Source organism: Pinus tabuliformis, chromosome X, assembly GCF_031772625.1.
Source record: "Pinus tabuliformis cultivar Carrire ecotype Pingquan chromosome X, CPIR1, whole genome shotgun sequence".
NCBI lineage: Eukaryota > Viridiplantae > Streptophyta > Pinopsida > Pinales > Pinaceae > Pinus > Pinus tabuliformis.
This window is the reverse complement of record NC_142308.1, coordinates 552,464,317-552,752,674: the sequence shown is the minus strand read 5'-3', so window position 1 is coordinate 552,752,674 and position 288,358 is coordinate 552,464,317. Positions and strand designations below refer to the sequence as shown.

General features: G+C 38.7%; 2 protein-coding genes across 3 annotated transcripts; one reads left to right on the top strand and one right to left on the bottom strand.

Moving 5' to 3' along the window:
• The first annotated feature begins 14,493 nt into the window (after positions 1-14,493).
• LOC149141189 (histone H2B-like) lies at positions 14,494-14,984 on the top strand. The gene has a single exon (XM_089446348.1). It carries the CDS (start codon positions 14,551-14,553, stop codon positions 14,974-14,976), a length of 426 nt encoding a protein of 141 aa, XP_089302474.1. The 5' UTR covers positions 14,494-14,550; the 3' UTR covers positions 14,977-14,984.
• A 71,085-nt stretch (positions 14,985-86,069) lies between these two features.
• LOC149141188 (glutamate NMDA receptor subunit epsilon-1, putative (DUF3598)) lies at positions 86,070-241,850 on the bottom strand. 2 transcript variants are annotated; one of them, XM_089447684.1, is made up of 7 exons: positions 241,367-241,850; positions 241,171-241,265; positions 240,741-240,855; positions 204,914-205,032; positions 156,442-156,628; positions 103,603-103,749; positions 86,070-86,705 (listed from the first exon to the last, which is right to left on the bottom strand). In XM_089447684.1, exons 1-7 carry the CDS (start codon positions 241,664-241,666, stop codon positions 86,424-86,426), a joined length of 1,245 nt encoding a protein of 414 aa, XP_089303810.1. In that variant the 5' UTR covers positions 241,667-241,850; the 3' UTR covers positions 86,070-86,423. The 2 variants fall into 2 exon arrangements, with proteins under 2 accessions (XP_089303810.1, XP_089303811.1); XM_089447685.1 differs by having other exon boundaries at positions 103,603-103,746; positions 241,367-241,849.
• Positions 241,851-288,358: the final 46,508 nt, after the last annotated feature.

Here is a 288,358-nt window from a genome sequence, read left to right as displayed (position 1 = left end):
GTGAAACTAGTAAGACACATAGCAATGCTTCAACATAAAAATAAAAATTATGAAAAGTTATGAAAGGAAATATGTTATTTAAAGCATCTAGCGTAATGAATTATTTAGTTGCAATGTATACTTTGTTATAGATTTTTACTTATTAATTATGTGTATCTACCAAGTGAGCTTATAATGAGAACCACTTATTAGCATGGCTTATAAAGGCATTAACATATGGTGCAAGCCAAGTGTTATAAATGCCCTGAAAGAGGTTTTTAAAGAAATTAGAACAATGAAATTAAAGTCATACTTTAAATTTAAATATTTTGGTCCACAAGACATAGAGTAGTCAGTTATAAAGGTTAAGATTATTGTTAAGAAATTCCTTGTGTGAGAGGGAATATGTTCCAAGTGCAGACAAACCATTGTGAAATTTCTCATCAAATATTATGGAATTTTCTTATAAAATGTATTTGTCGTGAACATTATTTTTGTAATCTCACCTTTTGTGAAAAAAAATCCTATTGCAAGAGTTCCAAACCCCGAATGAAGACATCCCAATGAAGCAAAAACATTACAAGATATGTTAAGACATATTTTACTAAAATGTGAAGTATTCATACTGAAATTAGAAAACAAAATCATATGACTACTTGTACATTAAGGGAATTATGCCTACCATGAATCTGAGTCCTAACAGTGATGAAATGTTGGAATGACAAGAGTAGCCTACTGAGAAACTCTTGTGTTAGCCAAAGTCGTGCAAATTCTATACTTCTCTCAAACTTGTGTAGTACATCAGTTTCTAGAAATTATTTGCATATATCAGCGTCTAGAAATCTTGATTATAGTATTATAAAATACATACTTACAAATTTGTTGTATACCTCATCCAATATCAATATCAGGTTCTCGAAATCCTCTTGTATACCTTGTCCAATATCAATATCAATGTCTCGAAATCCTCATTATCAATATCAGTTTCGACATCACTTTCTGGAAATCTTGATTTTAATTTTATAAAATACAGGATCACAAATTCTTGGATGCTTCAATCAATATCAACATCAATGTTTAGATGCCTCGATCAATATCAGCATCCACTTTCCTTTTTGTAGGTTCTCCCATCCATTCAATGAATGAGTATATAGAGGAAAACAATTTGTCTATCTGTTTTTCATTTTTCCATGCTACGCCTTGAAAATTTTTCCCACTCCATTTGATATAGGGAAAAATAGTTCATAAATTTTTCCCAAAATTTTCCATTTATTCGGTGTATCTTTGCACCTTTAGGAGCAATTGCTAGTTTGCATATGATTAGGAAGTAGGGTAGCTGGGTTTGAAGGGATGAAGGTTTGGACTACTCATTCATTGCAAGTGATGATTATGCTCTATGTAGTTAACATCTTTTTTTTATCTCTAGATAGTGTGTACCATTAGGTATCCACTAGAAAGGAGTGGTATGTATTTATTTTTAAAGTGCTAATGGTAGTTGTACAACATTGAACTTTCAGAACATGGATCATGAAGGTAAGTCAAGTCTCTAAGAAGGTGTAGTAGGCATTGTTAGGTCCCCCTAGCAAGCAGTGGCATATGTTTATTTTCAAAGTACTGATTGTAGTTCCTAACAAAATTGAAGATTTAGAACATGGTAAACAAAGGTGGATTACGTCATAGGTGAAATATCAAACCATAATTAACACAATTATTATTGACCATTACAAATATTGAAGTCCAAGCTTAAGGTGGGTAGTTCCTCCTATGAAAAAAGGCATAGGCATCCCCTATGAATTTGAGTTAATACAAAATTATTGCTATCTTAATTGCGTGATTGAATGAATAAAACTAGAGAGATTTCTCCTAAATTAGTCAATTTGTCATTTGAAGGAAGGTGGGTGGTATTAATTGTTGCTTTAATTAGTTGTGATTTTGATTATGATGATTTTGTTGGAAAAGTTTATATATGACACTTCCTTTAACTATTAATTTTAATAATATCTATAATGTATGTTTTGTACATTTATACAAAAAGTGGGTTGCAATGTTCCCCAGATATAGTCCTTCAGTTTTAACGGAATTCGTGTCATAGATACCTTGGGAAAATTTTAACCTGCCCACCAGAAGGTTGGCAAGAGTTTCAGGAAGGGTTCCTAAGATTATGTGTCGCCGTTTCTCCTTTATGTTTTAAGGACTTTGGGACGAAGTCCATTGTTAAGAGGGGGTGTATGTAGTGCCCACTCTAGTTTCCTGACCCTAATACGACATTATCTTAGACACTTTATTCTTCGAGGACCTTAGATTGAGGATCTGGACCCTTGACACTATTATTAGCGATTGAGATATTCATGGTTGTGATGTTTATGAATGCTTTCCATTGATATTATGGTAGCATGAATGGTTATGTATCTTATCTATCAGTATTCTGATGATTGCAATATTAAATAGTTAAGTTGGTCTCTATTTGAAATTATGATGAGGGTAGTAAAGAATATGTATGTGCTCTACTAAAAGCATAATGAGGATAAATTTTATGGATAGGTATATTTCTACAATGTTACGATGTTGATAGCTTAATGAATATGTATGTTTCCATTGATGATTATTGATGATATCCATGAGGGATGTGTCCCCTATGTTACCTACTTCCTTTAGATCAGACTTACAATGGACAATGATGTGAATGACCAAGAATTTTTAATGATGCTATTATGATAATTGACTAACATTGAGAAACCTTGTTATTGATGATTATTGAGTATGGCAAGAAACCATCAGAGGCACTCGCATATGACATGTCGATGACACCTGGTTTGATGAAAATTTATATTATTTTATCTTTGAAAGTATAAGTCGATCTTGGAATCTGCCATATATGTGTAACTATATTCTGATGATATATTAGTGGTTGCAGGCACAGATTAGTTTCTTGATCAAATGACTCACATATGGGTGATGGGGTTGTACAAGTGGATGGAACTACATGGGAGGGGTGGGACAGAGTCCCTGATCCCACCCACTAGCACTCCCGCCGTGACTTGGGCTGGAAGGGATGAAACACCTTCGCCTTGAAGATCACGATGCCATGAGGGCAGGTCCCAAAGTTGGGTCGCTCATGAGGACTTTACCGGGGGGCGCGCATCAAGGCAGATTCCTTGATCCCCGACACCATTAGTCTCACTATAGCAGGCAACATAGGAGATGATAGTAGTCTATGACGTTGCACTATACTTTCCCCTCGTAGTCACTGGATGCTTGAAGGGCAAGTGGTGTGGCACCCTTGGAACTTCAGGGGAATTTCTTGAAGGGCACGACCAGCTTGGCACCCTTGGCATCACAAATAAACTAGTAGGTGTGGCACCCTTGGAACTTCTAGGGGAGTTCTTGAAGGGCACAACCAAACTGGTACCCTTGGCATCACAAATAAACTAGTAGGTGTGGCACCCTTGGAACTTCTAGGGGAGTTCTTGAAGGGCACAACCAAACTGACACCCTTGGCATCACAAATAAACTAGTAGGTGTGGCACCCTTGGAACTTCTAGGGAAGTTCTTGAAGGGCACAACCAAACTGGCACCCTTGACATCACAAATAAGCTATTAGGTGTGGCACCCTTGGAACTTCTAGGGAAGTTCTTGAAGGGCACAACCAAACTTGGCATCCTTGGAATCATTAAAAATAAATAATAATAAATAAATATAAGCAAGGAATGAAAACTAGGTAAATTTACATCAAGGGTAAATGATGATTAGAAACCAATGTAATTAAATCAAAATTAAAACTTGGAATAAGGAGGATCATAGGAAGAATTAAAATAGAGTACCTTAAAAATTGTACCCTTCCCATTTTGGAAAATACTAGGAAGATTATGTGGTTTAATTAGGAAAAAGGGGAAAGACAAACATAATGGTAAGGATAAAGATTAATCCTAAACAAATTTAAACCTAATTAAGAAAAGAGGAAGGTGAATTAAAATGAGAATAATAAATTAAATTTAGAGAAATGTAGAGAAGCTCCATGTGTCAACAACCAACATAAGAATATCCAACTAGGAGATAACCTGAGTTAAATTAGGGAGTAGATTGGGGATAAAATCTTGACTCATTAATTGACCTCAAGTAATGAACACAAATTAAGGAATAAAAGGGGGGAATAAAGAGACAACTAGGAGAAGAAATAGGAATCTTGTTGAGGTGAGAAAAATATTAGTTCTCAATAAAAATTTAAGTAAATAATTTTGGGAGACCCTTGATGTGAGAATGACACATGGGTGGGTGAATAATCAAGCTATTGAATTATAAAAAAAATAATTAATTATGCATGGCATGACAAGTGTCACCTTGAGGACTCCTATAAAAGAAGGGGCAAGCCATGGGAGAAGGGACTTTTGGGAACCCTATGGTTGGATGGATGAGATGATGTCAGAGCAGTGATTACGAAGCTATAGTGAGTTTGGTGAGGTAGAGGATTTTAGAGAGGGGACTCTTGAGCCAAGGTGTGCTCTCCTCTACCAGCTAGTGCTTTCCTCCATTGTACAACCCCATTGCAGCTCGGGGGTCCGCGGGGAAGAAGAGTACCCAAGGAGTAGGCTGGGAGGTTAACCGGTGGGTCTTCGCATTCGGATCAAGTGCGTCATCATTCAATCGCGGAGGTGACCGGCTACAAGGGAATACCAGTAACAGTAGAGCAAGCGGAGCCTTGCTTTCTGGTGAACGGTACACATGTATTTCATTACCATTGATCTTAGTTAAACATATGTAAATGTTATGATATGTTTTCCTGAAATGAGTGTCAGGAATGTGTGTGCTAAATAAATTTGAAATTTCAATGCGTTTCTTTTTTGGTTGTATTTGCTGTTAACTTTAGAAAAAAAAAATTAGTCTGAATCGTGGTCCTTACAATTCTTATGTTCTTGTTAACTTTCTTATGTTCTTGTTTTATCTTAGTTCATCAAGAAATTACGAAAACCATAACATGAATATCACAGACACCAGATGTAGGCAGACAGTCATGGGAAAACCCCTATCTAGGGTTAAAACCAGTGAATAACTCTTCCTTTAATAGTTTCACGAGATGACCCAAGACTCCTTGACCTAGACACAGATTTCCTCTAATCACCAAGTCAACCCTTCCCTTCTACAAATGATAACCTTCCAGCAACAACTTTGACCTTGATGTAGCAACATATCTTCAACCCAGCAGAAACTTTGACCTAATAGTAGCAGTAAAAACTTCGACCTCTCCAGCAAAACTTCAACCCAGCAGTAGAAATTCGACCCAACAGTAGAACTTTGACCTGCAGTGGAACTTTGACCCATCAACACTTAAAACTTCCAGTAAATAGCCAAGTAAATCCACACGAGTGAGAGAGACAACCCAAAAGAATGATTTTCTTTTGTAACAAATCTCCTTCAGCTTCTTCTGCAATTTCATATTCTTCTGCCTCTTTCTCTTGGATATCAAACTTGTGTGAGAGTCTCCTCTAAATGAATTAAACTTCTTGTATATATACCCTTTTCTGGAGGTTGAATTACCCTCATGTAGGTCAACTTGATCAGGTAAGGGCTGACTTGGTGTGGAGGTGACAAATTACATATTTTACTCAATAATAATTCTTTTTACATGATTCAAAATTCTAAGAAGAGTCTCATTAAATGGAAAATGACTTTAATGACTCAATATAAAACCTAGAAGTCCTCAATGGGGACTTTGACCTAAAACATGATGACCCAAGCATGAAACCCATGCTTTAATAAGTCATAATAATAATGATAATAATAATTTCTCTTTCTTTATTTTGATAACTACATTTCATTATGACTCAAATGCAATTTTGAAAGCCGGACCTAGTTACATTCTTCAATACCAGCTTCTTGTAGTCACTATTGTTTTGGGAAAAAAAAAAATCAAGGCCTACCACATTGTATATGGAGTCCCTTTCCAATGGAGATTCGGGACAATATGGTCTCAAACTCTGTAAGGACCACGATTCAGACTAATTACATTTTTTTTTTATTTTTTTTAACAGCAAATACAACCAGAAAAGAAACGAATTGAAATTTCCGAAATATTTAGCACACACATTCCTGACACTCATTTCAAGAAAACATATCATAACATTTACATATGTTAAACTAAGATCAATAGTAATGAAATACATGTGTACCGTTCACCAGAAGGCGAGACTCTGCTTGCTCTGTTGTTGCTGGTATTCCCTTGTAGCTGGTCACCTCCGCGAGTGAATGATGACGCACTTGATCCGAATGCGAAGACTCACCGGTTAACCTCCCAGCCTACTCCTTGGGTACTCTCTTCCTCGCGGACCCCCGAGCTGCAATGGGGTTGTACAATGGAGACAAGCACTAGCTAGTAGAGGAGAGCACACCTTGGCTCAAGAGTCCCCTCTCTAAATCCTCTACCTCACCAAACTCACTATAGCTTCGTAATCACTGCTCTCACAACATCTCATCCATCCAATAATAGGGTTCCCAAAAAGTCCCTTCTTCCATAGCTTGCCCCTTCTTTTATAGGAGTCCTCATAGGTGACACTTGTCATGTCATGCATAATTAATTATTTTTTTTTATAATTCAATAGCTTGATTATTCACCCACCCATGTGTCATTCTCACATCAAGGGTCTCTCAAAATTATTTACTTAATTTTTTATTTAAAACTAATATTTTCCTCACCTCAACAAGATTCCTATTTCTTCTCCTAGTTGTCTCTTTATTCCCTCCTTTTATTCCTTAATTTGTGTTCATTACTTGAAGTCAATTAATGAGTCAAGATTTTATCCCCAATCTACTCCCTAATTTAACTCAGGTTATCTCCTAGATGGATATTCTTATGTTGGTTGTTGACACATGGAGCTTCTCTACATTTCTCTAAATTTAATTTATTATTCTCATTTTAATTCACCTTCCCCTTTTCTTAATTAGGTTTAAATTAGTTTAGGATTAATCTTTATCCTTACCATTATGTTTGTCTTTCCCCTTTTTCCTAATTAAACCACATAATCTTCCTAGTATTTTCAAAAATGGGAAGGGTAGAGTTTTTAAGGTACTCTATTTTAATTCTTCCTATGATCCTCCTTATTCCAAGTTTTATTTTGATTTAATTACATTGGTTTCTAATCATCATTTACCCTTGATGTAAATTTACCTAGTTTTCATTCCTTGCTTATATTTATTTATTATTATTTATTTTTAATGATTCCAAGGATGCGAAGTTTGGTTGTGCCCTTCAAGAACTTCCCTAGAAGTTCCAAGGGTGCCACACCTAATAGCTTATTTGTGATGTCAAGGGTGCCAGTTTGGTTGTGCCCTTCAAGAACTTCCCTAGAAGTTCCAAGGGTGCCACACCTAATAGTTTATTTGTGATGTCAAGGGTGCCAGTTTGGTTGTGCCCTTCAAGAACTTCCCTAGAAGTTCCAAGGGTGCCACACCTAATAGTTTATTTGTGATGCCAAGGGTGCCAAGTTGGTCGTTCCCTTCAAGAAATTCCCCTGAAGTTCCAAGGGTGCCACACCACTTGCCCTTCAAGCATCCAATGATGACGAGGGGAAAATATAGTGCAACGTCATAGACCACTATCATCTCTTATGTTGCCTGCTATAGTGAGACTAATGGTGTCGAGGATCAAGGAATCCGCCTTGATGCACGCCCCCAGTAAAGTCCTCATGAGCGACCCAACTTTGGAACCTGCCCTCATGGCATCGTGATCTTCAAGGCGAAGGTGCTTCAACCCTTCCAGCCCAAGTCACGGCGGGAGTGCTAGTGGGTGGGATCAGGGACTCTGTCCCACCCCTCCCATGTAGTTCCATCCACTTGTACAACCCCATCACCCATATGTGAGTCATTCGGTCAAGCAACTAATCTGTGCCTGCAACCATTAATATATCATCAGAATATAGTTAAACATATATGGCAGATTCTAAGATCGACTTAGACTTTCAAAGATAAAATAATATGAATTTTCGTCAAACCAGGTGTCATCAACTCATCATATGCGAGTGCCTCTGATGGTTCCCTGCCATACTCAATAATCATCAGTAACACGGTTTCTCAATGTTAGTCAATTATCATAATAGCATCATTAACAATTCCTAGTCATTCACATCATTGTCCATTGTAAGTCTGAACTATAGGGGACACATCCCTCATCGCTATCATCAATAATCATCAATGGAGACATACATATTCATTAAGCTATCAACATCGTAACATCGTAGAAATATACCTATCCATAAAATTTGTCCTCATTATGCTTTTAGAGAGCGCATACATATTCTTTACTACCCTCATCATAATTTCAAACAGAGACCAACTTAACTATTAATATTGCAATCATCAGAATACTGATAGATAAGATACATAACCATTCATGCTACCATAATATCAATGGAAAGCATTCATAAACATCACAACCATGAATATCTCAATCGCTAATAATAGTGTCATGGGTCCAGATCCTCAATCTGAGGTCCTCGAAGAATAGAGTGTCTAAGATAATGTCGTATCAGGGTCAGGAAACTAGAGTGGGCACTACATACACCCCCTCTTAACAATGGACTTCGTCCCGAAGTCCTTAGGACATAAAGGAGAAAAGGCGACACCTAATCTCAGGAACCCTTCCTGAAACTCCTGCCAACCTTCTGGTGGGAAAGTTAAAATTTTCCCATGGTATCTATAACACGAATTACGTTATAACTGAAGGACTATATCTGGGGAACATTGCAACCCACTTTTTGTATAAATGTACAGAACATACATTATAGATATTATTAAAATTAATAGTTAAAGGAAGCGTCATACATAAACTTTTCCAACAAAATCATCATAATCAAAATCACAACTAATTAAAGCAACAATTAATAACACCCACCTTCCTTCAATTTGCAAATTGACTAATTTAGGAGAAATCTCTCTAGTTTTATTCATTCAATCAAGCAATTAAGATAGCAATAATTTTGTATTAACTCAAATTCATAGGGGATGCCTATGCCTTTTTCATAGGAGGAACTACCCACCTTAAGCTTGGACTTCAATATTTGTAATGGTCAATAATAATTGTGTTAATTATTGTTTGATATTTCACCTATGATGTAATCCACCTTTGTTTACCATGTTCTAAATCTTCAATTTTGTTAGGAACTACAATCAGTACTTTGAAAATAACATATGCCACTGCTTGCTAGGGGGACCTAACAATGCCTACTACACCTTCTTAGAGACTTGATTTACCTTCATGATCCATGTTCTGAAAGTTCAATGTTGTACGACTACCATTAGCACTTAAAATAAATACATACCACTCCTTTCTCGTGGATACCTAATGGTACACACTATCTAGAGATAAAAAAATGTTAACTACATAGAACGTAATCATCACTTGCAATGAATGCGTAGTCCAAACCTTCATCCCTTCAAACCCAGCTACCCTACTTCCTAATCATATGCAAACTAGCAATTGCTCCTAAAGGTGCAAAGATACACCGAAGGAATGGAAAATTTGGAAAAAAATTTGAACTATTTTTCCCTATATCAAATGGAGTGGGAAAAATTTTCAAGGCGTAGCATGGAAAAATGAAAAACAGATAGACAAATTGTTTTCCTCTATATACTCATTCATTGAATGGATGGGAGAACCTACAAAAAGGAAAGTGGATGCTGATATTGATCGAGACATCTAAACATTGATGCTGATATTGATTGAAGCATCCAAGAATTTGTGATCCTGCATTTTATAAAATTAAAATCAAGATTTCCAGAAAGTGATGTCGAAACTGATATTGATAATGAGGATTTCGAGACATTGATATTGATATTGGACAAGGTATACAAGAGGATTTCGAGAACCTGATATTGATATTGGATGAGGTATACAACAAATTTGTAAGTATGTATTTTATAATACTATAATCAAGATTTCTAGACGCTGATATATGCAAGTAATTTCTAGAAACTGATGTACTACACAAGTTTGAGAGAAGTATAGAATTTGCACGACTTTGGCTAACACAAGAGTTTCTCAGTAGGGTACTCTTGTCATTCCAACATTTCATCACTGTTAGGACTCAGTTTCATGGTAGGCATAATTCCCTTAATGTACAAGTAGTCATATGATTTTGTTTTCTAATTTCAGTATGAATACTTCACATTTTAGTAAAATATGTCTTAACATATCTTGTAATGTTTTTGCTTCATTGGGATGTCTTCATTCGGGGTTTGGAACTCTTGCAATAGGATTTTTTTTTCACAAAAGGTGAGATTACAAAAATAATGTTCACGACAAATACATTTTATAAGAAAATTCCATAATATACAATGGTTTGTCTGCACTTGGAACATATTCCCTCTCACACAAGGAATTTCTTAACAATAATCTTAACCTTTATAACTGACTACTCTACGTCTTGTGGACCAAAATATTTAAATTTAAAGTATGACTTTAATTTCATTGTTCTCATTTCTTTAAAAACCTCTTTCAGGGCATTTATAACACTTGGCTTGCACCATATGTTAATGCCTTTATAAGCCATGCTAATAAGTGGTTCTCATTATAAGCTCACTTGGTAGATACACATAATTAATAAGTAAAAATCTATAACAAAGTACACATTGCAACTAAATAATTCATTACACTAGATGCTTTAAATAACATATTTCCTTTCATAACTTCTCATAATTTTTATTTTTTATGTTGAAGCATTGCTATGTGTCTTACTAGTTTCACCACTATTTATTTATAAATCTCTTGCCAAATAAACATGAATCCTTTTATTTAACAAAAGCCAATTTTAAATCTATCATTTTCATGTAACAGAAGTCAATCTTAAATTAACTATATGCTCTTCAAATAAATTTACATACACATACTAAAATTCTTTAATAAACCGGATAAATTTCAACATTCCTTTTAAATATATTAAACCCATGTCATATTTTTATTTGCTTTTATAAAAGACACCCATTTTCAGTGTCTTTATATGTTTATAATATCTTTGATAATACCAGAGTAACTAATACTTTCTCTAAATCCTTATTTATAGATTATAACAAGTATTTATCAAAACATCAAATCAATCACTTAAAAAAAAAATACCATAATAACTAATAAATAAATCACAATAATAAATACCAAATTTTAATATTAAAAAAAATACCATAATAACTAATAAATCACAATAATAAATACCAAATCTAATATTATTGGATAACGTTCTTTTATATTAAAAAAAAAAAATATATATATATATATATATATATAATACCATAATAAGTAATAAATAAATAACAATAATAAATACTAAATCTAATATTATTGCCTTGAGGTTCGATAACGTTCTTTTATATTTCGAAACTATTTAAGATAAACCTGTGAATACACAATTGATTGGACCGAGTGATACGTCAGTTGGACAAGCAAGAGAGGGAGAGTGATACGTCAGTTAAATTTATTTATTTTTTTATCATTGAAGCTGTAACATATTTGAACAGTTATTGTGAGATACTTCATGAACAAAATCATCATATAACCCAGCTCATTTTACTGGTGGTGCGTATGCACAAACTTTTGGTTATTCTAGTTGACATTTGGGAACATTTAGCAATTTCTGAAGTCAGGAAACGACTATAACTGCTAAGGCCAGATTATAAATGCTAACATTTAATGATCTTGCTGTTTCAGCCATGATGGAACAGAAGACACCTTGACATAATGAATCGTCAAAATCCGATTCAAGACTCGAACGTAACTACATGATTATTTGGTTACTTAGACCTTGTACTATTGATTTTGAATTTAAGCTAGAAGCACCAACATTCAAACATAAATACATGCTTGTTCGGCAACCACGTTTCCACAATGTAAATATCCAACAGTATTATTAAACTGAATCTTGTCATGTTTATTAAATGCATTGACATTTGTTACATTATTCGCTTTCAATTGATGTCCTCTTCCTAATTCAAACAGATTTTTCATTTAGGTATGTGGCCCAGTAGGCAAGTTTTGTTGTCTTCAAGTCAGAGGAAGTGGAAGTTTCTCAAATCAACATCTGACAATTCTGACTGTTGTGGGACTGCTGCAGCAATTTCAGGTTCTATGGATGTTCCTCTGCCATTGGAAAAACTTTCTCGTCAGCTGAATACAAAATGCACAACAGATCCCTTGGAACAAAAACGAATGCAAGTGGTTCTTCTATTACCAGGCAGTTTCAATCCACCAACTTATATGCACTTGCGCATGGTTGAACTGGCTAGGGATCAATTGCTATCAGATGGATATGTGGTTCTTGGGGGTTACATATCCCCTATCAATGATGCATATGGCAAAAAGGGCCTGGCATCTGCGGAGCATAGAATTAATTTAAGTCAGCTTGCATCTGAAGATTCATCATTTATAATGGTGGACCCATGGGAGGCAAAGCAAAGCAGCTACCAACGGACTTTGGTAGTTCTTAGGAGAGTGGAGTCTTCCTTGCGTGCTAGAGGGCTTGTGAATACAGAGTCTTTAAGAGTCATGCTACCTTTAATTTTTCTAAATATTAGATTTGTACGTCTTTTCTTAAAGTTGAATTAATAATGGATTTAATTCTCCTTTATTCATTAGGAAATTCAGGACGTGTTTTGTGTGCATTGTTGTTGTCTGGAAAATTATCCTATGTATGCAAGTTTAGCCAACACCAATTTGCCTGAATTTTGGTTTCATGAAGACTATATCTCTAGTTTGAAGCTACAAAGTAGAGGAACTGCTGCTCCCAAGAATGGGGAACCCATTGCTTGGTTCCCCTTTTTTTTTTTTTTTTCAGAGCAGGGAAACTGGTACGAAATGCTCCTATTTTGACCAAGAAGACATCAGGATTCAGGAGTGTGTTGGGGGCATTTACAATCCCTCATTTTGGGTGTCACTCATGTGGTGTTCTTGGCAGTGTTCTTGAAGTGTTGCCCTCCACATGATGGAAACTTCTCAAAGCTCCTGCATACATGGGCCCAATCAGTGTGCTGAAACAGGAATGCAGATGTTCTATTTTTGTGTGCAATCACTAAGCTGACTCCCCAAGTTTCCAATTTGCCTTTAGAAACCCTAAAAGTAGTTAATAATTAAAAATTTAAACAAAAGAAAATCCTGAATCTCTTTGCATGGACGTATTAGCTGACTATAAATATTAGTTAATAATTAAAAACAAAACCAAAACCAAAAAAAAACCCCAAATCCTTATCTATGAAATATTAATTGACTATGGAAATGGTGGAAATAGCTACCCAACACTTGTATATGGACATTTTGCATATAAATGTATCTCTAAGTGCATTCTCTTGTAGGGTAGATTTATTCCATGTTTCGTACCTTGGATTACGTGGCCCTATAACCTAATGGTCTAAAAATAAAATGGTTATGGTTTAGTTTTTATAGAGCAGGCTATGGAAAAATACCATTGAGAAATTGATACAAAACAGTTCTGACTTGGAACTTGAATTGAAGTACAAGCAAGAAAATCAAGAAAGAAAGAATAGCTCAGAACCAATTGCTTAATTCACTTGGCCAAAGGGCTTGTAGTTTTACAGTGGGTCCACTTTAAACTAACTGCCAAACAGAAAAATAAACAAGAATGAACTGTGTTCAAGGGCTAAAAATATGCAACTAACTAATAATGAATGCAGCTAAGTATTTGGGAAAATGTGTCCTCAGAGGAGGGGTGTTGTGCCCTCATGTTCCATGTTTAGATTGAAAGCATTCTTGTTGTCCTTCCAAACCCTGAAATATGCCATGAACTTGAAAAGCATTGTAAGAAATAGCATACCATTTTGAGTCTTGAACTGCATAGAGAGGAGGATTTGGCCATCTGAAAATGTCAGGGATTGGAAAAATCTCAGTGATGTGGACACCAAGAGTGATGACTTGGACTGCAAAAGGGATAATTGTCATTGCATGAAACACATAAACAATGGAAGAACTGCTTGTCCTTTTAAGGGATGAAAACATGATAGTAGCTGAACCCTAGATGTGTGTATAGGAGATCATGAACTGTCAGCTGGAGCAGACTAATATAGTTGATCAATGTAAAAGAAGTCTCACGTGTTGAAAGGCTAGAGCACTGTTCTCTTGGCTTCCTGATGTGGTGTAGGAACCCTTGTGAGTCTTCATGGCAAACCGGTGGTATCAGGACACATAAAGATCCCTGAGCAGGTGAGGGCTATTTGTCGAGATCATGGTATTGTTTGCATTTCTAGAGGAGGAAAGGACATTGCAAAGCTCATCTTTGAGAGTGATATTTCTCAAATGTGGTTTTCAAGTAATTCTGCAGTGAAGCTTGAACAGAAGAACAGTGTCCATGATCATTTATAGCCTTATAAAGCATTCCTTTATTATGATCCTGATACAGTTAAATCCAGATATTATATTGTGGGAAACTACTGCTCTGTATCCAACCGAAAAGTTGTTTGTTGAAACTCGAAAAAGCGTGGAGCATGCATGCCAAATAGTGGAAAGCAGTACCTTCAGTTTTCCAGATAGTTTTGCAAAGAACTTAAAGCTTCAAGCTTTGGTCTCGTTAGATTCGAACTCTAACAATGGCTCCCAAGGCAGATAAGAAACCAGCTGAGAAGAAGCCTGTTGCAGAGAAATCTCCAGCAGCAGAAAAGAAACCCGCTCTAAAGACGGAGAAAAAGCTGCCTAAGGAAAGCGGAGACAAGAAGGGAAAGAAGAGGCATAAGAAGAACATTGAGACCTACAAGATCTATATTTTTAGGGTCTTGAAGCAGGTTCATCCTGATATCAGAATTTCCAGCAAGGCCATGGGAATCATGAACTCCTTCATTAATGATATTTTTGAGAAATTGGCGAGCGAGGCATCGAAGCTCGCCCACTACAACAAGAAGCCTACTATTACCTCTCGGGAGATTCAGACCACCGTAAGGCTTGCTCTTCCAGGGGAGCTCGCGAAGCACGCTGTTTCAGAGGGTACAAAGGCTGTTACCAAGTTTACCAGCGCTTAAATTTGGTATTTTTCTGTGAATTGAATTTATTGGTGTCTTTTGACGCCACCTATTGTATCGAATTTCAAACAAGATATTGACTCTCAGAGTTTGATGGAGACATTTGGTTCGCCGTTATATTTTTTTTTTGATCGGGAATGGAACCTATGTTATTAACAAGTTAAGATTCGGCAATTTGAGATTCTAATAACGTTCACAGGTTGGCATGACCCCGGTTGGCATGATCCCGGACTAAACACGCCCCAGCTTTCAATTCTAAGTGATCAAGAACAGCCTTAGTCCGTGGAAACTTATTTACCATTCACGATACAATAATCCATATATGAATCTCTGTGATTGTTGCAGAAGAAATCGACACGTAGACTGTGACGGAGATTCATCTGTTTAACTCGCGACAAACTACATTTGACTTATTCATGCCCAGATCAAAAATATGAGAGAATGCCAGACCATTTCAAACAATGTAGAAGCAGAGTCGAGTCGCATATCAATAGGAACAGTTTTGTGTAATTAGCTGGGTAAAATTAACAATTTTTTTTTAACTTGAGTAATTTGATTTTAGAGAAATACCCACATAGCAAAAAAAACTAGTTATGCATGCATGGGCCCATAGGCCTCAAGGGTTCAACTTGGGCTCTGATACCAAGTGTAAGGACCACGATTCAGACTAATTACATTTTTTTTTTTAACAGCAAATACAACCAGAAAAGAAACGCATTGAAATTTCCAATGTATTTAGCACACACATTCCTGACACTCATTTCAGGAAAACATATCATAACATTTACATATGTTAAACTAAGATCAATAGTAATGAAATACATGTGTACCGTTCACTAGAAGGCGAGACTCCGCTTGCTCTGTTGTTGCTGGTATTCCCTTGTAGCTGGTCACCTCCACGAGTGAATGATGACGCACTTGATCCGAATGCGAAGACTCACCGGTTAACCTCCCAGCCTACTCCTTGGGTACTCTTCTTCCCCGCGGACCCCCGAGCTGCAATGGGGTTGTACAATGGAGACAAGCACTAGCTAGTAGAGGAGAGCACACCTTGGCTCAAGAGTCCCCTCTCTAAATCCTCTACCTCACCAAACTCACTATAGCTTCGTAATCACTGCTCTCACAACATCTCATCCATCCAACAATAGGGTTCCCAAAAAGTCCCTTCTTCCATGGCTTGCCCCTTCTTTTATAGGAGTCCTCATAGGTGACACTTGTCATGTCATGCATAATTAATTATTTTTTTTTATAATTCAATAGCTTGATTATTCACCCACCCATGTGTCATTCTCACATCAAAGGTCTCCCAAAATTATTTACTTAAATTTTTATTTAAAACTAATATTTTCCTCACCTCAACAAGATTCCTATTTCTTCTCCTAGTTGTCTCTTTATTCCCTCCTTTTATTCCTTAATTTGTGTTCATTACTTGAAGTCAATTAATGAGTCAAGATTTTATCCCCAATCTACTCCCTAATTTAACTCAGGTTATCTCCTAGATGGATATTCTTATGTTGGTTGTTGACACATGGAGCTTCTCTACATTTCTCTAAATTTAATTTATTATTCTCATTTTAATTCACCTTCCCCTTTTCTTAATTAGGTTTAAATTAGTTTAGGATTAATCTTTATCCTTACCATTATGTTTGTCTTTCCCATTTTTCCTAATTAAACCACATAATATTCCTAGTATTTTCCAAAATGGGAAGGGTAGAGTTTTTAAGGTACTCTATTTTAATTCTTCCTATGATCCTCCTTATTCCAAGTTTTATTTTGATTTAATTACATTGGTTTCTAATCATCATTTACCCTTGATGTAAATTTACCTAGTTTTCATCCCTTGCTTATATTTATTTATTATTATTTATTTTTAATGATTCCAAGGATGCCAAGTTTGGTTGTGCCCTTCAAGAACTTCCCTAGAAGTTCCAAGGGTGCCACACCTAATAGCTTATTTGTGATGTCAAGGGTGCCAGTTTGGTTGTGCCCTTCAAGAACTTCCCTAGAAGTTCCAGGGTGCCACACCTAATAGTTTATTTGTGATGTCAAGGGTGCCAGTTTGGTTGTGCCCTTCAAGAACTTCCCTAGAAGTTCCAAGGGTGCCACACCTAATAGTTTATTTGTGATGCCAAGGGTGCCAAGTTGGTCGTGCCCTTCAAGAAATTCCCCTGAAGTTCCAAGGGTGCCACACCACTTGCCCTTCAAGCATCCAGTGATGACGAGGGGAAAATATAGTGCAACGTCATAGACCACTATCATCTCTTATGTTGCCTGCTATAGTGAGACTAATGGTGTCGGGGATCAAGGAATCCGCCTTGATGCGCGCCCCCCGATAAAGTCCTCATGAGCGACCCAACTTTGGAACATGCGCTCATGGCATCGTGATCTTCAAGGCGAAGGTGCTTCAACCCTTCCAGCCCAAATCACGACGGGAGTGCTAGTGGGTGGGATCAGGGACTCTGTCCCACCCCTCCCATGTAGTTCCATCCACTTGTACAACCCCATCACCCATATGTGAGTCATTCGGTCAAGCAACTAATATGTGCCTGCAACCATTAATATATCATCAGAATATAGTTAAACATATATGGCAGATTCTAAGATCGACTTAGACTTTCAAAGATAAAATAATATGAATTTTCGTCAAACCAGGTGTCATCAACTCGTCATATGCGAGTGCCTCTGATGGTTCCCTGCCATACTCAGTAATCATCAGTAACACTGTTTCTCAATGTTAGTCAATTATCATAATAGCATCATTAACAATTCCTGGTCATTCACATCATTGTCCATTGTAAGTCTGTACTATAGGGGACACATCCCTCATCGCTATCATCAATAATCATCAATGGAGACATACATATTCATTAAGCTATCAACATCGTAACATCGTAGAAATATACCTATCCATAAAATTTGTCCTCATTATGCTTTTAGAGAGCGCATACATATTCTTTACTACCCTCATCATAATTTCAAATAGAGACCAACTTAACTATTAATATTGCAATCATCAGAATACTGATTGATAAGATACATAACCATTCATGCTACCATAATATCAATGGAAAGCATTCATAAACATCACAACCATGAATATCTCAATCGCTAATAATAGTGTCATGGGTCCAAATCCTCAATCTGAGGTCCTCGAAGAATAGAGTGTCTAAGATAATGTCGTATCCGGGTCAGGAAACTAGAGTGGGCACTACAAACTCCCTCCAATATGATCCTCCTCTCCTTTGCTACACATTTCTTCCATTCTACTAGATCTTGAGCATCAAATGTTAGAGGCTTCGGGATGTCATTATCTATGATTTCCTTCAACCAATTATCTTCCAACACTGCCTCCATCTTGTCCTTCCAAGCAATAGAATTCGAGCTACCCTCAAGGGCATACTCGAGTCTCGATCCATAGAAATCCACCCTGCTAGCTCTAAAGAATTGATCCTGCCAGTTTGATCCACCTACGAAAGAAACTTCGCATTCTCTTCTCTACTGTGATTGTTTCTCTGATACCATCTAGAAATTTAATTTGTAGATTCAAAACTGCTCATGAAATTTACTAGATCACAAGACTTGAAGATACTCTACTCATCTGCGAAAAGAAAATAACGATCGAGAACACAAATCATGAACATGCATCAAGATTCAAAACACATACACAAAGATTTATCTAGGGGAAAGCAGTTGATCAAAACCCCTTATTATATGCATTGCATTAATCAAAGAATAGAAAAGAAATACAATGTTTTCTCAAGCATGAGCAACCTCTGCATTGTATAATCTATTGCACTACCTCACAAACTAACTCAAGCCAATACTTAGCCAATTTATTAGTTTTCCAAGCTCCTATTTCATTGCATTGTTCCTGAAGGAATTAGCCCTAATTTAATAGGAATTTTCCTCATTTGGATTGCACAATTATTATAGGGTCTTCCTCTAACTGCATGCACTATCTGTACAACTTGACCTAGTTTACAGCTGATAGTACATTTCCCTTAAACTCCAACCTCTGACTCGAATTTTGTGCATGCATGAGTTAATTTAGGTTGATTTATTAGTTAATTGGTTGATGAGTGAGTACACACCCCACTACTCGACCCTCCACTATTTCCTCCAACAGTTGGAACTAGTTTAACTGATAATAACTCAATGTAATTGAATTAAATTGTTGCAACTAAAATTAACTCAACCTAGGCTCCTAAAATTTAGGAATCACTGTACACAACTCAAGTTCATGACCGCAACTTGAATTAACTAAGCTAACTGAGTGATAATAACTATTTCAACTCAGTTAACTCATTCAAGTTGTCTTGTGATGTGGAATTTTGAATTTCTCCTACTTTAATCAAGGAAAAAGTTAAATTAGGATTTTCTTGCTGCATTTCAAAAACACTTTTGTGTTTTTCCATTGTTGCTGCCACTAGCGTGGCTCAATCTAGGATCCTCCTGAGTGAAACAGGGAAAATTTTAAGAAACCCCCCAAAAACCATATGTATAATAAATGGGCAAATCTCCATGGTACATAGGAAAATGTATAGCCTATTTTATCAATAATATAATATGCATGTATAGTTTTTGGAAAATATTTCAGTGAATTATAAAAGAAAAATTAAATCTTTACGAATTTTTCATTAAATTATAAAACATTGTAAAGTCTTGATAATTCTTTCACAAAATTAGAAAACATTGTACAATTTCAAATAATACTTCATAATGTATGCAATCATATCTAATAATAAGAAAAAAAGTTATAATTTAAACTATAATATACTCATTTTCCATGTTTGAGAAAAGAAACATCATGGGTTATTTTTGTGAAGTTTATTATTATAAACTCTTGCAAATCTCTTTGTATGATTTTATCATTTTTTATTCAGAAAGGTCTTATTACCTCCCAAGGGGAAACTAGTTGGAGAGGTACTCCCAAAAGTGTACAATGTTGAATTGCAAAGGTTATTTTGCTCAAACTGGGTCTTGACACATTCAAACAACTCAGTCATATTCTATGTAATTCACATTCTAGAGGTTTCACATGAAAATAATGTCTATGAATAGCTATCTTAAAATCATGAATCTTTACATCAAATTCTTTTGGTTTCTTATACATTGCTTCTCTAATAGCTAGATACTTCTCCAATTTCTTGGCTTCAGATAAACACATTCAATCCCATAGAATAATTGAAGTCATATATTAAGCCTAATGCCATATCTTTCTCAAATAAACATGACAAAAAGATAATAAAAAAAAAGTGCTTCTTTACTCAAAAAATGTCTTTAACTTTAACCCAAACCCTTAAAAAAAAAGAAAAAAAATGAAATCAATCATGTAGAAACAAAAAGTTCAATTAAACATTAAAAGAGAACTAGAATTATTCAAGAGATAAATTAAGGAAGGAAAAATCAATTACATATAATAGAAACTTCTATTAAGCCACATGTTGTTGCTCAAATTCTTGGTGAACATTGTTGGACATGGTTGTCAATGTTTAACTATAAATGAATATAATTTACCATGTTCACAATGTGATGCGGGAGCATCCAACTCAAAGGGAATTATTGTAAATAATAGACATAGGGGTCATGCATTAGTTTCCTAAATTCCAAGTTAATTAGATATTCTCAAAATAAATAAAACTAGGAGAACTTTTAGGCATAAAGGAGTGGATGTGGACCTTTAAGTGACAAGGATAGCTTTTCTATTTTAGAACAGGGAAAAAGATGAAAAGATGATTTTGCCATATGTATGCATTGCATGAGCTTTAGTGGAGTGATTTTAGGACTTTTTTATCATGTTAAGTTTAATAAATTAGGGAGCCTCAAAGGCATTGAAGCAGAGAAGGGTGAGGAGTGTGTGTGAGAAGTGAGTAAGGTTTCTCCTTGGGAGCCTTTGGGCAATTTGTAAAAGGGCCATAGAATTGCAGATCTGGCCATGAAGAGCAAGTTCTATGTAAATATTTGTCTTATGTGAATATGAGCATGTTGAAATCGCATATGTGCTAGTGGATCGTATTTGTTAAATGTTCAACTGATGATTCTGGACATTCCGTCTCTGTTTGTAATTGATGTTATATAATATGAATTTGCATGAGGCGCTGGTAAGAAGGTGCATGTATATCGATGCTGCATAGATATCTATATTTTATGCTTTTGTTAACAATCTTTGAAGATTCATATACTTGTTGTATGTGTGATTACCGAGGAAGCGTATTGGCGTGTATCAAATTACAACCCTATGCGAACCCGTTGTATGGTAATCGGGTGGATTGGCGTTTTTCCAGCGTGCTATCGCATCGAGGTTGAGGGCTTAACCACTCTGATCAGATCATAAAGACTTTATGATCAGCGAGCCATATCGCCCGTTTGTGCTGGGCGATTGCGAATTATATACATGCTGACCGAATTTGTATGCAGGCCTGTGCGATATATATATGCTTCCACCATAATGATTAATCTGTTGTTCGATTTTAAACTGATAACAGGTTTGGACGGAGGTATATAGAGCTGTCAATGCGATGAGCAACTCGACTTCTGCTGTGTCCATTTGCGTTGGATCCGTAGTTTGAAGGGAAGGATCGTCGGTTGAACAATTGTGATATATGGTTATCAAATCAACTTCTGTGCAAGTAATCGAGCCATCGCCGAGTTGTATCTGCACGAGTGAAGGGAGCAGAGGTATATAAGTTTCATTGCCGGGACAGGGTTATGCATGCGCTATAATTACAACCGCGGTTGTCCGAGTCGTTCATGCATCTGTGGAACTGTATTGAGGGCGGAGATATATATATCTCTCAGCTTTAATCAGAACCTTGTCCGGGACAAAACCCATCCTATAACCATCGCCAGGTAATAGAAGGTAAAGAACATTCAACTCAAGGGGAATATAGTTTGCTGTGGATATATATAAGGTAGTGTATATATGCCTTTCCTATACAATATATGCACATGAGCATGTCCATTATTAAAGTGTGCGCAAGTCCAATTTCAATATGTGTCTTTTAAGGGCGCTGTTATAAATCATGAGATTATAAATCGCCATGAACCAAGCTTTTATATGTTTGGTTGTCAGAGATCCTGGTAGTTGTGGCCTGGGAGAGGCCTGGGCTGCATCACAATGGTTGACCATGTTAACCTTCGTGATCATGGTTGACAAATTTTGAGTTGGTTTCACCATGGTGAATATAGTTGCATGGTTGAGAAAAGTTATTAAAGTTATATCAAAAATTGAATATTGAAGAAACTTAAATATTAAATAATATTAAACCAATATTAAATTTATTATCTAAAGCTATTAAAGTTAAAGTTATTAAGTGCATTGATTGTATTAATGTCAGTGTTGATGTGGAATATGGTTAACCAAGTGATTGACATGAGTTAATGTATATATTAATATATTAATGTCTAGATTAATATCTTAATGTGTAGACAAAATATCATTAATCTTTTTTTGTGTAGATAAATATATTATTAATGTGTTAATATATAAATTAATGTATTGATGCATACTTATTAATGTATTATTATAAAGTTATTACAATTTGAATAATAGTATAAAATTATTTAAAAACCTCATTAATATACTAATAAATGCTACTATTAATCAAAGTTAATATTAATATCATTAATAAACCTTAAACCTTATTAATAAATAAATACTAAACCTTAATATAAATATTATTAACAGTATTAATGACCATATTAATGTTATTAAAAAACCTTAATTTTATTAATAGAACCTTATTATTATTATTATATCTTATTAATAAAGCTTATTAAATTTTATTATTATTAAACCTAATGCCTTTGGTGTCTATGGTTAATCATGATTGAGCATGATGTCCATGTTGATCATGGTTGACCGTGCCAACCATGATTAACATGTGTTAATGTATATATTAATATATTATTAGTGTGTTATTATGTGTAGATAAATGTATTGATATGCAATTATTAGTCTAGTATTATAAAGTTACTAAGGTTTAAATCATATTATTAATAAAGTTATTAAACTTTATTAATAAATAATTATTATTTTTAGCACATAGTAGCACAATTGGCAAAAATAATGTTCGCAAGCCCTTGTGTATCCAGGTGATCAGAAGTTCAATCTCCCCGAGCATGCCTCACTAGCCAAACCTATATATATATATATATATATATATATATATATATATATATATATATATTAATATTATTTAACTAATATAAATATTATTAACATTATTAATAGCCACGTTAATGTTATTAACCTTAATATTAATATTATTATTAAACCTTAAACCTTATTATTAAAATTTATTAATAATAATGTATTAATAAATTTTATTAAACCTTATTAGCAAGCCTTAATATTAATATTATTAATAGAAACCAAATAACCTAATGATGTAATACTTGATTTTGATATGAATGTGTGAAGTTAATGTTTATATATGGTTTTTGTACATTTTGATGCTTGTACAAATATATTATAAAGGACCAACATTAAAGAGATACTATCACGCTACCCAGAATTTCAAGTAATTAATTTAATTAAGTAAATTTTATTTCCTTGGGAGGTGTAGCTTGATCAGTTATGTTGTGAATTTACACCCATCTAAAGACAAGGGTTTTCTCCAACTTTTCTCAACAATGAATAGATATGGAAAGGGAAGCACAAAGATAAGATAGAGGAACATTCAGTGTATCAAGCAAGAATTTAGTGTAACCCTTGACCTTCAATCGTTAGGGTTTTCTCCAATTGTTCTCAACAATGAATAGATCTGGAAAGGGAAGCACAAATATAAGATAGAGGAACATGTAGTGTATCAAGAAATAATTTAGTGTAACCCTTGACCTTCAAGCATGGCTTAGGTAATGATACCCTTCCTTGAAATGTCAAACTATGGAATTTTACCATTATTTCAGTCCTAATGCAAAGATTCTATCCATAGGACCTATTTTATTATCTAGATCTAAATCCATGTGATGAAAATTCAAACATTTTTTAGCTAAAATACTAGAGTCGAGAAGGTAAGCACATTGTAAAACTATTTAAATGTGATATTAACATAGAAACATGGGAAATAAATAGAAAATATGAAGAATACCATAAAGAAAAAATAATTGTCTTTATTTATCTTACCTAATGGGATTTTATAAGTTCACAATGTGTCCACAAATTCCTTTAATATATGCATGCATGTAGGTTGAGGCTAATTTATAAGTTCACAATGTGTGCACAAATTCCTTTAATATATGCATGCATGTAGGTTGAGGCTAAAAGAAATTAAAAAATCTAAATAACTAATATATAGCAGACTAATATAAAAATAATAAATAATAAAAATAAGTACATGCATGCACTTCAAGAACTACAAGACTTGTCAGGATATAGTATTATGGTGCATCATTGGAAAGGATTTACTTTGTATATCTTCATACATCATATAATCTTGTCCCCATTTAGTTTGAAAGTGTCCCTACTTTCCTCCTCATTTATGAGTGAGACTATAGAAGAGAAAAGTATTATGTTAATGTGTCAAAGGTCACCTTGTTTACGTTGACACTTACTCTCCATCTCCACTTATGTTGGGATTAAAAAAATTACACTAACTTAAACAAGGATTCCATTACTTTGACCATTTCAAATCTTTATGACGTGAACTTTTTATGATGCCTTTGCCAATTACAACTTAATTACAATAATCTTGATTTCACTTGAACTTTAATGTGCCTTATTTTTCTATTTGATTTGGACACACCTCCAAAATTATCTTTAACTTCCTCTTGACTTGTCTAAAATGAGAGAATGTTTATCCAATACAAATTCCCCTCATGCATTGCTCTTAATGGAAATTTTATGATCCACATACTTTCATTATAAAATTGATCTTTATATATCCAACCATAGATTTGGAATAAGTCAAATTCCTATACATACATAAATACATGCATACTGATAGAATGGACATTTCCTTCTCAACTCAAGGTGTCCTTTTCTTGTGAATGTTGCTCCATTCTAGTTTTCAATTTCTTCACATAATTCATGAAAACTGACTGAACCACCTTACTTATAGTGACCATGGAAACCTCCTTCATATGGTGGTCATGGCTATTTAAGGTTTGAACCAATGATGTCACAAATATTTCCTTAATAATGTACTCTATCACCAACTCATCTACACCTCAAGGGTTAAACTTATTATTTTTAGAGATGAATTAACTGAGTGATTATCTAAACAATCATCCAACAATAACTTAATACCTAACAAATTGACATTTTAACATAAGCAATTTTTATCTTATAACATTTCTTCACTTATATACACTATCATATATCTATCTACTATGAAGTTCCAAGAGAAATAAAGTCCACTAAAAAAAATCTCTCGAAATCTTACAAAATTTTAATTCAATTATGAATACTTATAAAGTGGATGGTATGGATTTAACCTCCATGCAATATTCTAAAATATTTTTAACAATATTCACAAATCAAAGGTTAATATTTATCTCCAAAGTGGTTATGAGCTTATTTTGTTTTAATTAAATTGATTAATTTAAAAAATGTCGTATGAAATGAGTTTTGGCTTTTTTGACACCTAATATTAATAAGCCATGGTATTTGTCCATGTATTGTAACAAAGCCTATCCACACATTAAGAATCTCCAAGGTAAAATGGAGATGAATATCCATGGTTAAGAATATTGTTACATGTTATTTTTAAATGTATATATGATTAATTTATATATTAATATCTTTATAGTTAATAACAATGATAATAATAATAATAATAAAGTAGTTATATTTTAGTTATATTTTATCATTTTTTTTAATTTTAGCAAGGGGAGATGTATCATAAAGCAAGTGTTTTGATGTTTATAATGGATTGATTCCTGTCACTCTTTACTAACCATTTAATTTAAATGGTTGCATTAGCTATATGAACATATTATATATATGATCATTATATAATATTTCATAAACTCAACTATATACATAGCACAATAATAAATTTTATAAACACAACTACATCACTAACAAATAGGTACTATAAATTCTATATTTTTAACAATACTCATACAAGCATTATTAGTGTAATTCTATTTCATAATAAAATACATTAAGTATTATTTGTTACATAAAATTCTATTTCAATTATATTATTCATTGTTACATTATATTAAAACTGCAAAATATTTACAACTAGAAACTCCTTCATCTCAATTATATTAGTAAATTAGAAAGAAATTCATATATTATAGGGATTCAAATCTACACAAATCTTGAATAACATTAAACATGGTAACATTAGTAATTTTATTATTTATTTTTAATGTAAATATCATTTTAACATATAAAAACTATTTTATTATAAATATTTTGACTGATTTAATTTATTTTAATGTATATGATTTATTTTTTATTTAATTTAATTACTCTTTGTTTGACTTTGACTTGATCTACATATAATATTTATATTAATAAATTTAAATTTTTAAATGTTATTTTAAATACTATTTTAATGTTATATTTATATTAATAAATTTAATTTAATTTAAAATCTAAAATGTGAACATTGAAAGCAATTTATGTTTAGGGTTGCAAAATAGAAATCTTTAAATATTTCAAATTTTATAACTTGATTTGTATTAGGTTATAATTTACTCGGTTTATTGAGATAGAGAAAGAAAATAAACCACATCATGGAAAGAAAGAAACAAAAAAGTAATTTCATTTTCTCTGAGAGAGTGTTGTTGTACTAGACCCTAAAAAAAGAAAATATGGAAAATTAATTTCATCGTACGCGTTATTGTACCCCACCTTCAAACCAAAACTAAACAATGGTCTCCTGACTTTATCATCCAACTCTGACACCATCATATCCTAACTCTCTCACACCCTCAACAAAATCTTGGGTGTGACTTCCTGCTCTCCCTGATTCTAACACCTTACACAACCAGCATCCAGCTTCCTGCTTCCATCTTCCAGGTGACTTCAAGCTTCCAGCTTCCAGGTCACTTCAAGCTTCCAGCTTCCTGCTTCCAGACTCTCAACAAACCAGCTTCCCTCTCTCTATGCTTCCTCCTTCAGCCCCCCTCCTTATTGCTACTGTTTTTGTCTTTTTCAGATTCTATAAATATTCTGGCATGATACGGACATTAGAATGGAAGTTATTTTAGGCTTAGAGGGGGTATTACTTATATCATTTTGGTGTGTATACACTTAAATTTTAATGAAAATCATTTGAATTTTTTGATAGTCTAATTAGGAATATTTTTAAAATTGTGTGATTTTTAGAAGATATTCTCCCATTTTTGGGGGATATTAATCAATATTTCACTTTTGTATTATACCTATAGCTTCATTCTTCTTCGTTTTTTTTCATTTTATTTTAATTTAAATTAATGTTATTTACCGTAGAGAGAAAGGTGGGGGGGGGGGGGGGTATATATCTTTTTGAACATATGGTGATGCAAAAGTAAAATTTATAGTGCATGAAATCATTGATTATTCCATATGGTGAGAAGAACAGTGATAAAGAGTGGATTGTCTATAGTGTCTAAATAGAAGGGAAAATATCCACATTGTAAATGTTAATGGCACATACTAGCGAAACACAATATATATGGAATATAGTACAATTTAAAACATTAATTTCAATTTATTTTATAATAAGTTATCTTTTTTTATTTTAGTGTTGCTCAAGTTTTTTTTTTTTTTTTAAATAAGGATTTTTTTATCCACTTCACAAAGCTAATGACAATGAAAATGGTGAATTATTTACTAATTAGGCACACCTAATAAAAATATATTTGTGTGAATATAAATAAGATAAAAATCTATAGTATGAAAGATTAATTGTACAAGGGACCTCTAACAACTCCTTGCATTGATGGAGTCATTTGGAAAATAGTGAATGAATAAGATAAATATTTATAGCATGAAAGATTAATTGTATAAGGGAGCTTTGACAACTCCTTGCATTGATAGAGTCATTTGGAAAATAGCTGATGAGGTTTTTTCATTTCCAAGAGTTGCTAGTATAAGTGATTTTTAGTTTTAAATGTTATTCAAGGATTGTTTAGCTTTAATTTTTTTACCATTCCCTCAATTTTGTTAAAAACTTTTTCATTTCCAAGAGTTGCTAGTATAAGTGATTTTTAGTTTTAAATGTTATTAAGGTATTGTTTAGCTTTAATTTTTTTACCATTCCCTCAATTTTGTTAAAAACTATTTAAGAAACATACACTCTTAGGAATAAACCATTGTTTCTCTACAACTTGATATTTAGTGTTTTAAAATTAAATATGATTTGTTTTGTATATTTAAAAAAACTAAATCTATATGAAAATCTATTAATAAATATTATAAAAAAATTGAATTTTAAAATTAAATAACATGTTCAAAATCAAATTATACATTATGTATAAGTGCATGACCATTTTAAAAGATTGCATTTGCCTATTTACATCTACCATACGTTACCTATAAGTGCATGACCATTTTAAAATATTTCATTTGCCAATTTACATCTACCAAAAGGTACGCCTGAACTCAAGATCATCTTAGGTTGGTATCTAGGGAGGGGGAGATATAAAATATATGACTATATCTATGTCAACACATGTATTGATATATTATTACTAGTCAAAATAGAGGAATCGTTCACCAATATAGAGCTCAAAAGATTGGGCAAAACTAATCTCGATCTTCTTCTCGACATAAAAAAAGATGGCATTGTACCTACTATTTATGTAGAGTTTTAGAATAAGAAAAAATCATAACAATTTAGCTCAAACTATATTTTCACAATGTAAAATTATAATAATCACATTCATTATTCATTCGAAAAAGAACATGGATGTAGGTGCTTACCAAATTAAAATTCAGAAGGTTGAGTAGTCATGTGTTCGCTAGATGTTGAATAAACCATACAAAATTGAAAAATTGATCTATTTTTGGCTCAACCTTCTTTTCCATGGTTCTTTAAATAGGGATGGAACTTTTCTCCAATAAAACCTAGATTTCGTGAGGTGGGCTAAATTTTAGCATAAAATTCTACATGTAAACATATCGGAGGTATGAAAAGATAGAATAAAGTGAAAATGAATGCTATAATGTGAAATAACACTAAATAATCTATTTTCTCATAAAATTAGGGTGAAGTATTCACTAAATTTTACCATAAATAAATACATTTAAACAAATATGGAGCATGAAAAATAGAATAGAATAAAAATGAATTCTATGATGGTAAATAACTCTAAATAATCTATATTCTCGTAAAATTTGGGGTAAAGTCTTGGCAAAATTTCAACATAAACAACTACATTTAAACAAATTGGAGGTGTGATAAAATAGAATAGAGTGAAAATAAATTCTATAATGTGAAATAACTCTAAATAATCTATATTCTCATAAAATTAGGGTGAAGTCTTCGCTAAATTTTACCATAAATAACTACATTTAAACAAATCTTGAGCATGAAAAAAAAAAAGAATAGAGTGAAAATGAATTCCATAATGTGAAATAACTCCAAATAATCTATATTCTCATAAAATTAGGGTGAAATATATCATGATAATTATCATTACCAAAAAATAGGGCAAATGGGGGTGTCTACTTTGAATTTTGCAAGGCGAATTGAAATTTTCAACTCTCCCCTATCAAATTTCCATGGGCTATTGGTTTTAAAACTAATTTTATTTAAATAAATATTGGGTGATCCATAGTCAAACCTCTCTTTGCAAAATATTTTCGCAACCAAAATGAAAAACCCCCTAATTTCGCCCCTAAAGCATTCTATGGAGTGAAATTGCTCCATAGGTTGTCCTAACTCAGTAGTGTGTCTCGTCCATTAATAACTTGAATCAACTCATCCCTTTGCTTTAAGAATCCATTCAATTTGATCCTCACAAGCTCATTGTCATCTATTTTATCACCTATAGTTGCTAAATCATGTTTCACTACTCTAACATTGGTGAGATAACATACAACACTTTCCCATTTGTTCATCTTTGTGTTTCTCAGCTTCTCACTGAGAATCAACTTCCTATTTGTGGTAACATCTTGGAGCAACTTTAAAATTAAATCCCACATCTTCTTTGTTGTATCTAGCTCATAAATATGCAGAACTATATGGTCCTTAACCCCATTAAGGATAATCATCCTAGCTTTGGCATCTTCCTTCTTATATGTTGAGAGTTGGGTTGGATCTGCACACAATTCGCATACTCCTTGAGACTACTCTCCCAACATCAAGATTATTTTGGCTTTATAGACTCCAAAATTAGAGGCTCCATCTAACATGTCCTAATGGTTTAAAACTATTGAGTCCATTTCTCGAAACTCCTCAAAAACTCGAAAAATTAAATTTGGAGATATTCGAACTGGGATAACCCTCATCTTTCCTCTTCTTGTTCCCTATGTTGATTTATGCATGCAAACCCTTGCACTTTGTAACTGTTCTGACACCATGTCAAATTTCCTTAATTGCAGTTACTAGAAATTATTCTTCTATCTAATGTAGTTTATTTGTCTTCAGAAATTAATTATGGAAAATAACGAATAGAATCACTACTGTAATTTTTACCATTAATAATAGGAACTGAAAAAATAATAAACACGCACAAATTTTGAAATTGATATTTTTGGACAGTAGTCCTTGGAAAAACCCCAGTGCAGGGAAAACTAGCTCTACAGATGAGGGTTTATATTATTAATAAATCTTCAGCAATTGAGAATTACAATAATTGTTTTCCTCTCATTGGAAAAGCTCCAACAAATATTTTTATCCACTCCTACTAGAAAAATTGAACTGGGAAAACAAAAGTCTCCCTCTGCAAATCCACACAGCTTCTCTCAAGCTATTCACACTGGCAAACTGTATGAATTAGTCACTTAGAAACTCGCACGATCTCCGGGAAAAATAATCTTGTGTATAATCCTATCTCCAACAACCTGATAGACCCACTCACTCAACCTCTGGAAATATATCCATCAATTAACAACTGAATCGAGCTCTAGCTACTCACGTTGGCGGAACTGGCTACATGCACTGCTTGATTTGTCTTTCTTTTTGTAGAATAATTTGGCCTCCTTTCCTTTCTTGGAATACTTGAATATCGGCGAAGAATTTCTTTGGAAATTCTCTCCTCTATTTCTTTGTTGAAACCTCACTGCTAATGTCCTACACACTATTGTTGTGCCCTTGTTATCATTGCAATTTTGTGTCTCAAATGTGATCTCCAAGTAACTCATCAATTTCCTCTTATAATCTCTCATTAAGCAACCAATGGCCACGATATAATCTCAATCAATATTTAATATCATCTTGACCCATTAAATGATTTTTATAGAAGTCCCCAAGGGAAAATCAATTTGCCTCAATTAATCTGATTTAATTAACCACTTTTCCTAAGTTAGACTTAGTAAAATAATTAGAAATTGGCTTATTAATCTAATTAAGACATTTCCCTTAGAAACCTTTTCTGGGTCTTGAAGATAATTATCCTCCTATGTTCCTTAGCCTCATAGACACCAATAGAGATGAGAACACTTGTCTGAGCTACAAAAACTAAAATGTTGTATGCAGTTAGTGTGGACACTATGTTAGTCAATGCTCGAATAGGATGAAGGGTGATAAAAAGAAGCACCAGAAGGCAATAGCTTCAGTAGATATTGATAAAATATCTTCAAGACTTAAGGATGAGTTTGTCCTCATAGCTTGCTTATCTAGCTCGACCACAATAGGAGTCTGGTATATTGATAGTGGGGTCTCACGTCATATGATAGGGGTTAGAGAGTATTTATCTAGGTATAAAGTAGAGGAGATAGGCTTCCATATTTATATGGGAAATAATTCCAAGTGTACTCCAATTAGGAGAGCAACAATTACATTTCAGATGGAATCAGGAAAGAGTAGTCGTGTTTCTGTGTTCAAGCTTCTATGATTCATATTTCAAGAAAATTCTTCAAGTGAAATCATAACTGCAACTATCTAGTCGACGTGTTTCAAACCACCAAATCATGTGGTTCATCATCAGGAATAAGATGGAAGATATGATCTACTAATGCAGTTCAATAATATAGAGATGCCAAAGAAAAAAGTTTCAACAACTAAATCATAACATTAAAAAAATGAATTATTTTATTTATTTCTATTTATAATTAGATTATTATATAATGTAATGTATAAGAGATTATTAATTATCAAAATATTTCATACAGAATAACAATTATTTTGTTTAAATAGGAAATAAAATTAAAAAGGTAATATACATTAATAAAAAATTATGAAAGGTAATAATCATTACTTAAAGAATTAACCTAAAATTCATTATGAATAAGCATATTATTTATATTTATTCATATAAATTATTATGTATAAATATTATTTATATTTATTTATAAATTACTATATACTGTAACACCTAAGAAATTATTAATTATTAAAATAATTCATAGAGAATAACAACAACAACAAAATTATAGGAAATAGAATTAAAAGGATAGTATTATTATGTATATTATTTGTATTTATTCATACAAATTTATGAAATGTAATAATCATTACTTAAAGAATTAAACCAAAATTTATTATGAATAAGCATATTATTTATATTTATTCATATACATTATTATGTATAAATATTATTTATATTTATTTATAAATTATTATATAATGTAACATTTAAGAAATTATTAATTACTAAAATAATTCAATGATAATAACAAAAAAATTTAATAAAAAATAGAATTAAAAGGATAATATATATTAATTTTTTTAATAGAAAAAATAACTATAAAAATTATATATTAATAAAAAAATTATAAAATGTAATAATTAATAACATAATTAAATCCTAAAAGAGAAAAGGAAAGGACCAAACTAAATAACAAAAGTATTAAAAAGACAACAAAATAGTAATACATAGTTAATTAAGGGGGGGAGAGAATTCAAAGATAATAACAATTTTTTAATAGGAAATAGTATTAAAAAGATAATATATGTTAGTTTTTTAATAGGAAAAAAGAATTATAAGGATAATATATATTAATAAAAAAATTATGAAATGTAATAATTAATAACAAAATTAAATTCCAAAAGAGAAAAGGAAGGGACCAAACTAAATAACAAAATATTAAAAAGACAACAAAATAGGATAGAGAATAAATGCAAATGGATAAAGAAAGAATATTATTATGAATAAATATATTATTAAGAATAAGTAATAATTTGAACAATTTTATAGAATGTATGAAAAGAAAAATGACAAATCAATAGGAATTAAAAGAAAAGGAAACATGAATACTAGCTATTCAGTAGCAACGATAAAGAAAATTCAAAATGGGAACGAAAAAGGAGAGAAAAACCAAAGAAAGAAAGTTGGGGGAAACTAAATTCAAGAAGACAGGGAAAATATACAAAAAACTGCTAATTTTCCAACCATCGTCTTTGTTTAGAGTACTTGACTGTCTCTCAATTTCGATGACCTCCTTGAACTTTCGATGATGGAAATGATCTATCTTGGCAATGACCTGGGACTCTTCTATACAAATGTGGTGTTTGGTCTTCTCAACATGCTTAGCCAAAGTTTAAGAGAGAGTCTTATGAGTTTGTTGTTAGATGCATGCACTTGAATCCTCAGTTTTATCGAGCGGCCAGTTTCTCCAATGTAGGGAGTCCCACAAGGGCATGGGATTATGTAAAGACGTTTCATGTCTTTAGGGTCCATTGGGTCTTTACGAATCTCAGGAAGATGTGAATGGTGTTCAGGAGCCTAAAGTTGGAAGAGACCATATGCTTCTTAAGAATCTAAGCAATATTTTCAGTGGTCCCTTAGATAAAAGGAAGTTGAACATTAGTAACATGATCTTTAGGCTCTTTATTTATCCTCGGACCTTTACTCGCCTTTAGGAAAGACTTGAGACCTTGGCACTTATTATAGCCATGTTGCACGTATCGGGTTTCGGAATGAACCCAATTTTAGTTTCTATTCTTCAGGATAAGGGGTATGACTAATACTTTCGAAGACAGAAGGTGTACATAAAACATTAGGATTGGAAGTCAATAAAGGAGATTAGGGTGAGAAGCAACAAGTTGTACATGTTGCAGTTAGATGCTCCAAAGGCACTAGTTAGCAGCAGCAGTAATAGAGATATCGGAGAGTTATGGCATAGGACGATGGGTCATATCCATCATGGAGCACTTAATTTACTTAGAGAGACCGTGACAGGTGTTCCAAAAGTAAGCACAAAAGATGATGACATGTGCAAAGGGTGCGTACTTTGAAATTTTGCAAAGGTAGCATTTCCAAGGAGTGACAGTAGAGCCAACAGTGTGCTAGATATGATACAATATGATATGTGTGGTCCATTTTATCTTGTCTCTTGGGGATTAGGAGTACTTCATGACTTTTATTGATGAATTCTCCAAGAAGACCTGGATTTAATTTTTGAAGACAAGGGATGAAGTCTTCAATCACTTCTAAGAGTTTAAGGCTCTTGTGGAGAACTCGATAGGAAGAAAGATAAATGTTCTTTAGATAGATAATGGAAGCGAGTACATCGATAAATCCTTCAAGGATTTTTGCACAAAGGAAGGAATGAAAAGGAATGGATAGCTTCATACAACCCACAATAGAATGGGGTTGCAGAAAGAAAGAACAAAACGATAGTTAGAGTAGTGAGGGACATGTTATATGATGAGGACATACCTAGATATCTCTACACAGAGGCATGTAGCAAAACAGTTTACATTCAGAATAGGGTCCCACGCAAGGTGTTGGGAAATATGACAACCGAGGAGGAATTTATAGGAAATAAGCCAAAATTCAGCCATTTCAGGATTTTTGGCAATATTGTATATTGGCATGCTCTAGATGAGAAGTGCACCAAGCTATATTCAATGGAAAAGAAGGGGTATATCATTGGTTATAGTGGAACCCCCAAGGCCTATAGGATCTACATTCTAGGTAGCAGGAAGATCATCGTGAGATGAGACATAAATTTCCATGAGGAAAAATCCTTTATGAGATCTCGCGAGTTACCAACAGTTGATCCAATTCAACAAGAAAAAGCTCCACAGGTTGAACAAGAATCTCAGGCTCATGGCACAATTATTAGTACAATGGCTACTACGGGCATAGTTACAAGTGGAGAGGAGAGTTCGTAGCATGTGGAGTAGCAATAAGATGAAGAGATTGAAGCTCCACCTACCACTAATGGGAGAAGGAACTGAGAGGTGCTTTAGACATTGAGAGATGCATAGGAGTTTGTGGGAGATATTAGACAAAGCACCAGGGGAATGAGACTACCAAAGAGATATTTAGGGTTTAAGGTGTTGATGAGTGAGCTCATTGACAATGAGCCTTCCAGCTATCAGGAGGTTGGACAATATTAGGTGTGGTAGGATACGATGGTGAAGGTGTTATGAAACCAGCTCACAAAAAGAAAGAAAATATAGTTGAACACCTTAGAATTCAGCCTCTTCCAGGGGGCAACCTCCTTTACATTACCAAATGAACAATTCTTGGATGATACAAATGAAAAGACCTCCTTTCTATATATAGGAGTCTAAGGGGTCATAATATAATCAGAGCCGACATAATAATAATAATGTAAGGGCACAATAATAACAATAGTGGGCTTCTATGGGGCACGATAGTAACAATATGAGCACTACATGGGTACATCAATATAATAATGGGGTTGTACTAATAACAATAAAGGGTTACCCTAATAGTATAGGGGCCTAACATGCCCCTCTCCTTCAAAAAGTGTTGTCCTCAACGCTTGAGTAGTTCTTGATGCTTCTGTATAAAATTCTTGTCCTCCCATGTGGAATCTTCAGCGGGTAAGTTCTTCCACTTGATGAGATACTCTGAAATTGGTCGATTTCATCACTGTCAGGTTCTTATTTCTGTGACTGCTCCAGGTTCCAATGTGATTTTTCCTTCCTCTTTAATTTCTAGCAATATTGTTTGAATTGGGATCTTTTGCAACTTTTGAATAAGTGGCCATACTTCTTCGTCCTTCTTCCATTCATCCCTTGCTTCGTTTATCCAATCTAGTTGGATAATAGAAAGAGCATAAAACAATGCTTCCACATCCTCATCCTTTCTTGAGAGTGCATCTGCAACAAAATTTTGCTTCCATTTTCTATAGATAATGTCAAAGTCATAACCCATCATATTTGTGACACATTTTTTCTATTCTTCTAAAGATAATAGTTGTTCTAAAAAGTATTTAAAACTATCATTATCCATTTTTACCTTGAAGTGTCTTCCCATTCGGTAAGGTTGCCATTTCTTAAGTGCATGTAGTATTGCCAACATTTCCTTCTCATAAATAGCTTGCTTGAGATGTAGCAATAAAAATACCCAATCACCTACATCAAAACATTTTTCACTACGATGTTGATCTACCTGTTGCTTCATTCGATTTTGCACCAAAGTGGCGTTATCCTTTAAAAGTTGGAGAACTTGTTGTTGATGCTCGATGTGATATTTCATTGCTTAAACCTTTTTCTTCTTGATATGTCCTTCTATCTTTAGAGTTTGAGGAGTGGTAATTTCTTCCAATCCTTTACAAGATATGGTCGGATTCATTTCTTGATGCTCGATGTGATCTTTCACTTCTTGAACATTTTTCTTCTTGATATGTCCTTCTATATTCATAGTCGGAGGAGTGGTAATTCTGACCAATGAATTACAAGATATTGTTGGATTCATTTCTTCTTTCTCAATGTGATCTTTCACTTCTTGCACCTTTTTCTTCTTAATATGTCCTTCTATCTTGAGTTTGAGGAGTGGTAATTCTTGCCAATGCTTTACAAGATATGGTCTGATTCATTTCTTCTTTCTATGGGGTTGGGTCCTGGCGTATATCCTCTTCTTTTGATGTTTCTTGATCATTTTCTTCCTCCTCTTCATACTCTATGTAAAATAATTTCTTCTCGGCACACTTATGACCTTTAGTGCATTTGCTATCACAATTGTAACAAAGCCCTTTTTCTCTTTTTTCTTCCAATTGTTGTGGTGTAACCCTTGTAGGTTGTGGAAGGCTAGGAGAAACAACACTTCCATCCTTATAGTTGTGAGGAGTAGACTTCCTTGTTGCCATAATTTTACTTTCCACTATGTAACAAATCCCTTTTACTCTTTCCAATTATTGTGGTGTTGCTCTAAAGAAAGTGTTTCTCTTTGTATTCCCATAATGTGTTATCATTTCCTCCGTGAAAATTGACCACGTAACAAGTTGTTTATGAGAACAAAGCCCTTTATACCATAAAAATTGATTCAGTTCTAAATATGAAGATGCAATACATACCTTTTGTAACATTGGTACACCATGTAGATCAAAATATTGCTCCATCTGAAGTATCCAATTTACTGGATCCTTGCCATCAAACTTCCTCATATCGCCTTTTCTTGATTTTAGGAGCTCGATCTTGAAATGAATATAACTATGTAATTTCGGTTCTTCCAGTTCTGAAATTGTGACCTGCAATAGCACTATGCGTCCTCTTTCCAATGCCACCAGTCTGATCCAAATCGGATTCTCCACGGAAGAGTTATGCCAAATCTCCCACAGTGACCTGATTATAGACTAGTTTAGTAGATTGAACTTGTACGACATCCCATGTGTCATTGTTTTGACCTTTGCCTCTGTAAAATACATACAAGAAACTACAGTCTATCCTCTTTCTGTACCTTCTTATGAAATTTCAATCCGATGCTCAGAGAGAAAGTTATGATGATTTTCCCCAGGTCACCTGTTTGGAATGTAATTCAGGAGTCTGCAAAAAGACCAACTTCCTCAGATCATATCTCCGCAAATATAGCGCGAAAAACTCTGAAATTTGGACCTGATGTTCAGTGCAATTTCGTCTCAAATGGGTTTTTTTTCTTCACTTCTGAAACATCGCAGAACAAAAGTTATAGCAAAAATTCCACGATGACCTATTTGGAGCAGCGAAACCCTAGAATCCAAAGCTCTAATACCAAATGTTATGAAACCAGCTCACAAAAAGAAAGAAAAGATAGTTGAACACCTTAGAATTCAGCCTCTTCGAGGGGGAAACCTCCTTTACATTACACAAATGAACAATTCTTGGATGATACAAATGAAAAGACCTATTTTCTATATATAGGAGTCTAAGGGGTCATAATATAATCAGAGCTGACATAACAATAATAATGTAAGGGCACAATAATAACAATAGTGGGCTTCTATGGAGCACAATGGTAACAATATGGGCACTACATGGGTACATCAATATAATAATGGGGTTGTACTAATAACAATAAAGGGTTACCCTAGTAGTATAGGGGCCTAACAGAAGGACTACAACTCCATCATTCGTAACGATGTTTGGCAAGTGGTTCTTAGACCGTTGGATAGAGAAGTGGTTGGTTCCCACTAGATCTATAAGATCAAACATGTTGCAGATGGTAATGTATAAAATTTCAAGGAAAATTTAATGGATAAGGGGTTATCTTAGAAATAGGTAATAGATTATAAGGAGACTTTTCTCATGTGGCCAGTTATACTTCCATTAAGGTTGTGATCTCACTTGTATCAAAGATGGGATAGCGGGTCCTTCAAATGGATGTCAAGGGAATGTCCCTAAAAGGATTCATAGAAAAGGAGGTGTACATTGAACAACTAGATGGTTTTGAGATGCATGGGAGGAAAACTCATGTATGCAAGTTGAAGAGATTGTTATACAAACTCAAGCAAGCTTGCAGAGCATGGTATGGTCAGACTGACAACTACTTGTAGGAAATGAGCTTTGTGAAGAGTGGGGTAGACTCAAACCTTTATAATCTCATGGTTGGAGGCGAGCCACTCATTCTCGTCTTATATGTAGATGATCTATTTTTGACTAGGGCACCAAGGCTCATAGAGGACTATAAGAGGGACTTTGCAGTAGAGTTAGAGATGATGGATTTAGGGTTGATACACTATTTTCTAGGACTTGAGGTGTGGTGTAAAGATGGGAAGATATTCCTTGGTCAAGGGAGATATGCTATGGAGATATGAAATGAATTTAAGATGTTACACTATAGACCTATGTCTACATATATTTTAACCAATTAGAAGAAGATTAATGCGTCTAAGAAAGAGGTAGTTAACCCCACATTGTATAGACAACTTATTGTCTCTCTCATGTATCTAGTCAACACAAGGCTAGACATTTGCTTTGAAATAAACACTTAGTCAATTCAATATGGATTGAGATATATTCATCGATATGGTGTCAAGTTGATGGGATATACTAATGCAGACTGGGAAGGTAATATAGTGGATAGGATAAGCACTTCAAAGTGTTTCTTCGGCATGGGATCAAGGGTTGTCCCTTGGTATCAATAGAAAGAAGAATTCAGTTGCATTAAGTTCTGCAGAGGCAAAATACATGGCAGCAAGCATGGCCACATGTGAGGCCATATGGCTTTGGAAGTTGTTAGTGTCATTGATTGGTCAGAGGATGCAGTCGACCAATATCTAATATGATAATCAGAGTTGTGTCAAGCTATCTGAGAGTCCAATGTTTCATGATAGGTTGAAGAACACCGACATCAGACACCATTTCATTATGGACTGTGCACAGTGTGGATCAGTTTGACTACATTATGTTCCCATGTATCAACATGCTGCATACATTATGACGAAGGCCTTGGGTAAAGGAAAGTTTGTTTTTTTTAGGGATAAGTTGGATGTCATGGAGAATACCTTCCTTGCTAAGGTGAAGTGTTAAATTTTGTAGCTATGACGGGTGTTCTAGTATTGAGAGGTGTCATTAAGGGTAAGAACATGGAGGAATTAATTATCTCAAAGCCCATGTAATTTTTCTTAAGGGAAATATCTTGATTATGTCAATTAGTGATTTTTTTAATTATTTCTTATGCCTAATTTAGGGAAAGTGAATACTTAATTGGAATTAGTTGGGATAAGGTCGATTTACCTCTAGAAGCTTGTAGAAAGTTTCTAAGTTGATATTAGCCATCAATTGGATCAACTGAACTTCTAATCATGGACATTCGTTTGTGAATGAGATATTATAAAGGGAATTGATGGGAAGAAACACACTAGAGGGTTTTAGCAGCAATGATTGAGGAGAGATAATTCTGAGATAATTCTTCATTAGATAGCTTTCTAGAGGAAATTTATTAGGGATGAATAATTTCTACAAAAGGAGGCTGATCTTTTCCAGTTTACCAATGCATGCCAGAGGTCCAAATCGAGTTCCCAGTGCAAATTGTTGGAAGTAGTGCGAGTGGCATGTGCGAGTTTCTAGAGGCAATATAACTTGCTAGACCAGTTTCCCGAAGGCCATGTGAATTATCGAGAAGGGCAATGTGAGTTTCCAGTTAGCCAATGTGATTGCAGGGAGTGTGAATTGTAAAAAAAAGGATGAGTTGATTTACATAGGAAGATAATGAAGTTTCCTATTTATATTTGTTCAGAAGTGAAGATAAAAACTATTGCCAAAGCTTTGATAGTTTCAGGAAAGAAGTTTTAATTTCTCAATAACAATTTTTGCTAAAGATATTAATAAAAACCCCTAGATTTGAAAATTGATTTTTCCCACATTAGGGTTTTTCCAGGGACTTTTTTTTCCAAAATTACTAGTGTAAAATTTGTGATTGGTTTCTCGTATATATCCAATAATTTCATTTTTCTTATTGGTGTTGTTCATGTCATTATTCATTACTTCCCACGGAAAAATTAATGTGCCTCGAATAAGTAACAAGAAATAATTTACTAGGTTAATAGCACTTTCTGGGGAACCAGAAATTTCACAGTGATGAAAATAGGAAGTAGGTTATCAATATAATTATAGCCAACATCCCAATGATAGTCAACAAGGAACAAAATTAAGCCCTCATGTGTGAAGTCACCCTCGTTGAGGTTGAGGAGGTGGTGATGGGAATGCCCAAGAACAAGGCTCCTAGACCAGATGATTACACCATTGACTTTTTTTGAGCCAGTTGGTCCATTTTGAAATGTGGCACCTTGTTAGTAGTGGAAGAGTCATTGATCTCAACATCCATCCTCCATGCTTTTATTGCCACTATTTTCACCCTCATACCCAAATCTCATGACTCCCATGAAGCTAGTAGTTTCTACCCCATCACTCTCTATAATGTGATCTATAAAATAATTTCAAAAATCATTGGAAATCGTCTCAAGCCTCTCCTACCTACTCTCATCTCCATGGAACATACTAGTTTTGTGGAAGGTAGGAAAATCCTCAATGGCATAATTGTGGCCCATGAGGTTGTCCAATCTCTTAGAAAGCTAAGGAAGTGTGGAATGATAATTAAGTTGGACTTTTCGAAAGCTTTTGACTGCCTCAACTGGAACTACATTCTCCAAGTCCTTTAGGCCTTTGGTTTTTCAAATGAGTGGAGAAGTTGGGTGTGTTCTCTTATCTCCTCCCCTTTCTTCTCCATCATGCTTAATGGCTCATCAACACGTACTTTTAACTCTTTCAGGGGTATTCAATAACGAGACCCCCTCTCCCCTTTTTGTTTATCCTCATAGTAGAAGGGTTAGGTTGCCATCCATCAACAGTTGTGCATCAACACAAGATTAAAAAATAGCTCGAAACATTCGACCTATCTCCCACCAGGAATTTGTGGAAAACACCATGTTTTTGGGGATATCAACAATGCAAGAAGTTAATAATATCAAACAAGTTCTAGAGGATTTCATGTTTACCTAAAGTATTTCCATAAATCACAAAAATCACAAATTTATTTTTGTAATACGCACCTGTTTGTTCAAATGCATACTACAAGGCTCTTAGGGTTCCATCAAAGCTCACTTCTAGCCAAATATTTGGGAACCCCCATGGTAGATAAATATCTCAAAGCTATGCACTAGAAAGATCTACTTCTCAATATATCTAACAAACTAAGCAATTGGACCTTCAAAGCCCTCAACTTGGCAGGAAGGCTCATCCTCTTCAATTTGGCCTTGGTGTCTCTTTCCATTATCATCTCTCAATTCTAGCATCCCCTAAGGGCACCCTGAAATCCATCAAGTAGTTGTATCATTCCTTCTTCTAGGGAGGATCCCTCTGGGGAAAAAAATGGGACCTGGTTGTCTAGGAAAATTTATGTAAGCCAAAACTACTTGGAGGTCTTGACCTCAGAGACCCCGAAACTCAACCAAGTCCTAGGATCCAAACTTTGGTGGAGATGGATCCAAGGGAGAATGAGCAATGGAAACGAACTTGGAATGTCAAATATGGGGAGAATCTCTCGCTACAACAAAAAATTCAAAGGGGACACATTAGAGAAATTTTGAGGTCTAAAATGGGCCTCCTAAGGAATATTATAAAATAATAGTGGAAATAATAAAATAAGATTAAATTACCTCATCAAGTTTTGGAGGGAAAAAAGAAAAAACTATTTTTTCAACTCGTATTTTCAACTTATCTCCCTATGATTTTACTCAAATTTCGAGTGGGAGCACTCGTTGGATGTAGAATTTAATTTTGCATCCAAGGAGTACCCATGTTGCATACTTTCGATGGACCCTACTACACGAAAAATGTGAAATACATGAAAAAATGTGATTGCAATCACATTTTTTCATGCATTTCACATTTTTCGTGTAGTAGGGTCCATTGAAAGTATGCAAACATGGGTACTCCTTGGATGCAAAGTTAAATTTTGCATCCAATGAGTGCTACCACTTGAAATTCTAGTAAAATCGTAGGGAGATAAGTTGAAAATAAAATTTGAAAAAGTGGTTTATTTATTTTTTATTTTTTTTATCTTTTTACTCCAAAAATGGTGAATCATCCCCCATGTTTGACATCATCATCATGAATCCTATTAGTTCTTATAAAGTTGATTTTTGTTGTGCATTTTTGTTTTGAGGCCCATTTTTTACCTCAAAATTTCTCTAATGATAGGTGCATGGTTCTTCTATTTGGAATCTAGCTGACATAAAGAAGTTATTTGTGCAACAACATTGCTTTTGGGAAGTTAGGAATGGACAAAAGTCACTCTTCTAGGAGGACCCTTGGTAGCAAATTCCTTTGCTTAGCGGAGAGGAAAATTTGGAAGCTATTGTAGTAGCAAGAAAACAACGAAATTCTTCAATTGTAGTTGAATTTTTGAAAAGGGATATGGAGGACACCAATTGGAGAATCTAGAATTCCAAATGAGACTGGGGAATAACTATTAGGTATGAGGAATGGTATAATTTTGATAAAATAATTTGCAAAATAAGCATCTTAATCATCAATGAAGATGACAAGCTTTGATGGGGGTACAAGTCAGCAAGCACATTCACAATCAAGGAGGCATACAACTTAGCAGCAAACCATAACCAACTCCCCTCAAGAGGAATATGGAAAAAGATATGGCTTCAATATCTCTAGCCAAAAGTAGCCCACTTTTTGTGTTTATTGGCCAAGGAAAGTGCCTTCACATGGGACAAAATAATTCATACAAGTTATGAAGGGCCTTTCATCTGCTACCTATGTAGCTCAACCAAGGAGTATCTCTTCAATTCTTGCTCATTTGTGGAAGAGATTTGGACTCACCTTCAGGAGTTATTTGAAAAATCAAATAGCATCAATTCAAATATCCTCTCAATAATTGAGAATTGGAACAACATTTCCTTCTAGGACTCATTCATCAATAGAACCTGGATGTTGTTTCTTAGCTTCCTCTTATGGCTAGTTTGGAAAGAACATAACTCAATATTGTTTTGCAATCCAACCTCCTCTATTGACATTGTTTGGTCCACTATCCTCCTTCGAGTTAGAGAAATTGTTCTCTCCTCGGTGTTTTGTATCTGACTAGTCTGACCCCTCTGAAGAACGGACCATCTTAACCAAGCTCAATCTTTCGCCACCCTTCATCCACTCGAGCCTCCCTTTTGTTCTTGCTCCCCTCCCTTCTTCACCCAACTTATGGTCCCCTCCCCCTGATGGATTCATTAAGTTTAACTTTGATGGAGCTTCCAAAGGAAGTCTCAAGGAAGCAGGCTTCAAAGGCCTGTTCCAAGATCATACAAGTATTCCACTCTTTATATTCTTTGGCTCCTTGGGCCTTTCATCCAACAATGCAATTGAGTTCCATGCAATCTCATATGGACTATGATTAGTTATTCATAACAGTGTCTCCAAGGTGATTGCTAAAGGAGATTAAAATTTGGTAATATCTATGCTCAAGAAGCTAATTAATGGTACCCCGGAGGAAAAATTACCACTAGATGGAGGTTAGATCCTTACATCTCTATAATAATCATGATTTTGTCCTAGATCTTGGTGGTTATCCCTTCTCATGTTCACCGGGAAAGAAATAAACCTATTGATTTTTTAGTAAATAAGGTATGTGAAGAGGGAACTACAATTCTTTTCTCCTTTTGGGAAGATCTTCCCAAATTGACTTGGAAACAAGAGTGCTCAAATCTCATGGAGAAAGATTCACAACCCCCCAATTGGGGTGGCATCCCAAGGATATGCCATGATAACAATGAGGATGGTATTAATGATATAGACGGGGCGGGGACATTACCATCGTCGTCACCCTCCATCTGTCCTCTAGTTGCACCAAGTAATCTCCCTCTTGCACTTGAGTGATTCTAATTACACCATATTAGAAGGTTCCCTCTTTGATTTCTCTAGAAGTAATTAAGATTTCCATTATGGCAAGGTTCCTATACTCCTTTATTTATATTGTGTAAAACAACTTAAATCTATTGCAGATCGATATTCCAGGGGGTCTCAGAGGGAATTGTTATCTTTGTTTGACTATTTCCTTAGACCTAGAGGGGGTTGGCCATAGTCCTCAGCCCCATTGGAAATTTTTTGAGGTCCGTTATGGCCTCTGGGGGTGGTTCTTGGTTGTTTGGGGTGCTCAGGATGTTGAAGTGGCTTCCAAGATCAAGCCCTCGCAAATTACTCAAAATTTTCGTCACATCATGATCCGGATTTAAATAGGAACGCAACAAATTACAAAGATAACCATAAACACAAAGATGCAGCAGAAATAATACTTTATTTCATTAATGTAAAATACTGAAATATGCTTACAAACATAAATGGAAATACACCAGCTAGGGCGATGGTAGCTTATCTTTAAGAAGAGATTTGGCGGCTACATGCCTCTGAACTGAACTACAATGAGGCTCAAGGGCCTTTTTATTATTGAATAGCAAACCCTAAACAACCAAAACCCTAACCCAAGGAGATGTAACACCAAGAGTTTATGGGACCCGTTGGGGTGAGTTGGACAGCCAACTTCCCGGGGTTGTGACTTGGTCATATTATATCTGTTTGACGTGCATGTTAGCCCATTGGAAAGATCTCTTCGAGGAATACGATGGAAAAGATGATTTTAGATAGAAAATCGTTGGCGATAGATTTCCAAAAAAACGTCGTTTAGGGCCTCAAAATGGATCCGGAAGTTTAGGACCCGAAAAACTGCTAAAAATAGTAAATTGTGCTACAATTAAGGAAACTAGAAAACTGAAAGAAGCAATGGTGGGGGTCCAAGTGGAATTGGTGGGTGGCCACCAATATCCACCAAGATCATTCCTCCCCCCTTAGGAAGCAATGGTCCCCATTGCGTTAAGTTCCTCCATGAGATGCAGAAACTTCTGTTGAACTTGGTCCCTAGTGAGCCACTTGCCCTGGTGAAGGAGTTGGCATGCTTTGACAACTCGATACAATTGGATATTCTGCTCGCGATTGTGCTTGATCTGTGTGTCCATGATCCGATCAGTTGCAGCTTGTTCCATCTAGATTTAACTCTGTGGGTGTGAGTTATTCTGCAATGTCGGATGTGTCTAGTAATGGTGGAAAGTATGGCTGAAGGCAGTCCACATTGAACATTGGGTGCAAGCCAAGGAATGGGGGAATGCTGAGCTCAAATGCATTGTCTCCCACAGCCTTGGTAATGATGTAAGGACCATATCGAAGTGGTCTGAGTTTCCAATAGGCTCTGGTAAGGTGTTCCTTTTGCAAATGCAACCAGACTTTGTCACCCACCTGAAACTTGTGTGGCACCTGATGTTGATCATGTTGCTGCTTGTACTTGGCATTTGATTTCTCCATAATGTCATGGACCTACTGGAAAATATGTTGTATGTGCTCAATGAAGTTGTTTGCCTTATCTGTTTCGGACTGGACATGAGCCGAATTTGCGTGAGTAGCTGCAAATGGCATGGCCACATCAATGGGACATAGCGGCTGGAATCCCAAGCCCACCTGAAAAGGGTTGTGGCCAGTCGAGCTATGGAGAGCCCGGTTGTAGCTGTGTTGAACATAGGGGAGGCTCTCATCCCATGTTCATGGATGCTTTGAGTTGTACATGCGCAGAATGTGTACGATCATCATGTTGACAACCTTTGTTTGGCCATCAGTTTGAGGATGGAAGGTTGTCGACTCAGTGAGTTTGGTGTCCAGCATCGACCAGAGACTGGACCAAAATGTACTAAGGAACCTATTGTCCTGATCTGAGATGATAGACTGTGAGATCCCAAAGTGTACCCACACTCATTCAAAGAAGAGTTTAGCAGTGGATCCGGTTTTGATATTCTTATTGTGAACTGCCATAATGGCCATCTTCGAGAACCTGTCGACGACCACAAAAACATAGTCATTTCCATGCTTAGTGGAAGGAAGGCCTGACATGTAATCCATGGAGATGGATTCCCAAGGTCGACTAGGGGTAGGCAGCGGGTTATAGAGGCCTTGCTTCTTGATGGTCGGTTTTGCAATGGCGTAGGCAATGCATGATCTGATGTACTTCCCGGCATCCTATCAAAGATTCGGCCAATAGAAATACTTCTGCAGTACTGCCACCGTTTTCTTGACCTCGAAATGCCCAGCAACCCGACTGTAGTGTGCTTCCCAAATCATCTTGGCATGCTCGCTTGAAGGAAAACAAAGGTGACCCAAGTGGCATAACAGGGCATCCTGGAGGTGAAAATCTAGAACATGCTGACCCTCCAAGAGTGTCTGGTATGTGTGGCCGAATTCTGGGTCACTTTTGTAGAGAAGTGGCCAATCAGAAGTCTCGTTCCCACAAGAGTTGAGCACGGTGGTTAACGCCATGATCGGTGGTCGACTGAGGCAATCTGCAACATTATTGGTGTTGCCCTTCTTATACTTGATATTCAAATGGAACTGTTGCAGGTATGTGTACCACTTCTGATGGCGATCATTCTTCAATTTCCTTGAGTTTGTATGAACTACAAGGGTCGATGGTTTATGAGGATGACCATTTCCTTCCCTAAAATGTAATGCTTCCATTGTCGGTAGGCCTGCACAATGGAATACATCTCTTTGTCATAAGTGGGATACTTTCGGACTGTGTCTGAAAGTGTCTCGCTGTGATATGCCATTGGATGCCCGTGTTGAGTAAGGACTGCCCCAATAGCATAGTCAGAGGCATCTATCTCAACCTCAAATGGTTGTTGCAAGTCTGGTAATGCGAGCACTGGTGCCGAGCAGAGGCGATCTTTCAATTCTGTGAATGCCTTCTATTGAGATTCATACCAAAATAATTTTGCTTTCACTCCTCCATTGGTGACTTGACTCAAGGGCCAAGTGATATGAGAAAATCCCAACACGAACCTGCGGTAGAAGTTGGCAAGACCTAGAAAGCTGCGGAGCTCTGTCAGAGTGGTTGGAAATGGCCAATCCCGAATGACTTGGATCTTGGCTGGATCCACATGCACCCCTTGTTCATCAATAATGTATCCCAGATACTGAACTTGGGTCATGCCAAAAGTGAATTTCTCCAAATTGGCACATAACTTGTGTTGCCGCAGTGTTTGGAGAACCTGTCAGATGTGGTGGAGGTGCTCTTCCCAACTCTGGCTGAAGAACAGGATGTAATCCAAGTATACCACTACGAATGAGTTGGTGAATGGCTGCAAGATGTCATCCATTAGCCTCATGAAGGTTGCAGGAGCATTCGTCAATCCAAAAGGCATAACCAACCATTTGAAAAGGCCCTCCTTGGCTTTGAAGGCAGTCTTCCACACATCGGAGGGTTCGATTAGTACCTGGTGATATCCTGACTTCAAATCGATCTTTCTGAAATATTTTCCCCCTTCAGTTGATCCAGGAGGTCATCAATCCATGGGATTGGGTACCTATTACGGACAATGGTCTTGTTCAGCACCCAATAATCAATACAGAGTCTCCAAGTCCCATCCTCCTTCTGTACCAACACGATCGGGCTCCCACAAGGCGATGAACTCGAACAGATGTGACCTTTCTACAGCAGCTCCTGAATCTACCTCTTGATTTCATTGTTCTCCAGAACGGAGCACTGATAGATTGGTCCATTGGGAAACGGTGCACCTGGGGTCAGATCGATGGAGTGCTTGACCTGACAGTGCAGAGGAACCCCTGTGGGGGAGGTGAAGATGTCCTCATACTCCTCCACGACCTTGTCCATCTGTAGTTGTCGTGTGAAGGGGCCCTGTCTGGAGGTCATGGCCACCGTCTTCTTCTTTGTTTGAGGGTGTATCATCAAGAAAACAAATTTCCCAGTTTGGAAATGAGCTTACTGCATTGTTTTGCAGTAACCAAAGAGATGGTGGTAGGCAGTGCTACCTCTGGTTTCCTGTACAACTTATTTCCCAAAGTAACAATAACAGCACAGGGCCTTGATTCATACACAGCATGTCGCTTCCACAAGTATGGTTGTCATAATAATACATCACAAACTTCAAGGGGAGCAATGTCACACAATACCTCATCTGTGAAGGGCTTGATGTTGTATGGAAGGCGACACTGCTGGCTGACGCGAAGATACCGTCCTTGGTGAAGCCACCAGATGGTGTATGGTTGTGGATGCGCAGTGGTCGGTAAGCCCAGTTGATTCACGACCTCTGCTAAAATGAGGTTCTTTTGGCTCCCGCTGTCGACAATGAACTGTAGCAGGGGGGCCCTTTACCCACATCTGGGAGTGGAAGAGACGCTCCTCCTCCTCTGGATCTTTGGGTTCCTCCTTCTGGATCTTCGTGGTGGCAACAGTGGCGTTGGGCTCTGCATCGATAATCTGCTTCCCTTTGTCATTCCACTTGTCGGGTTCTAACTCAGAGTCGAGACATGCATCTGATCCTGAAACCTTTAGCTCGGCCACTAGTCCCTGCTTGGCCTAAAACTCACTTGTGTTGTGAGTGGAGCTCTTATGGAACTCACACCACTTTCCCGTGTCCTTTTTCGGCTTCGTGGCATTGTTCTTTGCTTGCAGCTTTGGTGGGTTGTCTTGGGCCGCCCCGCCTTGGCTTTGTCCTTTGTTCTGTGGTTTGGGGTCACCTTTCCCTTGCTTCAGATTCACAGATCCAAAGTCTCGCTTCTTCTATTTAAACTTTTGCTCGACCTTGACGGCATATCAGTATGTCGTGCCGAGCGAGGAGATGTTCAAGAATTATATTTCTTCCTAGATGTACTTGTGTAGGCAGCCATGGTATTTGAGTACCAAATGCTGCTTTGAATCCTTGATACCCAACTTTGTGCAAAGGGTATGGAAAATATTGGTAAACTCCGGCACGTCTTGGTCCCTTCCCTACCGCACCGTGGTCCACTTCATGTATTGATCCTCATAGCTTCCGACAGGGTAGTACTACTCCTTGATGGCATCCCGGAATGAATTCCAAGTAGGTGCGGCTGAAAATAGTGAGCCTGTACTTTCATCCTTCTACTCGCATTAGGTTTCCCACTAGTCCTTGATGTGGGGGGCTGCTTTGAGAAGAGCGAAAATAATCTTTCCCTGACTGGAAAAACCATGAACAGAAAAATAACCCTCTAGCATATTTAACCATTTATCGACGACATCTGCGTCTATCTGACCCTCAAATATGGCGATTTCAAAATTAACTTGTACCTTAAATGGTGTGGCGTTTCCAGAGTAGCTATTGGAAGCCAATGCATCGCCCCTGGGTAGCCGCTGAAGGATCTGGGCAAAGTTGTCCATCATCGTGCTCCTTTGTCACTCGAGGGCTTCTTCAAGAAAGATTTTGATAGGATCTCCTACTCCCTCGTCTTTATTTTCATCTGCCATGGGAGGCCATCGGGATTTGCGAGGCTGGTCTTACAAAGGTTCGACCAGTTCAAGCCCTAACTCCTTATATCCCGACCTCGTTGGGGACATGCAAATAAAAATAGAGAAGAAAAAGCAGACCACTCTGATACCCCTGATCCGGATTTAAACAGGAATGCAAAAAATTATAGAGATAACCATAAACACAGAGACGCAGCAGAAATAATACTTCTTTTGATTAATGTAAAATACTGAAATATGCTTACAAACAGAAATGGAAATACACCAGCTAGGGCGATGGTAGCTTATCTCTAAGAAGAGATGTGGTGGATACATGCCTCTGAACTGAACTACAATGAGGGTCAAGGGCCTTTTATTATTGAACAATAAGAGCAAACCCTAAACAACCAAAACCCTAACCTAAGGAGATGTAACACCAAGAGTTTATGGGCCCCGTTGGGGTGAGTTAGACAGCCAACTCCCTGGGGTCGTGACTTGGTCATATTATCTCCGTTTGATGCGCATGTTAGCTCGTTGGAAAGATATCTCTGAGGACTACGACGGAAAATATGATTTTAGATACTAAATCGTTGGCAGTATATTTCCAAAAAAAAACGTTGTTTAGGGCCTCAAAACAGCTCTGGAAGTTTAGGACCCGAAAAATTACTAAAAATAGTAAACTATGATACAATTAAGTAAACTGAAAAACTGAAAGAAGCAATGGTGGGGGTCCAAGTGGAATTGGTGGGTGGCCACCAATATCCACCTTGATCACATCCGCCCACCATTTGATAGGGAAACTCAGGTATATATTGCACTCAACCTAATTTAATATGTTTCGGGGTCATGGTGTTGCAAGTTTGTTCCTATAATTAAAATTATTTAAGTTAATTTGTTATCTGCAATAGCAGATTATATTGTTCTCAACCATACTTGATTCTGGATTTTTCATGAGAAACTATAGTATATTTAGTTCTTCACATATGTTTTTAGCATTGGTGTTTGGCCTTCTTTTATGGTTCTTAGATCGTTGGTCCCTTGTTACTGCCTTTTCATGCCTATTTTGTGTATTGTCTATCTACTAAAACATTTCTTCCCCTTGACGCTCACAACCTGTGCTCTGCTTCTTGTTCTCTGGCCACTCTTACTAGCCCTCTTCCCCTCCCCTTGCCTCATCACTTCCCCTTCTTTTCAACCTATATTCCCAAGCAAAGGATGAGGATCCGCAGGGGCTCCTTATCAAGCGTGGAAGAGAGTGTGCATGTGTCAGACTTTGTGCTCATTCCACTATTAGGCGCTTCCAAACCCAGACACCTACACCTATTCTTTAGGTAATAGCTCATGTAGACGTGGAAGTGCAGGTAGATCAAATTGAATTTATAAATGAGGACATTCTTGCCTCTATTACTGAGTGGGTGCCAGACTCGGGTCACACCTTGGGGCACTAAAATCAATATTTCTACTATTGAGATATTATAGTATGAAGACACTTCTCAACAAAGTATTGTTGGAGTGCAACAAGGTGAAGTGTGATATTTTCATGCAAATAAATAAGCTGAAAATGGAGCTTATAGACATGAGTCTTGAGCAGCAAGACATGTCTCTCTGACTGGAAAGAATTGAAGCATTAGTCTAGAAATCCAAGGGCCCTACTTTGCCAGGGACCCTACTAAGCCTATTGATGTATCAACATCTTCCTGAATCTGAATGGATCTCAATTTTGTTGGTACTCTTCTGATGATATATACCTTCAGGTTTCATGTACAGCCTGGATGACTTTTCCTCTTTACTAAATCTTAATGGGTTGTTAAATATAGTTATGTTGATATCATAATCTTAGACAACCATTGTCACTCCACATTTTCTCTTTTCTTAAAATTTTGGACCAATTCTTTGTTCTTCCATTGTTGGTCTAGTTTCTCCAACGACACACTATTGAGTCGAGAGGCTCATTGAGCTGAGAGGCTCATTCTACAACCCAGTGTAAAGCCAATGTGTAAGTATATTTGTCCCTCTTAAAATAAAAATAAAATTTTCTCTAAATATGAAAAACAATGTCAGCTATAATAAAAAAGGGAAAAAAAATATGTTATGTGTGTTTAATTATTTAACCATATAACCTAATATAATTTTATGTAAAGTAATTACAAGTAAAAAAAAATATGTGAGTCATATTTTTAACATGTGATATCAACTTCATACATACCTATATATATAGAAAAATAATGTTAAAAGAAAATATTTTAATGTTGTATAGAATTAATATCTAATGTGGGTTATGAATAAAATATTTTAATATAAATTAATATTGATGTATAGTTAAAAATATATATTAATTAAAAAAAAAAAAAAAACTAGTTTAATTTGCGTCGATAAAATGGTTCAATGCATATGTTATGTAATCTCTATTAGATTCAAAAAACACAATTTAAACAATAAAAAATTACGCATTGTTTTTTGCACTCTAAAATAAGTTTGCACCTAACCACGACCTCGCTCACGTCTGAGCCAGGTCGTGGTTAAGATGGATCTATGATGAATCTATGGATCTATGCAAATAAATAAGCTGAAAATTGAGATTAGAGACTTGAGGCTTGAGCAGCAAGACATGTCTCTCTGATTGACAAGAATTGAAGCATTACTGCAGAAAGCCAAGGGCCTTGCTTCGTCGAGGACCCTACTGATCCTATTGACATATCAACATCTTCTTGAATTTGCATGGATCTCAATTTTGTTGGTACTCTTCTTATGCTAGCTACCTAGAGGTTTCATGTACAGCTTGGATGATTTTTACTCTTTGTTAAATCTTAATGGGTTGTTAAGTATAGTTATGTTGATATCATAATCTTGGACAACCATTTTCACTCCACGTATTCTCTTTTCTTAAAATTTTGGACAAATTCTTTTTTCTTCCATTGTTGGTCTAGCTTCTAGAGCGACACACTAGTGAGGGATCAAATTTCTTCAAGTGCAAACTTATTTTAGAGTGCAAAAAAGGGTGTAATTCTTTATTGTTTAAATTGTATTTTTTGAATGTGATAGAGATTACATAACATACTCATTGAGTCATTTTATCAACACACATTAAACTAGTTTTTTTTATTAATATATTTTTAACTATTAGTTAAGATTAATTTATATTAAAATATTTTATTCATAACCCACATTAGATATTTTGTTCTGTACAACATTAAAATATTTTCTTTTAACATTATATATATATATGAAATTGATATCATGTGTTAAAAATCTTACTCACAAATTTTTTTATTTCTAATTACTTTACATAAAATTATATTAGGTCATATGGACAATTAAGTAAACAAGCATAGCATTTTTTTTATTTCTTTTCTATTTAGAGAACATTTATTTTTATTTTAAGAGAGACAGACATACTTACACAACAACTTCACACTAAGCTTTCTAATGAACCTCACAGCTCAATGAGCCTCTCCACTAGATAAAATAAAAAATAAGAATATTTCTATATATATAAAGATGTGAAATTTATATAAATATAAAGAATGTTAGAGTTAGCATAGATTCATCTTAACTTTGTATCCACTAAATTTTAATAATGTTAGAGTTAGCATAGATTCATCTTAACTTTATATCCACTAAATTTTAATAAAAAACAAATCACTCTATCTATAAAACGTTTCCTTAAATTTTATATTCAAAAATAAATTTACATACTTAAAAAAAAAAATGATTATTTTAAAATTTGATAATAAATCAATTTAAAAATTATTATATTAAACCTAATTAATTTTTAAAAAAATATTATATCAAACTTAATAAGTTATATTTAACCATTTACCCGCAACAACTGTCGACTATCATGCGCATTTCCATAATTTAATAATCAACATAATAATATTTAACTCAAATATAGTATTACATAATAATAAACAATAACTCAATTTTACTTCTCAACCAAACTTGAAACTATGTGAGTGTTGTTCTATAGGATACTAACCACATATCCTTCAAAAGGCATGCATATGTATACTACTCCTAACATGTCTACAAAATATATATTTTAGTAATTGAAACTAATTCAGAAGTGAAAATATATTAATATGAACAATGTTTTTTATTATTATTTTTTAAATATATATTATACTAATACATACGAAAAATAATAATAAGGTTTAAGCATTAAGAAAATAAATGCAAACCCATAATTAGGTTAAAAAAATTAGGAAACTAATTTAAAGTGTTACATTTTATAATTAATATATATTATATTAGGTTAGAATATTAATATTAATAATTATATTTTAAAATTAGTTCGGGGTGCAATTGATGTATAAGATATTTGTTCTAATATAGGATTTTTTTTAAGTCACAATGTGATGGTTTTATATCTTTTCTCTTTTAAATTTGAATATGTCATTGGTAGGGATAAAATATATCATTTTAATTATTGAATTTACTTAAAATTAAAATATTTACTGAAGATAAAATATATAATTTTAATTATTCAATTTATTTTAATTTTAAGATTGGAGTAAATTTTTAATATTGCTTTATAATATCATTATATAGTAATGACTAGTTTTTTTTCTATATGTTTGTTGTATCAAATAATGAGGAAAAAATATTATTATCATTTAACGTAATATTATATTAAAAATAAAAATAAATTAAATAACTATATAGATAACCAAATTTAAAAACAAAAAACAAAACAAAACAAAAAAACAAAAACGATTTTAAATTTGGAGTGATTAAATTTCTTAATATATAATTTTTTTAATCAATTAATATAAAAAAATTAATATATATCATGTAATTAAATAATTTAAAAAATCATACAATAAGAAATAATTCTACTCAATGTTTCTTATATTCAAATTTAACATATATATTTAAATTAATATTTCACTAATTATCTCACATTTAAAAATTAATTATATTAAATTGAAAATAAAATATATTTTAGATTAAATTATATATAAATAAAAATAAAAATATATTTATATTCAATTAAATTTGATTATCTGTTTTAACATAAAATATATTTTTTCATATCTCTTTACTCATGATGAATTACCCACAAAACTAAATTTCAGTATAGCTTACTTTCTCAATACTTCATAGATTTTAGTTTAACATAGATCTAAATTGATATTTCAATAATTATCTTACATTTTAAAATTAATTATATTAAAAAATAAATAAATAGTGGGAAATTTTAGTTGTAAAATCGGCAGTTGGGCAGTTGTTATTGGTTGTTATCCTCTAATACAGATTGATTCATAATTGTTATTATCTGCTAATGTAAGTTGACTCGTTACTTTTATTTGTAGAAAACCATGCCACCTATAATTACTTATTGGTGGTCCATAAAGAGGCAGGTCTTCACTCCTGCAAAAGGCCTCTCGGTCTTTGGCCATTAACTTGTTTCCTTGATTCCAAAAAGATCAGATGAGTTATTAACAAAGCAAAAGCAGACATACTAATTTAATATAAATTTGAAACAAAATATATTTTATATTAAAATACAATATAAATTAAAATTAAAATATCTTTCATATTAAATTAGAATTTTGATTAATTGTTTTAAACATTAGAAGGGCACGGTGACACAAAATGTATTTTCTCATGTGTGGTATTGATGGCCCTAGACATGAGAGGTAACAGTTGGTCTGATCACAAGTAAATGGATGTTTGTGTTACACATCATTAATCTTGGTGATACAAGCGGAATCAAAGGAACACTACAGGAGGATCTGCGGAAGCATTCCATTACTGCATCTGAGCTATCAGGATTGTTCCAATAAGGAGATGTAGCATATGGGTAGATTTTTTACCATTTCGGTTGTATGGATCGATCATAGGATTTAGATTTTTGGTGCAGCGGTCTCCGGGTGCTTGATACATTGGGAATGGTCGAGGGAGGTACGTAGAACTCACAATCCGGATCAGTGAGATATATTTCGAGTCTTCGTGATCAGAGTTAGTGGGTTTCTTATATGCGCTCACAACGATAGATGGATCCGTAGGCAAAATCTCCAATCCCTTTGTTTTGGGAGATAAAGAGTTGGCTTTTTACTGGATTTTAGACTATCACAAATCATTGATTCATAAGATCAAAGGAGGAACAATGGGTCTAGCGTTAAGGAACTGGATTATTTGTTAATTTATGGTATGTTCTATGCTTAGTGCAGTTTACTTCGATTTCTTCTTATTAGCCATCGTTTAGCAATCACATAAACATAAAGTAAAATGTTGATAGAACATTAATAGATCGACAGAAAACAAACCAAGACAAGAGACACAAGATGTGGCGGCTAGCCAGGGGCAAACCCCAATGCGGGGAAACCCTTTGATCAATTCTTCTTTAATCTTCAATAGTTCAACAGAGAGAAACAGTACAAATTCAAAAATCTATAATTTTATGACCGCAACGGCAAACCCTAAATTAGCGAAGTCAAACTTAGTCAAATAGCCCCGGATTGACCTCTAGTCAACCTTGAAGAACTCGGTCTTCAACAGTCAACGGTCAAAACAGCAGTCAAAGATTAGCAGTCTGCGGTCATCCCTAATCAATCAACATTGGTCAATGCTTTGGTCAACACAGCACCCAAACAGCGTGCATAGGTCAGCCCTTGGTCAACGCTTCACAAAACAGCCCAGTACTTGGTCAACGCAACGCTAGAAAAGTCAACACTACCCTAAAATCAGTGAACGATTCCCTAAACAGAAAATGTGTCCTCCTTCTTGCACGTGTGATAGAAGTTGCTCCTTCGCTGGCCCAATGAGATGAGGAGAGAGAAGGTGAGTTGAGATGAGATGAGTGAATAATGACTCAACCTCACTTATACTTATATGATGTGTTGGGCATGTGTGCCACACATTTAGCTGTTGGCCGTCCTTGACAATTTGTCAAGTAAATACAAATAAATTCATATCTCCATAAATACTTGTCGGAATCGGATGATCGTTGGATCAATCCTACACCTCTCGATGAGAGGTATGTAGGAAAAATATCAGCTGCCATAAATAAGATGACCCGCATGGAGTTTGGCCCAAGTTCCTCGTTTTAACACTCCCTCTCAACTAGGGAGAACCCCATCTGCTATTCTGTCTGATCGTCAATACCATCTCTGCCATCAAATACACTGTTTGGCTCTGCTCTGCTCTACTGAACTATGAAGAAGAAGAAATGATCGAGGATGTATCATACCATCCTCCATTGACCCGAAGTCAATCTCAGAGTGTGTCATACCACTCTCACTGATCCCAAATCAATGGAGGTCATCCTAGAATAGGGAGTACGGTAGATACAACGATGCATCCATCGATAGTACTACTAATGGTCCCTAACCCCATTTCCCTACTCATTAATCAAATGAGAGTTACTTCCCATGAGTACCAAACTACATGGGTAGGATGCCTTGACAGGAGAACTAATCATATTGTCCCAAAGTTGCCACGAGGTATCACAGGGAAAGGCTGAACCTTTCACCCTGTACATAGCGCACAAGTAGGGGAGGGTGAGTCGCCCTGTGATCGCATGTCACTCCAAGAAGTACCCCAAGCCCCCCAAAACTCCTAGAGCTCAATGTATGCATCATACACGACCCTCATAAGAGGGTCTCTCAACGACACCAAGTCATTCTCGAAAAGTCAAGAATTTAACCTTTCTGAGGGGCTTCATCAAAATGTTAGCAACCTGCTCATCTGCACCGATATGTTGGAGCCTTATTGCTCCCCGCTGCACCATATCCCAGATATAGTGGTACCTAATATCAATATGCTTAGAGCGATCATGAAATACGGGATTCTCTAATAAATGAATCTCGGTCTGGTTGTCACACAGGATCACAGTAGTATCCAATGTAAATCCAAACAACTCACTGAAGAGCTTCCGCAACCAGACCGCCTCACAAGAGGCCATACTCGCAGCAATGTACTCTGCCTTGGTGTTTCTCAAAGTCACCGACTTCTGCTTCCTGCTCATCCAGGATATCGAGGCAGATCCCAAAGAGAAACAACACCCGGAATTGCTCTTTCGGTCCACCACACTACCTACCCAATCAGCATCGGGATATCCATGTAATCTCACATCTCTGGTATGTATCTCAACCCATGAGTGATTGTGCCACGAAGGTATCTCAACAGATTCTTGGCACCAATCCAATGTGGGTGGTGAGGCTCAACCATATGTTGACTCAATGTGTTGACTGCAAAACACATATCCGGATGGGAGTTCACCAAGAACATCAATGCTCCAATGAGTTGATGATACTTAGTAGCATTTTGTGAAACAAGTCTGGTAGCACTACCACTTAACTTCTTGAAGTCAAGCTCCATTAGGGTAGTCACGGGCTTGCAGTCCACCATACCAAATCTCTCCAATATCTTCACCACATATTTTCCTTGAGATAGGAAAATCTCCCCTGGCTTTTGCCAGACTTCCAATCCTATGAAATAGTGCATCAGTCCTAGGTCCTTCATCTCAAACTCAGAAGCCAACTCCCTCTTACATTTGTGAATGAGAGGGTCTGCACCTATCAGAAAGAGGTCGTCAACGTACAACACTAGTATGAAAGGTTTCTCATCTTCAACCTTAAAGTAAAGGTTAGGGTCGACTTCACTCCTAGTGAATCCCAACTTCTTCAAGTAGTTATCGATGCTCTCATACCACGCTTGGGGTGCTTGCTTCAACCCATAGAGGGCTTTCTTCAACCTGCACACATGAGATTCCCGATCATGAATCTCAAATCCTTCGGGTTGTTCCACATAGACTTCCTCTTTAATCGAACCATGCAAGAATGTGGTCTTGACATCCATCTGATTTAGGTTCCATCCTTGCGAAGCAGCAAGGGCTATGATCGAGTGGATGGTGGTATATTGGGCAACAGGTACAAATATCTCATCATAGTCTATACCTTCCTTCTGAGAGAAGCCACAAGTGACAAAATGAGCCTTATACTTTTCAGCACTTCCATCAGCTCCATGCTTTATCTTGTAAAGCCATTTCGAAGTGACAATTGCTTTGTGTTGGGGTCTGGGGACCACATCCCAGAAATCGTTCTTCATGATGGACTCGTATTCCTCAGTCATTGCATCCTTCCATACTTGATGCTTGACAGCTTCTATGAACGACGAAGGCACATTTTGAATGATCGTGCTCATGATGCTCAAGTATCCCTGATACCTGGTCGGCATCTTACTTTCACGGAAAGTCCCTCTAGGTGCAATGTGTCCTTCGGCATCATCAAGTGTCCCCCTGAGCCATGAAGGGCTCTTCCTAGAAGAGGAAGGCTCTTGCAGAGGGGGATCAATAGGATCCATAGGTTCTTCCACATCGGGCATCGTCTCATCTTCCTTTTCCTCTGATTTCCTGGTGTCAGCTTCTTTAGATTCCCTTAGAGTAGGAAGATTGTCAACTTTGCTAAGAGCCATATCTTTGTCAAAGGTGACATCATGGCTAATCTTGACTTCCCTTTGACCAGCCACATAGATTCTATATCTCTTATTATTTTCGCTATAAACCACAAAGATTCCTTTCTTTCCAAATGCACCCAATTTATTCCTTTTCTCTTTCAGCACATGAAAATATACAGGACTTCCAAAAATTCTAAAATGAGATACATCGGGTTTCTTACCAGTGAACATTTCTTCGGGAGTCTTGGATTCCAATGCTTGATGAGGGCATCAGTTTTGCACATATACGGTGGTATTCGCAGCTTTGGCCCATAGAAACTTTGGAAACCTTTGAACATGGAGCATAGCACGGATAGCTTCCATAATCGTATGATTCTTCCTTTCCACCACACCATTCTGCTCAGGAGTATATGGTGTTGTAGTCTCCCTCTTAATGCCAGCCTCTTTGCAAAAGTCATGGAACTCATTGGATTCATACTCAGTCCCATTATCAGTCCTTAAGATCTTGATCTTCTTTTTGGTTTGATTCTCGATCAAGGCTTTGAAGTGACGAAACTAGGAGAACACCTCATCCTTCTTTTTCAAGAATTATATCCAATTCTTGCGAGAATAATCATCTGTAAAAGTGAGGTAATATAAATATCCTCCCAAGGAGTTCAGAGGCATCATCCCAGATATGTCTGAGTGAACCCACTACAATATATCGAAGGTCTTGCTATGGCTTGAGGGGAATGGTCCCCTTTTGAGCTTTCCTTTGACACATCCCAGACATACACCTTCTTGCTCTATTTTGAACTCGGGCATCCCTGTCACCATTTGTCTCACATCGGGTAGAGCTTTATAATGAAGGTGAGCAAACCTCTGATGCCATAGTTCAGACTAAAGGGATGTGTCACAAGACATGACACCCAGCGGACTTCCTCCGACCTAATATAATGAATCAACTTGAAACCCAAGAGTGAAAGCATCTTTAAAATTCTTTTTCCATACACGTACCTTGCCATCAATGAAGGCCACCTTGTAGCCTTTGTCTTCCATTACCGAAATGGACACCAGGTTCTTTTTTAGATCAGGTACATATAGGACTTCTTGCAAATGAATTGTATTACCCTGATTCAATTGAAGAGTGACATTCCCTACGCCTTTCATGGGATATTTTGAGTTGTCCCCAAGAACAATTTCCAGGTTGGTCTCCTTCTCTATCAAGTTAGAGAGAGCTTCTTTGTAACTAGTGAAGTGCCTTGAGGCACCACTATCAATAAGCCAATTTCTCGGCAAGTCCGGGGGAGCAGTAGTAGAGAGGGGCGCTAGTAGATAATATTCATCTTGCTTATTGTTAACAACGTTAGATTCACACTTGGAGTTTCTTGCCTTCTTGGAGGGTTGACCACTTCCTTGATTTCCGGCATTCCTTTTTCCGTTGAACCTACCATTCCTTTGATTGCCTCGGGAATGATTTTGATCATTGTCATGATGTGAGTCCTTTTTATCAGGGCACTCCCTTGCATAGTGGCCCATTTTGTTGCAATTGTAACATCTTCCTTTTCTTCCACCCTTCAGTTCGGCCTTTCCTTTAGATTTAGCCCCAGAATTGTTTCTCCTTTTAGCATGAGAGGAGAATGCAGTAGGATTGCCTCTAAGTGCAGGCATTTCCTGCTCTTCCATCCTTGTTTCTTCTTGAATGCATCTCGCCATCAGTTCCTCAAAACCTAGGATTACATTATTGTTGAGAAGAGTGGTTCTGAATATATATCGTTCAGATGGGAGCCCTCCGAGAGTTGTGATAATCATTTCCCTATCAGGAACGACTTCCCCAATTGATAGGAGATCATTCTTGATCTCGGTGATCCTTAAGAAGTATGCTTGCATACTCTCATCTTTGCCCTTCTTAATTTCCTTCAACTTATTTCTAAGGAACAAAACTTGATTTGCATCATTAACTTTAAATAAGCTTACCAGTCTATCGTAGATTTCCTTGGAGGTGGTCAGCTTGGAAACATAGACCACCAGGCGCTTGTCGATAGAGTCTCGGATGATCTTCTTTTCTTTGAATTTTCCCCTGGTCCACTTGTTCCTAGCAGCAACGGATGCATTTGATGGAGGCTCAACGATTCTGCCTCTCACATGGTCCAACACTTCCTGCTCTTCTAATTTCGGATCGAGAGACATCTTCGATCAGTGATAGTCAGACTTCTCACAGAGCTTGTCTTCAACGGGGAAGTGTGATGAGGACCCCATGAAGTCTTTGAGATTGCTTCAACAGCCTTTGGTGATTTCTCTTGCTCTTGCTCTTGCTTGGGCTTTGTCTTCACCTCAGCTCTGATACCATGTTAATTTATGGTATGTTCTATGCTTAGTGCAGTTTACTTCGATTTCTTCTTATTAGCCACTGTTTAGCAATCACATAAACATAAAGTAAAATGTTGATAGAACATTAATAGATCGACAGAAAACAAGCCAAGACAAGAGACACAAGATGTGGCGGCTAGCCAGGGACAAACCCCAATGCGGGGAAACCCTTTGATCAATTCTTCTTTAATCTTCAATAGTTCAGCAAAGAGAAATAGTACAAATTTAGAAATCTATAATTTTATGACAGAAACAGCAAACCCTAAATCAACAAAGTCAAACTTATTCAAACAGTGCCAGATTGACCTCTAGTCAACCTTGAAGAACTCGATCTTCAACAGCAAACTTTGGCAACCCAAAACAACCCTTGGTCAATGGTCAAAACAGTAGTCAAAGATCAATAGTATGGAGTCGGCCCTAACCAGTCAACGCTGGTCAACGCTTTGGTCAATGTTGGTCAACACAGCACCCAAACAGCCTGCGCAAGTCAACACTTCACAAAACAACCCAGCACTTGGTCCACGAATCCCTAGAAAAGTCAACGTTGCCCTAAAATCAGTCAACGCTACCCTAAACAGAAAATGCGTCCTTCTTCTTGCACGTGTGAGAGAAGCTACTATTTCGTTGGCCCAATGAGATGAGGAGAGAGAAGATGAGTTGAGATGAGATGAGTGAATAATGACTCAACCTCACTTGTACTTATATGATGTGTTGGGCATGTGTGCCACACATTAGCAACTGGCCGACCTTGACAATTTGTCAAGTAAATACAAATAAATTCATATCGCCATAAATACTTGTCGGAATCGGATGATCATTAGATCAATCCTACACCTCTCGACGAGAGATATCTAGGAAAAATATCAGCTGCCATAAATAAGATGACCCACGTGGAGTTTGGCCCTAGTTGCCAATTTTAACATTATTTTCTTTGGAGATCGTCATGTCTGGGGCTCAATAAGAGGAGGGGGCCACTCTTAGGATTTTTAGTATCGTTGGGTTTTTGTTAGGGTCCACCATTTGATGATTTGTTTAGAGGTGGGTGGGATATAGGGTTGATGGTTCCTATCGGCCATTGATGTTTGGTAGATCCTGCATTATGGGATAGATATTTTTTCAGAACTTCTGATATTCTCAGACAATCATATAGTTACTACGTTGTTTGGACAACGTACACTTGGACTGGCTTGAGATAAGGTGGAGTACATACATTACTTGGCTTCTGGGCGATACTTTATAAATTTGGGGTGTTTTTGGGTTTAACATTTCCCAATATCCTTTCTCCGAGAGATACGCTCTAATTATCGAGTAGAGATCGAAGCTAGGTGGCTAGTGGTAGGTTGGCCAAATTTTAACATTTGACACTTTGAACAATTTTCCTCGGGAGATGGCTTTGTCCTTGGATCTGGTCAGTGGGTGATGGAAAGAGATGGGGGATAGTTGGTCGGCATGCAAGACGAGGGATCTCCATCGACCGAGGCACTGATTGAATCCACCATCCGAGTGGAACAAGCATCTTTTGTGACTTCGTCTGCCCAAGAGTCGCTTGGTGTTCTATTAGCTGAGGGGCATGTTTAGGGTGATATCCCTACTCTAGTTCGCTCGACAGTGAATACTAGATGGACAAATACAAAACACAAGTCTTTGGTGGCGATTTTAGGGCAGGCTCCACTAGTTTGGGTGTTAGCGCATTCTAGGAGAACATTAAAAGACTTAGAAACAAGGCGCTAGTGGGGCGATGGCAACACCTGGAAATCTTTGGACAAAAAGTGAAGGAGTGGGTGGCAGATAGATGGTTCCCTGTAAAAAGGTATCGGCCGAAGGTTAGTGTGTTATCGAACCGTTGGTTATATTGAAGAAAGTGTGTTAATTTTAGGTATGTTCTATGCTAGAGCAATTTATTTCAATTTTCACAGTTAGCTCAAAATCTTTTCTAGGTTAGAAATCACATCAGCATTAAATTAAACTACAGATAGAACATAAATATAAATCGCAAAAGACAAGCCAAGACAAAGAGGACACAAGATGTGGCGCTAGCCAGGGAAAACCCCAATGTGGGGAAACCCTTGATCAATTCTTCTTTTATGTTCTTCAAAGTTCAGCAAAGAAAGTGAGAGAGATAGTACATTTACAATAGAAGTCAATATTTTGACTTCTAATATCGCATGAGATCAATTGAAGACATATTGCTTCAACTGATTCTCTAAGGTGACTCCTTCACCTATCATAGTGTTGCCTTTCGTCCATTCACTGCACATAACCATGTGACACCATCTTGTACCGTCACAGTGTTGAACCTAGATGACTGAGTTGCTCTCATCATCATGCTACCCATTATACTGCATCGTCCGTCATCATGCCGCCCTATTCATCATCATGCTGCTTCTTACTTAACATGCCCATTATGCCACATCATACATCATCATGTTGCCTCATACATCATTATGCAATCTCATTGCCGATCATGTTGCCTTTTACATCATCATGATCATGCTGCCCTTTACATCATTATGCAATCCCATTACAGATCATGCTCATATACATATATATGATGATGATCTATTATTAATGTGATCCTTATCACTGTTCTTTTAAACATGTTGAGACTGCCTTATTCTAGATTTGAATACGTATGCCAAGGAATAGCATTTGTCATAATATTCATTGATCTGAGAGAATAGGTCTTTCTCTGTTATCCGATGACTAGTCTGCTACAAGACTGCCACCGAAATCAAGATTGCTCCTTATTATACCAAGATTACCTATGCCGAGAATGGATAGGCTTTAGTTTTGCGGTTCCTTAACCCATAACTGAACTCACTACAGCTCCATGATCTTGATGGTGACTCCACTTCACTGTGGCTTCACTTGACTGTGGCTCTCTGCGGCTTTATGCCTTGACTGCGGCTCCACTATTATTGACTTCGGCTTCATACTTTGGCTGCGTCTTCATACCTTCGTCCAATTCATAGATGACTGCACCTTAATACGTCTCCATTGCCTGCGTATAAGGTGTCTCCATTTGCCTGCGTATATGTCTCAATTTACAGTGGAAAGGTGTCTTCATTTACCTGCGGATAGATGTCACCATGACTGCGTATGAGTGTCTTTTATGAACTGCGTGTAAGGAGAACTGCGTATAAATGTCTTCAAGAACAGCGCATAAGGTCTCACCATGAACAGTGTATAGTGTATAGGGTTTCCCATGAACAGCATATCAGGTTTCCATGAACAACGTATAGTGTTTCACCATGTATCAGGTTTCCTTGAACAGCGTATAGAGATTCACAACGTATCAGGTTTCCTTGAACAACGTATAGAGATTCATCATGAACAGCGTATGGGTTTCCTTGAACAGCGTATAGGGTTTCACCATGAACAACCTATGAGAAGTTTCCATGACTGCGTGTTAATAAGTCTTTATGACTGCATTGGATTAGGGCATCATCATACTAGGCCAGCGTATTCTTTAGTGTCTCTCCTTCTCCAAAAACCCAAGACATGGAGAGGAGATCACATGAAGAGTGTATTCAAATGACTTCAAATCCTCTTTTATTTATACTAAAACGTAGATGATGAATAGGCATTTCTATTGGGCTTCTGAGCCTACTCAAGTTGTTGCCCGACTTGACAATTTGTTTTATAAATTCATAACTTCATAAATACTTATCGGAATTGGATGATCTTTAGATCAATCCTACACCTCTCAATGAGAGGGATCCAATAAAAATATCAGCTGCCATAAATAAGATGACCCACATGGAGTTTGGCCCTAGTTTCCAATTTTAACACTCCCTCTCAACTAGGGAGAAATCCATCCGTTGATCCATATATCTAACAGTACTATCTTTGCCATCAGTGCCCTGCACTACTCTGCTCAGCTCTTCTCTACTCAGCTCTGCTCTGCTCAGCTCAACTCTGCTCTGCTCTGCTGAACCATGAAGAAGAGTGAGAGTTTTTGGCCCTGGCAGAAAGCCAACATCTTGTGTTCTTGTCTCTTTTTCTTTGGTAACTATTTGATGAACTAAGAAGACACACTCTAACATTAACAAGCAAAGATTTTGCTAATAAGAAAAATTAAAAGTACCTCACAAATAGTTATCATGGCAAGAAGAATCTTATTAATCTAATTGCCCTAGATTCTTCAACAGGTTATGCTTCCATTTCTTGAGTGTGGAGGATGCCAACATGATTTTTAGGGGCCCTTGGGTGAAAGGCCAAGGATTTCTTCAATTGCATAGGTGGAAAGATGGATTTGATCCGTTGGTCAAAATCCCCTATCGTAAGCTGATTTGGGCAAAATTACCAGGCTTACCGCTAGAACTTTGGAATCCAGTCGTAGTGGTGGAAATTGCAAACAAAATTGGCAAGTTCTATTTTGGGGATGAAAGCTCATTTGGGCAACTCAACAAACGCTTGGCTTGGGTGCTGGTAGAAGTTGACTTAGGGCATTGTTTGTTAGCAAAGATTGATGTGCAATGGGTTAGTTTTAAGACCCGATTGGAAATTGACTATTGGGCTCTTCCCTTTCAATGTCTTTTATGCCATAAGATGGGCCACTTGATGGCAAAATGTCTAGGTCGTGGGATTGAGGATTCAGGTTGCAGATAGGAAGAGTTATGGGATTCTTCACTCTCTGGTCCTACAACATATGTTGAGCTGGATAACGAGATTCCCTCCAGAGTTTCATCAGGTATTTTTGATATTTTCCCTAATTGAATTTATGTACCCAACTCTATTATGCATGAGTCCATTGATAGGCATTTTAATGGGGGGCCATCTCTATCTTCTGGGCTCGGTCCCGGTTTTGCTAGTGATTGTGGAACCACTACCATTTCCTCGGGAATTGTTAGGGGGTCGGTTGTCCATGTTTAGGGAGCAGAGTATATAGACTCCTTCTTCTGTCTAGACCCTGCTGTCATTTTGCCTCTCCCTGGGGAGTGTAGTCATGTCCCAAATTCTGTAGTGGGTTCAAGCCTGCTTGATTTTATTACAAATTTTGTTTCTTCTATCCCGAATTTAGAGGGGGGAAATGACCTAACCCTTTCTCCAGATAGAGATCTCATAGGTGTTCTGGATACCGCCGAGGAAATGGAACCCTTAGTGATCAAACAGTCTTTTTTCGCGCCCTTTGGAGAGCCTAGCCTTAAGCCTGATGTTTTGAATGTGACCCACCAAAAGAAGCGACATCCTAGATACAAAAGGGTCTTGGAATGTAGCAAGTTACGTCGCTGTCCCAGTTGCATCCTGTCATGGGCAACACCTTCTTCTCTATTGATCCTTCTTTCACTTCTGGTTCGGCCACTATTTCGGATTGTGATGTACTCGGGCCCTTAGAGGGGAATCGCCCGACAGTGGACTATCCCCATTACCATTATCTCTTTAAACATTCGGGGGCTAGGGGTTGACCCTAATATCAGCTCGATCGGGGGATTGGTTAGGTTTTATCAGCCATCTATGATTCTTCTGCAAGAGACGATGGTGAGGGCAGATTGAGCAAGGGATTACATGGTATAAAATTTCCCTGAATGGACAGTTTGTGCTACAGATGCATCAGGACTCTCAAGTGGGATGGGAGTGATGTGGAATCCACGTCATTTTGAACTAAATGCCTTCTACACATGTGCAGGTATTTTGTTAACTGGGTACATGAAAGGTTCGGAGGACAGGATTAGAATTATTAATACATATGTGTCATATAACAGGCGTAGGAAGTTCTGGAATAGAGTGGTAAATTCAGGATTATTAAGCCTCAGTGCTTTAATACTGGAAAGGGATCTTAATTTCACGTTGGAACCTTCAAAGATCTCGGGTTCGAAGGCTCGAGAAGACCCGCTCTCGACTTTCTTCAAAGGCATTATGGAGGCCAATGCTTTGACAGATGCAATTCCAGATAAAATGGCTCCTATACAGAGAAATGGGAGAATTGGAGGGGAGGGCATATCAAAACGGATTAACAGATTTCTAGTCAATCAGACATTGTATAGTCATATGGTGGACGTCGAGTCTTAGATTATTCCTTTGGTCATTTCGGACCATATGTAGATAGCACTGGGGTGTAGGGGGATGGAGGCGAGGAGGGCCTACCCTTTCAAATTCAACCCTCGATGGTTACAGGAGGAAGCATTCAAGGATCTAGTATACCATGTTTGGAACGATCCAAATTTTTCGAGCACTATGTCACCAATGGATGATGTATGTCGAAAATTGCAAACGTTGAAAACTGAAGCTAGGAATGGTGTTAAAATTGGCAACTAGGGAAAAACTCCATATGGGTCATCTTATTTATGGCAGATGATATTTTTCATGGATCCCTCTCATCAAGAGGTGTAGGATTGATCTAAAGATCATCTAATTCCGATAAGTATTCATGGAGATGTGAATTTATTTGTGTTATGGGACAATTTGTCAAGGTCGGCCAGCAACCAAATAACCCCCATGCATGCTCAACTTTTTAATATAAAAGGAGGTGACTTGATAGTCATTTGGACACACACTTCACTCTTGAATTCTCTCCACTTGTTTTTGGGTTTTAGTGGAAGAGAATTCTAAGAGGAGGAAGCCCTAGACGCAGGAGGAAAGGAGACTAAACAAGGAGCACTAGCCACAGTCTGGTCGTAGTCATGAAGAGGTCCAATACTGCCCTAGCTACAATCCTAAAGAGGGTGGTTTAGCCGCAGTCCAAGAGAGGAGATCCCTGCTCCTATACGCTGCCCAAACCTGCCCTAATACGTTGCCTAAAGGGATACCCTAACCGCAGTAAAGAGGCTCCCATACACGCTGTCTAAAGGATGCCAAGCCACAGTCCAAGCAAGGAGAACTGAGCCCTATACACGCAGCCCTAATGCGTAGTCCTATCCTGCCCTAGCTGCAGGGCCTTCATGCCTTAGCCACGTCTTCTCTATCCTTAAATAAGGCTCCTCAAAGCAGCAAGGAAGTATCCATACGCTGTCCATAGAAGCTGCAAATGAGGCCCTAGCTATAGTCTTCTACACCACCTATCTTCTGTAAGAAAGAGACATTGTTAACAGTTCTAAGAATGCGGTTTAGGTGCACATCTTGGCCGTAGTCCTGAAGACCAGCCACGTTGAAAGGAGAGGTCTCTTCAGATGTTTTATGAAGAGATTATATTCCCTATCACAAGAGGTTCTTATCAGCAATTTAGAAGGGCTATACTATATTGGCTAAAGGAACTGCTACAACAATGTGAAACCTCCCTACTTGGATGAGAAGAAGCTCCTATAGCACACAAATCAGTAGTGTACATGTTGATGACAGCCTTGTGGATATCCTAGGACTGTGGGATCATAGTCTATCTCGCTGCTGGGCTAGGCCATATGCCATAGCCAGCAGCTAAGGCAGTGTGGCAGCATGACAGAAGTAATGTCCCTCCTTATGCACGGGGTGGACAACATTCTAGGAAATGCAACATAATGGTTGGATACTACATGGTTGATGCAACATGTTTAGAGATAGCCCATGGATGCAACTACATACCTAGATGCAGCAGTTAGATGTAGCATGGTGTGAGAAGCAGCAGGATGATGAGGTATTGCAGATTGCATTTGGTTGCAGCATAGTGCAATGAAGAGCTCAGCATAGTGCAGCGTGAGGAGATGCAGTACAATGATGGGTATAGTCATGATCAATGAAGCATGATGAGATGCAGCATAGTGATGATGAGTGCAGCATGGTGCAGCACAGTGAGGTGCAGCATGATGATGAGGAGCAGCACAATAATAGGTGTAGCGTGGTGATGGAGTCACCTTAGAGAATCAATTGAAGTTTCATGTCTTCAACTAAGTTCAGCTACCTCATGTATCATCTTCTTAGAGATGATCTATGCTCTTATTTAGATAAGTCAAAGTATTGAATTCTGCTGTATATGTATTATCTCTCTCTCTCTCTCTGCTGAACTATTGAAGAACATATAAGAAGAATTGATCAACGGTTTCCCCACATTGGGGTTTGTCCCTGGCTAGCACCACATCTTGTGTCCTCTTGTCTTGGCTTGTCTTCTGTGATTTATGTTTATGTTCTATCTGCAATTTACTATTATAACTATGAAAATTGAAATAAATTGCTCTAAGGATAGAACATACCTAAAATTAACATGGTATCAGAGCTGAGGTGAAGACAAAGCCCAAGCAAGAGTGAAAGAGAAACCATCGAAGACATTTGGGAAAGTACAAAAGGCTCATATGGATTCCTCATCCCTCTTCAAATTCAACAAGGGTGAAGTCGAGCAGAGAATATTAAAAAAATGGAGCAGCGGAAGCTTCGGATGGCCTACCTTAAGATCACTTCAATGGGAATTCCGGATCTAAGGGTGGAAGAAAAGGCAGATGCCTTGCTTGCAATAAGTTCGGCCATTATGCGAAGGAGTGTCCGAAGATAGGGGCACATCTCTTGATGATGATAACAATCATTTCGGGACATCTTCAACAATGTTTTAAAACTCCGACTCGGTATCGACTCGGCCGGCTTGATTTCAATGACTCGGTTGTTGTAAAAAATACATTAAATATTTATTTTTTATAAAAACACATAATTTTAAAGATTTTCATTCATGTTTCCAAACACATAGCATTAGAATATAGATAGAAGACAACATATGATCAAAGTAGGCTCATGAATATATCCATTATATCAAAATGGCACCCAGTGCACTGTCCAATACATACACGATGATGATATAGAGATCAAAACAAAAACACATAACCAAGGAGGCTATAAATGGCCTCTACAACAAAAGTCTGTGACCAGTACTACTGGCTACTGCTAGAGTTGCCAACATCATCTGGCTCAGTGTTACTTGGGAGCGGGAGCGAAAGTGGGGAGTGAGAGCGAAAACGGGAGCGGGAGCGACATTTTCAGAAGCTCTTGGTTTGGGAGCGAATCCCAGAGGAGTTCGACAACCAATGTCACTAACATCAAGGTACATAGAGGGATTGGTGCTCTTGATTAAATACGAGTTCCATACCTTAATACATGACAAAATTCAATGGAAACATTGCAATCCTCCAATCCTGAAATCCTGAAAAACTAATAAGTCTGCTAGATTTTGAGTGAAATCTAAAATTCTACTTTCTCCGTATGAAATCCAATGAGGCCGGAACTACTCTCAAACATCCTGAGTCATTTCATGGTAATGTTAAAAATTTAAGTAGAAGGATGAAAATGAAGATTAAGGAGAATGCCACTTTTACTTTAAGAATTTAACATTACCATGAAATTTGAATAGCATATCAATACTAGGAGAGGGGAATGGACCCCAATTAGCATTTAACTAATTTAGAAAACACCTTGGAGTCCAAACCAATCAGCAAACACTTCAAAATTTCATTAAAAAAATGACAAATCGCTATTTTGATGGGGTTACGGGCCGCAGGTTATGAATCGGCCGAGTCAATACGGAAACGGACGAGTTGGCCGAGTCAGCCATGACTCGGCCTCTCGAACCGTTTCCTCCACCGAGTCACAATTCTGGGGATCAACTCGGCCGTTTCCGTTTCGAATCGGCCAAATTTTAAAATTATGATCTTCAATGATCAGGGGAATGACAGGTAATGCAGGTCATCAAGGAAATCACCGACTCTTCAAAGAAAGAAAGGAACCCCAGGTATGAAGAATAAAATGTTGTTTCTAATAAGATAAAGAAGCATTATCTTATATTGGTCCTCTCCTCCATACTCTTTGGGAATCTGGCTTATTGATTGTAGTACTTCAAGGCACTTCATCAGATAGAAGGGTGCTCTCTCTAATTTGGTAGAGATGGAAACAATCATGGGACTATACTTGGAGTCAATGCCACCTATCCCGGAAAGGGTGTAGGGAATGTTGCCTCTCAATTGAATGAGGGTAACTCGATTCATTTAAAAGAAGATCTTTATGTACCTAATCACAAGAAGAACCTGGTGTCCATTTCGGCAATGGAAATCAAAGGTTTCAGAGTGGCATTCATCGATGGAAAGGTACGTGTTTGAAAATGAAATTTTCAAAGATGCTTTTACTCATGGGTTCAAGGTTGGAAATTTGTATCAAGTTGCAGGAAGTCCATTGGGGACCATGTCAATTGACACATCTCATCTATAGCATCGGAGGTCTAATTATTGTGGGGCCCCACCCGATGTGAGTCAAATGATGACAGGGATGCCTGAATTCAAGAAGAGCATGAAGGTACATGTCTGAGATGTACCGAAGGAAAACCTTACAAGGGGACCATTCCCCCCATGTAGCAAGTCCACAAGTTTGGAACAACCTGAGGGGTTTGAGATTCATGATCGGGAATCTCATGTATGCAGGTGGAAGAAAGCCCTCTATGGCTTAAAGCAAAACACCTCAGGCTTGATATGAGAGGATTGATAGTTGTCTGATGAAGTTGAGATTCACTAGGAGTGAAGTCGATCCAAACCTTTGCTTGAAACTTGTGGATGATAGTCCTCTCATACTGGCACCTTCTGAGGACAACCTCTTTCTGACAGGTGTAGACCCTCTCATTTGCATAAGTAAGAGGGAGTTGGATTCCGAATTTGGAATGGTGAACTGCAAGCCCATGACTACCTCGATGGAGCTTAACTTTTAGAAGTTATGTGGTAGGGATGTCGGACCTGATTTGGGAAATGCCTATGAGTTTCATAAACTCATTCTAGCATTGATGTTCTTGGTGAACTGCCATCCGGATATATGTTTTGCAGTTAGCATGTTGAGCTCATATATGGTTGAGCCTCACTGGATTGGTGCCAAGAATCTTCTGAGATATCTTCAAGGCACAATCTCTCATGGATTGAGATACACTGTCGGAAATGTAAAGCTGCGTGATTATTCGAATGTTGACTGGGCGGGTAGTGTGGAGGATTGCAAGAGAACTTCTGAGTGTTGGTTCTCTTTGGGTTCTCCTACGATACCCTGGATGAGCAGGAAATAGAATTTGGTTGCCTTGATCACCGCCGAGACCGAATTCATAGCTACGAGTATGACCTCGTGTGAAGCTGCCTGGTTGTGGAAGCTCTTCAATGAGTTGTTTGGACACATGCTAGATACCACCGTGATCTTCTATGACAACCAGAGGGGGATTCCACTGTTGAGGAATCCCATCTGTTATGATCGCTCCAAGCATATAGACATCAGGTACCACTTTATCTGGGATATGGTACATCGATGAGCAAGAAGGCTCCATCGCATTGGAACTGATGTGCAGGTCGAAGAAATTCTGTCGAAGCCCCGATGAAAGGTCAAATTTGTGACTTTCCTAAACGACTTGGAGTTGTTGAGAGATCCTCTTATGAGGGTCCTGTATGATGCATGCATTGAGCTCTGGGAGCTCCAGGGGGCTTGGGGTACTTCTTGGAACAACAAGCAACCATAGGGTGACTCACCCTCCCCTAGTGGTGCGTTGTGTACAGGGTGAATGGTTCAGCCTTCCCTTGTGATACCCCATGGTGACTTATGGGTAAGATGTGTGGTTCTTTTGCCGAGGCATCCTACCGATGCAGTTTGGGACCCATGGGAAGTACCTCTCATTTGGCCAATGAGCAGGGAAATGAGTATAGGGACCATAGTAGTACCGATGGACGCATCGTGTATCTACCATACTCCCTATGCCAGGATGACCGACATTGATTTGAGATCAATTGGAACTGACTTCGGGTCAGTAAGAGTGATATAGCTCACTCTCTATTGGCACTGATCTGGGATCAGTATGAGTGGTTTGAGACACTCTCTGTTGATGTTGATATGGGATCAATGAAACCAACTTCGGGTCAGTATGATTGGTTTGAGACACTCTCTAGTGATATTGATTTGGGATCAATGAAACTAACTTGGGGTCAATAAGAGTGATATAACTCACTCTCTTTTGGAACTGATCTGGGTTCAGTAAGAGTGGTATGACACACTCTCTTCATATGGGACTGACTTCGGGTCAGTAGAGAATGGTATGAGACATTATCGATCAATTCTTCTTCTTCATGGTTCAGTAGAGCAGAGCAGAGCAGTGCAAGGCACTGATGGCAGAGATAGTACAATCTGGCAGATGGATCAACAGATGGAATTCTCCCTAGTTGAGAGGGAGCGTTAAAATTGGCAACTAGGGCCAAACTCCATATGGGTCATCTTATTTATGGCAGCGCATATTTTTCTTGGATCCCTCTCATCGAGAGGTGTAGGATTGATCTAAAGATCATCTGATTCCAATAAGTATTCATGGAGATATGAATTTATTTGTGTTATGGGACAATTCGTCAAGGTCATCCAGCAACCAAACAACCCCCACGTGTGCTCAAAGTTTTAGTATAAAAGGAGGTGAATGATAGTCATTTAGACGCACACTTCACTCTTGATTTCTCTCCACTTGTTCTTGGGTTTTAGTGGAAGAGAAGTCTAAGAGGAGGAAGCCCTAGACGCAGGAGGAAAGGAGACTAAACAAGGAACCCTATCCACAGTCTGGCCGCAGTCATGAAGAGGTCCAATATTTCCCTAGCCGTAGTCCTAAAGAGGGTGGTTTAGCTGCAGTCCAATAGAGGAGATCCCTGCTCCTATACGTTGCCCAAACCTGCCCTAATACGCTGCCTAAAGGGATACCCTAAACACAGTAAAGAGGCTCCCATACACATTGTCTAAAGGATGCCAAGCCGCAGTCCAAGCAAGGAGAACTAAGGCCTATACACGCGGCCCTAATGCACAGTCCTATCCTACCCTAGCTACAGGTCCTTCATTCCTTAGCCGCAGGTCTTCTCTGTCCTTAAGAAGGCTCCTCAACGCAACAAGGAAGTATCCATACATTGTCCATAGAAGCCACAAATGAGGCCCTAGTTGCAGTCTTCTACACCACCTATCCGCTGTAAGAAAGAGACATTGTTAATAGTTCTAAGAATTCATTTTAGGTGCACATCTTGGCTGCAGTCCTGAAGACCATCCACGTTGAAAGGAGAGGTCTCTTCGGATGTTTTATGAAGACATTCTATTTGTTGTCACGAGAGGTTCTTATCGGTAGTTTAGAAGGGCTATACTATATTCGCTAAAGGAACTGCTACAGCAATGTGAAACCTCCCTACTTTGATGAGAAGAATCTCCTATAGCACACAGATCAGCGGTGTACATGTTGATGACAGCCTTGTGGATATCCTAGGACTGTGGGATCATAGTCTATCTAGCTGCTAGGCTAGGCCATAGGCCATAGCCAGCAGCTAAAGCAGTGTGGCAGCATGACAGAAGTAATGTCCCTCCTTATGCAGGAGGTGGACAACATTCTAGGAAATGCAGCATAATCGTTGGATACTACATGGTTGATGCAACATGTTTAGAGATAGCCCATGGATGCAACGACATATCTAGATGCAGCAGTTGGATGCAGTATGGTGTGAGAAGCAACAGGATGATGAGGTATTGAAGCATGCATTTGGGTGCAGCATAGTGCAATGAAGAGCTCAGCATAGTGCAACATGAGGAGATGCAGTACAGTGATGGGTATAGTCATGATCAGTGAAGCATGATGAGATGCAGCATAGTGATGATGGGTGCAGCATGGTGTGGCACAGTGAAGTGCAGCATGATGATGAGGAGCAGCACAATGATAGGTGCAGCATGGTGATGGAGTCACCTTGGAGAATCGGTTGATGCAGCATGTCTTCAACTAAGTTCACCTACCTCATGTATCCTCTTCTTAGAGATGATATATGCTCTTATTTAGATAAGTAAAAGTATTGACTTCTGTTGTATATGTACTATCTCTCTCTCTCTGCTGAACTATTGAAGAACATATAAGAAGAATTGATCAAGGGTTTCCCCACATTGGGGTTTGTCCCTGGCTAGCACCACATCTTGTGTCCTCTTGTCTTGGCTTGTCTTCTGTGATTTATGTTTATATTCTATCTGCAATTTACTATTATAAATGTGAAAATTGAAATAAATTGCTCTAAGCATAGAACATAACTAAAATTAACAAATGGATTAAAGTTAAGAGGCGAGAGGAACAATGTGCTTTAGTGGAGACAGAAGCAGATTTGTGTGCACTTTGTAATACTGAGGACCCTCTATATTTTTTGGTTCAATATCGAGACAGGATAGTAGCTTTGGAGGGTCGCATGAACGTTATATTGCACGCACAAGAAGAAGACATTAGACTGAAAAGTCGGGCCATTTGGGTCCAAGCAGGGGATAAAAACACCAAAAATTTTCACAGACACTTTAACATGAAGATGCATAATAGTGCGATTAGAAGGATTTGGGATTCCGACAGGAATTGCCATAAATCACAATCCTCACTGGAACAGGCAGCAGCATCGCATTTCAGTGAGCATTTTAAGGCAAGGAACCATGGATTTGGGGACCAAGAGGAATTTATAGAAATGGTTCCCACTCTGATCTCACAGGAGGACAATGTAATATTGGGTCAAGTTATCACTTGTGATGAGCTACTAGAAACATTAAAGGATTACGCGAAGGACAAAATCCTGGGCCCTGATGGTTGGTGGGTTGAGCCTTTTATCCATTATAAGATCTGATGCTTCAAGATCTTCTGCGGTGGTAGAAGAAGTTAGGACGAGGGGGATCATCTCAGGGGTGATCAACGCCACCTTTCTCGCTCTGATTCCAAAAAAGAAAAATCCATCTACTTTTGGGGAATTTAGGCCTATCTCCCTATGCAACTCGATTTACAAAATGATTTCCAAGTTGATTTCCTGTAGAATTAAGCCCCTTCTATCGAGATTTATTTCACCTAAACAATTTGGGTTTATGGAGGGTAGACAGATTCATGATGCGATCGACATTGCACAAGAAATGTTACATTCGATCAATTCTACTGCTCAAAAATATTGTCTTCTTAAGGTTGACCTGATAAAGGCCTACGACTGCATTGATTGGGAATTTTTTACTCTAATTTTGTACAAAATGGGGATAAATTTGAGGAATGTTCGTTTGATTATGGGTTGTATCAAGTCCACCAATTTCACTATGATTATTAATGGATTTCCCTCCCATTTTTTCCCAGCACACAGGGGTATTAGGTAGGGAACTGCTATGCCCCCTGTACTATTTCTACTGGTGGTGGATACTATGAGTAGAAAATTCAAAGAATCTTCAAATAAAGGTATTATTAGAGGGGTGAAAGTTGCCAGACATCTACAAGTAACACATTTGATGTTTGTTGATGATGTATTACTAGGAGGGCATAAAGTATCAATGTTTGGGTGGAATACCAAAAAATTATCAAAAAAATTGGAGATGCTTTGGGCCTTTATATGAATGAAGACAAATCAATTCTCATTCACAATGGATGTCAGGACGCATTGGTGAAGGAGATCTGTGGTCTACTCGGGGTGACATCTTGCCATGTTGGTAAGGGTATTACCTACCTAGGTTTCAGACTTAAGCCCAAGGGATATAGAAACAAAGATTGGGAGTGGTTGGTTGATAAAATCAAGCACAAATTGGATGGGTGGAAACATAAATACATGTCTATGGGCGATGGGTTGGTTATTCTTAAATCAATTATACATCACCTATCCATTTATTCGATGCATCTATTTATGTTGCCATGCGGAACCATAAAAAGAATTTGGTCTATTATGGGACGTTTCATTTCGACGGGGGCACATAAAGGGGAGTCAAAAGACAAATTCATTTGCCGCGATGGTCGCACATCACTAGGCCAGTTGAAGAAGGTGGTTGGGGTATCTTATATCTGGGCCTTTTCAATAAGGTACAAATCATCAAAAACTTATGGAGAGTTGTGGACGGCACAGGTTTATGGTCAAGAATTATTAAGGATAAATATTTGAGTGGCAATACCTTTTCGACTTGGATTTCTATCGGGGCTAAGAAAAAATTTCAAAGCTCATTCCTCCAAAAAAGTATCTATAAGGTATTAGATTTCCTTATGAGACACGTTCGGTGGTCCGTGGTTGATGGTAGCAAAATCAAAATAGGTCTCGATGAAATCGGTTGCATAAATGGAAATCATACCTTACCTATCCAAACGCTAGACGATATTCACCTTAAGGGGATCATTTTTCTTAAACAAATCATTGTTCATAATCCACGGCATTTTAATCTTCAAGCTTGGTTTAGGGCTGAGGAGTTGGAACTGCCGGTGGATCTTTCTGCAGAATGGGATGCCTACATAACAATCCTCCAGAATGTTGGGATATCTATTAGTGCTAGAGAGGATCATATGACTTGGGAAGGTTCTCTCAAAAAAGGAAATATGTTGGTACAAGAGATATACAAGAGTTTTCTGATGCTAGAAGGAACTAACATATTTCCAATTCACCCACAGGTCATTTGGAAATGGACCCTCCCAAATAAAATCAAAGTGTTTAGTTGGTTGGCTATTCATAACCGAATCCTAACTTGGCAAAACCTTCAGAAGCGCAGATTTTAGGGTCCGGGTTTATGTGTTTTGTGTAGGAAGGAGGTTGAGGACAATATACATCTTTTCTTACAGTGCCCATATAGTCTCGCTTTGTGGGAAGGGGTACCGGAACACTATAAAATTGTTTATAGGATCCATTTCCAAATAATGTACAGATGTTTCAAAGCCTGGAGCAAAGTGCAAGAATATCACGCACTTCCTCTATACATATTTTGGTCTATCTGGAGGAGAAGGAATGCAATCATATTTGAGCAGAAAAGTTTGGGGTTACATGATGACATCAACAAGACTGTGGCCTACTTCAATGAGGTTGGGTCGTCGAAGAGAAATAAAATGTACAGGACACCAAAAGAAAGGGACCTTTGGAAATCATATCCTGTAGGATTTTTTGATGGAGCAAGTGCTGGGAGAAAATGCAGATGTGGAGCAGTTATATACATAGCAGAGGATAAGTACTACCACTTCTGGTGGGAGGGAGGGGAAGGTACGAACAATAGAGCAGAATTAATTGCTTTGTGGGGGGTGTTGATTGCCACTAAATGGCTGGGAATTGAGGAGATCCAGATTTTTGGGGATGCCAAAGGTATTATCGAGTGGGTCAAGGGGCGCAACGAGTTCAGACCACCCATCCTCACCAATTGGATGAAGCACATCAAAGTTGTGATAAGAACCTTTCAGAAGGTTATCTTTGATCATATATACAAAGAGCAAAACTGGACTACAGATTTACTATCAAAAAGAGGCATTCATCGGGAAACAAGTTCTATTTTTCAGTTTTTGAACAGGGTGGAATGATCAACACAAGCAGCATCAATTACTCATAAGGACAGGGAATGCAAGGTCACTTTTTATGTTCCAGTCAAGAAGGATACTTTATCCCACTGATTAGAAGTTTATCTCGCTGATAAACAACTACATAATTCTGTTTTTGTTTTTTTGGTGCAATCAAAGGTATGCATATTATTAGAGCATAGAATCTTGAAGAAAATTTAGAACATTCTCATAAGAGAATTTCGTAACAGCCCAGAAATAAAAACATGTAATTAATTAGATTAATCATGCGATTCATAGTCAACATGCAATTTATTAACTAATTAAAATATGAGTGAAAGAGAGAGACACCTTACCTATGGAACGCTAGTTGAATTTTGCTACCTGCAACAAAGTCTTGGGATGACTCTCCACCCAACCGTAGGCTCAATTGCACAAAATCTTGCTACAACTGGCCACCCTCGAGCCCTCAATCAACATACTACTACCAAGGTATCCTTTGTCTCACAACACTATTCTTCCAAGAGAATGGATGGTGGAATCATGGAATGATGAAATGCTTCTCATCTTCCTCCCCATCTATTAAATAGAGCAAACATTGGAAGGGGAACCACATGCACACACTCCATGTGTCAACATGCAACTTTACTGCTTTCTTGTTTTATTCTTTTGTTTTTACTTTTTGATAGCTTTACTGATTTTCACTGCTTTCTTGTTTTATTTCTTATTTATATTTATTTAGAGCATGTAATTAAATTATTTTATTATTATTTATTATTTATTAGTTATTTACTATTACTATTTTTTATTTATTGTTTATGATTTATTTTATACTATATTATATTATATGATTTATTATTTATTATTGTTATTACTTATTATTTTTATTATTTATTATTTTTATTAAAGGACATTACATACTCCCCCACTTTAAGGAACTTCGTCCCGAAATTAAGTTTTTATTATTTATTATTTATTATTAAGGGACATCACATTTATTTTGTTATTTATTACTTCATGTAACAGTCTCGACACCCTCTACTAAACTAGTATAACCAGCAAGCATCGAAAGTTTCACAACACCCGAGAAATCCCAAGGAATCTTTGTCATTTTTCCCACTTTCGGAATCAGGCATAAGCCTCCTCGGTCTGTATCCTAGTAAATCACATAGAAAAGCGTTCAACCTATAATGGCACCAACTTACAATGTTCCAATGACTTTGCTCTTTATGTAATCTTAACCATTATATTTGATACCCTATCTTTATCATTCAGTGTTATATCATATTCAGATCATTTTGGCCCATTATCATATCCACATCCATGAAATGATATTCTCGGACGAGATCATTCCCGGAGAGCTCGGCTCGAATCTACATTCGTATTATTCCCTCTTGGAAATGGCTCAATAAACACACTGTAATTTCTGAGTTTTGTTGAGTTTTTCAGTGAGATGTTTTGTCAAACAGCGTAAAGATGCATTGTTGTAGGTATATTTTTTTTTTAACACAGTTATACAATGACCATAGGAACAACGTAGAGTATTTAAATCACAAGCATGAAACATATATTGTGCCCAGATATGGTTTAGCCCCAAAAATACTCATTTATATCAGTCATAAGATACCCACTTAGAATATCTTAGAAATTTCCACAAAGAAATCTGAGTTTACTTGTTTGGTTCACTGTGGTATTATATCAAAACAGTTGGTAGACAATGTATTGTAGGTGTTTCTCTTCCAAATTGTGATTAAAATAACATGCACAATGCTAAGCATACATAAAAGAGATATTCGAGAACATCTGATATACACCTTGCATTAAATTTGAAAGCGCACACACCACTGAAAGTATACAATCCAGCAATAGTATGATTTCTGAGGTTCGAAATGATGATTGCGTATCAAATTTATCCAACCTAAAAATCATAGGTTCAGTTGCTCACATTGTTGTCACTGAATGTTCCTGTAATTAGCATTCGAAGTTCTATATTTTTGTTTCATTCATCGCATATAGTCATTTTATTTCAAATTATTAAGTCAAAGGGTTCAATTCTAGCATGTTGTGGTGGCTCAATAAAATCTTATCTGATCATTATCCACTTAGTGTACAATGGCTCAAATTGGAGTTTAATAAGGGATGCTTGGAGCTGCATGAGATTTGTCATTATAGTATGGGTTTATTATGGAAACTGTTAGGTTTTCTTTAATATCTTTAATATCCATGTCTATTTTCTTTAATATGTTGTCTTTTGTTTTTGTGACTGTTGCATGTTCAGAATTTTGTTACTTTTTTAATTGGAAATGGTCAATCATAGAAATATGTGCATGAATTTTACATTACTTTTAATTTAGCCTCTACACTACTCTACCTTATGCCTGGTAGATCATATTCTTCAAAATTTACATTGATGGATTTTAATGAGTAGATTGATTGCTTACTTAGCTAAGACAGATACTTTTATGGAGCATCTAAAAGCATGTTTTATTGTTTAAACTTTATGATACATCTAAATCGTACACTATGATTTCAGTTTAGTTTAATTAACTGTTATGATGTTGAGTATAATGTTACATGAGGTTTCGTGATTCAAGGTTAATTGCATATATTGGATAAAGTTGTCTAAGGAGAAATGGAAAGGAGAAACTTGCAAATTTTCTAATGATGATAACTAATGATAGCTCGCGATTATGGCCAACTTGGATCAGATGAACCCAAAAAAAAAAGGTGTTAGATAGCTACTTAAGGTGGTTGAGAGGAGTGTCACAACAAGGGTAAGAAATCAATAAGAAGAGGCAACCTATTTTAGAACATAATGGAAGAGTTTGGTATAATCATAACTTGGTACTCTAAAGGTATCACTATAAGGTCTATCTAAGGATGATGCACATAAAGAAGAAAATATTGGCAATCAACTAATGAAGTTGAATAATCATGGTAATAATGAAGGTCATTTTGAAGGAACCTCGAAGGTATGATGACATAGATTAAAGAAGTAAATCCGTAATAAAATTGATCAATTGGAGGAGATAAGTTGTGTGCATGACAACATCTATAATAGTTTTTCCCTCTAATGGGAGAGCCACATTGTAAATTTTTCCATATGTGACTAACTATATGCATGAATTATGGATAACAAGATGTATGATCAGGCAATTTTATTATGTTGATGTCTTAAAACAGGAAATGATAAGCGGATTACATTTGGTAGCCATCTTAATGAATTTATTTATAGGGTATTACCCAAGTTGGGGAATAGTAACAACATTTCCAAAGTGTATCAATGATATGCTTTTAAGAGAGGAGGAAAAGAAACCACAATGACTGGAGGTGAGAAGTTAAAGTCAATTTAATAAAATAGAATGAAGTGAAGAAGTTTCCATTTTTGAAGCTAGTAGACATGGAATATTAGGAAATTAAGACTACGAGAAAAATAAAAAATATATCTATGAATATCTGGTAGGAGGAAATGAAGGGATGTTCTATCAAGAAGAAATATCTTTTAAGGGTATCGATGAGTGGACCGAGAAACATGATTGGTAATGATCATAGTAATGATCTACATAGTTTAAAAGTGTGAAGATATGAAGTTGAGAAGTTTTGTTCCCATAGCGTTAAAAGAGGTTGTTTCCACAGAACACCACACATTTAAATTTTTCATGGACAATGATGGTAGTAGTGTTTCCAACTCTAAAATAAAGATACTATTTAATGAGCAAGAATCTCTTGTCCAACTTGAAAAAGGGTGAATTTACGATAAAGCAATCAAGTGGTATTGAGATAGGAACTTGACGAGATAAGAAAATATTTTTGTGGATGAAAATGATAATTGTTAAGTGATGTATGTATAAGTCAACATGGATCAACAAACCCTCATGCAAGTAAATTAAGCATGATATAAAATTAAATCATGATGACCTAGTGTTTATATGCAATTGCCTATAGCGGTATTAGAATCGGTAAGCCAAAGGGTAAATGGATGTAAAACCAAGGGATTTTAATTGTGAGATAGATGATTTTCAAAAAAAATGATTGTATAACTAGTAATATCTTAACAATGAATTTCACCATAAATTCCTTGGGGAAGGAAGAATATATGACGAGAGATTAAGACTCATGATGACGAGGCTCATGTGAAATTTAACAATGTACTTAGATGATTATGCCTATGGTGTAATTGGTCAACTTCCTAGTTGAAAGAAGTGGAAATGATTATTGAAAAAGTGATTGGTATCTTGATGAAAACATAACACTAATGAGATAACATAGATCCTAGATGGATGTTGAATAATCTTCATTCAAAGTTGAATGTTTGTAAAGTAAATGAAATTGATTTTTCTGATGAATCATGATCAGAATGCTTATAGAGTATTATCCTATATTTGATAAGTATTGAGATGTTTCTCATATTGATGATGTTTCATGATATGATGGTATGAAGGTGATCATGCACATGTCGTTCATATTTATATAGTTACAATAGTGATGATGTATCCTTATGATGATGATGATATGCATAGGAATTATAATGTTATGTCAAGGTATATTGGCATATTCATTTACTACGTGATGATAGGTATTTAATGTTGAATACTCATGATGGATATGATATGCATAACGTGGCATAGGAATTATGATACTATAATATGAGGTTTATTGACATGTGGTTCATTTATTATGTGAAGTCATGATATGTCTTTGATGCAAATATGTTGATGTTATAACTTATGATGGTATTTCATGATGTAAAGCGTGTGATAGTTGCGTACAAATTTATGACATGCATGAGCATGCAGTTCATTATTTTTCATAATGTTGCGATTAACAATGATGAATGTCATGTGGATTATTTTCTATGATACTATGATGGTATAGCTAATGGATTGGTTGCATGTTGAGGTGTGATGATTGACAGGTCTCCACAAATGGGCCGAGAGGGCCGGTTTATTTGATGATCTCGTGCGAGCCCATACACACGAGGGAGAATAAGTAACACCATATGGGCTGGGGACAAACTCAATCAACACTACATATGTCAGTGGTTCCTTTGTCTTGTGTAGCTCTTGATGGATAGCTCTTGAAGGGCTATGGGACCATCTTGAGGAGGCCAAGTGCCTAATGTTCTAGGCTAGGTGCCTAGTATTGTATTGGGATGCTGAAGTCTGGTAGGGGTGTAAGGACTTCGATGCCTGGGGTTGTGCGCCTTATTGAGTTGTGGAGGGAGTAGGCCAACCTTGCAAAATGCCCAGTGACATTGAGCACTGTACCAGATGCCTGCCTTGGGGCCTTGGGGGCAGATGAGTTCTGAGTCAGGCACGAGCCTTGGGGCCAGCCTTGGACTAGGATACAGACCGGGTCAGGCCTATGCCTGGTGCCGAAAGTGGGAAAAAGGAGAGAGATTCCTTGGATTTCCCGGGTGTTGTGAAACTTTCGATGTCTGCTGGTTATACTAGTTCAGCAGAGGGTGTCGGCAACATGAAGTAATAAATAACATAAATAATAAATAATAATAATAATAATAAATAATTCAACTTAACTTTGGGACGAAATTCCTTAAAGCGGGAGAGTATGTAATGTCCCTCCCTTAATAATAAATAATAAATAATAAATAATAAATCCCTTAATAATAAATAATAATAATAATAATAAAATACAAAAAAATAAACAATGAATAAAACAAAATAATAATAAAAAAATAAAAATAGTAATAAATAATAAATAACCATACTAAAGCTCTAAATAAAAATAAATAGAAATAAAACAAGAAAACAGTAAAAAAATTAGTAAAGCTATCAAAAAGACAAAAAAAAAACAAGAAAGCAATAAAGTTGCATGTAGACACATGGAGTGTGTGCATGTGGTTCCCCTTCCAATGTTTGCTCTATTTATTAGATGGTGAGGAGGATGGGAGGCATTCCATCATTCCAAGATTCTATCATTCATTCTCTTGGGAGAATAGTGTTCTACGACAGGGGATTCACTGGCAGTAGTATGTTGATTGAGTGAACGGGGGTGGCCAGTTGTAGCAAGACCTTGCACAATTGAACCTACAGTTGGGTGGAGAGTCGTCCCCAAAACCTTGTTGCAGTAAGCAAAGTTCAACCATAGGTAAGTGTTACTCATAGTTTGAACTTGATATTAATTAGTTGATTAATTACATGTTTATTTTGCGTTGTTACAAATTCTATATGGTTTTTTGAAGGAAGGGCAGAAAAATGTAACAGGACATATGTACTACTTTCTTATTTAATACAAAGTAGCGCTTTTTTCCTCTGAAAAAAAAAATTAGATAAATAAATAAAATAAAATAAAATAAAATAAAATTGGTTGTCTGAGTTGGCTGTTGGATTTTTTATTGCTTTCTCTTTTTGTTCATTCTTTAATTTTTCTATATAGCCGTCAAAGATGTCGATATCATAGGTGCAATAGATGCGCTTTCAACCAAAGAATGGTGGTCGCCACCAGCCACATATTTTTGTTCTTCCCAATAGAAATGGTGACCAGCCACTGATCGATTACTACCCCAGGGAGAGGGATTTTACAAAATCCCAACAAGTCGCGAACTTGCCCTCATATCATAACAATCTGTCATTATGAGGATCCATCATAAAAAGAGGGACAACCCCATATATCCAGAAGGGTAAAGTAATATATATAAATGAATTGATATGAGATGATGATACGGTGTAATTGATAAGACATGATGATACAATGTGACAAAGACATGTTATTTAAATTGCAGAAAAGGCATGGTTACCATGAATAGAGAGATTCTGAGAAACTAGGTTTGATTAGGTTAACTTTGGTAAATTTTCCATCCAAATCAAGAGATCTTTAAGATGGAGCAACTCAGAAGTTACCGCAAAGTGCAAACCTTTGGCATCCTTAAAATGGTGTCTCCATGTATATAAAGTATGGACCACAGTTAACTTTTATAACTTTGAGCAAATAGCATAGAAACTGAGTAACTAGGGTTGATTAGGTTAACTTTGGTAAATTTTCCATCCAAATCAGGAGATCTTAAAGATGGAGAAAATCAGAAGTTACTGCAATCCTTTGGCATCCTTGACATGATGTCCCCGTGTATATAAAGTATGGAACACAGTTAACTTTTAAAACTTTGAGCAAATAGCCTAGAAACTATCGTAATTGAAGGTATCCATACTGCAGGTCTTAAAAAATAATTTTTACTGGAAGAGTCCACATTGTAATGGATATTCAACCAGGAAAAGCATAATTTTAGGTGCCTCCTTTCCTAGATCTAATAATGCTGAAGACTGAAAATTGTGCAGCCTATCGCTAACACAACATGATTACATAATGACTACATTTACTCATTTGAGATCATTTTACATAATTGTGTAAATTATCCCTGCAACACTCGTAACAAAGAAAAAATCAGGTATGATCAAACTAGTTCGCCAGTGCGCAAAGCTTTACTCATTTGGGATCATTTTACATAATCGTGTAAATTATACTTGCAACACTCTGAACAAGGGATATGATCAAACTACATCACCAGCGCTCAAAGCTTAGTCTCATTGATATAAGTTGTGGATACAACAACACCCTGAACATCGAAGGTACGCACAAGCCTACGTCGCTTGCCTGGAGATTCCATCCAAGAAAATTCCAAAAAGAATGATTGTGTTTCTGCAACACTTTTTGCCACACTCGTAGGGGATGCTAAGTACATGCCACCTGGCAATAACGTCATTTGGAAACCTCCATCAAAAGTCACAAGACCATCTTGTGCAGTTCCATTCCAACGGACACTTGTACCTCCTCCAGAAGTTGAGTTTATTTCCTGAGAAAAGAGCAGAGTTATTTCTGATGGTCAAACAGCTAGTTCAGAAATAACGAAGGCACTTTGTCTGTCCCAATCAAGTTACAAAGCAGATTTTCATATCCATTGGCATATCCAACATCAACCTCTGTTTTCAAAGAAAAATTCTAGTTCAAATGCAACCTTATTTGTGGACCTCATGAATAGATCCAAGTACATTAAGCACACAAAATGCAGCTTCTCTTTTATGCAGATATTTATTCTTCAGAGTCTGCAACATGCTAAATTTACATACAGAGCTCATGATAGACCGGTTACACATTTAAATTTTAACCAACGTAAAATGGTATAACATGTCCAAAAATAGAAACTTGTCAGCTGCAAACAATAGATATTCTCAAACCCATGAGAGATATGATAAAAGGTTAAAATGCAGCAAGAAAGCATATGTTTGGATCGTCATTTTCCATACTGAGAAAGTAGCAATGCTGATAACTAGCCAGCCTTAATCCCAGGAATAGATGCGAGAACTGGAGGACTTCAACAATAAGAGGAAAAGAAAAAGGAATTGCAAGGCTCTTGACGTAGAGTCCTAGAAATGAAAGAAATGAGATCTCAAACTCTATATGTTTCAAGAATCTTTCATTGAATTCAGCTGCACTCCGGAAAAATAGGTAATGCTCAAAATTTAAAGGATGAAAGACGAGGGGGTTTCTAAATAGCCATCACAAGGCATTTGTTTCATTCCAAATAGTATTGCATGGATGCAGCTGCAGGTAAGGGTGCAAGTTTGACCTGGGTTATAGCTTTTCAAACTAAGGGTGCAATGGTGCAGCAATTTTTCTTCGTAAAGGAGGTTGTGAAGGTGTATGTGCAACAGCACAGGTACAGCTGATAGTGATAGAAGCGCCCATGCGACTGTGGTTCGAACCATGAAACTTTCTGTGGGAGAGTAATGGCTCTTTTCTCTCAGTACACTGGTGGACTCTTTACACCTTGCTGGGACCTAATAATTTTAGATAACAATGGTATGTTCTATGCTTAAGACAATTTACCTCAATGTTCCTTTAGCAGCCTAATTCCAATTATATCCAGTAGCAATCACATTCACTTATGAACATTGACAGTAAATGCAGATAGAACATAAAATCATATGCATAAGACAAGCCAAAACAAGAGGACACAAGATGTGGCAGATGCCAGGGACAACCCCCAATGTGGGGAAACCCTTTGATCAGATCTTCTTATTATTCTTCAATAGTTCAGCAGAGAGAGAGAGTACAAATATAAGCCCAAAACAGATCTGTCAAATCAGCCCTAAGCAGAAAGTCAATGGTGGTCAAAGCTGTCCCAAAACATCCTCCAATCAGCAGTCCAATTCGGCCTTCAAATCAGCTCAAACTCTTTGGTCAAACCCAGTCAAAGGAGAGAGTCTGCTGTAATTTTCTGCAGTCAAACCTGAAGTCAACGCTGGTCAAACTGTCCCCAAATACCTCGATTTCTGTGCCAATAAATGCGGCCTAGAAAAATCGGAATTCTGGCCCAAAAACTGAGGTCAACGTTGGTCAAATCACCGCTGGTCAACACTCTGAAATCAGCGACCTGTTCTGCCCAGAAAAACTTGGCCTCCTGCCACACATGCAAAGTAGAGAGAGAGAGGAAGCTGCCACATGTGCGAAGAAGAGAGATGCCTCCAAATGTTGTACGACCCAATCAAGAGAGAGGAAGATCTGATGAGATGATGTCCAAAAGGGGAAAAGGTCTCTCCTATTTATACACTTCGTTGTGGGAGAAAAGACACATCTATTGGGCTTCATGAGCCTACATTTCACTGGAGCCGACCTTGACAATTTGTCCATAGGAGAAATAAATTCATAATTCCATTTATGCTTGTCAGAATGAGATGATCGTTATATCAAAATTGTATCTCTTTGAAAGAGGAATCCAATGCAATAATCATCTCCATCATATGAGCTGTCCTAAGGTGGAATTTGGTCCTAGTTGCCAATTTTAACATTCCCTCTCAACTAGGGAGAATTCCACCTGTCAATCCATGATCATGCCAACCTGTCATCCTATACCATCATGCCATCACTGCTCTGCTCTGTTGAACCATGAAGTAATAATGAAGAAGTGATCGAGAGTGTATCATACCACTCTCCACTAACTAAATTTAGTCCTTGATTCCATATCAATGTTGAACACCATGCATCCTAGTCATATGGAGTATGGCGGTACATGATGCGTCCATCGGTATGCTATGGTTCCTAACCAGCTTTTTCCAGCTCATTGGCCAAACGAGAGGTACTTCCCATGAGTCTCGGACTCTATGGGTAGGATGTGTGTCGGCCCTCGGGGCATCAGCTGGAGAAGGTGAACCACTCATCCTGCTCATATGCCATAGGAGAAGGTGAACCACTCATCCTATGCATATGTCAACTGTAGGGGAAGGACTCACCCTAGATGCACGTGTCCAGGTAGGGGAAGGTGAACCACTCACCCTACACACATGTCAACTATAATGGGGTATCACAAGAGAAGGTGAACCACTCACCCTGTATCCAATGCACCACTAGGGGAAGGTGAACCACTCACCCTATGGTCACTCATAACTAGCTCCAAGAAGTACCCCACGGCCCCAGGAGCTCCCAGAGCTCTATGTCCAACTCATACCGGACCCTCACAAGAGGGTCGTTCCATGACTCCAAGTCTCTCTCGGAAGGTTAAGAATTTGACCTTTCTGAGAGGCTTCGTGAGAATGTCAACAACCTACTCATCTGTCCTGATGTGTTGGAGCCTAACTGCTCCCCGTTGTACCATATCCTAGATAAAGTGGTACCTGATGTCAATATGCTTGGAGTGGTTGTGGAACACGAGATTCTTTGATAAGCAAATCCCACTCTGGTTATCGCAGAAGATCACGGTCATATCTAGCACGTGCTCAAATAGCTCACTGAAGAGCTTCCTCAACCAGACTGCTTCACAACAAGCCATACTCGCAGCAATGTATTTGGCCTTGACGGTGCTTAGTGCAACCGATTTTTGCTTCCTACTCATCCAAGATATAGAAGCAAACCCCAAAGAGAAGTAGCACCCAGACGTGCTCTTACGATCCACCACATTGCCATCCCAGTTAGCATCTGAATATCCATGTAGCCTCAAATCCCCGACAATGTATCTCAGTCCATAATGGATAGTGCCCCGAAGATATCTCAAGAGATTCTTGGTAGCAATCCAATGAATGTGATGAGGCTCAACCATATATTGACTCAACGTGTTCACAGCGAAGCATATGTCAGGACAGGAGTTGACCAAGAACATCAGTGCTCCCACAAGTTGACGATACTCGGTAGGGTTCGCCAATTCGAGCCCAACAGCACTTCCACATAGCTTCTTAAAGTTGAGTTCCATCGGAGTAGTCACAGACTTGCAGTCCACCATTCCACATCTCTCAAGTAGCTTCACAATATATTTTCCCTGAGAAAGGAAAATCTCACCTGGCTTTTGCCAGACCTCCAACCCTAGGAAATAATGCATTAGTCCTAGGTCCTTCATCTCGAACTTGGAAGCCAACTCCCTCTTGCATTGATGAATGAGAGGGTCATCACCTATCAGAAAGAGATCATCCACATAAAGGACTACAATGAGAGGTTTGTCCTTTTCAACCTTGAAGTATAAGTTCAGGTCAACATCGCTTCTTGTAAATCTCGGCTTCATAAGATAGCTATTGATTCTCTCATACCAAGCCCTAGAGGCTTGCTTCAATCCATAGAGGGTTTTCTTCAACCTGCATACATGTGTCTCTCAATCTTGAACCTTGAACCCCTTGGGTTGTTCCACATATACTTCCTCCTTAAGAGAACCATGTAAGAAGGCAATTTTGACATCCATATGATGAAGGTTCCATCCTTGTGAGACAACACGGGCTATGATCAAACGGATGGTGGTATATCGGGCAACTAGTGCAAATATCTCATTATAGTCTACTCCTTCCTTTTGAGAGAAGCCTCGAGCTACAAATCTGGCCTTGAATTTCTCAGCACTCCCATTAGCTCCATGTTTGATCTTGTAGAGCCATTTCGAAGTGACCATGGACTTATCCTTGGGTCTAGGAACCACATCCCAGACATCATTCTTCATGATCGACTCATACTCTTCGTTCATCGCATCCTTCCAAACCTGTTGCTTCATAGCTTCTTCGAATGTACAAGGCTCAAATTGTACAATGGTACTCATGGCAGCTAAGTACCCTTGGTACCTATTTGGCTTCTTGCTTTCACGAAATGTCCCTCTCGGTGCAATGTGTTTCTCGGCATCTTCAAGAGTATCTTTAAGCCACAAAGGCCTCTTTCTTGTAGTAGAGGGCTCACAAGGAGGTGGATCAATGGGATCCATTGGACCTTCAACATCAGGCATCGGTTCATCGGACAAAGATTCATCCTGCTTTTCTGCATCAGCATCATCATTGGCCTTCCTAGGAATAGGAAGATCTCAAATCTTTCTAAGTGCAGAATCTTCATCAAAAGTGACATCATGACTTAATTCCACTTCCCTTTGACCAAGCACATAGATTCTATATGCCTTCGAAGTTTCATTGTAGCCCACAAATGTTCCTTTCTTCCCAGATGCATCTAGTTTGTTTCTTTTCTCTTTCGGTACATGAAAGTATACGGGACATCCAAAAATTCTAAAATGAGAAACATCAGGTTTCTCTTCGGGTGCCTTTAAGTCCAAAGCTTGATGTGGGCATCGGTTTTGGACATACACAGCGGTGTTGGCAGCTTCTCCCCATAAGAACTTCAGAAGACCTTGATCATGAAGCATAGCCCGGGTAGCTTCAATGATAGTACGATTCTTCCTTTCGACAACACCATTTTGTTCAAGAGTATAAGCGGTTGTAGTCTCCCTCTTAATGCCAGCTTCTCTACAATAGTCTTTGAATTCATTAGACTCATATTTGGTCCCATTATCGGTCCTCAGAACTTTGATCTTCTTCCCTGTTTGATTCTTGACCAAGGCTTTGAAGGAGAGGAACCATTTGAATACTTCATTCTTCTTCTTTAAGAAATAGATCCATGTCTTGCGAGAGAATTCATCCACAAAAATAGCATAATACAAATATCCACCCAAAGATGTAACAGGCATCATACCTAATAGATCAGAATGGACCAATTGAAGAATATCAATGGTTTGAGTCTCACTTGAAGGGAATGGTCCCCTTGTATGTTTTCCAACTTCACATCCCCGACAAAAACCTTCATGCTTCAAGTTGAATTTGGGCATCCTTGTGACCATCTTCCTTACATTGGGTAAGGCTTTAAAATGAAGGTGAGCAAATCTTTGGTGCCACAATTTGGATTGAAGAGAGGTGTCACAAATCATTTCTCCCAATGGACTTCCTCCAACCTGATAGAGACCTTCAACCCTGAATCTTAGAGTGAATGCATCTCTTGGATTCCTTTTCCAAAGACGAACCCTCCCATCAATGAATGACACCTTAAAACCTTTGTCTTCCATTGCAGAAATAGAGACCAAGTCCTTTTTCAAGTCAGGTACATATAGCACTTATTGTAGGTGAAGAGTTTGACCTTGATTTTAGTGAAGAGTAACGGTTCCAATTCCTTTCACGGGATAAGTGGCATTATCCCTAAGTATGATTTCCATATTTGTCTTCTTCTCAACCAAGTTTGAGAGAGATTCTTTATACCCAGTGAAGTGCGTTGAAGCACCACTATCAATCAACCAATGGTCCAATGTATTTGGAGGAGAGGCGATGGAGAGGGCAAAAATAAGATAAAATTCATTTTGCTTTGCAACATTAACTTCATCATACCTAGAGTTTTTCAACTTCTTGGGAGGACGACCACATACATTTCGAGCAGCAGGAGCATTCGCCTTCCCTCTGTTATTGAGCATGTTGTTCCTTCGATTGCCATTGCCCTTGAAGTTGTTGTTGTTATTATTGTCATCATCTCTTGGAGTATCCTTCTTCTGAGGGCACTCTCTAGCGAAGTGCCCAAACTTGTTACAATTGAAGCACCCTCCTTTTCTTCCTTCTTTGAACCCCGGCTTGAACCCTTTTCCTTGATTCCTTGGACCAACATTGTTCCTTCTTCTAGAATGAGCGGAGAAGGCAGTAGGATTGTTTCCATTTGAGGGCTTCTCTCATTCCATCATCCTTATTTCTTCTTGAGTGCATCTGGCCAATAGTTCCTCATATCCCAGGATCCTGTCATTGTTAGGAATGGTTGTGTTGAACACATCCCAATCTCTTGTAAGGCCCCCAAGTGCAATAAGAGAGAGTTCCTGGTCACCATTAACTTCCCCAATAGATAGAAGATCATTCTTGGTTTCATTGATCCTCGTGAAGTAAGATTGGATGGATTCTCCTCTATCCATCTTGATGTCTTTCAACTTGTTCTTGAGAAAGAGAATTTGATTTGCATTGTTCACTTTGAATATCACAACCAGAGTTTCATACATCTCCTTTGATGTTTCCAAATCAGAAATATATGCAACCAAAGGCTTTTGAATAGAATCAACAATAATCTTCTTAGCAGCGGATGCACTTGAAGGAGGCTCGGTTATTCTTCCTTTGACATAGTCCATGGCATCATTTTCTTCCAAAGTCAAATCCAATATCATCTTCCATGCATGATAGTCGGATTTGAGCTTGTCCTCGATTTTGAAGAAAGATGTAGTCGTCATTGGGACTAGTTCCAAGTCCTTGTCCACTAGCTTCCTTTAGTGATTGCTTTGCTTCACTCTTGCTTGGGATTTGTCTTCACCTCAGCTCTAATACCATGTTAATTTTAGATAACAATGGTATGTTCTATGCTTAAGACAATTTACTTCAATGTCCCTTTAGTAGCCTAATGACCGATTCCAATTATATCTAGTAGCAATTACATTCACTTATAAACATTGACAGTAAATGCGGATAGAACATAAAATCATATGCATAAGACAAGCCAAGACAAGAGGACACAAGATGTAGCGGATGCCAAGGACAAACCCCAATGTGGGGAAACCCTTTGATCAAATCTTTTTATTATTCTTCAATAGTTCAGCAGAGAAGAGAGTACAAATATAAGCCCGAAACAGATCTGTCAAATCAGCAGTCAAATCAGCCCTAACTAGAAATTCAATGGGGGTCAAAGCTGCCCCAAAACATCCTCCAATCAACAGTCCAATTCGGCCTTCAAATCAGCTCAAACTCTTTGGTCAAACCCAGTAAAAGGAGAGAGATTCTGCTGTAATTTTCTGCAGTCAAACCTAAAATCAACCTGAAGTCAACGCTGGTCAAACTGTCCCCAAATACCTCGATTTTTGTGCCAATAAATGCAGCCTAAAAAATCGGAATTCTGGCCCAAAAATAGAGGTCAACGCTGGTCAAATCACCCATGGTCAACTGTCATGTCCCTTCCCAAAAGAATTTGTAACAGGTTTTGTCTCTCCACAATTTTGTACAAATTTTGCTAAGGAAAAGGACCCGAGCAGTTTGGACTTAGGAACTTAGGAGAAATGAGGCCAGATTAATTTGCCAGTGGAAGGTGGGGGCCACCCACATGGGAAAATGCATTGGGCAATTCGAATTGCCTTGGAGGGAATTCGTATGGTTGTTGGAGGGGCCCACATGAGGAAAAGGGAGGCCCATGAAGTCATAAGGAGGAAGAGCTCCTCACTTGGGCATCATTCATTCTTGCATATTGAAAATCACTTCACTGTTTTCCCGCGCTACTTAGCTGAGTCAACTGGCTGCTTAGCCACAAATCTCTCAAGTGGGAGATTCAACCTTACCTTCGGGGGACTACGAGTGCCACCCTAGGAAGGCAGTTTCATAGCATCTTGAGGAGCACCAGGGAGTATTCACAGCTAGCACATTCAGCCACCATCCAGTAGTGTGTATTTCTGGGCCAATAGAAAAGGGACCACACAGTTGTGGACAGAGCTTCATTGGGCCAGCACTAGCCGGAGGAACCTGGAGAGTTGAAGGACATTAGGAGGTCAGCACTTGGGAGGAGTTTTGGAGCAGGTGGGTGCAACAAATAGGCAGTTCGAAACCCAACCTTGGAGGACAGCGCAGAGGGCCAATTTGGGCATCACGTGGGTCTTGAGGGAAAGAGCCATAGCACCAGAATCACAGTTGGGAAGGAAGGAAATTCATAGGAGGTCTCATCCCAGTGATTTGGGATAGTTTTGGGGAGCTTTCCTAGCTTCATTCAAGTAGGCCGAGTTTGCCAGTTTCAGTAGAGGACGAGCTCCTTGGGGGTCGAATTTCAGAAGTTTGAACTAGGCCAAACCCTTCCTGGGTTTTGGTGGGTTTTTATTGAGGATCCGGGAGCTAAAGTTTTATAAGTTTCTGAGCACGGAAAGCAGTGATTCCAACGTTTTTGTTCCAGCAGACAGCGCAGTTTCTGAGCAGCACAAATCAATTCTAGTGCAGCAGTTGGGCAGACATCAAATCAGCATTTGCTCACCTGGGTTTTGTCACACTTGTCCTTAGAGACAAACCCAGGTGCACCACTCCATTCACTGTTGTATTTTCCCTTGATGATTTAATAAAAAGGCTCAGAAGTTCTCTATTTCCAGCATTTTCATGGGTGTATGATGTGTATTTCGCATTTCTGATTGTTGGATCGTTTGCTTGCTTCGTTTCAATGTTTTAAAACTCCGACTCAGCCGAAGGTCGACTCCGACTCCGACTCCGACTCGATATCAACTCGGCCGGCTCGATTTCAATGACTCAATCGTTGTAAAAAATACATTAAATATTTATTTTTTATAAAAACACATAATTTTAAAGATTTTCATTTATGTTTCCAAACACACAGCATTAGAATATAGATAGAAGACAACATATGATCAAAGTAGGCTCATGAATATATCCATTATATCAAAATGGCACCCAGTGCACTGTCCAATACATACACGATGATGATATAGAGATCAAAACAAAAACACATAACCAAGGAGGCTATAAATGGCCTCTACAACAAAAGTCTGTGACCAGTACCACTGGCTACTGCTAGAGTTGCCAACATCATCTGACTCAGTGTTACTTGGGAGCGGAAGCGAAAGTGGGGAGCGAGAGCGAAAACGGGAGCGGGAGCGACATTTTCAGAAGCTCCTTGTTTGGGAGCGAATCCCAGAGGAGTTCGACAACTAATGTCACTAACATCAAGGTACATAGAGGGATTGGTGCTCTTGATTAAATACGAGTTCCATACCTTAGTACATGACAAAATTCAATGGAAACATTGCAATCCTCCAATCCTGAAATCCTGAAAAGCTGATAGTCTGCTGGATTTTGAATGAAATCTAAAATTCTACTTTCTCCGTATGAAATCCAATGAGGCCGGAACCACTCTCAAACATCCTGAGTCATTTCATGGTGATGTTATAAATTTAAGTAAAAGAATGAAAATGAAGATTAAGGAGAATGTCACTTTTACTTTAAGAATTTAATATTACCATGAAATTTGAATAGCATATCAATACTAGGAGAAGGGAATGGACCCCAAATAGCATTTAACTAATTTAGAAAACACCTTGGAGTCCAAACCAATCAGCAAACACTTCAAAATTTCATTAAAAAAATGACAAATCGCTATTTTGATGGGGTTATGGGCCGCAGGTTATGACTCGGCCGAGTCAATACGGGAATGGCCGAGTTGGCCAAGTCAGCCATGACTCGGCCTCCTGAACCATTTCCTCCACCGAGTCACAATTCTGGGCAATGAAACGGATCAACTCGGTCGTTTTCGTTTCGAATCGGCCGAATTTTAAAACTATGCTTTGTTTATCACTTAATTTCCTATTTAGGAACATTACAGTGGTATCAGAGCCTAGGTCTTGGCTCAGCTGTGGGGAGTTTCTCCTATGAGAGAAGGGGACCAGCAAAATATTACATACAGGAGGCAGAGGTACCGAAGCAGAGAAAGAGAACTGGAGATCACTCCAGACACTGAGGATAGGGGGAAGGCAGTAGTAGCAGAGGAAGACATGGGAGAGCCCAAGAGCAGGGAGGAGATGGCTTTTGACAGCCTCTTGAAGGCTTTGAATGATCTAGCAAAGGGGCAGAAGGAGATGCTAGAGGAGATTAAAATGCAGAACCAAGAGAGAACCACCCCTAGGGGATTCTTATTTGGGGAAACTTCTGGGGCCTCTCAACAATTCGATCACCCTTCACCTGCAGCACAACCTCCATCAGCGAGTGGGCCAACTCGAGCCACACTGCCCTCTTTCGTGCCTGTGGCACAGGTTGAACCAGCAGGGATTGAAGACCCTTCACAGATGGGAGAACACTTTAGAGAATGGCAGTCCATGGGTGCAGACTTCAGGGAAGCACTCTCTTTCAGAGATTTCTGCAAGCTCAAGCAGAATGAGAAGAGCAAGGGTTATGGAGGACAGGGCACGCAGAGCTATGAGTTGCAAAGGACGATAGGGAGGATGTACTTCCCTACATTCAATGGCACTGCCAAGTGCACTGCTCGGGCTTAGGTTGAGAAGATGGACACGTATTTCCAGCTTAACCAGATGACAGAGTTGGAAGCCATCAAGATGGCCACGCTGCACATGGAGGGGGAAGCCCATGACTGGTGGTTTCATGGCTTGGCCACCCTGGGGCATGCCAATGTGACTTCATATGAGGATTTCACCAGGAGGGTGGTGGAGCGCTTTGACCAGAGGGATCCAGAGGCTCATTTCAGGGAGCTAACCCAACTTCGCCAAACAAGCAACCCAGAGCAATACATCTCAGAGTTTCTGAGAGTTTCAGTGATGGTGTCGAACCTATCAGATGCTCGGAGGGTATACACCTTCATAGAGGGCTTACTCGAGCCCCTGCGTGGACTGGTGAAGTCACGCAGACCCTCCACATTGCAGGAAGCAGTTATGTGCACCAAAGATTTGTAGGGGGGCATCCCCAAGACACGAGCACCCTTTCCTGCACGTACCCCTTTTCCCCAGAAGGGGCATGACACTAGACCCCCACCTCAGAGAACCACCCAGGGATGGGGGCAGCTAGATGATGAGACATGGAAGGACCTCAGGAGGAGGAAGTTGTGCTTTACTTGTCGGGAGCCCTGGGCACCAGGCCATCGGTGCACTGCTGGCAAAGCACATTACATTGAGGTCTTTTCAGATAGTGACCAGGAGGATGAGGTGGAGCAGGAGTGTGGTATGGGAGACGGTGAGAGTCCAGCAGAGAGGGGACCACCACCACCACCTCCACAGGGAGGGGCATCCTTTGCCCCATCCGGGGGAGTCCTTGCTTCTTTATGTGGGGTCCCCAAATTTCTGACATTGAGGATCAGAGGCACTATACAGGGGCAACAGGTATCGATCTTATTCGACTTTTGGGGCTACCCAAAACTTCATAGATGCCCAGTTGGTTTGGAGGAGGGGTCTCACCACGACCGAGTTTGAGGGCTTTTCAATCTCGATACCTAGTGACTGTACCATGCAATACACTCCGTATGTGTTCGCTTTGATAGTAGTTATGGGGAACTACTCTATGACGAACCATTTCTTTGTGGTCGATGTGCCAGACACCAATGTGGTGATGGGTGTCCAGTGGTTGTACTCCCTTGGGTGAGTTACTACTGATTGGAAGAAACTGGAGATGGAGTTCACCGGCCGGATGGCAAATCAATGGTCCTTAGAGGCATGCATTCATACCCACCACAGACAGTCTCAGCGCATAGGATGGAGGCAGATCTGCAACATGGGGACATAGCATGGGCAGTGGAGCTGAGGGTTTCAGAGGTTGGAGGGCAGGCCCAGCCACCACCTCCAGACATACAGGCCTTGTTGGACAGGTACTCAGTGGTATTTGGAGATATCCCACCAGGGCAACCACCAGATAGGGGATTCGAGCACACCATCGAGCTGGAGCCGGGTGTGCAGGCGGTGATCACTACCCCTTATAGGCATCCTAAGGCCTATAAGGACGAGATTGAGAGGGCCATCAAGGAACTGTTGGCATTGGGCCACATCAGGCCAAGTTCCAGTCCTTTTGCTTCTTCAGTGGTGTTGGTGAAGAAGAAGGATGGAACCTTGCGCATGTGCATTGACTACCGGGCCCTCAACAAGAAGACACTGAAGAACCGGTACCCCATCCCCCGCATCAATGAGTTGATGGATGAGCTTAGAGGAGCCAAGTACTTCTCTAAGATAGATCTACGTTCAGGGTACCACCAAATCAGGGTGAGGGATCAAGACATCCCCAAGACAAATTTTTGGTGCCATTATGGGCACTTCGAGTTCCTGGTCATGCCATTTGGGTTGACCAACGCCCCAGCTACCTTTCAGTCGTGTATGAACCATGTGTTCCGAAGGCAGTTGAGGAGGTTTGTATTGGTTTTCTTCGATGACATCTTGATTTACAGCAGGACTTGGGAGGAGCATCTCCAGCACTTGGAGGAGGTGCTACGTATTTTGGAGGAATAGCAGTTCTATGCCAAGTTGTCCAAGTGTGAGTTTGGCTTGACCGAGATGCTCTACTTGGGGCACATCATTGGCGCAGATGGGGTGAAGGTCCATGAGGAGAAGATACAAGCTATCCATGATTGGCTAGTACCCAGAGATGTGACAGCGTTGAGGGGCCTCTTGGGCATTTACACATATTACCAGAAGTTTGTCAAGGGATTTTCGCAGTTAGCAGCTCCCCTCACAGATTTGGCCAAGAGAAGGGCTTTCGCATGGAGAGATGGGGCATAGGCAGCTTTTGACCGCCTTAAGGAGGTGATGAGCAGTTGTCCAGTTTTGGCACTTCTGAACTTCTCCCAGCCCTTCATCGTAAAGTGTGATGCATCCGGGGAGGGAGTCGGAGCAGTACTATCTCAAGATGGGCACCCCATTGCTTTCGAGAGTCGGAAGTTATTACTCCATGAGAGGTCATATTCTATATATGACAAGGAGATGTTGGCCATTATGCATGCCTTAGCCAAGTTCCGACAGTATTTGGTGGGTAACAGGTTCCGGATGAAGACTGATCACAACAGGTTTCGTCACTTCATGGGGCAGCAAGGCCTCAACGACAGACAGCAGAGATGGGTCAACAAGGTGCAGGCCTATGATTTCGACATAGAGTATGTTCGGGGGAAACACAAAGTGGTGGCTGATGCCTTATCCTGGAGACCCACAACCCTATCACTCATGAGCATCTACCATGATTGGAAGGCCTAGTTATTGGTGGAGTATTTTAAGGACGGGAGGGCATGCAAGATTCTGGAGGGTGCCCACGCAGATGAGTGCTACTGGGTGATGGACGAGATCATCTACTACAAGGGGTGCATATTTCTGGTTCCCAACTCACAGTTGAGGGAGAGAGTGCTCCAAGCAGCACATGACTCGTCATTGTCAAGGCACTAGGGGTTCAGGAAAACGTACATGGTAGTCAAGGAGCGCTTCACATGGAAGGGCCTCAAGGGGGACGTGCTGAGGCACGTACACGAGTGTGAGGCATGTCAAAGGAACAAAGGGGAGTTGATTCATCTTACAGGATTATTACAACCGCTCCCCATCCCCAAGGGGAAATGGGAGAGTATCTCCATGGACTTCATCACAGGGCTCCCCACAGTACAGGGCAAGGACTGCATTTATGTAGTGGTCGACTGGTTGACCAAGTATGCCCACTTTTTCGCCATCCCTACCAGATATTTGGCTTCACAAGTTGCAGAGTTGTTCTTTAGGGAGATCTTCCGGTTACACAGGCTTCCTAAGAACATCGTGAGTGACAAGGATAGTAGGTTCATGGGAGGCTTCTGGCAAGAGCTCTTCAGGTTGGTTGGTACCGAGCTCACCCCTAGCACGAGTTACCACCCCCAGACAGATGGCCAAACCGAGCGAGTTAATCAGTGGTTGGAGGGGTACTTGAAGAACTACGTGATTGCGCAGCAGAGGACTTGGATTCGATGGTTGAATTTGGGCAAGTATTGCCACAACACCACCCATCACATGTCCATCGGTATAACTCTTTTTTGTGCCTTGTATGGTTATGATGCATTATCTTTTGTTGATGTTGTTTTTGGAGATAGTCATGCCCTAAAGGCCAAAGATTGGATCCAAGAGAGCCAAGACACCTCAAGGCTTTCAAGGATAACTTAGCGATAATGCAGAACCAGCAGAAGGTGCACGCAGATTGGCACCGAACCGAGAAACATTTCGAAGAGGGGTATTCGGTGTACCTTCGATTACAGTCTTACAGGGAGTCCACATTAGAACAGAAGGGGACCGAGAAGCTACAGCCCCGTTTTTATGGACCATACAAGGTAGTCAGCCGAGCTGGGGATGTGGCCTACGAGCTGGAGCTACCTCTGGGGAGCAGGATTCACAACATATTCCATGTCTCATGCCTTAAAAAGGTGTTGGGACAACAGGTGACAGTAGCAGTAGAGTTACCCCTGTTGGATGATGAGGGCCATCTGGTTTTGGAGCCTAAGGCCATTTTGGAGAGGTAGGAGAGGAAGTTGAGGAGCAGGACCATCAGGGAGTTCTTGGTACGCTGGAAGAACCTGCCAGATGAGGATGCCACCTAGGAGGGTGAGCACATTCTGGAGCACCCAGCTCTGAAGTTGCTTGAGGGAAAGCAACATTTGGGAGGGGAGGACTGTCATGTCCCTTCCCAAAAGAATTTGTAACAGGTTTTGTCTCTCCACAATTTTGTACAAATTTTGCTAAGGAAAAGGACCCAAGCAGTTTCGACTTAGGAACTTAGGAGAAATGAGGCCAGATTAATTTGCTAGTGGAAGGTGGGGGCCACCCACGTGGGAAAACGCATTGGGAAATTCAAATTGCCTTGGAGGGAATTCGTATGGTTGTTGGAGGGGCCCACATGAGGCAAAGGGAGGCCCACGAAGTCATAAGGAGGAAGAGCTCCTCACTTGGGCATCATTCATTCTTGCATATCGAAAATCACTTGACTGTTTGCTCGAGCTGCTTAGCCGAGTCAACTGGCTGCTTAGCCACGAATCTCTCAAGCAGGAGATTCAACCTTACCTTCGAGGGACTATGAGTGCCACCCTAGGAAGGTAGTTTCATAGCATCTTGAGGAGCACCAGGGAGTATTCACAGCCAACACATTCAGCCACCATCCAGCAGTGCGTATTTCTGGGCCAGCAGAGAAGGGAACACGCAGTTGTGGATAGAGCTTCATTGGGCCAGCACTAGCCGGAGGAACTTGGAGAGTTGAAGGACATTAGGAGGTCAGCACTTGGGAGGAGTTTTGGAGCAGGTGGGTGCAGCAAATAGGCAGTTCGAAACCCAACCTTGGAGGACAGCACAGAGGGCCAGTCTGGGCATCACATGGGTCTTGAGGGAAAGAGCCACAACACCAGAATCACAGTTGGGAAGGAAGGAAATTCATAGGAGGTCTCATCCCAGTGATTTGGGGTATTTTTGGGGAGCTTTCCCAGCTTCATTCAGGCAGGCCGAGTTTTCCAGTTTCAGCAGAGGACGGGCTCCTTGGGGGTCAAATTTCAGAAGTCTGAATTAGGCCAAACATTTCCTGGGTTTTGGTGGGTTTTTGCTAAGGATCCAGGAGATGAAGTTTTATAATTTTCTGAGCACAGGAATCAGTGATTCCAGCCTTCTTGTTCCAGCAGACAGCACAGTTTCTAGGCAAAGCAGATCAGTTCTAGTGCAGCAGTTGGGCAGCCCTCAAATCAACATTTGCTCACCTGGGTTTTGTCACACTTGTCCTTGGAGACAAGCCCAGGTGCACCATTCCATTCACTGTTGTATTTTCCCTTGATGATTTAATAAAATGGCTCAGCAGTTCTCTATTTCCAGCGTTTTCATGGGTGTATGATGTGTATTTTGCATTTCTGATTGCTGGATTGTTTGTTTGCTTTGTTTATCACTTAATTTCCTATTTAGGAACATTACATCAACGCTGGTCAACGCTCTGAAAGCAGCAACCTGTTCTGAACAGAAAATCTCGGCCTCCTGCCACACGTGTGAAGTAGAGAGAGAGAGGGAGCTGCCACACGTGCGAAGAAGAGAGATGCCTCCAAACGTTGTATGACTCAATCAAGAGAGAGAGGAAGATATGATGAGATGATGTCCAAATGAGGAAAAGGTCTCTCCTATTTATACACTTCGTTGAGGGTCCAAAGACACATCTGTTGGGCTTCACAAGCCTACATTTGACTAGAGCGGACCTTGACAATTTTCCATAGGAGAAATAAATTCATAATTCCATTTCTTCTTGTCAGAATGATATGATCTTTATATCAAAATTGTACCTCTTCGAAAGAGAAATCCAATGCAATAATCATCTCCATCATATGAGTTGTCTTAAGGTGGAATTTGGTCCTAGTTGCCAATTTTAACAGACCGGGCTGTGATTATTATTGTACAGTGAAATAAACAGGTTCTAAATCTTTAGTTTTAACTTTGTCGAAAAGATGAAGGTTGACAAAATGTTCAATGGAAAAGAAAAACTGCAAGAGAAGAGGAACTAAAATGGACTAATTCGATGGAAAAGAAAAAGTGCAGGAGAAGAGGAACTAAAATGGACTAATGGCAAGCTGGCAAGCTGCTTAAGCAACTTATTCTTGCTCAGTTGATTATTGAAAAAGCCTATTAAGGCCAATGCCAGCTGTAATGTAATCTCAAAATGACAACTTACCAATAATACCTCTTATGTTTTTCAATGATATTTACAGGCAAACAGATAAGATAATTTTAATGCCCAATAGATGACCATAAATAGGTCAACAGGACTGCTAAGTACATCAGTAAGAGAAAATCTAGAAAAAACAAAACAGATTGTGCATTTTTAAATTATAGAAGTAAATGACAGCAATGTTTATATCCAACCAATCCAAAATTAATAAGCATCTCTCAACAAAAAATACTTAAAAGACACTAAAGACCATCCATACATGAATTTTAATGTGCAGTCAGTTACCTGAATCAACTGACCATTCTCATCCCTTTCAAGCATTAGATCAATATCAGCTTCAGCAATTGTCGTTCCATAAAATCCACTTCGTTTTGTTACTGAATGACCCGACCATCTACCTAACAATGCATTTATTCTTTCTTCATTATTCTGCTGCCAAGACATGTGGAACCATTAGTGGATAGATCACAAAAACTTGTGCCATTCTCCTAGCAAGGAAACCAATGTCAGTGATAAAATGATAACATACATCTTGATTATCTGTCTAAAAAGGCATCGCCAGTTGAAGAGCCAATGTTGTTATTCATTAGGGAGCTCAAACATGTTTCTCAAATATACATATACATAAACGGATGGATAATAAGTAGAATGGTTTCAAAAAGCTGAACAAGCTTCAGGACTGACCCCACCTAAAAGGCGATGCCCAACTCCCCACGAGAATAGGAGGAAGCATAAGCCTTTATACATGGAGAGAAACTCCTAGAGATTAGAAAGGAAAAAATATTTGCAAAAGGAAGAATACGTGCAAGATCAAAAGGTAGGCACTACTCTAGATCCTAGAAAGAATGAAATTGAAACAAAGCAGAAGATAACTGTGAATGTTGAAAAGGTCAGAAGGTTTTGAGGATTAGCTAACTTCCATGTGAGACTTCTCTTTTATTTATCTAAGACTGTTGGACCTCTAACAGATGTATTGAGGAAATCAATATTCCACTGGACAGAAAAACATCTAGCAAATGTTATTGGCTCAAATGAAAATTAATCAGAGCTCATGTCCTAAATCATTTTAATTTTTAAGTTGTTTTCTACTGCACATTAACATAGAATGTTGAAGCAAAGTGATATTTTGAAATTAGATTGAAAACCCAACAGATTATGATGCATTAGTTGCTCAACAAACTAGTGAACTTGATGGGAGAACCATAGAATCTACTATTGGCAACTCCTTTCAAAAATTAGAACCGAAAACACAAAAAAAATTCACAATATGAAGTTGAAACTCCGTCGTACAGCCTGGAAACTCGTTTTCGGCCGTACTGGCCATGTTTCCTCAACGTGAAACTTGCCAGTACAGCCGGAAACTCGTTTCCAGGCCATACGGTATGCGTTTCCATTTCGTTTCCTAGCTGGAAAAAGACCTGAGGGCAACGTTTCCTGAAACATATATATATATATTAGGACATTTAAGAAATATGTGCAATCATAAAGCATACATGATACATTCTAATTTATTACATTATGATTAAATCGTCCAATGTCAATGCATAAACTATAAGTCTCTAAATTTACATCACATTTGCTCATGAATGATCACATAATGAAAATAGCAATATCCAAAATCAGCCACGAGAAATTTCTAATTTCTTGTCTCGTGCTTGATTGGATTGATTGGAGTCTCCTCCTGCATAGTTGAACAACCTTAGCACTCTTGATTAAATACAAGTTCCATACCCTAGTACCCTAGGTGCTCTTGATTATTGGGAGTCTCCCCTGCATAGAGGGCTTGGTTCTCTGAATTAAATACAAGTTCCTTACCCTAGTACATGACAAAATTCAAAGGAAACATTGCAATCCCCCCAATCCTGAAATTCTGAAAAACAGAAAGTCTATTGGATTTTGAGTGAGATATAAAATTCTACTTTCTCCATATGAAATCCAATGAGGGTGAAACCACTCTCAAACATCCCAAGTCATTTCATGGTAATGTTTAAAATTTAAATAAAAGGATGAAAATGAAAGATAAAGGAGAATGTCACTTTTACTTACCATGAACTGCATATCAACAATAGGGCCATAGGCTTGAACATTAGACTGCCCCACTCAAAAAAAATTGTTTCCAATCTTCAATAGCTCCCTTTATCACTCCTAAATTGGCAGGGAGAAAAAAAAAAAAAAAAAAAAAAATCACTTTATCTCTGAAACGTGGTTGTACGACCTAGAAATGCGTTTCAGGCCGTACTAGACCACGTTTCCCACACGTGAAACATGGCAATACAGCCTGAAACGCGTTTCTGGGTCGTACCAAATGCGTTTCCGCGTTTTTGTTTCGTTTCAACCCAGAAACACCCTTATGACCAGCACTTCCTGCAACATAGCTTTCAAGAAAGAATCAATTATAGAAAAGTCTCATCAAGATTTAATAGTTGGCTTCATCTTAGAGGGATGAGCTAAATGCAATAGGTTTGGCTATGTTGGAAGTAATGCTTCCATGTCATATGTAGTTGTCATTAGGAGTTACGAGGAGTCAGTCTAGAAGTCGTTGTTTACAATGTATGAGTTGGAGTCATTATCTATAAGTGTTGAAGTCAGTGTATTATGTCTTATATAATTGTAACTATCATGATCAATAATATATTGAAGTGTGATTTGTTTTGTGCAATCAATTGCTCTTTGATCCCTCTTTAATTTCTAACATGGTATGAGAGTGGGTACTAGCTTGACTCCCTCAAGGAAGGGCCAGGAAGATGAGAAAACATTGAGTTATATTGCTCTATAATTATATTATAATTAGATTACTTTAGCATTATCTTAGACTGCATTTGTTTTTTTCATATTGTTCAGGTGAAAGTTCCTGTGTGTAGATTTAGAGTCCAAAGAAAAGATTTGAGTTTCGCATGTGTAAAAGAGACAAAAAGAAATGGGGCGGAGCTTGTTTGAATTCGTTTTCGAATTGCCAAATCATGCAAAATAAGAATGTCGGCTTCCCCTATTATTTGGATGTGCTAGAGCCGCTAGGAGCTTGTGTTTTGTTTGTAGATCTGTATGCAACAAGCAATGCATGTAGTTAATGCGGACAGATCTTGCAGTGGATCTACACAAGATATAATAGAAAAAAATCAAATCAAGTTTCCGCTGCAAGCAGATTTACAAAAGAAATGGTACTACGGTGCGTTAACTATCTATGGTTTGATCTCAAACGCGGCAAGATCATCCCTACAGAGGAGCATTTGATTATCAAACTCCATTTCAGCAACACTTTTGTCTGCGGAATCTGGTATGAAACGACTTACATCGAAAGCCTCACTATCTTTGACATCGAACTCATTGCTGCTGCACGATTTGATGCACGTCCTCTTCAAGGTCACCAGAAATTGGTTGTTTATGGATGGATATGCGTCGTGCGTGGAATCAAAGTTTCTTAGCGGATTTTTTGAATGAGGAAGCATGCTGGTTCAACAAAAAAAAAATTGTGATCAGATCTAACTAAAGCAAAACCTGAGTTACTCCCTCTGATCCACGGTAGAAAGAAAGCAGTGTCATAATTGTATGGTGTAGACCCACAGGTTTGATCCAGAGAAAATTCAAGTCGTAGAGGCTATGCAACACATAAGATGATTTCTAGGGACCAAAAGTTTCTATGGAAAAGAAATATGGCAGTTGGTTGATTCAAGCATAATTCTGGAGATCAAGGCCACAAGGGATGCAGATATGATAGTAAACACGAGTACTTAGAGTCATTGTGTGGTGTGGGTTGTAAAATTATTATTATTAAAAAAAAAAGGAGTGTGCGAGATGGTGTTGGTGTTTGTGTTTTTATTAGTTATTAAAAGGGTTGGTGGTTCTTAAACTGGAAGCCCCAGTGTCTGAAACATCAATTCTTGTGTGTTTTTATTGGTTATAAAAAGGGTTGGTGGTTCTTAACTGGAAGCCCCAGTGTCCGAAACATCAATTCTTGTAAGGTCAAGTTGTTTGATCAACTTTTGAACACATTCAGTATCCATACCTCCATCCTAGCAACTGACAGATAGCCGAAAGCGAAATATCTGACAAATGGTGGTTGGTCCATAGGATGGTTCATTACTTGAAGGTTCTCATTGAGGAAGCCCCGACAAGCCGAGGTGTCAATATTGTTGACCTTGCAAATTTCATCAACGATGGTTAGAGATGGTTATGTTTTAAATGGAGGTCAAGTAACAGCTCGAAGATGTGGTGGTGAAATAGCGGAGTTTGCGAGATTCCAAAGTGGATGCGAGTGTTGATGAAGACCAATCAGACAAATATCATATTGTTGTTGTAATATGTGTTCAATGTAAGCATTAAGGGAGGGTGTTGGAAGTAATGCTTCCATGTAATGTGTAGTTGTCATTAGGAGTTATGAGGAGTCAGTCTAGAAGTCGTTTCCAATGTATGAGTTGGAGTCATTATCTAGAGGTGTCGAAGTCAGTGTATTATGTCTTATATAATTGTAACTATCGTGATCAATAATATATTGAAGTGTGATTTGATGTGTGCAATTAATTGCTCTTTGATCTCTCTTTAATTTCTAATAGGCTATACTTTGAATGAAATTCTGCACTAGTGAGAAGGACATATATTTATGGGAAAACAGTGAGAATGGATAGATGATAGAGAAAATGAGTTGTTGAACAATTTTTGTCATGAATCCCAAGATATATTCTATACATAGGGTGTAGTTATTAGTTGGTTATATACACTGGAAAGTCGGGATGGCACACTAGCTTACATTTGTTCATTTCCACCCAACCCAAGAGTTTTGAACTAGCCAAATGCATTCATAATGACGAGAATAAGATTGCCTCCATATTGTCACAATAAAAAACTCCTACCCTTTCCTTTCTCAATCACATGAATTGCCATCAGAACAATCTAAGTCATCTAGTTCGAGTTCGACAAGCCTGAAATCCGACAAAAAAATCGACATTCTAAATTTTGGTGATAAAATATGGCATTAATTCGACAACCTGTAATTTTAAAAAATATATTTATAAAATTCACTAAATATAATAAAAATTTAAAGATAAATAACAAAAATAAATTAAAGATATAGAAAAATATATAAATATGATAAATAAAGATATGACTTATAGTAAATAAGATATATATATACCTAAGATAAACAAATACGAATAGATGTATAGATATCCTTAGAAAAATAAAAATATATTAGTATATATTTTATTTACTATATGACTTATAATAATATTGTAATATCATATATACCTAAGATAAATAAAAAAAAATAGATGTATAAATTTCCTTAGAAAAATAAGAAATATATTAATATATATTTTATAAAGAAAGATAGACCATATGCCAAGCAAACCATGAAGTGATGTCGACCTCCAACAGAGTTGAGAGTCAACTAAGCATTATTGGAAAAAGGAATTAAATCCACGAGTTGAATTTGACCGAACTTGAACAAACTCCTGTGAATTTATTCAACAATCAATTCTTTTCTGAATTCCACATTCAATTCTAAACAAGAATGAATTTATTTGGATTAGCTTGAAGTTCAGCGCACTTCGAACTTTTTCTTTTCAGAAGAAAAAAACGCTGGCTTTATATTAGCGCACTTCAACTTGAAGCTTCAAGTTTGCCAAACCCGGTGACTTAGGTTGATGATGAGAAAAATATTGTTGCAAATTGAGAATGAGGTTGATAGAGAAACTAAAACATCGGAAGAGAATCTTCAAAACAAAATGGAAAAGAGGAGGTAGGTGCTGTAATTTGGCTATTCATGGGGTAGTTCAGAAAATTTCGTGTCTACTGAAGTTGTTCAGATATTTAAATGTACACCTCATCTAGATGTATATAGGGTGTCATAGTTACAAGAGGGGCATTGAGTCAGAATAGTGCTTGATTAATTTTAATATTGGTAAATGCAGTGACAGTTTTATGTGTGATCTTTTTTCCATGGACCCCTTTTTTTCAGATGAAAAAAATGCTGGGTTCTATTATATGAAAGAAAACCAGTACATCTGTCCACAATACAGATTCAATATAAAACTGTATGCTAGTCTTCAGACTTCATGGAATCCTATGTTGGCAAGGCCATGGCAGTTTGATAGGAGACTTATACAGATATCTACTGGTTGGAAAGAGATGAGATGAAATTTAACTTAGACCCTTTGTTAAAATTGGCAACTATGGGCCAAATTCCACCTTGGGGCAGCTCATTTGATGGATGAGATGAAATTTGACTTAGACCCTTTGTTAAAATTGGCAACTATGGGCCAAATTCCACCATGGGGCAGCTCATTTGATGGAGATGATGATTGCATTGGATTCCTCTTTTCGAGAGGTCCAAGATTGATATAAAGATCAGCTCATTCGGACAAGTAGAAGTGTCATTTTGAATTTACGCCCACACATGTGAAATTGTTCAGGTCGGCCTCATCATCATGTAGGCTCAAGAAGCCCAATGGTTGTGTCTCTTCGCCCACAACGAACTGTATAAATACAAGAGACCCCACTCCTCATTTGGCACATTCATCACTCACACATTCTTCTTTTTCTTTATCTGATTGGTTCACACAACATTGGGCAGCCTCTCTCTCTCTCTCACATGTGGCAAGGAGGACGAATTTTCTGAGCAGAAATTGCAGGCCAAATTTCAGACTTCAGGGACAGGTTTGACCAGCATTGACCGAGGTATTTTTCACTGAGTTTGACTTCGGTTTTTGGGTCAAAAGTTCAATTTTCTCAGGCCGCATTACTGGGCACAAAAACCAAGAATTTCTGAGCTGGCTTACCTGCGTTGACTTTAGGGTTGACTGTTGTTTGACAGCAGAAAAATTACAGCATTTTTCTCTCCTTTGACCAAGTTTGACCGAGCTGTTTTGGGCTGAATTTGACCTCCTGCTCACGCCGAGTTTGACCAAGGAAGAATTGCTGCTGTTTTGACCAGCATTGACTTTCTGGTTAGGGCTGAAGTTTGACTGCAGTGGACTGCAGAAATGTACAAGGATGTTTTGATTGTGTATTGGGCAAGTCAATTTGACTTTTCTACTCTCTCTCTGTTGAACTTTTGATTTAGTAATAAGAAGAATTGATCAAAGGGTTTTCCCCACATTGGGGTTTTCCCCTGGCATCTGCCAAATCTGGTGTCCTCTTTTCTTGGCTTGTCTTATGCAGTTTGTTTTATGTTCTATTTGCTTTTACTGTCAATGTGATTATTGTGATTGATATTGTAAATTGGAAATTGTTATTGGTCTGCTAAGGAACATTGAAGTAAATTGTGCTAAGCATAGAACATACCATTGTTAACTAAAATTAACATGGTATCAAAGCCCAGGTAAAGACAAAGCCCACGCAAGAGTGAGAAAATCAATCATTAAGGAAGGTTGTTGGACAAGAATATTGGTCTAACTTCAATGACGACTACATCATTCTTCAAATCTGAGGACAAGCCCAAGGACAAATCCAACTATCATGCATGGAAGATGACTTTGGAAGAGAATGATGCTATAGACTTTGTAAAGGGAAGAATGGTTGAGCCTCCTTCAAATGCGCCCGCTGCTGCAAAAACAAAGTACAAGAAAGGTGAGGTCAAAGCTAAGAAAATTGTTGTAGATTCCATTCACAAGCCTTTGGTTGCCTATATTTCTGATTTGGAAACATGTAAGGAGATGTGTGACAAGCTGGTTCGGATGTTCAAAGTAAACAATGCAAATCAAGTCCTCTTTCTCAAGAACAAGTTGAAAGACATCATGATGGATAGAGAAGAGTCTATTCAATCCTACTTCATGAGGATTACCAAAATCAAGAATGATCTTCTATCTATTGGAGAAGTTGTTGGAGACAAGGACCTCACTCTTATTGCACTTGGAGGTCTTACAAGAGCATGGGATGTGTTTAACAGCACCATCCTCAACAATGACAGGATTCTGGGTTTTGATGAATTATTGGCTCAATGCACTCGATAAGAAATAAGAATGATGGAGAGAGATAATCCCTCAAATGGAAATGATCCTATTGCTTTCTCCGCTCATGCTAAAAGGAAGAAGAATTATGGTCCAAGGAAACAAGGTCAAGGATTTAGGGCATGATTCAAAGAAGGAAGAAAAGGAAGATGTTACAATTGTAATAGGTTTGGCCACTATGCTAGAGAGTGTCCTCACAAAAAGGATACTCCAAGGGATGATGACAACAACAACCACAACAACTACTAAGGCAATGGCAATCAAAGGAACAACAAGTTCAAAGGAAAGAGAAATGCTCCCGCTGCTCGATATGGAAATGGTCGTCCTCCCAAAAGATCAAGAAATTCCAGGTATGAGGAAAGTAATGTTGTAGAAAAAACAAAATGAGTTTATCTTATTTCCACTTTATCCACTGCCTCTCCTCCAAATACATTGGATCATTGGTTGATTGATAGTGGAGCCTCAAGGCACTTCACTGTGTACAAAGAGGCCCTCTCAAATTTGGTTGGAAAGAAGATTAAATCATACTTGGAGATAATGCCACCTATCCCATGAAAGGAATAGGTATCGTCACTCTTCACTTGAATCAAGGTCAAACCATTCATCTACAAGAAGTATTGTATGTGCCCGATTTGAAGAAGAACCTAGTATATATTTCTGCGATGGAAGATAAAGGCTTCAAGGTAGCATTCGTTGATGGAAAGGTACGTCTTTGGCAAAGAAACCCTAAAGATGCATTTACACTTGGATTTAGGGTTGATGGTCTTTATCAAGTTGGAGGAAGTCCTTTGGGAGCCATGTCTTGCAACACTTCTCTTCAATCTAAATTGTGGCACCAAAGATTTGCCCACCTTCATTACAAAGCCTTACCTAGGGTAAGGAAGATGGTCACAGGTATGCCCGATTTCAACATGAATCATGAAGGTGTTTGTCAAGGTTGTGCAGCTGGGAAACTTACAAGGGGACCATTCCCCTCAAGCGAAAGTCAAACTTCTGATATTCTTCAACTAGTCCATTCCGACCTATCTAGTATGTTTGCCCGTAACATCATTAGGAGGATACATATATTATGCTATTTTTGTGGATGACTTCTCTCGCAAAACATGGATCTATTTCTTGAAGAAGGATGAAGTATTCAAATGGTTCCATGCTTTCAAAGCCTTGATGGAGAATCAAACATGGAAGAAGATCAAAATATTGAGGACCGACAATGGGACCAAATATGAATCAAATGAATTCAATGACTATTGTAGAGAAGTTGGCATTAAGAGAGAGACAACTGTTGCATACACTCCCGAGCAAAATGGAGTTGCTGAAAGAAAAAACCGAACGATTATGGAAGCCACCCATGCCATGCTTCATGATCTAGGTATACCAAAGTTCTTATGGGGAGACACTGCAAATACCATCGTATATGTTCAAAATAGTTGTCCACATCAAGCATTGAATTTCAAGACACCTGAAGAAGTTTTCACTGGTAAGAAACCTGATGTTTCTCATTTTAGAGAATGGTGCTTTCTGCCTTCACATTTATATAGCAAGAGGGCAAAGAACCAAAATAGCACTTAGTGCAATACACCTTTGAACCAAAAGTAAATCAACAAAGAGGCTCCATATGGCCTCTAGTGTCAAAAAAAAATCATGCTACAACAAATAATACATATCATCAAAATCATTGCCTATATTGGGATCCTCATCATCAATATTACCCTCTAAGCATTAAAATAAGATAGAAAAAGCTTCACATGTCAAATCGAGATTTTGATTGAGTGACGGGTACATTTTTACTAGGGTCATGATAGAGGAGTTCAACAGTCAATGCAACTAACATCATGGTACATAGAGGGCTTAGTGTTCTTGATTAAATGGTATTACAACACCCTCATGCACAACAGAATCCAATAGAAATGTTGGAATCCTCTGAATCCTGAAATCCTAAAAATTGTTTAGTCTGTTGGATTTTGAGTGAGATCTAATATTCTACTTTTTACATATAAAATCCAATGACGCCAAGGCCACTCTCAAACATCCTGAGTCAATTAATGGTAATGTTAAAAATTTAAGAGGATTACTTTAAGAATTTAACATTACCATTAATTACGTAGCATTAGTAAGGCCCTAGGTTGAATATTAGGTTGCCCCAATCATAAATTATTGTTTTCTTTTAAAAAAATCGTGTCTGGAGGGTCCTTGGTTGCATTGTACAAAACAATTCAATGAAAAAAGGTCGGTTTAGTATTGAACCATCCAATTTCGTACAAGAACTGTCCAGTTCCATACAAGAACCAATTGGTTATGTACAAGAACTAGTTGGTTTTGTACTAACGCCGCCAATTTCAACCGAACCAACCATTTTCGGTTTCATTACACCAATCCAACCAATTTGGTCGATTCAACCGGTTCCAATCTAGTTTTGATAACATTGAGAAAAATAAAATTATAGCAAGGCAAAAAAGAAATTTTTTTCTAAGGAAACCTCTATTTCTACAGCTTGTACATCTTGTACAACACTGACAACAAACTACCCATGCCTTCCTGTTGCTACTCGCGGCTGCCTACACCCTGTAGCTCATTACCCCTAGCTATTGTACACTATACGTGTTAGTTTTTGGTAGCAGTGTGTAAGGTACTAGGGTAATTGTGCCCTAGTTTTCCTAGGGTTTTTCAGTAAAGGTACAATCAGAGAATGGCAATATAGATTGTAATATTATAATTACAATGGTACACAATATAAAACTTCAATTCCCCAAATATGATTGCAATTAAATTGTTGTGATAATAGTGCTCTATAAAAAAATTGTCACGTAATTCAACAGGACGTCATTCAATCTAATAATTTGCAGTGTTTTGATATTCACAATTTCAAAAATATAATTGTTTAGTTCACAACAGCCACACGTATATGCTACCATCCAAAGTTCAAAATCCAAATATGAAATTTCACAAACTTTAAACAAATCCTTTGCAACCCTAACTGCATATAGATTCAAATCCGAATCATTGGGGTGAGCGGAACATTCTGGACTATAGACAAAAACCCTCATTGATCTTTATAACCCTTATCTCAAATGTGGCTACTATAGTAAGCTTCCTCTTTTATGCTAATGGGTCTCAGCTTGGTTGCTCATTTCAGATCTTCAAGACTCGGGTCCAAACCACTGCAAAATTTCGTGCAACAAGGGTTTGGTCTTGGTTACCATATTTCTTTCTACAAGAACGACTTCCTTGGAGACTACTCATGTCATCATCTTTCCAACCGTTCCTTATAGATCAACGTCCAGAACATGATTGAGGGCCTCGTTGTCCCTCAATGAATCCTTACAACTGCTTATCCAGACCTTCGTTGCTGCTTTCAAACCAAGGATGCCCAAAATCCAAAATTGATGCTAGAGAAATTTTCACTCCCTGATCCAGAACTTCGTTGTTGTTCCAAATCCTCACTACCTAATCCAGAACTAGACGACTCTTGCCTAACAGAGACTCATTGCTTCCAAATAATGGTCTTGTGCCTGAACCGAGAGAAAAAATGGAATGATGTCAACTAGCGTGGAATATTTCACCACTGAAATTGACAAACGAGAAGGGGTCTTAAACCCTCAAAGCTAAGCTCATGAAAATAGATGAATTGATCCACACTTGATGCTCCAAAATGAATCCAATCCTCCTTAATTTATAGGCTTCCTTAAGTTGTTTCATCTTCATAAATGATTGAGTAAATCTTACTAAAAACCCCAATTCTAGATTTTTCACCCCAGCAGCCCCAAAATTTACCCAGTTATGGGAATTTTTGGGGTTTTTTCCCCTTTTTGATGGTCTATAGCCTACAGGGATGGATAGGCTAATGAGTCTCTTTCGTCCTCAATTCGTAGAGGACATTACACAGCGGATAGGTGTTCTAGTCTCTATGGTGTCTAAGAGGATAAGGAACATGAGATCTCCAAAACCCAGAGAAGGTTTCTCAAGAAACACCTTAGAAACACCTCAATTAAATATCACCCAAGTCTAACTTAGGAAAATTGGTTAATTAAATAAGATAAATTGAGGAAAATCAATTTTTCTCTAGCGACTTCCAGAAAAGTAACTTGACGGGGCCAAAATGATCTTAGCCATCATATGAGATGTGATCACGGCCCTTGAGAATCCAACAGAAGATTATAAGAGAAAGTCGATGGGGTTTGGAGAAGACACACAAGACATTCAAAAAGTTCGACTTACCCAGTTGCAGTGATTCAGCAAGGGCGTAGTTGAAGCAGAGGGAGACACCGATAGCAAGGGTTTGAGAAAAGGATTCCAGAGAGGATTTCGTCAGACTTTCTAGTGTTTCAGTGATAGGAAAAGGAGGTCGAATTCATTTGTAAAGGAGGTCGAAATAGCAATGTGAGTTAGCTAGATAGCCAATGCGAGTTGCCTAGAGGAGCTTGTTTCAGTTTTTCAATGTTGGATCTATCACCCGGAGACACAACGAGTGGACCAAAGAAGTTGTTGGAGGCAAAACGACTTGCAGGGAAGTGATCCCAGAGGCTGTGATAATTTTCCCGACCCACCAGTGCACATTTCTGAGCAGGAGTGTGAGTTGGCTGGGAGGAGGTCGAGTTGGTTTGTAGAGGATATTTTGTATCTCCAGACTATTTTGCCAGTGGAGATTATTATTTTCTAGAGCTTTTCCAATATCAAGCAAGCAGATCATTATACTCTGAAATTGTTGAAGATTAATAATAATAAAACCCTCATATGCTAAACTAGTTTTCCCCATATTAGGGTTTTTCTAGGGACGATTGTCCAATATTGTGTGTGCATTATTTTCTCAGTTCTAGTATTTAATTTTGTGAAGAATTGCAATAGTGAATTTATCATTATTTGTCGTAATATTTCTGAAGACAAATAAACTACATAAGTTAGGAGATAAATATCCAGTTACTGCATTCGTGGAAATTTCACATGGTATCAGAGCAGATTTAGTGAATAGGGTTTGTCGCAGAAGGGTTTTGCAGGAGTAAATCAGCGCAGGGCCTGGAAGAGAGCACACAGGGCTTTATTACCCAGTTTATTAATTTCTCTAGTGTATTTGAGTTCGCAAATTTTCCAGAGATGGCCGCAGAAGGATTCAGAGATTAGGACAATTTGGCTTCGTCTTCCAGGTTGGAAGATAAATCCGATCTCATAGCTTGCCTCTCTAGCTCCTCGTCCACAGGTGTCTGGTACATAGACAATGGAGTGTCAACACATATGATGGGGGTCAGAGACTACTTTTCCAGCTAAAAGGAAGAGGAGATGGACTTCCAGATTTATATGGGAAACAAAATGAAGTGTACTCCAGTTGGGAGAGGTACCATCAGTATTCAGAGGAAGTCAGGCAAGAATACCAGTGTTACATACATGTTGCATGTGCCAGGTCTGGGCATGAACCTAATTTCAACTTCTACACTACAGGATAAGGGATATGATGTCTACTTCGTATGGACGAAGGTGTTCATTAAACACCAGAGTTGGAAGAAGGTGAAGCAGATTGAGATTCGAATGTTGTCTACTTCGTAGGGAAGAAGGTGTTCATTAGACACCAGAGTTGGAAGAAGGTGAAGCAGATTGGGGTTCGAAGCAACAAGCTTTACAGGTTGAGCTCGATTCTTCAAAGGCACTAGCTAGCAGCAGCAATAACAATGGTAGAGACTTGGCAGAGTTGTGGCATAGGAGAATGGGACATTTACACCATGGAGCACTTAGGATGCTCAAGGAGACTATGACTAGTGTTCTAGAATTAAGCACAAAATAAAATGATGTGTGTAGGGGGTGCATACTTGGGAAATTCGCTAAGGCAACGCTCCAAAGAAGTGATATTAGAGTAGATGGTGTGTTACATCTTGTACATTTAGATATTTACAACCCGATGTCCACTAGATCTCTCAAACGGTACGAATATTTCGTGACCTTCATAGATGACTACTCCAAGAAGACCTGTATCTACTTTTTGAAGGCAAATGATGAAGTCTTCAGTCGCTTCCAAGAGCTCAAGGCTCTTGTGGAGAACATGACAAGAAAAAGGATAAAGGTGCTTCATACAAACAAAGGAGGAGAGTACACAAATAGTGACTTCACGAGACTCTATGCGAAGGAGGGCATCAAGAGGGAGTGGACAACTCCCTACAATCCACAACAGAATGGAGTATAGAAGCAAAAGAATAAAACTATTGTTGGGGCAACAAAGGCTATGTTGTCTGACCAGGATATGCCCAAGTTCTTATGAGAAAAGGCATGTAGCACGACAATGTACATACAAAATAAGGTTCCTCACAGAGCGTTGGGGAAGATAACACTAGAGGAGGTCTTCACAGGGAAGAAACTAGAGGTCAGTCACTTCAAAATCTTTGGTAGCACGGCATATTGTCATGTGCCAAATAAAAAATGCACTAAACTTGATCAAACTGCAAAGAAGGGATATTTCGTTGGCTATAACGAAAAGTCCAAAGCATACAAGATATATGTTCCGAGTAGCAAGAGGATCATCATGAAACAGGATGTGAAGTTCCAGGAGGAGAAAGCTTTCAATAGATCTTGTGAGTTGCCAACGAGTGATTAGAGTGAGCTAGCATAAGTTGCAAGGGTTGAGCAGCAACAACAGCAGGGACAACAGAGCACGAGTACAGTTACCAGTACGAGCACTAGCACAAGTGCAAGTGATCCTGCAAGTTCGCAATAGATGGAGCAACAAGGGCAGGAAGAGGAGTTGAAAGCTCCACCCACCACCAGTGGTAGAACCAATAGAGAAGTTCGCCAAACGTTGAAGGATGCACAAGAGTTTGTGGAAACTCCTAGGACAAGCAAGAGGGAGCGTAGACAACTAGACAAGTACAAGGCATTGGTGACATAGGTTGTTGACAAAGAACCTTCTAGTCATGAGGATGTTGCACAGCATCAGTGTGGTAGGATCAGTGTTGCACGAAGCGCCCCCCCCCCCCCCCCGCTCTGAAGCTCCGAAGCGCGCCCCGTACTGAAGCGCCTTCCGAAGCGCGCTTCGGAAATTCGGAAGCGTGATTCGTAAATTTTTTTGCGCTTCCTGGAATTTCCGAAGCGCGCTTCGTACGGCGCTTCGGGCCGCCGAAGCGTGGCGCTTCGGAGCAGGAAGCGTGCGTGAAGCGCACGCTTCCATACGCTTCGGCAGAAAGGGGTGCGCCCAAGGGAGAAAAACAATTTTTTTTTTAATTTTTTTTTAAAGTTAAGTTAACTCAACCTTAAGGGGGTGGGTTAGGGTGAGGTTAAGGTGAGGAATGAAAAGAATAAAGCCCCCATTCATTCCTCATTTTCTCACTTTGAGTTTATGAGAGTTGGAGAAGAGAAGAGAGGAGAGGAGAAGAGAAGAGAGGAAAGGAGAGGAGAAGAGAGGAGAGCTTGGAGGAGTGAAGGAGGAGCTAGGAGAAGGAGGAGGAGCTTGAAGCAAGAGCTTGGAGGACTTCATCTACAAGAGCTAAAGAGGTAAGTTCAAACCCCAAACTCCCTTGTTTTTTTGAAAAAAAAATTGTATTTTTCTCCTCCCTCTCCTACTCTTTCCCATTGTTTCTACTTGCTCCTTTATTTACAGGTTGCCGTTGTCCACCACCTATATCCATATTCCAAGATGGTGTTCTTTTGGCTTCTATGTATCATTCCACTCTTGGTTTTAATGATGGCAAGGGTGAGGAATAGAAGGGAAGAAACAGAAGAGGACATTGGTGATGGTCCTAATAGTAGTGACCCAATGTATGATGAGGAGGAAGGGTTTGAAGAGGAAGGGGATGAACTTGAAGGGGACACTGAAACACAAGATGGGAAAGCTACATCAACACCCTTGTGGAACTATGTGACCAAACTTGATGGGGGAAAGGGTGGTGGATCTTACAAATTTGTGTGCCCTCATGGTTGTCATGGAGGAAAACCATATTGTGGTTCATATACCCGTCTGAGGAGGCATCTTTGTGGGGTTCTGGACAGTGATGAAAAAAAGGGTTCTGTGGGGGTACAAATTTGCCCAAACATTTCAACTGAAGAAAGAAGAAAATACATCCAAATAGAGATGGCTGCACAACAAAAAAACAAGAAACAAAAAACTCATTCTGAATCAAGTGCAACCTCTAAATTTGGTAGTTGCTCATCTCCTCATGGTACTTCTGCAAGCTCTGGAGGTAGAAGAACAATAGGGGATTTCCTTAATGTTGCTGGGAGGGATGATGTGGATGGAAAGATAGTCCGTTTTCTTTGTGCTTGCGGTGTACCATTCAATGTGCTTCGCTCTCCCTATTGGCATGAAATGGTAAAGGCCATCAATGAAGCCCCAAAAGGATACAAGGCCCCCAACTATGAGAAAGCTAGAACAGTGTTATTAGAAAGAGAAAAAGCTAAGGTTCAAAGAGCTTTGACACGTTTTACAAATGAGTGGGTAGATTCTGGGGTATCCATTGTATCAGATGGGTGGACAAATATTAGAAACCAACATTTGATAAATGTTCTTGGTGTTTCTTCTAGTGGTGCAGTATTTATTGCATGTCATGACTCCTCCTCCATCACTGCATCTGCACAAAACATTGCAGATCTCCTATTGAAATCAATCAAAGATGTTGGTCCGAATAATGTGGTTCAAGTGATCACAGATAATGCAGCAAATTGTAAGGCAGCAGGAAAAATTATTGAGCGTACTCATCCACACATCTTTTGGTCTGGGTGCCTGGTTCACACATTGAACCTTTTGATGCATGATATTGTGAAACACAAAGAATGTGGGTGGATTGTTGAGGTTTACAGGAAAGGGAAGCAGCTCATCACAGGGCATACAAGGGTAAACTACTTCTATGGCACTTACTCCAAGTTGCAATTGCTTAAAATTGCAAAGACAAGATTTGCTAGTTATTACCTCACCTTTAGGCGGCTAGTGAAGGTGAGACAAGCTTTAACTAATCTGGTGTGTGCTGAAACATGGGATGAAATTAACACTGACACAGATGGTGCTAATGCAGTCAAGGACACTGTTCTTGACAGTTACTTTTGGTCATAGGTTAAATATGTTTTGCAATTCACCAAACCAATTTATTACATGATCAAGTTTGCAGATTCAGATCGACCAGTAATTGGGGAGGTGTATGAGCAAATGGATAGCATGTTGGGGCAGATTAAAGACATTGTTGAGCCTAGAGATACCACCTTGTACAATTATATTCGTGTAGAGGTGCAAAACCGATGGGAAATGCTAAATATTCCATTGCATGCATTAGCATATGTTTTGACACCTAAATACTATCATCCATCATGGCTTTCAACACCAGCACCTGGGGGGGGAAGCAGGAGAAAACCACACCAAGATCAAGAGGTTCACCAAAAATATATGGCTGCATTGAGTAAATTAATCCCTGATGAGGAGGACGCTGCATTGGTACGGAGACAGGTGAGCAACTATACGCTCAACACTGGTCCATTTGGGAGCATGCATGCAATTAAAGATCGAGAGACTTTTTCTGCTCTTGAGTGGTGGAACATGCATGGAGGGGGTACTCCACTTCTACAGAGTTTGGCATTGCGGGTGCTATCACAGGTGGTAAACACTTCTTCTGCAGAGAGGTGTTGGAGCTCTTATTCTTTCATCCACAGTGTTAAAAGGAACAGGTTGAGTTTAGACCGGGCAGAGAGCTTGGTTTATGTTCATTACAACTTGCGATTGTTGTCCCATTACTGTGAAGATGCAAAGTCTAATAAAGACTTGTTGATTTGGGACAAGAATCCAGAGGAGCCCAATTTGGAGGATGGAGTGTTGCGACTAGAGCAATTAGAGGATGCTCTTATCCAGGTATGTCCATTGTGGTATGAATTTTCCACTTTTCCCTTATAAAGCATTTCTCTAATTCATGTTTTTAATTTTTTTGTTAACTAGTGTTTTTTTTTTTGCATGAATTTTTTGAGCGATTCTAGGATGATGATGACCGTGTTGATATGCCACCACCCCCACCCCCATCTGGTCCCTTGGTTCCTAGGTTCCATGGTTCAACACCAACAGCAGGGGGTTCTTCTTCATCAGTTTTAGTGCCACGACTTACACAGGCACCATCTTCTTCATTGCCACCACGTGGAGGCCCGCCACCACGTTCTATTCGTGGTGGAAGGAGGAGAGATTATTAGATATATTCACAATCTACTACTTTTTGTCATAGATTACTCATTAGACTTGTAGACTTGTGAATTTGAATTTTGAACCTTTTTGGCTTGGCGGTGACCAAGTGACATATTTTGTAAACATTATTATTTGAATTTTGGACATGACAAATGTTGACAGTTGCTCACTTGCTAGATAAATCATAATATGCTCTATGTTTTATGTTTTATAATATGCTTAAATGTTTTATGTTTTATAATATGCTTAAAAATTTGATGTATGTTTGTAATAGCTAGAATATAGATGATTGTTGTACATACTAGTAACTACAATGGAATCATGGATGCCATATCTATCTTGATTTATGCAAAAATATGCATGTTTTCATGTCTTCTACAATTAATTTGGTATTTGGGATGTTTGTTTTGAGTATAAATGCAAAAAAATATAAAAATATATATATATATAGCAGACGCTTCGCTTCCTAGATTTTTGGAAAATGACGCTTCCGCGCTTCCGCTTCCGCTTCGCTCCCGCTTCGTGCAACATTGGGTAGGATGCAATGGTGGAGGAATAAAACTCCATCATGATCAACGATGTATGGGAGGTCGTGCCTAGACCAGTGGACAGGGAAATGGTGTTAGAAAATCATAAAGGTGGAAAGATTCTCTTATCTTTGATAATTACTCATGATGTTCTTGAATTCTTATTAAATTTTTATGTCTTCTTTAACTTCTTTTCATCAAGTAACTATCAAAACATTAATATATGAAGATCAAAACAATAGAGGCATAGGATGTATGCTCTCAACTAGGGCAAAACCCCTCTCCTAGGGGAAAACCCAAAATTCTCATCTCTTCTTCAAGAACCAAATCAAATGAGACAACCAAGACGCTTAGAACAAGACAAAGTCCACATCCAATCCACTAAGTCAGCCTCCCAAGAATATTAGTCAAACTCTAGTCCATTTCTTCATAAGTCAACTCTTCAAGGTAAGTCAACAAGAGTCTCAGCCCTCTCTGCAACACTGAAATCTTGTCTTGCACCTTCGCACTTCAACTTCAGATCTACTTGCACATATGACAGAAAAGAGCAGATTTATGGTCGTTTTCCTCTTCGTTTAGACTCATTCCTTCTTGCAATTATTAGACCTCCATTTCTAGCATCTTCACACTTCTTTCTTTCCTTAGAAACTGTAGATCGAATAGATTGATGGATGATATCTCAATAGGTCGAATTCTCAGCTATTTATAGTGGTTGAAGGCTCCTTAATGAGGCTGACATAAGAGTGGGCAGGCCAACTTGGTGGAGGAGTGACAGTTGACACATTTTACATAAAATATTTTCCTTCTTTAATACAATGAACCCAAGAAGGGTCTATTACATGATGACATGGACAATGACTCATGACACAAACCCTAAAAGCACACGATGGGTGCTTTGACCTAGAAATAAAATAAATAAAGCATGAAACCCATGCTTATAAATAATTTTCTTTTACAATTATTTTTCTTTTTCTTCATTTTGACAAATAAATTACATCATGACACATACAATTATGAAGACCGATACTAGTTACATTTTTCAACACTCCCTCTTAACTAGGGAGGTATTCATAATTGTTCAACTGGTACAAGGTTGACCTCAATTTGAAATGTTCCAAGAAGAGTACAACAGTATACACAATACTAGGAATACCAAAACTGCCAAGGTATCCAACACATCAAAGATCCAAGTGTCAATGACACTATTTCAAGGAACCATCAACTTAAGGACCTAAGTGTCATTTCCAAGACACTACTACAAGTATCTAAGACACTGTCAAGGACTAAGGTGTCATCAAGGCAACATGCCACTATATCTACCATCAGGCTACAACCCTAGTATCAATCCAACTGGATATAAATACCATCTAGGCCTTCATGCCAAGACACCAACCCTCAGGGATCCAGGTATCATCAAGGTCAAACACAACAATGGAGCTCCACATGACCAAGATACCCTCCCACACCAAGATCTAAACATCATCAAGGCCAAATCACAACATGACATCTCAATACCAACCTGGCCAAGATGTCCTCCCAAGTACCATCATACGGGCAGTTTATGGTACTCATCTCTCCCTCTCAACCAAATCAGAGATATCCACCAATCCAATGATGTTTCTAAATATACAAACTTCTCATGGAGAGATCAACACATCAACTACTTGTTCAACTATTAGAACATCCTGTAGCTTCACAACCCCAACTAGTATCAAACTTTCAATATATCTGTTCTTATATGCTAGCACAAAACTCCAAGGTTTTCAACCATTCTGATGCTGCTTAGGTCATCACATAATCCAAACACATCTCAACAGAGGCTTCCTTCTTCAACTTCTTCGGCAGCACCAAACTCAGCTCTAGCACTTCTTCAAAACATCAAAGCTTTTGTCACATCAATACCAACTACCAGCAGTGCCTTAGCTATTCTCCAATCTCATTATTCCTTTTGCATCATCATATTTCGGAGAACTTTGACCTTTCAAAACATCATTCCTTCAAAAACTACAATCTTTATCTTCTCACGGCAACAAGGTCAGCTTTCAATCATCAATGTAAGCTTCAATGACATCAGAGTTCTTACAACGTCATCTTTCCATCATGCTCAACATCATTATAGAGTCATCATCAAATATGAGGTAGGCTTACCTCTTTACAACTTTGATAACTATGTATCTGCACATTTCATCAACAAGTACAACCAAGCACCAATATATGTACAAGAGTATGAAGTTAACTTTATCAACCTAGGGTTATCATGTTATCACAAACAGAGCATCTAGGGTAATCAAAACTTAGATATTCAAATCATAGACCTAGTTAGCAATCAACTAGACTTATACTTTCATGCCTTTGACTCTTACAATAACCTTTGCTAGGGTTTTTTTTGTCACAATTTGTAGATACCATTATCCAAACTTTATCAAATCTTAAAACAATAACTATACCATGTTAGAGTTTCATCCATACTGAAGCATATACACCTAGGGTTTCATTCCTAGGATCTTACATTAACTATTACAAGGGTTTTGTCATAAACCCTAATTCATCAAACTCTAAAAGGCTAGGGTTTTATCGTATATTCTAGATATCAACAAATCCTAAAATCAAAAGGGTAGGGTTTTATAGTGAACCCTAAAGGTTAGGGTTTCACCAAAGTGAATAAAAGATAGAGAGTATGACAAAGTTTGATTTAATCTAAAGATCAATCACCCTAACAAATAAGAATCTTCATGATTCTATAGCAAAATCCTACACATGAGAATTAGTAATATTAAGCAAACTTTAAAGACAAAGTGATCATACCTTCTTCTATGAAGAAGATATGGAACAAAACTTGGAGTCTTAAACATACCTTGAGTTGTTTCACTTACAAACCTTGTAAAGCTTCCTTTTGAAGGGCTCCCTCTACAACAAAACTTCTTTCATGGTTCAAGTCTTCCTTTGGAGTCTCCCTCTGAATCTAACCACAATCCTTTCTTTCATTTACATTCTTTAGAATATACCAACAAACTTTCCTTATTTTGTGAGAAGGTGGATGCTTCCCTTTGAAGGGCTCCCTCTTGCATAAGATCAACATTTATTTATGTACCTGCAACAATTACTTGACAGGTACCACCAAGTATACATGTACTAGAGTATGATTGCAAATTAGGGATTTCATATAATCTTTAGGGAGGGAGGAATTTCCTAGGGTTTTCAAATCCAAACCCTAAATATCTAGATGTTTACCTTTCGCAACATCAATCTAGGGTTTGAATTTCAAAACCAATTCTATTCTAACGAGGGTTTTCCATACTACTTAAAAACCCAAAAGTAGAGTTTCTATGAGGGAACATAATAAAATGGGATTAGGGTTTCTTTACCAACTAGGGTTTACAAGAATTTAGCTACAAACCCTAGAACCAAGAAAATGAGATTTCAAAAACCTAATTTAATTTGGGTTAGATCTTATATGGATAGAAACAATTATACTTACCTCAAGGACTACTTACCTTAGTCCTCCATAATCATAATAAGTTTGTTGCAATGGTTTCTTCAGGATGCCAAGAATACTCCAAAGATGTTGAGGTCAAGGGTTGCCTTCAAAGGTTTTGCAACTTTCATCAAGATATTCTCAAAAGGAATGCTCTACACAAGGTGATTAATTGTGACTTCATAATCCTTCAAGTTTGGTACCAATTTTCTTTCAATTAGGCATACTTCCTTCACCAATATGAATGCAATCTGCTTCTTATTTTTATATATGATATTCCTTTATCGTAGAATGGGGCTTTTCATATGAACTTTAGTTGCCTTGCTTGCTGGATTTTATTTATTTCGGATTTGGTCTCTTTCTTTTGGGATTTGGTTACCTTTTTCAAGACTTTGTAACTTCAGATCACTAAGATGACTTGGAGGCCTTTTCATAATGTCTAAACCTTCAATCTATCTTTTAGAGTTGAGTCGTGTTGACCATGTACATGTCAACAGTCCGAGAAGCAGAGTACAAAGTAGTGGACAATTTTTTTCAAAGATCACCATCATCATTCAACATTAGTTTCGTCATTTTAAACCCAATTTCTACGAGTTTATATTGTAAATGACTCTAGTATGACTATTAAGCCATGTAATAACACATAGGTAAGCCTATGATTCTTTTCAAAGGGTTTCACCCTAGGGAGTTTTTTTAACCTCCCCGAGTTATGTGTGTTTGTAAACACGGATAATCGGCAAAGTTTTTCTCCCAGATATACCCCAACGCTAGCTTGGAATTCTTTGACGAGGTCTTAGGTGAGCCCTAGTGTTTATCGAGTCTATGTATTTTTCATACTACATCATATGTCTTGTCACAAAATTGGGCAATGTCTTGAGGGTCTGTGTCAATGTGTATTTCCCCTTCTAAGGGTTAATAATGTAATATTTGATGTAAAAGTGTGTTTAGGAATAATTTAGTGCATGGTTACTCATATTTAGACACCATGGCTAAATTATTTTATTATAGACACACTTGGAGGGTTGAAAAATATTTATTCCCCTCTTGAGTCTTTTAGTTAATTTTTTCTGGCAAAATAAAAAGAAATAGTTAGCCAGAAAATTAGTTATTTGAGAGTCAAAAAATCATTTGAGAGAAATTAAATTCTCTCCAAGTGGAAAATCATCAAAAATTCGTGGGTCAAAAAAGAATTAAATTTTGGAGGTCCTCCACCGGCGAAAAATGGATTTTTTAAGAGAAATTGACCCCTTGGACCTTGGTGGTTAAGTCAAAGTGAATTTTTTGAGGATATTAGTCCAAAATATTATTTTTTGGATTAATAAAAAAGGGGTTTTATGAAAAAATCGAATTTTTCCTCGAAATAAAAAATAAAAATCCAATCGACAATGGAGATCAATTTTTTTCAATTTAAGATAGATGGATGAGATTATTTTGACAAGAATTAAGCCAACTAGTTGTTATTTTCCACTTGGAAGGGTTTTCTTCTCTCATTTTCTATATAAGGAAGCTATGAAGCTCCTCATTTCATCTTTGGATGATGTAACAATTATCTGATGTACTAAGTAGGGCTCTGCTGGAATTTTTTTGCACTTAATAAAAAGTCTTTAGGGTTCAATTCAAGGTGTCTCTCATTTGTTGATCTGTGGTATGTGTTGGATGTTTTATTGATATGCTTTGAACTATAACATTGATTATTATTTCAATTGCCAATAGTAGGAACATCTATTGGTACAAGTATCTTGCCTTAGGTGTTGGGTGAGAGTAAATACTCTAGATCTAGCGAAGTCTGGCAGGTATCTCCGAGTTTATAGATCTATTGAATGAATCAAACCCCTCTTGTTTTGATAATCTATCATTTGAAGTGCATTGAGTTACAGGTTTCTCCAGCCCTTGGCCTCCAAGTTCACAGACTGTAAGGGGATCACACCCTTGTTTGGCTCTAAGTCTTAATCTAACGAAAATCTTATGCGGGAGGGCTTTGCAAAATTCTAAAAAAATATTTTCTCACTATTTTTCAAATTTATTTACTTGTGCCATAAAGTTTAATATACTAATGAGAGCAAATTTCATTTTGTAAATATTGTAAATATTTGCAGATTATTTTTCCACTAACCTTTGTATTTTTAATCTAACCCATTTTTATTTTTTTTGTATAGTATTGGGGTTTTATTTCAAATTTTGTATATATTGGGTTCTTGGGTATTCTCTAGTTCATTTATGCAGGTGATAGTTCAAGGGTTTGAAGCAGGGATCAAATTTTGGGTCAATCATTCAAGAGAAAGAGGTTGATCTGGGCCATAAAGAGTAAGATCTAGCCTCTTCAAACTCTATTTCCTCAACATCCAACCTTGAAGAGGAATTCGCAGCCCTTGGAAGAGGGTTTCATCATTTTTCTAAGGTCATTTCTCTTGTTGCAAGGGTTTCGTGGCCCATTTTGGTTAGCTGCAAGCCTTTTGAGGCTTCTTCTTGGTGGCCGCAACCCCCAAGGGCCTTATTTTGTTGGTCACAGCCCTTCCAGGCTCCTCTGACCCTAGCGGCAACTTTCTAAGGCCTAGCCGCAGGCCTTCGTGGCTTCTCTTGGGAAGCCGCAGGCCTTAAAGGCCTTATTGTTGGTAGCGGCAACCCTTAAAGGGCTTGAAACCCTTAGCCGCAACCCTTTTGGGCTTGGCCACAAGCCCTTGTGGGCTTCTATCCCTAGGTCGCAGGCCTAGGAGGCCTTCTCACCCTACCCGCTGGCCTTTGTACGCCTTTATCCTCTTATTGCAGTAATTTTTGGGCATATTTTTGAGTTTGGCACTTGATTTTGGCACTAACATTTGTGGTTGCAGGCTTATGGTAAGTTTGGCAAAGGTTTCAAGTTGGTTTCTAGATTATTTTGCCATTGATCCATTGATTTTCCAAGCTAACATTTGGTTTTGCAGACTTGTCATTGAGAATTCAAGGGCTTGAGGTCTCATTAGTCCATCATTTAGCCCTAGAAGCCCTAGCTTCAGTCACAAGAGGGCTGATCCATTGTTTGTCAAGGTTAATATTTGTGTTGCAGGTGTTTGAAGGAACTCTAGTGCACTTTGGGAAGTCAACTAGCCATCTAGCAAGGCCTTAGGGCCAAGGGTTTGCTTTCTAACCCTATCAGATCTGAAGTCATCTCATAATCTCTGAATACACATCTTAAATAAGCTCTAAAACACATTACCATGTGCCCATAATCATCACACATTTAATCTCAAGTGATAAGAGAGATTTGTGGAATTGAATTTACGGTGTTCCAAGTGATTTTAGAGGACTGTCGTGTGATTTATAAGGTCTGATGTATGCTCCTATAACTCTGATATAAGTCATGGCAGTGATAAAAGGAACACTTAAATTCATAAGAACCTCATTTTGGGGCCTTTGAGCATCATTTCTCTTATTGGCAAAGTGATCTAAGTAGGTTGCTCTAAGTGGATGGGCTAATTCATGTGGAAGTGAGTATTGTCTTGCTGGTCATTCCTTGCATTTCCATATCTTGCGTTGCATCATTGGCATAGTTTAGCTCTTGTCTCCATTTGCATCTTAAGAATACATCTAGGTGCTTTCTAATATCTAAAGAAATTGTGCCTCATTGTTATTTTCTAAAGAAGTGAACCTAGTTGCATATCTCGTTGTAAGAAGTTTGAATGATTGCTAATCCACTTGGTATTGCATAAAAAAAAGCATAACTTTCAAGGTAGCCTATTGTTTCTAATTACTAAAATGACATAAGATTTCTTTCATTTGAGATTGCTAATTGATAAGACCATTTTATAATATCTCTATTGGAGGTTACCAATTGTGTTTAAGGCTTTCTTATCTCATTTTTGGCATTGCTCTCTATCTCCTTGCATTTATAAATTAGTGCTCCTTGCTTTCCATTGTCATTAAATACTGATTTAGAGCATTTGTCTCATTGGGATTGTTTGTTCATTAAATCTTGAATTGTTTTATTGTGAAGTTCTTTGATTAAGTCGTTTATTGGCACATTGCTTTGGTAGAGATTGTTCTTGTAATTGCTCTATAGGTACTTCATTTACACTCGTGTTGAACATCATAAGCATTCAATATTAAGTAATTTAATCTGAAGTATTAAAAATCATTTAATAATCTCACTTAAAGTCGTCACTCATATCTTCCATTATCATTCTAGGATTAGACGTGCATATTTAAAAGTAACCTCCAAGCATAATCTTGGTTGATAGAAAGATAGGAACCCCCCTCTCTCTTGGCTTGCAATGCTTGATCCTTGCACTAAGGTTAAAACAGGTGACCTTGTAGTTCTCTTGTGGACATCCCTTGTAGGAACGGAGGCACTTGGGTCGTCAGAACCTCACGGGAGGTATCGTTAATGAGGCCATAGCCTCCTTCTTGTGGGCTTCTTTCTACAACCTTCTTGCGAGACTTGCTTCAAGATGACTAAATTGAGGGTTCTCATCTAGAATAGGCATTCTAACTAAAATTAACCAAGAGCTTGCATCTCACTTAGTTTTAGGTGTTGCATCTCATATAGGATAGTTTCTCATCCTAGCAGCGATTGTTCATCCGGTAACTTGGTATCTTAATTCATATTGTGCAAGTAATTTGACTCCTAAGGCACTGGTCTCACACTTAAAAATCCTTAAATCTAATCAAGTTGTGCTAAATAATCAAACTTGCCAATTATCCTTAACCAAGTTGTTAGGCCATTCAATTGTGTCTCCCAAACTCATCATCTCATCCATAGGAACTGTTGAGAAATCTGGGGCATCAAGATTAGGTTATTTCTCTATTAATGATAATTGCTTGTGAATGTTTTTCTCTTCAATAGATCAGGATCTTCTCTTTAGTTAGATTATTATAGTGTTCTTCTTCATCAAACAACTACCAAAGCATAAACAATAAAGAGACAAGAGACACAGAATGTAGGCTATCAGCCAGGGCCAAAACCTCTCCCACTTGAGAGGAAAACCCAAACAAATTCTTCTTCTTATAGAGACTTCAATTGACGAATACCAAGACCAAGACCCTTGACCTATTTGCCTCTCCAAGACCAAGTCACAAACCTTCCTTGATGAGATCCTCCTTGAATCAAACTTATTTCTCTTTCCTCCTTTGGTCAACGCAAGTCAAATTGTCTGCACTTCTGAAATTTCGGTCTCTTTCCACAGATCTGCAGTCCGTACTTCTGCAGTTTCACACATGTGAGGAGTGAGAACAAACTTGGAGATGCCTTCCTTCCTTCACTATTCTTGAGGACTCTTCTAGGTGAATTTGGCTAGTAGTGGAGCTGATGAGGAGACCCTTTTGGTGACTTTTTCTTGGACTGATATACTACTGCAAAAACCCTAGTTTTCTGCCACACGTGTGAAGATATTAGCCCAAAGACAATGCCAAACAACTCGATCTTCCTTTCCTTCTTCTTGCTGGTTATAGGGTTGCTTTCCTTGTGAACTTCGCACTTCTTTTCTCACTTCAGACCTTGACCGAAATTTTTTCTTCTGAAAATAAGCCGACATGTCCTTTGATGTAGATCCTTTACTCCATCTTGAAGTTGACTTGATGGAAGTGTTAGAGCTTGGTCTTGGAGGGCCTTTTTGTTCTTTTAATGACTCATACAAATTTGTAACATGCCCAAGAAGAGTCCTTAATACATGGCATTGACTCAATTTGACTTTATGACCAATCCTAAGGGCTCACAATGGGAGCCTTACCTAAAAATAAAATTCCTTGCTCATGAAACCCATGAGACAAGCATTACAATAATAATTTTATTTTTCTTCTTTGCATCAATTACATAAAATCACAATTACACGTCATTATGAAGACCGAACCTAGTTACACTTTTTAACACTCCCTCTTAACTAGGGATGTATTCATTATCTATACAAGATACTTGGAAATTCTCAATCTGAAGAATTTTCATAAGAAGAGTCGGATTGGTAACCCATATGTTTAGCATCATATCAACCAGCATTTTCAAATAATAAGGCCTTGACTAACAACTCTATCTCTCCACAAGATCTGAGCTCAATGCTGGCGAGACCAATGATGTATAGACACCCTCATCATTGTCTCTCTCGAAACATACCCCACCCGGGTTCTCAGGGTGTGTTCCACCAGGACTATTCTTATCTTGGATTCCCAATCCTCAAAGAATATTGTTCCTCTACAACTACTCTTATCTTGGATGCCCTAACTCATCCTTAAAGAGCATCAGATGCCAGATGTTTACCCAATCCTCCATTTTGTCTTCCCAAGTGAAGACAAAAATGATGTGTCTATCTCTCCCTCTTAATTAGGGAGGACATACCTATTCCAATGAAGGAATGTACTCATTCCTACAGAAGGAATGTACCTAAGCTCCCTCTTGGCTTAGGAATTTTGCCTCCAAGTTTCTACCAAGTAAGAAACTTGTTCCTAGGCTCCCTCTTAATTAGAGACCTACAGCAACTCCTCGGGTGGAGATGATGGGACAACCAGTTGCTTGAAGAAATCCTCCTCACGATGTCATGAACTTCTCTTCTTTATTCAGGAGTCTTCATGTTTTGGGACTTCTTCGTAGGGCACAGACCATCCATCACTTTCATCCATGAGTCAGTCATGTCATTATTCCTTTTATCGGAAAGTGATCCATCAGTTCCTATCTGGCTTCCTTCATGCCATGCTTCCTTCTTCATGCCATGATTCCTTAGGGATTTTTCATCCTACTTCAAGGGCATCACGGGTGGAAGATATCCATAGATCTTCCCTTCACATCCCTGCATAAGCCCATCCAAATATCATTCAAAAATAAAGGAATGAACATTAAATCAAAATTACCTTTGTGATGGTCTTTCATCATGACATCTTCTAGTTTGCATCAGCATCCTACATACATATTGACACATCTCCAAAAGATATATATTGTCAAGGGTCTCTTTCTTTTTTAGACTTCATCAAAGTCTTCATATCTTTCATGGAGATATCCTAGTCAAATCTCTCAGTCCTTGGATGTTGATTGCCTTTTCCATAGTTGCATATTTCATGATCTCTTCCTTTCTTTCTTCACACATTTTTCTTCCCAAGAACTTTTAATCAGAGTTCCTCCAATTACTGTCAACCACCTCATATTCCATATGAGGACATATTATGTTGATTTCATCCAAACAATGTGTGACCCATGCCTTCTTGCATCCTTTCAAAGGAGGAGATCCTTTCTTTTGATTATGCTCTCAAGATAGAGCATTTATCCATGCTACCTGCAACCATATGACATGACTCTATAATATCGAATACAAGCATACATACCTCATTTTCCTTTAGGTCATCTTAGACTTCCTTTCAGCAGCTTCCTTGATTGAAAGAACTTCAATCCCTTGATTTGCTTCACCTCTTTTGTCATCATACCATCATCCCATGAATTCCACAAGTTGGAATTCTTGATGAAACCCTTGCTTCCTTTTGATTGGTGAACCTTCCGATGAAGATTCCAATAGAGGATCTTGAGTATCCTCATCTAGCAAATGTTTCCTTTTGACTGATGTATGATGAGCTTTGTACTAGATGATTTTCCCATAAGTACCACTTATGTTTCTAATGAGGTTTCCAAGAGCTATATCTTCCCATGGGTGGTTGCATAGACTTCAGCTATCTTTCATGCTTCTCTATGATGATGTCACAAGCTCTTGCTTTTAATGCTTTTATGATGCCATGATGCATCCTATCATAGCCATAACTTGAAAATAGGAACTTGAAAAGAACTACGTGAGGAAGACTATCTCAATCATAGTAGAGATCTCCTACTTCCTCTTTCTTGGACTTCTTCTCAGCTTCCTCCACTTCTTTCGTGACATGGGCTTCTTCTCTACTTCTTTTATTATTGTCCTTCTTGAGCTTAGGAAAATCTCTTTTGTAATGCCCATATTCTTGACATCCATAGCATTGAATCTTAGCCATGTTCATTTTCTTATTTTGAGAGCCAAATTTCCTAGACTTCCCTCTTCTCTTTGTCATAGTAGCATATGCTTGATTTTTCTCACTAGATCCCACATCAGTTTTCGCCTTCAGCTTGGTTTCTTCAATCTTACATAATGACCATAGATCCTGGAATGGGGTAGCTTCTTTCTTCCCATAGATGCTTGAAGTAAAGTTACCCATTCCCCTGGTAGTGCATTTAGTACTACAGTGGTCATCTCCCTGTCAGACATTACTTCTCCCAGGTCTGAAGTTGATCCCTTATCTCAGATACCCTCATAAAGTATGAGGTTATTCCTTCTTTTGATATCTTTAGCGTGTAGAGTTCTTTCCTTAGAGAGATAACTTCTCCCACAATGCTTACAGAAAACAACTCTACCAATTTGTCATATATTTCTTTTGAGGTGTTGAGTTTAGATACATATGGAATGAGGGGATCCTTGATGGATTCTATGAGAATCCTTTGAGCCCTCACTTCCCCTTTCATAAACTTTGCAAGTGCTTGAGCATCTTCTTTCGCTGGTTTGGTGATAGATCCTTTGACATGATCCATAACCTCATTTTCAATGAGATTCAAATATGTCCTCTTCTTCCATGCAAGATAGTTTGAAGCCCCAACCAATTTGTTGCTTTCCTTGCAAAAAGACATTTTGATAGATTCAGACATAAATATACTTACTTGTGAAGATGCTTCTTCCACTCGTTGCCTCCTTGAATTTGATGATAATATAGATGATAGAGAACTTCTCCTTGATGAGGATAGATCTCTTCAAGAGTGATCCTTGACTTCACAAAGAAGGAGATCACTTTAGATCCTTTGATGGAGATGCCCTTGTTGATGATGATCAATGATGACCTTTTGATGCTTCTTGGACGACCTTATATAAAATGGTAAGGTCCTTGCTTCAATGAGGGGAAACTGCCTTAGAAATTTTGAAGATGATGACAACATCCTTGATCTTGCTTCTCTAGATAAAAACTTGATGTATAAGTCCTTCAACTTGAGTAGGGTATTTGTGGTCTCTTGAGACGTCTTGAGGATTCCAAGACTTCTTGCTGGTGTAGACTTGCTTCTTCAATCTAGCATTTTGACACTTCTTTGTAGATCTTGACTCCAAGATGATCTTCTAGATTTGCTTTGATTCCTTTCTAGAGATTTGATCCTTGAGTGTCCCTTGATAAGATGCTCTTCCTTGACTTTGTCACCTTATCTCTGATACCATGTTGAGAAATCTAGGGCATTAAGATTAGGTGATTTCTCTATTAATGATAACTGTTTGTGAATGCTTTTCTCTTCAATAGATTAGGATCTTCTCTTTAGCTAGAATATTATAGTGTTCTTCATCAAACAACTACCAAAGCATAAACAATAAAGAGACAAGAGACACAGAATGTAGGCTATCAGTCAGGGCCAAAACCTCTCCCACTTGAGAGAAAAACCCAAACGAATTCTTCTTCTTATAGAGACTTCAATTGATGAATATAAATACCAAGACCCTTGACCTATTTGCCTCTCCAAGACCAAGTCACAAACCTTCCTTGATGAGATCCTCCTTGAATCAAATGTATTGCTCTTTCCTCCTTCTTTGGTCAACGCAAGTCAAACTATCTGCACTTCTGAAATTTTGGTCTCTTTGCACAGATCTGCAGTCCATACTTCTACAGTTTCACACGTGTGAGGAGTGAGAACAAACTTGGAGATGCCTTCCTTCCTTCGATATTCTTAAGGACTCTTCTAGGTGAATTCGACTAGTGGTGGAGCAGATGAGGAGACCCTTTTGGTGACCTTTTCATGGATTGATATACTACTGCAGAAACCCTAGTTTTCTGCCACACGTGTGAAGATATTAGCCCAAAGACAATGTCAAACAACTCGATCTTTCGTTCCCTCTTCTTGCTGGTTATAAGGTTGCTTTCCTTGTGAACTTTGAACTTTTGTTCTCACTTCAGACCTTGACCAAAATTTTGTCTTCTGAAATGAGGTCGAGCTGCCTATTTATAGTGGTTTCCCATGAAAATAAGCCGACATGAGTTGTATGTGAGCCGACATGTCCTTTGATGTAGATCCTTTACTCCATCTTGAAGCCGACTTGATGGAGGTGTTTGAGCTTGGTCTTGGAGGGCCTTTTTATTCTTTTAATGACTCATACAAATTTGTAACATGCCCAAGAAGGGTCCTTCATACATGACATTGACTCAATTTGACTTTATGACCAATCCTAAGGGTTCACAATGGGAGCCTTACCTGAAAATAAACTTCCTTGCTCATGAAACCCATCAGACAAGTATTACAATAATAATTTTATTTTTCTTCTTTGCATCAATTACATAAAATCACAATTACACATCATTATGAAGACCGAACCTAGTTACACTTTTCAACGGGGACTAGCCCCCTTAGCCTATTGTAGGGAGATATCATAAATGGAGAGGGTCGGGATCAAAGTGACAACCCCTGCCCCGAGCATTGTCGCATTCTCAAGCACAATTTGAGCGACAACATTTTTTGGCACCATTATTGGGGATAGATTTTTCTGTTCCTGGGCTTTACAACATTTCATCTCTCATTTTTTCTTCTGACCCGCCAAGCGATACATTTTCTGGTGCTTCGACATCTTTTCTCTTTTTCCTCTTCATCCTTGACCCGACATCGTCACAACATTTTCTGGCACCAGAGTGTAATCTTTTTCATCTTTAGTCTCACTCATCTGCACATACCTAGCACCTAGACATTTGGGTTAGTTTCCTGTTTGGGTGGTGACTCCACTAATTCATCCATTCACAAGAGCTTATACTAGAAGAAATCCTGGTAGCTTGGTTAACCCCACTCCTGATCCTGAAAAGGCTCTTAGAGCTCGGTTAAACAAATTACATTCTAGTAAGCATTTAATCTTTTTCGGACAAGAAGCCCTCCCTAATATCCACTTGCTTTTCCCTAACCCCGTCAGACAAGCCATCATGGATCTTTTTTCTCCTTATAACTTAGGCAACATTCAGGGTCAGCCTTATGATCTTTCGGATTCTAGTTTGGATAAGATGCCTATGTTCTAATGGAGTAATGCAATCATTGTCGAAGCACATCTCAGATCATTCTCCACTTTCTTGGCAAAGCATGCTAGTCGAGCTGCATACAACCATGAAGATGTCACAACGAAGTTGTTTTTTCTCTCTGTGGAAAATGATGCACTAGAATGGTTCTTGCATTGGCCCAACAATTCTTTTGATTCTCTACAAGCCATCATCAATGCCTTCAAAGAAAAGTATGGGGCCAAAAGAGGATGCTATCTACTTAGAATCATTAATAACATAAAGAAAAATGAGAATAAGACTTTTGAAGAATTCAACAAAAGGTTCAATAGCATTGTCAAGGAAATGCATCAAGACTATAAGCCAATTGATAAATATCTATTAGAGTAGTATTTCAATGCATTCGTGGTGGATATTTCTCATGAGTTAAAACATTCTAAGCCAGTTGATTTGAAGATTGCTCAAACTTTAGCTGAAGAATTAGAAAATGACAAGAAAGCATCATGGAAGTAAGAAATTCCTGGGTTTGAAAGGGGTCTTGTTAAAGCTAAAGGTAAAGAAATCAAAGAAGTTAAGCATGATCCTATTAAAGAATTAACTCAGTTGACTAAGGAAATGAAAATTGAACATGCCAGAGAAATGAATGTTATGCAAACTAGGCTAATTCAAATGGAAAGAAATCACTCAAAATATGCAGCCTAGGAATAATGATAATAACAGAGGAAATAATAATGCATGGTCAAAGAAAAATCTTCCAAATGAGTAGAGACCTCCTGATCCACTTGAATCTGCAAATATTGTCACTCAGTCTTTGTCTTTTTGTAGACCCTGCCAAAGCTTCCATAGCGAAGAATCTTGTGTTGTCACAAAAGGTATCCTAAATGGTGATCTCATAACAACAAAGGATCGGATTAATATGTTTGGAAAAGAGCATCCCTTGCCTTTAGAGGAATGGATAGAAGTTATTGAAAATAGTCATAATGTTAAGACCCTCATTCCTTCCAGTATAAACAATGTTGAAAATGAGGAAGAGCTCTTGCCTGAAGAAAAACCATCTCAAGAGCAGGATTTTGGAATTACAAAGGAAGTTACCTCTAGTGTTCTGGATCTAAATATGAATATTGATTTAGGAGAGTGGATTAGTTATGTGAAAATCTCTTTACCCGTCTCTGAGATTGCCAAAATTCCTTCTCAAGAGTCCAAGATCTTGGAAACTGTCAAGGCTCCTCAGATAGAAGATACCAGGAATGGGCATCAATCTCCTTTGTCTTATTTTCCATGCAGTGGGTTTGTTGAAGTTGAGAAATACTAAGAAGATGTGTCTTGTCCAAAGAGCCTCAGAATGAGCTCATTATGAAACAATCCAACATTGGAAATTATGTTTTCTTTTCCAATTCTATAACCCCACCAGAGCATAAGGTTGAATCAAAAGGTCTGATTTGGTACATGAATTTTGATGGTGCTAGCGCTAAGCATGGAAAGGGGGTTGGGATTGTTTTAGTATCCCCTTTGGGCAAGGATAATTTTAGGGGCGAATGTTCGCCCTTTGGCGAAATTAAGGGGTTTTAAATTTTTAGTGGGCGAATATTTTGTATCATAGTACATTTTTACAAATCACCTCAAATAGCCCACCTTATTTTAAGGGAGAGGATTAAAAAGGTAAATTTAGCCCTTGAAATTAGGACTTACAACCTTCCATTCGCCCATTTTCAAGAATAGGTTTTATTTAAGTGAATCCATTCGCCCATTTTCAAGAATAGGTTTTATTTAAGTGAATCCTATGGGCCAAATACCATATTTATAAAATAGGTATGGTAAATTAATAAAAATATAAATAAATGAGAGGTATGGTAAATAAATAAAACATTTTTTATATGTAAGGGTGTAAACAAATAAAAATATAAGTAAAGTGGAGGTATGGTAAATAAATAAAACGTCTTTTTATACTTACTCAAAAGGTATGGTAAATAAAGAAAAATATAAATAAACTAGACGTATCGTAAATAAATAAAAACTCTTTTTATATTTAGTCAATAACCCTCGTTCTATTTATGAAGGCTCAAGAAAGAGGTTTCATTTAAGTGAATCCTATGGGCCAAATACCATATTTGTAAAAGAGGTATGGTAAATTAATAAAAAATATAAATAAACGAGAGGTATGGTAAACAAATAAAACATTTTTTTATATTTACTCCATAAGTCACCTTATATTTAGGAACACTCAAAAAATGGGTTATATTTAGGTGAAACCTATGGCCAAAATACTATGGGACAAATACCATGGACTAGATTGTTATTAATACCATGCAAAAAGCCATTATTAACCCTAATATTAGAATTAATAAAAATAAAAATGGCACATGGTATTGACCCATGGTATTCACCAAAATGGCACATGGTATTGACCCATGGTATTCACCTGGAATGTAGCCTATTTAAATGGGGGAATTAAACCAGCATGTAGCCTATGCTAAGATTCACTAGGACTTTACAAAGTTTTATTATTTAGTGAAAGACTCGCCAAGATCATACAAGATTTTATAATTGAGTAAAATATTCGCGATGCCTGGTGAGAGATTCGCCAAAAAATTATATATACATATTATATTATTGATAAAATCGCCTTCCATTTTTCCTATATACCATGGAGATTCGCCCATTTATTATATTTATAAATTTAGGGGGGGTTCTTAAAATTTTCCCTGCCTTTGGGGCATATGTTTAAATTCACCTTTCAACTGGAATTTGAAGCTACTAACAATGTAGCTGAATACGAAGCCTTATTGATAGGTCTTATGTTAGCTAGGGACCTCAAAATAAAATCTCTTAACATCAAAAGCGATTATGATCTTATTATTCAGCAGGTCAAGGGTACATTTTCATGCAAAAGTGATAGACTCAAAAGGTATCCGAATGTTGTATGGGATACTATTGAGTTATTTGATACCTTTGATCTCCAAGCTATTCCTAAAGAGAAAAACATCCAAGTCGATGAGCTTGTCATGGCTGCATTCACCTTCCAAATATCTGATAACATGATAGAAGAAAAGGTCAAAATGGAAGTTATCTTCAGACCATTAGTCCTAGATAATATTGAACACTGGCAGGTATTTAACGAAGAGAAACAAATTATCTGTTTTCTTAATCACTTGGAAGAGTTTGAAGATTTCCAGGCATGTTCTAAGGAGGGGTCTAATTCTAGTAGTAGGGATGTGACAAATCCTACCCCAAGAAACTTTGTTGCTATGGAACAACTTTTCGATAGACATGATGCTACCAAGAAGAGTGAAGAAAAGAAAATTGACCCCGGAGAATTTATTGAAATAAATATTAGTTTCCCCAAAGACTCGAAAATTGTCAAAATTGGTAAAGGTACTTCCGAAGAAAAAAAGGAAAGTCTGATTGATTTGCTCATTGAATATCGCAATGTCTTGGCTTTTTCATATGATGAACTTAAAGGCTATAGGAAAGACATTATGGAACATACCATTCCCTTAAAGGATGAAGATGTTAAACCATTCAAGCAAAAACTTAGGGAAATCAATCCTATGTTAGCCCCTCTAGTTCAGAAAGAATTGCAAAAGATGCTCGTTGTTGGTATCATTAGACAGACTCGACATTCATCTTGATGTTCCAACTTGGTAATTGTTAGAAAAAAGAATGGTACAATTAGGCTTTGTGTCGACTTCAGAAATCTTAATCTGGCTTGCAAAAAGGACAATTATCCTTTGCCCAACATGGAAAATATGCTTCAAAGGATAATTGGCTTTGGTATGATGTCATTATTCGATGGTTTCTCTTGTTATAATCAAATCTGGGTTAAAGAGGAAAGAAGACCGACATAAGACAACTTTCACCATGCCATGGGGAACATTTGAATATTCGGGTTAACGAACGTAGGAGCTACTTCCCAGAGGGCCATGGACTATGCTTTTTGTTACCGCTTAAACTAGCAGGGAACCTAAAAGAGACTCCTAAAGGTGCAACTACCAGATCAAGGGCAACAATGGAGACTTAGCCCACTATCACCTCAGCTAAGACTCCCCACTCTTTACAGACTTTCACCGATGGGAGGAGACCCGATATATGGAAAGTCACTTGTAAAGATGAATCAACAAATGGATGTGAAGTGACCTTAATGATTCTTTTCTTAGGAGGAACTTAAAAATGGAGCTTGCTTGCTCTTCAAGTAAGGTACAAAGCTTTCTAGGAAAAGGAGGTGAGGATTTAAGGGCTAGGTTTAATGAATATGCCTTGTGAAGGAGTTTCCCAATCTCTAAAATCCTTATTGAACTTGGTTTCCCAAGTGGTTCTTGAAAAATTGACTTTTCAAAGGTATGGGACCACTCGGGACCAAGTGGATCCAGGTTAGGTTAAGGGGAGGGAGTTTAGAAACTGATGATGATTGTAACCTAAACAAGGAAGGGGAAAGGATCAAAACAAGAATTTCCACTTAAAAGTGTCAAATTGATCCTATGAGGTACTAGCCTAGGGAATACCAGAGAAAATTTTAATCTCAGAGCTAAGACTTGGGATATCTCACAATCCCATCGTCATAATTTCTTCAAATTTGGAGGAGACCTTGAGGACACACCAGCGCAGTAAGGAGATCAAACTTTTCCTTTGGCTATTTTGTCGGGAAAGTGATGTCCTAGGTGGCCCAGCGTGGCTAGACCTAGAAAAGAGGGGCAAAAGGTAAAGAAAAACGTTTGAGGTGATCACCTTATGGTGGACCAATGCTTAATTCCTTTTGGGGATATGGACTCAGGAAGAATTATGAAGAAGGATCTCGTTTCTAGCTCAAGGAGGCTCTAAAGGCAACTTCATCCAATGTTAGGGCAGAAAAATAAAGTGACCTTAAAGCATTTATACTTCGCTTGCAGATGAATATGGCTTATCAAGATAACTTCAATCTCTAGGATAATTTGTTCAACATGCATGGCCCATGCATAGAGATATGCTATATAGAAACATAATTCCACAATGAAGCAGTAAATGCATGCAGCAATTAGCCCTCAAATAGCGGAAACCCCATGATCAATGTATGTGACAAAGTAAAAGAAAATAACATCAAAGTTGTACTTACATGTAAGAGAATATATCCAACCATCAATACATTTGCTAATAAAGAAGCTCCAAGATAAGAAAATCCAATCCAAACATCAAAATTCATCCATGCTCCAATTTGTCCTCCAAGAAAGAAATTTGAAATTCTCAAGAGAGAGAATGATCCAATCCAAAAGTGGTGATACAAATGAATTCATGTCTCTCCTATTTATACTCTCATTAGGAGTTCGAATTTCCTAATTTGAGCCTACATTAGCTCATCAACTAGAATAATGTGCAAATAACTATCTATTGGTAACAAGCCCACCAATCTAGCTCACAAATAAAATAATAACCCTCCCAAGAGGTTGAATGATCAATAATGCATGTCGTTGGGTTCTCTAAGAGGCCTGATGAATTCCATAAGTGCCAAAATGATGAGTTGGGCTACCAAAAGTAATGGACAAGGGCTTGGCCCCTTGTTCTCCCCATAATAAACATGTGGTGCTCCCAATGGCTATGAGGGCACACAAGTGAACTAATGGGTCTCCAAGTAAGTTGAAGATTCTTGTAGACCATATGTAAGGGCTCAAATGACAGTGTAGGTGATGCCACATCATCCTACAAGTCCTGCGTCAGCTGCCAAGTGCATGGTACATCTGTGGGGCTAGCTGGGCAAAGGTGAACCAGGTGCATCTTCCCTGTCCAATAGGTGAATCTTGAGCAATCTTTGAACATCTCTAGGGATCCATGGAGTGTTTTCTACTGCTATGGAGACTCATGGAACTCAACACACACCTTACATGTGCCAATGTAGCCCTCTGGAGGGTTAGGACCCCATATAGGGAGACCAAACCCAAGATGGAGACCACCTACAATCCTGCATAAGATCCAATGTGTCCCTTAGCCTTCCAGTACAACAAGTCATCAAGGAAATTGAGTAAAAGCGCTTACAAACCATGGACCACAAGTGGGGACTTCATAATGCCCTACCCTTCCATAAGGAGCTTTGGCATGTGCTAATGTCTCCAAACTCCAAATCGGGTTAACCCAGTATCCCATTAGGTGGTTTCTAACTTTAAAGGGGATAATATGTCTAAGGTACATCCTTTAAAAGATGGTGGCATGAGATAAAGAGGTGAATGGAGTAGGGAATGAGAAGGGGCAGCCCTGGGCCACACACTGGGGTATAAGGGTAGCTAGTAGAAGGGAAGCCCACACTTGTGTATATAATGTTAGGAGGGAGAAATCGTGGTATATGAGGTGCCCCAGCCTTGATATTTCCACCCTTCTTTATATGCCTTTTGCCTTTTTATCATTTTTTTCAATAAACTGCTTGGGGCTCAAGGGGTAAGAGCATGATGTGTGAGATATAGAAGTGGATACCCCCTTTTAAGGTTTTGTCATCTAGTCATAAAAGTCAAAATTGAGTCAATGTCATGTATGAAGGACCCTTATTGGGCATATTATGTTTTGTAGGAGTCATTAAATAAGTATGAAAACCCTCCAAGACAAGCACAAGACCTCTCCTTCAAGTCGGCTTCAAGAAGAATAATAATATCTTCACCAAAGGACACGTCGGCTCATCTTCATGTCAAGTTGGCTTATTATCATGGAAAACAACTATAAATAGGCCACTCAACCTCATTTCAGAGCAAGTAATTTCAATCAAGGTTTGCAATAAGAAAGAAGTGCGAGAAGCTCAAGAAGGAAGCCTCCTCACCAACGAAGAAGAAGGGAAGATATCCGAACTATTCCAGATCTGTTTTAGGGTTGTCTCTTGTCACTCGTGTGAGGAAGGAAGGCAAGATTTGTTGCAGAAGAAGCTGAGAAGAGTTCTAGAAGGGCCGAGGCTAGTAGGGTCACTTGGGAAGCCAAATCAAGGGAAGATTCATTGAATACATCAAGCCGAAGTATGTAAGGAAGTCTCCCCTCCAAGCAAAGTGATAACAAGGTACATCATACATTACACGTGCTGCAACTAGGGCTACTGAAGGTAGCAGGTCTAATCTAAGAAGTCGAGATCTGAAAGATAGCAGAGAAGGAAGGAGAAGCAAGTAGTTTGACCATTGAAGAAAGGAGTTAAACTAAGAGGTCTTGTGGCTTGGTCTTGGAGTGGCAAATAGGTCAAGGGTCTTGGTCTTGGTCTTGGTATTTGTCAATCAAAATCTCTATAAGAAGAAGAATTTGTTCAGGTTTTCCTCTCAAGTGTGAGAGGTTTTGGCCCTAGCTAATAGCCTATATTCTTTGTCTCTTGTCTCTTTATGGTTTATGCTTGGTAGCTATTTGATGAAGAATAACATTATAAGAACATAAGTAAAAGAAGATCCTAATCGGTGGAGCTGACACTGAAAGGGACCTGCCTTGGTAGCAGCTCAAGTTGAAGTGTGAGGCTAAAGAGTTGCAGGAGAGGTCTACGCTCTTCTTGGTTTCAGGAGAGAAACAACATAGGATTGTTCACCACTAATATCAACAAGCCCCAGCATCACTGTCAGGCTCAAATCAGCTAAAAAATCAGGGAAAGAAATGCGATTGTTGACCAGCTTTCGAAAGAGGCGGCGGATCGGCCTCTAGGAGACTGGCAGATTGATGAACACACACCAGCTGGGATACACAGGTTCTCTCATCGTCCCTACATCGACGGCCTTCTGATAGGGGGTTCTCCCCCTCACTAGTATTTTTGTAGCTGCTACTCGGGAGCTTCTTTTTGTATAGCAGGAATCTTCTTAATCGGATATATTGTATGGACATATGGATGTACTATTTCCTATATGGCCTTGGGGCTTTATTTTTTTGAAAATTTTGGGGAATCTGTAATACTGGTGATATACAGCTCATGTATTTCACCTAGACTCACTCTGGATATTTATATCTAGCTTCTACTCTGTAACGTGGCTCTGGCCACCCTTCAGCATATGCCTCGGCATCTACAACATGTAATATCTATTAACAACTTTTTAATAGAAATTACGAACTCTATTTTCCACGGAAAAAAAAAAAGAAGATCCTAATCAAGAAGTAAAAAGCATTCACAAGTAGTTATCTATGTAAGAGAAATCACCTAATCTTGATGCCCTAGATTTCTCAACATCGGTAAGAATGTTGAGTATGGATTCGTGTTTTTCATTATTTAACTCAATTATGTATGGATCAATGTATTTAATGATTTCATTATTGAACATGAATTTGAAATATATATATATATATATAGAAAAGAAAAAAATATATATACCTCAGCGTCCCCTGTCCCCCCTAAATTTCCCTAAAATTTAAGGTACTCCCACACATCCCCCCATTCATCTCCCCGCACCCACGTCCCCCTGTCCCAAAGTCTTGGTGGAACATTGCTTGTAAGCCCACTAATAGAAAATTGAGCTATACACACCACTCCTTGTTCCCTCTCATACGTGGGAGAGTATCTCCATGGATTTTGTAGGGGGGTTACCTATGACTCAAAGGCGTCATGACTACTTGTATGTAGTAGTGGATAGGTTTAGCAAGAAATCTTGATGCCATGTAAAAATCTAATCACCAATGAGAAAACTACTCACCTTTCCTTTCAGAATGTATGGCTCCATTTTGGACTACCCACATCCATTATCTCGGATCGGGATACTCCATTCCTTAGGGATTTTTGGCCAAGCATGTGGAGAATGATGGACACCAAGCTGAAGAGGAGTATGTTTTTCCATCCACAGACCAACGAACATATAGACGTAGTCAACATAACAATGGTTCATTTTCCAAGGGTACTACAACAAGCATCCCAAGTTATGGGATGAATAGATACATTATGTCCAGCATGCATACAACTGAGCCTTGCACTCTTCCACCCAGAGTTCAAAATTTGAGACATGCTTTAGGTATCTACCAAAGTCACCATTAGATTTGATCTTTGGCAAAGAAGTTGATTCCAATGAACATAATGATGAAGACAAAGCTCTCAAGTTCATTCAGAGAATCCAGATGATACATCAAACAGTGCAGGAACATTTGGAAGAGTCAGGCACAGTATAAAGCCCAACATGACAAGCACAAAGTTGATCATCAATTCGAGGTTGGAGATCGAGTATGGCTTCACATTAGCAAAGACAGGTTGAAGGGAGAAGGTAAAAATCTTAAGTCGATCAGATACGGCCCATTCACTATCTTCAAGAAGACTGGCACAAATGCTTTCCGCCTTGATCTACCAGCTTATATGCAAATGTATGTAGAGAACTTGAAACTTTATGAGCCTCCCATGATCATGGATCCAGAGGAGAGTTTTCAAGTTCCATCTATAGATGACTTTGCTCCAAATTACTCGGATAAGTTGATGGAAGACATCATCCTAGACAGAAGGACAAGGACTTCACGACGAGGTGAAGTGGAATACCTTCAAGTGTGTTTCGAAGGAATGCATCCAAGCAAGGCACGGTTGATTGAAAAGGGTAAGTGACATGTGGCACCCTCCAAAGATGGTATGTGGCACCCTATGGACACCTATACATGGCACATAGTGGCGATGACGTGGACCAATCCATAGGCACAACGTGGCACCCTACGGTTGGCCAAGTTGGTCTACACAAAAAATAGTGGTAGTTGAAATGGTCGAGGGTGGACACCGACCTTAGCGACATAACCAACGGTCTATGCAACAATGAAAACAACAGTCCATGCAATAGGGAACCAGTGGTCTAACCGTAACAGGCCAAGGGGGGGAGGTTGGCAAGTTTGACCCTAGGACCTTTCCCCCAAAGCAACACCTTAACATAGCCAACAACATCCAATCTACCAATGGACTTTATTGGTAAGTCCACCTGCGTTCTATTATTTAAACCATGGCTCATTCATCCGAAGGGGGAGACAGACTGGCACGCCCAGCCACAAGCACTAATTCTGAGGCATGCCTACATTGGTGCAAAGAGGGTGTATCTGCATGGCATGAAGTCCAAGACAAAGAATCTCAGAGGGGTCTAGAGGTGATGGTGACAGAAGCCTATAGTGTTTATAGTCATTTTTCACAACCTTTCGAGACGAGTCCACTAGCGCAGACAGAATTTGGATTCAAGCAGCAGATTTTTGGGCCATCTCCAGATTTGAGGTATTGCCATGTATTTTGCCAAAAATTTGCTAAGATAATATAAAAGGCCTCTCCATGAGAAGCAGTCCCTCTTTGGACGAACTTCGTTCCAAATTTTGGTGCAATTGTCCATATTGTCATTTCTCCAAGCGTTTGCTTCTTCATGTATGTTGCACATATGGTTATGTCATGCTCTTTATGCAATTCATTTAAATTCATTGAATAAAAGATCTCGAATCACCTAGAGAGCTAATGGCTCACATGTGTGGGATTTTGAGGGCATTTATTATAAAAGCTAGTGGGTTGACTTGTAACCAAAGCATATTTCGTGATTATATTTGTTTTAGGGGTGTCACTAGGCTAGTATTAGGTCATATTCCTCATATAAATAGAGGAGAGGCTCATTCATTCTATTCACAATGACTTGTGACTAATTCGGCCCAACCTGGAGATTTTTGGCCCTCTTGTATCTTGGAGAGATGTGATCTATGGAGTACTTTGTCTATTGGAGCTTTTATCTTAGCAATGGAGAAGTTATCAGTGATCAATAGTGGATTATACATGCATTTTATCTTGTAAGTGAACCTTGTTATTGATGAAATTTTGATTCTTATGTCTAACGTCTAATGATTGCACCATTTATTATTGAAGATCAATTGTATGGAATCTAGGTATCATCATTGTATCCATTACCCATGTATGAAATGTGAATGATAATCCCAGTGGTGAATCTTGATTATAGCTCTCCCAAGTGACTTTTGTTGGAATTTCTACATCTAACTGTTAGAAACCCTTCATGTACTTTTATGATTTATTTCTGCCTACTTGTTCTAATTAATTAACAAGTTATTTACCATGTAAATATTGAAAATAAATACAAGTACATGCTCAACACATTACAGATCATCAACTGAAGGAAATAAAACAAGCACACAAGTGACACCGTTGTTTTTGGACCGATGTCCCCGGAAAAACCCAATGTGGGAAAATCGATGCAGCTATCTGAGGATTTTAATTATTAAGCAGTTTCAGAATACAATCTAGGTGCCAAAACCAGCTCACCCAATAGAAAATAATCTCAGCAGTAGTACTTCTCGGTCAAAAGCAGATATTCTGGCTAAAACCCTGGATAAACAATCCCACAGCTCTTAGCTCCTAATCTGCCCCATGAAATCTCCAGTGTCTGCCTCTAGCGACTGTGTCAACCTTTTCTGGCCCAACGTCACCCTAACTTGCCTCGCATCAGCCTTTGGAGGCACTGGGTCAACCCTTAGAGCCTCTATGTCTCCCACGCTGGCTCTCTGAGGCACTGAGCAGCTCCTGGATGCCTCTGCGTGGGCCCTGACTGGCTCTGCATGATCGTCTAGCTGGCTCTGCGTCACTCTCTCCCGGCTTCTACATTGATCCTCCCAGTACTATTTCTGCCCTTTTGCTTCTGTATTCACTACCCCTCAACTGCAACTCTGATCACTCCTTCAATTTCCTCAGCAAACCCTGCCCCAAAAAATCAAATTCTTGATCAACTCGGTCTGTTCTCCAAGTGACCCTCAAGCCTCCTCTTATACTTTTCTCGTTGACAATTCAATGGCCAAGATTAAGTCCCTAATCAACGACTAAGATTAACTCTGGCTTGATCCATGACTTTTGGACCCTTCTAACACAGTTTTATATTAATTCGCATTAATATTTTATTTTCCGTAAGTATAGACTGAGGGACTTCGTTAAAAATATTAATTATTTTACTATCTCCCAAACTGTTTAGAATCTGTCCAAATCATTTCTGGGTATTGGAGATCTCATGTGCTTTAGCCTCTCCACCAATTTTCATGGCTAGAGCACATCCGATGCTACCCCAAATCAACACTCCCTCTTAGCGAGGACTGTGCTCTAGTAATACTCCTCACTGAGTATCACCCTGATCATCCAGCATCGGTCCTGGCGCTAATGCTAGGCCTGCTGCCCAACATCCTCTGCACTATTGCATCATGTACTGCTACCCATGGCTCTGCCACTGCTGCATCCGTACGGCAACCCTTCTCATCATGCTTGTTAGGATATTCCGACACATAGGAAATAGTTAAGTATAACTTGGTCCAGTATAGAGTTAGGTAAAGTGTGTTTCTTTACTATGTACATTTTGTAACTTACAATCTGACGGTCACGATATGTAGTGATCCGACGGTTCATTCTCTCCTCGGTATTACCGACACTTGATCCATGGCTTAACACCCGATTGGTCCATGATCTCTATTTAAAGAGCATGGAGGGTCATTTGTAGGTTAACTGCTCATGAGAGAAGCTTATGTAAATTTTCATTCTTTTATTAATAAATTGCCTGAAGTGGCCGCGTTGGCTCAGGCCGTGGACTGTTTCCCTCTTTGAGGGTTTTAACCACGTCAAAATATTGGTGTATTGATAGGCTCTAGTGCCTCCTTCCTTCTCCTATTGTGTCATATTTGTAAATCCTTCAATCCTATCCCAAGTTGTTCTTAAGGGGGGATGTTAGGATATTCCGACACATAGGAAATAGTTAAGTATAACTTGGTCTAGTATAGAGTTAGGTAAAGTGTGTTTCTTTACTATGTACATTTTGTAACTTACAATCTGACGGTCACGATATGTAGTGATCCGACGGTTCATTCTCTCCTCGGTATTACCGACACTTGATCCGTGGCTTAACACCCAATTGGTCCATGATCTCTATTTAAAGAGCATGGAGGGTCATTTGTAGGTTAACTGTTCATGAGAGAAGCTTATGTAAATTTTCATTCCTTTATTAATAAATTGCCTGAAGTGGCCGCGTTGGCTCAGGCCGTGGACTGTTTCCCTCTTTGAGGGTTTTAACCACGTCAAAATACTGGTGTATTGATCTGTGATCTGTTTGTGAGCGGTGTCCTTTGGTGTTCTATCTGAGGAACTTACCCTGTAAATTCCTACAATGCTGTGTTGTGCTACCCATAGCACTGCCACTGCCAACTGCTGCACTGCAACTCAATTACTGAGAAGTAAGTAACTGATCTCCCAACTCTAACATCTCCGTCAGGGTAGAGACACCCACGAAGCTAAAACTCCCTCTGTCGTTGACAAGTGCTCCCTCTCTGACCTCTGCGCTGCTGCAACCACTCCATGCATCTCGCACTACTGCCTCACGCTGTCCTGGGAATCCTGCATTGTAGCTCCCTCTGTCGCTCCATCCTCATCCGTCTCTACTGACATCCGCCAACACTGCTACTCCTCTTCGGGGCTCCCATAGCTAGGTATAATCCAAGAGGTTGGGTACCTCAAGGATCCTGCCCCTCATCGCCTGTAGTCTGTCTGACTACAGCTCGATGTCTCCCCACTTCCACTCAAGTGGCATGTGAGCACTCATGGCACAATCATCATCTGTCTCCACTTCCTTCTTCGCCCTTGTTGGCGCAGCCTTGGTCTTGGAAGCCTCTCCCTTGCTCTTCTTCCTTGGACATTGGGTCGCATAATGACCCAGTTCCCCACAGTGGAAGCATTTGACCTTAGAGAGGTCCTTCTTCTTCTGTTTCTCCTACTTTCCCTCAGATGTTAGGGCAGCATCCACCTCCTCCTCCTTCTTGATTCTGACCCCCTTGTCACTACTTCTTGCCTTGGTCAGCCTTCTGATCTCTTCTTGGCGAAGAGCCGCCCACAGTTCCTCCCAATCTGGAAGGGTCGCCTTGCCCAGTACGCTCTAAACAAACACCTTCTAGTCTTCTGAGACTACGTTCAGGGCTGTTCTCACCATCAATTATTGATCCGGCGTGGCCCCTATGGAAGTCAATTGATCCCGGATCTCTTTCAATCAACCGAGGAAGATGTCGATCTGTTCTCCCTTCTGCATCTAGTATGACCGCAGCCAATTTTCTAGTAGCATCTTCCTCTGCACGGAAGTTGCTGATACAACTTTGTTAGGGCCTCCCACATCTCATTTGTCGTATTCTTCTCGGCAATATGTGGTACTACATGGTCCTTTACCCTGTCAAGGATGATGCTCTTGGCTCTCGCCATTGCATCCTTGTACCTATCGTTATCAGTCGGGTCAACTAGGACCGCTATTGTCCTCAAGGTGAATTGCTTGAGACGATTCCTGTCTAGAACGGATAAGATTCTGGCCTTCTAGACTACGAAGTTTGAGGCTCCGTCCAGTCTGTCCTGGTCTCTTACCCCGTTCACTGCCATCTCGTTGCTCCTCTACTTCCCTCCTGGAAGTTCTTGGTGTGACTCCCTCTGAGCCTCGATTTCCCTCCTGGAAACCCTTCTGCCAATGTTGAGATGCCCCCACTCCAATCGTTAGTGCAACTGCACCACTGATCCGGATTTCTTGGCTAGAAATCCTCGACAGCAACTCCCTCCTCCTTGGTCTTGCCCTGTTAGGTATTGTTCTGACTACAGTACCCCACCAACTTCACTCTGCAACTTACCCACAGCCTCCTAAATCCCAGCAAACAGAAGGTTAGAGCTTCTAGGCTCTGCGCAATCCTGGCACTACCAAAATCTGCACCTCCTGGCCACGTGCGTCAATCCTTCCTGACTAAGAAAGATGATCGGGCACTGCGTAGGTCGAGTCTGCTCCCCTCTGCCACTGTGTTGATCCTCTTCCCGGCCCAAACTTGATGACGCAGGCACTGCGTCACCCCTTCCTTGTTGCTTCTCTGCTAGGAACAGCTTATGTCACCCGGGACAGCTGTTTTATGTTGCTGCTGCTCTGCTCGGCTGATGTCATCAATTCTTCTATGATCTGCAACCACGCTCTGATACCATGTTGGAATTTCTAAGTCTAACTGTTAGAAACCCTTCATGTACTTTTCTTATTTATTTATGCCTACTTGTTCTAATCAATTAACAAGTTATTTACCATGTAAATACACAAGTACATGCTCAACAGATTACAGATCATCAACTGAAAGAAACAAAACAAGCACACAAGTGACACCGTTGTTTTTGAACCAATGTCCTCGGAAAAAACCAATGCGGGAAAACCAGTGCAACTATCTAAGGGTTTTAATTATTAAGCAGTTTCAAAATACAATCTGGGTGCCAAAACCAGCTCACCCAATAGAAAATAATCTCGGCAGTAGTACCTCTCGGTCAGAGGCAGATATTCCAGCTAAAACCTTGGATAAACAATCCCACAGCTCTTAGCTCCTAATCTGCCCCATGAAATCTCCAGCGTCTGCCTCTAGTGACTGCGTCAGACTTTTCTGGCCTAGCATCTGCCCAGCGTCACCCTAACTCGACCTGCATCAGCACTTAAAGCCTCTACGTCTCCCACGCTGGCTCTCTGAGGCACTGCGCAACTCCTGGCTGCCTCTACGTGGGCCCTGACTAGCTCTGCGTGATCCTCTAGCTGACTCTGCTTCCCTCTCTCCCGGCCTCTGCGCTGATCCTCTTGGTACTATCTTTGCCTTTCTGCTTCTGTATTCACTACCCCTCAGCTGCAACTATGATCACTCCTTCGATTTCCTCAGCAAACCCTGCCCTAGAAAATCGAATTCTTGATCAACTCGGTGTGTTCTCCAAGTGACCCTCAAGCCTCCTCTTATACTTTTCTCATTGACAATTCAACGACCAAGATTAAGTCCCTAATCAACGACTAAGATTAACTCAAATCGAATTCTTGATCAACTCGGTGTGTTCTCCAAGTGACCCTCAAGCCTCCTCTTATACTTTTCTCGTTGACAATTCAACGGCCGAGATTAAGTCCCTAATCAACAACTAAGATTAACTCTGGCTTGATCCATGACTTTTGGACCCTTTAACACAGTTTTATATTAATTCACAATAATATTTTATTTTCCCTAAGTTTAGACTTAGGAACTCCATTAAAAATATTAATTATTTTAATATCTCCCAAACTGTTTAGAATCTTCCCAAACCATTTCTCGGTATTGGAGATCTCATGTGCTTTAGCCTCTCCACCAATTTTCGTGGCTAGAGCACATCCAATGCTACCCCAAATTAACAACTTTGATCCCTCACAAAGATAACAATTAGGGTTTTGTGTTAGGGCATTAAGACAAATTTACTCCTTTGCAAGATTTGGCTAATCTAACACATCCTTAGACTCCATCAACCCAAGGACTAGGCATTGGCCTTGTCAATTTGGTGATCAAACCTTATCTTATCCATAAACTAAATTTCGCTCTCTTTTTGTCTCCTAATTTTGGCCCTCTTAAGGATAAGCAGCATAACTAGGGCTTAGAGTGAATTGGTTTAAGAGAAAATTTAAGGTGGTGGAATGATTCAACATCATGAGGAGACTTGATTGCCTCAAAATCAACCTTCTTGGGTGGCTAATCTATCCATTTGAGGCCTCAATTCTCTTGCCCTAGCTAGTTTTCCCTGGGAAAACCCTAGTTTTGCTAAGCTTCAACTTGGGGACTTGTTGAAGGTTTCATATTCCATTGGTTTGCTGGTATTTATTGTTTGGAAACCTTTTCTTGGTACATTGTCCTTAGGATATTCCATTTTGCTTGCTATTTCTCAAGCCCTAGGTCTAGTGTTTCCTAATGTTATGGTCATAACCTGCAAAAAGATACCCAAATACAGAATATGCGCAGAAAGATACCCAGAACATAGAATAGTGAGAGACAACAGCAAATATTTTATTATTCAGAAAGCAATGTTCACTGGCCTCTTCGAGGGGGCAACCTCCATTAGAGCAGAGCTCGATTCAAAAATAAGACACGATGCTCCTCGCAGGGAGTCTCTATCCTTTATATATGACTCATACATGCAATACCATGGGTCAATACCATGGGTTTTATTAATACCATCTATCTAATACCATGGCCCATTTGCAACTAACTGTGGTCCTGTCATTAATTGCGGGTTAACCACTTACAATTATTAATATGGGCTTATTGACTCTTTACTATGACTCGATCCCACTACATAAATAAGGGGGTTAGGGTGGGACCCTAACACCTAATTAGGCCTTTTTAGAAGATGTGAATTGGCTTATTCTCATTGGTTGAGCCTTGTGCTTAAGTAGAGCCATCCTTTAGTAGCCTTCTGTGTCACCTTCAACCTTTAAGCCTAGAATACCTCTCATAGTTGACCTCTATAACGGGAAGCCTCTCATTGGTGAAAGTCCATAAAGAGCAGGGGGTAACTTGGTTGTGGTGACAATGGGCCACACCTCATTGAATCATTCTTGTCACTTAGTCTAGTGTTTGTCTTGGAGTACCCTCTACAAGACTTGCTAGATTTTGAGGCAACAGGACAACTTCCACATGTCTAGACACTTAGACATGTGTGGAAGTACCTATCTGATGCTACAAATATCAACATTTCCTTGAAAGGGTCAACAAATAGGTTAGGTGCATGACAAATTTGTAAGGCCATTAAATGTTGTGACTTGTGAGTAATTTCCTTTTGAGCAAAGCCAAAGAGACTTGTTGGAGATTGCCTTACATTCTTGATTGTGTTCAGAAATCTAGGGCAGCACTTAGATTAGAATTCTTTAAATAAATTCTCTTAACTTGACAAGTTCTTGTGATGTCTTTTAGTTCTTCTTCATTATATTAGTATTATTTCCATCACCAAGACAAATGCCAAAACAAATGAAGATCACAAACACAAGAAAAAGGACACAAGATGTAGGCACTCAGCCAGGGCAAAACCCCTAAGAAGGGGAAAACCCAGTCAAACTCTTTACTAGTAGAACCAAATCAAAATGAGACAGACCAAGACCATGACACAATCTTTCCTCCTTCCATCAAGTCAGCTCTTGAGAATCTTCTTTCAAAATACTTCAACTGAACCAATAGACTTTGTCCTTCTGTACTTCTGTAATCTTTGGTCTCTTATTTTTGTACTTTCGGCTCTGCAATGTTGGGTATGTGTTGGGCGGACCCAAGGATGAGGGGCACACCTAGAGATGGTGGGCGGACCTACCCATGGTTTTTTGCATAGGTTTTGCACATGGTTTTGGGCATGATGGTTTTCTACCCATGGTATTTTGTAAATCTGGTCAAGGGAACTACGATTGTGTTCTAATCCAAGGTTAATGGATTGGGGTTTATGAATGTTTCAGCATGTATATATATGTATCGTAACATTGAAAAGAATATAATAAAAATCAATCTAGTAGTCCCGGTTTTGGGATCCAGGGAAAAATCTCTGTATATATTTGTTTTATGTTCTCGCCATTGTTATTTTTCTGTTTGAAGAATTTGTTTGCAGGTAATTTATGTATAGGGTTAAAACATACATGCAATGAATCATATTTTTGTTGTGCAATGTTCCTGTTATATGTGTCTAAATGAAAAACAATTTCAGCATCCTTTTCAGTTCCTTTTAAGCTAACTTCGCATCCTTTTTCTTCACTGAAATATTGCAGATCAAAGTTGTTTGTCTCTCTTCCAACTAGGTCGAGTTCACTTTGGTATAAATAGTTGTTTCTGTCTGTTATACTGAGGCCGACATGAATGGTAGGAGAGGCCGACTTGATAGGGAGCACAGCCGACTTGATGGAGGAGGATAAGAAATAATTTTTTTTGACATAGAAACTTTACTTTCTTTGACAAAATGAGCCCAAAAAGGGTCTCTTACATAATGACTTTGACTCAACAAAAATACGAGAGCACTCAATGGGTTTTTTGACCTATTGATCATTGACCCAACCATGAAACCCATGCTTTAATAAGTCAATTTCTTTTACAATAAAGAAAAAAAAAATAAAATAAAACATTTTTTCTTTCTTTTGACAAATACAATTATGAAGACCGATACTAGTTACATTCTTCAACAGATTGCGTTAAGAAAAAACATTCTTGTAAATTTATCAGCCAATCATGTGCCTTTAAGGACAGTTAAGAAAACCGGTTTCGCAGAACACATGAGGAATTCACCCCCATGGCAATACTTATGGTCTCTTATACAAAGTGTGTTTATGTCTGGCTTGATATCCATCTTGTAATAGGAAGACTGGCTAATTGTAGAGTAATAACTCAAAAGTCAATTGTGGTGAGGATACCATGCACTTAAGTCTTAAATGGATCAGCGTAGTTGAATCTGTGCTTATGTATCCATATTGCTCGGTATTAACCTGCACTGGTAAAGGATAATGCTGTAGGTACAAAACTAGTACAAAAATGGACCAAGATGGCATTGATAGACTCCAAGCATATATGCTGGAAATCGTGGATGCAGGCCATTGAGAGGTTCACATAGACAACAATGGTAGGTGTGGAGTTGCTGCATATCATGTTTTCTAGATAAAAAGCCTACACCTAAGATCTTTAGTCACTTTTAACAGGGTCCAAGTCTCCACGCCACTTGTTGGGCTTATTAAAATTCTCACGATTGTTGGATAAAGCATTTTACTTGTTCAGGATAAACGTACCAGTTTGTTACATTATTGGCTAAAGCCTAAAAAGATTTCCAGGATTTGGATTCAGACAGTAACAATTGGAGCTACAGCTCCACAAATAGCTGCCCAGGGCAGTTTTACTGCAGGCATGAACCTTAGATATGATCATTAAAAGTGTATGTATGGTAATGGTTATGAAAGGTATCTTGTCAATTTTATTTCTTTGAATAATATGATTTAAATGAATGCCCGCTTGCCATTTTGGTGAAGCTTGCGACCCAAATTTGACAAGCTGTGTGTGAGAATGGTGTACATGCTATTGTTCTGAAAGCTTTCAATGCACACATTAGTAGTTTTCATCTTTGGTTGTATTTTTTGGTAATCAACAAATAGAACAATGTGCAGTTAAAACTATATGAATCCATCTGCCCAGAAACAGAAAAAGATGAACTTGATGATGTTATTACCCAAAAAGAACCAGTTATCCACTTTGTTCTGGCCTCGACTTCCATTAATAGGATCAGATTGACCACTATTATCCAAATAGGAATCTCAACTACCTTAAAATGTGGACATTAATTTAATGTTTGAATGGCTATTAGTTAAATTAAATTCCAGTAATACTTCTTGCGAATGAATAGCAACTGACCTCATATTTGTCGAAGGCACTTGAAGATGTCATCTCCTTTTCTCTACTTTCATGAAATACGCCAATCATATCAATAAGACCACGGTGATTCAATACATGAAATGCTCTCATCCGGCTATTTCCCTCCATTGAATATAGACAGCTCTCACAAACAATAGAAGGACGACGTGGAGGGACCTTTAAATTCCTGCAAAAAACTTAGAATGATGATCTCAGATAAGCGGATCAAACATGTACCCATAAGGCAAATTATATTGCCTGGAAAAGTAAAAGCTCAAATGTGGTTTGATTAGAAAATGTAGCCAGCTCTCTCACATACTATAACACCTGTAAATACCTGTTTGATCTTAGAAAGGCAAACTATAATTAGTGTATATATTGTAACAACGTAGGAGATATAAAGTAAAAGTCGAAATAAAAAGGAAAGAGGGATAACATATTTTGGATAAAACAATCCATAAAATCTAAAGGGTAAAACGCAGAATAAACATAAAAGAATTTCGGAAGACCCTTGAAATGTCAAAAGGAACTCTCCTAGTCAAGCATAACCTAAATTAATATATTTGAAATTTTGAAGTACCAGAAAAAAGTATAGGAAAAGGAAAATAGTAATACAAATTTGATACAAGGAGAACTGAACCATCTTGCCATACGTTGTGCTGAAACAAAGAAAATATTCAACACAATGTCTAGGTTACAAAAAGAAAATGAAGTGCTTTTTATCATGTTAGGCCCCAACAGTCTATAAGCTAAAATATCTTCCAGAGTATCACCACTAATGAGAAAGATGACAGCAACAGTCAGATATTTTATATTGCAGTATACCAACAAGTGCAATATAACAAGAAAACGATACCAACAAGAAACAAGGACTGAAAGCTGCCTGCCCACACTCCACAATAGGTAGGGAAGCACACTGCTCTCCCAGTAACAGCCTTTCCTCATGAAGGAAAGATACAAGAAACCAAATATTATCACCCTATGTTATAATTCAGGTATAACCACTTATTTATATAAAATGGCAGGGAAAGAAATTAATATTTTAATGTAGTCATAATACAAAATGAAAAGCATCTAATTTAAACCTAGCAGACACAATTAATAACAACTAATCAGGAATGCCTACTTGTGCCATTGTGCTTGGGGAAAAACATGACCCCTCCTTGAGGTGCTTTTCCCTCAAAAAAATAAAAAAATATGGATTTCCTTGTAGCACCTGTCTCCAACTCCTTTCCAGACGAATTTGTACTTTGTGAAGCTAGTTTTGCATAGCAGTTGAGGAATAAGGTTCACAAGATAGCTTCCCACTTAGGAAAAGCTGGAGGACCATAGAGGCTCTTCCATGAGTCTTCTTTCCCCTTCTCTTATTTACACGAGTTCTTTATCTCCCATCCATATGTATTGCATGTCAATTGTCTTGTCATGGCAATCTTGCATCATGATGAGGAATGTGCATGTCAACTATCCTATCATTGTGGCCCCACATCAAGATGAGGAGTGTGCAAAAAATACCTTAGGATCTACTTTTCGTCAACCCTTCTGAATTTTACAAACCCATACAATGCCTTTTTACTATCCTAGAGCATCACTAATTTTCTCTCGTTCTAATGTTCATCTCTACAAGTGGTCCCATCATGGGTCCTCTAAACAATGGGATCGATGGGAGTGGCAATAGGGGTCCGGGATTTCAGTGGGTTTTTGGAATGGCAATGAAGCATTTGGTTCTTCACAAGGTATACTATTTGATGCTCTTAATTCATTGGATATCCTTATTGTTACGAAAACTGGTTAGAGGCTCATTCGGGTGTTTTAAGGCATTTTTGGTTATTATTTGCTTTCTACTTGGGCTTAGAGGCTGAGGTGACATAACTTGTTTAGCCAAAGACTCTCTTCAAAACAAAGTTCATATGGTATCTTCTAAAGATTTTGCTAGATTCATGTGGATTCAAGTGAGTGGCCTAGCCCCCTTCCCTAGAGATATCTACCATGCAGTTTGTTACTTCCCCCACAACATCCTCTCATTTTGCTATTCACAATGAATCAAATGAGGATCCTTATCTATATTTATATGGTGATATAGTTGAGTACTCAACAGTTGGCAAGGTCATCTTTCCTAGGTGATACAATGCCTAGATACAAGCTTACTGATTCTTCTCCACAATCAATCTAAGGTCAAACTATGTATTCAAGAGATTAATCCAAATTTCGTAGGAGTTCATTAGACATTTGATGATGCTTTTGGGCCTTTTACAACATATGGTTGACACTGTCAACAGCTTGGTGAATCTCATGAGCTTTTGATCTTAAACAACATCCCTTGCTTCCTGGAGTCTAGGCATTTCACATGTCTTCCCCATGGTGGGAGTGCTAGTGTAGTAGAATATGTCATGACCAACCAGAACCTCCCCCACTTCATACACCACTTATTGGTGAACCCCATCCCTTTAGTTGACGATGCCCTACTCTCTTTCTCCCTCTATGTCAATCCCCCTACCTACCCTCACTTAATCGACCTCACCACACACCACTATACTCTTCAATAAGGGATACCTTAATGTTTTCTCATTCCACCTCGACCAATTTCTTCCCTCCGACCCCAATATTTGTCCCCCTAGTCAGCCCTTCTAAATTCGTGCCTTTCCTCAACCATTTGGGAAGTAGCCCTTCAAACTTAGCCCCACCTCAACCAATCCCTCTCCTCTTCACCTAAACCCAATTCTTGCCTTATGAACCAATGGTATGACAATGATTGTAAATCCCTCTATAGCCAACTCCAGTATGCCCTTACTCATGATCACTCTTTCTACTCCAATCTCATAAATGTCAATCGCTACCTCCCATACCATAAGAAACGCCTCTTCATCTCACTAAGGAGACATGAATTACATGCTTCCCTCCATCATCTCTCTAAAAGCTTTTGGTGCAACATCTTTTCCTGCGACCCACCCTTCCTCGAATGTTGATCCTAACTTCATGTTCTCCCATACTTCTACTCTCTATGATATCCTCAAGTAGCCCCCAACCTAGGTCACCTCTACTCCCACCTCTTGCTACTTATTCTCCTATCATGATAACAAAGAGGCAATTATAGTGATGAATATGAATAGAGCAACTGATTTGGGATTACAAGCTAAATTCATCAAAGTTCAAACATAGTTTTCACACCCTCAATGATCACATTGTCGATCTATTTAATCGTGTTGTCAAAACAAGTTTCCCACTGATTTGGTTGCATCACAATACCCACCCAATTCACAAATCGAGCTCCAGTGAAGATTCAATCAATTACAAGACGATTGTGGTTGGTCATAACATCTCAAAACTTTATGCCATTACCTCCATTTGAAGCATTCCAAAGAGATTGAACAGGGATCCTAATTTCACTAGGGCCTCTTGTTGAATTGAGTGAAATACTTTTCGAAAGTATACATCACAATACCCACCCAATTCACAAATCGAGCTCCAGTGAAGATTCAATCAATTACAAGACGATTGTGGTTGGTCATACTATCTCAAAGCTTTATGCCATTGCCTCCATTTGAAGATTTCCAAAGAGATTGAACAGGGACACTATCAAGCTAGGGGGAAAGTTGGTTTTCAACCCTCTTATCAAAGCATTGATCACATCCCCACACTCCAAACCATCATTAAGAAGGCAAGAAATTGCTCTTCAAAAATCTTTTGCTACTATGTGTAATTTCGAAAAGTATTTCACTCAATTCAACAAGAGGCCCTAGAGAAATTAGGATTTCTAAGGCTCTCCTAGCAACCACCTTGTGTTATCTTTGTGCAAAACATGGAGTGTTCTCTTTTATCTCTAGGCTCAACATTGTCTTTAATCTACCCCAACATGCTATCCATTTGCTCATACACCTCTCCAATTATTGGTCGATCTGAATCTGCAAACTTGATCATGTAATAAATTGGTTTGGTAAATTGCGAAACATATTTAATCTGTGACCAAAAGTAACTGTCAAGAATAATGTCCTTGGCTACATTAGCACCGTTTCTATCATTGTTAATTTCCTCCCATGATTCAAAGGTCACAATATTAGTTAAAGCTTGTCTCACCTTCACTAGCCCCCTAAAGGTGAGGTAATAACTTGCAAATCTTGTTTTTGCAAATTTAAGCAACTACAACTTGGAGTAAGTGCCATAAAAGTAGTTCACCCTTGTAGGCCCTGTGATAAATTTAATGAGTTGCTTCCTTCTCTTGTAAAGCTCATTAATCCATCCACATTCTTTATGCTTCACAATATCATGCATCAAAAGGTTCAATGTGTGCACCAAACACCCGGACCAAAACATGGTGTGGATGAGTACGCTCAATAAATTTTCCTTCTTCCTTACAATTTGTTGCATTATTAGTGATCAATTTAACCACATTATTAGGACCAACATCTTTGATTGATTGCAATAAGAGATCTACAATGTTTTGGGAAGTTGCACTGATGGAGGAGTCATGGCATGTAATAAGAAACACCAAGAACATTTATCAAATGTTGGTTTATAACATTTGTCCACCCATCTGATACAATGGATACCCCACAATCCACCCACTCATTTGTAAAACGTGTCAAAGATCTTTGAACCTTTGTTTTTTCTCTTTCTAATAAACATTGTTCTAGATTTCTCATAGTTGGGGCTCTTGTATCCTTTTAGGGCTTCATTGATGGCCTTAACCATAGCATGACAATAGGGAGAGCAAAGCACATTGAATGGTACACCACAAGCATAAAGAAACCGGACTATCTTTCCATCCACATCATCCCTCCCAGCAACATTCAGGAAATCCATTATTGTTCTTCTACTTCAAGAGGTTGTAGAAGTACCAAGTGAGGATGAGCTACCAAATCTAGAGGTTGCACTTGATTCAGAATGAGTTTCTTGTTTCTTGTTTTTTTATTGTGCAGCGTCCTCTATTTGGATGTATTTTCTTCTTTGTTCAGCTGAAAGTTGAAACCTTTGGGCAAATTGCTATCCCCACGACACTCTTTTTTCATCACTGTCCAACACCCCACAAAGATGCCTCCTCACATGGGTATATGAACCACTATATGTTTTCCTCCATGACAACCATGAGGGAACAAAACTTGTAGCTTCCACCACCTTTTCCCCCTTCACGTTTGGTCACATAATTCCACAAGGGTGTCAATGCAGCTTTCCCCTCTAGCATTTCAATGTTCTCTTCAAGTTCATCCCCTTCCTCTTCAAACCCTTCCTCCTCATCATACATTGGGTCACTCATATGGGGATTGTTAACCACTCTGTGTCAACTACCCTATAACAGTACACTTTTTCGCAAAAGGATTCTATAATGTTCGAGCATTCAAAGCATCTTGGAATCATCATCATCAGCCATCAGTTTGTCAGAGTTGAAAAGCATTCTGCAAAATGTTAGAGTAAATGATGCTAGTAAGACCGTGTATTTATGTAACCTAATAAAACCTATTATCTTGGCGACGAATTTCATCTTAAGAGGTTTTTCGTCTCGCTGATTCATTTGTGTTTCTAAACACGGATGATCGGTAGAGTTTTTCCCTCCAACCTCGCCCGAAAGCTAGGGTGGAATTTATGGTCAAGGTCTTAAGTGAGTCCTAGTGTTTTAGTCGAGTCTTTTGTAAAAGTGATTTGGGAATAATTTAAGCTAATTGGCTAAATTATTTTATTACAAATCACTTGGTCTACTAGATCATATTGAGTCGCAGAATTGGGTAATAAATTGAGGGTCTATAACGAACGGGTGTTCCCCCTTTGAGGGTTGAAATGTAATTATCTTATGTAAAAAATATTTTAGTGCATGGTCCCTCATACTTAAACACCATGGCTAAAATATTAGAGGGTGGAAAAAATTATTAATCCCCTCATGTGTCAATTAATTAAATTTTTTGGCAAAAATAAATTAAAATCCTAAGCCAAAAATTTAATTAATTAGAGTCAAAATTAAAATCCTAGAGAAATTAAATTCTCCAAGTGGAAAAATTCGTGGGTCTTAAAGAAATTAATTTTTGGAGGTCCCCCACCAAGGGAATATTGGAAATTTCAAGAAAAATTGGACCTTTGGGCTTTCGTGGTTAAGTCAAAGACAAGTTTTTGAAGAAATTAGCTCAAAATAACTATTTTTGAGCTAATAAAAAATGGTTTTTATGAGAAATTCGAAAATTCATTAAAAATAAAGATTTTCGACGGTGGAGATTAAAATATAATCAAATATCTATCAACGATTTGACGGGGATCAAGTCAACTAGCCGTTATTTTCCACTAAGAGAATTTATCTATAAATTAGAAGTCATTTGCTTCTCGAGTTACCAAAAATTTGGTTAAGAAGCTCTGAGTCAAGCTCTACTGTAATATTTTTCTAGAAATAATAAAGAAGACTTTGGAGTTCTTTCATGATGGTGTTCCTCTTCTGCTTGTGGTAAATTTTGGATCATGTTCTTAATGCTCTATTGAATAATATTTTATAGGTTATTTTTTCTTTACCCATTGAGCGGATTAACTATTTACACAGGTATCTTGCATTAGTTACTAGGTTTAGACAAGCATCATAACTTGATTGATCTAGCAAGTATCTCTAGATCTTGAGGGTTATGGTGTTTATCTCAATGTTTCACTAATCGTTATCGGGATTAATTCGGCACGGGAAAAAAATCGGAAAAAATCGTAAAAATCGGGAAAAAATCGGTAAAAATCGGGAAAAAATCATAACATACAAAAATATTCATTTTTTTCAATTTTTTTTATATCTAAAGCATCTACAACATAAAATAAATACATTGACACATAAATATGATAAAAGAACTAATATATAAGATGTTTAATATCATTTCTAGTGCCACATCACACATAACAGTGAATCATGTCCTGAATAGTAAGTCCTAACTCATGACTCCCAACTCAGCCTCAAAATATCAACAAAAAATATAATAATGTATCTCATATCATGAGCCATAATGTCATATACAATGAAATGAACCAAATAACTAAAGTCTAATACTATTGATTTCCTTTGCCCCTCTAGATGTAGAGGTCGGTGGAGTTGGCAGTAGACTCTGCTTTGCTCTAGAAGCTGAAGAACTAGGAGCTACAGGAGGTAGACCACGTCCTCTACTGGTGACAGGGATAGCTTGGGTCACCTCCTCATAAAAATCACTGAAAAATATGCGATTTAATCGGCCGATAATATCTCCGATTTGAAAAAATCGCGATTTTCCGATTTAATCACGATTAGTGCAACACTAGTTTATCTAACCCCTATTGATATAATAGCGTGATCTTAGACAAGCATCATAACTTGATTGATCTAGCAAGTATTTCTAGATCTTGAGGGTTATGGTGTTTATCTCAATGTTTCACTAATCGTTATCGGGATTAATTCGACGTGGAAAAAAAATCGGGAAAAAATCGGGAAAAAATCATAACATACAAAAATATTCATTTTTTTCAATTTTTTTAATATCTAAAGCATCTACAACATAAAATAAATACATTGACACATAAATATGATAAAAGAACTAATATATAAGATGTTTAATATCATTTCTAGTGCCACATCACACATAACAGTGAATCATGTCCTGAATAGTAAGTCCTAACTCATGGCTCCCAACTCAACCTCAAAATATCAACAAAAAATATAATAATGTATCTCATATCATGAGTCATAATGTCATATACAATGAAATGAACCAAATAACTAAAGTCTAATACTATTGATTTCCTTTGCCCCTCTAGATGTAGAGGTCGGTGGAGTTGGCAGTAGACTTTGCTTTGCTCTAGAAGCTGAAGAACTAGGAGCTACAGGAGGTAGACCACGTCCTCTACTGGTGACAGGGATAGCTTGGGTCACCTCCTCCTCATAAAAATCACTGAAAAAAATATGCGATTTAATCGGCCGATAATATCTCCAATTTGAAAAACTCGCGATTTTCCGATTTAATCACGATTAGTGCAACACTAGTTTATCTAACCCCTATTGATATAATAGCGTGATCTTAACTTTGTAGAGATCTCAAGAATTCAGATCTTGGGTGTGAGGAGAAGTCTTTGGTTGGACCAGCCAACTCCCAAGACAAGAAAGCTTAAGAGCCCACTTTGTTAAATTTCAGGCCTTATCTAACGATTCATTTTTACAGAGATCTTGGCCATTGCATACCCATTTAAAATATTTCACTCGTCTATTTTTATCTATTGTGCATTTAACGAATAGATCTGCTTATAAGAGCCATAAACCATTGTGAATATTACAAAATAAAATGTATAGATAATTTTATTTTCTAGCGCTTGTGTGTAGCTGGGGTTTTGGGGTTTTGCGATTTATTTTCAAATACTATATATATTGGGGTTTTGGGTATTTTATTTTTCACTTGTGCAGGTCAAGATCTAAGCCTATTCAAGAAAAAGTGTTGGGGTTTGAGATAGATCTAGGCCCTGGAGGGCAAGATCTAGTCTCAAATTTGTTTGCAGGGCCAGTAATAAAGGATTATTTAGTGAAATTGATCAAACTGAAGATCTGAAGTTGGAGGAAATTTTCGTGAAATTTTTAAGAGATTTTTTGGGCCCCTAACCCTAGTTGTGGGTCCCTCTACCCTTGCCATCTGATTTCAAGGTTTGCCACAGCCCTGGTTTGACTCCTTTAGCTGGCTCGTAGGCCTAAAGGCCTCTTCGTGTCCTCCTTTCAGCCCTATCCCCCATGTTGCTTCCTATTTTGGATCCTCTCTTACCTACGGCGTCCTTATTCAGCCCTCCGCAGGCCTACAAAGCCCTCCATTCAGCCCTTTTCCCTTGGCTGCAAGGCCTTTCCCTGCCTTCCAAGCCTCTGCTGCCCTTATTTCTCCCTGCGGCAGCCCCTAAATCCCTCTCCAAACCCTCTGTTCACCCACTCCCCTCCACCGCAACCCTTTTTCTCTCTTTATTCCTCCACCGTCACCCCTTTCTTTTGCCTCTGCCTCCGTCCAGCCCCTCTTCCTTGGCCACAAGGCCTTCCCTGCTCTTCTAGCCCTCTCGGCCTGGTCTGTCGTGGCCTCTAAGGCCCTCACCTCCCCAACGCTGCCTTTTATCCCTGTAACGCAGCCTCTCTTTGCCCTTCGCTGCCTTGGTTTCCCTTGTCACAAGCCTATTTCTCCTTTGGCAACCTCCCTCTACCTCAACATTAGTCCCTTAGGACTAAGCGTTGCCTCGTCCAGTCATCCTTCAATCATTGTGGTGTAATTTAAAAAATTTCTGAGCCAGATCATCATCTTGTGCAAAGAATCTGGGATATAATTTATGTTGCATGTGGACCCGCTTTGGGAGAATTTCGTTGACAATTTTGACAAGCGTCTCTAAGCCCTTAGGCTCACTGGTTTGCACCTCCTAACTCTTTGTTTCCTCACTGCTCAGTTACAGCTAACACATTATTCAATAATAGTGAGAAAATACGCCTAGAATCAACATAAAAATTACTCATCATTGTCAAACAAATTCATAAATCAATTGGGCAATTTGGTTTTCAATTCCAATTAAGTCTGCAAATTCTTTTGGGTGACTGTACTCACTTCATTGTAAAGTCTGAAATACATTAGTAACACAAGTACAGTCCTCTTTGTTTTCTCTATAATCCAAACAAAAAAAGGGAATTAAGCAATCTGGAATATTTTTGACATTTGACATAAGAATTACTATCTATAAGCTACTGTTGCGTAAACTTATTTGCTTCTCTTTTATCACTGAAGCATAAGTAGTTTTCTGCTTTCTTAAGTTACTCATTTATGCTATTTGAAATCTGAATAAATAAGTGGCTTTAAGTGCTTTCATTAATTCATAAGATTGTTAACGGTAAATAAGGAACATTTTGTTGGGATCTTGTTTACATCATTTGTCTTTCGTCATTCTAATTGATACAAGAGTCTTGGCATAATTCTCATTTTGATTTCATTGCTAATACATCTTGTTAAAAGATAACTTTACATTGGCACTTTACGGGATTTATGAATCTTCCTGTTTAAATTGAATATCTCTTAAGTTGAATGGTCATTGGCATTTTCTTATTTGACTAAGGAACATTGGTTGCATTGCCTAATAATTATTGGCTAAGTGTTCTAATAGAAGAGGTGCTCTAATTGTTGTTATTGGCTTATGTTATTGATATCTTGAGCATATTGATAAATCATTTATTTTGTCGGGTATATCTTGTTAATTTGGCACTTCCTCTCATGGTTAGGATCATCTCTTGAATATCATTGTCAAGAACTTGTTTCCTTGATTAAATCTTAGATACTAATCAATCTTACTTCAAGAATCACACTCATCATCCTTGCATCACATCCGAAATTAATTTGCATTAATAACTTACCTCCAAGCATAAGCTTGGTTGATAGACCTCTAGGGCCACCCTTCTCATCTAACTTGAGGGGCTTAGCAACTCTTTGGTGGTTAACACGGTGACCTTGCAGTCGTCAGAGCCACAGTCTCTGCAACACCAGAGGCATCAGGTGATAGGAGCCTAATAGAAGGTATCGTTAATCAAGCCCTTGCTTACTTCCTGTTGGCCTCCTTCCCACAACCTACCTTGGTGCTTGGCTTCAAAACAGTTAAGGGAAGGTCAAAATTAGATTAGGCACTTAACTAAAACTAACCAAGAACTTTGCATCATATCTAGGATTTAGGATTTTCATTTCATTTAGGTTAGTGAGGCATCAAAGCAACAGTTGTCCATCTGATACTTGGTCTTAATTTTATAAAGCAAGGGTATTGACTCCATAAGGCACTGGTCTCTAATATAAATTCAATCTAATCCTTAAAATCTTGCTAGATTTAACCAAGTGCTAGGCCACTGAACTGTGTCTCCCAGACTAGTTGGTTCCCTTTTTGTCCTTCATCATTTCATTTCCATAGGGTCTACCCCCCATAGCTTGTTGTCGGGAGACAACTAAAACAGAGAGGTTGGGGATCAAGGTGACAGCCCCCGACCTAAGTCGTTGTCGCAGTGCCTATACATTTTGAGCGACAACAGGAACCACTATCCTCTTGTTCTTCTTCCCTTCTATTCCTACTCTCGCTTGTCATCGTGAAAACCAAAAGTGGAATGATACATAGAAGCCAAAAGAACACCATTTTCGAATATGAATATAGATGGACAACCTGCAATGAAATGAGCAAGAAGAAAGAATAGGAAAGAGTAGGAGAGGGAGGAGAAAAAATACAAAAAACAATGACACAAAAATGAGGGAGTTTGGGCTTTGCACTTACCTCTTTAGCTCTTGTAGATGGAAGCCCTTCTTTACTCCTCCAAGTTCCTCCTCCTTCACTACTCCTAGCTCCTTCTCCTTCACTCCTCCGCTCTCCTCAAGCCTCTCTTCTCCAACCTCTCTTCTCCTCTCTTTCTCCTCTCTTCTCTAAGCTCTCTTCTCCTCTCTTCTCCAAGCTCTCCAAAAATACAATAGTGAGGAAATGAGAGGGGGAAATGAGCATTATCCCCAGCTGTCATTTCCATAACTCAACCTAAACCTACCCCCAACTCAAGTTAAACAAAACAAAAAAATGCTTTTTTTGGGTTGATTGTGCGGAATCGCCCGTCGAGCATTGGATCACCTCAGGATCCGTATGGATCCATGCCCAATCCACCATGGATTTGAGGTCGGATCCGCTGTTCAGAAATTCAGAACCGCAGATCGAGCTGGCACGGTTCCGAAATGCCAGGAACTATGATTTTCAGCCTGATCTGCAATTCTGGATTTCCGAACTGCGGATCCACTGGTGGATCCCCCACAGATCGTACAGGGCACATATCCCGGTTTAGATCCGGAGGGGGGCGTTTCCTGCAACACTGGTTGGGACAATCGCGGGTTCCTTAATGACGCAGGGGGCCAATTTGAGGGGCCCTAGGTGTTATCACTTAAAGAAAACCCTGGCTGCGGGAAAAACTCTAAGGTAACCTCAAACCGCTTTGAGGTTGAAAGCTGGCCCTTCAACCTAGAGAGGGATCTCTCCCTAAACTCAGCTACCCAAGGTCACAGTGGTAGAGGGTTTGCAATAAGTCCTATGGCCAGATTTATTTAAGAAAAACTGAGGTTGGTTGGACTGTAGGAAAATTTCACCATTGGGCATGGAGTTTGACCCAATCAGCTTTAAATGACCATAATTTCAGAGAGCAAAAATCATAAAAGCGAGATAGTGACAATTTTTAGGAAGTTGGAGGATAGTGAAGGAAATCAGTGTGATATATATGTGAAAAACAAGTATTTAAATATCTGAAACATAAAGAAAATGGAGCATAGCAATATGAATTCCAATTTCAAACCACTTAGCATTCAGACATTGAAGAAAATATTAAACCAAGAAACAAACAGGGAATTGTGACACAGGAATTTCTGCAAATAGCTCACATAGACTACTTTATTATAATCTGATCACACAGTGCATAAAGAAGCTATCTTTCAAAAGTTCCAACCCTTTTTTCTTCTTCAGACACTGTTTATATAGAGAATACAATAGCTAAATAAGTTTCTAACTATTCCTTAATTACAATAATCTAAAAATAGCAGTGTATATCATTAAGTACATGCTCAGCTGGAGCCTGCTTATTTTTTATTGTGTAAATAATATTATTGCTCTTTTAAGTTATTAGATATACACAATGACAGTCATATAATACTCTCTGCGTAGAGTTTTTTGAACAATTACTGAAGCACAATGCCTCCCTACGTGGAGTACACTGCAGTATTTTTTGATACCTCTTACTTGATAGGCATTTTTGCCTCACATACAGCGTATGCTTTTGGCATCTACAATATGTAATTTTCCTTTACTAATGAAAATTAAGATTTTTCCAAGGGGAAAAAATCATTAAGTACATGCATATAAAAAGTCTTTTAAAACCTATATGTTTCTAATAAAAAACAACTTGTTGTAAATCGGGCTAAAAACAGGGACTAAAAAGTGCATCGTTGTTCTACCTCCTTTGCTAGGAATCACGCCTTGTCATTCCCTCAAAAATGGATATCTGTTGTGTAGCTTCTACTTTTCTCGCGTACCTTTCTTGCAATCGTTGATAATCTTGCTATCATCCTTTAGCAGCCGGAAATTAATAACTATGCTGACGGGCCAAATTTCAACGTTTTCTTCCATATTGTTCACCAAAATACGCTGACAATGAAATTGTCTGCGTTTTCCTCCATATTGTTCACCAAAATGCGCTGACAATGAAACTGCCAGCACTCCTCCGCCTTTTCCTGTGCTAAAAACGCCGACAAGCGCTTTATCGACTAAATACCAAAATTTCATTTTGACAGTAAGGGGTCAAAACTCAAAAGATCAAACAACAGTTTTCAGCTAAGGGTACTAGCTGCTTCTAACAGAACATCCACATTGGCCATCCTGCGTTTTTTACTTTCTCTAGTCTCCATGGGAGTTCCCTTCTTGGCAACCTTTGTTTTCTTTGATCTTTTCAAACCTATAGCTCTCTCCTTGTTTATAATTAGGTCCTTTAGTGGGATATCATCCACATCTATGACTTCTTTAGCAAGCTCTAGGTTTTGTTTTAACTTGATATTCAATCTGAGCTTGTTCCAAGGCCTAGTGTGAGGCTTTTCCCCCCTTTAAACATCTCAAACAAGGTAGGCTCTTTCTCAGCTGAGGCTATTTCATTTTGGGGCTCAGTCATCTTTTCTTTAGCTTTCTATGGCAATTGGTTTTTTGTAGGTTGGCTTTTAGTAAGCAAGCTTTCCATAGGAGGAGAGGTTTGTTGTGCCTTCCTGAGCCTATCACTCCTTCTAGTGTAAACTTTAGGTAATTGAGGAACTGGAGGAGAGGTCTTCTCTACCCTTTTCTGACTTCTTCTTTGTACAGCAAAAGTTCTTTGAGATGAGGTTCCTATTTCAAGGTGTTTGACTTGTTTGGCTTCCTTCTTAGTGCCTTTTTTCCTACCTCTTTTAGTTTTAGCAAGTTGAGATTGAAACCCTCCCCAAAATATAAAATGATCCCATGTTCTCTCGGATTTCCTTAGTTGATTTTCAATTAATAATTTTATCAGAGCTTTATGGTAAATAAAATGTGAAGATGGGTTTGTTCTGGCTCGGACTGGAGTAGCCATATGCTTTAAACTTTCAAACAAGAAATAAGAGGAATTAATTCTTATATGACCTGCCAAATGAGCCAGAAAATGGAAATGGCAGAGGTTGACACGGTTGTAGCGCCCCTCGCAGGCGAAATAGGAATGAGTAATACGCAGTGAACAATATCATTTGTCCTTTAACCACGACCTCTGCAGCCATACTCTCCAGTTCTTTTCTTTGAATTCGTCCTTTAAAAAGAAAGGCACATCAATTCCAGACAAGATGTGGCTTTTGAAAGCTTTCTCTCCATCTGTGGGCAGACCTGTAACCTCAAAGATTAATTCCTCTATGTAATGTTCCAAAGTAGGAAAAATAGTGCTATGCAAAGCAAACAATAGAAACAGCACCATAAAATTGAAACATTCAGTGCACACCCATAAAAAGTCCAGGAATAACTAACAGTTGAGCGATTTTATTATAATCGAGGAGAAAAGTACAATAATGTGGAAGTGGCGCACTTAGGCTTGCCTCAATGGCAAGTGTGATCAAGCCTAGGTGGTAATATGTCAAGCCCAAATGGCACATATAACTACTACAATGATGCCCGGCGCTGCCCTTGTGAAACTATGTTGTCTGTTGCAAAGATGTTGTTGGAAACCCCACCTCCGGTGCTCGGAAAATTACGAGAAATTAACTCGGCCTCTCCACCAAATACCGAGAATAACCCATGAATGAATTGGCCAAATGTTGACCTCGGAATTTTGGCCCAAATTCCACTTAGCTCCTCTAGCTGCTAGTTGAGTTGGGACTCCTGTTTGACCCCTTAGATCTGCCCAGAAAATTCTATTAAATTAGGAGTGTGATCCTTGCCCAAAACCCAAAAAAACCCAGAAAGGGTTTCCCTTGGTTCCAACCTTCAAAAATTGACCCTTCACAGCTTGGCCCTCCTCCAATTTCGAATCCTGTTGTTGTGACTAACCATGTCAATCTTTGCTCTGCAAACTCCAGCAATCCTCCTCAAATGGCCCTCCAAATGATCTCGCAGCGCCAAACTCTCTCAGATGGTGTTGCCCCAAAGAGTCTCACTCCAATGACTGCATAGTCATGGAGGAGATGACACAGTCCTGCTTGTGATGAAATGAGAGTTGCATGTACGATGGCCCTCTTGTCTGTAGCCGCCCTCTATACTCCTGAAAATGATGAAGGATGCCATGTCTCCCCAACTTCCCAAAGTGCCTCACGCTGTCACTGCGCAATCCCTGCACTGTTGTTACTTCCCCTGTTGCTAGCACTCGACTTACAACTATTGTTACTCGTCTCCTTGCTGCTGCTACAAACAGAGATGAAGAAAAACTCCCTTCTAGGGTTGGCACTCCAAGTCCACCAAAGCAAGGGTTGAGATCTCTGCTTGGAGACACTCGTGTGATAAACAGCGCAGTAACCCAGCTAAGGAGCTCGAGCAACTAAGATTGAGTTCAATATGTCAAAAGACAAGATGCTGAAATGAGGAGAGTTGCCTTCCTTACATAGATTTCGTGGAGCACTTTTCCCTCCATTTTCCCTCCATCGTGGGTCCCTCACTTAACCATCGATTTCCCCTCCATGCAAATCGAACTAGGGAATGTGTATTCTCCTAGTGTGGGTGGCCCCCACATACAAATTAACCACATCGAAATAACTTCTACTAAGTCTAGCCTCCTAATAAAATCGAATGGGCCCCATCACCTCCAAAATCAGTTCCAAAATGTAGAAATTAATCTTGTTCCAAAATAATTTAGGAAGGGACATTACAGTCCTCCCCGAGCAACTTCAGTGCTGGATGCTCAAGTATGTGCTCGCCCTCCCAAATAGCATCCTCATCCGACAAGCTCCTCCAATGCACCAAAAATCGCTTGTCCTCAAGCAATGCCTGAGCAAGCATCCTCTCTAACTGCTGCTCCCTACTGTCACTGCAATATGTGCCAGGGTCCTAGATGTGCCACTGGATCATGCCTGACCTCTGCATTGTCCTGATATGAAAGAACCCTTCAATACCAGGATCCCAGGCTATCCTGTCCAACATGAAGCTCCCCTCGCTCCACTCATTATCCTGCCCGGTACAAGTACTAGAAGTCCTCTCCTCCGTCAGTGACTCGCTAAAGCCCAATGGAAGATTTGTATGATCTCCCCCTGTAGTAGCCAACGCATCCCTAAAGGTTATTGAGCTGTGAAGAGTTGTGATGCCACAGTTCCCTACTAGTCCTAGAGTGGTGCCACCATGTTGACGTTTAGCTACTCTGACTATGACATACTCCCGATCGTGCGCAGACAGTGTCCTCCCCTCCTGAGGCCTAGTAGCGAAAACTCTGTGAGAGTCAAGCTCATCTTGCCCGGGCATCTCCATGATGCCAATATCTACCCTAAAAGAATGTTGAATGAATTAATTCACATGGAGCAAACAGCTCAATGATAATACAAAGATATTTACAAGAATAGAAACATCAGGTTTCTATGTAGAATATCGAACAAACAGTTTCATCTAAGAAACTGCTAAAAGAATAAGAATAGAAACATCTAAAAGACTGAGCATTACTAAATAGAGATATAGAGATATATTCTAATACCCTCCCTTAATGCTCAATCTATTTACAACACCAATAGACCCGCGAAATTTTACAAATTTATCAGGACCAAGAGGCTTGGTAAAGATATCGGCGGGCTGCTCTGTGGTGGGAACATAGTGCAACTGAACTGAGCCGTCTTCAACCAACTGTCGAATGTAGTGGCAGTGAGTTTCCACATGCTTTGTTCGTTCATGAAAGACAGGATTCTTGGCAAGTTTGAGCACTCCCTGATTATCACAAAACAAAGAAGTAGGCCCTGTCTGAAAAACATGCATATCTGCAAGCATACGACGAAGCCAAACTGCCTCACAGGCTGCCTTAACTGCTCCCCGATACTCTGCTTCTGTTGAGGAGAGAGCCACAACCTGTTGCTTCTTACTAGTCCAAGTAACAGCTCCAGATCCTAGACTAAACACATACCCAGCTGTAGATTTACGGTCATCAACCGAACCGGCCCAGTCAGAGTCAGTGTAGCCACTGAGAGTAGAAGTGGAGCTGTGAGTATATAAGAGGCCATAATCAGAAGTACCATGCACATATCGTAGCACCCGCTTTGCTGCTATCCAATGATCAGCTTTAGGAGCTGACATAAAGCGAGAAATGTAGCTTACTGCAAAACTTATGTCAGGTCTGGTAGCGGTAAGATAGATGAGACTGCCCACTAATTGCCTGAATAAAGTTTCATCCACAAGAGGAGAGGATGACTGTGCTGAAAGTTTGAGCCCGGGTTCCATAGGAGTCGTGGCCGGTTTGCAATCCTGCATTCTGAACCTTTCCACAAGATTTTTGGCATACTTGGACTGAGAAAGAAAGATCTGATTTTCAGTCTGCCATACTTCAACCCCCAGACAGTAATGAAGAAGTCCCAAGTCTGTCATCTCAAAAGTTCTGCATAGATCTTGTTTGATCCCATGGATCAAATGTGCAGAGCTGCCAGTAATGATAAGATCATCCACATAGACAACTACAAACAAGATATCATCATCAGTATGCTTGATATACAGGTTTGCATCAGATGGACTCCTCTGAAAACCTTGATTTGTCAGATACTGATCAATTTTTATGTACCAAGCCCGAGGAGCTTGTTTCAATCCATAGATGGCTTTAACTAACCGACACACTTTCTGTTCTTGACCAGCAACCTTGAATCCTGGAGGCTGCGTCATGTAGACTTCTTCTTGGAGATCACCATTTAGGAAAGCACTTTTTACATCCATCTGATGAACTTTCCAATTGAACTGAGCTGCTAGGGCAAGCACAAGCCTGATAGTACTCATCTTGGCTGTAGGAGCAAAAGTCTCCTCATAGTCGATGCCTTCCTGCTGTGAAAATCCTCGAGCCACAAGCCGAGCTTTATACTTGTCTAAGGTTCCATCAGCTTTGTATTTGACTTTATACACCCATTTGCAGCCTATGGGTTTTTTGTCTGCGGGAAGATCAGAGAGAGCCCATGTGTGATTCTTCTGAAGACTCTGAAATTCTGTTTCCATAGCCTGTTCCCACTCAGATATACCCTTAGCTTCTGAATATGTTTGAGGCTCAAAAGTACTGTGAAGGTTAGCCATAAGAGCAAAATTGACTGTAGACTGTTGTCTGTTCTTATGCCTAGAAGTTCTGCCTTCAAGGAGCTCATTGTCCCGAAGATCACCTATGGTTTTAGCCCACCATTTTGGCCGAAGAGAAGAAGAACCAATATCAGGATTAGAGGGACCAATATCAGGAGGAGGAGAAGCAGGCTCAAGAGCAATAGGGATAGCAAGAGGGGGATTAGCTTCTGGAGGAAGCTCAGATAGAGTAGTATCAAATCTTGATACTACATCATCCCTCCCATCAGATGGACTGACTGGAAGAAGAACACTGTGAGGCGAATCCTCAGAACGCTGCTCAGAAGAAGACTGAAAGAATCCTCTGTCTTCATCAAATACTACATCTCGACTGAAGCTAAGTCGACCAGTGGCTATATCTATCAGCCTATAAGCTTTGTGATGATCACTGTATCCTGTCATCATGAGTTTCTGACTTTTGGAATCCAACTTAGATCGCTTAGCAGATGGAATCCAAACATATGCAACTGAGCCAAAAACTTTGAGATGACTGATCTTAGGCTTACGACCAGACCACACTTCTTCAGGAGTCTTCCCTTTAACAGCCTGAGTAGGGGATCGGTTAAGAAGGTAAACAGCAGTAAATACTGCTTCAGCCCAGAATTTGTTTGGAACACTCCGGTGTTGTAACATGGAACGAGCCATTTCAACAACTGTGCGATTGCGACGCTCGACAACACTGTTCTGCTGGGGAGTGTAAGGTGTGGTGAATTGACGTTTGATGCCATGAATATCACAGAAGTTGGCAAAAGCTGAGGAACAAAATTCCCCCCCATTGTCGGTCCTAAGGGTCATGATATTACAACCAGATTCGTTTTCAACTAAAGTTTTAAACTTCTGAAAGGTACTAAGAGCATCAGATTTATTTTTTAAAAAATACACCCACATCTTTCGACTGAAGTCATCTACAATAAGTAAAAAGTATTTGCAAGCAGTTATAGAAGCTGTATTCATAGGTCCACAAATATCAGCATGAAGTAACTGAAGTACCTGGGATGCGCGCCAAGATTCTCCATTTTTGAATGATGACCGATGTTGCTTTCCCGCTTGACAGGCGCTGCATACCCCCAACTGCTGAGTCTGAATATCAGGTAATCCTGACACAAGTCCCTCCCGAGAGAGCTGAGAGAGATACTGCATATTGAGATGCCCATATCGCTGATGCCATAGAGTACTGATGGGAGAGACACGAGCTGCTAGTGCCACTTCTGGAAAGTCACCAGTGTCAAGTAGCCTGTATAGACCATGGTCCTCGAGGCCAGTAGCAACTGTCAGACTGGTCTCCCTGTCAATGATGGAGCACTTGTGTGCACTGAACATAACATCAAGCTGAGGAGAATTCCTCATAATCTGACTGACAGAGAGCAGATTAATCTCCATACCAGGAACATAGTATACATTTAGAAAGATGAGCGTGCGTCCACCAGACTGAATTTGAACTGTACCCCTGCCAGCAATAGTGTACTTTTCACCTCCACCAAATACAACTGAATCACTGAAAGGTGAAAAGTCAATAAACCAGTCACGCCTGTGAGAGAAGTGGCGTGATGCACCAGAATCAATGTACCATGCAGAGGAAGGTACATGTTCTGAAGACCTTTTAGCCATAAAGGCGTAAAAGGCAGAATCTGTCTGCTCGGAATGTTCTGCAACATTCGCTGTCTGATGTGACCCTCCCTGTTTCTTTTGTTCAGCAGCAATCCTCTGCCTGCAGTCTTTCTTCATGTGACCGAACTTGTGACAGTAATTACACTGTACACTTTTCTTCCTGTTAGGATCAAAAGACTGAGATGATCCTCTCTGCTGAAAAGACTGAGAGGACTGATATTTTGCAGCAAATGCATTTTCCAAGGGCACTGATGAAGTACCACTACCAAACTGCTGTTTCCACCTATCTTGCTGCAGAAGTTTGGTACATAAATCTGAAAACTTCAGATCAACATTTGTGGTTGTAATGTTGAGTGTTTCAATGAAGTGTTCATAAGATTTTGGTAGACTCTTCAGGGTAATGACTACCATATCTTCTTCCTCCATGGTCCGACCAATGGCGTCGAGCTGATCTCGAATGTCTTTAATTTTGTTGAGATGTTCCTGTAAAGACATATGTTCATCCATCATGATGGAAAACAACTGATTTTTTAGAAAAAAAGCTCTGCTTTTATCAGATGTCTCATGCAATTCTTTCAACTGTTCCCAGATTTCAGCAGCTGTCTTGCCAGAAGGGATCTGTGGTAACTGATCATCAGCTACAGAGAGCTTGAGAAGCATAACAGCCTCTCGATTTCGATCATCAAATTTATCTTGATCGGTCCCGGCTGTACCTGGACGAAGCTCTTTGCCCAAAATGAGTTGATCAAGACGCCTGTACTCAAAAATGGTCAGCAGTCTTTGTTTCCAAATGTTATAGTTGCTGCCATTAAACCGTTGATTTCCTTCTAACATCAGATTGGTAAGTGTGGCCATTTTCACCAGGAAACTACAGAAGTATGACACACAAGAACAATGTAGCTGACTGTTTATCTGATGTAAATTAGAGAACAGAATTTGTCCTTAAAAAAAAAATTTACTCAACAGAGGTATCTCTCCAGTCTAAATCAATGATAATCCCGCTAGCACAAAAAATATAAATTTTTGAGAATTTATTTTCCCACAGGAGCATGCAAATTTTCCACAGGATACCAAACAAAATCCGCTGATAAAATTCTAACAACCAGAACTGCTGATGGAAATGACGGCAACCAAAACCACGGAAAACAATTTCCGGCAGACACCACGGATTGGTGACGTTGATAAATTAAATCCCACTATCTAACCACTATGGCCCACGGCTTTACGTCTCAACTGGAAACGTCTCAGCGTGTTTCGACTGCCACGGGCTGCAACAGAATATATAAATGGACCACGGATTTTTCAAAAGACACCTGCCACGGGTTATCACATACGGGCTGGACCACGGATTTTCAAACTTCAAACTGCCACGGGTTATCAAATATGGACCGGAAATATAATCACGGTTTTCAGATCTATATAATCACCACGGATACGTGAACTACACAGATTACGTGAAATACCAATCGAAAAATAATGAACCACGGGCGTATGACAGAGCTGTAATGAACCACGGGGTTTACATAACAATATTTGCAAGATACAGCGATTGCAAAAGAAACAGGTTACGTGAAATATAATGAACCACTGGTTATAAATATACTTCCACGGGTTTGACTTATAAATCCACGGGCTTCAAAAACTGTATACACGCGGATTCACAAACTGTATATCCTTGGGTTATCCATGGGTTATCAGCATACGGGCAGGTTTCAGAACGACTGCAAAAAATTATAATCACAGGATGTGGAATTATATAATCACCACGGATTTTGACTGAAAAAATTATACTCACGGGTTTCGGAAATATAAATAACCACGGGGTTTCAGAAATATATATCCACTCCAATATATATCTTCTCAGATTTCAAATGAGTATCCACAGACTTCAAATATAGATCCTCGGGCTTCAGAAAGAATATCCACGAGTTTTATATAAAAAAAAATGCGTATCCACGGGTTTGACAGTCTTGAAACTAATAATCACGAATTTGCCCGCAGATATAATTTTCAAACCACGATTCTGTCTTTCAAAAAACACAAGTGAGTTTTGAGAGAAAACACCTGGATCATGAATGCTGAGAAATTCCTCGATGTGGTCGAGTAGCTGCCAGGTGAAGAATCCCGCTCCCACGAAGATAGTCACCGCCACAAAGTTATTTCTTTAATAAACTGATCATGCAAGAGAAGAATCCATTTCTGTATCGAGATGGACGACTGTAAGCTTTTATCACAGCGAGCAAAGCCGAGGCTAAGACTCAGTGAAGGCTGCCTGGCTTACAGAAGGCTCGACCTTAGAAAGGACTCAAGAGATTTTGATGCAAAGAGAAATACTGTTCAAGAAAAAATCTCTTAACCTTGCTCTGATACCATAAAAGAATGTTGAATGAATTAATTCACATGGAGCAAACAGCTCAATGATAATACAAAGATATTTACAAGAATAGAAACATCAGGTTTCTATGTAGAATATCGAACAAACAGTTTCATCTAAGAAACTGCTAAAAGAATAAGAATAGAAACATCTAAAAGACTGAGCATTACTAAATAGAGATATAGAGATATATTCTAATATACCCCTCCACTGCCAATCTCAACTTTGAGCCATAACAGGACAAGTCTACCTCGCCATGCAGTGGAGGTTTCAGTGATACCCCATGTGTCAAACCCAAATTGAACTGGATCATCCTCTTCCATGACTCTGCTCATCACAAAGTGCAATGATCTGCCCACCAACCGAATCCCCGGATTCCCCAAACATACGGGGAGCTCATAACTCCCACTCCTCACATGATGTCGCTGCGTAACGTCATTACCAGCTAGAACCCATCTAGCCCTCATCTCTGATCCCTATATGTATTCCCTGGGTGGACCCCAAGTATAAGGAGTAGGACTCATGCCTGTGAACCTACCCCGCTCCTGCCAGACCACACAGTGAAATCCGCTATCCCAACTCCTGACGATACACCTTGACACTACTCGGAGTCTAGGTACCCTCTTGTAGACGAAGTCTACCATCCACCGTCCAATGTTTTACAACTCCGACTCCGACTCCGACTCGGCCGAGGATCGACTCCGACTCCGACTCCGACTCGGTAATGACTCGGCCGGCTCGATTTCAATGACTCGGTTGTTGTAAAAAATACATTAAATATTTATTTTTTTTATAAAAAAACATAATTTTAAATATTTTAAACATAATTTTAAAGATTTTCATTCATGTTTCCAAACACACAGCATTATAATATAGATGGAAGACAACATATGATCAAAGTAGGCTCATGAACCAATCCATTATATCAAAATGGTACCCAATGGAAAATTGGCAATACATAGTCAACTGTCATACATGATCAAAGACTCAAAACAAAATACAAATAACCAAGGAGGCTAGAAATGGCCTCTACAACAAAAGTAAACTGTGATGGTGACCAGACTCCAATACTAGTACTACTGGCTAGTAGCTATTGCCAGAGGAGCCAAGATCATCTCGACCAATCTCTGGATCATCATCATCAGAGTCAGACAAGGGGCCCCATGCCTCCTCCTCATCATCATCGTCTCCAACTGCAACTGTAGAAGTGCTGCCAGTACCACTAGCAGGCTGTGCAGCAGATGCAAGCTGAGATAGAGTAGATATGCGGCTGCGCTTCTGTCGTGGCTGAGCAGAGGAAGCACCTACAACTGGAGTCCTACTCCTCGGAGTCCTTGCTGGCTGTGAGACTGACGCTGGTGGATCGGGATCTGCATTCAACTGAACAGGCTGAAGTTGATGTTCCAGACCCAGTTCAAGTTCATCAAGATCCTCATCAGGATCAAACTCTGGTGCACGACTCTCCACTACCCAATCTGATGTTGGATCAATGTCTTCCAACACAATGGGATCTGAATCAGGTCTTTTGTTCAGCAATTGGTTCCGTCTGAGCCGAAGGTTGTATTGGACAAAAACTAGATCATTCAACCGTTTTTGCTCCAAACGGTTTCTCTTCTTTGTGTGAATCCTCTCAAAGACAGACCAATTGCGCTCACACCCAGATGCACTGCAAGTTTGACTCAAAATACGAATTGCAAACTTTTGCAATTGAGGGCACTGGCCACCAAAGGCCTCCCACCATTGTGCTGCAAAAAACATAGGAGTGTAATGAATTATGAGTTAGATGAAGGCTGAAGCTCAACAAAATTACAAATTATATCTAACTTTCAAATTATAAATGATTTAACAAACTTTAGTCTTTAATAAAAAAAGTAAAACTATAAAACCATTAAGAAATTGAAAATTGAAATTTTTGTTTACCTGGCTCATCTGCTTCTCTTGCAATCTTTGCTAGGTTCTTCCCAAAGGTACCTGTTGCATTGCTGAAGGATGTGACCTGTTGATGTATCTGCAGTTGATCAGACTCCGATGGGATCATGCGTTCAATGCAATCAACCAGTCCATCTCTGACCTCCCCCCTCAAAGCTCCTGACTCCTTAGCTCTATAATGATACCGTGGGTTCAAAAAATACCCAGCTGCATGTATAGGGCGATGGAGTTGATTGTTCCATCTTTCATCAATGATTGCCCAAATGGGCCCATACTTCGCCACTCTATCCTTGTATGCTGTCTTTATTTGCTCCTTTGCTTGATCCATAGCCTCATAAATGAAGCCCATAGCCAACCTTTCCCCATCCACCAACCGCAACACCATAACTAGTGGCTCAGCAAGCTTCACAATCTCTGCTGCCTTTCTCCAAAAAGTTTCATCATGGACTTTCCTTTTCAATTCTCTGCCTTCTGGTTTGTTAGACCAATTGGTTTGATTCCATTCATCACTGGAAAACATCTTTTGCAAGTTTCTATGTTGGGAAAGCATAGATTGCAATGTCAAAAAATGTGTAGCAAATCTAGTGATGGCAGGCCTAATAATATCCTTGCCTCCAGTGTGTTTCCTCATGAGACTCAAAACCAGTGTATGATTGTAGATAAATTTTGTTATGCTTTTGGCATTATCTACAGTGTTTCTGACCCAATCTAGTTTTCCAATATCCTCAAGCATGAGGTCTATGCAATGTGCAGCGCATGGGGTCCAAAAGATGGTCTTGTGTTTTTCCTCTAACAGTTTACCAGCAAGAACATAGTTAGAGGCATTGTCTGTGATGATTTGAACAACATTAGCCACCCCCACCTCCTCAATAACCTCATCCAATAGCTGAAACAACAAGTGGCCATCTTTTACCTTATCAAATGCATCAACTAATTTTAAAAACATGGTTCCCTGTGGGCAGAAGACAAGAAATTTTATGATGGTACGGTTTCTTTGATCAGTCCATCCATCTGACATGATGGTACACCCTGTTCTTGCCCATGAGTCCCTGAACTCTTGCAAATACTCATTAATGGATTGAATTTCTTTCTGCAAACGAAACCCCCTTAGCTCTTGCATAGTAGGGCCTTTGAAGCCTTTTCCAGCAGCATGTATGGCATCAAACATAGGCTCATAATATGGTGAACGAGCAGCATTAAAGGGGATATCAGCATCATACCACCATCTAGCTATGTAGTCACAAACAGTCTCCCTCAATTCTTTCTTCCAATGGTCATCTAAAGTGGGCTGAATTTGACCTTTACTAACTTCAGGACCATGTGCATCTGATGGAGAGGAGGGAGTGAAATAACTTTTGATAGTCACATCACCCTTCATTCTACCCTTTCCCTTATCTTGAACAGAACCAAAAGAGGGAGGAACATAACGGAAAGGGTTGGATGCCTCAGTTTGAGGGATAGAGGAAGAACCCTCAAAATCATAGTGGGGGTTGGTAGCCATCATTCTTTGTATCTCCCTCTTCCTCCCAATCTCAGCCTGTATCTCTTGTTGCCTAGCCTTATCTTCTTTAAATTTTTCAAAGCTGGCCAACAAATTCTTTCTAATCTCCTCAATTTCATCAGAGGGACATGCGGTAATTTGGCCTTTAATCCCTGCCAAGTGTTGTTTCAGCCTATGAATCCCCCCAGGACCTGCCTTAATTTTCCTATGGCAAAACTTGCAACACATCTGACTATCAACCATTTCAACATATGCCCAAGCAGGATCTTTTGCTCTAGGTGCCATTTTTTGACTAGGAAAACAATCTGAAAATGAAAAAAAAAAAAAAAAATTGATTCAATGTTCATTTATTTGACAAAAAACACTCTCTAAGCTTTCTTGATATGCACCTAAAATTTACTAAGCAAAAACAGATTTGTAGAGGTGGAAAAAAATACCTCTAGGCACAAACTGCCTCCTCAAGCTTGCTCCAAAAATCAGCTCCTCAATGCTGCTCCAAATGGCTGCCCAAGAAGCTCCTCACTCCAGCTACAATGCTCCTCCAAGACTCCTCACTGCTGCTCCAAAACAAGCTCAAGAACTGCTCACTAATTCTCAAAGAAGACTCTCACTCAAATGCATAAGACTGCTGTGAGTGAATGAGAGCATTTGGCTGTCTTAAATAGGGTTTGGGAGGGGGAAATTGACCCCAAAAGCACTTAACAATTTACCATTACCCTTTGGAATCCATAAACTGATTTTAACTTTACCAAAAATCACAAAAAAAGTGAATAAATTTCATGTTTTACGCTGCCCAGCCGTCGTTTCATTGACTCGGCCGAGTCAATACGGACCCGGCCGGGTTGACCGAGTCAACTATGACTCGGCCGAGTCATTGGATGACTCGGCCGAGTCATAGTTGACTCGGTCAACCGAGCCGGGTTGCTGGCCAGGTCAAAGATTTTGGTAATGGCTCGGTTCGAAACGGCCGTTTCGGAGTTGACTCGACCGGGTTGTAAAACACTGCCACCGTCCCTCAAGTGTGAGCTCAGGGGTGGAATATATGCTACCTCAGATATCAACCACGCCATCCCTAAGCCTGTATCCGACAGCACATGCACCTACCAAGGGTCTCAACTAAAGAGTCTCCTCCCGGCTCATGGCACATGGTGTCTCATCCAACTGTCAGGGGTGAGCCTCCCATACCCTGGTGCCTGAATGGAGAGTGTCAAGGGGAAACAACCAAACACTCTGTGACTATAAGAAACACTGGAGGATGATGGGCGGGTATGTCCCAAACTGTATGATCAAAATTCCGCTGGAATGCCCAAGAGTGATCCTACACACAACATTCTTTCTGCCTCAGATCTGCTAATAACTCCCTCGAAGCCCTGTCTCCGCTAAGCATGGTGTCCCCAGATGCTCAACAATGTCCTCATCGATCCTAGGTGAGCTGCATCCAACGGTACACCTAATGCCCCTATCCATATGCCTCCTTGGAGGCAACACTCCAAGAACCCATTGCGCTACACCATGCGTCACTACACACTACCAAGCAACACCACATTCCTCGACATGCCACTGTATATTGCAAACTGTCTTTGTACACCACTGAATACCCCACGCTACAGCTATTCCATCCTATTACCGTCCTGTGTCCCGCTTATGTCACTGCATCGATCACTCCCCACATGTACTCAATGCGATGTGAGGCACTCCCCCATGCGTCTCCATGCCCATCTGCAGACCAATGCTCCATGCTAGATGCTCCTACCCATCCTCGAATGAGATGGTCTAAAGTTGTGTCCCTATGCATTGGCCCACACTTGACTGGTATCATCACCTCCATCGTCACATCATCGTACCCTCTAGTGAATGGATTTTCACTCCAAATCCTCCCTGAGGGATTCGAGAAGTGAATCTTCCTATGTGTCAACAATGATGCTACCCCTGCGTTGCTCCTTTGCATCCTTTGTGCCCCACACAAAAGTGAAGAATCCCCAACTCCATACAAGGCACCATCTGGTGGCCTGCCAATGCCACCTCCTCCGACAAACTCATGCCAGAGTGTGTTGATCACCCTATGATCTTGTGTACAAACGTTGTACCAATTCAACCTAAGAATCCTGTCCATAAACGGGTTGGCCATTAGGGCTGACCGAAACTCTCCTAGCGAAGGTGCACACTCTACTGCTAGGTCAACTATACCCTCTAGGTCGTAGTCAACTGGTATACCTAGGAAATGATAGGTGGTCCCTTCCGAATCCCAAGGCCAGTCAGGGCTTCCAGCATCCCACAGCCTGGAAACTCCTGTTGAGCTCCACCTGGGTCCACTACCATCTCCATAGCCCACTCCAGCGAGTACCAACTCAGAATCTCTCGCCACCTAACCCCAAGAGAGGGATCAAATGCATGAACTCCTGCACATAGAACAACCCCAACATGCGGGTGTTGCACGTTGTGCAACTCAGGTCGTCTCATCTCACTATCTTGGTCAATACATAAAATCTAACTAGGTAGCTCTGTCTCTCTCTGTCCAATGGGCCAAAGTAACCTAATAGTGTTGCCAGCCTCGTCTATGTATACCCAAAGAGCGCTGCTCTCACGCTCCAACGTGCACTCTAGCTGCACCAGTAGGGAATCCAACTGCTCCCCAACGTGAGTCAATTTGGCCGTGGACTCGGCACAAACTGCTCTCATGCCCTCCAACTCCTCGTTTTGTTGCAGAATAGCCTCATGCACTAATGCGACCTTCCTTTTTAATGCTAGAAGGTTGGCCTAAAACTAGTGGAACTGTTGTGGGAATCTATCGCATGTAAACTCGGTCACAGCTCCAGATACCTCAGCAATTGTTGGCATCTCGTCCATGGGTGGCTCCTCCTCAACAGATGGCTCTATGTGTGTAGGCTCTATCTTCTCCACCAAGGTGTCAACTGGGGCTATCAAAGAGGTCTCTAATAAAGGTGACTCCTGTGCCACACTGGGTATATCGATGTGCTCCTCACCATCTTGTGGGCTCTCAGCATCATGCTCAACCTCCTCCTCAGGCTCCTGATATCTAAAGCCAGGTCTCCACCAGCAAAAGCGCCCCCTGGTCTCACCCTCTAACTATCTCTGTCCTGCCTACTCCTTTTCAGAAGATCTAGTGCCCTGATCTGGTTGACTTTCCCCACATGATGTAGATGGTTGCACCCCCACGGCCTGCTCACCTCTAACGTCTCTGTTGTAAGGGTGAGGATGGGTTTGGTCTATCACCCTCCTCAACTGGACCAACCGCTCATCATCCCAATGAATTCTACCCCAGAATTTCTACATACTGGATTTCCCTTGAGCCATGGGTTTGTCTCTAGTTTCACCTGTCACTGTGCACTCATACCCAAAGCTTCCATGATCTTTTGGCTAGTTTCCCACAGTTGGGCCAAGATCATGCTCTGATACCATTGTAATGTTCCAAACTAGGAAAAATAGTGCTATGCAAAGCAAACAATAAAAACAACACCATAAAATTGAAACATTCAATGCACACCCATAAAAAGTCCAGGAATAACCAACAACTGAGCCATTTTATTATAATCTGGGAGAAAAGTACAATAATGTGGAAGTGGTGCACCTGGGCTTGCCTCAATGGCAAGCATGATCAAGCCCAGGTGGTAATATGTCAAGCCCAGATGGCACAAATAACTGCTACAATGATGCCCTGCACTGCCCTTGTGAAACTGTGTTGTCTGTTGCAAAGATGTTGTTGGAAACCCCACCTCTGGTGCTCAGAAAATTACAGGAAATTAACCCTGGTCTCTCCACCAAATACCCAAATAACGCATGAAGGAATTGACCAAATGTTGACCTCGGAATTTTGGCCCAAATTCCCCTTAACTCCTCTAGTTGTTGGCTAAATTGGGACCCCTATTTGACCCCTTAGATCTGCCCAGAAAATTCTATAAAATTAGGAGTGTGATCCTTGCCCAAAACCCAGAAAGGGTTTCCCTTGGTTCCAACCTTCAAAAATTGACCCTTCACAGCTTGCCCCTCCTCCAATTTCGAATTTTGTTGTTGTGACAAATCATGTCAATCTCTGCTCTCCCAACTCCAGCAATCCTCCTCAAATGGCCCTCCAAATGATCTCCCAGCTCCAAATTCTCTCGGATGGTGTTGCCCCAAAGAATCTCACTCCAGTGACTGTGCAGTCATGGAGGAGATGACGCAATCCTGCGTGTGATGAAATGAGAGTTGCATGTAGGATGGCCCTCTTGCCTGTAGCCACCCTCTATACTCCTGAAAATGATGAAGGATGCTCATCTCTCCCCAACTTCCCAGAGTCGCTCATGTTGTGACTGCTCAATCCCTGCACTCTTGTTACTCCCCCTGCTGCCAATACTCGACTTACAGCTGTTGTAACTCGTCTCCCTGCTGCTGCTACGAACTGAGATGAAGAAGAACTCCCTTCTAGGGCTGGCACTCGAAGTCCACCGAAGCAAGGGTTGAGATCTCCGCTCAGAGACACTCGTGTGCTAAACAGCACAGTAACCCGGCTAAGCAGCTCGAGCAACTAAGATTGAGTTCAATATGTCAAAAGATAAGATGTTGAAATGAGGAGAGTTGCCTTCCTTATATAGATTTCGTGGAGCACTTTTCCCTCCATTTTCCCTCCATCGTGGGTCCCTCACTTAACCATCGATTTCCCCTCCATGCAAATCGAACTAGGGAATGTGTATTCTCCTAGTGTGGGTGGCCCCCACATACAAATTAACCACATAGAAATAACTTCTACTAATTCTAGCCTCTTAATAAAATTGAATGGGCCCCATCACCTCCTAAATCGACCCCAAAATGCAGAAATTAATCCTGTTCCAAAATAATTTAGGAAGGGACATTACACTCCGTCACCTGGAAAGAAATTCCTCCGACCTCTACTCGTTGTCCATCAAAACCCTGGGAAAATCTTCAGGCCACTTCATCATGAAAATCGGTGCAACGCTTGAAGAATTCTTCCCATCCGGCCTATCGAAACTTTTGTTGGATCTCCGGGTAGATCTTAAGAAGATCAAGCCCTTTGGCTCGCTCTGGTTCAACTTTCCACTTTTTCCCATTGCTCTTTCACAGCGTAACGAACACGCAAAAGCAAGGGATCAGGATTCGATCCTTGATCTCCAATGAGCAACTCAACAGAGCAAAAGTTTTTAGCATAGAAGATAACAATAATCATAACTGAAATGGGTGATTTTCTATATGGGGTAATTTATTAAAGAACGTCCTACTATGTACTATGATAATTGACTCACAGTAGATATCAAAGGATTTAACCCTTCAATCATGAAAATTAAACCCACATACCTCTTCAGCGGCGGAAACGATACTTGCAGCACGTGATCTCTCTTTTCAGATTTAACAGAGTATGTTTGAGAATGATTACCCTTTTTGTTGATGTGGAATATGTTAGCGCAATTCAAAATAAAGATTTGAATTTCGTCACTTTGGCGTTGATACCTTGGTTGTCATGAAATCTTTTTCGTCTGCAATTTCAAACACCCAATAACGTTGACACTCCCATTGTCAGCATATTTTTTAATTTTTTTCCCAAAATTACAATAGCACTGATAGTCCCATCACCAGCGTGTTTCCCTGTTTATTACAAATTTATCGTTGATACTGCAATTGTCAGCATTTAAAAATTTTCAAACTTAATCAAATGTAATAACACTAGGAACTAGGTAATGGCCATGACGATAGGGGTAGAGCTCATGTTGGCTTTTGCCTGCGTGCTAAATTTATATGTCCCGGACATATTTTGCATTTTGTGATACATTTCCTGTTTAGAGTATCCAATTTATGCTTTTTACTTACTTTTTAGCTACATCAACCTCTGAGGCATCGTTCCAGGCCCGACCCAAAGTGTGGATAAGGGGAGGGGGGAGCTAACTCCTTATGGACCCAACGGACAAATGTGGACCCAGATGGGAAATATGTGAAAAGGGGTTATAATGAGCGGAGGGGAGTGATATATGTGCTATCAAGAAGTAGTACCACGCAACCAAAATCAGGATTTCCCATGTAGTGCCATTCCTAAAGCTAGTAGCCCATAAAGGAGATCCCACAGGACTAGAATACAAGATTAACCACCAAGTTGGACAGGGGGACAAGAGTACAAACCAAGCTCATTCTTTCTATCGAATCCTTCCACTAATCCATGCCCAGAAGTGTCCATGACAAGTAAGCAAAAATACCCAACTATGTGATGAAAGTCGTACCTTCGACGTTGGAAGGCCCACCTTCAAACATACGATCATGAAAGATGGGCGAGGATGCATAATGGTTGGCTCAAGTGGCGGAGATGGTGGCACATCGAGCTATCTGGGGGCTACGAGGGGCTGCTAGTTGTCGACTGAAGATAATCTAGGAGGAAAAAATCTCCTATGATTGTTGCCCAATGGGTGAGGAGACTTGAGATAGACTGTGATCCTCACCATTTAGGTAAGTGGTATCCTGCTCAAGTGATGGGATGCAAGCGTTCTACCACTGACTCTTGAATGTCAAGATGGGAAGATCAGCAGACAATAGGATAGAGTGTGATCCTTACCTCTCACGGTAAGTCATATCCTACCTATTATCGATCGGATATATAGGGTAGCAAATTAATCTCCCCTATTGTCCGTGGATATAACATGGAAGCCGAAGCTCCCATGTGATGATTTTTCTTGTTTAGATCGAAACATCATTATTCAACTGATGGTGAAAGGAACGATATGTGATCTAATGGATGTCTTGTTGATGCAGCTGAGATGAAGGTCATGGAAATTGACCTAGAGACCCATAAGGTTTGAAGGATCTAATTGATCTCCCCTACTGTCGGTTGTGGATTATTCTTTTTATATGAGACAAGATGAGACATGATGTAGCGATGATGTACTTCCGAGATGAGACTTATGATGTTGATGGAAATTCCTCCCTAGTTGAGAGGGAGTGTTGAAATTTGGACAGCTATGGGATGAATTTCCCATAGAAACCCAACTGCCTCAACAAAAGACCCGAAGAAGAATTCAAATTAAATATTGTTTATTAATGTGTGGGCTCTCGCCCTGTTATTATATGTTGTGTCAAAACCCTATTAAAAAGCAAATTCGAAATATATATTTCCCTCCAGGAATTCAAATCGGCCTCATATTTTGGTTGAGTCGGTTGCCCCAAAGGATGTATCCCCTCAGATATTGAATCAACTATTAAAACCCTATCAATATGCCTCATTTGGATATGATACATGATTCATATACATCTCTCTATAGTTTGTATGCCTCGTAATATTTCAGTGAAGGCTGGCAGCAAAACTACAGGGACATGAAAGTACTTTCTCTAGCTACAATTTGGGGATCTTTGAGGCTCCTTATGGTTCGCATCTAAAGCTCCTTATGGCTCACACCTGTGGCTGGATGGTCTCGCATACTCTGTGGTTGGTAGTGTCTCGCATTACCCTATGGCATGATCTCAAATATATTTGCAGTATACTCTCGCATTTGTATAACTCTGTGGCTTGCTCCATTCACAGTGACATCACAATACAATGACTCCCATACATATCAGGCTCACTATTCACAGTAACTCGCTAAGATAGATCGCTTATTATCTATGGCTCACTTTTGTTCCTGAGCTCGAACTTACAATGGATCAGTGGTTCACTTACATTCCTGTACACTCATACTCAATCTGCATTCATATCAATTGGTGGCTTGAATTCTCTGAAACGGTATCTCTGCAATCCGCATTCAATGGGTTGAATTCATCTAATTGAGATTCGTCCTATGATAATTCACATTATGATTCATATCATCCATATATTTGTGTGACATGTTTTCACATATCTCACTATGGATCGCATATGCATTCGTCATTAGTTTTCTGTTGAGAAAGGCTCGCATCTATTTTTATGAGTTCTATTTCAATCTCTGTGGACAATGATAGCTACCAATAGTGCCCTTGCTCTAAGGATATACGATAGTGTACAATGATGTATGATATGGCAACAACAATACAAATATATATATATATAGCAGTGACCCTTGTTATGGCAAATCATCTTGAGTATGATTATGACATGGATATGGCAGTGAACTAGTTGTTATGGCAGTAACTCTAATATGACAATTGACTTTGACATCACAGTGACTGTCTTTGCATGACAGTGATAGTGAAAGTGACAATGATCTTTGATATGTCAGTGAACTCAGCATGCACTCGACAGTGACCTTGATACATATATGGCAGCAAACTTGATATAGACCTAAACATGACAGTGACCTACAGGGACCTGGATACTTAAATGACAGAACAGTGATCTATATGTTTGTCAGTTACTTTGTTGTATGGCAGAGTCCTTGAATGAATGACATGACAGAGATAATGTATGGTAGTGACTTTGTTTGCATGACAATGATCATTGAAGACAGTGGTAACTTTCTCTTGATAACAATAACCTTAATCCATGACAGTGATGACAGTGCATCCATGATAGAGATGGCAGTGCCTATGATAATGATGCTTGGGGCCATGATAGAAATACACATGACAGTAATGATGATAGTGATGATATTAATGACACTTACTGAAGTGACATGGATAATGCTATTTGAGACAGTGATATGATAGCAGCTCTCTTGGACATGTTTGATTATCAGTTCACAAATGAAGTTGTGAACTGACTTGGTTTGGCCCTAGGAGATCTGATGTGATTGTATATCTCATTCTCATTATACTTTGTATCTCAACTGGACAATTGATAAACATCTAATAGAAGAAGAATTTGGTTGGGATTTCCCCCTTGTGGGGTTTTTCCCTGGTCTCTGACCTAAATCACGGTGTCTCTATTTGTGCATGCTTTTCTTTTGTTGTTATTTATTGTTCCACTGCATTGATGTTCTCTATACATAATTGCTAATGTTTAAACTTTATATGATGTTATGGGGTGAATGTGATGTAAACTATTAAAATTATTTGAAAATGCAATTATCTACAACAGAGAATAGTCTAGCCCTATAAAATTTAACACAACCACCATATATTCACTACACTAGATGCAAACTCTCCACATCCCCCTGGATCGGTTTAAAATGGGTTTGCATATACTTTAGGTGAAGGTCAAGCACCAATAGGACCAATTAGATAAGATATGTGAACTGAGTGTTTGACTCAATTTGACAAGAGGCCCAAGAAACATTAGGATTTCTAAGACTCTCCTACTGGTCATTGTTACACACAACGTGTGGGTAGTGTATATAGGCGAAAATCTTTCTCCTAGATGGTCCTTTGTTGATTTTGGGTAGCATCGGATGTGCTCTAGCCTTGAAAATTGGTGGAGAGGCTAAAGCACATGAGATCTCCAAGACCAAGAAATGGTTTGCGCAGATTCTAACCAGTTTGGGAGATATTAAAATAATTGATATTTTTAATGGAGTTCCTAAGTCTAAACTTAGGAAAAATAAAATATTAAGGGGTATTAATATAAAATTGGGTTAAAAGGTTCCAAAAGTCATGGATCAAGCCAAATCTAATCTTAGCCGTTGATTAGAGATTTAATCTCGGTCGTTGATGGACCAACGAAAAAAGTATAAGAAAAGGCTTGAGGGTCAGTGAGAGAACATACTGAGGGAGACCAGTCAATTCGATTTCTGGAGCGGGGTTAGCTGAGAAATTCGAACTAGTGGTCTGGAGCGCTGTAGGAGGCAGCAAGTACGAAACAGAGAGTCGGGAACAGCGCAGAGATTGGAGAGGCTGACGCAAAGCCTCTCAGGGAGACGCATACGCAACAGACTGCGCAATCACTGGAGGGCCTACTGGTGACACAGAGAGGCCCAGTGCTGATGCAGAGAGGCAGAGGCTGACGCAGAGGGTCTGGGAGCTACGCAGAGGTCAGCCAAGCTGACGCTGAGACTTGGAGAAGTGCTGAAGAATTTTCTCTCTATTGGGTAAGCCAGTTTGGCACCCGATTGTATTGAAGAATTGTTGAATAATAAAATCCTCCATTGCTACACCGTTTTCCCACATTGGGTTTTTCCAGGGACTGATTGTCCAAAATATTTGTGTCGATGTGTTAATTCTTGTGCATGTTTTTGTTTCTATATTATGATGTGATATTTGCAGCAGAATTTATTTTAATGTTTACTGAAGGATTTTCATAAATAACTTATTGGGAAATAATTAGGTAAAATAAATAAGTTGTTGCAGTGATAGAAATTTCACATGGTATCAGAGCAAGTAATCAGAGACAAGAATGGAAAATCAATTATGGGTCGATACCATGATGCAGAGGCATCTACATCAGGAGACTCACACAGATTTTCAGAAAATTGCACAAGAGAAAGTGATTTTGATTTCTCTATGTTGGCTTCCAAGTTGGAAGAAATGGCTTGTGTGACTAGCTCTGCATCATCAGAGGTATGGTATATAGACAGTGGGGCCTCTTGGCATATGACGGGAATCCGGGAATGTTTCTCAGATTATCGGGAGGAGAAGATGAACTTTCAGATCACCATGGGGAACAAGGCAAAATGTACTCCAGTAGGGAGGGGTACCATAGTTTTTCAAACAGAAACGGGAGAGCGGTTTCGTGCTACCAATGTGCTGCATGTACTAGGATTGGGGATGAACTTACTTTCCGTGTCGCAACTTCAAGGCAAAGACTATGACATTTTCTTCATTAAGGAGAAAGTATATGTCAAACACTTGAGCTGGAAAAAGAAAGTGCAGATCGGGATCAAAAGTAACAGGTTGTACAGACTACAACTAGAATCACCAATGGCACTAATAGGCAGTCATGGAGACAAGGATTTGAACGAACTATGGCATAGAAGAATGGGACATTTGCACCATGGGACTCTAAGAATTCTCAGGAGCACTATAACAGGAGTTCCGGATCTTAGTACGGAACGAGTGTTGAAGTTTCTAAGTCTACCAGTTAGAAACCCTCCATGCACTTTATCTGATTTATTCCTACCTACTTGTTCTGTTACTTAACAAGTTATTTACAATGTAAATACTGAAAATAAACACTAGTGCATGCTCAACATATTACAAATCAACAACTGAAGGAAACAAAAACAATCACACCAAATGACACTGTTATTTTTGGACCAATGTCCCTGGAAAAACCCAATGTGGGAAAACCGGTGCAACTATCTGAGGGTTTTCTTATTAAGCAATATCAAAGTACAATCTGGGTGCCAAATCTGGCCTACCCAATAGAGAATTTCCTTGGCAGTAATACCTCTCAGTTTGAGACAAATTTCTCGGCTAAAACCCCGGGTAATCCTTCTGACAGCTCCTCAGCTCCAATCTGCCCCAAAAACCCTAGCGTCTGCCTTTCTGGACTCAATCAGCCCCTCTCTGCCCAGCGCTGGCCCTACGTCACCCTGAATGGGTCTGCGTCAGCCTTAGGAGGCCTTGCGTTAGCCTTCTGGCCCTCTGCGTCAACAACACTGGCCTCTCTAAAGCTCTGCGCAGCTCCCGGCTACCTCTCCGTGGCTTTGCATGAGCCCTAGCTGCTACTGCGTCACTCTCTCTGGCTCCTGCGCTGATCTCCCGGCACTATCTCTGCCTCTGTGTCTCTCTGTACTCAATGCCCTCAGCTGCAACTCTAATCACTAATTCTATCTCTCTTAGCAAACCCCGCTCTAGAGAATAGAATGACTAATCACTCTGGTGTATTCTCCAAGTGACCTTCAAGCCCCCTCTTATATTTTTCTTGTTGACATATCAACGGCCGAGATTAAATCCCTAATTAACGGCCGAGATTAAGTCCCTAATTAACGGCCAAGATTAGATCTGGCTTGATCCATGTCTTTTGGACCTTTCTAACACAGTTTCATATTAATTCACATTAATATTTTAATTTCCCTAAGTGACTCCATTAAAAATATTAATTATTTTAATATCTCCTGAACTGTTTAGAATCTACCCAAACCCTTTCTGGGTATTGGAGATCTCATGTGCCCCAACCTCTCCACCAAATTTCGTGGCTAGAGCACATCCGATGCTACCCCAAATCAACACTCCCTCTTAGCGAGAACTATGCTCTAGCAATACTCCTCACTAAGTATTACTCTAATTATCTGACATTGGTCCCTGTGCTAATGCTAGGCCTGCTGCCCACCATCCTCTGCACTGTGGTATCCTATATTGTTGCCCATGGTTCTGCCACTGCCACTGCTACATCTGTACGATAGCTCCCTCTACATCCGTGTTGTTGTTGGTCCTTTCTCCCAACACTGCAACTCCTCTCATCATGTTGCATCATGCTGCCCACTGCTGCACTGCAACTCAATTACTGAGAAGTAAGTAACTGATCTCCCAACTCTGACCTCCCTATTGGGCTAGAGACCCTCACTGATGCTGAAGCTCCCTCTGCCGCTGACAAGTGCTCCCTCTCTAACCTTTGCGCTACTGCAACAACTCCCTGCATCTTGCACCGTTGCACCCCTCTCTGTGCCATCCTGCATTGGTGCAACACTCCTATGCCTCTCGCACTGCTGCAGCCTGCTAGCCTCACGCTGTCTTGGGACTTCTACACTGTAGCTCTCTCTGTCGCTCCATCCGCATTTGTCTCTACACACATCAGCCAGTCCTGCTACTCCTCTTCGGGGCTCCCGTAACAAGGTCTAATCCAAGAGGTTGGGTACCTCGAGGATCTTGCCCCTCATCGCCTGTAGTCCGCCTAACTACAGCTCGATGTCTCCCAACTTCCGCTCAAGTGGTGCATGTGCACTCATGGCACAGTCATCGTCTGTCAACACTTCCTTCTCTGCCCTTGCTGGCATTGCCTTAGTCTCGGAAGACTTTCCCTTACTCTTCTTCCTTGGACATTGGGTCGCATAATGACCCAGCTCCCCACAATGGAAGCACTTGATCTTGCAGAGATCCTTCTTCTTCCGCTTTTCCTGTTTTCCCTCAAATGCTAGGGCAACATCTTCCTCCTCCTGTTTGAATTTGATCCCCTTGCTGCTGCTACCCATCTTTGACTGTTGTTTGATCTCTTCCTGGCGAAGAGCGGCCCACATCTCATCCCAAGGTGGAAGTGTCCCTCTGCCCAGTATACTCTAGACAAATACCTTCCAGTCTTCTGAGACAACATTCAAGGTTGTCCTCACCATCAATTCCTGATCTGGCGTGGCTTCTATAGCAGACAACTGATCTCGGATCTCATTCAGTACACCGAGGAAGGTGTCAATCAGTTCTCCCTTCTTCATCTGATACGACCTCAACTGATTCTCTAGTAACATTCTTCTCTGCACAAAAGTATGTTGGTAAAATTTCTTGTGGGCCTCCCACATCTCATATGTCGTTTCCTTCTCGGCAATGTGTGGTACTACATGGTCCTTGACCCGGTCAAGAATGATGCTCTTGGCCCTCGCCATTGCCTCCTCGTACTTGTCGTTATCATTTGGGTCGACTAAGATAGCTATAACCTTTAAGGCGAAGATCTTGACACGATTTCTGTCAAGTACGGATAAGATTTTGGTCTTCCAGACTACGAAGTTCGACGCTCCGTCCTGTCTGTCCTAGTCTCTTACTCCGTGTAGTGCCATGATGCTCTTCTACTTCCCTCTTGGAAGTCCTCGATCTGACTCCCTCTGAGTCTCGATTTCCCTCCTGGAAATCCCTCTGCCGATGTCGAGATGCCCCCTACTCTAATCGTTTGTGCAACCGCACCACTGATCCGGGTTTCTCGGCTACAAACCCTCAGTAGCAACTCCCTCCTCTTGGCCTTGCCCTATCAAGTACTATTTTGATTACAGTACCTCACCAGCTCCACTCTGCAATGTTCCCACAGCCTTCTAAACCCCAGCACCCTGAAGGTGAGAGCTCCTAGGCTCTGTGCAATCTCGGCACCGGCCGGCGGCAACCCGGCCTCCTCAACCAACTGCGTCAGCTCTCCTAGCTTCTGCGTGAGGCTCCCTTTGCCTTCCTTAGCCTCTGCGCTGCCTCTTCCTGGCTCACCCTTGATGACGCAGGCACTGCGTCACCCTTCCCTTGTTGTTGCTCTGCTAGAAACAACTTATGTCACCTCGAGACAGTTGTTTTCTGTTGCTATTGCTCCGCTCGGCTGATGTCCTCAATCCTCCTGTGATCTGCAATCACGCTCTGATACCATGTTGAAGTTTCTAAATCTACCAGTTAGAAACCCTCCATGCACTTTATCTGATTTATTCCTACCTACTTGTTCTATTACTTAACAAGTTATTTACAATGTAAACACTGAAAATAAACACTAGTGCATGCTCAACATATTACAGATCAACAACTAAAGGAAACAGAAACAATCACACCAAATGACACCATTATTTTTGGACCAATGTCCCCAGAAAAACCCAATGTGGGAAAACCGGTGCAGCGATCTGAGGGTTTTCTTATTAAGCAATATCAGAGTACAATCTGGGTGCCAAATCCGGCCTACCCAACAGAGAATTTCCTTGGCAATAATACCTCTCAGTTTGAGACAAATTTCCTGGCTGAAACCCCGAATAATCCTTCTGGCAACTCCTCAACTCCAATCTGCCCCAGAAACCCCAGCATCTGCCTTTCTGGACTGCATCAGCCCCTCTCTGCCCAGCGCTGGCCCTGCGTCAGCCTTCTGGCCCTCTGCGTCAGCAACGCTGGCCTCTCTGAAGCTCTATGCAAAAAAAAGAATAGGACTATTGTAGAAGCAGCTAGGGCCATGATGTATGATCATGATATGCCAAAATTCTTGTGGGCAGAAGCATGCAACACAGCAATCTATGTTCAGAATAGAACTCCTCATCGGGCATTGGGCAAGATTACTCTAGAGAAAGTCTTCACAGAGAAGACACCTGAAATCAATCATTTCAGGATATTTGGGAGCTTAGCATATTGCCGCATACCCGAAGAAAAGAGGAAGAAGCTAGATCAAACTGCAAAGAAAGGATATCTAATGGGATATAGCGAGAACGCTAAGGCATACAGAATCTATCTTCCAAGGAGCAAGAAGGTAGTAGTTCGACGAGATGTGAAGTTCATGGAGGACAGGGCCTTCAAAAATCTCGAGAAATGTCTTCCGAGGAGTAGTCAAAAGAGGAACCGTTGGTCAAACCTCTTCAACCAACGGAAGAAAAGAATTCTTCCTCGGGTCAGGAAGAATCACATGATGAGGAGGAGCTAACAGAAGCACCTACTGGCAGAGGAAGAACACGCAGGGAACTTCGTCAAATTCTGCGAGATGCAAAGGACTTCATTGGTGCACCAAGGAACAATAAGAGGAAGCGAAAACAGCCAGATAGATATCAGGCATTAGTAGCTCAGGATGGGGAACCTGCCAACTTTCAGGAGGCAGCTCAACATCAAGTTTGGTTGGATGCGATGGTAGAGAAGTACAACTCCATAATGGTAAACGATATCTGGGAGGTAGTACCAAGGCCTCAAGACAGATCAGTGGTAGGTTCAAGATGGATCTACAAGATCAAATACGCTGCAGACAGCAGTGTTGAGAAATACAAAACCAGGTTTGTGGCTAAGGGGTATGCTCAGAAGGAAGGAATTGACTACGAAGAGACCTTCGCCCCAGTAGCCAGGTATACATCTATTAGAACCGTGATATTTCTTGCAGCACAAATGGGGTGGGAGATCCATCAGATGGATGTCAAAACGGCACTTCTGAACGGAGTGATAGAAGAAGAGGTATACATTGAACAACCAGAGGGCTTTGAGACACATGAGAAGAAGTCTCATGTATGCAAATTGAAGAAAGCCTTGTATGGTCAGAAACAGGCACCTAGAGCATGGTATGGTCGAATCAATGGCTACTTGCAAAAAATGGGATTTGTCAAGAGTGACGCAAATCCAAATCTCTACTATCTAGTTGTAGAGAATGAGCCTCTAATCTTAGTATTATATGTGGATGATCTCTTCCTGACAGGATCATCCAGGCTCATCGGGGACTGCAAGAAGAATCTAGCCACAGAATTCGACATGAAGGATTTGGGTCGAATGCATTATTTCCAGGGTTTGGAAGTTTGGCAGCAAAAGGGAGAGATATGCTACAGAAATCCTGAAGAGATTTAGGATGGAGGACTGTAGACCCATGGCTACTCCAATGATCACCAACTGGAAGAAGATTGATGCATCAGAAAACAAGGATGTTGATCCCACCTTATACAAGAAACTCATAAGGTCCCTGATGTATTTGGTCAACACCAGGCCAAACATTTGCTACGTTGTGAACACCCTCAATCAGTTCATGGTGGAGTTGAAGAGGGCACACTGGGCAGCAGCAAAACATGTTCTCAGATATTTACATGGAACAGTTGATTATGGACTCTTGTACACCAGGAGTAAGGATATCAGATTGACTGGATTTACTGACGCAGATTGGGCAGGAAGTTCAGTGGATCGGAAAAGTACCTCTGGGTACTGTTTCAACATTGGATCAGGAATGACCCCCTGGGGCAGTACGAAACAGAAATCTGTGGCTTTGAGCTCAGCAGAGGGAGAATATATGGTCGCAAACACAGCTTCGTGTGAGACCATATGGCTTAGAAAACTGCTTGTGAAACTATTCAGAAGAAAGATGGAGGCGACTAGGATCATGTGTGATAATCAGAGTTGCATCAAGCTCTCTGAGAATCCAGTGTTTCACGATCGGTCAAAGCATATTGATACCCGATGTCACTTTGTCAGAGACTATGTCCAACGAGGAGTTGTACAGTTGAGCTATATTCCTACAGGAGAACAGGTGGCAGACATCCTTACCAAGGCCCTTGGAAGAACCAAGTTTGATTATTTCAGGGAGAAGATGGGGATGATAAAGAATCCATTTCAATAGCAGAAATGGGTATGATGTTGCAATGCAGTAGCAGTCAGCAGTAGCACAATGCAACATGATGAGGAGTTTGTAGTGTTGGGAAGAAGGACCAGCAGCAGCACAAATGCAGAGGGAGCTACAGTACAGATGTAGCAGTGGCAGTGATAGAGCCATGGTCAGCAGTGTAGAGGATGATGGGCAGGGAGGCTTAGCATCAGCACAGGTGTCGATGTCGTATGATCAGAGTAATGCTCAGTGTAGAGTATTACTAGAGCACAGTCCTCGCTAAGAGAGAGTGTTGATTTGGGGTAGCATCGGATGTACTCTAGCCTTGAAAACTGGTGGAGAGGCTAAAGCACATGAGATCTCCAAGACCAAGAAATGGTTTGGGCAAATTCTAACCGATTTGGGAGATATTAAAATAATTAATATTTTTAATGGAGTTCCTAAGTCTAAACTTAGGAAAAATAAAATATTAATGGGCATTTATATAAAACTGGGTTAGAAGGTTCCAAAAGTCATGGATCAAGCCAAATCTAATCTTAGCCGTTGATTAGAGATTTAATCTCGGCTGTTGATGGACCAACAAGAAAAGTATAAGAAGAGGCTTGAGGGTCAATGGGAGAACATACTAAGGGAGACCAGTCAGTTCGATTTCTGGAGCGGGGTTAGCTGAGAAATTCGAACTAGTGGTTTGGAGAGCAACAGGAAGCAGCAAGTACGGAACAGAGAGTCGGGAACAGCACCAGGGGAACAGTGTAGAGGTTGGAGAGGCAGACGCAGCAAACTACGCAGTCACTAGAGGGCTTGCGTGGGTGACATAGAGAGGCCCAGTGTTGACGCAAAGAGGCAGGGGCTGACGCAGAGGGTCTAGGAGTTACGCAGAGGTCAGCCAGGCTGACGCTGAGACTGGGAGAAGCGCTGAAGAATTTTCTCTCTGTTGGGTAAGCCAGTTTGGCACCTTGTTGTACTGAAAAATTGTTGAATAATAAAATCCTTGCTACACTAGTTTTCCCACATTGGGTTTTTCGGAGGACTTACTGTCCAAATATTTGTGTCGATGTGTTAATTCTGTGCATGTGTTTGTTTCTATATTATGATGTTGTATCTACAGCAAAAATTATTTTAATTTTTACTGAAGGATTTTCATAAATAACTTATTGGTAAATTAGGTCAAATAAATAAGTTGTTGCAGTGATAGAATTTTCACATCCTCAGCCAGCAGCCCCTTGCAGCCCCCAAATAGCTCGATGTGCCATTTTCTCTGCCACCTGAGCTAGCCATGTGGTCCCTCAACCACTTGTCATGAATGTATGTTTAAAGGTGGGCCTTTCGAACCCAAAGGTATAGCTTTTCATTGGTATAGTTGAGTAATTTTTCTTACTTGTCATGGGCACTTTTGGGCATGGATTAGTGGGGAGATTGGGTGAAAAGAGTGGGTTAGGCTTGTATTATTGTCTCCATTGCCCGATTTCGTGGTTACCCTTGTATCCTAGTCCCGTGGGATCTCCTTTATTGACCTTTGGGTTTTTAGGTTGGCACTACATGGGAAATCTCAATTTTGGTTGCGTGGTCCTGCTTCCCGTACCACCTGCATAATTCCCCTTCCACTCATTTCAACCCCATTCATTTATTTTCCCATCCAGATCCACATAGGGTTAGCCTCCCCTCCCCCTTGTCCACACTTTGGGTCGGGCTTGGAACAATGCCCTGGAGGTTGATGCAACTAAAAAGAAAAGAAAAAGCATAATTTGGCCACTCTCAACAGGAAATGTACCACAAAATGCAAAAGATGGTCGAGACATACAAATTTAGCATGTGGGCAAAAGGCAAACATGAGCTCTACCCCTTACCCATGGCCATCACCCTGGTTCCTATGGGCCCTAGATGAGCCCTCTCTATCAGTAAGGAACCCATGATTGTCCAAACCCCTGGTGGGCAATGAACCGCCCCACCTTAAGGGGGTATTCACTGCTACATCTCACACATCATGCTCTCCATCCCCTGGAGCCTTGAGCAGTTATGAAGAAAAATCAATAAAAGGCAAAAGGCATATGAAGGAGGGTGGAAAAACAAAGGTCGGGGTAACTCATGTACCACGATTTGCTCCCTCCTACACCTATATACCCAAGTGTGGGCTTCCCTTGTTATAGCTACCCAATGTACCTTGACATGTGGTCTGGATGTTTCCCCTAATCCCCACTCCATTCCATCATTATATCATTTGCCACCTACCTCTTGAAGGATGTACTATGGACATGTCACCCCCTTTAGAGGTTGAAACCACCTAATAGGGTCCTTGGCTAACCCCCTATTGAGCTTGGAGACACTTGTACATACCAAAGCCCACTATGGAAGGGCATGCCACCATGAAGTGCCCCACTAGTTCCATGACTTGTAAGCTCTTTTACTTGATTATTCTAAATATTTGTTGTATTGGAGGGAAAGGGGATGCATTGGATCTTATGCAGGATTGCCGGTAGATTTCCATTTGTGGTTTGGTCTCCCTATACGGGGTCCTAGCCCTCCAAAGGGCCACATTGGCACTTGTAGGGTGAGCGTTGAGAACCATGGGTCTCCACCATAGCCGAGAATACTTCATGGATCCCCAACAGCGCTCGTTGATTGCTCTTATTCCATCTTTTGGATGAGGATGATGCACATGATTCACCATGCCCAGTCGGCTCCCCAGATGCACCATACACTTGGCAGATATTCCAGGTTCCAGAGGATTGTCCTCGCTGCAGAGGCAGGGCTTATGCATCATTCCAGCCCTTACAGATGGTCTACAGGTGCTTCTGATCCATTTGGAGACCCATGAGGATGACGTTGTGCCCCCACACCCACTTGGGAGCACCACGGGTTTATGCTTGGAAAACAAGAGGCCAACCCCTCGTCCACTATGTTGGGAGTCCATTTCCTCATCATGGCACCCTTTGAACTTCATTAGGCCTCCTCAAAAGCCCAATGGCTCACTCAGTTTATCATTCGACCCTCTTGAGAGGCTTATTCATGTATTATTGAGCTATTTGGTGGGATTGTCACCAAAAGTTAGTGTTATTATGCACATTATTTTATTCTAGGGGCTAAATTAGGCCTAATTAGCTAAATCGAATTCATTAGGAAGTGTATAAATAGAAGTGTGATGGAATCATTTGATCATCATCACTTGGTTTTGGACTTGTATCTCTTTAGAGAACTTCGCTATCCTTCTTGGAGGACAAAATTTTGGAGCATGGAATGAATTTTGATGTTTGGATCATTTTCTCATGTCTTGGAGCTTCTTGATTGGAAAATTTTTGGATGGTTGGATATATTCTTATACATGTAAGTGCAATTTAATGTTATTCTTTCTTTATTTTGTCACATACATTGTTGCTGGGAATTTCGCTATACTAGGGCTTAATTACTGCATCCATTATTGCGAAGTTGTGGAAATTTTGTTTCTAGATAGTGTTGCTTCATGTATGGGCCATGTATAATGAATGAATGTTCCTAGGGATATTTCATTGTTGAAATTTATCTTGATAAGCCATCTATTTTGCAAAACGAAGTGTAAAGTCTTTGAAGTTACTTTTCTTCTGCCCTAATGCTAAGCAAAGTTGTCTTTAAGGCCTCCTTGACCTAGAAAATCAAATCCAAATTCATAATCATTCTTGACTCCAATCTCCCCAAAGGATTAGGCACTGGTCCACCATAGGTGATCACCCTAAAACCCTAAACTTTTCCCCTCTTCCTTTCTTTTCTAGGCCTAGTTCATATAGGTGACCTAGGGCATCATTTTTCCCGAGGATCCCTCCACCAAAAAAGTTTGATCTTGAGGCTAGAGCTGCGTTGGAGTTTCTCCTAGGTGCCCTCCAATTTTGAGACAATTTCAACAGTCAGTTTCCGAGATAACTCAAGCCCTAGCTCAAAGATCGTTTCTAGCCTATGGTCTCCTTTGACTAGTAGCCTCAAGGGATCATTGTGTCATCTTTCATTGAAAATTCTTTCTTTGATCCCCTTCTTCTCCCTGATTAGGTCAAGCCCATCATTGGTTGCTAAACCCTATCCCCTTGACCTAACCTAGGGTCCACTTGGTCCCGTGTGGTCCCATTTCCTATCAAAGTTAGTTCTCCAAAGACCACTTGGGAAACCAAGTTCCATAAGGACTTTGAGGATTAGGAAGCTCCTTTGCAAGTCATATTCCCTAAACCTAGCCCTCAAGTCCTCATCAATCCCTCCTAGAGAACCCTACACCTTGCTTACAAAGCAAGCAAGCCCTAATTTTGAGTTTCTCCTAGGAAAGGGTCATTGGAATCACTTCCTATCCATTTCATTGATCTACTCTTCATAGGTGATTCCCTATATACCGGGTCTCCTCCCATCGATGAAAGTCCGTAAAGAGTAGGGAGCCTTAGCTGAGGTGACAGTGGGCTAAAGCTCCATTGTTGCCCTTGACCTAGTAGGAGCCCTATAGGATCCCTTCCTAGGCCCCCTGCTAGTTTGAGAGGTAACATTTTTGGCATCGTTGTTAAGGAATAGGTCTACCTCCCTAGTGAATTACTGAGGAATTGATTCATTGACGACAATCTAAATATTCCTCTGGCGACTCCATTCATTGTCAAAACCCTAGTTTACTTGAAGGTGACAATATTCCTCCTTTAACTAGGGTTGCTACAAAAAGGAGAGAACGAACTCCATCACCTGTTGGAACCGCCCTTCTCCCATAATTTGAAAGGTCGGTGAACCTACCCCAAAGATGGAATCTACCTCTAGCACTGACCCAAAACAAGACCAACCCAAGATGACCAAAAGTGAAAGACATTTGGTTAGTGTCTTTGCCCCCTTGAAGTTGAGTGATGATCCCAAACCATTACCTGAAAAATATAATAGATGGTTGCCCAAATTCAATGGCAATGCTACCAAAAGTGTCCGTGACTTTGTTGAAAATTTATCCTAATGGAAGATAGAACTTATTTCTCCTTCAACCCCTGCACTAGCCCAGAAATTCTGTTGCTGCAGATTGGAAAGGAACTGGAGTTTGACCCCCCCAGAGTGCTTAGCAAAATTCCTGTCTCTCTTTGGTGAAATCAAGCTACTCTTGAGAAACTCTCTCCTAATCACTCAACCCTAGAATGTATCACTCACCCTTGTACTTATACTTTTCCAAAGGGTGCAATACCATGGGTCTATATTATGGGCCATCAGAATACCACGGATCTATACCATGGGTCTATGTCTTCATCCTCTCCTTAGGTTTTTTTATAATTTTCCTAGGCTAAATCCCTAAGTCACTTAAATAATTAATTATTTATCCTTAGATAAACATTAGCCCAAGTCTACATTAATCACTTAAATTAATCAATGTACTTTTCCTAAGTAAAACTTAGGAAGGAAATCATATTAGTTGCTCCTCATGAACAACCACCTAAAGAGGACATCTCTTCCACATGTTAAGACACCAAGCCTATGTGGAAGACCTTCCAATGCTACAGAAATCAACACATAGCTTGACACACTTACTTGTTAAGCCACTACTACATTACATTTATTTATGTGCAATAAATGGTATCCTACATTTGACCATTATATCATAGCAGAGATTAAAACCATAGTTGTGTGTATCCACATAGGAGGTACCGTGGTACGTAATTAAAATAACTGCATAAGCTAAATAGAATTATTATATATAATTTATAGTTATTTCTAATCACTTAAGAGTTTGCAAAATTGATCTTTTACGAAGTCTAATGAATGTTTGTTTGTTGAACAAGAACAAACATTGATAGTGAAAAATTAAAATTTCAAATAAGACATTTTTTGTCACTCAGCTTTTGGATCTACTAGAATTACAGTATCTTTTTCGAGTAAAGAATTTTTTTTGAAGCTAACTCATCCAAGATTCTCTCCAGGTTAGAGTGTAATTTAAACTCCCATATGGTTGTATGGATCTCCCTTTAAAAGACCAAGCTATAATTTTCAGAAATAACAAGAAATCACAAACAAGGCTCTTGCTAATTGTGAAAAAAACAGCAATCATATTTTTTAAGAGCCAAAAACTTACTTTGGGAATTCTTCATCCGTATCATCTTCACCGAGTACTCCCACACGCAACACTCTATCCAACATTTCTGCTGTTTGATGTCTAAGAGAAAATGCTTTTTCTTCAGGGAAGAATCCTATCTGTACATGTAATATTTTTTTTAATTTGAAATTTTTCATCAAAAATCCAATGCAATTTAGAAATTAAATGATTGCTCCTACCTCCTTAAAAATACACACATTTATACATATTAAAAAGCAAATGTATGTATCTACGTATAGAAAAATATATGCATAGAAACATATTTATGTCTATGTAAAATGCAGATGCCAACATCTATTTACGTTTGTCTATAGATGCATGTATTTATACACAAGTATATAAATATAGATGCACATAAATGCAAAAAAGTGCATACACTGTTCATGGATGTATCTACTATACGTTGGAGCATCAACAGTCCAATTTAAGTTTAATAAAATGATTTTAATATGTGACAAAGATCTCATTAAGTTAAGTGATCATTATAGATTAATAAGGTGTCATTAATCTTAGGTCAAGTAGAGAGTGTTGCCGCATGAATCCACACCTAGGATATCATGGAGAAAATCTCTAACTCCACTTGATGTGGCCTTGGGGGCAAGTTTCGAGTTGAGTTGTTGTCACTCATATCTCAACTCCTCCATCTAGGCTAACTCTTAGTGAAACCAAGAGGGGTGGACCCTATAAAAATAACTAAGCCTTGGGGGCAAGTTTCGAGTTGAGTTGTTGTCACTCATATCTCAACTCCTCCATCTAGGCTAACTCTTAGTGAAACCAAGAGGGGTGGACCCTATAAAAATAACTAAGGGTTAACTAATCTATGCTAGACAAGTTAAGTTCTAGGAGTTAATGTTAATGACCAAGATACATCCACTATGTAACTGCAACCAATGAATTAAAAGCATCAATTTCATGAGCATAACAATCTACAAGTATAAATATTGCAACAAATGAACAAGTAGACCAGTGCCTGTAAAGCAAATAATCCAAGTAAAAGAGATAACTTGGAAATAAATGCTCAAGAGATCAATGCCCAAAATGCACAGGCCTTAAAAGTAAATAAGCAGGTACAAGAATGCTTAATGTGAAGTACTTAGAAATATAAATACTTGGAACACAATGCTTTGTAAATGAAATGCGTGTACTTGAAGTAATGATAATTGCCTCAAAAAAAATAGACAAGCTTTGTAAAATAGGAAAGCAAATGAGATAAAACTCCAAGTCTCAATGTTGTAAGATGAATGTAGTGAAATGTATTCTTGGTTTATTTTAAGTTAAGTTGAGATTGAATAAGTTTCAATTCAATTCTTTCCCCGGGCCTTATCCTCACCGGGGCCCCAATCGCAGAATAAGAAGTCTTAGGGGAAAGAGGGTCCCTAAGTTACTACAACTAACAAAGCTAGAGGTAGATTAATTATTGCACAAGACAAATCTAACTATTGAAAGAGTAGATCTAATATAGAGAATACTTGAAATGTAAAAGCAAAACAAACTAAATTATATAACAAATGAAAGGAAATTAAGCTATACCAGATTGTTGTAATGGAATGAGAGAGGATTGCATAAATAAGTGAATTGCATAAAATAATGGAAAAGATTGCATAAGAGAAACTAGATGCGTGAAGTAAGAACTAGCGACTTATCCTGGTGTGATTATGCTATTCTACTTTAGTTTAGCAAGCCAAGAAAATCATCCAAGCACCACAAGACACTTCCCCAAATAGGGAAGGGGGATGCTTAGGGGAAATATCCCCCAACTCCCAAGGAAATATGACTTCTTTATTAAATCCCTCTTATAGAGTGAAGGATGGAGAGAGAGAGAGAGTTTACAATAGATCCCTTTTGGAAAAGGGATTTGAAGAAATGTTTTAGAGAGAGCTTACAACAAGATTCCCTCAAAGGGATCAAATGCTTCTCTGCAAAAGTTACAAGTTAAAAGAAATTTTGAGGAGCTACAAGGAGCCCTTTGGCAAGCCAAAGGGTGAAAGGAATGACTTTTGAAAATTACAACAAATCCCTTGGAGAACCAATAGGATTATTACAAATATTGTTGGTTTTGTTACAAGTAGTGGTTCAATAAGAGTTTTTCAGGTGCTTTAATCTTTCAAGATGGGCAAAATCCACCAACACTCCTCTTTTATGAATCTGCAAAACAAAAACAGCAAACATGCAAGGTGAAAGATGCCAAAACAAACTTTAGACATCCGCAATGTTAGCACGAAATCTTGATAAAAAATTCCTAAGCAAATTCTAGATTAAATGAATGAAACTCCTATTCTAGAGCAGCCAAGAACTCAGTTTTTCTTGGCTCATTTGTGACTGTCCTCCTTTTAAGTAAAAGTGGATTTTCATGGGGAAATAATCATTTTTTACCCCCCAAAGTGGATACTAATATAATGTTGGTGCTTTGAGCATGAATTTTGAGCACCCACATGCCACCAACATTTCCTAGCACCACTTATTTACATCATTACATGGAAAGTTAATTAAAAATAATGTCCAAAAGGAATTTTTAATTATTTAAAAATTCTTAGAAAGACTTGACCTTGACCATAATTTTGTTTTCTCATCTAACCAGGGGAGGATAATCTTTGACCCTAGTCTAGTGGGACCTCCCTTAAGGCCCTTTGGGTTATAGGAGGGAGTACTACTTGGAAAGCCATGATTGAGATAGTGTGTTCCATTTTCCTTATACCATACTCAGCACTTTCCATGCCAAATTACAAGCCCTATATCTCTCACTTCCATTCTTCAAGTACAACTTGTCGTTGGTTCTTGTGGATTTGGCACTTATATGTTCACATACCTTGAGTAGGGCCCATAAACTTTTCCTTGGAAGGTTGCATATCATGGACATCATGAAACAAAAGAAAGAAAATAAAAAAGCAAAAGATGGTAGGGACATAAAGATTAGCATGTGAGCAAAAGCCTAGCATGAGCTCTACCTCCCTCATATGGCCATAACCCGGCTCATAAGCACATGATGCTCCATTACATCAAAGAATGAACCCCAGCATGTCGCAACCCTAATGAGCAATAAACTGACTCATCTTAAAGGGGTTATAAAATTGCTACATCATAAAAAGCAAGCTCTAACCCTTGAGCTATAAGCAACAATAGAAGGAATAATCAAGAAAAAGTAAAATGCGCACAAGAGGGGTCAAAAAATTAGGCCGATGATCCGAGATGACTCAACTCCCGAATTTAACCAAGATCTTTTACTTTCGTGATGTGATTAGAATTGCATTTAAATTAGCATAATTGAACACATGTGCACGCTGTAAAGACAAAGGAACGTGACAATCATCAAGAACATAAAACTCAAGATGTTTATAACGGAGTTCGTCCAGGAGGGACTACATCTCTGGGCCCCACTGTCAAGATGGTGTAGGTCGCTGCATTAAGTGCTATCAATAGTGATGATGTACATAGGTGGTGACATCGCTATCATACAAGGAAAATGCCCTCGTGCAGGAGTGGCTCCAAGAGATGTTTCGCTGCGGGAATTCTCATTCAAAAAGGACTCCTATCAGTATGACCCAAACTCATGCATGATGATAATAAGCATCCCGCCAACATGGCATAAAAGGGATCTCAATGCAAACATACATGGCGACACATGAGTATCCCATCAACATAACAACAAAGGGATCTCAAACAAAACATGACGAATCATGACAACAAGTACATCCCGCAGATGATTCCGCATCACATCAAGCAGGAATCATGAAACCAGTAAGAAAAGAAGATCCCACGTCAAACTTCAAACAGGGATCTGTGCAACACAATTCATCTCATAGCAAAAAGAAGTACATGAACACACTGCATATACCTCACATCCTCGGGCCATCTGAAGAAAAGGCTGTCAAACTGCTGAAACTGGTTGTACCATCCATCTTGCGGTGTCGAATCTCATGGAAATCACTGCTCGCACATTAATGCTGACACCTGCACTCCATTTTGAAAAGTGGCTGAAAAATGAAATGATCAAATGGAAAATCTGAATGCACCATCAAATTCGTGGCGTCAAATAGTGTAAAATCGACTATCAAATTTCTGAATTCTGAGAAAATGAAAATCTGAGGCTTAAAGAATCTTTTAGATTCCCCCTAGATTCCTCAAAGATTCCCTCCTCCGGGTCATCTGAAGATTTGCTGCTCAGATCAAAATTTTGACTGCACCATCAGATTCGTGTCGCTGAGAGGTGTAAGATCGACATAAAATTTGTCCAATTTGGACACTGGCAAAATTTCGCCTCCGGGAAATTTGGCTCAATCATGGTTCCGCCTGTGTTTTTCCAGAATCATGGTTCCACCTGCAAAAATTAATAATAAAAAATACATGTCTCGAAAACCGTACCGCGTTCTGCCTTCCTCCCCCCTAGGCGCACTGCGGAATTGGGTTTATATACAAAATTCGAGGGCGGATAAAACAAGAAATTTCGTTAGGCGCATTGGTAAAAAGGTCGAATTATAAGGAGGAGGTCGGGTGGTCAAACCCCGAGGTCGGGTGGTCAAACCCCGACCCCTCCATATTTACACACAATTTGTTTTGAAAACCCGCATTAATATATATTTTTTGGGGGTCGGGTCCGCATTGGGCGGCCCGCCCCTTAACCTCCTCGGATATGCTGACGGTTGGGTGTATTAAATGGCATGGGCATTGTATTAAATGGCGGAGGTTTGGGTTGGTGGTATTATGGTTGTGGGGGCCCCCGAGTGGTGGGCCGGCCATTCCGGCCGGGCGGGTTCGAACCCCGCCACCCACGGCTTGTGTACATAGTAAATGGGATTTGGGTGGTTGGGGTGTGGGCCGGGTCCACCGGAGGTGGCCCGCCCACCCCCATACATAATATGTTTTGTTTATATGGTTGGTTGGCTGGCGGGGGTCATGGCCCGTCGGCCATATTTAAAATTTAAAATTTGTTATGTGTTGGTCCGATGGGGGTGGCGGGGGTCATGGCCCACCACCCAAATAATATATATATATATATATATATATATATAAAACAAACACATTTTTTTCAAATTTGTCTAATATAGGGGATATTAGACAAATTAACGATCCAACAAATTCGCTCGCTTTCGAGACCTAGGTTTCATGCCTCGGGGTCGGTCAAATTGTAGGACACTTGAACCTAGCTCACAACCCAACTTTGACCAAAACTTTGACTGGCTTGTTCTCCCTCATACAAGCTCAGATTGATGAACCGTTCGCACCGTTGCGATCACGACGACAAGATCTACGCTCCGGTCATGGTTCGAAAGCATTCTAATCATTTTGATTTTTGAGCTTCCATAAGCCCTCTTTGTTCTGTGTGTCTCTGGAGCCACCTGGATCAATCCTCCCCACTGAGGAGCTTTTGGTCCTCCAAAAGCATGAAAAATAATCTGCAACTTCTTTGTACCTTGTCTGCATTACAAGCGTCCTGAAAAGGTCTCACTTCCATTTCCTTCACCTTTGTTCTTCGGAGCCTTAAACGATGAGCCGACACCTGCAACCTCTGCAACCTGTAGTACATTGTTTTTTGCAAATTACATGTTTGACTTTCATGACCAACTAAGGATCCAAGCATCCCTTACTTGCCATGAGTTTATAACACATACTCGGTAGTCAAGTTTACATCAAAATGGAAACAATAACCCAGCTACCAAAACAAGGCCAACATATCATTGTTGCTTCAACAAGTGATGGAATACACATCATCACCTTCTTATTTTGACAAGTGATGGAAACACAATATCACTTCCACAGTTTATCATGCAACTCAAAATAAGACCAGACATCATTGTTGCTTAACAGGTGATAGAAAACATCATCACTATTACATTTTAAAATGCAACAAATGATTTACAAAAGCACGACCATGACAAGCTAACATATCTAGAAACCATTTTTCACTTATCAAGGTGAATGGGTCGCCTCCTTGTGGTGGTTTTGCTTGTCGAACAACCGTTTCATCTGGTTCATGCACCGACACTTTGTCTTTAAGGCGCTGCTCTGGATGGAGCCTCCAACAAGTGGCTCTTTGATGGCTACTTCTGTTGCAATGACTGCAATAGATCTTCCTTCTCCAGATCTGCTTAACATGTTTCTTTACCTGCTGTTGAGAGGGTCTTTCATGCCTCATCCTTTTGTGTGCTGTTATTCTTTTCCAACACTTAGAAAATGTATGGTTATGTAATCCACAAAAGGTACATGTCTTTCGATGCCTTGATTTATGTCCATCATTAACAACATGATTATAATTGAAATGAACATTCGAATATCGAGACTGGTTATACCTTTCCTTGCTGTCTCTGGTGTCATTATGGCGATGAGAGCTTGCCTCAGCTCTTTCCCTGCAATGGGCACTGCCATGGGATGATGGGGATGTGTTCCCATCATTCTCTTTCCTCAACGATTTCGACGATGTCTCGAAAGAATCTGACACCTTCGAGCATTCTCCTTCGGTGTATCCCAAGCCTGCAAATCGAGGTCTCTGCACAACCTCTAATGGTTGAGTTATGCCTTGGTTATTAACACCAAGTTCTTTTTCCTCCTTGTACCTCATCCTGGTAAGGAGCCTCATGTTTGTCCCTATAATTGGTATCTCCACATCTACAACAGAAATCATACTATGTGAAGATGAGACTGAAAGGAAATCAACATCTTTTACTCCACTGTCGAGTTGGAAAGAACTGATGATGGCTTCTCATCATCTGTTGTTGGTGGTTCGCTAGCTGTCGTGGTGCATTCCCCAACTTCCTTTCCAACATACCCAAGTCCTACCTGATGGGGTAATTCTTCTACTTTGATGGGGTTGACAATGCCTTGGCCATTAATGCGCAAGCCTTTTCCTTCATAACCCATTTTCTTCAACAGTTTGGAGCCAATTCCTATGGTATGATTTTCAAAAATAGCGAAATCATCATCAGGACACATACATGAATTTAGAGAATTACCTTTTACCTCACATTGGTCACGTTGCATCTTTTCCAAGGCCGCGTCCTTAACTTGCAACGGTTGTAGCAAACTCTGTTTTTCCTCTTTCTCTTCATGTAGAAGCATCTTCAATTCAGCGTTCTCTGTTTGAAGATTTTGTTTGTTGCGCTTTAGTTCTTACAGGGCCTCTTCCGTGGCTTGCAACTGAAGTTACAATCGCTCCTTTTCCTCTATCTCTTTTTGTAGAGCTTCATACATTATTTCCACCCTTTGGGAAATTTTGAGCATGGTCTCGTACATCGCTTTTTCATCCTTTGTCATTGCACGTTCCATTGTTCACACTTGCAATTCACATCCACGCAAAGACCACTCTGATACCAAACTTAATCCGAGTTGACTCAACTCCCGGATTTAACCAAGATCTTTTACTTTTGTGATGTGATTAGAATTACATTTAAACTAACATAATTGAACACAAGTGCATGCCGTAAAGAAGAAGGAACGTGACAATCATCAGCAACATAAAACTCAAGATGTTGATAACAGAGTTTGTCCAGGAGGGACTACGTCTCCGGGCCCCGATGTCAAGATGGTGTAGGTCGCTGCATTAAGTGTTGTCAATAGTGATGATGTACATAGGTGGTGACGTCACTATCATACAAGGAAAATGCCTTCGCGCAGGAGTGGCTCCAAGAGATGTTCCACTGCGGGACTCTCATTCAAAAAGGACTCCTATCAGTATGACCCAAACTCATGCATGATGATAATGAGCATCCCGCCAACATGGCATAAAAGGGATCTCAATGCAAACATACATGGCAACACATGACTATCCCATCAACATAACAACAAAGGGATCTCAAACAAAACATGATGAATCATGACAACAAGTACATCCCACAGATGATTCCGCGTCACATCAAGCAGGAACCATGAAACTAGTAAGAAAACAAGATCCCACATCAAACTTCAAATAGGGCTCTGTGCAGCACAATGCATCTCATAGCAAAAAGAAGTACATGAACACACTGCATATACCTCACATCTTGGGGCCATCTGAAGAAAAGGATGTCAAATTGCTAAAGTTGGCCATACCATCAATCTTGCAGCGTAGAATCTCATGGAAATAACTGCTCACACATTAATGCTAACACCTGCACTCCATTTTGAAAAGTGGTTGAAAAATGAAATGATCAAATGGAAAATCTGAAAGCACCATCAAATTCGTGGTGTCGAATAGTGTAAAATTGACTGTCAAATTTCTGAATCCTGAGAAAATGAAAATCTGGGGCTTAAGGAATCTTTTAGATTCCCTTCTCTGGGCCCTCTGAAGATCTGCTACTCAGATCAAAATTCTGACTACGCCATCAGGTTCGTGTCGCTGAGAGGTGTAAGATCAACACAACATCTGTCCAATTTGGACACTGGCAAAATTTCGCCCTCCTGGAAATCACTATTGATAATATCAGCGATATATCGATGATATTTGAAAATACAGCGATATTTTCAGCAAAACGATATATCGTTGAGAAAATATCGTGATATTTTCAAAATATCGACTATGTTTAAAAATTTGAAAAAATTATTTTTTATGCTTGTCAATATTTGCCGATATTTTGCCAATATTTTCGCCGATATTGCCAAGAAGATGTTTTCTGGACCCTCGCCGATATTTTGTCGATACCGATATTTTCAACACTGCTGGAAATTCAGCTCAATCATGGTTCCGCCTATGTTTTTCCAGAATCATGGTTCCACCTGCAAAAATTAATAAATCGTGCCTCATTCTTCCTTCCTCCCCCTGGGAACACTGCAGAATTGGGTTTATATACAAAATTTGAGGGCGGATAAAACAAGAAAGTTCGTTGGGCGCATTGGTAAAAAGGTCAAATTATAAGGAGGAGGTTGGGTGGTCAAACCCCGACCCCTCCATATTTACACAATTTGTTTTGAAAACCGCGCATTAATATTTTTTTTGGGGGTCGGGTCCGCATTGGGCGGCCCGCCCCTTAACCTCCCCGGATACGCTAGCGGTTGGGTGTATTAAAGGCATGGGCATTGTATTAAATTGCAGAGGTTTGGGTTGGTGGTATTATGGTTGTGTGGGCGCCCGAGTGGTGGGCCGGCCATTCCGATCGGGCAGGTTCAAACCCTGCCACCCACAACTTGTGTACAGAGTAAATGGGATTTGGGTGGTTGGGATGTGGGCCAAGTCCACCGAAGGTGGCTCGCCCACCCCCATACATAATAGGTTTTGTTTATACGGTTGGTTGGCCGGTGGGGGTCATGGCCCGTCGGCCATATTTAAAATTTAAAATTTGTTATGTGTTGGTCCAATGGGGGTGGCGGGGGTCATGGCCCGCCACCCAAATAATATATTTTTTTGTTCTTATTTTAAACAAACACATCTTTTTAATTTAAAATTTGTTATGTGTTGGTCTGATGGGGGTGGCAGGGGTCATGGCCCGCCACACAAATAATATGTTTTTTTGTATTTTTTTTAAACAAACACATTTTTTTCAAATTTGTCTAATATAGGGGATATTAGACAAATTAACGATCCAACAATTCGCCCCCTTTCGGGACCTAGGTTTCATGCCCCGGGGTCTGTCAAATTGTAGGACACTTGAACTGGCCCACAACCCAACTTTGACCAAAACTTTGACTGGCTCGTTCTCCCTCATACGAGCTCGGATTGACGAACCGTTCGCACCATTGTGATGAAGACGACAAGATCTACGCTCTGGTCATGGGTCGAAAGCATTCTGATCACTTTGATTTTTGAGTTTCCATAAGCCCTCTTTGTCCTATGTGTGTCTCTGGAGCCACCTAGATCAGCGGAGTTGGTAACTCATGCATCCATGAATGCTCCCTCCTCACATGTATACACTCAAGATGTGGACACCCCCATCAGTTGATCCCTTTGACCATGGCACTTGACCACGAAGTCTTCTCCCCTCCATTACCACATTATTATACACTAATACCTATCAACTGAAAGGTGGACCAAGGAAATGTTACTTCCACTTAGGGGTTGGAAGCACAGAATAGGGTGGACCATTAGCCACCCCTACCACGGGAGAAAACAAGATTGCGAGAACTTGGTCCTGATCTCGGAAGGGAATATTTGTTTGAAGTATTAATATGCCCTTGACATTCATGTTTCGTTCACTTAGATGCATTATTTGCCTTAGTCTTTGATAAATAGTTGCTTTCACTAGAATCCCTGTTTTTGTTGTGAAAATTCCTATACTCAAGGAACCCCTACTGCAGCAAAACTAAATTTACTTCTACTACTTGATTTTAATATACATTATCAAGTTATTTTCTAAAAAAACTGAAGTAAATTACTTTTGCAGCCTACACCAATTTAATTTGATTACATGAAACAAGAAATTGAGCAAAGAACAAGATACATAGGACACCGTTATTTTTGGACAAAATGTTCCCCGAAAAAACCCAATCCAGGAAAACAGTGCAACAGCTCTGAGGGTTTTATATTAGTAAGCTGTAGTTCTGAATACAATGTTGGATGCCCTCCCAGCAATCTAGTTACAGAGAAAAATATAATGGCGGAAAACTGAGTGAGATTACCTCACTTCACCGGGCAGTTTTCGGCTGATCCGGCAACAGAACAGGCAAACCCCCAGCTATCTCTGCGTTGGCCCTGCGTAGGCCCTGCGTCAACCTCAAAGGCTTTGTGCCAGCCCTGTGTTGTCTCTTCAACCTCCTAGAGCTTCTGTGTCAACTGTCCCCGACTGTTTTGGCAGCTCCCCGGCAGTTCTGGATTTTTGCATGAAGGCAGCTTCCCTTTTGCGCTGGCCCTTCTGGCTCTGCATCAAGACTGCGTGGGCCCAGACTGGCCCAGCGTCAGTCCCTCTAGGTGGTGCATTGCCTCCACTGGTGGCTCTCTGCCTCTCTGCCCAGTATTCCCAAACTATCCCTGCCCCTCTGCTGCAAAATGATCACTTAGCTCGAATTTCTCAGCTTCCAAGCCCAGAAATTTCAAACTCTAGAGCAATTCGTTCCCTCGATGTGTTTCTGAATGAACCCCAAGCCTCCTTCTTATACTTTTCTCATTGAGACTTCAACGGCCGAAATTAAGTCTCTAATCAACGGCTAAGATTTAAAACTTGACTTGATCTACTTTCTAGAACATTCTCACCCATATTTTGATTAATAACCATTAATACTTTAATTTTCCTAAGTTTAGACTTAGGAACCCCATTAAAACTATTAATTATTTTAATAAAATACAATCCGGGTGGAATTTCACCAAACAGTTTTTGGGTTCTTTAGAACTCATGTGTCTTAGCCTCTCCACCAATTTTCATGGCTAGAGCACATCCGATGCTACCAAAAACTAACACTCCCTCTTAGCGAGGAATGTGCACGAGCAACAATGTCCAACTGCATGTTTCTCTATCTCTAAAGCATCTCCTTTCCGCATTGTTGCTACCATCAACATTGTGCTACTGCTGCTACTGTACTGCTGCCCATGACACTGCCACTGCCACTGCTGCATTTGTACTATAGCTACCTCTCAAATGATGCCTTTGTTATGCCGCTAGCACTGCCACTGCTAACACTGCATTCATACTGCAACTCAGTTGCTGAGAGAAGCCACTGAAAAACACCCAAAATTACTAAACTAATTGTGTTCAGCATAATACCATGTGAATGTTGGAATCTAACTGCTACTAGTCTCTGACCCTCTGAATCTTCTACGCTGCTGCTAACTTCTGCACTGTTGCCAACCTTGCTCTGCGCTGATTAGTCTTAGGTTACTGCGTCTCTCTCCAACCAACCCACTGCATCATCTGACACTAAGTCCATCTCACTACTGCTGAATCTTGGGCTCCCGTAGCAAGGAATTGATCCAAGAGGTGGATTCCTCAAGGATCCTGCCCACATGTAGTCCTCCCGACTACAGTTCTATATCGCCCCATTTCCCTCCTGGAGATGCGTGGGCACTCATGGCAAACTCATCTTCATCAATTTTTGCTAGAGCAGCCTTAGGATCATGTTTCTCATCCTTATCCTTTTGCTTCAAAGGACACTGGGATGCAAAGTGGCCCATCTCGCCACATCTGAAACATTTCACCTTTGAAATGTCCTTCTTCCGCTTCTGCTTCTGCTATCCCTTTGATGCTAGAGTTGTGTTCTCCTCCTCCTCCTTGGTCTTCGTGCCACTCCCACTACTGCCATTGAGGTTGACCTTAACCAAATCCCTCCTTAATTCTTCCTGTTGAAGGGCTGCCCACATCTCCTCCCATGAAGGTAGTCTTTCCCTGCCCAATATACTTTGGACGAAGACTTGCCATTCATCTGAGACTCCATTCAAGGTCGTCCTTACCATCGCGGTAGACTGAGTAGACCCCACTGTAGCAAGCTGGTCTCTGGTGTCCTAAAGACGTTGAAGATAGGAGTTAACCCCTTCTCCCTTCTGCATCAATGTCCGCTGCAACTTTTGTTCTAAGTACATCTTTCGTTGTTCGGAAGAACCTTCATACAGTGAAGACAAAGCTTCCCACATTTCTCGGGTTGTATCTTTGCCCTGCAAGTGTGAGACCACATGATCTCGAACTCCATCGAGTATGTACCTCTTCGCCTTTGCCTACTCGGCCTTGTACTTCTTCTTCTGATCATTGTCCGCAGGAACAGCCACAACACTCTTGACGTAAGCTTCGAGATCGTACTCCTCCAAAACAGCTAAGATTCTAGTCTTCCATATGACATAGTTGGAAGCTCCTTCCAACCTGTCCTGATCTCTGAGCCCATGTGATGCCATCTCACCCAAACTGTCGAATTGACTCCTCTAGTCACTGTGCAACACTGGTCTGTTGCCCGGCAAGTGAAAAATTCAAACTTTTGGCGAGAAAAGTCCTCTGAGGAGAAAATTCCCCTTCTATGTGTCTTCACTCTTTTCCGACGGATTTCTGCCCCAGCAGAAACTACGCCCTTCAAGCACTGCGCTGAGGCTCTACATCACTCCCTCTGCCTCTGCAAGCTCACAAACCGGAAATCGTACCTCTATCGACTCTCTTAGAGAGAGATTTCCTCGGAATCTCTGCTTTCCCAGCAAGGATTGCGCAATCCCTTCAAGGGGATTCGAATTGCTGCCAAATGCAGCTATTGGCCTCTCTGCTCAGCGTTGGATCTACTCTTCCTGTTTCAAAATCAATGCTCTGATACCATGTGAAAATTCCTATACTCAAGGAACCCCTACTGCAGCAAAACTGAATTTACTTCTCCTACTTGATTTTAATATACATTATCAAGTTATTTTCTAAAAAATACTGAAGTAAATTACTTCTATAGCCTACACCAATTTAATTTGATTACATGAAACAAGAAACTGAGCAAAGAACAAGATACATAGGACACTGTTATTTTTGGACAAAATAGTCCCCGGAAAAACCCAATGCGAGAAAACCGATGCAGCAGCTCTGAGGGTTTTATATTATTAAGCAGTAGTTCTGAATACAATGTTGGATGCCCTCCCGACAATCCAGTTACAGAGAAAAATATAATGGCGGAAAACTAAGTGAGATTACCTCACTTCACCCGGCAATTTCCGGCTGATCCGGCAGCAGAATTGGCAAACCCCCAGCTATCTCTGCATTGGCCCTGCGTCAACCTCAAAGGCTCTGCGTCAGCCCTATGTTGTCTCTTCTACCTCCTTGAGCTTCTACATCAACCTTCCCCAGTTGTTCTGGCAGCTCCCTGGCAGTTCTAGATTTTTGTATGAAGGCAGCTTGCCTTTTGCGCTGGCCCTTTTGGCTCTGCGTCAAGCCTGCGTGGGCCCAGACTGGCCTAGTGTCAGTCCCTCTAGGTGTTGCGCTGCCTCCATTGGTGGCTCTCCGCCTCTCTGCCCAGTATTCCCGAACTATCCCTGCCCCTCTGCTGCAAAATAATCACTTAGTTCGAATTTCTCAGCTTCCAAGCCCTAGAAATTTTGAACTCTAGATCAATTCGTTCTCTCGGTGTGTTTCTGAATGAACCCCAAGCCCCCTTATTATACTTTTCTCGTTGAGATTTCAACGATCGAGATTATGTCTCTAATCAACGGCTAAATTTTAAACTTGACTTGATCTGCTTTCTAGAACATTCTCACCCATATTTTGATTAATACCCATTAATACTTTAATTTTCCTAAGTTTAGACTTAGGAACCCCATTAAAAATATTAATTGTTTTAATAAAATACAATTTGGGTGGAATTTCACCAAACGATTTATGGGTTCTTTAGAACTCATGTGCCTTAGCCTCTCCACCAATTTTCATGGCTAAAGCACATCTGATGCTACCAAAAACTAACATTTGTCAAGTGGGTCACTGCATCCCAGACCTTGCGCACGCACTCCACAGGTACCCAGGCCCTTTAGAGAAGTATATTGGCCTAAGCAGGTGCAACATTGAGAGATTGGAGCCTCCTGATAGCACTAGCAGATGACACCATTGGACCCAGTATGCCCCCAAGTTGGCCTTGACACAACCTGATGGGCAGGAGTTGATTCAGAGCCCAAATGAGGATGGTCTCCCATTGAGAGACTAGGGAGGGCTTGTTGCACTAGAGGAAGCCCTAACACTGGAGAGAAGGAGGCCTTATTTGACAATTGGAGACCCATAGAGACCACTTGATGGCACCCTAGCTGGCACTTGGGACCGCACAAGAGATATTGAGGTGGATTTTAGGGTCAACCCTCAAATATGGGATCATTCAGGCATCTACACATTTTTTTTACACCTCATCACCCTTTGACATGGCATTTGGAGCCTTGATCAGGTATCACATCAACAATTTAGAGGTTATGGCTCACATGTGTGGGCAAAGTAGGCTTATTTTGTTGTAAGCTAATGGGTTGGTTTGTAATCCAAGGTCATTTAATAATCAAACTTGTTTTTAGGGGCTTTGTTAGGCTAAATTAGGATAACTCAACCTCATATATATTAAAATTGGCATGACAATCCCATGGGTGAATCTTTGAACTAGCTCTCCCCATTGACTTTGCTCCCTCACAAAAATGATAGCTAGGGTTTGAAACCTAGGGTTTCATATTCCCTTATTCCTTGCTAAGGTTTGGTATTTCTCCTAAGTTAGGAATCCCATAGACTCCATCACCCAAGGTCAAGACACTCGCCTTGGTCACATTGTTGATCACCATGAAAAATTACATTAAACCTCATTTTTCTTCTCCTAAACTTGATTTTGACCTCTTAAGGAAATCTGCTAGCTAGGGCTCGGGCACGAATTTCAACTAGGTTTGCTCAAATTGCCTTGTGAAGGGATTCAACATGTGGTTATAATATAGTTACCTCAAAATCACACTTTTCTCATGGCTAACTTCTCCATTTTAGGGCTACCATCTCATGCCCTAAGCAAATTGTGCCCTAGTCTAAGCTTCAACTCGAGACTTCTTGAAGGCTTCTTGTACCATAAGTTGATAATACACATCTATTATAAGCCTTTTCTTGCAATTTCGATCCTAGATAAGCCTATTAACCTTGCTTATTCACAAGCCCTAGGTCATGTTGTGCCCTAATTAGGCCCTTTAGAGGATGTGAATTGCCTTATTGTGCTAGCTAAGCCTTGTTCTTAAGAAGAGCAACCCTCCCTCCTTGGCCTATCTCTATCACCTTTATCCCTAATACTTGATAAATTCTTTAGGTGACCTAATATAGGGAAGCCTCCCTTATGGAGAAAGTTCACTAAAGAGCAAGAGGTGGTGGTTGTGGTTACAGTGGGCCACACCTCATATTGTCGTCCCTTAGTCTAGTGCTTGTCTTATGATCTCCACTCACAAGACCTGCTAGATTTTGAGGCAACAATCCATAGAGACTAGTTGTGAGTATTTGAGGTGTAGTCTAATATCGATTCTACATAGTTTATAAGTGTCCAGGTAGACTCTACATAGATTCCCACGTGCACATGTGGTTCAATAACATCACCCAAAGGATACAAATAAAATGTACTAAACGAAATATATTGAGATGAGATGATATAAGATTAGATAATTATATTAATGCCCAAGGAATCACCACAAAAGTAGGCCAATGGCACTGAAGAGTACCACCAATATGAATATAATGTGGGAGTGCATGTGCAACTCCTAAAGATGTCGAAAATAATATAAAGAAAGAAACCTACAAAAGTATAACCTCAGAACATATGTATAAATCTGTGACAAAGGTATGGTGTTACAAAACACCGAGTGAGTTTGGACAACTCAAGTACCTATCAAAAGAGAGAGTGATAAAGAGAGATCGGATGATGAGGTCGATGATGTCAAGGTCCCTTGAGTTTGATTGTCGAGGGCAAGGGGGGCGAATAGGGCACTGGGGACATTCTGTATGATCAATTGAAGGGATCAACGCAATAATGATTGATATGTAAACTGTGATGGATATTCCACTAGACAATTCATCAAAATAGATCTATTAAAAATATATTGAAATCCAAAATCTATACTATAATGGTTAATTTTCCATAGATTTATGGATTTATTCAGTTATTGTTTTATGCTTAAGTGTGCAATATATAAAATGAAGAAAATAGAGAACAGATAAAACAATCATTCACAAGCCAAAATAACACCAATATATAACCTAGATAATACTTTTGAGAGAAAAACCAACTAGAATTTAAGGTTGCTCTGCTCTCTCTTTCTAAAGATGGAAATGGTGCAAATACAAGGGAATGAGACCTATGGCCCATGGGCTACTATAGAACACAACCCCTTTTCTATTATTGCATGTCTCTATCCACTCTCAGCTACTCTTCTCTACTATGGAACAAAATGCACTAGAATAGAATCAATCCCCTTTGATTCCAAGTGGACTCGTTATAACATAGCACGATAGCTAACTAGGGGTTAAATTTGACCCATTCAATGTTAAGTCTTGAAAACCCAGCTACAGATTTGATGTTTAACAAATATTCATAGAACAGAAATGAAAGATGCTTTATAATCTGATTTGTAAAAGCAAATACTCTAGGTTGTTAACTAGTATAAACAACATAAGCAAAAAAAATCACATAAAAGAATGACATAGATATACCCTGAAAACCCCAACATGGGGAAAACCAACAAATGGTTTAGAAATTTAGCTTACACCGGATCTTTACAACAAATAATTGCAGCAATTTGTCTTAGCAAATCAAAGTCAAATCGACCCCTATTCAACATTGTATGACCCAGTTGTGCGGCCCAACAAATCAGCCTCTAGGCCCGGTTGCCTCAAAATCTAGTAGGCCTTGTAAAAGGGTAACCTACAATGAAAAACTAAACTAAGGGTCAACAATAAGGTGTGGCCCATTGTCATCACAGCCATTACCTCCTTCTCTTTATGGATTTTCACTCATGGGAGGCTTTCCTTTAGATAAGTCACCTATGAGAGATATGTTAGGTTTAAGGATCAAGGTGACAAATGGCTTAAGGAGGATAACTCTTCTTAAGGGCAAGGCTCACTAAACAAAGAAAAGGCAATTTGCATCCTCGAATAAGACCAAATTAGGGCACAATTGATCTAGGGCTTGAGAGATAGCAAGCCAAATGGATTATCCTAGAATCAAAAGGCCAAGAAAAGGTTTCCCGACAATCAATACTAGCAATCAAATGGAGCAAGGAACCTCCAATAAGACCCCAAGTTGAAGCTTTGCAAACTAGGGTTTTCTAGGGAAAAACCTACCTAGGACAAGAGAATTAGGCCTTAAAATGGAAAGATTCGCCACTAAGGGAAGTTGATTTTGAGGCCACTAAGTCTTTTCTCAATCTTGAATCTTTCCACAAGCTTAGACTCTTCCTATTAAGTCAATTTGCACCCAAGCCATAACTAAAAGCTTGGCCTTAGAGGGTCGAAATCAGAAAAAGAGAGCGAAATTTGAGTTTGGGGACAAATTTTGTGTGTGATCACCAAATCGACAAAGCCAGTGCCTAGTGTTAGTTTTTCTAGCATCAGATGTGTTCTAGCCACGAGATTTTGTGGAGAGGCTAGAATATATGTATTCTCCAATACCCAGAAATCGTTTCTGGAAATTCCACCTAGAGACGACTTAATTAGATTTATTAATCAGTTTTTAATATTTCCTAAGTCTAAACTTAGGAAATATGATTAATTAATCATAATTAATTAAGTCATGGTGTGAATGTTCTAGAAACTCACACGGATCGACAGGGAAATAATCTGGGCCATCGATTATGTTTTAATCTTGGCCATTGGTGCTCCAACAGAAGATTATAATAAGAAATCAATGGGTAGATGGAGAATAGACAAGTGCAGTTACTCAATTGCCCAAGCAGATCCATTTTCTCAGTGGCTGAAGTTCAGCAGAGGAGATAGAGCCAGAGGGTGAGTTGCATGAGAGAGAGAGGGTATCAACAGTGGTCAAGGAAGTGCAACACAAATTCAAGAAGAGACAGCATGAGGAAAGACGCAATCCACTAGAGCATTGTGCAGTCATTGCGCAGAGGGTGACACAGAGACACCAGTGTATGGGCAAAGGGTCCATCTCGGGGTCAGGGTGTCGCTGTGGAGAGTGAGAAATTTGTCACTAAATTTCTCTCAGTGTTCTTCCTTTGTTTTGCTGTCTGAATTCTTGTACTTGAATTACTGCTGAAAAATTAATAAAGAAACCCTCATCTGCTACACCGTTTTCCCTGTATTGGGTTTTTTAGGGGACAATTGTCCAAAAATAATTGTGTCAATATCTTTATGTGTCTGCTAGAATTTCTCTAATTTTCCAGCGTTTATTTTTTTTCCGCAGTACTTGTTTTGTGAAGGTTGCAGTGTATATGTTTCAATATTTGTCGTAGGAAACTGCAAATAGTTTGTTTAATTAATTTAACAAATAGAAGAAATATTATCAGTTACTGTAATAGGATTTCGAGTTTCGGAATTCTCACAAGGTATCAGAGCGCAGATAGAAGTCGAAGAGCTCAGTTGCAAAGAGGAGAAGGAGCTTCATAGCACTACGTAAGCAGCTGCTCGAAACCCCAAAGACTGCACAGTCCCCTTAGCCAGAAGGGTCAGTGTTTGAGGAAAAGTCTATTTCTTTGAGAGAGTCAACAAAGAAATTAGATCTTCGAGATCGAGGATTGTCAGAGGCAGAGGGAGCAGCAGTAATTTTTTTTTTGCAGAGTAGATTTCTAGCTAGGACACAGTATTTTGCAGTAGCAAAATCAGTGTTAGGAAAGAAGGGGTATGCACAGAAGGAAGGGATAGACTATGAGAAGACCTTCGCCCCAGTTGCCATATATACCTCTATCAGATCCGTTATATCCCTAGCAGCGCAGTTGGGATGGGAGATTCACCAGATGGACGTCAAGACAACATTCTTGAATGGGGTGATAGAAGAAGAGGTGTATATAGAGCAGCTTGAAGGCTTCGAAACTCATGAGAAGCACACTCATGTATGCAAGTTGAAGAAATCCCTATACATGCTCAAACAGGCACCCAAGGCATGGTATGGTCGGATTGACAGTTATTTGCAGCAATTGGGATTCATCAAGAGTGATGCAAATCCCAATCTCTACTATTTGATGGTGGAGAATGAGCCTCTCATTCTGGTTTTGTATGTAGATGACCTGTTTTTGATAGGATCATCAAGGCTCATAAAGGACTACAAAAGGAACCTTGAAGCAGAATTCAACATGAAGGATATGGGGTTGATGCACTATTTTCTAAGATTGGAAATATGGCAAAAGAATGGGGAGATCTTCCTTGGGCAAGGGAGATATGCTACAAATATTCTAAAGAGATTCAGAATGATGGATTATCGAACCATGACGATGCCCACGATCAGAAATTGGAAGAAGATAGATGCATCAGGGGACAAGGAAGTCGACCCCACTTTGAACAGACAGCTCATTGGGTCGCTCATGTATCTGGTTAACACTAGGCCAGACATTTGTTTCAGTGTCAATACCCTTAGTCAATTCATGGCAGAACCGAGAAGGGTACATCGGGCAGCAGCTAGGCACATTCTTAGATATGTGTGTGGAACAGTCAGATATGGGTTGAAATATACTCGAGGAGATGACGAAAGATTATGCGGATTCACAGATGCAGATTGGGCAGGTAGTTTAGTGGACAGGAAAAGTACCTCCGGGTACTGCTACAGTGTTGGATCAAGGATTGTATCTTGGTGCAGCAAGAAGCAGAAGTCAATAGCACTGAGCTCAACAAAAGATGAATATATGGCAGCCAGCACAGCTACATGCGAAGCTATATGGCTTAGGAAAATGCTCGTGAGATTTTTTAGAAAGAAGATGGGAGCGACCAGTGTTTACTGTGATAATCAAAGTTGCATAAAACTCTCTGAGAATCCAGTATTTCATGATAGGTCGAAGCACATTGATATCAGATGTCATTTCATCAGAGACTGCGTTCAGCGTGGGGCAGTCCAGCTGCAGTATGTTCCCACAGGAGATCAGGTAGTAGACATACTCATGAAAGCTCTAGGGAGAGCTAAGTTCATCCAATTCAGGGAACAGATGGGTATGGTGGAGAACCCGTTTCAGTAGCAGAAACAAATGGATTCTCAGTTGCAGCAGCAACAGATGAGAGGGAGTTGCAGTGCAGATGCAGTAGTTGACAGTAGTACAGCAGGGTCAGCAGCAACACAGATGCAGCGCATATCAGAGTTGCGCAGTAGTTGGTGGGCAGCGGTAGCCAAGCATCAGCAACGTGATAGGAGATGGTGCAAAGACAGTGTGATGTGGCAACAATTGCAGCACTAAAACACTTTCCTCACTAAGAGGGAGTGTTAGCTTTTGTAGCATCAGATGTGTTCTACCCACGAGATTTTGTGGAGAGCCTAGAATATATGTATTCTCCAATATCCAAAAATCATTTATGGAAATTCCACCTAGAGACAACTTAATTAAACTTATTAATCAGCTTTTAATATTTCCTAAGTCTAAACTTAGGAAATATGATTAATTAATCAGAATTAATTAAGTCATGGTGTGAATGTTCTAGAAACTCACACGGATCGATAGGGAAATAATCTGGGCCATCGATTATGTTTTAATCTTGGTCGTTGGTGCTCCAACAGAAGATTATAAGAAGAAGTCGATGGGTAGATGGAGAACACACAAGTGTAGTTACTCAGTTGCCCAGGCAGATTGATTTTCTTAGTGGCTGAAGTTCAGCAGAGGAGATAGAGCCAAAGGGTGAGTTGCAGGAGAGAGAGAGAGGGTATCAACAGTGGTCAAGAAAGTGCAAGACGAATTCAGGAAGAGACAGCATGAGGAGAGACACAATCCACTAGAGCATTGTGTAGTCACTGCGTAGAGAGTGACGCAGAGACACTAGCGTATGGGCAGAGGGTCCATCTCGGGGTCAGGGTGTTGTTGTGGAGAGTGAGAATTTTGTTACTAAATTTCTCTTAGTATTCTTCCTCCGTTTTGTTGTCTGAATTCTTGTACTTGAATTACTGCTGAAAAATTAATAAAGAAACCCTCATCTGTTGCACCAGGTTTCCTGTATTGGGTTTTTTCAAGGACAATTGTCCAAAAATCATTGTGTCAATATCTTTATGTGTGTGCTAGAATTTCTCCAATTTTCCATCATTTATTTATTTTCCACAGTATTTGTTTTGTGAAGGTTGCAGTGTATATGTTTCAATATTTGCCGTAGGAAACTGCAAATAGTTTGTTTAATTGATTTTACAAATAGAAGAAATATTATCAGTTGTTGTAGTAGGATTTTGGTTTTCGGAATTCTCACACCTAATCTTAAGGATGATGGAGTTGATGGATGTGAAAGATTTGCTAAATCTCAGTAAGGACTCAGGAGTAAGGGAATTTTGATTCCCTAGCTATTATCCTTGTGAAGGATTGAGGTCACTTGGGAGAGCTATTACAAAGGTTCACCAAGGAGATCGTCATTCACATTTCATACATGAGTAATGCATACAATGATGTTATCTAGATTCTATACAATTGATCTTCAATAATAAATGGCACAATAGAAAAACCCTAGATAATCAATTCATTCCATACATTAGACATAAGATCAAAAATTTATCAAATACAAGGCTTACTTACAAGACAAAATGCATGAACAATCCTTTATTGATCCAAGATAACATCTCCAATGCAAGAAATAGCTCCAGTATGCAAAAATACTCCATAGAATCACATCTCCTCAAGAATCAAGAAGGTCGAAATCTCTAAGAGGCCAAATTCAAGTCACAAGTGATGATGATTTGAAACAATGATCCTCTCTATTTATATGAGGAGGATGACATCTAATTAGCCTACAAAGCCCCTAAAAACAAGTTTGATGACAACATGACCCTAAGTTACAAGCCAACCCACTAGATTTTCACAAATATGTCATGATTATCCACACATGTGAACCATAAGCTCTTTAGGGTTGACGTCATGCGATAAATGTGCTCCAAATGGCATGTCCGAGGTTGATAAGGTGTCCAAGGTGGTGTAGAAGCAAGTCAAGTCCATGATTTAAGGGTTGGCCCTCAAATCCACCTCATTACCTCCTATAGGGTCCCAAGATTTAGCTGGGGCACCTAAAATTGGTCTCCATGGGTCTCCAACTACTTAAAGTGGCCTCCTTTGCATCAGTGTTGAGGGATTTCTAGGTGCAACAAGCCCTCCATAGTCTCTCATGGTGAGATCATCATCATCTGGGTTTTGAATAAGCTGACATCCATCAATTAGTGTCAAGGTCAGCTTGGGGCATGTTGGGTCCAATTGTGTCATCTGGAAGAATCAAAAAATCTTATACAAAGTGATCCAACGTCCTAAGTGCGGGAGGTGTCCTGGGACATATGTCATTTGATGTTGCTACTAGGAAGCCGAAGAGTTTCAACATCTCACCTGTTAGTGCCAATATGCTTCTCAGAAGGACCTGGGTACTTGAGCAGATGGTGCCCAAGACCTGGGCTGTTGAACCACTTAACAAAAACAATAGGAAGTCTAGTGAAAACAACTAGTCATCAGGGACAAAGATCATTAGTGCATCTAAGTGAACCAAAATTGAATGTCATGGGCTATTTATTGCTTCAAACAAGGATCCCATTCCAAAATCAATACCCGGATCTCGCAATAGTGTTTTCTCCCTAGATAGGGGTGGCTAAAGGTCAACCCTAGTAGTTGTTTCCAACCCCTAAGAGAAAGTAACATTTCCCTGGTCCACCCTTCAATTGATAGGTGTTAGTGAATAATAATGATGGTAACGGAGGGGACAAGACTTCATGGCCAAGTGCCATGGTCAAAGGGACCAGCAGATGGGTGTGTCCACATCTTGAGTGCATATATGTGAGGAGGGAGTATTTGTGGATGCATGAGTTACCAACTCAGCTTTTGTTTCTCCACCCCTCTTGTGCATCTTTTACTTCTTCTTGATTTTTCTTTGTATTCACTATTACTGCTTATAGCTTAAGGGTTAGAGCTTGCTTTAAATGATGTAGCAGTTGTATTACCCCTTAATGACGAGTCAGTTTACTGCTCATCAGGGTTGGGACATGCAAGGTTTCCTTCTTTTGATATGATGGAGCAATGAATGCACAGGAACCGAGCAATGGCCATAATGAGTGAGGTAGAGCTCATGTTAGCTTTGTGCTAATCTTTATGTCCCTAGCCATCTTTTACATTTTGATTTTTCTTTCTTTAGTTTTATTGTGGCCATAATATGCTCTTTTCGTTTCTTTTAGCTACATCAACCTCCTGGAGCAAAGTTATCGAGCCCTAACCAAGTATGTGAATATCTGAGTGCCAAATCCCAAAAATCCAATGACAAGTTCAACCCGAAGAATGGAGGTGAGATATGGGCTTATATTGTAAGGCGGAAAGTGTTAAATATGATATATGGGAAGATGGAACTACATTATGTCAATCAGGGCTTCCCAAGTAGTGCCCCTCCTATACCCATTAGGCCTTAAGGGAGGTCCCACTGGACTAGGGTCAAGGATTAACCACCCAAGTAAGGTGAGAGAACAAGATCACGATCAATGCCCATCATTCTTCCAGATCACCCCATAATCTATACCAAATGCCCAAAGAACAAACAAGTATAAGCACCCATTTACAAAATGACCAAAGTACCTTTTGAAGCCCACCTTCGTCCATGTGTCCATTGCCAAATGGGTGAGAAGCAATTGGTTGATGCAAGTGACAGAGATATATGGCATATCATCAGCGAGTGGTGGTTGTCAGGGATTGTTGACTATCTATCTAACCGGTTGGCTGTCATGAGTAGCAGAAAAGTTTTCTCCTATGGGGTTACCCATTTTGGTGGATAACAGCCCAGAAAACTCATGGTTGTATGGCCCCCTTTGCTTGACTTGCTCGCTAATCTGATCTTGTCTTCTACGCTGCCCTAGTGTCTCGACCTACTCTTTGTTGCTCTACTTGTCTAAACATTCTTTCCAACTGACTACCCAATAAGGTCAATCAAATGATCTCCTCAACAACTCGAATTCCCTTCATAAAGTGCTTAACCCTAATCTCCAAAAAGATGGATGGCTAAAATTTCATCTCATCTCTTAAGATCAAGGCCTACAACTTAATCTATTGTTGACTTTTTTAACTTTTCCAAAAAGGTGGCTAGCAAGTCAAATAATTAAATTAAATTGTTGTCTAAAGTCCTGACTTAAAGAATTAATTAAATAATTGTTGTAGGAGATATTTGAGGTGGTTGGCACATGACCTATGCAGAACTATCTTCCAAGCTACAAATTCAACACTCCCTCTTAGCGAGGAAGGTGTTCTGCACAACACCCAACTTATCCCTGAAGAATACAAATTTGCCCTTCATCAAGGCCTTGGTCAAGATGTCTACTACCTGCTTGTCTATAAGGATGTATTGTAGCTTCATTACCCAATTTCCACACAATCTCTGATGATGTGGTACTTGGTATGAATGTGCTTTGACTTGTCGTGAAGCAGTGGATTCTCAGAGCTTGATGCAACTCTGATCAGCTCAAACTCCCGATCAAAAAGCCCCATGAGAAGCTTCTGAAGCCAAATGGCCTAATAGATTGCCAAACTAGCAGCCATGTACTCGACCTCAGCAAAACTCGGTGCAATTGACTTCTATTTCCTGTTGAACCAAGAGACTAGTCCTGATCCTAGACTAAAACTACACTTGGAAGTATTCCTTTTATCAGTTGTACATCCCACCCAATCTGCATCGATATACCCCTCCAATTTCACTCCATCCTACTGAATGTACCTCATCCCATACTTGACTATGCCTTTGAGATATCTCAAACTATGTTTTGCAGCCACCTAGTGAACTCGCTTAGGCTACACCATAAACTAAGTGTGTTCACTACAATACAAATATTTGGTCTAATGTTGATGAAATACATGAGAGAGCCAATCAACTATCTATATAAAGTAAGTTCTACTGCCTCTGATCTGGAAGTATCAATCTTCTTCCAATTGGTCACTAGTGGCATGGACATGGGCCTGTAATCTCGCATCCTGAATCGCTTCAGGATCTCAACTATGTACTTCCCTTGCTCAAGGAAGATCTCTCCCTCTTTTTGCCACATCTCCAAACCCAGAAAGTAGTGCATTAAACCCAAATCCTACATCTTGAACTCTACTGCTAAGTCTCTCTTGCAGTCTACTATGAGCCTCTCAAAACCTGTGAGAACCAGGTCATCAACATACGACACCAATATGAGAGGTTCTCCCTTCACCTGAATGTAATATAGGTTCGGGTTTGCTTAGCTCATGGGAAATTCCATGCTCTCCAAGTAGTATCAATCCTAGCATACCATGCCCTCGGAACTTGCTTGAGCCCATATAATGCTCTACTTAATCTACACGTGGGAATTCCTCCCATGCACCTCAAAGCCCTCCAGTTGCTCAATGTAGATCTCTTCCTCAACAACTCCACTAAGGAAGGTCGTCTTCACATCCATCTGGTGAATTCTCCAACCCATATGCGCAACTATAGAGAAAATAGCCCTAATGGATGAGTATCTAGCTACAGGGGCAAAGGTCTTGTCATAGTCGATTCCTTCCTTCTGCGAAAACCTCTTAGCCACAAAATGGGCTTTGAACTTCTCCACACTGCCATTTGCAACATGCTTGATCTTGTACACCCACCTGGAGCCAACCACTGACTTGCCCTCTAGCCATGGCACTACCTCCCAAACACTATTCTTCATCATGAAAGATTACTCCAACACCACGGCAGTCATCCACACCTGATGCTTGGATGCCTCTCGAAAACTAGCAAGTTTAGCCTCAATCAACTCACACATCAACACCATGTAACCAGAATAGCGTTAAGGAACCTTGCTCTGTCTAAATGAATATCTTGGTGTACCAACGTACTCCTAGGCATCTCTAAGTGTTTGCTTAGCCCATTGGCCCTCTTCCTCCCTGTGCTAGGAGTCTGAAGCAGGGTGTGAGGAGCCCTCTACCCCTTGTCTTGTTCTTCCTATTCGCTTTGCCTGATAGTGATCTAAGGAATTTACAATGTCTCAACCTTTGGTGCCTGTTACTCCTAAACCTCGGTTGTAGGTAGATTTGCGCTGCAAGACTTCCAAAGAGCCCTCTCTTCCTCAAATTTTACATCCTTGCATATCATTGTCTTCCTAAGGGTAGGAATGTACACTCAATAGGCTTTTGAAGTCCCATTGTAACCCACAAGAATCCCCTTCTTTGTAGTAGGTTCCAGCATTTGAGAAGGAACATGGCAATACACAAAGCATACAGAAATGCGGATGTGTCCCAAAGTTGGTTTCTTCCCTGTAAATGCCTCCTCAGGTCTCAGTCTACCCAACACCTTGTGTGGGCTTATATTCTGTAAATATATGGTAGTATTGTAAGCCTCTACCCATAAAAACATGGGCGATTCCTGGTCATGAAGCATAGGCTTGGCCGCTCCAACAATAGTCATGCTCTTATGTTCTACAACACCATTCTATTGAGGGTTGTACGAAATTGTTAGCTCCTCCCTGATGCCTTCCTATGCACAGAAGTCTTTGAAGGCATTAGAGGTGTACTCGCCTCCATTATCAGACCTCAATGTCTTGACCTTTTTCCCGGTCTGGTTCTCAACAAGAGCGTTGAACTCCTTGAACCAGTTGAAAGCCTCGTCTTTATTCTTCATGAAATAGATCTAGGTCTTCCTGGAGAAGTCTTCTATGAAGGTCACATAGTAATGGTACCCACTTAAGGATACAACTAACATGGGCCCACACACATCTGAATGTACCAGGTCCAAAATCCCTTTGGCCCTAGTGTCGTTGCTCGGAAAGATGGTCTTTGCATACTTGCCTAGTGCGCAGCCCTTGCACACCTCATGTTGCTCGACCTTCAGCTCTAACAGCCCTTTCACAATCTCCCTAAGCACATTAAGTGCTCCATGATGAAGATGAGCCATCCTTCTAAGCCACATCTACCCCAACCCTTTGCTAGAACTCACCAATGCCTGTGTTGGCTCAAACTGAAGCTTGGACAAATTGCCTTTCCTGACCCTTATCACTTTGATTGTCCTGGAGTTCTTTGGCCTAATGTATACATTACCCTCCTCAAAGGTTATGATGTAACCCTTGTCCTCCAAGGTAGCAACCAAAATCAGGTGCTCGATCATGCCCATAACATACAGCACGTCCTCCACCAATAAGGATTTGTCAAAGTGCCTCTAAAACTTGACCATGCCAACACTAGCTACATAGTACTTGGCATTGTCTCCAAGTTCTATGTAGAATTCCATCTCCCTTTCGTTCGAGTTGGGGAATTACTCTTTGACTCCCATCAAATAGCAAGAAGGCTCGCTATCAATATACCACACACTGGTGGCAACTAAGCTTGAGAGACAAGCAATGAGTGAAAACTCATTCTCAAACTTTGTTGCAAACTCATCCACTTCTACAGTAGCAACAACCTGCTTCTTCTATTTGCCCTTCTTCTCGTTAGGGTACTAGTTGGAGAAGTGTCTTGATTGACGACATGCAAAACACTTGATCTTACTTAGGTCCTTCTTCTTCTCACCCTTTGAAGATTACCCATCACTTGGCCCTTTCTTGGCCTTAGACTTGCCCTTGCATGCTAAGGCAAGATTCTCTTCCTCTTTGAATCTCTTCTTTTAGTCCCCATGCTGAGCTCTCTCTCAGATTTCCTCCTGGATGAAATCATCGCACATCCTTTACCAAGAGGACAAGTGCTTCCGACCAACAATACACTTGACGAACACCTCCCATTGTTTTGTAAAGCCATTCAAGGCTATAGCCACTAGCTCAGTTTCTTGGATAGTGTCCCCAACAGCTGCCATCTCATCCCTCGACTACGTTATCCTGGTCAAGTAGGATGCTACACTCTCACCCTTGGACAATCTGATGTTGTGTAGCTTGTCCCTCAGCACCATCTTATCACTCTGATAGTCACTCTCATACATCTTGGTAAGCATATCCCACATCTTCTTCGCAGTGTCTTTCTCCAACAGATGGGGTATCAAATGGTCTTTGACCCCAATAAGAATAACCCTCTATGCCTTGGCCTCTTTAACCTCGTTAAGGTCTAGAGCAATGGGATCTAGACTAGGTGGAGTTATTGTTGCATTGAAGAAGTTCCACAGCGTGTTCTCCTTGAGATTTTTGTGATTCGTGTTGAGAAATCTAGGGCAGCTAGATTAGGTGATTTCTCTTACTTTGATAACTACTTGTGATGTATTTTTACTTAACTTGATTAGCTTCTTCTTACACTTGATTATTATTAGTGTTCTTTATCATCAAACAGCTACCAAACAATAAAATCAAAGATACAATAGAACACAAGATGTAAGCGATCAGCTAGGGCCAAAACCTCTCCAACTGAGAGGAAAACCCACAAGAATTCTTCTCTTCTTATAGAACTTCAATTGACGAATTCCAAGACCTATGACCCTTGACCAAGACCCTCCAAGACCAAGTCAAACCTTGATTCCAACAACTTCTGCAATTTCGACTTGCCCAGCAAATTCTTCTGGAACTTTGACTTGCCCAACACATTCTTCTGCAACTTTAATATGCCCAACAAACTCTTATGTAACTTTGACCTGCCTAGAAAATTCTTCTGCAACTTCGACCTATCCAGCGAATTCTTCTTCCCAACAAATTCTTCTGCCCATCAAATGTAGAAACCCTAACACAAGAGAGAGAGAGAGAGGCCCAAAAACTTCGATCTAGTTCTTCTCCTTCCTTTTCGTCCTTTTTCCAGCTTCTATCTTGAGAAGATCGAACTTGCTTGAGTGAGTCACAATGAGGTCGAGTTCCTTCTTATTTATAGGCTTGTGAGGGGTACGAATTTCTCTCTTTAGGCCGACTTGTCCCTTCATGTAGGCCGACTTGATCTTTGTGCCATGACAAGGTCTTGGAGGGTCTTTTGATTCTATTTTGACTCAAATAAATTTTCTTTACAATATGTAACATGCCCAAATGGGTCTTCAATACATGACAATGACTCAATTGACTTTATGACAAACCTAGAAGCACTCAATGGGTGCTTGACCTAAAAATAAATTTCCCTTGAGCATGAAACCCATGCCTCAAGAATAATAATAAATTTATTTTTCTCTTTTCATTAAATACATAAAATCACGATTACATATGCCATTATGAAGACCGAACCTAGTTACATATTTCAACACTCCCTCTTAACTAGGGAGGTATTCATAATCCATACAAGGTACTTGGACATTCTCAATCTGAAGAATTCTCATAAGAAGAGTCGGATTGTTAACCCTTCTGTATAGCATCATATCATACAGCATTGTCACATAGCAAGGCTTTGACTAACAACTCTATCTCTCCACAAGATCAGAGCACATACCCCACCCGAGTTCTCTCAGAGTATGTTCCTCCAGGACTACTCTTATCTTGGATGCCCTACCACATCCTCAAAGAGCCATATGCTTACCCAATCCTCCATTTTTTCTTCCCAAGTGAAGACAAGAATGATGTGTCTATCTCTCCCTCTCAACTAGGGAGGATATACCCATTCCTATAAAGGAATGTTTTCAAGCTCCCAGGTACTTACTTCTAAGATCCCTCTTAGCCAAGGACTTGTTTCCAAGCTCCCTGTTAACTAGGGACTTGTTTCCAACAGCAATTTTTACTCATTGATGGAGATCATGGGACCTTCAGTTGCTTGTAGCGCTCCTCCATTCGATGTCATGAATTTTATCTTTAATATTATGGAGCCTTCATCTTGTAGGGCATCGTCCATCCATCACTTTCCTCAAGTCAGTCATGTCATCCTTCCCCTTATCGAAAAGTGATTTTCTAGTCCACATCTGGCTTTCCTTCATACAACTACCTCTTCCACATCATGTTTCCTTTAGGATCTTCTATCCCAACACATGAGTGCTAGTTGTAGACAGCATCCACAACTCTTTTTCCAGTAGCCCTGCATTAACCCATCCAGATGTTATTCAAAAATCAAAAGAACATCAAATCAAAATTACCTTTTGTGATGGCCCTTCATCATGACATCTGTTTGCTTGCAATATTAACATCTCGGACATATATTTGACATATCTCCAAGATATATAATATTAAGGGTCTCCTTCTTTTCCAGACTTCATCAAGGTCTTCATATCTTTCCCATGGAGATATCATAGTCAACAAATTTTAGTCATTAGATTTTGATTGCCTTCTCCATGATCTCTTCCTTTCTTTATTCACACATTGCTTCCCAAGAACTTCCAATCATAGTTTCTTCATTTTTATCAACCACCTCATATTCCATATGAGGACTTAATATGTTGATTTCATCTAGTCAATATGTGAACCATGCCTTTATGCATCCTTCCAAAGGAGGAGATCCCTTTCTCTTCATTATGCTCATGAGGTGGAGCATTTATCCATGCTATCTGCAACTATATGACATGACTCTATTTTATCAAGTACAAGCATACATACCTCATCTCTTTCTTTTGGTCATCTAGACTTCCTTCGGCAGCTTCCTTGATTGAAAGAACTTCAATCCCTTGACCTGCTTCACTTCTTTTGACATCATACCATCATCCCATGAATCCCATACAAGTTGGAATTCCCGGTGAGACACTTGCTTCTTCCAGTAGGTGAACCTTCCAATGAATATTCCAACAGAGGATCTTGATCATCCTCATCCTGCAAATGCTCCTTTTGAATGATGTATGATGAGCTCTATACTAGATGACTTTCTTTTTCCCATAAGTACTACTTATGCTTCTAATGAGGTTACCAAGAGCTACATCCTTCTATAGGTGATAGCCATAGACTTCTATTTCAACTATCTTTCATGCTTCTTTATGATGATGTCACGAGCTCTTGCTTTCAATCGTATGCTTCTATGATGCCATCTCCTAACATGATGCATCCTATCATGCTTCTAATGATTCCTACCATGATAGTTATACTTTACAATAGAAAACTTGAAACAGAAACTTGAAAAGAACTAAGTGAGGAAGACTACCTCAATCATAGTAGAGATCTTTTACTTCTTCCTTCTTGGATTTCTTATTTTCAACTTCTTCCACTTCTTCAGTGATATGGGCTTCTTCCCTTCCTCTTTTGTTGTTGTCCTTCTTGAGCTTTGGACAATCTCTCTTGTAGTGCCCATATTCATGACAACCATAGCATTGAACCTTCGACATGTTCTTCTTCTTTTTCTGAGGACCAAGCTTCCCAAACTTCCCTTTTCTTCTAGCCATGGCAGCAAATGCTTGAGCTTGCTCGCTTGATCCTACATCGATTTTTGCCTTCAGCCTGGTTTCTTCGATTTTGCACAATGACCATAGTTCATTGAATGGAGTAGCTTCCTTCTTCCCATAGATGCTTGATGTGAATTTGCCCATTCCTTTGGTAGTGCATTGAGCACTATGGTAGTCATTTCCTTGTTAGACATTATTTCTCCCAACTCTTGGAGTTGATCTCTTATTTCTAACACCCTCATAAGTATGAAGTTGTTCCTTCTTCATTTGATATCATCATCTTGTAGAGCTTGGTTCTTAATGATATCACTTCTCCTGCAGAACTTACGGAGAATAATTCCACCAGTTTGTCATAGATGTCTTTTCACTTTTCCAATTTTGCTACATAAGGATTCTTTGAGCCCTTATTTCCTTTTTCATGTATTCAGCTAGAGCTTGAGCTTCTTCCTTTGGAGGTTTAGTGACAAAACCCTTAACATGCTCAACGACTTCATTTTCTATGAGGATCAAATCTATCCTCTTCTTCCATGCAAGAAAGTTTGACAACCCAACCAATTTGTTGCTCTCCTTGCAAAATGAAGTCATTTTGATAGATTCAAATATAGATATAAAGATACTTACTTGTCAAGTGAAGATGCTCCTTGATGTTAATATCTTCAACTTGATGCCTTCTTGATTTTGATGATGATAGAAGATGTCTTCTTGATGAAGATGTCTTCCTTCAAAAGTGATCCTTCAACGAGAGGGAGATCACCTTGATTCCTTGATGATGATGATTACACTTCTTCTTGCTTCTCTAGAATGTAGAGACTTTTAGATGCTTCAATGTGTAGTTCTTCTATGGATGAGCTAGGGTTTTCAGGTCTTCTTACAACTTCATATTTCGGCCCTTCTTCATATTTTAGGCTTGTTGTTGCAGGACTGCAATTTCGGCTTCTCCTGCAGAAACCCTAGGTCACACGTGTGGCTGGAATATGGACAGACTTGCCTCCTTTTGACTTCGCTTGACCTTGACTCCTCTTGACAATTCGGCTTGCTAAATAGTCCTTCTTTAACCCAAACTTTGGCTCCTTTGAGTGACTGCAATTTTCGGCTTCTACTGCTGCAAGATGATGCCCTAACCTTCGCACGTGTGGAGGAGAATTAGCCCAAAACAAAGTAGGAAATGCTTCGCTCTTCTTTATTCTTCCTTCGCTGGGTATAAGGCTTCTTTCTCTTTCTTGATCGAACTCTTCTTGATGCTTCTTAGATGCTTTTCTAGTGCTTCGGCCCTTGAGTGTCCTTCTTTAAGCTGCCTTTCCTTGTCTTGACACCTTAGCTCTGATACCATGTTGAGAAATCTAGGGCAGCTAGATTAGGTGATTTCTCTTACTTTGATAACTGCTTGTGATGTATTTTTACTTAACTTGATTAGCTTCTTCTTACACTTGATTATTATTAATGTTTTTCATCATCAAACAGCGACCAAACAATAAAATCAAAGAGATAATAGGGAACAAGATGTAGGCGATCAACCAGGGCCAAAACCTCTCCAACTGAGAGGAAAACCCACAAGAATTCTTCTCTTCTTATAGAACTTCAATTGACGAATTCCAAGACCTATGACCCTTGACCAAGACCCTCCAAGACCAAGTCAAACCTTGATTCCAGCAACTTCTGCAATTTCGACTTGCCCAGCAGATTCTTCTGGAACTTCGACCTGCCCAACACATTCTTTTGCAACTTTGATATGCCCAGCAAACTCTTTTGCAACTTCGACCTACCCAGCAAATTCTTCTGCAACTTTGACCTGCCTAGCAAATTCTTCTGCCCAGCAAACTCTTATGCAACTTCGACCTGCCCAGCAAATTCTTCTACCCAACAACTTCTTCTGCCATCAAATGTAGAAACCTTAACACAAGAGAGAGAGAGGGGGGGGGGGGCCAAACACTTCGATCTAGTTCTTCTCCTTTCTTTTTTGTCCTTTTTCCAACTTCTATCTTGAGAAGATTGAACTTGCTTGAGAGAGTCACAATGAGGTCGAGTTCCTTCTTATTTATAGGCTTGTGAGGGGTACAAATTGCTCTCTTTAGGTTGACTTGTCCCTTCATGTAGGTCGACTTGATCTTTGTGCCATGACGAGGTCTTGGAGGGTCTTTTGATTCTATTTTGACTCAGATAAATTTTCTTTACATTATGTAACATTGCCAAATGGGTGTTCAATACATGACAATGACTCAATTGATTCTATGACAAACCTAGAAGCACTCAATGGGTGCTTGACCTAAAAATAAATTTCCCTTCAGCATGAAACCCATGCCCAAAGAATAATAATAAATTTATTTTTCTCTTTTCATTAAATACATAAAATCACGATTACATATGCCATTATGAAGACCGAACCTAGTTACATATTTCAACGATTCGAACCCTCCATTGAAGGTAGTTCGAAGGGCCTTCTAGTTTGAATTTGTACCAAACATTGGTGGCCATGGTAGAAAACCCTAGAAGCTTGTTCGATGAACTCTGATTGCTTGAATTGGTACCATGTGTCAAATCGCTTGGCTTTTTATTCAGAGGCTACAACTCTGATACCATGTTAATTCTTGGAAACCTGGCTACAGATTTGATGTTCAGCAAATATTCACAAAATAGCAATGAATGCCCTTTCTAATATGATTTGTAACAACAAATACTCTGGGTTATTAACTAGCATAAACAGCAGAAGCAAAAAATCTGACAAAGCCAAACACACATAAAAGAATGACACAAATACACCATGGAAACCCTAGAGTGGGGAAAACCAACAAAACGTGGGCTTCGATCCAGCTTCAGAAATTTAGTTTACAGCAGATCTTTACAACAAAAAATTGCTACATCAATTTGTAATTTGTCCCAGCAAATCTTAGTCAAATCGAACCCTACGCAGTGCTGTACAGCCCAGTTGTACGGCCTAGCAAATCAGCCTCTACGCCCAACAAAGTTTGGCATGTATGGGTCAAGAAACTCATGGTTGTATGGCCCCCTTTGCTTGACTTGCTCCTTGATCTGATTGTGTCCTATACATTGCCCTAGTGTCTCGACTTGCTCTTTGCTGCTTTGACTGTCAAAACATTCTTTCCAATTGAATGCACAATCGTGTCAATCGAATGATCTCCTCAACAGCTTGAACTCCCTTCATAAAGTGCTTAACCCTAATCTCCAAAGAGATGGATGGTTGAGATTTCATCTCATCTCTTGAGATCAAGGGCTATGACTTAATCTGTCATTGACCCTTTTACCTTTTCCAAAAAGGTGGCCAGCAAGTCAAATAATTAAATTAAATTGTTGTCTAAAGTCCTGACTTAGGGAATTAATTAAATAATCATTGTAGGAGCTACTTGAGGTGGTTGGTTGCATGTCATGGCACATGACCTATGCAGAACCACCTTCCAAGCTACAAATTCAACATTCAACCCTCAATATGAGTTGCAATTTGACCCTTCTAAAAGTCCTTTTCGTCATCCCCACATAGCTAACCTCTTTTCCATGAGTAATAGGGGCTGATGTGGCATCCTCTCGAATTATGGTGGTCAAACATGATAGGTCAACTTTCAGAAGGCATAACTTTTGCATCTGAACTCCAATTGATGTCATTCTTGCATTATTTGAAAGGTCCTCAAGTGTATAATAGTGCCAATGGTGTGGTACTTAAACAGCAAGTTTTCACCCAAAAAAACATCATTCAAGGCCTCAAACTGACCCCGGAAGGGTTTTGACCTCAATTCTCCAAACTAGGTCCCACTGCCAAAACTGCTCTTGTAAGATGAATTCTCTGATTTCTTCCACCTTGAAAACATTGAAACAGATGACAAACAATGTAATAATCCAATCTGAATCAATGATGAAATGCTTTTAGTGCATAAACATGTATGCCCGCCCATATTGAGTGTCTACAAATTGGAAGCATTTTCTTCACAATAAGAAATACCATATGCGTGCCCTATAGACTTCTTAAATCAAAAAAGGTGTTGCTATTGTAAGCTAATTATATGGGAAACAAAGAGGGAGAAAGAAATATATGGGAAGTACTGTAGGCCAACCTGACCTAGTCAGGCGTATCTACGTATGATGTTGGGGTTTATGAATGTCATAGTAGAAAAGTGATGTAATTGCAAAGGAAGTCAAAACTACATGAGACCCACCTTCTCCAGTGTTGAAACTCAAGCAAAAAACTAAAAGCAGAATCGGCAACTCACCTGTTGATGCGTGTCGACTGTAAACATATTAGTCTCTCTTAACTTGAATTCTTCCCATTCAGGGTCCTTCGTGTCTAAAGTTGCAATTTTCGATGGCGGTTGCTTAATTTTTAACCTGCATCATTGTGGGAAATAGATAAGATCATTTTGTGTCTGTACAAATATGAGAGAAATATCATGGATTTCTACACCGGGTTATGTTCAATGAAATTTCCGTAGAAAAGGATTGCCTTTATCAGTTTTCTTTTATATACATGAAAACTCCATGGGGGTTAAGCTAATCATGTAAATGGCACTCACAAAATCAGACCCTATCCAATTGACCACATTAGCTTATCCGTTCCATGAGCATGGCCAGCATACAACACTACACATATCCATTATGGCAAAACACAAATTAAAGTTGGATGAGATGCAATGTAGTTCTCACGTTTGCATGAGGCTGACAAGGTCCTCTTCGCCATAAGAGGTAACAGACAACTGGGTATTAACACATTGCGTTACATTTCCCAGGGCGTCGTATTGCTGCCACATGATAAAACAAAGAAATTTAATATCATACCCCAGAATTTGGAAAGAAAGAAAAAATTGCAGGTAAATCAATCATTTTTGGATGAAAAGATTACGTAGAAGGAGCCGTTCCAGAAGCCAAGGCTAAGATCAATGTATTGATGTAAAGCTTCTGTACTCATCACTGGATCTTCATCTTCCTCTTCGTCCTCCTTGTTTTGGACTGTAGGCTGAGCAGCTGCTGACCGCCGCACCCTAGTAGAGAGCTTCGCCACATGTAGAGGCTTCACAGACCTTGTCATCCTTGCTTTACTTAACTTGCCATTAGTGTTAAACTGACAACCAGAGAGTAACTCTGTTGTTGTTGCAGATGATAGGCCATTCGGTAGGGTAAGAGAAAGAGTCGCCATGGACATTTGAAATGACTGTGTTTTTTAAGAAAATTCCTTATCCATTCATTTCATCCGCTCAGCGTTGTATGATCAATTGTCAACCAGTTTCATCGTGCCAGTGATGAGAAGGTGTTCCTAGGTACACCTCGCTCTTTGGATATTGGATATGGTTTCAATGGTCTATTGTTCATACCAAAAACTTTCTTGACTTTCTTTTGTTAAAGTTGAATTTAGATTGTAAATTTAAGTAAATATGGTATAGATATTTATGTGGGAAAAATAGCTATAATTATTTATTATATTGGTAGTGAGTGTTATTGTTGAATAGTTGTTATATTATAGGTGTAGTGGGTATGATATTAAAAAGAAAGAAAGAAATTATTTTAACATTCACAAGGCTAAAGATAGTCTATGGGACATATTGCTTTTTCATCTGCTCGATGTATTTGGCCTTTTTTCTGTGAAGCTTCAAAATAAATGCTCCCAGCTTCTCGACAAAACCTGCGCTAAATAGATTATCCCAAGAGCTAGCTGCTAGCATATCTGCGTAACTTTCCCTCTTTCCTTTGAAGGCCTCACATTCTAAAATGAAATGCTTTTCTGTTTCCACTTTTCCGGAAGAACAAAAAATGCATATTCTTTCCTCCCACACTTCCTTTGGCCTTTTCCAGCACCCTGTTTCACAACGAAGTTGATGAGAATTAGTCCTTAACTGAGCAATAAGAATTTTGGCTCTCCAAAAGATATTGGTCTCTATGTGTGCTTTTGGTATGAGTGGGATTAAACACTTCAATATAGTAATTTTTCTTTATTCCTAGCTCCTTATCCCAAATACGCTTGTGGAACTTTTCCATAACAAAAGCTTTATCTCTTTGTTGTTTATGGGACACGCATTCAAGTAAATACCCCCATTTACTAAACCATTTGTTATTTTGTTGCATCCAAGTTTTTTTGCTCTTGCACAATCTATCATTAAAAACAACCTTAGGCCATCTACCCTCTTCCATTTGCTCATTTTTTTTAAATATCTTATGACTCGCACCATATCAATTGCTTCAATAGGAGCAGTGCCTGTTTCACTTAACAAGATATCATAAGGAACTGCACTTTTCATCTTAAATTTGTTTGTAATCAAACGCTTGTGAATTTTCTCAATTTGTCTCCATTGCATGTTGGATGTATTGCTAGCCCATAGTTCACAACCATAGAGAATCACTGGAATCACTAGAAGCCCAAAAAGAGTTTGAGTGGTTTTCCAACCCGATGACTCTGCCTCTCTACACCTATTTCGAAAAGCATAAAATGCTTTCCAACCCCCCAAAGTTCTTTTCTTTCTACAACCATTCCAACTTAGATTTTTGTTGAAGTCAATTTTGAGGTATTTTTAATCTGCAACTTCTTCCAGAATGTTGCCTTCAAAGTAGAACTTAAGCTGGTTATGTTTTCTTTTCTTAGAGAAGACCACTACTTTCATTTCGCTGATATTGACTTGCATCCCCACACTTCTACAAAAATGCTCAAGGGATAGTAAGTGCTCTTGTAAACCAAGAGTCAATTTAGCAATCAGAATAAGGTCATCTACATACAAAAGAAGTATTATAACAAACTTTCCCAAATAGATACCATCACCCCCTTGCGAATTTAACCACTCCTCAAGCTTGTCAATATATAAAACAAAAAGGGTAGGAGATAGTGGGCAACCTTGCTTGACCCCAATATCGCTTCTAAAACTTTCAAAAACGTCTGCTGAAGTTCTAATTTTGACTTTCACCTCTTCATACAGCCTATGCACAACTGCTCTCAAATGTTTAGGAACCCCAAGTTCCTCCATTCTGTGCCAAAGCTTATCCCTAGGAACCAAGTCAAATGCTTTTCTGAAGTCAACAAAGCAACAAAAGACTTCTTCCTTTTTCTCCCAAACTTTTTCAATGATGTGCCTTAAAGTTATACAATGATCAACTGTGGAATGTTTAGGTCTAAAACCTGCTTGCCCTTTAGCATGCTTATCTCTTTCTTCTACCCACTTGCTAATTTTGTTTTCCAGCATGCTTCCAAATAGCTTTGCAAACAAAGGGTTTATCATGATGGTCCTATAATTGGAGGGATTATTGACGTCACCGCTCTTGAAAAGAGGTATTGCCAGACTAGTTGTCCAATCTGTGGGGAGCCCTTGTTGTATGATGTTGTTGAATATTTTTGTAATGTGAGGTGCAAGAATCTTTGAGCCCCACTTTAGATATTCTGCTTGGAGTTCAGCTAAGTCTTTTGCTTTTCCAACACCCAACTTCTTGATATCCATCTCTACCTCTTGTACCGTGAAGAGGTTAGTATCAGTGTTGACCAAGGGGGGAGGGTCAACTTTGGGAACCTGCTCATAGAGTTGTCTTGCATAGTCAAACCATTTAGAAGTTGTAATATGATTTCCAATTTGTATCTTTTTCAGTTGAAGCTCCTTCCAAAATAATTTGGGATTATTTTTCCCAAGGAAGATTAGTTCTTCCCTCCTTGAAACCATGAAATCGACATTTTTCTTGCTTAATAACTGCTTGTAAGCTTTGAGTTTCATGTTATCCTTGTTTGACTCTTTCCACATTCTCGTTGCTTTTTTGCATTCCTCGTCAAACCAAGCATTAACTGGAAAGCAATTTGTTCAGACTTCTTAATTTTTGCTCTTTTTCACTTTGCAAGTGCACATTGAATTAAATGTGTTAATTCATGACTATGGAGGCTATGAATTGTAATCTTCTCCTTCTCAAAGAGTCTCTTTAGCATTATTTTAAAGGTATTACAATTTTCTGGGGTCAAAAGAATTCTACCCTGTGGGAGATTTTGTTGGAAATGCTGAATTTTTTACTCTAATTGTTTCTTTCCAATCCAAGAGAAACATAAATAAATTGGCTTGTGACCTTATTTCAAGTCTCACAATTGATCTCCAATCAAAACTTCCTCCATTTTCTCAGACAAACCATGCGAGCAATATACATAATCTACCACACTTGCCCCATTGTAAGTATTGCAAGTGAAATTACCGAACTTTTCCCATCTAGTCAAGCCATTACAAATGACTAAATCAAAGGTCCCACATAGAGTAAGCAATTGTTCACCAAAGAGATTGCAGCCCTTATCCTCTGAAATTCTTTCCCTCTAATGATTACTTTCTTTTGTAAGCCAAATAGGGTCACAATCATCTTTACAACAAAGAATGCTAGTTTTCTCACTTGCAGTCCTAGCATTGAAATCATCCACTATAAGGACTTCACCTAGCTGTGAATATCTTGCAATATCTGCTTTTGAGGTTGAAAATGGATCTTTGTGGTCAAGCCCTCTACTTTTGTAGATTTTTGAAACCTGTGGCGCAAAATAGCATGTTGCAATTATGATGTGGTTTCCATTTTCTGATATTTTAAATGAGATGAATTGCTTATTTGAGTCTTCTTTTTTCTAACTGAATGGGATGACCTTCTTTCTACCTTACTAAAACAATGATACCCTGGTGCCCTTTGCCATTCCCTGCTGCCTTGTTCCACACTGCCATCTTCCAATATCCTTCAAACAGAGGTGTCTTACACCCTTCATGCTCATGTGTTTCTATGAGGCAAATTATGTCTCTATCTTCCGCAATAGGCCCTAACCCAGGTCCTCGTCTCCATGGGTAACCTTCGCAGTTTCAACAAACTAATCTTAAGGAAACCTGAGTATGACTTGATTGCTATTTATTTTGACATGCAAGACTCACATTTGAGTGTTTGTCCATGCTTTCCCATACTGACCTTGCTTTCTGATTTCCTTTTGAAGAGTTTGTTGTCTCTTCTCTATTACCATCTTGCTGCTCTGTTTTGGAAGGAGGTCCAAATTGCGCTATCACAGCTTTGCCTTTATAAATCCATGCTCTCTTACTGCCCTAACCTTTAAAATTTCCTCCCTTCTTTCCTCCTGTTGTTTTATAGTTAAATCTTCTTCTAGGAAAAAAAGAGAACCCCTCAAGAGATGTTTCTTGCTTAGAATGATATATTTATCACACATAATGACTTTTATGGGCCTGGCTCTCTCCCCGTTAAACTTACCCACCCTCCATGCTTGGCATATTTGTCATTGTCATAACAACTCGTCTTTCAAGAAGTCTCTTGCAAGGTCAAGAGTAGATTCATTTTTCCCATAGTCTTTCACCCCTTTAATAATTATGTTTGCTGCCTTATTTTGTCTTTCCTTGCCTTCACTATCTTGCATGTTGTCAACCTGAGTATTTGTTTCTCCTTCCTTATTAGCAAGAATTGCTAATAACTTGAGCCTAAGTTTTGGAAACTTTGGTGGAATCTCCTTTCATTTCTTCTCTTGCGTTCTCTTCATGATCATTTATTTGGGCAATCATTTTCCCTTTATCCTGGGATGATTTCACATTCATCACTTCTGTACTTTCCACTACAGATTTCTTTATGTTTTGCACATTCGCCTTCATGCGTTGCCATTCTGTCTTCCCTATCAGGAGAGCTTCCTGTAGCAATGCCACTTGTTCTTTTAAAACTTTATTGCTTTCTGCTAAAGCCTTATTCTTAGTTGTTATTATATGAATTTTATGATCTCTTTCATCCCCTTTAGCTTCTAAAACCTCCAACCTTTGTTTTGCATTTAGCAGTCAGATGACCAGGTGAGAGGTGTGGATGTGGGACTATATAAGGTAGAATCATCAATGACTTTTCCTCTAGGCTTCTTGTTACCACGTGCTTGTAGAGGAGACTTGTTTGAGTGCTTTTTGCGAAGGGCTCAAGTACTTTTCTTTTTAAACTGTTTCTTCGTTGTTTGCTCCCATTTTAGACAGGTTATTCTTCGTTTTAAAATGCCCCGATATTGTTTGGCATTGACCCAAACCCACTTCCCAGCTTTGGCGGATGAGGCAATTTTCACTTGTCCTAAATCATTTGTCTCCACATGTTCTGAAATTTCTTGTTCCTTTGTCATGTTTGAATGCATTTGCTGCTCCTTGCTCGTTGCTCGATAGTCACTGCTCACTGCTCTTACTGCTGACCACACTGCTCATTGCTCTCACCGCTGACCACATTGCTCACACTGCTCTGTTCATAACGTTGACCACACTGCTCTGCTCATAAATGCCCTGAAAATTTCAACTACAAAACCCGCAAACTATCTCAATTTTTATGTGTGAACTAACTCAAAAATATTTTTCGTTATTATTTTTTAAGCAGTGATTAAAATGCATTAAGCGTTTAAGAGATAATCCGCATTGGTTCTAAAGCTGGATTGTTTCCCAAAATGTCCAACGGTTTTGAGCTCTAAAGAAAGCAATAATAACGGCTTTGAGCTCGGAAAAAAAGCAATAATAACGGTTTCGGGCTCTGGAAAACCCTACAGAGCTGCCTTATTTCCACTTGAAATACCCTTTCCGCTTCTGTGCCAGCTTCTCCCTTATCTACCCACTGTGTTAGCGTTCTTTGACATATCTAGCTGCTATGATAAAATGTTTCCTCTGTTTGCTGATTTCTAATCCACTGTTTTCCCCACATCGATGCTTCCAAACTGACAGCTCTGTTTGTATTTGACTATCGGGTAGATTCATCCATTCTTACTTCCTTTTGCATCCAGCGTCATGTGTTACAGGGTTAAAGATTTTTTATGGGATGAATCGACCATCGTGAGAGGGTGTTACAGACCCTTTGCCGGAGAGATCCTTTGGCTGGTTGGGTTTCGCTAATGTTGTTGCATAAGTTCAGTTTTGTTTTTATTGCATGTTAGTTTGTTAAAAAAAAAAAAATTGTCATTTATCTATTATTTAATATTGGAAATTTTTTTTGTTATTTTATTATATAAATTTATTTATTTGTAAGGTGATTGGTTGAGATCTTATTATAGGTTGTTTAGTTACTTCTATTAGGCTATCTTTAATAGATGAAGAAGCAATCTGTCCCATAGGCTATCTTTAGCCTCGTGGACGTTAAAATAATTTCTTTTTCTTCTTTCTTCTTTCTTAGTTACAAATCTTTTGTTTTTAGTTTTATTTCCTTTTTATTTAACTTTTTAAATTTTTTTATTTTTTTTGCCATAAATTATAGTTTTCCTTTTTATTTTTTATTTAAGATGACTTATTATTTAAAATCATATTTTAACCAATTTAATTATAAAAATTTTTCTGTATGTGTATAGTTTAACTTATAGACAGATTTTTTCTAGTTAATTTTAATCAAAATCTGATAGAGATTTTAAAAAAATTGAGTTTAAATTGTTTAATCTACAAAATTCTAGTGCCCCATCTCCTTCCTCTCTCGGTTATGTATGTGATGTTATTGCTCACATTTGACTTCACAGTGTGTCGTACTTGCATCGCGTGCCATGTCGTGGTTGATTCGAGACTGTTTGTTGTCAACTTGGCTCTCTCTCATCAATTGTGGAACTTGGGAGCCAACCTTCTCTCCTCATTTGGCGATGAGGACTTCTCTCGTCGTTTGGTGGGAACTTGTAATGTTGGAGTTAGGGGAATGGGTGCACCTCCCTGAATGGCACTACACATTACCTACGTCAATGACACCACTACCTGACATTTCTGAATGTATCAACCTAAACCCTCTCCCTTAAAATTATCTCTATTATGTTTTCCAGATGTTGAATCCATTTATGCATTCAAAAACGTATTTTAAACAACCTAAAATCTTGAAATTGTATTGCCATATTTTGGTGAATTTCGGTGAAAAAGGTTATTTCATCTATAAGTTGGACTACGCGCATATGTGTGTGTGTGTGTGTATTAAAGTGTTTATATGCTAATATAAAGGAGTTGTCTTTAGTGCGACTTTTTTGACTTTCCGGTGTTGGAATCCAGCGGAAAATTTTGAGGTGAAATATTGATTTGTGTTATTTAAACTGGTTTTTTCACTATATATATGGATTCATCACCCTAAAAAACTCTAGGGCACTTCCATTGTGCAAGAGTTACTCATCAAGCTTGTGATTTCAATGAATTCCTGCCATATTTTAGAGAAATTAGACCGGAAAAACCCACCGGAAAAGCTTTAAAAAAGTCTCACTAAAGACAACTCATAATATAAACAAAATTAGTTAATCATATTTCTTAATTTTTGGTGATGGCATTCAACAATATTGTATTTTATTAGTTGTTTTATTTTTGTGATAAAATCTTTGTCATTATTATTTTTTAGTTTAATTAAGTTCTATTTAAGCTAAGCGACAAGTACTAGTTACTATGTAGCCCTTGTTAATAGAATGGTTGCTTTGAATTAGAGTTTGTATATTAAAAACGATAAATTTTATTTCATATGGATATAAGGTATAAAAAAATTGTATTTGATGGAAAATAATTTGTTTTTCTTGTTTATATAGCAACATGTTATAGGATAGGCACATGGAGGAAGGCCATGTGTGTGTCATGGTTTGAGGGATAAAGTTTTGTTAAGTTGATAACTGGGTTGGTGGCAATTTGTGATGTGTTAAAGGGAGGTTGTGGCAATTTGTGATGTGCAGAAGGGAGATTGGTTTGTATCATTGAATCATAAAGAAGCTAAGGAGGCCAAAGGGATGGAGGGCAGTGCAATTCTTAGTAATTATAACTTAGTTGTCTTACTTTAATCTTCATGAATTTACATTTGCTTTTAATGCTTTGCATTATGACTAGAATTTAGGCAAACAAAACAAGGTGGTAGTTAATAATAAATAATAAAGTGTGGAATTTTTATGTGAATTATGGGAATTGGTTGTCAAGTTTAGATGTTTCATTGTGTCAAGGAGTGGAAATTTAGGGAATTTGAGCATTGCTCTAGAAATTAGTGTTTGTCCTTGAGCATTGTGTCACTCATTTAACATTTTTTTATCAACTCTCATGGATAAATAAAGGCGGTGTGGGGAAAGTAAGGAGGTTCATGCTACAAACTTTGGAACATGCAAAGATAAGTAAACATTTAACATTCTTTGTCAACTCTCATGGCTAAATAAAGGCGGTGTGGGGAAAGTAAGGAGGTTCATGATACAATCTTTGGAACATGCAAAGATAAGTAAACATTTAACATTATTTGTCAACTCTCATGGCTAAATAGAGGTAGTGTGAGGAAAGTAAGGAGGTTCATGGTACATGCTTTGGAACATGCAAAGATAAGTTGCATAGGTGTAGAGAGATAAGCTTGTTGTGAGCCTAGTACCTATTATAGTGATTGCAGAGGCATGTCGTCGTCAATTCCCTAAAATAATGAAGCAAAGAATGGAAAAGCTAGAAAAGAGGGTTAGAAAGAAGAAAGGGAAAACTTTCAATGATAGAATTGAAGAAGAAATGAGCCCTTGAAATCTAGACACTTGTTTATCTAGGAGTAGAGACACTAAGTACTTGAAATAATGGATTTGTTTAGCATATTAAGGTATAATTTCCCGTGTCATTGAATAAAAAGCTTCCTCACACAATGAGATACTAATGAAGCTTAACCAAATGGACAAGAAATATGAAAATTTAATCACTAGAACATGGGGGTTAAAGGTTGGTAGTGAGGAGGTAGAGGGATATTAGTATGACATGAAAGTTAGGAAGAAGGTTTGAGAGAATAAAAAGAATGGAAAGGTTCAAGATGAGGTAGTTGTCAGGGCTCCACAAGCAAGAACTAGTCTACCAAACTTCAACATTATTGACTCTAACTTTGTCCTTGAGATTAGCTTTTGTTCATTTAAGTCATGAAGTTATGTTTAGTTTTGTTTAGACTTCTTATTTCAAGTGAACAAACTCTCGGTGGCCTTAACTTAAATTTAAGTGGTTCCTAGTTTTTTTGTTAAATTTTCATTGTGAAAAATAATTAATGACAAACATATTTTCTGAATTCAAGTTTCTATGATCCATAATGAATTAAGAAAAGTCTTTCGAAAAATATCACATAAGAGAGTTTTTGGCTGACGCGTTTCGAACCAACTAGTTTGGTTCATAAGAATGACTATACATCTAAATCGGTGCTTGGAGGTGTGTCCCTTCTCCCACAAACAAGGGGTCTCGTACACCAATTTGGTGTATGGTCGTGATGTTAAAATTAAACTATTATTATTATTATTATATCTGCTAAAGGCAGAGTATATTTTAATCAATTTGGGTCAAAATGCTTTGACTCTTAATTAATTTGCAAATTTTTAAAAACTATTTGCAAAGTTTATTAAAGTTTTGGTAAAATTAAATATTAAATTTAATTTTTTAGAAATTGAAAAATAATTTTTGAATTTTTAAAATTTAAATTTCTAGTTTTTTTGTGGAAGATTAATTTTATGTGGTTTAAAATCAACTTATGAAATAAAATTTGTTTATAAAAAAGAACCTCTAATCACCAAGTGTCCTCATAAATTAACTATCAATATATATATATATATATATGGGTTTTTCAATAATTAATATTTCATTTCCATTCATTATCATACTTATTTTTAACAATAAATATTTATTAACCTATTATCATTCCTTCTTGTATTATTTCTAATAATAATGGTTTTTTTTTTGTTTAACAATGTTTTTCACCTTTTTCCATTAATATATTTTATTATAACCGCCAAATATTGTAACGAATTGTCTTTAAGTGCGTCTTTTTGAAAAGTTTTCCAGTTTATTTTCCAACCTATTTTGTTCAGAATCTGGCAGGGATTCATTGAAATCACAAGTTTGATGGGTGAACTTGGCACAATCGAAGTGCCCTAGGGTTTTTTCATAGTGTTGAATTCATATATGCAATCAAAAAACTAGTTTAAACAACACAAATCAAGATTTCACTGCAATTCTTTTTGTCGGATTCTGTTGAAAATAGCAACAAGGAATGTTAAAAATAACATCAAGAAAAATCCTAATTTAATCGCCCTTGAATTAAATTGTAATTATATTCTCATAACAACTTGTAACAGTTAACTAAGTTAAGTTGACTTAGTTGGCTTAGTACTAAGTTAAGTTGACTTATTTGGCTCAGTAAATTCGAGTTAGAAGTTTATCTAGAGCCATGTAGAGTCATCCCTAAATTTTAGGGGCCCAAGTTGAGTTCTGATTGAGCTGTAATTATTTAATTCAGCTTAACTAAGTTAAATTCAGTTAAACTAGTTCTAACAGTTGGAGGAACCACTGAGTGGTCAGGTGAATTAAATTGGATTTAATTCGCATGCAGTGATCAATCAGATATTTTCTATATTCAAGCTTCTATGATCCATAATGAATTAAACAAAGTCTTTCGGTAGAAATCACATGAGAGAATTTTTTTTTCGCCGATGCGTTTCGAACCAACAAGTGTGGTTCATCAATCAGATAACTGATAATTCACTCATAAATAACTCATGCATGTAAGTTCAAAGGAAGACCCAGTTGAGATTAGAGTTTAAGGACAATGTACTATCAATTGTAAAATCATCTAAATTAAACCGATTGTGCATGCAATGAGAGGAAGGCCTATGGATGGATTGCACAGTTATGAATGAGGAATTTCCCAATTAAATATGGGCTAATTCCCAAGGAAACAACGCAAGGAAGTAGGAGCTTGGCAGACAACATATTTGGCTAAGTATTGGCTTGAGCTGGTTTGTGAAGCAGTGAGAGAGATTGTACTTGTGTAGATATTGTTCGGGTTGAACAAGAATTGCATATCCTTTTCAAATCTTCTGATTAATGCAATATACAGATAGTACGGGTTTTTAGTTGTGGCTTTCCCCAGAAAATTATTGTGTTATGTGCGATTGAAATTCTTCCTTTTCTGCTTCGTGATTTCATCGATCAATTTTTGTTTCCGTTGATGAGTAGAGTAGATTCAAGTCAATTGTTTTAACATACTAAAATCTGTAGTTTGAATCTAAAACAAAATTCTACAGATTTCGACTAGAAATCCACAAGAAACTCCAAAAAGTAGCACTTTAAGACAACTCAATATTGTAATAAGTTTGCGTCAAAATACTTTGACTCTTAATTAGTTTGCAATTTTTTAAAAACTATTTCCAAAAGTTTATTAAAGTTTTCGTAAAATTAATATTGAATTTATTTTTTTAGAAATTGAAAATTAATTCTTGAATTTTTAAAATTTTAATTTTAATTTTTTGATTGGTGGATGTCTAATTTTACGTGGTTTAAAATCAAATTTTCAGAATTAAAAATTGTTCAAAAAAACAAAAATAAAAAAACTATAATCCCAAGTGTCCTCATAAATTGGAAATATTTGAGACTTTCCCTTTGTTTTCTCTATAAAACATTGAGGACTATGAAATACAATTAATTATGTAAATTTTTTTTTCCATGATTAATATTTTCTTTCCATTCATTATCATACTTATTTTTAACAATAAATATTTATTAACCTATAATCATTTTGTGCTTGCTTTCAATTAATTGTTGGACTTTTTCTAATAGAGTAGTCTTTAAGTGCTACTTTTTAGAAAGTTTTCCGGTTTATTTTCCGATCTAATTTGTCTATAATCTGGTAGGGATTCATTGAAACTAGTAGTCTTTAAGTGTGACCTTTTGCAAAGTTTTTTGCTTTATTTTTTATTTAGAATTTGGCAAGAATTCATTGAACACAATTTTGACAAGTGAACTCTTCACAATCAAAGTGCCTAGGGGCTTTTTAGGGTGTTGAATCCATATATGCAATAAAAAAAATAGTTTAAACAACACAAATCAAGATTTGGCCACAAATATTTTTAATGGATTCTGACTAGAAATCCGCCTGAAACTCCAAAAATTCGCTCTTAAATAATATTCCTTCATTGAAATCACAAGTTTGACAAGTGAAATTTTTACAATCGAAGTGCCCCAAGGGTTTTTGAGGGTGTTAAATCTATACATGTAGTAAAAAAACAAGTTTAAAAAACACAAATCAAGATTTGGCCACATATTTTTTCACTAGATTCCAACCAGAAATCAGTCGAAAACTCCAAAAAGTCGCACTTGAAGACTACTCTCTTTCTAATAACAATGTTTGTTCACCTTTTCTCATTAATATATTAATCATAATATTTTTTTATACTTTAATTATTTAATTGTTGCCGACATTTTTTTCATAAAATTATGTTATCATGTACCAATAGATTATTAGCAATTTGATTCCCACTCCACCAAGGTCGCGGTGCTTCAATCATGCACTTAATATAACTAAGTTATATGATTACATTCACCCCATTGTTTTTTATTTTGATAGAAAAACTTTGACTTTGAATTAGTTTTGAAAATTTTAAACAAATTCTATGAACTTTATTAAAGTTTGAAATCACAAATAAAACTATTTCACTCTGCCTTAATATAAATACACTAAAATTAAAATCAATAATTCAAATAGCAAAAGTTGAAAACATAAAAAATATATAAATTAATAGCTATATTATTCCATCCAAAAATGCAAAGCTTAAAACTTATCATGATTCAAATCCAACTTTAGTTCTCTCACATAGTTTCAATTATTGGAATTATGATATTTGGATAATGATTTGAATAAATAAAATCTTTACATCTCATTGTTTTTACTTTAATTTAGTTATCAATTACTTTTTTCATAAAAGGCAGGTACTAAACAACAACACTGCATATTACACTTGTTAATTATAATATTTTTTGATAGTTTAATATTTAATTGTGCCGACTGTTTTTTCATAAAACTATGTTATCATGTACCAATAGATTATTAGCAATTTGATTCCCCCTCTACCAAGGTTGTGGTGGTTAAATCATGCACTTAATATAACTAACTTATATGATCGCATTCGCCCCATAAGGGTTTTCTACTTTTTGCATAAAAGGCGGGTATTAAGCATCAATTCTACATATTACACGTGTTATTATTGTTGTTGTATATATATTATTTTTTGTTTACTTGGAATGAAAGCATAGGAAAACTTGGAGTACTTCCCCACATTTTATCGATAGCAAACCAGGTAAACCCTCATCGTTGATTACGAAGTCTCACCCCAAGGGAATCAAAGAGAGTCGAACATGTGATCAACAACAACTAGCAATAGTATAAAAAAGCTTCATGTTTGACTCTATACTACTTGAGCATAAAAGCATGGTGTTGCTTAACTATTCTATATTTTAGAGTTTTAGTCGTAATCTGGAGAAACAATTTTTGGTTAGATCATGAGTTTTTGTTGTTTAAAATGCATTTTTGAATACATAAATGGATTCAGTGCACTGAGACACTCCTAGAGCATTCAAATCATGGAAAGTTCACAACTCAAATTGAGGATTTTAAGAAATCCCTGCCAAACTTTGAGCAAATTCAACCAAATAATATCATTGAAAAAACTCCGAAAACCTAGAACAAATAAACTACACTTGAAAAAATAGTTTTTTTTTTTTTAATAAAATTTAATTTTATATGAAGTAATATATATATATATATAAAATTGGGTGATTTTTAATTATCTAAATTTAAAATAAATAATAAATTCTAAAATTTGATATTGAACTCCACTATATTATTATTAATATTAAATTCATGAAAAAGAAACAACATAGAAATATTACTGCATTTCAAAATTATTCACAGTCCATTAAAGAATTTAGGAATAAAATTAAATTGTGTGAGGCAGTGGAAATTATAAAACATCATTAGTATCGGTAACCTTTACCAATTATAATCTAGAAATAATTAATTAAAATAAATTGTCTGGTTTATTTTAATTATCATTGATTTAGTCCATTTTTAATTAAATCAAATTTATATTCATAACTCCTACATATAAATATATTTGATTATATTAATATATTTAATTAAACATATTAATATATTTGATTATTATTAAATAAAACATAATAGATTACATTGTATTCTTTATGAAATAAATAAATGTTAAATTAAAAATTAGATAAGATATATTTATGTGCCATATAAATATAGTAATTTATTTATTTGATTATATTAATATATTTAATTAATTTAAAATATATTAATATATTTAATCAATTATATTAATTTATTAAATAAGATATAATAAGTTATTTTGAAATATTAGTTACTTTCATAGCTATGGGTGTGGGGGCTAACCTCTTTACCACATAAGGGGATACATAAACAATGGCTGCGGTGGGTATTTCTCTCTTTATGATGGCAGCTCTGGTAGCTTCTATGGTGGTTTATATCGCCATGGTAGCTTCTCTTTTCACTACTTCTCTCTCTTAGTTTATCCACTGCATTGATTCATACATTATGTATCGAGGTTACAAGGCCTTCCATCGGGCATCACACAAGGGGTATCTATAAGGCTAGGACTCATATGTAAGAAGTAAATTAATGTTAAAATAAAAAAAATATTATAGACATTGGATCTTAAATGATATTTGATTATTGTATTTAGGCTTTTGTGATCCATAATAAATTAAGTAAAGTTTTTCGATAGAAATCATATAAGAGAAATTTTTGGCCAATGTATTTCGAACCAACAAGTGTGGTTCATCATTAGGAACAGATGATGAACCACACTTGTTGGTTCGAAACATGTCGGCCAAAAATTTCTCTTATGTGATTTCTAGCAAAAGACTTTGCTTAATATTTGATTATATTAATATATTTAATTAATTAAATATATTAATATATTTTTTCAAATATATTAATTCAATAAATAAAAAGTTGTATTGAAATATTAATATATATGAAATAATTATATATTTTTAATTAAATATTTGTAAATTTTATCCATATAAAATTTTATGTCGCCTACTTTTTTGGTTGTTATCCATGTATTTATACCTCTTACTCTCTTATGCTTTTCTCGACCTTTGTCTTGATGATAGGTCTTGTTATATACTCGAAACGGTAACATTCAAATATGTCTTATGTGGGAGAAATTCTCACATCTCAATCACAAAATTAAAATGATAATTGTAAATAAATATTTTTATTTTCTATTAGTTTTTGAAATTATTGAGATTTGGATGTGAATTAATAATGTCTAAATATACATATTAAACATGTTTGTGAAACCATCAATAATATTTTTTATTTGTTGTAATCAAAATTAAGCATAGTCTAATTAGTAAACAAAATGGTCTTTTTCCGAGCTTTCTTTTGGATCAATTTTGCTTGAAATCTCATAGAGATTTTTAAGAATCATAAGTTTAAGTCATTTAATCTATAGAGTTTCAGTTCCCCGTGGGTTTTCCATGGTGTTGAACCCATTTATGCATTCAAGAATGCATTTCGAACAAAAAGAAATCAGAATCTCACCCAAAATTATATAGTTGGAGTTTGGCAAAAAAAGACCATTTCATCTATTAGTCAAACTATGCCACAAAATTATCATAATGAAGAATACATACATAGTTAGTTAGTTTGTTGTTGTTGTCGTTTTTTTTTAACGAAACAGATAGAGAGTTGTAATCTCAGTTTTTCTTCCTTGCGGGTTTGAAATTGAGCGCAGATGCTCAATCCAAGCCCTCAAACAAGTTCCCCATGACACAAAAACTTCAATCCCTTTCCAACTAAATATTTTCCAAAAAACCCAAAAAATATAAACACATTTACATTCCATTTTTCACTGTAATTTTATTTTTATCTAGTTTGACTTCTTGTTTTTCTTGGAGAAAAACTTTTTATGTCTTCCCAACTTGAATCCAACCCACATATTCTGCAAATTCCAGTGGATCGTTCTTCAACAACTACATGATATTATTCTTGAGATCTTCCTCATCTGGCTGATCTGCCCAAGAAGTTTCCTTTTCAACTAGATTCCTTGTGGTTTCTGGAGGGAATCCGTTTTCCATGAGGGTTTGTTGCTTTTCCACTAACTTTGCATTCAAGGAATCCTTACTTGCGACCAAAGGATCCACATTGGCAATCGATTTTTCCTACCTAGAACCTGATGTTGCAGCTACAGTTTCTTTGACTGAATTTGATTCCTTCTTGTCTTTTGGTTCTTTCTCGTCCTGAATCTCTTATTCTCTAAACAGTGTATAGTGATCACCTTGTGCACCTTCCCACCATTTGGGCCTTCGGGATAATTTTTCCAGTCTTTGCTATTCTAATAGTGCTTTGGGAAGTTTTTAATTACATGCACATGCTCTACATCGAAATGAGATACTCTCATAATCAAGATTTTGGACCCAAACATAGTTTAGAGCCATCAAATCAATCTATGTGGGAAAACCCTTATTGAAGTCCATCTCCACAAAATTTTCAATATAAGTAGTCTTGAAAAAAAAATCTGCTTCAGGGCAACTATGATAGAATTTTACAAGCGCATTCCCAATGGAGGTGACTGATGTGTGATTCTGAAAATGTAAGGGAAGGTTCAAAATCCTTACCCAAACTGGAGTTGTAGAAATTAATGTCGTTACCAAGTCAAAAGTTGGAGTCCAAGGCTTCATGAAGAGGCCATCACTCCCCCAAAACCATGAACCAACTTCATTGATAGCCTTCTTGTCCTCAATCTTATAAAAAACCACAATGAAGAAACCCTGTGCCATAGGGTAAATATTCAGCTCGTTTGTCAAAAGGGGCTTCCATGTCTCAAAGATCCATTTATGTAGATCGACTAGCCACGACCAATACCCATTAAACCTGCAAACCAAACCATTCTCTGAAAAATAATTTTCATGGCAAAAAGCTTCCTCATCCACAAGAATATTAAGGGAAAAAATTTCTTGTACCACCAAAAGACCAAAACCAAACTTCAACAAAAACTTGTATGAAACCAAAGAAGAGATAGCTTGACCGATAGCCATACTTGCAAAAGAAATATATTTATTTGCCAAATCACAAGGATTCACCATTGAACGATATACTAAAGAGATTTGTAGAAAATCCATGCAAACGGAGAAAATATGAAGCAGTCAAGGTGAAACCCTAACTGCCACAAGGGCTTCTAGAGCTCCTTACATCTCTTAATTCTAACCTCTGGAGAATACATACATAGTTAGATAATTATAGAAAATCATATTACTAACACATCCACAACATACTGGCGAAAACATGTACATATCACTCTTTTGTGCCATCACCCCAATTATCTTCCTTGTTTTCCATGATAGCATTGTTGTAATCAAAAACATGTTTTGATTTTGGATTGTTTCTTAATACAAATCACCAATTTCTATCTAAAACATCCAAGTTGAAAAAACACTACATTGTAATGTTTTGGAAGAACATATTGTTTGTCCATTTTACTCCACATCTCTTTAGAGAGAATACATTTTAGCTAGTATCACAATCTTTCTTTACATTACTCCAATCAATGGTATCCCACCAATTCTTAAAAAAAATAGCATATTGGAAAGATAAGAATTACACTTGCATGACATCTTATATCTTTCCAACATATCCTAACTCCCCATTTATTAGGTTATGATCATATTAGCTAGCATGACTAGATTGGTGGAAGTTTACCTCCAAGTCATAGTCAAATGTGCCACATTCATCATCAACATCCTCAATGTGAAAATGATGTCCATATACCCATGTAAATAGGAACAAATGCACCTATAAAAATGTAAACAAAGGATGATATCATATGTCTAGTAACACTAGCATTATAAAAACATAATACATGTTAAAATTTAAGTGTGAAGAATTATTAATCAATATAGAGATACTATTACAGAGTTGTTACACTTGATCCCTATGTTTAGTGCATCATCTTCACCACACAATTAATAATGATCAAATACAACATATTATTCTCTAATTCGGTTCACTGCCCTATTTTTGAGACAAATCATTGATATATTTTCTATAAATGGTCAAAGTAATGCATTCTTCCATTCCACCATTTGAATTTTTTCCTGTCATTGTGTCATTTCTTTCTTTTCTCTTTATACAATGTGATCGATGGTTGCATTACATCTATGTTGTAATGAATAATTTTATTGATGAAATTAATTCTAAATTTGTTGATGTATTCATGAAATCAAAACAAATAGCATGAGATCAATAAATATTATCAAGCCTAGTGTAAACAATAACTATATAGAAAACTGACAAAATATAAGTGTTTTAACTTTTATCATGAACCTTTTTTTGTTGGTTTGGTGTAGTTCACCTTCCCTTGTGTCTTCATTCTAATAGTCGTGACAAACCAATACTCCACTTGGAATGTTGTCATATTAAGCCCCATGTTAACCATGAAATCCCTTATTAAGCCCCAAATATTGAGTGATTGCATTTCTATTGTTATATTGTTATGTAGGCTAGAACCTTTCATGGTCCCATTTTATTATAATTGTACTCTTTCTCACAGACACACATGTTAAGGAAACCAAGCCTTAGGGTCATCAAATATTGTCTTGCACATTACATTCACTGTAAAAGGAGGTTTCTCCCTCTAACTGTCATTATTGGTTTCTTATCATTTTAAGGTGCAAGGTTTATAACATTTTGTATCAGAGCATACAAACTTGAGGTGTTACTACTTAAAACATGTCATCTTGACATTTTTACTATAACTTGTTTTGGGGAGATTTTAGAGGGTGAAGCTTGGGGAATGTTGAGGAGTAATCTCTCGGAACATCTGGTTCAAATTTTAGATTTTGTTTTGATATACTTTCATAGATATGCTCTAAAAAGCTAAGGTTCTTGCATGCTCCTAAAATCAATTTCAAACAGGTCAGATTGGTGGTTTTGCTACAAATTTTCTTATGGTATGTTTGAAATGGTGAAATTTGGAGAATATTGAGGAGAAATTTCCAGGAACATCTACTTAAAATTTCAAATCTTGATTCAATATATTTTCAGAAATATTCTCTAAGGAAGTTAGGGTTCATGAATGCTCCTAAAATCAAACAAGTTAGTTTGGTATTTTCCATATAACCTTTTTTCTAGGAAGCTTCAAATGGTGAAACTTCGACATATTGAGGCGAGACCTTATGGAACATGTGGTTCAAAATTTAGAGTTTGGTTCGCTATAATTTCAGAGATACTCTCTATGGAAGTTAGGGTTTGTGAAGGATCTTAAAATACATTTCAAACAAGCCATCTTGGTATTTTTGTTATAACTTCTTTTCTAGGACTTTTCATAATGTGAAATCTTCAAGGATGTTAAGATATATACAAAAGTACCTTAGGAAAGAATTTCATAATTATATTTAAAGAATTGAACACATGGCATGTTGTATAAGTTTGCTCGTATGAATACGTAAAAAATCAACAAGTTTTGGGAAAGTTACCATAACTTTCACTTGACACATCAAATTCTGGTCAAACTTGTGGAATTGTAAAGAAGACATATCAGAGTATTATAGACAAAATTTTCATTTTTAGAAGAGTTAAAATATTAGAGATATATCACGAAAAAGGTCATTCATTCAAATATTCTCCAAACTAAGGTTTTAAAGGTATGCAACTTATAAGTGACATAATTTTTTATTATAAAATCCTTTTCTTTTTGTGACAAAAAGTTGTTATAAAGAGGATTGTTATTATGGTTTTCTATCATGCATCCAAAGAGAGCTACTCTACCAATTAAACCTCTTAAAGGCTCATCCATGACTCACGAAGACAATTTTGATCACTACCTCTATAACCTTTAGGTGAACCCATACGCACCCCCATGCATAGCCCATATGGTAAATCATAAGGGATTTGAACCTCAAGCATCAAACCTCACAAAAAATTAACTAGCAATTAGGTCAAGCTCATACCCACATAACATAAGGTCAATTCTGACCGCTACCTCCATAACCATTGGGTTAACCCATACACACCTCCATGCACAACTTACACAATTAATCATGAGATATTTGAACCTCAAACCTCAAACTTCACAAAGACTTCATGTCATGGTGGTCGCCAATTGAGCTTCCCCCATGGGGAAAATGGATGGTAGTATGTCGAAACCATAAAAGAGAAATTATGTATAAAATAGAAAAAAAGATGAATCAAAATAAGGAAGAATTGAAAAGTGTCAAGGAAAAATACAAAATTTCGTGAATACCATGGAAAAGCTTCTCTTGGAGAGGCTTCTTAAAAGGTATATGAAGATCCAAGAAAATCATGAAAATAAGGAGAATAATTGTGTTAGAAATCAATCACCTGTGGGAAGTATTTTATCACATTTGGAGAGCACAAATATTGGTTCACATAACCATAATCATGTATTTGCAATCAAGATCCACATCATCGAGTCTTTCAACACCAAGGAACTACTACATTTCAAAGATTGATTTGGGAAAGTTTTATGGTAATGATCCTATAACATGGATTATGGATGGAACAATACTTTGATCTACACTAAGTGACATCCATAAGAAAGGTAAATATTGCATCCATGTTTTAAAAGTAAGACCAACATGTATGGTATCAATGCCTTTGTGAAAGGAAAAAGTATTCTATTATATCTTGGTCCATTTTTATAGAGGAATCGATAGGACATTATCAATATATTAAGCACAACACATTCTTTATTCAATTGGTGGATCTTCGACAAAAAAGTCAAGTTACAAAGCACGTTCAATGATTCCAAAAGTTGAGTCTCAAGGTAAATAAAATTTCAAAGGATAATTTGTTAGACATATTTATGGGAAATTTAAGGGAAAACATCCAACATGAGGAGCATCTTTTTGAACTTAAATCTCTAGAGCATGCTTTCAGTCTAGCAAGGAAAGTTGAAAGTAAAACTATGGACACTAGAAAATTGGTCACTAATAACTATAGAGAAGGTCATTCTCCCTTTCCTAAATTGACAAGGTTGATTCCCCAACAAATGGATGAAAGAATAACAAAGAGACTATGTTTCAACTATGACAACAAGTACAATAAGGGGCATAAATGCAGTGAGAAGAAATTATTCTACATAGACTCCGAAGAAGAAGAAGAAGATTAACAACTGGAATCGTCACAAGATCTAGAGCTAAAAGAGGCTTTTACAACAATATCCTATCATGCATTGGCTAATATCAACACTCCACAAACCTTCAAGATAGGAGGATATATCAAAAATAAAAAGGTAATAGTGTTGATTGATTCTAGTAGTGCCCATAACTTCACCAATTACAAAGTAGCAAAACTTCTCTATTGTTTTGTATATCCAACAATTGAGTTTTAAGTAATGATTAAAGATATAGGTGCCATAAATTGTTCATGAAAGTTCCATAGTATTAAGCTCAATATGGGGGAGAATTTATTGGGTAGTCCCATGATAGCAATACAAATGGGTGGTTTTGATGTTGTATGGGTGTAATTGTCAAAATCATTGGGAATAATGATCTTTAATTTTCAAGTTCTTTTCATAAGATATACCTTAGAAGGAAAGGAAATTGATCTTAGAGGTATGTCACTCCAATTTACTAAGATAAATTACAACATATATTTTACTTATCAATCTGAGTTGGTAGACTTAGAAGCAAACCAAAGTTTATGGAATCTTAGATTAAACTAGTGTAGGAAGTAGTTGTTTAGATGAAAATAATGGAAATTCATATTACAAATATAAAATCTAATTGTAAAGAAAGCATAAAAACTTGATCTACAAGCCTGAATAAGCAAATAGTGATTTTAACTAAATCATAATCAACAAAGAAGAGGCTCTAATTATAGAGATCCTGGTTGTCCTTCCTTTGATTTATTTTTCAACTAAAACTAAACACACCATAAATCATAACACTTGATTTAAGAAAGTAAGAAAAGATGAATGCATAAAAAGATATTTCAGTCCAATTTTTAGTTCACAAGGAAGAGGCTCCAACTTGGATACCTAGGCTGTCCTTCCTTACTCAAAATAGTCACTAAAAAAAGATCAATTCCAAAATCTAAATGGGCATGCAAATATTCACAAGAGATTATACATAAAACTAAAATGATAACTATTCACAATTATGCACATTAATTCACAAAATAGTGTACTTAGCTTAGCATGGGGGCCCTCCACCTTTTCTTGGTACACCTCTAAAACAATCAGCTACAACAATTCACCATTCAAATCCCACAACAATGAAGCATAAGAAAAATAGAGCAAGTCTTCAAATGTATTCCAAAAGAGAGTAATCACAATGATAATAATATATGTTCATAATTGTTTAGTTGTTGTGCTTAAATAGGTTAAAAGTATAACTAAATCAGCTATAATGGTTGTAACCACCAATGAGAGTCCTATTCCACCTACTAGGGTTAAATCCATCTCTTTGTTGCACAAAATATGGGAAGTTTCCACAAAATCACAAAACTGCCCCTAAATCAGGGGATTTCCTGAATGACTGGTCAAGTTTGACCAACTTTGACCGGGCCTGTTCTGACTCATTTGGAGTGTGCCAATAGGAGTTTGTTCATCCTTGGTTTTTTGTACTTCTCAAATATATCTTCAGTCTGTGCCCAGGTGTGCTGCACATACGACTTCAATGGACCCATTATAAGAAATTCTATTTCTACCAAAAATAATTTTTAATACCCAATTTTTACTAAAAATTCTAAAAATTAAAAGACAATTATTTTACCTTAATGTGCAAAAATAAGCCAAAATATGACAAATATGATCATGATATGAAGGTAAGGGATGATAGAATAGTGGAATGTGCATCGTTTAAAAGGTCAAAATTAGGGGCCAACATCTTCCCCTTATTGATCTACAAGCATGTCCTCATGCTTGTCTTTGTCTTTTGGATCTCCTGCCTCTGCATGCTGATCTCCCTGATGTTCGACTGTTCACCGGCCTCCTGATGTAGATGCCTCTATCTGAGTTACTTGTAAGAGGAAGTCAATTCCTTCTTGCTCCCTTTCCTTTCCTTTGTAGATTACACTCTTCACCTTCTGCTTTTCATATTTGTACTGCCATTGTTTTTTCCTTTTAGCCCCCTGTATGCTTGTTTTGAAAAAATGATATTTTGTGTTTCCAATTTCTTTATTCCCTTTGACCCAAAATGGATCCAGTTTTGCCTCCAGATCAAAGTCTTAAAATGCAGGTGAAAGTGGGATCAAGTCAAAGTGCTTGTCGATACAATTCCAACGGTGCGAACGACGCGTAAATCCGAGTCCGGATGAAGAAGTTAAAGCCAATCAAAGTTTATGGAAAATTAGGGCAAAAAGTAAAAAAAGAAGAAGTCAAAGGTCAAAGTCAATGGTCAACGGTCAATAGGGTGATGTCAGAAGGACACGTGTCGTCCTGGGAATACACCACTTGTCCTAGATGACATCAGCAGAGGAGGTGATGTGTCACGATATGATTAGTTGATATGGGCCAATTAGGTGCTGACACGTGGCAGCCCGGATTTTACCCAATGTGGCCTTATTTCCAAAATTTTGGGGACGAGGGAGGATCGAACCCCTGACCTCCTGAAATGGCTACATTTTTGCCGGAACTAGCTCACCGGATGAGCTACCATAGGTCTTGGCAACAAAAGTGATCAGGTTGTATTTATTGTGTATCATGGTTTTCGTCGGAAAAAGGTCGGACGGTCGGGGTCAACCCCACGACCGCCGGAACCACAAGTTACAACTATATATGGTATATAATACCATATAATTAATGTATCAACCAACTGAACAACACATATCACATAGTATATACATTGTAACCACATAACAAATGGTGGAATGATCGGGTGGGGGTTTTGAACCCTCAACCCACCAAAACCATATATATGCAACAACTTCAACGCATTCTGATAACCAACATGTCATATGTTCGGGCTTGAAACAAAGCCGAACAAATTTTTTATTAAACATTTGCAGGTGCCGAACCCGCCATACCACCAGTGCATAGACCGAGGCAGTTTTGAGCAGGCCAAGGTGGTTTTTGTCAGCAGAGAGTGGTTTTGCAGGGACAAAGGTAGTTTTGGATCATTCCAGGGGGTTTGGAGGTCACAATGGCCAAATATGGTCAAGTTTATACTCATTTGACTTGAAATTTCGAGCTGAACGCAATGGTGAGGTCCATTTTCTTATTTGAGTCTTTGTTTTTGAGCTCATACCTGTAACAACATTTTGAAGACAAAATAAAGCGGTCAACGCTGGAAGCTAAAGGACCAGGAGACGTAGCCAGGAAGTCTGGTGAACTCCTTTATTAAATTTTGCTGTGTTTGAATATGTTTTCAATTTGCTTATGTGTTTAGGTTATTTGCAACCTTTTCGATCCATTGCACTAAGTAACATAAACAACTTCACATAAAGTTTGTAATACCTTTTTCATTAACGAATCAAGTGGTATTAGAGCTTAAGGTTTTAAATGTTTGTTAAGTTTGTGTGAAGATTTGAATGCTTACTAGGTTGAGACTCAGAACAAGTGAAGGTGAACTTTTTGAGGTGAATCCAAAGATTGGAAGGGTCTTTTCACAAAGAAGGATGGCAGAGGAAACTCCACTTGGGTCAAAATCTCAAATTCTAGATAGTTTCATGACGATACGTGCAATGGTGGAAGAGATGTATTGCAAGTTTAAGAAGAACAAAGATGAAGGCACTTCATCACCTAAAGATCAAGAAGATAATGGAAAGGGAGGAATGCTTCCTCCACCATCTCCTCCATCGTCACCATCATCGTCATCATCATCCTCTTCTTCTCATAAATCTAGTCCTTCTAAGAAGAAAAAGAAGAAATCCTCTTTGATCAAATTAGATGTAAATTTTGACTTGCCAATTTATGATGGAGAACTTAACGCTGAAATTCTCAATAATTGGATAAGACAAATTGAAGTGTATTGCAGGGTGCAAAAAGTTGTTTCAGAAAGGAAGAAGATCCAGCTTGCTAGCCTTCGACTTGGAGGAACCACACTTGTATGGTGGGAAGGCAAGACACAAGCAGATCTCCAAAAGCATGGTAAAATCATTTAAACTTGGAATGAATTTGTTGTTGCCATTAAAAAACAATTTTATCCTTTGGTTTATATGCAACAAGTAATGATGAGTTGGCAAACACTACGTCAATTAAAAGGTCAAAGTGTTCAAAGTTATACTCAGGAATTCTGTAAAAGAGCTTTAACATTAGGCATATCATTGGACTCACCAGAGACATTGTTGAAATACATAGGTGGTCTTCATAGTTATTTGAGGCATACCATACTTATGTTCAATCCAACTAGCTTAGATGATGTGTCAGTTCAAGCAAGTCATCTAGAAGCTAGAGGTAAAAATATAACCCAAGATGTTGGGAAATTATCCAAACCTATTGAAAGCAAGAATAAAGGCAAGAAGAAACTTAAATGGAAGGAGAAGAAAACAAACACTGTGAAGAAAGATAAACCTTCATGCACTCATTGTAAGAAGGAAGGTCATGATGAGGCACATTGCTGGTCATTGCATTCAGAATTGAAGCCTAAGAAGTTTAGGAGTAAGGAGAGGAAGAATGTTGCTGCTATTCAAAAGGACTTGGGATCAGATTTAAGTGACGAGACAACGGTTACAGCTACAAGTATAAAAGGTAAAGATTCTAAAGCATCTACAGGTACTTCTTTGCATTCTGTTGATAATGATAATGATGAGAGGAAAAGAAATGAGCTATTTCACATTAGATTCATTTCCAAGCATACTAAAATTTATACTTTATTTGATAGTGGGTCACAAGTTAATTTGATTTTTGAAGCAATTGTAAAGAAGTTGGGTCTAGAAACAAAACCTCATAAAAAGCCATATCCATTAGGTTGGGTGTGTGACAAAACTAAGCTACAAGTTACGAAACAATGTAAACTTCGTTTTGCTATTGGGTAAAAGTTTGTAGATGAGGTTGAGTTAGACATAGTCCCATTGGACATATGTGGAATTTTATTAGGAAGTCCTTACTTGTACGATAGAAATGCTATCTTCTATCAAACTGAAAATAAGTATCAACTCACTAAGGATGGAATTGAATATATTGTAAGGGCTTATAAAATCAAAGATAACTTTTCTCTCATAAATTTAGGACAAATGAAAAGAATTGTAAATTCAAGTAAACAATTTTTACTTATGATTGTAAAAGCAAAGGATATTGATAAATCTAATGCTTTCCAAGGCTGTAATCCTAAACAGAAAGCAGATCTAGTTAAGGTTGTTTGCAATTATGATATTCTGTTTCAAGAGCCTAAAGGGTTTCCACCCAAGCGAGAGATAGAACATGAGATTTATTTGCATCAAGATGCTCCACTACCTAACATTGGAATGTACTCGATCAAGGGTTTATTCGACCAAGCACATCACTGTGCGGATCACCTATTGTGTTAGTACGAAAGAAAGATGGTTCGTGGAGAATGTGCATTGATTTTAGAGCATTAAATAAAATCACAATAAAGAATCGTTATCCTCTTCCTCGTATTGATGATTTGTTAGATCAATTAAAAGATGCAATTTACTTCTCTAAATTGGACTTGCGAAGCGGCTACCATCAGATTAGAGTTGCAGAACAGGATGTATGGAAGACTGCTTTCAAAACAAAGCAAGGACTCTATGAATGGATGGTTATGCCTTTTGGCTTAACTAACGCTCCAACTACATTCATGCGAGTCATGAATGATGTATTTAGGCCATTCATTGATGATTTTGTAATAGTATATTTAGATGATATTCTTGTTTTCAGTAGAACATGGGATGAACATGTAAAGCATGTAAAGCAGATTTTAGATGTTTTGAAAAGAGAAAATCTCTATGTAAAACTGTCAAAATGTGAATTTGGCAGAACATCTTTGAATTATTTGGGTTATATTGTAGGGGGTGGTGAATTGAAGATAGATCCCTCTAAGGTCGAAGTCATTGTAAATTGGCCTAAGCCGAATACTGCTATAGAAGTTAGAAGTTTCTTAGGTGCAGAACAATATTGGAGAAAGTTTATTGCTAACATTTCTTTGATTTCATCTCCTTTACATGCTTTGACAAGTGTGAAACAGGTGTTTCAATGGGGAGGAAAACAACAGAAAGCCTTCGACACATTGAAAGAAAGGATCAGTACAGCGCCAATACTAGCACTACCAGATCTTCAGCATCCATTTGAGATCGAGACAGATGCAAGTGAATATGCCATGGGGGCAGTGTTGATGTAGCACAGAAAGCCTATATGCTTTCATTCTGAGACATTCACATCAACAGTAGTTAACTATCCTACATATGATAAAGAATTGTATGCATTAGTTCAGAGTGTTAAAAAGTGGAAACATTACATAATGGGTAAAGAAACAATCATACACACAGATCATCAACCACTTCAATATTTACACTCACAAACTAAATTGCAACAATCAAGACACTATTGGTGGATGGGTTTTCTACAAAAATTTCATCTTGTTATCAGATATAAGAAGGGAATACATAATAAGGTTGCAGACATGTTATCAAGACCAATTATAAATGCATCCACAATACTTAAGCATAATTCGGTAATTCATGAAAGTTACATTGAAAAATATGCTCAAGACACAGATTTTAAGGATGTATATGCAACTTTAAGTCATGGCAAGCAGGTAGAAGAATTGAATTATTTCATAAAGGACAAAATCTTATACCATTTGGGAAAGTTATGCATTCCACAAACTGAAAGAGAACATAATTTGAGAAGCACATACTTCTCTCATATCAGGTCATTTTGGTGTAAGTAAAATAGTTGTGCAATTACAAAGATTCTGCTATTGGCCACGAATGAATGAGACAATTTCTAGATATATTAAAGGATGTACTATGTGTGCTACAAGCAAGCCAAGTAATAGAAAATTAGGCTTGTATACTCCACTTCCAATTCCTTCTCATCCTTGGGAAAGTGTTTCCATGGATTTTGTTGGGGGATTGCCAAAGTCTAGAAAGAGTCATGATTATTTGTATGTAGTTGTGGATAGGTTTAGTAAGATGTGTATTTTGAAACCATATAATAAACAGGTCATAGTTGAACAAACTACAAAGTTGTTCTTTCAAAATGTATGGGTTCATTTTGGGTTACCCACTTCTATTGTATCCGATCGAGATTCTCGATTTGTTGGGAAATTTTGGTCAAGTTTATGGGAGTTAATGGACACAAAGTTAAAGAAGAGCACGACAATTCATCCACAAACAGATGGTTAGATAGAAGTGGTCAACAAGATAATGATATGGTTGCTTCGAGGATATTGCAACAAGCATCCCAAACTTTGGGATGAGCATTTGTGTTATGTGCAGCATGCTTATAACCATGCAAAACATTCTTCTACTCAGAGATCTCCTTTTGAGACTTGTTTTGGTTTTATGCCAAAGTCTCCCTTGGATTTTGTCTTTGCTAAAGACATAACACTTGATGAACATAGTGATGTGGACAAAGCAACCAAGTTCATTGAACAAATCTAGGAAATTCGCCAGGCAGTACATGAACAGCTGGAAAGAAGCCAAGCAAAGTATAAGACGCAACATGATAAGCATCGAGTTGAGCATAGTTTTCAAGTTGGTGATCAAGTCTGGATGTAAATCAGCAAAGAAATACTACAAGGGGAAGGTAAGAAGTTGAAACCAATTAGATATGGTCCTTTCAAAATACTTGACAAAATTGGTGAAAATGCTTTCTGCCTAGATCTACCAGCTTATATGCAGATCTATTCCGTCGTAAATGTTGAAAACTTGTGATTATATGAGCCTTCATTGATTGAAGATCCCGAAGAGCAAGGTCAGTTACCTTCCATTGAAGATCTTTTGCCTGAGTATCTCAATGAGCTACAGGAGGATACAGTTCTTGATAGGAGGATAAGGACTTTGCGACGAGGAAATGTTGAGTATCTTCGAGTGGGACTCAAAGGTACAAATCCAAGTAAAGCACGATGGATAGAGATTGGAAAAGTGAAGGAACTTTATCCTCACTTACTCGACAGCTAAAACCAACTTTTGGTGGTCCAAAAGCTTCCAGTGGGGAGGAGTGATCCAAAATGGATCTAGTTTTGCCTTTGGATCAAAGTCTTCAAATGTAGGTGAAAGTGGGATCAAGTTGAAGTGCTCGTTGATATGATTCCAACGGTGCAAACGGTGTGTAAATCCGAGTCCAGATGAAGAAGTTAAAGCCAGTCAAAGTTTATGGAAAATTAGGGAAAAAAAGTTAAAAAAAAAGTCAAAGGTCAACGGTCAACAATCAACACAGTGATGTCAGCAGGACACGTGTCATCCTGAGAATACACCACTTGTCCTGGATGACATCAGCAGAGGAGGTGACGTGTCATGATATGATTAGTTGATATGGGCCAATCCGGTGCTGACATGTGGCAGCCCAGATTTTGCCCAATGTGGCCTTATTTCCAAAATTTTGGGGATCAGGGAGGATCAAACCCCTGAACTCCCAGAATGGCTACATTTTCGTCGGAACCAGCTCACCGGATGAGCTACTGCAAGTCTTGGCAACGGAAGTGATCAGGTTGTATTTATTGTGTATCGGGGTTTTCGCTGAAAAAAGGTCGGACGGTCGGGGTCAACCCCATGACCGTCGGACCTTTGGAATTATCGTTATCATATAGTTCAAAACATATTGTAATATCCCACATTCACTGCAAGTTACAACTATATATGGTATATAATACCATATAATTAATGTATCAACCAACGGAACAACACATATCACATAGTATATACGTTGTAACCACATAACAAACGGCGGAATGGTCAGGCGGGGGTTTCGAACCCTCGACCCACCAAAACCATATATATGCAACGACTTCAACACATTTTGATAACCAACATGTCATATGTTCGGTCTTGAAACAAAGCCGAACAATTTTTTTATTAAACATTTGTAGGTGCTGAACCCGCCATACCACCAGTGCGCAGACCAAGGCAGTTTTGAGCAGGCCAAGGTTGTTTTGTCAGTAGAGAGTGGTTTTGTAGGGACAGAGGTGGTTTTGGATCATTCCAAGGGGTATGGAGGTCACAATGGCCAAATATGGTCAAGTTTATACTTGTTTGACTTGAAATTTTGAGTTGAACGCAATGGTGAGGTCCATTTTATTATTTGAGTCTCTGTTTTTGAGCTCATACCTGTAACCAATTTTTGAAGACAAAATAAAGCTGTCAGCGCTGGAAGCTAAAGGACCAGGAGATGTAGCCAGGAAGTCTGGTGAACTCCTTTAATAAATTTTGCAGTGTTGATGTGTTTGAATATGTTTTCAATTTGCTTATGTGTTTATGTTATTTACAACCTTTTCGATCCATTGCACTAAGTAACATAAACAACTCCAAATAAAGTGTGTAGTACCTTTTTCATTAACAGATCACCCTTCTTCAACCTCTTGTTTTCTTTTACAACCTTGTTGTTTTTCTCTTTATACATGTCATTTTCCTTTTTGAGATGTCTTTCCATAATTTCATTTACTTGGATCTTTGTGGTTAATTCTTTTATCTTTTTTGCATGTTCTTCATCATGATCCTCTTTGGTTTCTTTTGCATATGAGTGAGATGGTGAACCTTCAATCCATGTGTCTTCATATCAAGAATCTATTTCTAGTTCTCTAAGCTTTTCTTGCACTTCCCTCTCTAGTTTTTCAATGATTTCATGATGTGATTGTTGATCTGTACTAAGAGGCATTTCTTCTAGGATCTCCACATCAATGTCTTGGTCTTTTCACAAGGTTCTTATATTACCTTCTTCCTTGGCTTCCATGGGATAGATATGAAGGATCTCTCCTTCTCAATAGCTATGCACTCTTGCTTCTTCTTGAATTTGGTTCTTGGATATAATGGTAATTGCATAATATCTCTGGAAAGATGCAATTGTTCAAGTGCTTCCTCATTTCCAACTGGTTCTTCCTCCCTTTGAAATTTTGCTAAATGATTCTTGTCCAAGAAGTTTTCCCATGTCTCTCCTCTACTTTTCAATTAAAATTCAATCAGAATCTTGATTAACCATTGGTGATAGTAGTTGGCCTCTTTGTTTTCTATTTTGCTTTTCACTCCTTCAATCATCTTCATTAAACTCTTGGAAAAGAAATAGGGAAGGTTTAATTTACAGTCACCTTTTATATGCTAGAATAATTTGATATGATATAGGTGTACTATACTTTACCTTCCATCACAGGTAAAGTATTTCTGAATAATGAGAGCCAGTTCTGCCCATGGTTCTCTCATCCAGTCCCTTGGAATCCCCTTAGATTTGTCAAATGTACCCTTCCTTGGCTTTTATAGAAAATAATTCCATCCCTTTTCTTTGAAGTGTTGTCCCTTATAGTATTTTTCAACTATCATTGGCAAGTTTGTAGCTTGAGAAAAATACTCCTGTGTGATAGGGATGGTAAAATCTCCTACAATTGCTTTTTCATTATCAAAATTGGATACAATCATTTCTAAAACTTTATTATTGTAACCATTAAATTGCATAAGAAACTCTAACAGCCCTGCTTGATAACGTTTCTCTATGGTTTCTCTATTCCATTTCTCAATTTGGAATCCCTTAAGCTCTATTGTTCGTTCCATTTGCAAGTTTGGGTGACTTTGTTTGTGTTCTTTCTGTTTTTTTTACCATGCTAAATACCCTTCAATAGTAAATAATCTGATGGAGAAATAATGACTCTGTTCATGAATTTTTTTTTGCTTGTAGACTATATCCATTTAACAGAGAAATTGTATTTGTGATGTGAATATCAGAGAAGATAAAAAAAATAGCACATGTATATTGCTTACCAGGAGTTTGCAATGTATACCCAAAATTTCTGAACTGGATTGTTTGATTTGAACAACTGGTTGATACCCAAAAGAATCAAGGAGAAATTTCTGAATTGAAATGTCAATTTCTGCACTGATATGCAAATTCTTGGTCACTGAAAATGAGCAATTCCTGAACTTGTAATGTCAAATTGATGGGCTGAGATACTACCTCTGTTTATGCTAATTAAGATGGGGAGAAGGCTATGTTTTTACACCTCAAAAATCAATTTTTTGGAAAATACCCTCCTCAGAAATCGATGTTCTAGAAAATGAGAGGCAACCTACAGTCTTTAGATTCTTCGTGTGCAATCACAACTCTGTTTTCGGAATACCACCTACAATTCGTGCACTCATCAATCACTTGTGGCCTGTTTTTATCACCACTTAACACCACCATGCACAAGCTCTGTTTTGGAGGTTTGTGTAAATAGTAGTGTAACTGGGGTCTTGGACTTAAAATTTTTTGACGCCAATCTTACACCTGGAGCTCGGAATTAAGCCTACGCTGCCACCAAACAGTTGTTAACTCGGACTTGAACTACGCTGCCACCAAACATCTACTAACTCAGACTTGAACTACGTTGTCAATCTTATAACTAGAATTCATAGTTAATCCTACGTTGCCATCATTGAAATGCTAACTTGGACTTAGGATCTCACCAATAAACACATATTGTCTGTCTTTAATTCCTAACCAAACTCAAACTTGTAATCTCCACGCAATTCACGGGATCTGTTTGGAGACTTCAACGTTTAGTTTGCGGAGTTGTGTTTATGAAAACTCAATGTTTTCTCTGGCTTTTGTCAAGATCTTCTCAGCATCAGAATCCACGCATACACTAGAATTTTAACAATTCATTCCTTAATCGATTTTATCTCTGTGTCCATTTCAAAATCGATTTCTAACTTTTTTGGGTTAAGTTTCCTACCTGGCTTCTTGGTTGTGGTCCTGTGCTTCGTTCTCCGGTTCCAAGCCTCCATCACCTCTCTAATATTTTGCATTGGGCATTGTAGTTTTTGAACTGAGTTATGTTTGCTTTTGAACTGAGTTATGTTTGCTTTGTTTTCCCATAGGTGCGTTTTCACGCCCTTTTTGCCAATTATTTAAAAAAAATACGACCTCACTTTCCTTACTTCTTCAATAGTTGTAGTGGAGTCCTTTGACAAGCATTTTCATGATGAGTTTTTGTTTATACTACCCTCTTTGTAATTACATATGTCCTCGATGAATTTTTCGTGTCATTTGTATGATTTTTTATTTTACAAACTTCATTATGATTGCAGATACCCTCTAGTTTACTGAATGAGTTTTTGCAGGCTAAAATGAGTCTTTTATGATGTATCATTATTGTTGTCTTTCTGGTGATTTCAGTGATCTTTTAAAAGTCATTTTGGAATGATATATCATATCTCCATGTCTTCTACTTCTTCATGATGTAATCTATATGCTCTTTTTAATGATTATTCTTGAAGTGCCTTTTGAAATGACCACTTCAAGGTCATTTCAAAACCAAGAGAAAATAGAATAATGCATCATGATTTCATAGTACTTCATAGCATTATAGCTTCATATTTCAATCATATCTTGTTCCCATTTCTCTGACACTAACCCATGCTTTTTAATGTGACTTGTTTTTCATAAAAGACTTTGTTTTGTACGCAAAGAGACTTTGATTTGAATAGATGGTAGGGTAAAAGTTTTATGAACAGAGAGAGATTTTGATATGTACAGGAGATGAAGGGCTTACACTCTTATGCACCAAGGTTTAATTAGTCTCCTAATTTAAGAATTCCTTTCAAAATCAAAAGGCATTAAAATAAATTTGTAACTTACAGTACTTCCTTTGATTAATTCTTTGAAAAAGATTAGCTCCCTTAGTTGATTGATGAACTTGATTAGTGAACTTATTTTTCTTTGATTGGTTGTTCTTTATATACAGTTCCCTTCTGACAGTTCTTTATATACAAGTCCTGTTAATCTAGGTTGTCATTGATGTCAATATGGCACTAGCCGAGATGGAAAATATTGTTGAGATGCTTGGTTCCAAATGATGATGTCATAACTCTTGTTTCATAAGAATGTCATCAATTAATATGTCAAGTCACTAATGAAGAAGTCTTAAGAAGTGCCAAGAGCCAAGTATTTAGAAGCTATTGATGACATATGGAGGACTACATTTGATGTTGTCATATTTTTAATGAATGACCACAATTGATGATGGCACTTGATGAGGTCTTGATAACATGGTTAGAGATCATTTGATGGTTGGAAGATTATTTTGGAGTTATCCTAATAATGTTGCACTAGTATATCATGACATTGTTCATGCGTCATGCTACATGGATGTTGCACTCCTACATAATGACTCTATGATCCTAAAATGACATTGATAATAATGAAGAAGCCAAAGAATGAAGAAGCAAAGTTGTCCCAAACTTTTTATGCATAAAATTTAAGGACAGTCACAAAGAAAAAATATTTTGGACACCTTGGAGGAATCCTTTGAAAATGGATCCTAGACCATCTTAAAGAGGATTTTTTCTTCTTTCTAACGAGCCTTTATTTTCCCCGAAACTCCCAATAGTTTGTGAGATATTGAATTTTTAAGTTAAGGAAATTATTCCTAGCAATGAGTCAACCTAATTTAGTCATACAAGTCGACCTCACTTCAAATAGACACGTCCCTTCAATTATAAACAAAATATCTATAAATAGATGTCTAAACACTTCATTTTGATCAACAATTCAGGCAAGAATTCAAAGATACGAAGTACAAGAGAGGACAAAAGGTTGAGGAGAACAAGGAGACTATTGTTTAGGACAAAAAAAGGGATAATTCTGTTTGGGCATAAAATCTCGGTTAAAGCTGCCGTATTTTCTGTGGTCAAAGCTGTCGTAATTTCCATGGTCGAAATTACCGTAGTTGCCGTGGTCGAAGCTGTCATAGTTGCTGTCGTTGCCGTGGTCGAAGCTGTCATAGTTGCTGTAGTTGCCGTGGTCAAAGCTGTCGTAGTTACCGTGGTCGAAGCTGTCGTAGTTGCGGTGGTTGAAGTTGTTGTAGTTTTTGTGGTCAAAGCTGTCGTAGTTGTCATGGTTGAAGCTGTCATAGTTGCCGTGGTTGAAGCTGCCGTAGTTGTCGTGGTCGAAGTTATCATAGTTATCGTGGTCGAAGTGTTGATTTATTGGGAATGGACAAATAGAGCTTGTTGAAGTCTTCTCTTGAGAACATAATAGGGCAGAGTTGGAGAACTTTGTGAAGCAGCATATTGAAGATTTGTGGAGATCATTGAAGACCATGATGCATTGAAGCCATTATGAGGTGACCTTGAAGAAGTTTTGTTTGGGTAACATGAAGAGTATGGTGACACCTTCATGTGAAGAACAAGGTTGTCATTGATGATGTGACGTGGAGACTAAGTGAAGGCATAACTGAAGATTGATAGGGCTTGTTGAAGAAAACATTGGGAGTCGTGAAGTATAAGCAAACATACCTTGACAAAGTGAAGCTATAGGGTTGGAGCCCTTGGGGTTGGTGCTTCAAAATTGACAAGGTTGGTGCCTTGGAAAGTCCAAGTTGGTGCTTGGAAAATATAGGATTGGTGTCCTTGGAGTTGGTGCTCCCAAACTCAAGGTTGGTGCCTTGGATAAGATAGGGTTGGAGCCCTAGAGGATCGGAGTCCTCAAGAAACCAGGGCAGAGCTTGAACCAGATATAGGGTTGGAGCCCTTGAGGTTGGTGCCTCAAAATTGACAAGGTTGGAGCTTTGGATGTCTAAGTTGGTGCTTTGCAAATATAGGTTGGAGCCTGGGAGATTGAAGATTGATGTCTTCACCTAGGGTTGGAGCCCTACATATATTGTACTTGATTTATTGAAGAAATTAATAAAAGCATTTATTCTTATTGTTCATTTTGTGTTCTAAATATAAGTGATCTAACTGGTAAAAGTAACAATTGAAAAGAAATATTGATTCACCCCCTCTTAGTATTTCCAACAATTGGTATCAGAGCCAATACCTTCACTCAAAGCCTAACAACTTGAAGGTTGATCATTAGAACACAAATGGCGAAGCCAAGGAAGAAAGTCTCCAATCCTCCTAAAGATGTGTCTCCCTCAACCACTGAAATTGAAGTCAATCAATTTATGAAGGCTCCATTGTTCAATGGAAACTTTGATATATGGGAGGCAAGAATGAAGAATTTCTTAAAGACTCAAGGCATTGAAGTCTGGAAATCGGTGATTGTTGATAGCATGATGGATGGAGAATCCAAGGAACATAATACAAGAGCAATGAAAGCAATCTTGAATGGGCTACCTGATTCTATGAAGGCCAATTTTGAAAAATGTTCATCAAAAAAATGCATATGGGATAAAATTCATGATCTTCACTCAAAAGGAGCATTGACAATGATCTCTAGTCAAGAAAATGATGGAAAACAAGAAGGAAATCCAGAGCCCATCAAGGAAGGTGAAGATAAGAGTGATAACATCAAGGCTAAATAAGACCTAGAAGATGAAGAGAATGAAAAAGATTTTGAAGAAGATCTCCTCACTAAACTTATGGCTAACATGGAAGAGATTAACAATTTGAAAAAGGAAAATGAGGAACTTAAGAAGAAAGTGCAAGTTGGTGACCAGGACAAGACAAGGAAGGAATTTGACCTTGTCAAGCTTCAAGTACAAGAAAGAGATGAGGAACTCGCCAAGATTAAGGAAGAATTTCATCAAAACAAGAGAAAGCATCATGAAGAAGTCATATCCATGAAAAATCAATTGGATAAGGCAAAGAAACGGGAAGATACCTTGTTAAGCCACCTTGAACAAAGGCACAAAATCTTGAACAAACTTGAAGCAGAGATTGGTCAATACAAGGAAGAGGTCTCCTCCCTTAGATCTCAACTAGAAGAAGCAAGGAAACAAGCACAAGGAGATGACAAGGTTATGGAAGATTTAACATTCATAGAAGGACAAGTTGATGAAGCATAAAAGGAGAGAAACACCATGATATGCCAACTAGAAGAAAAGGATGATGACATCACCAAGTTAAAATCAGAAATCACTTCTCTTAAGGCCCAATCGTGTGAAGCAACCAAGATGATGGAAGAAATGAAGAAGCAACTAGTTATGAAAGATGAAGATTGTGAAAAGTTGAAAGGAGAAATTGTCTTTCTTAAAAAGGAAGTTGACTTGTTGAATAAGAACTTGAAAATCTCTCAAACCCTAGATGACATCTTAAATCATCAAAGATCTCCCCTTGATAAATCAGGGCTTGGCTATGCAGGTGAATCCTCAAGCAATAACGATGAAAACCATAATTCTTCAAACAACAAGGATGTGAGGAACCCTGGAACAAATGTTGATGCTCCCAGTTCTAGCAAAGGCAAGGAGAAGAGTCAAGACAACTATGGAAGAAACCTTCCTCCAAGAAGAAATGTAGATAGTGTCAAGGATGCAAGAAGAAATGGTTATCATCAAAGGATCCCAAGGCAAAAAGACTTCAGTAGTACATCAAGGAAACCTTCTTCTCCTAGGTACCAAAGTATATTTCTTGGTTATTGATATTCTTTTACAAACTTTGGGCACATGGCAAAAGATTGCAGGGCATATCATAAAGATAATTATAATGTTCCCCGTCAATATCCGAGAAACAATTTTGCAAGAAGTCATGAATTCTTATTCATGAACAACATAGAGTGCTTCAAGTGTCATAACATTGGACATATGGCACGTAATTGTAACTTGAATTGGGCACCTACTCAAGATAGAACTATCCCAGAAAAGAATTTTACACAAGTATGGAGAAGGAAGCAAATAGAATCTAAAAATCTCTTGAACTCTTTAGCCAACAACACATGTTGTTGACATGATCTTTGACAATCTAACCATTTGATGGGGAAACTCTGCCAAAAGGAATACCATGCATACAGTTAGGGGGAGCTTATGATGATTAGGCATTCTTACAGAAGCCATCCGTGAATGAGTCTTATGAAATCCTTGATGAGCTATATGGACAATCATTCTTTGATAGATCATCTCTTAGGAACACTCCTTGAAGAATATAATCCTTATTCATCTGATGGATTATTATTGAATATCTCTTCCACTTGATCATTAGCAGGTAATCTTTCATGAGGGGGAGTTGGTTCATCACATGAAGGAATTTAAGCACATCTATCATGGACCACATTGCCAGAAAGAAGAGCACCATGATAGGGGGAGTAACATACCTATGAAGAACTACTATTCGTAAAGAAAATAAGCAGCTTAACAGGGGGAGTACTTGGGCACCCCATTTGGCATTGATTTCAAAGGGGGAGGGAATGCTGAAAGGGAAAGAATATTGCCATAAATGACAAAGGGGGAGATTGTTAATCTAGGTTGTCATTGATGTCAATATGGCACTAGCTGAGATGGAAAATATTGTTGAGATGCTTGGTTCCAAATGATGATGTCATAACTCTTGTTTCATAAGAATGTCATCAATTAATATGTCAAGTCACTAATGAAGAAGTCTTAAGAAGTGCCAAGTGCCAAGTATTTAGAAGCCCTTGATGACATATGGAGGACTACATTTGATGATGTCATATTCTTGATGAATGACCATAATTGATGATGGCACTTGATGAGGTCTTGATAACATGGTTGGAGATCATTTGATGGTTGGAAGATTATTTTGGAGTTATCCTAATGATGTTGCACTATGACTGCACTAGTATATCATGCCATTGTTCATGCGTCATGCTACATGTAAGTTCCAATCCTACATAATGACTCTATGATCCTATGATGACATTGATAACAATGAAGAAGCCAAATAATGAAGAAGCCACGTTGTCCCAAACATTCCTCATGTTGTCCCAAACTTTTTATGCATAAAATTTAAGGACAGTCACAAAGAAAAATTATTTTGGACACCTTGGAGGCATCCTTTGAAAATGGATCCTAGACCATCTTAAAGAGGATTTTTTCCTCTTTCTAACGAGCCTTTATTTTCCTCGAAACTCCCAATAGTTTGTGAGATATTGAATTTTTAAGTTAAGGAAATTATTCCTAGCAGTGAGCCGACCTACATTTAGTCATACAAGTTGGCCTCACTTCAAATAGACGTGTCCCTTCACTTATAAATTGAATCTCTATAAATAGACGTCTAAACACTTCATTTTGATCAGCAATTCAGACAAGAATTCAGAGATACGAAGTACAAGAGAAGACAAAAGGTCGAGGAGAACAAGGAGACTATTGTTTAGGACAAAAAAAAAGGATAATTCTGTTTGGGCATAAAATCTTGGTCAAAGCTGCCGTATTTTCTGTGGTCAAAGCTGTCGTAGTTGCCATGGTCGAAACTACCGTAGTTGCCGTGGTCAAAGCTGCCGTAGTTGCCATGGTCGAAGCTACCGTAGTTGGCGTGGTTGAAGCTGTCGTAGTTGCTGTGGTCAAAGCTGTCGTAGTTGTCATGGTTGAAGCTGCCGTAGTTGCCATGGTTGAAGCTGTAGTAGTTTCCATGGTCGAAGTTGTCATAGTTATCGTGGTCGAAGTGTTGATTTATTGGGATTTGACAAATAGAGCTTGTTGAAGTCTTCTCTTGAGAACATAATAAGACAGAGTTGGAGAACTTTGTGAAGCAACATATTGAAGATTAGTGGAGATCATTGAAGACCATGATGCATTGAAGCCATTATGAGGTGACCTTGAAGAAGTTTTGTTTGGGTAACATGAAGAGTAGTGGTGACACCTTCATGTGAAGAACAAAGTTGTCATTGATGATGTGACGTGGAGACTAAGTGAAAGCGTAGCTGAAGATTGATAGGGCTTGTTGAAGAAAACATTGGGAGCTATGAAGTATAACCAAACATACCTTGACAAAGTGAAGCTATAGGGTTGGAGCCCTTGGGGTTGGTGCCTTGGAAAGTCCAAGTTGGTGCTTGGAAAATATAGGATTGGTGTCCTGGGAGTTGGTGCTCCTAAACTCAAGGTTGGTGCCTTGGATAAGATAGGGTTGGAGCCTTAAAGGATCAGAGTCTTCTAGAAACTAGATCAGAGCCCGAACTAGATATAGGGTTGGAGCCCTTAAGGTTGGTGCCTCAAAATTGACAAGGTTGGAGCTTTGGAAGTCCAAGTCGGTGCTTGGAAAATACAGGTTGGAGCCTGGGAGATTGAAGATTGGCGTCTTCACCTAGGGTTGGAGCCCTACATATATTGTACTTGATTTATTGAAGAAATTAATAAAATCATTTATTCTTATTGTTCATTTTGTGTTCTAAATATAAGTGATATAACTAGTAAAAGTAACAATTGAAAAGAAATAATGATTCCCCCCTCTCTCAGTATTTCCAATAGGTCCCTTCTGACATGTTTTACATGTTGATCCTCAAGTCCCTTTAAAAAATAGTTTTTGACTCATATATGTTTAAGTCCCTCTGTGATGTTAATGTTTATCATGTTCAGGTCCCTTTTTGATGTGATGATGCTCATGTTCAAGTCCCTTTTTGATGTGATGTTGCTCATGTTCAGGTCCTTACTGAAGTAAAATTTGCAATTTTAAGGTCCCTTGCATTCTGAGTTGCTTCCATATCAAGTCGACGGTATGTTGAGTTGCTTCAACTTTAAAAAAAAATGCACTTGTTTTATTGTCTTCCCCCTTGCTTATTTTGAGAAATGTCCCGAGGTCTAGAATTTGGAGAAGATATTCTACAAAAAGTTAATGAAATCACTTTGAAAATATAAAAAGAAAGTAGAATTATATTAGCCAAATAATTTGGTTTTCTATTATGAATTCAGGTTTGTATTGTGTCAGGAATTTGGATTTTCACAGACAAACCTTTTTTTATTATTTTTGATCTTTTATTATTGTTATTTTTATTCTGAAAGTAAGGAAGGCATATGTTTGTGCTCTTCTAAAACTTCCATGTCTTCTTCTGCTGAGATTTTCTTCAGAAAATATTCTTTATTCATAGGCTTGTTGTAGATTTTCAATCTGTGTCCATTGACGATAAATGATGTCGCTGCTTCATCTATTGTCTTGATTCTCAAAGATCCATTATCATAGATTTGTTCAATCTCATACGGTCCTAACCAGTGTGTGGTGAATTTTTCTTTGAAATCCTTGTACTTTGAATCAAATAGAGGTGCCAAGTCTCCTATCTGAAATATTTTATTCTTAATGAATTTGTCATGCCATTTTGTTCTTTTTTATTGTACCAATGATGTATGTTCCACTGCTTCTTTTCTAATTTCATCCAATTGATCTTTGTTGTTGTGCTTCTGATAGGTCCAATCCAAGTTCAATTGCAATCTATATGTATAGATTTGAAATTCAATTGGTAAAAGAACTTTTTTTCCATAGACCATTTGATAAGGGTTGAACCTAGTAGTATTCTTCCATGTTATTCTATATGCCCATAATGCTTCATTCAATTTTTCTGACCGGTCCTTCCTGTGCATCTTTACTATCTTTGTCATGATGTTTTCAAGCTCTTTGTTTGTTGATTCCACTTGTCCATTTGCTTGCGGGTGATATGGAGTCGACTTTCTATGCTTGATTTTATATTTCTCTGTAAGATATCTGACAATATTTGAAGTGAATTGTGCTCCTTGGGCAATGATGATCTGCCTTGGTACTCCATATCTGACAAATCTCTCTTCAAAAAGAAAAGATACTACTGCATTTTCTGTTGCCTTTTCCATTACTTTTGCCTCCACCCATTTTGTCACATAATGAGTACATACTAAGATGTACCTTTTTCCATTGGATGGTGGATTAATTAGCCCCACAAAGTCAAGAGCCCATTGCTCAAATGGTTTTGCAAGTACTTGTGTCTTTAAAGGCATTTCATCAGAATGTACATGTCTCCCTATTCTTTGGTAGTTGTCACATTTCTTGACATAAGTTTTTGAATATTTGAATATGGATGGCCAATAATAGCCCAGATTCAACACTTGTATGTTGTTCTTTTGTCTACAAAATGACCACCACATGGTTCATCATGACATGCTTTCAGTATTTCCAAAATTTAATATTCTCTTACACATTTTCTAATTAGCATATCAGGTCTTGTGTAGAAAAGGTCATCATTAATCCAACTATATATAGCACTATCTCTTATTATTATTATTTTATTTTATTTTTTATATATATATATATATATATATATATATATTTTTTTTTTTATTTGTAAAATGAGAAGACAATTTTGCAGATGATAAATAGTTAGCTATGTTAGCAAACCATGGATTTTTAACTGCTATAGCAAATAGATGTACATCTGGAAACTTACAAGAAACTAGAACAAGCTCACCAGTGAGATGAAGTCTTGAAAGGAAGTCTGCCACTTGATTTTCCTTTCCTGGTCGGTCTAATACAGTAATGTTAAATTCCTACATTAATAACAACCATCTAGTAACCCTGCCATTAGTGATAGGTTTATTCATTAGATATTTAATGGTTGAATGATCAATGTGAATGAACATTTCATATCTTGTTATGTAATGTCTGAATTTATCTACTACATGTACTACAACAAGCATCTCTTTTTTAGTAACTGTATAATTTAACTCAGTTGGAGTTAAATTTTTTCTAATGAAATAGATATCATAGTGTAGTTGATTCTCTTTTTGGCCTAATGATACCCCTACTACAGTATCCGATGCATTCGTAGATATATGAAATGGTAGTGACCAATTTGGTCCTCTAACAATTGGTGTTGTGGACAAATTTTGTTTCAGTTTTTCAAAGGCATTTTGACAGCCAATATTCCATTGAAACTCTATGTCATTTTTAAGTAGTTTAAATAAGGGCAAGGCCATTTTACTAAAATTTTCAGTGGATGTTCTATAATAGCATGCATACCCTAAAAAACTTATTACCTCTTTTTGATTTGTAGGTGGTGACAAATTCACAATGATTTGGACTTTTGTTGGATCTACCTTTATTCTTGAAGAAGAGATATGATGTCATAATATTATTCCTTCAGTTAGCATCATGAAACATTTTTCATTATTGAGAGATAGATTTGTTTCAATGCATCTTTGTAAAAAAAATTCTAAATTTTCAAACAATCTTCAAAAGTATTCCATAGACAGTGAAATCATCCATATAAACTTCTACACATTCATTGATTAAATCAACGAAAATAACCAGAACTACTCTTTGGAAATTAGCTGGTGCATTACATAGTCCGAAGGGTAAGACATTGTATGCATATGTACCCCAAGGACATGTAAATGTAGTTTTTTCCTCGTATTCTAATTCTATTTTAATTTGATGAAAGCCCCTAAATCCATCTAGAAAAGAGAAGAACATTTTCCGAGCTGGTGAATCTAGGACTTGATCTATGAATGGTAATGGAAAATGATCTTTAAGTGTTGCTTTGTTCAATTCCCTATAGTCTACACAGACTCTCTATTTTCTATTTTTTTTTGGAACCACTACTAAAGGAGAAACCCATTGACTATCTGAGGTAGGGTAGATAAATCCTACTTGTAATAATTTTTGTAATTCTTCTTTGACTATCTCTTTCATCATTGGATTCATTCTTAGTTGTGGTTGTCTTACAGGTTTGATATTATTATCTGTGTAATATGGTGAGTACATGTGTGAGGATGAATTCCTTGCATATCAGTATAATCCCAAGCAAATGCCTTTGAATATTTCTTTAATAATGCAATTAATTGTTCCTGTTGTGGTGTTTGCAGATTGTTACCAATGTTAAGACATTTTGTAGGATTGATTTCAATTATTTTGCTGTTAGAATTTGTGATTGAATTAACATGAAAAACAACATCAAATGATGTTTGCATAGAATTGATTATGCAATTTTCTTGAAAACGTTGTTCTAAAAGTTGACTTGTGGCTTCATATTGCATGGTTCTTAGTTGCTCTGAAATACAAGGTTTTGAAATGAATAAATCTATTAAATCCTCATTATTTTCTTCTTTGAAATCAAAACCTTGATTAATGCTTAGAATAGATTGATTTTCTTCATTTTCTTGTTCTGATATGAAAATCACCCTTGAGTGACCTCAGTTAATTAATTATTGAATGAAGGTATTACAGACTCATGTGCTGGTGTGTGTCTATGTCATTTTAGGCAACAGATCGATCAGATTACAAAATACACAGACACTTGGAGAATGGAAAACAACAGAGAAACACAGTAAGCAAATACAAGAACACAACAAATTAATAAGGAGTTCACCCTATCCTCCAGGGCTACGTCTCTGGTCCAGCTTCCAGTGGTGGCCTTCTTTTATTGTGTTTTTAAAGCAGAGAATTACAATGAGGAGCTCAATCTGAGTCTCCTGAAACAGAATTGCTTGGCAGGGTGGATCTTAGATTCCCTAAGCCAGTAGAGTGCACAGACTCTTGCCTTACCAGCTCTTGGACTCTCTAGTCTTTAATGGGAGGAGCCCAATGTGGTGCTCAATTCCCGACAGATTCTCTCAGGGATTGCTCGATGATGCCTTATGCTGCAGGTCAGCTCGGCTCTCTGTCCTTTCTACTCTTTGCTTCACTGTCTCTTCCTTTCTCTGTCTTCATTCTCTTCTCTCTGGTTCTTCCTCTCAGTTCCTCCCGTTCTCTGTTTCTGTTCATGGCTTTAAAGCCAATCGATCTCATGATTGCTCGCTTCCTCTTCCGCCCTCGTCAGATCGCTTGCTGTTGCTCGCTTGGAGTTCCCTGTCTCTGCGTCATTGTCAACAACTCACAGGGAGTGGCCACTTGTCCTCTTGCGAACTGCGCCAGCTCTTCCTCGTCACTTCGGTTCTTCGGTTACGTTATGCAACGACTCATCCACCAACTCAGCGGTCAAATCGGACTTCAGAATCCTTTATGCCGCGGTTTAATCCCCTGTCAAATCTGGTTTCTTCATCGGGCGCGATCTCCACCATTAGATATGGAGCCCCGAAATCCGACGTCATTCGCTCATTTCGCGCAGTTGACTTGCTCGACCGTTAGCGTGCGATGAGCAACAATTTTCTCTCTCCTCCGCTTGCCACGCGTCGGGCGCTGAATGGAATCGCTAGGTTTCAGCCAAATCCTCTTACCGCCCAAGGGTGCCCTTGATATACCACCGGTTTTGGAGTGTGGGTCCCGCCTTTAGCCTTTAACGCTTTCCCCATGGTTTTCTTGGCTTCCATGCGACCGAGCGCTCGAGTCTTTCCTTCTCGAGGGGTTTTGCTAAGTGCTAATCGTGCATCAGAAATGGCCTCCTTTTCCCGATCCAGGATTCCCAGGTGCCAGTTTCGCCTCCTGCACGGTCTCCATGGGTCTCGGTCAGCGCGCTTTGATCGAGGTCCTCGTCGTTCCTCACTGGCTGCCAACTGCCACTGTTCAGAGGTCTTCCTAATCACTTTGTGCTCCTAAATATTTGAAGTCTGTCCTGTTTTGACACAGTCATGGTGTTTTGAGTCTTGACTATTCTTCATGGATCTAGTTCGGACTATGGCCTTCCCACTGAAAAAGCTTTTGGACCACCAAAATTTGGTTTTCAAGCATCGACTAAGTGAGGGTACAATTGTCTCACTTGTCCAATCTCTATCCACTTTGCACTGCTCGGCTTTGAACCCTTAAGCCCAATTCTGAGGTACTCAATATCTCCTTTGCGCGTCGTCCTCACCTTCCTGTCCAGAATTGTGTCTTCCTGCAATTCATTAAGATATTTAGGTAGCAGGTCATCAACAGAAGGGAATTGACTCTGCTCTTCAGGATCCTCAATCAGTGAAGGTTCAAACAATCTCAAGCAATCTACATTTACGACTGAGTAGATGTGCATGTAAGTTGGTAGATCAAGGCGAAAAGCATTTTCACCAATCTGCTCAAGTATTTTGAAGGGTCTATACCTGATAGGCTTTAGTTTTTTACCTTCACCTTGCATCCTGTCCTTACTGATATACAGCCAGACTTGGTCACCAACTTGGAAACTATGCTCCATCCGATGCTTGTCATGCCTTGCCTTGTATTTGGCTTGGCTCTTTTCCAACTATTCCTGTACTGCCTGGTGGATCTCTTGGACTTGTTCAATGAACCTAGTTGCCTTGTCCACATCACTGTGTCCCTCAAATGTGGTATCTTTACCAAAGACAAAATACAAAGGAGACCTTGGTGTGAAACCAAAACAGGTCTCAAACAGAGATCTCTGTGTAGAAGAATGTTTTGCTATGTTGTAAGCATGCTGCACATAACACAAATGTTCATCCCAAAGCTTAGGATGTTTGCTGCAATATCCTCTGAGTAATTGGATCACTATCCTGTTAACTACTTCTGTCTGGCCATCAGTTTGTGGATGAAAAGTTGTGCTTTTCTTCAGTTTGGTGTCCATTAGTTCCCACAGACTTGACCAAAACTTCCCCACAAATCGGGTGTCTAGATCAAATACAATGGAAGTGGCTAATCCAAAGTGAACCCATACACGTTCAAAGAACAATTTTGCAGTTTGTTCAACTGTAATCTGTTTATTACAAGGTATCAAAATACACATTTTGCTGAACCTATCCACAACAACATATAGACAATCATGACCTTTCCTAGATTTAGGCAGTCGTCCAACAAAATCCATGGAAACACTTTCCCAAGGGTGAGAAGGAACTGGTAATGGAGTGTACAAGCCTAGTTTTCTGTTGGTGGGCTTGCTTTTAGCACACATAGTACACTCTCTTACATATCTAGAAACTGTCTCATTCATTTTTGGCCAATAACAAAATCTTTGCAGCTGTGCAACTGTTTTAATTACCCCAAAGTGACCTGATATAAGAGAAGTGTGTGCTTCTCTAATTATCTTTACTCTCTCAGTTTGTGGAATGCAGAGTTTCCTACACTGGTATAAGAGTCGGTCCTTCACATGATAATCCAATTCTTCTACCCATTTTCCTTGACTCAAAGTTGCATATATATCTTTAAAGTCTATATCTTGAGCATATTGTTCAATGTAGCTTTCATGTAGCACAAAATTATGCTTAAGTATAGTAGATGCATTTATAATGGGTCTAGATAACATGTCTGCAACTTTATTATGTATGCCCTTTTTATATCTGATGACTAAATGAAAATGTTGTAGAAAAACCATCCATCTGTAGTGTCTTGATGGCTGCAACTTAGTTTAGGGGTGTAGATATTGAAGTGGTTGATGATCAGTATGTATTACTGTCTCTTTGCCCATTAAGTAATGTTTCCACTTTTTCACACTCTGAACTAATGCATACAATTCTTTATCATATGTAGGATAGTTAATTACTGCAGGATTAAAAGTATCAGAATGATAACA

Bases quoted from the DNA above. Each gene is read 5' to 3' on its own strand.
- LOC149141189 (XM_089446348.1), top strand. From the start codon at position 14,551: ATGGCTCCCAAGGCAGATAAGAAACCAGCTGAGAAGAAGCCTGTTGCA.
- LOC149141188 (XM_089447684.1), bottom strand. From the start codon at position 241,666: ATGTCCATGGCGACTCTTTCTCTTACCCTACCGAATGGCCTATCATCT. The intron at 241,266-241,366 runs GTAATCTTTTCA...ATCATGTGGCAG, and splicing joins TCTGGAACGGCTCCTTCTAC to CAATACGACGCCCTGGGAAA. The intron at 103,750-156,441 runs GTCAGTTGCTAT...ATGTCTTGGCAG, and splicing joins GTGCCTTCGACAAATATGAG to CAGAATAATGAAGAAAGAAT.